The following is a 243,245-nucleotide window of genomic DNA, read 5'->3' as shown; positions in this document are numbered from 1 at the left end:
TCGCATTGGCCCCCAGCCAGTACAGTGGCACGACACTGCTGGGGCTGATGGGAATTGTAGTCCAAAGACTGCTGGCGGCTGCCAAGCTGGAGAAGGATGCTTATACAGTTCATTCCGTCTGCACTTGCTTCTCTTCCACTGACTCCGTTTTTAAGGGGGAGGGTGAATGATATCCTGGTAGCAACAGATGCAAAATACACCCAAGGATGGAAGACTAAAGAAACCCCAACTAAAAAATCATGGCAAGAAAAATAGATGGACTATGCAGAACTGGCAAAACTGACATACAAGCTACAGGACAAGGATAACTGTGACTTTAAAGATGAATGGGAACCCTTTACAAAATATCTGAAGACGCAACAAAGTGAACTGGACTCCCTGGCAGGTTTTGAATAAACATTCACAAACTTTTTATTGATAATAATCAGCTAAATGGTTTGAGGATCTATACAACTTTGTAACATGCAGAAAACAGCAGTCTCAGAGAAACCAAAGACTGGACCTGAGGGAAGTCGGGGGGTGGGGGCGGGTGGGTTCTGTGGGGGGAGGGGAAAGGAGGAAAAATGGGGGGGGGAATAAAGATGATATGTTTCTGGATAATATGTTTTGTTTCAATTTTGAATAAAAAAGTTATTAAAAAACCAAAAAAACCAAAACAAAATACACCCAGCCAATAGCTGCAGGGTCAGAAGTGGCAAGCTGGGCATCATGGGGTGCTTTAAGTCCCCTGTATATGCCATGAGGGGCAACAGGTGCCAGTGATAACTGCAAGGTGCATGCACCACCCATTCAGAGAGTTGACTAGGAGAGAATGGGGAAAGGGGTCATAAGAAGAGCCCTGACATTGGCCCATCTAGTCCAGGATCCTGTTCTCACAGGGGCCAACCAGATACCCCAATAGGGGATAATATATCTTGGGAATTTATGATAAAGAATTTGGAACTAATGGACATCGCACAATCATTTATAAAAGGAATAAAAGTGATATGTTCTGATCAAAAAGCAAAATTGATAGTAAATAACATAATGACAGAAAATATTGAAATTATGAAAGGTACAAGACAAGGGTATCCATTATCACCAGTACTATTCATATCGGTACTGGAAATCTTATTATGGACAATAAGGAGTAATTAAAAAATAAAAGGAATTTCAATTGATCGGAAGGAACATAAAGCCTTTGCGGATGACTTGGTATTAACAATAGAAGAACCACTAACCAGTGCCAAGGAAGTACTAGAAGAGATTGAACAATTCAGACATGTAGCAGGTTTTAAATTGAACAAAATGAAAACTAAAATGAGAGTTTGAAATATGAAACAAGACTTGGTGGATATGTTGTAGCAACAGAATGGTATAGAAGTGGTAAAAAAAAAATATATTTAGGAATATGGTTAACGTCAAAGAATACAGATCTTTTTCAGAATAATTTTACTCCAGTGTGGAACAGAATTAAAAGAGAACTGGAAGTATGGGGAAGGATGAAATTATCATTTTGGGGAAGGACTGCTGTTGTTAAAATGAATGTGCTACCAAAGATGTTATTTTTATTTCAATCAATTCCAATAATCAAGGGGGCAGCAATTTTTAAAGAATGGCAGAAGATAGTTTCAAGATATATCTGGCAGGGGAAGAAACCAAGAATTCAATATAAGTTGTTAACAGATGTTAAAGAAAGAGGGGGCATCGCCCTGCCAGACTTGAAATTGTACTATGAAGCGTCTTGCCTCTGTTGGTTAAAGGAATGGATGTTGTTAGAAAATACAGATTTATTGGATTTGGAGGGTTATGATAATAGATTTGGTTGGCACGCATATTTATGGTATAACAAGACAAAAGTTCATAAAGGATTTGGTAACCATATATTCCGAAGATCTCTATTTGAAATATGGGATAGGTATAAAGACCTATTAGAACGTAAAACACCGCAGTGTGCGTCTCCATTAGAAGCAACCCTTTTCCCTGACTGGATTACCGCGCCCAGTGGGGTCACCACCCAGCGGTCGTAAAAGACAATTGAACTTTGGAACATGGAATATATGGACTTTGTCAGATAACACAGATAACGAGCATCCTGAACGCAGAACTGCCATCATTGCAAGAGAGCTGCGACGTTTTAATATCGATATTGCAGTGCTTCAAGAGACTCGAAGAGCAGGCAAGGGACAACTGAAGGAAGAAAAAGGAGGCTACACATTCTTCTGGAAAGGTCTATCTGAACAAGAACGTTGAATACATGGGGTAGGCTTCGCTATCAAAAACGATCTTGTGAAGCTCCTGTCAGAAGTCCCTACCTGCATTAATGAGTGGCTCTCAACCCTTTGAATAAAACTCACCAAGAACCAACAGGCTACTATTATGCACCAACACTGGATGCCGATGAAGACATTAAAGAAAATTATTACTCTCAGCTGGATACTGTCCTATCAGAGACGCCTAAGGAAGATAAAATTATCCTCCCTCACAGAGTCACCATTCCAAGCAACAGTTAACGAACTACACTTCCCATAATTCTTTGAGGGAAAGAACATGCTTTGGATGTGCTTTCAAGGTCTAGGGCAACATTCCCCCAAACGTTCCTCCTCCCCCATGGATCATTTGAGGGTCTTGGCAGACCACTCAATGTGTTTTTTTCCTTCTGCCTGTTGCTATAGTTAAAATGCACTGTGATAGATTTATGATTTTTAATTGTATTTTTACAGACATACTGCAGAACACCTGAATGAGGTTCACGGACCACAGTTTGGGAACCCTAGTATAGTGTGTGCACAGACTGGCTCGCCTCAGACCCAGGCATACCCAGGCCATTGGGGAAGAGTGGAATAGGATGAGTGGCTTACTGGGAACAGATTCCGGGAAAATAGTTTGCAGTTTGCAGATAATTGTAGTGACTATTACTAATTAACACGGGGCACACACTGGACTATCAGCCCCATTTGAATGAATGGGAGATTCATATGTTTTATCTGTGTGTGTGTGTGTGTATTTGGGGTGGTTGTTTTTTAGTTGTGTCAGATACTGTATGTAATGATCTCCTGGGATGGTTAACGATTCTGTTCAGGCAGCTTCCCACCTTGACCAACAGTTGGTAATGATTGTAGGAACCAAAATATTCCAGGAATTGGGTGCATCCGGAAGTGCCAGCAGTTGGGTGTTTTAAGCACCTGCTTGTTGGCGCCAGACTTTTCTGATGCTCAGGAGGACTCTGACCCATTCAGCAGCAGACTGTGTCATTTTTAACAGATGGGCATTAAAATATGTAATGTATTTTCTATTGTCTGATTTTCACTGGTAATCTTTTTTTAAAAAATTGATTTTAACATATAAATTATAAAATGTACCACAAAACTTATCACTTATACAATCTTTTTAGACTTCCATCAGCACCTTTGATGATCCACTGTTTTATGCATTTCTTAACTTTGTATTGCCTTTACATCTCTTAACAAATCTTCCTCCCGCTTGTCCATTTTTACAATACTTCCAATAATACTCCTCACAAAACTTCTTGCAAACCTACAAACGTCGTCTGATCTTCACAAATACTTTTCAAGTAGTCCGTAAATTTAGTCTTCCGTGAATTTCTGGTCCCGCTGGTTTCGAATCCTTCCTGTTAGTTTATCTAATTCTGCATAGTCCATTAACTTCATTCTCCATTCTTCAGTCGTCAGTAATTCTTCTTGCTTCCGTTTTTGGGCCGGTAATATTCTTGCTGCTGTTATTGCATATAAAAAGAACTTACATTCCTTTCTATTTATATCACTCCCCACAATGCCGTTCACTGGTAATCTTTTATGTTACTTGTAAGACACTTAGAGCGCTTCCCTCAAACAAATGGTTAAGCAGTACAGTGGAACCTTGGTTCCCAAACGGCTTAGTTGTCAAACAAATCAGCTTCTGAATGCTGCAAACCCGGGAGTAAGTGTTTTTGGAAGCCGAATGTCTGACGCAGCTTCCGCAGCTTCCGATTGAGTGCAGGAAGCTCCAGCAGCCAATTGGAAACTGCACCTTGGTTTTCAAATGGTTTTGGGAGTCGAACAGATTCCTGGAATGGGTTAAGTTTGAGAACCAAGGTACTGTTAGAATTCCTGCTCCATGATTGCAGTCATAGGATTGTTGTCTTTCACATGACGGTATATGTTTTGACTCCACAGAGTGGGAAGTGACAGAAACAGGATGTTTGTGTTACTGTGTTCCGTGAAGTGGGACTATTGTCCTTTGTTCGTTCTCTTTGCTGTCTGATGCTAGAGAGAGAGGGAGCCATGTTGCAGTGCTCCATGTGTGTTTATATGTAAATAAAGTAGATTAGCCAAAATGCTGAGTTGCTGAGGTCTGTTACGCAAACTCTGAGGATCCCTAAGTGTGCCGATGCCTGTTGGCATCGGTCGCTGTGATGTTCGGGCTGAAGAAAGCTTTTGAAGCTCCCGAACGATCGACCAGGAGGGAGAGAACAGGCCAGTCGGGCATGTGTCTCTACCAGGGTCCTACTCGAGTGTAGGCTGAACTCCTGACAGGTACCACTGTATATAAATTGTCTAAATAAATCAACGAATGAATCACAGAATTGCAGAACAGGAAGGGACCTAAAGAGCCATCAAGTCTAACCCCCTTCAATGCAGGAATCGCAGCTAAGGTCAGAGCAGAGGAGGTCAGAGTAACTACATAAAGTAACTACATAAAGCCCCATGGATGGGGCCTGTTGAAATTTCCATAGTGCGATTTGCCCTGGCGAATGTGCCACTCTCCTACATCAGTCAAAGAAGTGCAAGCCTCCCTTTGGAGCTGCAAGGGCACTTTTTTCCCATAGCAGACAATTTTCTGAAGAACAGGCTCTTTCTTCACACTGCTTAATCCCCAAGTTAAACCTGGCTGGGTGTTTCTGCGGCAGCTGTGAACCCATTTGCTGAGGTTTTCCTCATACTTCACATCCATGACGGAGAGTCGGGAAGTGGCTTGTTGCTAAGGAACTAGTCTTCCAACAGAGGAAGAGAGTAAACTTACTGGTTTGGTATTTAGTTATCACAGAATTGTCTGCAACCACCTCTCAAGAGAAATTCCCAGGGCAGTTTACCTTACATGGAAATGGGAGGGGGAAAAACCTCTATACCCCAACATTGAAATACAGGTAAAATACTCCTGACCATCTGAAGAGGGCCACCCATATAAAACAATGGATCTAAGTCCAGGATCTAAAATATTAGCTGTACGGTGGTACCTCAGGTTACATACGCTTCAGGTTACATACGCTTGAGGTTACAGACTCCGCTAACCCAGAAATAGTACCTCAGGTTAAGAACTTTGCTTCAGGTTGAGAACAGAAATCATGCTCCGGCGGCGTGGCAGCAGCAGGAGGCCCCATTAGCTAAAGTGGTGCTTCAGGTTAAGAACGAACCTCCGGAACAACTTAAGTACTTAACCCGAGGTATCACTGTACCAGAGAGTATTATTAAGAACACAGGAAGAGTCTTTTGGAGCAGGCCAGTGGACCACCTAGTCCAGCATCCTGTTCTCGAGTTAGCCAAACAGATGCCTCAAGCAGGCAGGATTCAAGCACAAGTCCATTCTCCCCTCCTGTGGCTCCCAGAAACTGGAATTCAGAAGCACTTCCTGCCTCTGACAGTGGAGGTGAAGCATGCCCATCATGGCTAGTAGCCATCGATAGCCCTCTCCTCCTCCATGAATTTGTCCAACCCCTTTTTAAAGCCATCCAAGTTGGTGGCCATCACTGCGTCCTGTGGGAGTGAGTTCCACAGGTTAACTAAGCCCTGCATGAAAATCATTCTTTTATTTGGTTTTATCATGTTGTGTGCTGCTCTGGGAAGTTTTCCTCGCAGAGCAGAATAGAAATAATAATAATAATAATAATAATAATAAGAAGAAGAAGAAGAAGCTTTTTGAACTGGAGAGATGGAAGATTGAGCTGAAGATCTCAGGAGACGAACAAAGCTCTTCCTTGGCAATAGTGAGACTGCATTAACTGACAGACTGATCGGTCTGGGAGGACAGAATGAGCTGGCTTGCTTTAATCTGTTATTATTATTTTGCTGTTTTCGGTTTCTTCGTCACGGGCTAGCAAGGTGTGCGTGTGTGAGAGAGAGTTGGCCTTGATGGATATATGAGTAAGCAAATTAAGGACAAGTGAACCAGGGACTCTGCATACCTGAAGGGGGTGGGGTCAAATGCAAAAGGTTACACCAGTATAAATAATAATAGCAGCCATGCTAGAAGGTCGTGCAACTGGAATCTAATTACAATGTGCAAACTTTATCAGGTCCAAAGGACTAGTGAGTGTATATGGCATGGGATTTACAAGACAGTTTCTGGCTGGATCGCACCTAAACTATTCTAGACTTTAAATTTATTTCAGGGGAGTGAGAATAATGCAAAAGTGCAGCAAAACCTTATAGCCGTCCACCACACCAAGGCATTGTTCAGAAGTGCCCAAACAATGGGGTGAAGAGTGAGTCCGTTGACCAACTGCTGTGAAACGTTTCCTTCCAAGCAAATTAACAGTTCTTGACTTGGTTCCCAAATCAGCACTGTTTTTTTTCTGCATTTCCTCCCGAATTTCTAACAAGTGACTGCATACGGAATACTGTGTGCAGTTGTGGTCGCCTCCCCTCAAAAAGGAGATTGTAGAGTTGGAAAGGGATGCGGGTGGCGCTGTGGGTTAAACCACAGAGCCTAGGACTTGCCGATCAGAAGGTCGGCGGTTCGAATCCCCGCGACGGGGTGAGCTCCCGTTGCTCAGTCCCTGCTCCTGCCAACCTAGCAGTTCGGAAGCACGTCAAAGTGCAAGTAGATAAATAGGTACCACTCCAGCGGGAAGGTAAACGGCGTTTCCATGTGCTGCTTTGGTTCTCCAGAAGCGGCTTAGTCATGCTGGCCACATGACCCGGAAGTTGTCTGCGGACAAACGCTGGCTCCCTCGGCCTATAGAGCGAGATGAGTGTGCAACCCCAGAGTCGGTCACGACTGGACCTAATGGTCAGGGGTCCCTTTACCTTTACCTTTTAGAGTTGGAAAAAGTTCAGAAAAGGGCAACCAAAATGATCAAAGGGATATAGAGACTTGCTTATGAGGAAGAGTCGCAGCGTTTGGGACTTTTTAGTTTAGAGAAAGAGGGGGTAAGAAGCGACAGAGTAAGAGATTGCACAATTCTGCATGGCATGGAGAAAACTGATAAGAGAAAAGTTTTTTGCCCTCCTAACTCTAAAACTTGTGAACATCCAAGGAAGCTGAATGTTGGAAGCAAATAAAAGAAGGTACTTCTTCACAAAGCACATAGATAAACTATGAAGCTTGCGTCCACAGGAGGCTGTGATGGCCATCAGCTTAAATGGACAAAGGACAACTGTGACTTCAAAGAAGAATGGGAACTTTTTACGAATTATTTAAAAAGACAACAAAACGAATTGGACTCTTTGGCAGGTTTTGAATAAACATACACAAATTTATTGATTGATAACATGGTAGACAGATAATAATAATAATAATAATAATAATAATAATAATAATAATAATTTTATTTATATCCCGCCCTCCCCAGCCGAAGCCGGGCTCAGAGCGGCTAACAACAGTAAAAGTAATACAGCATTGTATAAATACAGCATTGTATAAATAAGGATTTATACAATTTTATAAAATGCAGAGAATAATATGTGTTGAGAAATCAGAGAGAGGAGCTGAGGGAAGTCTTGTGGGGTAGGGTTTGATGGGGAGGTGGGAAAAAAGGGAAATAATGAATATGATATGTTTTGATATTTTGTTATGTTGAAATTGTTGATAAAAACCTTTAATAATAAAGAAAAGAGGATTGGACAAATTCATGGAGGGAAGGGCTATCGATGGCTACCAGCCACCATGGCTATGTTCCTTCTCCACAGTTAGAGACACCAATCCTCCTGAATACCAATTGCTGGAAGCCACAGGAGGGGAGAGTTGCTCTTGTGCTTGAATCCTGCCCGTGGGCTTCCCACTGGGACATCTGGGTGGCCACTGTGAGAGTAGCAGGCTGGACTAGAAGGGTAACTGGCCTGATCCAGCAGGCTCTTCTTATGTTCTTATGAGACAGAACACTGGCCCATCTACCCTGTTATTGATGACAGTGATGCGTGGCAGCTCTCCAGCACACATGACTCTGTCCACTCTGCCCCTCATCAACTTCTTCCGCCTGAGGCAACTTCTTCCCTTTGCCTCATAGCAGGGCCGGCACCTGTCCAGGCCTTTAACCACTGCAGCTGGTCAAGATCTGTTGCTGCATCCCTCACAGCTCTTAAAGGCACAGGAGCCCTGCCGGAAATGGAGGAGGGGAGAGTTATGAATCGCAGCAGACTCCGTCCCTGCTCCCTTTAAGAGTTTTTGTCCTTTTGTTTGACTCTGCCCAAGAAAAACCGCACCAGAAGACCTGTAACTACAGAGCCCTGCAACAGCTTGGCTTATTAATCCACATCAGAGCTGCAATCATCCAGGGACCAATTGACACTTATCTCTCGGTCGTTTCCGAACGGTGAGTTGGATTACTGCCTAATGATATTATACTTTCACCCACAGGGCTTTCTGTTTCCCGATTAGCGGGGCTGCTTTAATTGCTCACGCCACGTCTTGTGATTGCTGCTGTATAAGAAGGTCACGTGCACCGACCTCTTTCTAGGGAACGGCTCAACTCCAGGCCACAGAGGACGTTCTGCGGCTCAGCACCTCCAGCACGTGGCCAGCAAAGCGTCAGGAACATGCCCAGAGAGGAATCTGAACACAGGGCAGTGAGGGGTGCCCATTTTCATAGAATCAAGAAATTGTAGAGCTGGAAGGGTTATTTGGGGCTATTTGAGGGCTATTTGCCAACCCCTGGAATACGTGCCTTTCAACTAAATCATCCATGATAGATGCAACTGCTGCTTAAAAAGAGGAAGAACATTCCACAGCCTCCCAAGGGAGTTTGGAATCTGTTGCATTTATTTACAACTTTTCTCCAATGAGGTCAAAGTGGCTCTTCCCACTCCACATTTAATCTCCACAACAGCCTTGTGAGGTAGGCTGGGAGGCAGTGACTGGCCCTCAAGGTCACCCAGTGAGCTTCATGGCTGAGTGAGGATTCAAGCCTTGGTCTCCGAGGCCCTAGTCCAGTACTCTAAGCATTACACTAATGTCTTTTGGGGGGTTTCGTTTTAATGTATCCCTGTGAGTTGTATCTACAGTGGTACCTCGGGTTAAGTGCTTACCGCATTTTTCGTTCTATAAGACGCACCAGACCATAAGACGCACCTAGTTTTTGGAGGAGGAAAACAAGGAAAAAAATATTCTGAATCCCAGAAGCCAGAACAGCAAGAGGGATCGCTGCGCAGCGAAAGCAGTGATCCCTCTTGCTGTTCTGGCTTCTGGGATAGCTGCACAGCCTGCATTCGCTCCATAAGACGCACACACATTTCCCCTTACTTTTTAGGAGGGAAAAAGTGAGTCTTATAGAGCAAAAAATACGGAAATTCGTTCCGGAGGGCTGTACTTAACCTGAAGCTGTTCTTAACCTGAAGCACCACTTTAGCTAATGGGGCATCCTGCTGCTGCTGCGCCACCGGAGCACGATTTCTGTTCTCATCCTGAAGCAAAGTTCTTAACCTGGCATTTCTGGGTTAACGGAGTCTGTAACCTGAAGCGTATGTAACTTGAAGTGTATGTAACCCGAGGTACCACTGTATTTGGTTGTGAGTTGCTTTGAGTTGCCATTGGAAAGAAAAAGTGACCAATAAATTTAATAAATGACAGCAACACTGACTCTCCCAATGTAAGACCTACATTAAGGTGGCTTGGTTGAAGGGTGCCAACTGACTTCAAAAAGACAGCCTTTCCTGCTCTTGTGCTTCTAAGCCAATCTACACCTTTCCAGGTACATTATGGGGGCACTCATAAAGTTCCTAACATCACCCACACTGTGCTCCTGTGCATTTGAGGGGGAAACATGCTAGTGTTGGACCACCTCTTCCAGCCTGACAGCAGCCTTTTTCCCCAGCAAAATAGAGAGCCAGGGCAACAGTGGGGTGAGGTTCCCTTATCCAACCTTGCATTCCCAGGTGCTTTTAGACTACAACTCCAAGCCAGGTCACTCAGTGGTCAGGGGTGATGGGAGCTGGCAATTCAGCAACATCCGGGGATCCTCTGTTGAAGGACTCTGTAGCCTAGAGTTAAGCTGGGCAGTGTTCTTGGGCTCCATGATCACTGCAGATGGTGACAGCAGCCATGAAATTAAAAGACGCCTGCTTCTTGGGAGAAAAGCAATGACAAACCTAGACAGAATCTTAAAAAGCAGAAACATCACCTTGCCAACAAAGGTCCGTATAGTTAAAGCTATGGTTTTCCCAGTAGTGATGTGTGGAAGTGAGAGCTGGACCATAAAGAAGGCTGATCACAGAAGAATTGATGCTTTTGAATTATGGTGCTGGAGGAGACTCTTGAGAGTCCCATGGACTGCAAGAACATCAAACCTCTCCATTCTTAAGGAAATCAGCCCGGAGTGCTCACTGGAAGGACAGATCCTGAAGCTGAGACTCCAATACTTTGGCCACCTCATGAGAAGAGAAGACTCCCTGGAAAAGACCCTGATGTTGGGAAAGATGGAGGGCACAAGGAGAAGGGGACAACAGAGGACAAGATGGTTGGACAGTGTTCTCGAAGCTACCAGCATGAGTTTGACCAAACTGCGGGAGGCAGTGGAAGACAGGAGTGCCTGGCGTGCTCTGGTCCAGGGGGTCACGAAGAGTCAGACACGACTAAACGACTGAACAGCAACAACATTTCGGGAGAAAGTAAGCTTCAGATATTGTGGCTGCTCTGGAAATGCATGAGTAAAAAGGGAGCCATGACCCTCTGATTAAAGGAGTTGCCCGTTGCGGAAGGACTTCGCCAAGGCTGGTGAACCACAAAACCTTTCAAGAATTTAGGCGAGGTCACCAACATGAAATCGCTTTTGCAAACCTAGGGATTATAATAACAAAAGACCTGGGTATTAAACTAGGCAGTGCATTTATTCACGGTGTGGACAGACTTGTTCCCAGCGCCTCTTACGAAAGAGGAAGCACCTCCTGGGAAAGAGAGTCAGCTTCTTCAAAGCAGCAGCGTCTGAAATGCAACCGTCTGCCAAGGGAGCTTCAAGGGTTTGCAGGAGGCAGTGATTTGCATATTAAGCTGCTTTCTGCTGAGTCAGACCACAGGCTCATCTAGATTGTATTGTACACAATAACTGGCAGCAGCTCTCCAGGGTTCCAAGTAGTGCTCGGACGGCCATTTCAGGCCCATTTTGAATGACTGATAAGAGATTGCAGGGAAAGTATTTTAATTTACTACGTTTGCATCCCTTGTCTGTGCTCCGGGAAGCTCAAAACAGCATACCGTATTTTTCGGTCTGTAAGATGCACCAGACCACAAGATGCACCTAATTTTTGGAGGAGGGAAACAAGAAAAAATAATATTCTGAATCTCAGAAGCCAGAACAGCAAGAGGGATCGCTGCGCAGAGAAAGCAACAATCCCTCTTGCTGTTCTGGCTTCTGGGATAGCTGTGCAGCCTGCATTCGCTCCATAAGACACACACACATTTCCCCTTACTTTGTAGGATGGAAAAAGTGAATCTTATAGAGCAAAAAATACGGTATATGGCTGCCCTCCCCTTCGTTTTACCCCCACAACAACCCTATGAGGCAGCTTAGACAACCACAATGAAAGCACAGCATGAAGAGGAGAGCCTGCGTGTTGCCTTGTGGGTGCCATAAAAGGATGTTGCTGTTTGATAGAACCTGAGGCTCCTTCGTCGATTTACTCTCCGCCACGCGTTTCTCTCCACCTGGAGAAATTAGATGTTTACATGCCTGGATGATAGTTCCTGCTCCTGAAGCCTAATGGCTCATGCGATACCTTGGCAACCCATTCATCGCTTCACTTTATAAGTTCTTATTGCATGGTGCCAGAGCAATGCGGAGCTCAGGGCTCCAGGTGGTGAGCTTCCTGGTCCAGCAATCATCTTTAGTCATCCTCCCTCAGGGCCAGAAAAGCCTTACCAAAAGTTGTTGGTTTTTTTGCTGCTGGAGCAGCGCACAGCAGAACTTGGATGGATTCTGCTGAAGCGGAAGGGTTGCAAATAGTTTCTCAAGGACACTCGTTTGCACAAGGCTACATACTTTTGTAAACAAAATCTGCCCTTCTTCCTTTATGGGGTATCCAAGAGCCCATATGGAGTCCTTACGTGTGTTCCCTATTGGTAGGAGAAAATAACAGAGGCCGACCAGAGAGTACTGAGAAGCAAAGCATCTAGTAAGCCTGATCTTTATTGACCTATTGCAACAGGTGCTCCCCTCACACGCAGGAAAGGAGGAGGACCTAAAACAATGGTGTGCCTGCCCTTATATTGACATTTTAAATTCCCTGCCCTGGAGCTCAAGATCACCCCTCCATACATCATACATACATCACAGCAGGGGTGTAAACCAAGACCACCCTCCACAAACATCATACCTACATCACAGAAAAGGCGGTCTACAACAGAAATTTGAGTGCTGTTGTTTTTCCTGTCTGGCAGGTTTTCTGATAATGCTTTATCTGATTGCCTCTCCTGGTAGTCTGCCCATTGCTCTGAAATGGTGATCACCCACTTCCTGAGACAATGGGAAAGTTCCCCCCACCCACTCCCTCCTTGCAGAGAAAACATTTGGTCAGTTTGGGAGTCAAAATGGTTTCAGGAAGGTCTTCCTGTGCTGCTCCAGACATTGGTACATTTATGAACATTTATTTTATTTATATATATATATATATATATATATATATATATATATATATATATATATATACCTTAAAATTCTTATAAGAGTACACACGTAAGAACACAAGGAGAGCCTGCTGGATCAGGCCAATGGCCCTCCAGTCCAGCATCCTGTTCTCACAGTGGCCAACTGGATGCCTGTGGGAAACTCACAAGCAGGACCCAAGCACAAGAGCATTTCCCCTTTCCCGTGGTTTCAAGCAACTGGGATTCAGAAGCATTGCTGGCAGAGCATAGCCATCATGGCTCATAGCCATTGACAGCCCTCATCTCCATGAATTTGCCCTATCCTCCAGGTCTTTGGCTTCTGGGATGCTTGGTTCATTCTCTGGGGACTGCAGGGCCTGGTTCCAGCTCGGGGCTAGGCATGACGCCGCTGCTACATGAGCTGCCCCAAACCTGGGGCAATTCCAGACAATGAAAGGCAACCCTGAAACAGCCCACTGGTACAGACCACAAGTGGTTCCATAGAAATAAATACGGATTGGGGTTGGAATGGAATCTGAGGACCAGTCTTCCACCAGCTCATGTCCTCCAAATGTTTTGGATTAAGAATCACATAATCCCTGACCACCAAACTTGCTAGCTGTATTTGATGGGAGCTATAGCCCAAAACAGGGACGCGGGTGGCGCTGTGGGTTAAACCACAGAGCCTAGGACTTGCCAATCAGAAAGTCGTGGTTTGAATCCCCGCAACGGGGTGAGCTCCCGTTGCTCAGTCCCTGCTCCTGCCCACCTAGCAGTTCGAAAGCACATCAAAGTACAAGTAGATAAATAGGTTCCGCTCCGGCGGGAAGGTAAACGGCGTTTCTGTGCGCTGCTCTGGTTTGCCAGAAGCGGCTTAGTCATGCTGGCCACATGACCCAGAAGCTGTACGCCGGCTCCCTCGGCCAGTAAAGCGAGATGAGCACCGCAACCCCAGAGTCGGTCACAACTGGACCTAATGGTCAGGGGTCCCTTTACCTTTACCTTTAATCCCTGACCACCAAACATCTGGTGGTCAGATGTTATAGCCCAAACATCTGGAGGGCACCAGGTTGGTGAAGCCTGGTGTAGATAATGGTGAGCTAAATGGACCAAGAGCCCAACTCGGTGTAACGAAGATTCCCGTGTTTCCAGCTGCAGTTTGGCAACAGCGTGCCTGCTTTGCATGCAGAAGGCCCCAGGTTTGATCCCTGACTGCATCTCCAGTAAGAGCTGGAAATTTCCCCTGCCTGAAACCCTGGAGAGCTGCTGTCGGTCCGTGTGGACAGTACTGAGCTAGATAGAGCAGTCATAGAAATCACAGAATTGTGGAGTTGGAAGGGACCATGAGAATCATCTAGTGCAATGGAGGAATACGCACCTGCCCCATACGGGGCTCAAACCTGCAACCTTTGCATTATCAGCACCATCCTTGAACACCTGAGCTACCCAGGCAGTCATCTGACTTAGCGTAAATACAGCTTCCTATGTTCCTTCCTAACACGTAATTTTAAGTGACCGGCACAAAGTGTGTGTGTGTGCATGGCCCTGACCCTGGACCAGCTGAACACTGTCTCCCACCTAGGGTATATACCCCTACAAAATATCCAAAGTGCAATGAGAACTAGGGTCCTCCCCAGACCCCTCACAGAGATGGGGAAAGGCAGCACCAAGTCTGGAGAGGAAACATCCCTGCATGGGACCGGGAAGGTGAAGGAGCATCCCTGATGTTCACGCAGGCCAGGCATGTGCCTGGAACCGCTCTGTGGTGCAATTGCTCAGATAAACGTTTGGTGAGATAGCTCTCTCCCGAGTGGACTCTAACCTGGTTGGCGAATGAGGAGAGGGAGGAGGCACCTGTGGAGTGTGGAACCCAAAGGAAAAAGCCCATCTGAGATTAATTAGTAGCTCAAGCGACCCTGACTTGACACCAGAAGCACCTGCTGCAGGTAGCAGCTCCTTGCAACGAGGGCCAAGTCAGGACATTTTTTTCATACCTGAGTTAGGAAATCCAAATGGGCTGGTAATCCATACTGAACAACACTTGAGTCTTGGAGGAGAAGGCTTTCAATGGCATCATGCATCTGGATGCCAGTTACACTTACACACACACACACACACACACACACAAACACTACAGGGAACATAGGAAGCTGCCTTATATTTGCACCACTGAATCCATCCAACTCAATATTGTCTGCACTGACTGGCAGTGCCTTTCCATTGGCCCAGCTAGCTGTTTGTTTATTCATTTATTTATTTATATTTTATTGAGATTATTATACAGTAGTGAGTTAAAGTAAATAAGGGGGGAAAAGAATAGAAACGAAAAAAGGAAAAAAGATACATTAATTTTTAAAAAGCAGAGGAAAACACCAATAAAATAACAATAAAATATAATTAAGGTTACAAAATTATATTGTATATATGCAGATGGATAAACTTGTTGTTTCCCTCAAGTATATGTTGATTCATGTGTCCCTATCAATATGTTTCAAATATCGTTAAATTTGTCCATGTATAATCTTCGTCTGAAAGCAATCCGTTCATAGGTTGCAAGAGTTGTCATGTCATCTATCCATTGATCGAAAAGGGGGACATATTTTTGTTCTTCCAATGTATCAATATCACTCTTTTTGCAGATGCGAAGGCACAGAGAATCCATCTACGCTGGCCAATTGTCAAGCCCCATATATTATGTAAAAAATATTGTTGGCACTGCCTGGCAGCATCCCTCCAGGATTTTAGACAAGGTTACTTCCCAACCAACTCCTGCCAACCTAGCAGTTTGAAAGCACGTCAAAGTGCAAGTAGATACATAGGTACTGCTCCAGCGGGAAGATAAACAGTGTTTCCGTGTGCTGCTCTGGTTCGCCAGAAGCGGCTTAGTCATGCCAGCCACATGACCCAGAAGCTGTATGCCAGCTCCCTCGGCCAGTAAAGCGAGATGAGCGCCGCAACCCCAGAGTCGTCCGCGACTGGACCTAATGGTCAGGGGTCCCTTTACCTTTATTTCCCAGCACTATAGGGAAATGTCAATGAAGATTGAACCTGAGACCTTTTAAGGGCCAAGCAGCTGCTCTGCACCACAGAGCCTTGGCCCTTCTTGTAGAAGGAGACACGGCTCAGCAGTGCCAAACAGTTTTATTGATTGCCCCTTGTCCAATTTTCTTTGCATTCTAGTCCAGATATTATTATTACTGTTGTTGTTGTTGTTTTGCATTCTAGTGTTGATTTTAGTTTTTACTTTCCAAACCACTCAGTGATTTTTTTTTAAAATTAAGTGGTTTATAAATCAGTTGATTAAATAAACAAAATCTCAATTTTCAGCCCAGGTGAAGAGAAAAGGAAAGTAGGGCCCAGTCCCTGCCAAGTGGGGGTGCCAGCTTGAATAAAATATGGGGGGGGGGACAGGTAAGCCCTGCCCCACATAACTGATCACAAGACATGGCCCACGCTGGGGCAGGATGGAGGCTGGGCAGCCTTGGTGTCAAGTGTTACCAACCTTTCCATCACACTGGCCCCGTAAAGTTGTCTGTGTTTTTAAATCCTCTCTCGGATCCCAGGACAGCCACAAGTTGGATGTTGCTAATCAGTATCGGAGAGACGTGCCAAAGAGGTCTTGCCAGGTAAATATTCAAACTAATCTTGGTTTAGAGCTAAGCCCAGGAGCCAAAGAATTTTATTTGCACAAGAGCCCTGCCAGGGAAAAGTCATCAGTCTTGGTGCCCTCTTGAGACTGGGCTCAATAAGTAACTGGGAAGTGAGGGAGGGGGCTTGTTGTGCTGCTTCCGACTCAGGGATCCTTATCACTGCAGAAAGACAGCCTGTCTTTCCCACATCCAATCCTCTCTGCACTTGGCAGTCTAGGAAGGATCACTTGGTGCTTTGATCCGCAGTTCTCTTTGTGGCTTAGGAAAGTTTTGTCTCCTCTGTTGTTGGCTTTGCCTTACTTATCTAAGAGGAGGACAGGAGGGCAACAGTGGGGCAGGAGGCCACAGAAAGAGGATTTAGTGCTGCATTAGGTCTGAAAGAATGAAAGATATGAAGAACATGAGAGTCTGGCTGCTGAATCAAGCCCAAATGGCCCATCTAGTCTAGCATCCTCTTTGGCCAGCCAGATGCCTGTGGGAAACCAGAGAGCAGGAATTCAAATGCAAGAGCCTTCTCCCCTCCAGCAACTGTGTGCAGTGGTACCTCAGGTTACATACGCTTCAGATTACAGACTCTGCTAACCCAGAAATAATACCTCGGGTTAAGAACTTTGCTTCAGGATGAGAACAGAAATCGTGCTCTGGCGGCGTGGCAGCAGCAGGAGGCCCCATTAGCTAAAGTGGTGTTTCAGGTTAAGAACGGACCTCCGGAACGAATTAAGTACTTAACCTGAGGTACCACTGTATTCAGAAGCATGTTGCCTCCAACTGCAGAGGCAGAGCCTAGCCATCATGACTAGTAGCCTTCAATAGCCCTCTCCTCCAAAAATCCAATCTGTGATTGTAGAAAATGCCCTGCTGCATTAGGGCAATGGCTCATCTGGTCCAGCGTCCCCTTCTCACAGTAGCCAATAAGATGCCCCCCAAAGATGCCTGCAAACAGGACCTGAGCTAAACAGCAGTGCTCTGTGGGTTCCAACAACTGGTTCAGGTGCATGCTGCTTCTGACAGTGGAGAGAGTAGCTCATTCTTGGATTCTCAAGGGCAGAATCCTCTTGAGTGTTTTCAAAAGAAAACTACGGTTGCATTGGTAAAGGGACCCCTGACCATTAGGTCCAGTCGTGGCCAACTCTGGGGTTGCGGTGATCATCTCACATTATTGGCCGAGGAGCCGGCGTACAGCTTCCGGGTCATGTGGCCAGAATAACTAAGCCGCTTCTGGCGAACCAGAGCAGTGCACGGAAATGCCGTTTACCTTGCCGCTGGGAGTGGTACATATTTATCTACTTGCACTTTGACGTGCTTTCGAACTGCTAGGTTGGCAGGAGCAGGGACTGAGCAACGGGAGCTCACCCCGTCGTGGGGATTCAAACCACCGACCTTCTGATCGGTAAGCCCTAGGCTCTGTGGTTTAACCCACAGCTCCACCTGCATCCCTCTACGGTTGCATACACAACATATGTTTAAAGCACACAGTTTCCCACCCAAGAATTCTGGGAACTGCAGTTTCCCCATCACAGAGCTACACTTCCCAGTCCATTTAACAAACTACAATTCCCAGGATTCTTGGTGGGGGGAGCCATGTGCTTTAAATGTGTGGTGTACACACAGTCAATGCCACTGGCGAAGCACCAAGAGGTGTGTTGAGTTTCTTCAGTCTGTAGCTTTTGTCATGTGTCTCCTTTCACCCGCCTGGCCTTGGACAGTTAAAACCAGCCTCCTCTGCTTTGGTTGATCTGCCGCTGCTTGGAATTGTTTTCATACTTGTACAGAAACTGCTTTGTTTCTGTTTTACTTGTTTTCCACTACGATGATTCTACGGCTATCACTCGCCCCGAGACCTTTCAGCAAAGGGCGGGTAAGAAAGCTCACAAATGGATAAATAAAGCAGAGCAAAACAAACAGGAGGGTTGTGCCAGTAATAGCAAATAAGCGAAAGTCCTCGTACGTGGCAGTAAATGTTGTCATAGTACTTGGAAATTGCTAGAGTAATTAACCACAATACCTCCAGGGGTTGTGCCCATTGCCAAGGCTGATCTAAGGAGGCCATTTTCCTGGGCCAGTCTGGGAACCTCACAGGAGAAACCCAGCCATTAGCAAGGCCTTGCAGAGAGGACATAATTACATCCAAAGGCAAGGAACGCCTGTCTCTAGGCTGAAGTCCGTATAGTTAAAGCTATGGTTTTGCCAGTAGTGATGTATGGAAGTGAGAGCTGGACCATAAAGAAGGCTGATCGCCGAAGAATTGATGCTTTTGAATTCTGGTGCTGGAGGGAGACTCTTGAGAGTCCCATGGACTGCAAGAAGATCAAACCTCTCCATTCTTAAGGAAATCAGCCCGGAGTGCTCACTGGAAGGACAGATCCTGAAGCTGAGGCTCCAATACTTTGGCCACCTCATGAGAAGAGAAGACTCCCTGGAAAAGACCCTGATGATGGGAAAGATGGAGGACACAAGGAGAAGAGGACGACAGAGGACGAGATGGTTGGACAGTGTTTGCGAAGCTACCAGCATGAGTTTGACCAAACTGCAGGAGGCAGTGGAAGACAGGAGTGCCTGGTGTGCTCTGGTCCAGGGGGTCACGAAGAGTCGGACACAACTAAACGACTAAACAACAGGCTGAAGTGCAGGCCAAGCACCACAATTCCCAGAAGTCTGTTCCAGTGCCTTTCATTAAGGAACTACCTTTGGATGTCAGTTTCCCTGATTTCAGCACAGATGCAGGCAGACAAAACAGGGCTCCCATCTCCTGCATGAGACGAGTCATCCTCTTCAGCCTTCAAATGCATCTTCATCAAATATGAATGCCTAGGATGCTTTCTGTCTGCTTTTCAACGTTTGGACACTCAGTGTGCCGGATCCTGCACACTTGAGCAGAAACAAGGCTGCTCCGCATCCACATGCAGGAATCTGGACAGCCAGCCTTTAGTGTTAGTGAGGTGGCTCCAATAGCCAATGACACTTTCCTCATCATTGCAGAATTGCCATTCCCAGGGGGGAAATGTCACGTGCAGATTTACTTTTTTAAAAAGTAGCGAATTTAACAAAAGAATTAAAAAGATAAAGGGAAAAAATGAAGGGGTGGGGGAAAACCCCAGCAACCCCCCCTCCATCAGCTCACATTAATGACACAAGAACCATCAATGCACCCATCTTAAATTAAACATTTAAGGGAAGATAAGCCATTTAGATGTTCAAATTGGTATCCACATGAGACTGACATGTTTTGGGGAATATCTTCCAATGCAGCCAGGGCAGGGAGGCCCTCAAACTGTTAGGCAATAGACAGTGGGTGTTTATCCTTCCAGCCTTAAAGTCTGTATCTCTTAGCACAACCATAAGGGTTCACAAAATCCACTTTTCTTGTCAACTGCTGGTTTATGCATCCATATTGGGAGGTTTTTAATGTTTGGGGTTTTACAGTGGTATGTTGGGTCAATAACTTAATTCGTTCTGGAGGTCCGTTCTTAACCTGAAACTGTTCTTAACCTGAGGTACCACTTTAGCTAATGGGGCCTCCCGCTGCTACCGCGCCGCTGGAGCACAATTTCTGTTCTCATCCTGAAGCAAAGTTCTTAACCCGAGGTACTATTTCTGGGTTAGCGTAGTCCGTAACCTGAAGCTTCTGTAACCCAAGGTACCATTGTACTATGTTTTTATATGTATTGTAAGCTGCCCAGAGTGGCTGAGGAAACCCGGGCAGATGGGCAGGGTATGTATGTATGTATGTATGTATGTATGTATGTATGTATGTATAAATAAATAAAGTGCCCTACTTTACAGAGGATAGTCCTCTCTTCTTCTGGAAGGGCCCTCAAGTCCAAATTAGGTTGAACAATATGAAAACCCTAAGAAGGGAGAGCAGGAGGAGAAGGAAAGGCCTTGAATTGACCCCTGGGCTGAACAGACAGCTCACCTGGTCACACTCTTTTCCACCAGAGTGTTGGGTTTTTTTAATGATGGTAATTATGTCCCAATTTGCATCCGTGCGTAGAAATAAGCATCTTCAATTTTATGTGAATCTGTTTCCTCTTGTTGTTGTTTTTTGGGGGGTGAAGTGTAAAACTTGTACAACACCCAAAAATAGGAAGGGAAGGGATATTCATCACCTTCCCCAATAAGAGATGGGCACAGGTTTGCATATCATTTGCATATGCTGATGTATGCCCACCCTATCACCCTGGGGCCTTGCCAGGAAAGCAAGCAAGCAACAAGGCTGTCACCCTGGTTGACCTGGTAAGAGCATGTCAAGAACCTCTCATGTGCATAACTGCACTATGGGATAAGACTGTTTTAAAAATCCATGATGCCTACTCACTTTCTCCCACTTTCTGTTACCATAGAGCCAGGGGGGCTAAGCTCTGGCTCTTTAGATGCTGTTAGTCTGCAATTCCCATCCTCATCCCTGGACATTAGCCATACTGGCTGCTGGTGCCTGGAGTCCAATAACATCTGGAGACTGGCCCCAGATGTTCCCCACCACTGCAAGGGAGCACCCTGTCCCGGACTCTCCAGGCTTTTGCCAGAAGGATGCTGTGGCCGGCACCATTTCCCAGCTTCTGTGTTGCTCCCAAAGGGGAAATTTGGTAGCCGCCTTAAGTCGGAGGCTTCCCATATAAACTTGCCCTTCCTGTTCAGCAATGGCCACAATCTGGAAAGAGATCATGAGGTTGACTTGAAAGGAGGGGAATGCCAGGACATTCTGTGCTACTCTGAGAGTACTTTGATCAGTTTAATGGTATGAGTTCCAAGTCCACAGATATGAAGCCACCCACAACATTATTGCTGTTTGTAAAAATTAAAAAAATAATAATACCGTAACCAAAGTAACTGGGAGATTTATTTAAATAAATATGCACACACTTGTTTGCATCCAAGCATTCCCCCGGGTGCATCTCAGGCCTCCCTTGTGGCCCTGCTGGACCTCTTATGCCCCCCATCCTAGCTTATACAGCAATCAGTAGACCGGAGCCCTCCGAGAGTGTTGGATCGCTCTTTTTTAATTGACCAGGCTACAGCCTAGAGCAAAACACCTTCCTTGCTTTTATTTATAGTTTTATTGCTCTTATCTCTTTCAAAGTTATTTCCTTTGGTCATATCTGTTTGAATTTACAATTCTGGGTTGTCACAAGATAGCCAATTATTAGTAATAACTATTGATTTTCTTATAAATTAGTTGATGCACATTTGTGGTAGGTGAAGGTTTGTGCATGTTTCGTAAATAGTGATAGAGATAAGTTCTTCACTCTTACGTTCTCATTAATAAGAATGTGTAAAAATAATTTTCATGCAATACTCTTTACTGAATTTTATTGTGTTATCTTTCTTAGCAGGTTGCGCAAACAACTATTCTGAATAATGATTTTTTACGGTAGGGGGCACTGGAGATGAGTTTATGGAACCAAATGTGGAGAGGTGTCTACCACAGCAGTAGACTCTCCACCTATAGCTATTTCCACCTTTGTCCTAGTAATGAGCTGAAGCTGTGTACACAATATACCTTTCTTCTTCTTTGGCGATCACTCGTAGACGAGTAAGATTGTCTTCCATAAACACGGTTTTAACAATGAGTCCGTAAGTGACTGTGGAGGCCAGTTCTGGATCCACAGATCCTTCCACAGTGGAGACATTGGTTTCTGGGTGGGAGTTGACCATGGTGTAGATTTGCCAAGCGTGCCTTCCTCTTAGCACGTTTCTCCCTTGTGTCCTGAGTTTGAGTGTCTTCAAAGCCCATGACACCTTTGGTAAAGGCTGTTCTCCAATTGGAGCGCTTGCAGGCAAGTGTTTCCCAGTTGTTGGTGTTTATACAAGTGGGAGAGGGCTTGTTTGTGTGGGCTTGGCAAAAGTGGCATCTGGGCCACAGCAAGAACACTGTTCAGGACAGAATGGCCGCACTATTCAGCTTCACGTATCTCCAGGCTCGTTGGGAGTTCTTAAGACATGGTGAATGATGACATGTTACCTGGCATGGTTTAGAAGTGTTTAAAGCAAGAAAAAAGAAGATTTAAACAGAGAGGTTGCATTAAACTGGCCGGCAGCTCACCCTCTCCCCAACAAAGACAAGGCAGTGATATGCTTTCACAAGGAAATGGAAAGATCTTAAGATTGCAAACCGCTTCTTTTGCAAGATTGCTGCTTCTTTTAGAAACTCCACAGGCAAGAGCATCCTCCATCTGCAAGGGTTTACTGCCTCCAGCAGAGTCACTGGGGAATTGCAAGATGTAAATGTTTTGGGTTCAGGAGGACGCCAAGCTGCTTAAATAAAAATAATTTCGTACCACCATATCCTATAATATCAGGGCAGTGTACCATGTTAAAACATAAAGCACCACTTTTATAAAACAATTAAATACAGTTAATCATTAAAGTGATTGGCTAATCAAAAGTAAAAATTAAACTGCTGCAAAGGCCTGTTGGCTTTTAAAATAGCCTTTGAGGCACCTGAAAGTTAAAAATGAGGATGTCTGCTACATCTCTGCTGGAAGAGTGTTCCATAGCATGGGACCAGCGACACTCAATGCCCAGCTTCCAGCTAAGACCAGCCAGGCCTCTGTAACATGGAGCAGAGTGTACAATGTTCCATGTAGAATGTCCAGCTGGCATCTAATTTATCACCAATAGAGATGTACACAATCCAGTTTGAGATTCATCCTTGACGGAAAAAACTAGGCAAAGGTGGTTTGAAAGCCACCACCATAAGGAACCATCTCATCTCAAACAGAATCTGCTATCTAACACTGCGGATGGCTGCTGCTTTAGAACAGCCAGTCTTTTTCTACACATAGCGTGAGCAGTCTAAAGGAGACAGAATAGGCAATTAAATTTTTTTGACAGGTCCCTCCCACATCAAATGATTTATTTCTGTTGTGTGCATCTCTCCCCCCCCCCCCCCCCGTGGAACAGGAACATCTCCGGACACGGGTTGGATATCATTACTTCCTCAGCAAGCTGGCTCCGTAACCCTAGCAACACTCCTCAGTGCAACCACGTCATGCTGTCTCCAAGGCAACAGTTGCTAGTGCAATGACATCATGGTGTTGCCATGGAGATGCTCCATGAAAGTCAAGGGGAAAATATACTCTAAAGTAAATAGGGACTGGTGTGGAGGGGGGGGAGAGATGGAAACAGGGAAAGGGAGGATGAAGAAGAGCTAACAAACAAGGTTTGTAAGGCATCAAGAGGGAAGAATCGTCATGCATCTTTGCCAGGAGAAATTAACATATCCCTTGGCCCGGCTGAAGAATTAATCATTGTTCGGCCCTGTTTGGTTTTGAAACAAATGTCCTCTTCCTGCCCTCTGTAATTTCCATAATTGTTGTTGTTGTTCTCTAAGCAATTGTGTTTGGGAATACTTGCTCACTTGCAGCACACCCTGAAGGCTGGTTTTCTCTACAGCTGGTTCAGTAACATCCAGAAGAATATATTACATGCTTCACATACCAAACAAGTTTAATACATAAATTAATGGGCAAAACTTAAGGGATGAATTTTGATTAGCACTGGGAGGCAACTGGAAGCCTGTGGGAACCTGCTGAGCACATAAGCAAGAGCACTGTTAGAATTAGGTGTTTAGCTGCAGAGTCGAGAGGTTCTTTCTACTCCTCGCCCACCAGAACCTCCATAGTCCAGCAGGGTAGTTACTCGCCTGGTAGTATTTTTCGGTCACACCAACAAAACCACAATCTATGTCAGATGCTCATGACTGGGGTCTATGAAAACTCTAGAATCTGTTGGTCTCTCCATACCTAGCCATCATGGTCTCCCCTGGCTCAACCCCAACCCTCTCAATTCCACTTTGCCTCTACTTCTAGGGGCCAGGAAGGATCTTCAGGACCAGTTGCTGAGATGTGCTTGTGCTTCTCCTGCAGACATTGACCAGAACTCAAAAGACTGTGTATTAATGCCCAGAGGAATGGTGCAAACATAACCCCACCCATTCTGGGAGGGATTTTTAACTGCCTGCCTAGGGTGCTCATCAAACTTAATGAAAAACGTTATGGGCATTCATTCATCCTTACATACCAGCAACATGACTCTATGAACAGCTTCTTCGCCACTGAGTGGAATTCAGAAGCATTAAAATCAAGAACATGATTTGGCTCCATGTGCAATGAACTCTGGCCAAAAGCTGGGTATGTCCCATGACTATCCATAGTACCGTAAGTCCCAGACATACCTGTCTTTCTGTCTTTAGACAACAATGAAAAACTTTCTGGTTGGGGCAAAGGGATCCCCCCCACCCCACCCCAAATTATGTTACTACTTGAGATTTTTTTTAATAACCTCAAAATAGGGTGAGATAGCATTGATTTATTTTAGCTAACAAGCAGTTGTAAAAGATTTAACACCAATCAATAACCTCTGCTGAAGGTTTTGCTTTTCCTTCATTAAAGACGAGTGTTTTTCTCCTAGGAAATTAACATTCCACTCCTGACTCCTGCTCTGCTCAGGCCAAAGAGATGGAAAATGAAAAGCAGGTTTCCTATTTATTGAGCAACAGCATAGTCTTAGGAACACAGGAAGCTGCTTTATATTTGGTCCATTTACATTGGTATTGTCTACACTGAGTGGCAGCAGATCACCCAAGTTTCAGGTGGGTTTTCTCCCAGCCCTGTCTGCAGATTGGATGTGGGACCATGACAAACCTAGTTACAGATAGGTAGCCGTGTTGGTCTGCCATAGTCAAAACCAAAAAAATTTTTTCCTGCCAGTAGCACCTTAAAGACCAACTAAGTTAGTTCTTGGTATGAGCTTTCGTGTGCATGCATGTATCTGAAGAAGTGTGCATGCACACGAAAGCTCATACCAAGAACTAACTTAGTTGGTCTTTAAGGTGCTACTGGCAGGAAAAAAAAAAATTTGTTTTGACCATGACAAACCTAGACAGCATCTTAAAAAGCAGATATCACCTTGCCAACAAAGGTCCGTATAGTTAAAGCTATGGTTTTCCCAGTAGTGATGTATGGAAGTGAGAGCTGGACCATAAAGAAGGCTGATGGCCGAAGAATTGATTGAATTATGGTGCTGGAGGAGACTCTTGAGAGTCCCATGGACTGCAGGATGATCAAACCTATCCATTCTTAAGGAAATCAGCCCTGAGTGCTCACTGGAAGGACAGATCCTGAAGCTGAGGCTCCAATACTTTGGCCGCCTCATGAGAAGGGAAGACTCCCTGGAAAAGACCCTGATGTTGGGAAAGATGGAGGGCACAAAGAGAAGGGGACAACAGAGGACAAGATGGTTGGATAGTGTTCTCGAAGCTACTAGCATGAGTTTGACCAAACTGCGGGAGGCAGTGGAAGACAGGAGTGCCTGGCGTGCTCTGGTTCATGGGGTCACGAAGAGTCGGACATGACTAAATGACTAAACAACAACAAACGTGCAGAGCAGGTGCTCCATGACAGAGTTACAGCCCTTTTCCCAAGTCAGCCCGAATGCAGTTCCCAGAGCTTCAGACTCAGACTTTTTATGGTAACTCAACATTTTAAACCAATAAAGCTTTGCTTCCAAAACTTTGGGAAGCCTTCCTCAACTGGGTCCCCTCAATATGTTGTGGACTACAACTCCTGTCACAGCCAGGCTGCATTGGGCCCTTTTTAAGCATGCAGTGGAATTGTTGCAACTCTAAACATATGGCCCCAAACCCCTTCATATCCACTTGTCAGAAATTAAGGACTGGGCTTCTGTATCCCATGCCCTTTTAAAATGTGTCGGGGGGATTGGCTTGTTGTTTTTACTTTTATTATGTTTTATTATTTTGTGGTTTTATATTCTGATTTTATTCTGTGAACCGCCCTGAGGCCTGCAGGTATAGGGTGGTATATAAATTCAATAAATAATATTAACAATTATTATGGCAGAATGGTTGTGTCTCATGTCTTAAAACACTTGAGCAGCATTCTAAAAAAAACAACTACCCCCAGTTCAAATCAAGAGTCCCCACCACCACCAATAGGACCTGATTTGGCAATGGTAGGGGTGGACTAAATTCGGGAAAGACCTCATGTGAAGGGCACTAGGAATATCCCAGGCTAGGAGGAGGAATTTATGTCTGCTCAGTCTTCAGGCAGCCTCATTGGGCAGATTCTCATTTCTTGTTGCTATGCTAGCCTCCTCATGATACTCCAATTGTGTCAGGCCAGATCTCTCTGCAGCCTGGGAGAGCCCCACCTCTGAAGTGCACATGTGTGACATGTGTGATAAGGAACTGGCTTTTATATTATTGTCTCTTGTTCCCAACAAAGGAATGTTCCAGGAATCTGCCCTTAACTTCCAGACTGTGATACTCCAGTAGGTAACTAGGTCAAAAAGAAGGGTGGGATCTTATGCAATTGGTCATACTTTAAAGTGAAGCTGTGTAAGGTTGGCATACCAGCAGAGTTCTATGGCACCCATGGGACAGAAGAAAACCTCATGCCTCATCCACAAGCAGTAAAATCAGTCAGGCATTCATTGCAACTGGGGCAAAATATTCACTCTGCATTTCCCTGTTACTGGAACCCAGCTAATCAGTGAGAAGGGGCTTGCAGGTTTAACGACCTTATTTAATTCCTATATTTACACACCTTGGGAGTATTATTTTGTAAATATTTGAGAATTAAAGGCTTGTAAATTTATTTGCTCCATCTTGTATCTGCCAGCAGAAGCTGTGAGAAATCACTAAGAAGCCCATTCTTTGAGAGGCTAACATCCTTTTTGAGGTGATGGCGATTTCCTCTGAGACATGCTGTGGCCCAGAGATTCAGCAGCAGCAAAAGGAACATCTGAGGAATGCAGGTAAATCTGAATATACCTTTGCCCCTCTCTAGAAATTCCTATTTCATTGTACTTCGTAAGTCACCTTGAGAACTTTGGTTAGTGGGTGGGTTTAAATACTCTCAAACAAGCACACAACTTCTTACAACTTATCTCCCCCAAGCAGCAGTTTATTTTCTTTAATTCCAAAACACTTAATTTAGAAGTCTGGCATCTCATCATCCATCTTAACATGGGCTAACATTGACACTGCGCTGTCAGAATACACAGGCAACTGAACAGCCAAAGAATTTACAAAAAATAAATCATGATTCTTCAAAACGGCAAAAAAAGCTTACAAGTATCAAAATCAAAACCTCAAGATGCATTGCCTGAAACCAAGTCTGTGCACATAAAGAGTGAAACACAGATTGTTATAGAACCTCACATTTTAAAATTGATGAACAGGACAAAATCAGTTCACATCTGCTTAGAGCCACTTCCATGTTTTGCATGTATAAGATGTACTGCTGAACTGACATAATCCACTCCAAGCAGAAAATTTAAAGATTCAATTTTTGATCAATTCTCCTAAATCATTTCCACTCTTTTATTAACCCATATAATATGAATCAAATGAAACTAAAATGCCTCATTTTAAGTTTCTTCCTGCACAATATGCCACTATGATAAACAGGGCTGATACACCATTTAGTCCAGCAATGCCCATGAAGCCCCATCTGAAGCAGCATCTGGCAGACCTCACAGCTGTGCCAACAATACATTTATGCTTAGCACTAAATACATAGTGTGATCGTGGCAAAGAAGTATTGGTGATGGTGATGAGGTGGTGGTTGATGGGAAGCCGTGATCTGGGGAGCTCTTCAATTGTTGCCTTCCCCTGCCTCCTCATCCTGCTGGTCACTTGTCCAGAGAGTGAGGTTGTCTCGAAGGAGCTGCATGATAAGCGTGGAGTCCTTGTAGGAATCCTCGTTGAGTGTGTCCAGCTCCGCAATGGCATCATCAAAGGCTTGTTTGGCTAGAAGGCAGGCCTGCTCAGGGGCATTCTGGATTTCATAGTAGAAGACGGAGAAGTTGAGTGCCAACCCCAGCCTGATTGGGTGCGTGGGCTGCATGTGCTCTTTGCTGATTTCAAAGGCTTCTTTGTAGGCAGCCTCTGATGCTTCCACAACGCTGTTCTTCTTCTCACCTGCAGCGACTTCTGCCAAATAGCGGTAGTAATCACCTTTCATTTTCAGGTAGAAGACCTTGCTCTCATATTGAATGTCACTGCAGTTCTTGATCAAGAACTTGTCTAGCAGGGCCAAAACATCATTGCACACTGTCTCCAACTCCTTTTCAATCTTCTCCCTGTATGCTTTAACCTTTTCCAGCTTCTTCTCATTCCCATCAGCCATGGTTTTCTGCTCTATGCTGCTGATGACTCGCCAGGAAGATCGCCTGGCACCAACTACATTCTTGTATGCTACAGACAGCAGGTTCCTGTCTTCATTTGAGAGGGGCTCATTCAGCTCGGTCACCTGCAAATGCACATAGAGATATTAAGACAAGTTTTGGGGGCCAAATATACCATCCTCCAAACCATACCACATGTACAAGTTTCACCCATATCTATTACAAAAGCCAAAAGACTCTCTGGGCCCTTATGGTTGCAGAGAAACTAGTCTTTCAACATTGGAACTTCCATTCCATTAATCAATAGAAGGACAAAAGACCTCTCTATGCTCTCTGAACATGGAACACATGAACAACAGTTTTTCACCTCATCAGCCATTTGGAGGTTTAAAGTAACTCTGCCTTGCATTGATGAACATAGTAAGGACACCGTAGGAAGCAGACAATGATTCAAGTGCATCTCCACCCTCAGGCAGAAGCGGAATGATTTTACATTATGTATTGAGAGGACAACATTCATATCGTAAGCGCAAAGCAACATCAATAAGAATGACAGATTACAGGGCTGGAAAATTCTCTTGCACTTAAAATTAAGGTGTGGGTGACTAAGAATTTATAATGTTTATTCCTACACAGATCTGGCACCTTCAAAAGAGGCTAGAATAGCAGCTGTGTTAGTTTGCTACGAAATAAATAAATAAATGCCGTTAAAGAACAGGACCTAAGGCCCATCAAATTTACTGAGACAGAGGATTTGTGGACTTAAAAGTCCATGAGCCCCTTTTCAGTGATTGCTCATAAAAACATAATCCTAGCACCTTGGAACACATATTCAGCCCCAGTTGATGCATCTTTCACAGGCTGAGAAAAAGGATCCCTGCACTGCATAGAGTCACATCAGCTGAGAATCAGAAATGCAGCTATAACTTCCCTGAGTCTGTGACTGCTTAGGGAAGGAATGATCTGGCTGCTAAGACAATGGAAACTGCCCTGCTGAAAACTGGAGGCAGCATGCAGTAGGAAGCAGGAGTAGAGCAAAGAGAAATATCTTCTAGCTCCCCAGCATCCACTGTGGAAGTGTGGAAGGCAAATTAGCCCAAAGCCATCCTGTTGTGGGAAGAAGATATTGCAACTTCCATAAAGAAAAAAATTAGAAGAGTTGAGTGCTATAAGTGACCAACTAAGGGAGGTGCAAACCTTACTCAGTGTGAGACATAATTAATGCAACAATCAACCAGCTATAAATGTGCAAACCAAGAAGTAACATCACAGTTTTTCTACAACATTTAACTCAATTTGAGGAAGAAATATAAATGAGGAAAATTTGTATACAAAAATGCATGTGATTTTCCTAAAGCTTTCATAAGAAGAATTAAAAACATCTGTATTATTAAAATTGATTTTCTTTCATTTCCGTCTCCTAAATTACAGCTAATGAAATTCCCTATATAAGGAATCTGGAAATGAACAGAGTCCTCATCTTGGAAATGTAGATATGAACTCATTGTCTACGTCACAAGTTACGTGGCATGTGGCAGTCCTGTCCACTAACAAATAATTCTACTTATGTCTCTAGTATAAATAGCTAGCCATATGTGTGTACGGGACCAATGGAACACCCTGTACTAAAATCTGGCTCAGGCAAAAAAAAAAGCAAAAAAAAAAAAAAAGCAAAGCACTGCTCCTTTCAGAGCACTGCAAAAGGCTCAGTGACAAGCAAATGGTAACCCCACTGGAGGAATAATGCACTTTTTACCAAATAAAATTCCTTTACACCTATTCACATTTATAACTTATTCCACCTTTCATTCTAACAGAATACTGCTCCACAGCTCCTTTACCACAGGGGTAAGGGTGAGGAACTAGTTAGACAGGAGTGTGTCTTGATTAAGGGAATCCTGCCCCTACCTTTTACTGTCCATTTGTCTTCTGAAAGGATAGATACAGCTCCACTTTCACAGTATGGCTCACTTCTTGCCTACTAAATGTAGGCGATATGGGTCACATTCAAGTAAATTGGGCAGCTCTCCACACAATGCTATGCATGCTTTCTTGAGACAAAAATCCTCACCATAAAGCAAAGATGTATTAAGCTGAAAACCTTTGACTGAAGTTTGTACATGAGAACCAAGCCTCTGCAAACCTGCTTACCATGGCAAGTGTGGTGGTGTTCTCCGATAAGCATGACACACAGCCAGCAATGCAAGCTAAAGAGGTAAACCTCTGCCGCTTGCTGTACTTTCTTGTCCTGGAGCAGGAAAGAAGGGTGCAGAAGACTGGACACAGCAGCCTGAAGCTATGCCAAACCATTCCCCTGATGGGCAACATTGCTTGGAGGTGCCACTACCTCTGACTAGTGTTGCCCAACCACCTATTCTCGTGCAGGTGCCCATTGGGCAACACTGCACAAAAGCACTGAGAAATCCTCCAAACACCTTCACTCTGACCTAGCATGCTACACCCCTCGCTACTCAGAGGTAGGGCAGGGGCTTGCATACAAGATGGGGCTGGCTTTTACTCAACACTGATAAGAATGTGCAAGTTCTCTATATTTCTCTTTGGAGTGGCAGCATGTTCTAATTTCACTGTTTATTAGGATCAGCATCTTAATTTCTCGTGAAATAGGGAAGAATATGTCGCAGACAGCAATATAAGAGGCAATATAAATTCCCTTGTGAAACATCAACCAATAGAATTTCAAATGGGGAAAATGTTCAAACCCCACCCCACCACCAGCAAGATGATCCTGCTTAGACATGCAGAAAGCATTAAGGTTACTAGCATGGTTAAATATGGCTGCACCTGAACTAGTAGCACTGATTTCAGCAAGACACAGTTCTAAATGGATGTCCTTACCCTAGAGTATCAAACTATGTTATACAATGTTGAATCTGTTCTAAAACCAATAATTAGTATGCAGAATTGTGGTAAAGACTCCCATCACTTCTAGTCTCCAAAAAGATGAGGCCAGAGTAAGGCAGAATCAAATGAGCAGTTGAAAGGAATGATGTTATAACCATTTCACAGTCCTACAATAATAGTTTGAGCCCATCACATAAATGGAAAATTATGCCAACAACAAAGATGACATTGCCAGGTACTGTATTTTGTAGAGACAAGCCATCCCTTCTATTAACAAACATGCAAGCCCTGTCCCCATTTTATATACTTCTCTAATCATCTTGGCTCCAAAATCTAAATTTTGCCTGAAAATGTATTCCTCAGCAGAGGCTTAGACACCCAGGGCAAGAAAGGAGCAAGCATGTGCTGGCTGTCACCATTAACACAAACCACAGGGTATTGACACCCTCTATGCAGCAGGCCAGAGACCTCTGGAGTATGTGCACACCCTGCTTCCTTGCAGTGCACCTAGTGATTCGCACTGCAGGGCCCTGGAGAGGGAAAGCAGGAAGCACTGGAGAATGATAGTGCAAATAACTAAGCCACACATTAAGATTAGGGACTTCCTCCCAAACCATGTATGCAAGGGACCCCTCTTGCACTCCCCAGACCTTTACATTCATCACCCCATGACAGGAGCACTATCAATACTCTTTTCCTCCCTCGCATAACAGAGCCTATAAGAGAAATCCCTAGCGGAGGTTCTTTCTTTTACAGATAGCCCTAACTCCCCCTCCCCCAATCCTTCTCTTTCCTCCTTCTCCATTTATTTTATTTTTGCACTTGGTTTTAAAAGGATCCCAAAGGAACCTACAGCTTGCCAACATTTGTGTTCTTCCTTCACAGCCTTCACCTAGGAATGTTCTGTATGGTGCCCCTTGTTATCAAGAGTCAGGGTGTCTAGTCATTTTAGTATATGTAAAGAATAACTCATGCAAATCTAGTGCAATTGACAACCTCCAGATTTAAGACAGACACCCTTGAAAGAGTCCTTTCCTATATCTTTTGTCTTGGGACAGGTATCCACACTCTTTTCCCTCCCTGTTTCCTTTCTTGGCTCTCTAACTCTTAAGTAAGTTACCCCACACTGCTTCAAGTGACATGGATGTTTTTTACTCCCCTTTTCGTAGTAAACTGCATATTCAATTACTATAAACACTGCACTGTTGTCTTGAAACTAATTCCCCCTCAGAAAACATGTTTGCTGTGATGCACTGCAACCCTTGGGTAAAGATCCTAACACATGTCATCCAGGTATGCATGTGCACTACTATACATGTGTAGTCATTCTGGAATCATGAAATTGCTCTTTTTATGGTGGGAATTTCAAAAGTAGGTCAAAAGCAGACAGGAATAAACAGCAATCCAATCCCACAAGATGCCCCAGAGCTGCACCATTTACATGTCAGACTATTGCTCAGACTGACAAATGGATCTTGAAGCAAAAGTATCCAAGAGTAGCTGTTTTAAAGACTGAATCCCCACTGCTACTGAAGCCTGCCTCAGAGCAGTAGGGTGTGCTTGTGCTACAGTAGCTCAGGCTCAGAGTCAGCATGCGGCAAGACAGATGGGCAGAAACATAATCATCCAGCACTGCGACTATCTCCAAGGTTGTGCAGAGGAAAGAATTTGAGGTAGAATCAAGAGTGTTAACAGACAGGAAGCAGGGAGGAGGGGGTGAGTGTGCAAAATCCCCCTGCAAGCAAAAATGGGGAAACTGGGTAGTCATAAATACTATTCAGTCAGCATACTTTCATGGAAAACTCGTAATGCCAACGTATGAGGGGAAACCCTCCAAAGAACTCTGTCAGTTGATTTTGGTCCCTTGGATTTGATACTCACTAGAGCAAGATAGCAGAGCGAGGATGAATGCTGACCACCTAGATCACACAGAAGAAAACTGACATGCCCTGCATTTACATGCAATCTGGTATTTTTTTTGGTGGGCCAAATAAAAAGAAGCCTGTCCAGTGGCAATAAGAAAAACAGACTTGTATTAGAATCATGTTATGTTATAGAATACTATCGAAACTTAATTAGATTTTAATCCTTTTTATGCTGCTGAATATTGAAATGACAGCAACAAAAGGCAAAAATAAAATTCTGAACCAGTTATTTGGAAGCTTATTGAGGCAAGTACTATATAAATGCAAAAGGGGGCTGCTGGAAATAAGGGAGATGGATAGCAGTATGGCCAAAAGGCCCTTTTTCAAAGTGGTTCAAGATGTTTTAGAAGCAGAGCCTCATTAGCATGAGGGACAAACTGTTAGGAAGCTCTCCAACAAAAGCCACATGAAATAGAACCCTTTGACAAACCTTGCAGAGAAGAGCTTCCCAGCCAGATCTGCCCCATGGCTCAAATCAGTCTCCATCCCACTCAAACAGTGCCCACATCCCCATTGCTCCACCTTGCCGCATGGCTCAGGGCTTGTCCTCAGCTTCTGGCACACACAGACACGCCAAGCTGTTAAAGGGCACTCCCTTAGAGCACTACATACACCCACTCCATCGTTGACAATGCCCATGTCAGCTGATAAGCAGACAGGGAGGGAAATGATAAAATAATCTGACTAACCCCACCTCAAGAGAGCCACACACACTCCTGTCCTGCCTAGTCACAACATATGTGTGTGGTGTGGTGAGAAGACTAAAAGGGGCTAAAAGACCCTTCCCCTTTCCCAGCTCGTTCCCAGAGGATGGAGACTAACAGGCAGCATGCCTTAGAAGGGAGGCTGAGAGGAGAGATCTGTTCACTGGCTAGAACCAGTTCATTCTTTTACAGGGGATCCCCACCCACACCCCAACTTCTACTTTCAGGGGGAGGGCTGAGAGAGGGGGGGCCACATAGACCAGGCCTGAGAGAAAGGGGCCACAGCAGCTGATTCAATGGATAGCACCCACCCCCTCTGAACTCCCCCCTCCCAGCCTCTTCCCAGCTCCAACTACAGAAAAGAAGAAGAAACCCCCCTCCCCCAGAAAGGTTTCCACAATATGCTATTAAGATCACTTAACAGAAATAAAAGGGGGAGCCAGCCTCAGAATAACAAGAACATAAAAGAAACAGGTATTGCAAGGCATCCGCCTTAAGGGTTAGGGGGACTGAGGAGAAGGGAGGTGAGAAAGAGGGGGGGCACATTTGGAGCGAGAAGTCTTGGTCACCATCGCCGACCCCCTTTCCTCCTCCAGGGGGGCGGCCGCCATCCTCATCCTCCCCGTGGGTGGGTCTGGCGGTGGGTCAGCAGCAGCAGCCCCTTCTTCTTCTTCTTGGCTCCCCTCGCTCGGTCCACTCACCGCTTTCATGGCCGAAGCCATGTCGTCGTATCGCTCCGCCTGCTCGGCCAGGCGGGCTCGCTGCAGCAGCTGCTCGCGGTCGCTCATCGTCGTCGTTGTCCGGGGGCTGAGGCGGAGGCTTGAGGTGGCGGTGGGGTCTCTGGGCTGGGGCTGTGCGCGCCCTTCCGAGGCGAAGCTCCTTTCAGGGCCGGCCAAAGACAGAGCGAGGCTGAGGCGGCGGCGGCGGCGTCGCCTCAGAAGAAGCAGCAGCAGCAGTAGCAGCAACGGCTCTCCCTCCTTCGCCTCTTTTTTACCTCAGGCGAGAGAGCGCGCGCACTCTGTGACTGACTGGACCGACTGGCTGCTTCGCGCACGCGCAGCTTCAAACGTCTACTCCCTCGCTCTCGCGCGTGCGCGCTCCACTCATCGGCCAGCGCCCGGCAGAGACTCACCCACCTACATACATACACACGCTCACTGCATGACACTGTGCGCATGCGTCAGAGAGTAAAGCGCCGCCGCTCAAGAGAAAGGAGGGCAAGTTGGATTCCTTGCTGCGATATTATATATTAAAAAAAGAAGAAGCTGCGCATGCGCACGCTTGACGAGGCATTCCCCTTATAGTAAAAAAGTGGGCGGAGCCAAGAAGACCGCAAGGGAAGGGAGGGGTTGCGGAGGGCGCGTGCCCGTGCGTCAGCCCATCAGTCACGCGCGTGAGCCGCGGCTGGCCCCGGCGTTCTATTTCTAGCTGACGTCATCGGCTATAAATAGCTCCGCGGCGCTGGACGCGGGAGTGCGCGGGGAGGGGAGAGGGAGGCCGGAGCATGCGCAGTAGCGGTGCTGCATTGCAAAAGGGGTGGGCGGGCATTGCGGAGGGAGGCAGGGCGGAGGAGGAGGGAGGCGTCCCACGAGGAGGGTTGGTAGATCTAGAGACTGACCTCCCTAACACCTACCCCCAAAAAATCTCTCCCTCGGTCGTGATGCTCAGTGGTCTCAGCCTGACCTACCTCGCAGGGCTGTTGTTGCGAGTGTGAAATTGGGGCGGGAAGAGCTCGCTGAAAGAAGCGTAGGACTTGAAATGTTCTCTTCTAAGTTTGCTGGGAGGTGGGCTTTTTCGGGCGTGCCTTTCACAGGACTCATTGTCTGTTCTCTTCTGCAGAGAGAAGCCCTTCCTTGCAAAGGTGGCAAGAGGCTTTCAGAGGGTAAACAAGCTTTGCCTTCCAGCTACAGTGGTACCTCGGGTTACATAGGCTTCAGGTTACAGACTCCGCTAACCCAGAAATAGTACCTCGGGTTAAGAACATTGCTTCAGGATGAGAACAGAAATCGCGCGGCAGCAGGAGGCCCCATTAGCTAAAGTGGTGCTTCAGGTTAAGATCACTTTCAGGTTAAGAACGGACTTCCGGAATGAATTAAGTTAACCCAAGGTACTACTGTATTTTGAACTAGGAAGAAGAGGAGGAGGAGTTTGGATTTGATATCCTGCTTTATCACTACCCAAAGGAGTCTCAAAGCGGCTAACATTCTCCTTTCCCTTCCTCCCCCACAACAAACACTCTGTGAGGTGAATGGGGCTGAGAGACTTCAAAGAAGTGTGACTAGCCCAAGGTCACCCAGCAGCTGCATGTGGAGGAGCGGGGAAGCAAACCCGGTTCACCAGATTACGAGTCTACCGCTCTTAACCACTACACCACACTGCCCCAGCCTGATGGGGCCTAGAGTCCAACATCTTGAGGACATGAGGAAAAGTGAAGGGGTGTTTGTGACATTAAGGGCAGCAGGTTGGGAGGCAGATATTGGCCCTGGGCTCAATGTTCCCCCACGAGCCTGAGTGACTTCCGAGCCTCCAACTCGCCTCCGCCTGGCTTGCACACTTGAATTTTTTTCTCCTTTCATTTGCCGGGAAAGCATGACTTATTAATGCACAGCTTGTCTCTAAGTGCCCATTCCTCCTTCTCCCTGGCACTCAGACGTCGGGGCTGCAGCCTGAGCCAGGAGAAGAGTCACACCCCATCTGTTGCCATGGTTCAGGAGGAAGGGAGAAAAGGTGGATATATTTGTCTCCGGTTGCTAAAGGCAAAGGAGGCAGACCAGCCTATCCGCAGAGCAGGAGCAGGACTATGTGTGCAAGATCAGCTCTCTGCTGGGACTAAGTCTGCACGTTCTTATATATCGTCATTGTAGGGGTTGTCTCTGGGAAGGGCTGTCCTCCGCCCCCAGTTCTTTTTTTGCTAGAAGATGATGGGTTAAGGAGGAAGGAGAGGAATCAGCCCCTTTTGGGGTTTTTTCCCTGTGTTTCCCATTTTCCCAACCCTCTACATCGTTTACAATTTTTGTTCAAATCCTCAAATTCACAATTTCCACTAAAACAATTCATATACAGTGGTACCTCGGGTTAAGTACTTAATTCGTTCTGGAGGTCCGTTCTTAACCTGAAACTGTTCTTAACCTGAAGCACCACTTTAGCTAATGGGGCCTCCTGCTGCCGCTGCACCGCCGGAGCACGATTTCTGTTCTTATCCTGAAGCAAAGTTCTTAACCTGAAGCACTATTTTCTGGGTTAGCGAAGTCTGTAACTTGAAGCTTCTGTAACCTGAAGCATCTGTAACCCAAGGTACCACTGTATTAGGGGAATCACATACAGGCATGCATTGTTGCCTGTATGCATACAGTGTACACATTGCAGTGTATTTTGGATAAATACACTGCAAAATAGTTTGCAATTACCATTTTCAAGTCATCACAAAAATTTGTCAGCATTTCAGGGGGCATGTTGCCTAATACTGTATACTTTTTTGTTCTTGCAAATAATCTGCTGTAATAAAGTGCATTTTTTGTATGTCATTTCCTCTAACATATAACTTTTATACACACTGTTGTTGGAGACCTAAATCCAGAGTACAAATTTCAAAGGACCTCTGTTTTGGGGAAATGAGAATTAGGTTTCCATTAAAATGGCACCCCTAAAAAAAATTTTAAGCAGGTTGAATACTGTTCCATTCATGTTTTCCCTGCTACATATGTCCTTAAGACAATTTGCATGAAGTCTCTCTGTGTCTCCAATTATAGGTTTGAAAGGAGGGCAATTTTAAAAAATCACCTTCACATTAAAATTTGCATTGACTAATTTCTATGTGTAGGCATCTCTGGGCAAATTAAGGTGTGTGTGTCTCATCAGCAATATATTTTACAAGGCATCCAAGCCTAGTCCTAGCAAAGTTTTAAAAAATTAAGGGAAGGGAAAGGGCAAAAAAACCCAGTGCTTGGTGCAAAAGACACCCAGGCTCAGATCCCAACCAACAGCAGCAACCACGATACCACCCATGCGAAGAGAGGCAGCCATTTTCAAATAAATTTTATTCGTAATTATTCCTTTATAACAGAAGGTCCACGCAGGAGGCAAATATCACATTGAGAAACATTTAAGATGGTGAAAATTACCGGAGGGACCACAGAAAGACAAGGAAGGAAGTCGAGTCTTGAAACATTTAAATTACTAAAACTATTGAAATGTATATAACTGAAAATTACAAAAAAAAAAATTAAAAGAGAAACAGTTAAGTTGAAACTGCTGGCCCTCCAGATGTTGGTGTCCCACCAGCCCAAAGCAGCAAGGCCAGCGATCCAGGATGATCGGAGATGTAGCCCAGAACATCTGGAGGGCCTCACATTTGAGTTAAGCAAATAAAACCCTCAATGGACTCATGATCTGGAATCCTGCTTAAAAAGTAAACAGTTTGATAAAATGACTGCAAAGGCCATATAACAATCTTACATTTCTATGGTCTCTGGCATGTGGCAAATGCCCCTCCCTTTCTCTTGCCTCCAAAGAGACACCATTTCCATTATTTCAGCTCACAGCAGAAGTTTCACAACAGGAAAGAGAGCAGAGTGGCTTGGGGCATGCTAACTGCTGGGCACACCATACACTGAAATCACATTATTTCCCCCAGGGAATCCTGGGAACTGTAGTTTACCCACACAGCTACAATAGGGAACCTACAGTTCCCAAGGTTCTTTAAGGAAAGCAATGTAAGTTGGTCTTGTTCTCCTCCTGTGAGGCTTGGAATACACCTCTGTCCAGGTGGAACCTCTGAAGGCAGCTGAGCAGATGCCCATCAATGAGCGCTGAAACTTGACAGCTTATCAAACGGCCGAAGCCTACCTCTGCAAACAAGCTTTGCAAAATAGTTACAAGAAATCTTGGAGTCCTTAGCAGACCCCAATGTCGAAAGTGGTTCTGTTTAGACTATGAACCACCTGAAAAGAGTTCCCTGGCACTGTTTTCCACAGATGCAACGGATGGCGAATGTGGGTCTTCGCAACTGCAGGACGTAGCACGTTTTGGATCCAGCACAAGGGGAGGCAGGAAGGGATCAGTGGAAAGCTTATTAAAAAGCAAGAGCTGCCCTTTTCTTTTCACTTCCTAGAAAAAATGGATGAGAAAATGGGGAAGGTAAGTATGCAAGCATGTTCAAAGGACATCAGAAGAGCCCTGCTGCTGGATCCAGCCTGACACCACAGCAGAACTCTCCCTGCTTCCAGTGGGCTTTCTCCTCCATTAATTTCTCCAGCCCTCTTCTAAAGCCATCCAAGTTGATGGCCATCACCACTTCTTCGGGGACCAAATTCCAGAGTTTAAACGACACCCTGCGTGATGAAATCTGCTCCCCCTTTTCTCATTTCCTATGCTATCTTACGGGCACCCCTTCCACAGATAACTCGTCCCCACGATTGTACAGCAGGCCTGTAGCTTAGCACTCACAACAGCCTTAAGCTTGTTCTTTTAAAACTCGAGAAATGCCGCCCCTCGTTGCTTGACTTATGGGCCACTTTGCAAGATGGCAACCGCCTTGTGGAGTTGGTGGGCTCTGAACCCCTGGAGGGGCTGGATCTGTGTGATCCACCAGATTCACCTGGGCTGCGGGCCATGTGGGTGCTGCTGTTACCCCAAGGAAACGTGGCACTGACGGCGGGCTCCCTTGCCACCTACCTACCTCCCTGTTCTTCGTGATCCAGACATAGGGTTGCCCTTCCTGCGAGCCCCCAGCGTGGGAGGCAACTGCCCTAAGCTACCCAGCGCAGCCAACTTTCCTCGTTTTCCACCAGCCAACGTGGCAAAAAGATGCCAGAGCCACACTAAAGCAGCAGCAGCAGCAGCCCAGAGTGCACAGATGTAGCACATTCATTATTGATGTCCTTAAAAGCATTCCTGCTCTGCTAATGGCCGCTGAGAGGGCCATATTCCAAGACGAAGAAGAAGAGTGCCGTCAGGTAGAACATGGACAGAGAGCCCTTTCGAGAAGGAGCAGCACCCCCACCACCCGGCTGAGTGGCGCAAGCCTCCTTCCTCCCACCCAACACACTGCAGAAGATGAGTTGCGCCAGTCCAGCAGGGCGGGGCAGGCTTCAGGCTTGTTGGATCAACTTTGGGGTGGTTGATTTTTTTTTGCTAGGACCCCACAAACTGCCAACCAGACCCAGGTGCAAGATCCCAAGTCCAATCCCAGCCTTGCTTCACCCCCTTGAGTGCTTTTGCCTGGCTGGGAGGTGACCGTGGACTCTCGTGTGCCTGGATTTTATTTTTATTTTTTATTACATTTGCACAGCGCCCTTCATCTTCAGATCTCGGGATCCAAAGCTGGAGAAAGGTGTGCCTGTGTCTAAACTAGTAGAAAAGTAACGTTTGCATTCTTTCCTCCCCCTACATTTGGCCCCCGGAAAGTTACCCTAAGAGGAATGTGGCCCTTGGGCTGAAAGCCTCCCCTCCACCCCCGGCCACAGTCATTCTATAAGCTAGAACACCTACCATATCATGGGGCCAGTCACTGCCTCTCTTAGCCTAGCCTACCTCACAGGGTTGTTGTGGGGATAAAATGGTAGAACTATGTGCATCACCTTGTGCTCTTTGGCAAAAAAAGGGGGGACGTCAATGCAAATAATAGTAAGAAGAAACTAGTCCTTACCTGCTGTTGTGCCAAGGCAGGGCTATTCTCTGAGCAGGACAGGGGCAGCATCAAGGTTGGCCAAGCACAGGGATAGAAGAGCTGAGGAGGAGAAGGAGAAATATTAGCTGTGGTTCATTGTAAGGGGTTGGACTAGAGGATCTTTGGGAGTCCCTTCCAACTCTATAATTCTATGATTGGGTGACTAGTCAACAGGCTTTTTTAACTGTTTGGATTTTCCCTGGAAAGGGTAGATCTGGATTATTATTTTGGGGGGGAGGGTGTAATACGAGTTGGCTTTTTTGTTGCTTACGTCATGTGAAAAATGTGCGTGTGAGAGGAACACCCACCCATAATAAGCATCTGTTTGGAAGCACCCTCAGTTTCCTGGTGCTCAAGTCCAATCAGCATGGCTTCAGGTGGTGGCACTGCCTCAATGGTGCAGGGCGGGAACCTGACGCAGTTGCTCCTCTGAGGCTACAGGTTCATGGATCTGCAGCTGCTCCATGAGGAATCCCACATTCTTCCACCAGACTCCTTTCTCCTTACCTGCTGCAGGGCAGGCGAGTTGACCAGGGCCACCATCACTCCTTGTATCTAAGCACCAGGCCATCTTTCTCCAAGTCCTGCTCACTGACTGTCTCTGACCTGATGCACCTGGAGGCATCCTGGCACAACCTGCATTGAAGAAATCCACACACACACACACACACACGGTTATCTGGTTGTCTGAATACTTATAAACCACACTTCCATATAAAATATCTGTAAGGTGGTATATGAACCAAAAAAACACAGTACTGTATATAAAGACACCTCAACAGCACATCTTTTGAATGTTGCTTTTAAAGAGTTGCTTTTGCTGATAATTTTAGTGTCTTATTCTCTTTGTAAACCATGTTTTTTTAATCATTAAGTGGTACATAAATCTTACAAAGTAAAAAAATAAAACAAAACATTATCAGAAGCTTAGGCGTGCACCCTCTCTTTGGCCTAGGCTAGGCAATTTCCAGTTCCCCAGCTGTATTCTCTGCAAAAAAAAAAAATGAGTCTTATTCCTGCTTCCAGAAGTTGGCATAATAATAATAATAATAATAATAATAATAATAATAATAATAATTTATTATTTATACCCCACCCATCTGGCTGGGTTTCCCCAGCCACTCTGGGCGGCTTCCAACAGAACACTAAAATACAATAACCTATTAAACATTAAAAGCTGATTCTCGCAAGGATGTAGATGCTGTGAGGAGGCCCCCCCCAAGTACCTGCCAATCTTGCCAGGCCCCAAGGGGATTGCTGGAGATCTTGAAAAGCTTTCCTGCTTCATGGCTCTGGGTTCCTCTTCAGCAGGGCTGTGAACCACTTCACCTTTTTGGTCCACGCATGGCTTCTTCTGTGGGGAACAAGGAACCATTAATCTCTGCAACAACCCTGTGAGGTAGGTACGTCAGGGCTGAGAATGACTGCCCCAAGGTTAACCAGTGAGTTTCATGGCAGAGTGGGGATTTGAACCCATGTCTCCCAGGTCCTAGTGCCATAACTGGTTCTCATACACTCTCTCTGTGTGTATGTGTGCAAAGAGAGAAAGATAAGAGATGATTCTAAGTTCTTGCACTGGGAGAAAAGCTTATTTCTATTTGCTTTCTTCACACCATGCTTGAACTCCTAGGTTTTTTTTTAACCATTTTAACTAAAACGGACTATCTAGTAAATTAGACTGTGGTTCTGAAGATGGAAATTGCCAACATAATTATCTGAACAAAGCGCGGCCCTTGAAACTTTTTAAAATGTGGTTTGTTTGGGTCCCTTTTTATTTTATATCAATACTGGGAAGGACAGACAGGAACAAAAGCACAGGCACCAGCGAGTAATAGAATTCTGGCCTTGGGTTCAAATCTCAGCTTCTGACAAATTATTTGGTAGGAAGGAACAGCACCAAGGTGGTTTGTTTTATACTAGCACAATCAGGAAATTAGGGAGCGGAGAGACAAAACTTTCTCAGGTGTGAGAAATTAGACAACTCCCTGGAGGAAAAGTTACTATTACCATGGCTAAAAGGATTTTCTAGACTAGAGTCTGGGGTCTCTAGCCAGCTCCCACCTGCAAATTGCAGGCTCCCAACTAGGGGAAAATTAGGTTTTCATTTAAAATCACACCTCAATCATGACCTCTTAGACAGTTTACTCTTGTGGTGATGATGAACCGAGGACTGAGAGAATCAGGCTTGCCACTGCGGACCCCTTGGAGGGAAAAGTTGGGGTATAAATTCAGTAAACACAAATGACCCGTTCCTGGGCAACTCAGCAGCGGCACCCGTTTCTCTTATTGGTAGCACACCACCCCCCCCCCCGGCAACAGGAAGGCGCCCTGGGGCGCGCCGGCCTCACTCCCCCCCCCCCACACGCCGAGAAAGATGCAGGATCAGCCCCGCCCCAAGGCAGCACCCAAGCACGTGGGTGGGGTCGCTCAGCCTGTTTGCAATTGCAAAGGTGGGGGGGGGGGGGGTCGGAGCGCACGTGGCAAGGTCGGGGGGGGGCAGGCGACGGCTTTGAGGTGGGGGTTCTCCTAGAGGTACAGCTTAGGGGGCAATAGAAGGTCCTAAATGTGCTGACTTGTTCCCAGTTCTTTACAGTGGTACCTCAGGTTACATACGCTTCAGCTTACAGACTCAGCTAACCCAGAAATAGTACCTCGGGTTAAGAACTTTGCTGCAGGATGAGAACAGAAATTGTGCTCCGGCGGTGCAGCGGCAGCAGGAGGCCCCATTAGCTAAAGTGGAACGAATTAAGTACTTAACCCGAGGTACCACTGTATTTGCTACAAAGGTCTCAGCTCCAAAAATCTATGCCGATTGATTTTTTCGTTTCTGTAATATCTTTAAAAAATATCTCTAAGCGGTGTACAAAAAATGATGAAGCGACAACAGACGGCTTAAACAAAAACATTGCAAAAATACAGTTACACGCAGTACAAATTCAGGTAGGTAGCCCTGTTGGTCTGACGCAGTCGGAATAAATAAATTAGAAAATTATCCAGTAGCACCTTAGAGACCAACTAAGTTTGCTCTGGGTACAGGCTTTCGTGTGCATGCACACGGCTTCAGATGCGGTACAAAGTTACTAATGCATAGGAGGCAATATCCATTTTCCTTCAGATACACCCACCCGCTCAGCCTCTGGGATCTTACACAGGGTCCAGAAAACACTCAACTCACCTACAGAAGCTCCACAAGAGTTGCTGTGCCTGGAAAAAGTCAACCTCTAGCAACTCTCATGCAAGACTCGCCATTTTATAGGTAGCCGCCGCCCCCCACCCCAGGTGGATGGTATTTTCTCAGGTGGCTCACAGCTGTGTCCCATTCAGCTGCACCCAGTTCTAGCTGTGTTTGTGGAGTTTCCGGGTGTTTCAAAGGGTTGGGAAAAAGGCCTTCTCCACTCACAGCTGTTATCCATACTCTTTCCTCTCCTCCTACTGCAGCTGCTTATATACCACCTGAGCAGCAAAATAAATGGGGATTCCCTGTATTGTGTGGACTGCCCCACTTAAACCACAACAATGAAGTTATTTATCTGACTCCCCCCACCCCGTAAAATGCTCATAAACGCATGAGAGCAATATATATATATTATATATATATATATATATATATATATATATATATATAATGAGTGGGGGGGCATTGCCAACACATCCCATGTAGCCCAGTGTTTCCTGTGTGTGCATGGTACCACTTTGTGGTTTTCTGCAGTCAAACGGTATATAAAGCAGATGTCAACAGACAGAGCTAGTTGGTGACCTGTGAACTGGGAGACAAGGGTTCGAATCCCCACTCAGCCATGTAGCTCAGTGTTTGATCTTGGGCCAGACACTCACTCTTAGTCTAGCTTACCTCCCAGGGTTGTTGTGTGAGGATAAAATGGGAAGTTGGAGAACCATGTCTACCACCCTGAGCTACCTGGAGGAAAAGGTGAGCTATAAATGTAATCTTCATCTCTCTGAGTAGCCCGGTTGTACAGTGGTACCTCGGGTTACATACGCTTCAAGTTACATATGCTTCAGGTTACACACTCTGCTAACCCAGAAATAGTGCTTCAGGTTAAGAACTTTGCTTCAGGGTAAGAACAGAAATAGGGCTCCGGCAGCGCGGCAGCAGCAGGAGGCCCCATTAGCTAAAGTGGTGCTTCAGGTTAAGAACAGTTTCAGGTTAAGAACGGACCTCCGGAACGAATTAAGTACTTAACCCGAGGTACCACTGTATTTTGAAAGCTACATGGGGGCTGGAGCCCTTTTTGTGGTTTTGAAAAGACTTTGTCTGTGGAAAGGGAGCCTGCAGAAAGGCTCTCCCCTCCAAACCTTCAACCTCATTAGAAAGTGAACCGACTCCCCACCCTGCAAAAGGGATTTATTAAAAGCAATAAATAAGAGAGAGAAATTCAGTCTCTCTGCACACACCTTTCCGAGCAGAAGCTTCTTGGAAACCAGCCACAGCCCAGCATGGCAACCACCCACTTTGAGGGAAAGCGCTGAGTAACACAAGTCAGGCAAGGATTGAGCTCGGTGATGTGAGAATGCAGCTCCATCATCACTCATGCATAATTGCTGACAGTCCCAGGTAGTTTTGGGAATGTGAGGAAATGGATCTACTCAATTTTTGGACATGCACTGATGCAGAAAGATGAAATGCACTCTCTCCTCCAGTTTTGCTTATCTAGCTTCATGGAATCATCTTGGAAAGGTCCCCAATCCAATTTTTTGCTCAGCGCAGGGTCTTATAATACAGGATCCAGCCACAGCAACAATGACAAATGGCCAACTAGCCTCTACTTAAATGCCTCCACCAGCTAAGGAATAACCCATCCATCACCTTCTGAGACAGGCTTCTCCATTGTCAAATAGCTCTTATCCTTAGATATTTTCTATTACAGTGGTACCTCGGGTTACATACACTTCAGGTTACATATGCTTCAGGTTACAGACTCTGCTAACCCAGAAATAGTGCTTCAGGTTAAGAACTTTGCTTCAAGATGAGAACAGAAATTGTGCTCCGGCGGCGCGGCGGCAGCAGGAGGCCCCATTAGCTAAAGTGGTGCTTCAGGTTAAGAACAGTTTCATGCTAAGAACAGACCTCCGGAACGAATTAAGTACTTAACCCGAGGTACCACTGTATTGTAAGGGACGCGGGTGGCGCTGTGGGTTAAACCACAGGACTTGCCGATCAGAAGGCCAGCGGTTCGAATCCCCGTGACGGGGTGAGCTCCCGTTGCTCAGTCCCAGCTCCTGCCAACCTAGCAGTTCGAAAGCACGTCCAAGTGCAAGTAGATAAATAGGTACCGCTCCGGCAGGAAGGTAAACGGCGTTTCCGTGCACTGCTCTGGTTCGCCAGAAGCGGCTTAGTCATGCTGGCCACATGACCCGGAAGCTGTACGGCGGCTCCCTTGGCCAATAAAACGAGATGAGCGCCACAACCCCAGAGTCGGTCACGACTGGACCTAATGGTCAGAGGTCCCTTTACCTTTGCCACTGTATTATTTTTAGCCCAGGTCCAATGCTTTGATTTCTCTCCACTGGTCCTCGCCTCCCCTCTGGAATGGGGGTGGCCAGCCCTCATTTTTAAAAAAGAAGAGAGTCTTTAGCTCTGCTAAACAGTTATGAAGCAAAAAGTGTAGGTAATCATCTAAGCAATTTCTGTGAAATGAACAAACCTGGCTGCTCCTGAGTCATTTTTAGCCAATGAATGACATCAGATAGATAAGTGAGGAGTTTGCATGCCAGGCAACAGTAAAACCCAGCTTCCTAAAGAGGTGCTATTTCCACTCCCCTTTAATGTGCTTTTCCTGCTTCTACTGTATCATCTAGTCGCTGGATCCAACCATTTGCAGCTCTGTTTTGCTGCCTTGCCAGCAGCCACATGCAAGCTGTGAGAGCCAATGACTACACCAACCCAACGATGGGAGGAGAACAGTGTGTTTTTATTCCATAAATATTGTACAACATTTTACATATGCACAAAAAACTCACAACGAGCATTTTCAGAAGATGAAAAAGTTTTTGCTCGTTTTCCTGAAAAAGCTTCTGCTCTTCTTCCACTGCTGTCTGATGTCCACCAGGCTGTCCTCCATTCGGGCGGGAAGTCGCCTTCCCATAGTAAGACTTATCCATTTGCACCTGTGAAAAGCGCCCATTTGTGGCATCCTGAGACCTTGCTCCCAGGAGCCTGCCCAGGATTTCTCAAGATGCTCCTTGCACCCACCCTTCCAGGACAGCTAACTGCAGCTACATTTGACTTCTGTGGCTGGTGGGGATTCTTCAAGGGGCGCTGGCGTGCATCTTCTCCAGACAGCCTGTCCAGAAGGAAACCAGCCGGTTGTCCTTGTTCCAGCAGAAGTCAGTGAAGTCCTTCAGCAGCCGGTCAGCAAACTTCTCGTCCCCTGTGGCGCTGGACCGCCATGTTTTGGTCAGCATGGTGTTGTAGGCCCAGTTATAGCCGATGCGCTCCTCGCAGAAGACATTCTGGTTGGTGGAGCTGGTGGAGTTACGCCGCCGTCGCTGCTGCCCAGAAAACTTCCGCTTGGAGTATGGCAGCTGAAGGAACACTGTCCCTGAATCGAGAGGAGCACGTTTTTTTTAAAAAAGCAGCAACAATCTCATATTGCAGTTAGGTTAGTGATGGATACATGTCAGTGTGTGATGCATACTGGGACCCTGGTCAACTTACAGCAGAGTTAGCAAGCCTACTAGTTCTGTTCTTAAAATGAGAGCTTGCCTCCTTTGTAAAACCTGCTTTGCTGAGGTTTTTGCAACCAGCTCCAGCATAAGCTAGCAGTACAGCTCTTGCAAAACATCTCTTCTCAATCAACCTTATTGCCACAAGCTTGCTCAAAGAGGGAGGGTTGGTGATCACATTTTTAAATTTTTTTTATTACTTAAGCCAGAAAGGCTAGTCAAAAACTTTAGGCCTCACTATCAGGCACTCTGAACTCCCCCCGAGCCACACCCCTCACAGGGCTACCCTTGAACTCTAATAATGTTTCTTGCTGTTGTTGTTGTTGTTGTTGTTGTTGTTGTTGTTGTTGTTGTTGTTGTTGTTGTTGTTGTTATTTGTACCCCACCCATCTGAGTGGGTGGCCCCAGCCACTCTGAGTGGCTTCCAAGACATATAAAAACATAATAAAACATTAAAGATTAAACAACTTCCCTATACTGGGCTGCCTACCCTATATAGGGCTGTCTTCTAAAGGTTACATAGTTACTTATTTCCTTGACATCTGATGGGAGGGTGGGCGCCACCACTAATAAGGCCCTCTGCCTGGTTCCCTGTAACTTCACTTCTTGCAGTGAGGGAACTGCAAGAAGGCACACAGTGCTGGAATTCTGTCTGGATTGAATGACAGTGGTAGAGGGTATACAGGGCCGAGGCTGCTTTTCCCTTCCCCACTGCTATAGGCCCTTCCAGCTGAGGAGCAAATCAGATGCAACGACACAAGCCTGTCGCCAGAACTTTGAGAAAGACCTTGCGCCATTGAATGAAGGAAAGCCGGTGGGTGGGGCCCCCAGCGCAAGGCAAACTTCGCCCTAAGCTCACTCCCCTTTGGAGAAGGACAGAGCCCCCGCCAGCTGCCTTCCAGGGTCCCCTCTAGCAACTTACTCGTTTTCTCTCTTTGGTGACTGGTTGGTGGGCGGGCTGTAGGGGACTCAATTGGCCGAGGCATTTGGGTGTTATGGGATTCCTCTACAGCCCACTTACCAACCAGTCCCTGACCAATTGGAGCCAAGAGCAAAAGACACAGTTAGAATGGAAGAAAAGGGTACCTCTGAGCACATTCTGAGCCTTGGAACTGGTTTTCGGAACCAGGATTGAATTGATGCCAGAAGTCCAATCCTGGCTACTTTGAAGCATTCTTTATTTCAGAAGCCTAGTCTTGGTATGAGAAACTGTTTTGTTGTTGCAGCAGCCTTGGGAGACTGCACCCCTTGCTAGTCTCTTGCAAATCAGATTGGCACCCCCTCCCCTTGACCAATCTCCTTTCTGTCCACCCAGTGCTTTTTTTCTGGAAAAACAGGTGCTGGCACTCATCATGAAGTTGTCACTGTAAGTGTCACACTTTTTAACAAAAAGAGAGGTGTGCTGGTACTGCATACCCTTGATTACATCCTTTTAAAAAAAGCACTGTGCCCACCCCTGACCTAGCCCACTAAAGGTAAAGGGTAAAGGTACCCCTGCCCGTACAGGCCAGTCTTGACAGACTCTAGGGTTGTGCGCTCATCTCACTCTAGAGGCCGGGAGCCAGTGTTGTCCGCAGACACTTCCGGGTCACGTGGCCAGCGTGACAAGCTGCATCTGGCGAGCCAGCGCAGCACACGGAACGCTGTTTACCTTCCCGCTGGTAAGCGGTCCCTATTTATCTACTTGCACCCGGGGGTGCTTTCGAACTTCTAGGTTGGCAGGCGCTGGGACCGAACGACGGGAGCGCACCCCGCCGCGGGGATTCGAACCGCCGACCATGCGATCGGCAAGTCCTAGGCGCTGAGGTTTTACCCACAGTGCCACCCGCGTCCCTTGACCTAGCCCACTACTCTGCTGCAAAGCTTTGCCTTCAATGATAAAGCAGTTATTGTTTGCTAGGGGCCTTTTGCTGACTCATCTCCTCATTCAGCGTATTTCTCTGCTGGATGTTCTGGTGGTTTTATACAAGGCCAGCTGCTCACAGGACGCTTTGTGTCTTGAGGGTCACAATCCCAGAAGGAGGGGGGAAAAAGAGTATTCACCTGTGACATGAATGTACTGGGGTTTGTTCTCTGAAGGGAAGTTGAATGCAGAGGCAGAATATTTATCTTGCACAAACCCAAACCTAGAGAGAAGAAAACGTTGCAGAAGGAAATTAGCAAGGAATCGCAGAAGGGCTGTACCTTTTCCTGCAGAAGGGTCCCAAACTCAGGCCCCAGCAGCATCTTCAGGTAGGGCTGGGGAATGACTCCTTTCCTAAAACCCTGGAGAGCCAGTCTTGCCACTCAGTGGGAGCAGTGCTTAGCTAGATGGGCCAATGGAGGACAAGGCAGCCTCCTAGGATAGGGCAAGGGCAGTAGGTCAGGGGTAGAGATAATCTGCTTTGTCTGCAGAAGGTCCTGAGTTTTTCCCTTGGCATCTCCAGGTGAGACCCCCTCGCCTGAAACCCTACAGCAGCCTTTCTCAACCTGTGGGTCCCCAGATGTTGTTGAACTACAACTCCCATCACCCCTAGCTAGCAAGGCCAGAGCTCAGGGATGATGGCAGTTGTAGTCCAACAACATCTGGGGACCCACAGGTTGAGAACCGCTGCCCTAGAGAATTCCTGACAGTCGGTATACTGAATTAGGTAGACACAGTGCTCTGACAAAGAGTAAGGCAGCTTCTTCCTATGCTCCTAAGTGACAAGAGGAATGACTGCATTCTGCACATGAGCAGGAACCAGACTGCCTGTTTGCAGAAGGTTGTATAAAAGTGAAGACTCCTGCAGAAAACCTTATTGATCTCATTTCCCCATCACTGATCACTCTCCCCCACCCCCCAACAAATGATTGTCCTTGTGGCTCAAGGGTTAAACAGACACTCCTCAGCCTGCCCTCTTCTAGGCTTACCTGTGTGCGATCACCTCCTGAAGGAGATGCATGCGGTCCCAGTAGGTCTCTGGCTCAAAGCCTGGAAGAGAACAATTGGGTGACTTTCCAACTCTGCTAGCAGGATAGGATCAGATTGCACCTAAAGACGTCTGGATGTGTAGGGAGGAGGGTCAGGTTGTTGCACCAGCCCTCTTTCCTTAAAACACATGCATGTGGGAGAGCCATAGCTTAGTGCTGGAACTCATGTCAGAAAGCAGCAGGGGCGGGTAGGAAAGACCCCTCTCCTTCTCTGCCAGAGATGCTGCTGGTCTCAGGGAAGACAGTATTAATCCTGGGTGGAGGGAGGAAAAGGATGGAATCTCCAATGGTCCACTATGCCATATTTAGAGGTTCTAGTTCCAAGTGCTGGCAAGACTCAGGTTGGAGACAGACAAATGAAGCAGATTAGCTTTTGTAACTGGGCACTCCCCTTTTTGGGGATCTTTGCCACTTGTTTGCGACGAGGAAGCCCCTCCTGCCTTTTGGCTCATCACCGGACAGGGAAAAGCCACTGGCTGTTCCCTTCCTTTCATGTTCCCAGAAAGCACCTTAAGTCTGAAATATTTTGGGGTGGGAGGGAGGTAACTATGGTAACAGTGGAAGCAATTGCACAGCAGAAGTCTGGATCATATTGGGTGTGAGGAGGGGGAGGCAGGCGGGGGTGGTGGTGGTGGAATGAGGGAAATGACCACCTGGCAGGACATTCATCATGAAGTCTCAGATGGCGAGGTGGACACTGCTTTAACACAGTCATTGCTAGAACAAGAAATTATGGTTCTTGGGAGACTACAGCGTCCCACTCCCCTTAAGAGTGTTGAAAGCTGCCAAATTCCAGTCTTCACCAACCTCGTGTTCTCTAGAAGTTTTGGACTACTGCCATCACCCCCAGCCAGCATTAAGATGCTGGGGTTTGATGGGAGGTGTAGTCCAAAAGGAGATTCTGTCTCTACTGAAATGGCATCAGTCACACCAGATGCAGTAGAATGATCCGCCCTCAGAGGAGTGCACCTGCTGCACCTCTGTATGAGTTGCTGCCCTAGGCTTCCTTTCTAGTCAGGTGAGCAAGAGGCCGATCTGGAGGCAGATCATCCTCTCAGATCCTACATGCCAGAGAGCTGTGTCCTGGGTGCAAGAGGACAGGGGCTCAGATTTTTAAACCAGGAAACCAGGAGGGAAAAATACAGCACCTCCAAAAAACCCCGCAGAGTATACACCAGATGACGAGGCGGAGGAGGAAACCCATCAGCTTTTGGTAAAGGCAGGAACTAAAACTGGAGGAGGATTCAGAAGGAGGAGAAGCCTAAACAAATCTATGGGTAACTTATCAGGGAAATTTTGGGGAAATTAGGACGCACACACACAATAATTTAAGTGAGTGTCTCCCATGCCAATCTGAGGCAGGGAAGGAAGGAGGGAGAGACTGGAAATGAGGAATGCATGAGCACTGACTACCTCCTTGTCCAAATCCAAGTGTCACAGTGAGCAGAGTTTTGAAACTGAGCAAAGGGAATCTTCTCCTATCACCAGCAGGTGCAAACAACACCTTTCCAAATTTAATTATTATGATTTATTTGGGGGGGGAAAATGTATACTGCTGGGTCAAAAAAATAAATCAAAGCAGTTTACAGCAATAAAGGCATAAAACCAGACATGAAGAAGTTAAAACAGACATCAATTAACCATCGCAGAAGTGTACACTCTTAATTGTCAGCATTGGCCTGGCAGAATAGAAGAGTTTTCAGCAGGCATTTCAAAGCTGGAACAGAAGGCACCCGCTGAATCTCTATCGGTAGAGTGCTCCACAAGACTGAAATATCCCATGCACCCAACTTCAGATTCCACAGGACCCAAGCAGAGCCAAGAGCGCACTGCTGGGCTTTATGCCCGGGGGGACAGGGCAGACCCTCCACTCTCACCTGAGTCACCAAGGTGCCACTGCCTCCCTCTCTTCCTTACCATCAAAGAGGTGCTCGGTGCCCTCCTTCACCAGGCAGCTAATGTTGAGAGGGATAAAGAGCTGGGCTCGAAGGGGGTCTCCGTACAAGTAACTGGGCAGCGCAAACGGGCCTTCAAGGACAGGGACCAGCAGAAACCCGCAGGAAGTGGCTTTGCGATGCCAACCTTGGACCTGGAAGGAGAAGGAGCAGAGCCACACTGAGGAAAAGAGAGAGGGAGAGGTAGAAAGGCCTAGAGGAGCCACTGGCCAGGGCCCATATGAGGGCACAGCAACACCACAAACTTGTGGTTTACGACCAAATTCTTCAGCAGGACAACGGAAACCTAGATAACTCCACAATTCTAGGTGTAACTACAGAAGTGCTGTTATTTCCTCGCACCAAAGAAACAGGCCCACCCTTCGACTCTCTATTGCCAGTTCTCAGCAAGGAACATTCCTGCCCAACCCCTCTCACCATCTCAAAGAGAACGGCCGCCGTCACAGCCATCCAGTGCAGCTTGATCTCGAAGGCGGCGTTGAGGGAGAAATTGCCGTGGTAGTAGCAGCTGCACCACTCCAGGCGGTCTGTGCGGTTGTTGATGTCCACGTCCAGCGTCACCGTCCGCTGTTCGGGCACTGTGGCAGCTGCCGTGGGTCAGGGAACCAGAACAGCAGGAAGCCATTAAGAGAAGGGGGAAGCTTCTAATGAAAGGCGCAAGGGACCTTTGCTGAACAGGACTTATCTCTGAGTAAACAATACATAAGGGTCTCCGCAATGGGCCTGATTCTGTACATAAGGCAGCTTCCTATGTATGCTCAGTGGGAGTTGCTGGTTTTAGGGGCAGCTGTTTTAACCAGCCTTTGCCAACAGTGGACTGGACCCCTCAGAACAAGATAGGCTCTCCTTCGCTGGGGGTTTTCAGATGAAGGTTGGATGGCCATCTGCCAGCGATTTTTTAGCTGCAATTTCTGCATTGCAGCCAATTGGACTAGAGGACCCTTGCAAGTACCCTTCCAACCATACATTTCTACCCCCTCCTTTTAATGCAATTTTTATTGGGGGGGGGGGAATCAGAACATTGGAGATGGACTACACCCAATATTATATGGCGGCAAGATGAACAGTTCGGTTAAGTCACATTTCACGTTCTGCCTGAATCGGAGCTTAATTCTTATCTCTATTTGCTGGTGGTCTTGAAAAGTGAGGCCACAGGATAGATTTGACCATCTAAAATGCCAGCTTCTCAGCCCCACTCTGAAAGCTTGTTAAAGTAGTATATTGCAATTAGGTTTAGATTACCCAGCCCTACAATGTTCCTGCTGCCCTTGAGATATTCTGGGCTACTGCCCCCAACCAGGATCTGGAAGGTGCTTGCTTGACAGTGACTGGTTTAAACCCTCTCTTCCTCTTATGCACACATCATGAACTCTGTGGCGTTTCTGACAGCCGCAAGGGCTCAACTCTCCCCTGGCCACCTGCAGCCACCATCTCACCTAACAGCGCAGCTGCCTGGCTCCGTCCTCCAAAGCTGCGGCTGAAGGAGCTGTGCCTGCTGGCGTAGGAGGCCGGGCGGCTGGGTAGCCAAGGCAGAAGGAAAGCTGGGATCTCAGAGTGGAGGAGCTCCTCGGCCACGAAGGCCACCTCAAACCACTTCCGCTGGAAGGCAGAAAAGTCGTCCTTGGCGGCCGTGTGCCACATGGCTGGCTGCTGGATTCCCACTGCAGGAAGAGAAGAGAAGGAGGCAAGATCCCTGTGAAATGGCGTGTTGCGTCAGCTTTGCAGGATGCCCAGAGCTACCATTCAAGACCAGCATCCCTGAGGAAGCCCACCCCCAACACCCACCCAAGCCTCCGCAAGGGGTGCATGTTGCCTTTCACCACACATAGCCTGACCTCGCTCCTGCTCCTTGTCTTCCATGATCTTGTAGAAGTAAAACCCATAGATGAAGGTGCGAAGGGCCTCTCCTGAGGCATGGGTGATGAGCTGCTCATCCAGCATTTTCTGCAGACAGAATCAGGGTTAGGGTCTCCAGGGCTGGCAGGAGGGCGCGTCGTCTCCAGGGCCTGGGGGGGGGGCAGGCTCACCCACCATCCTAGTAGGGGTCCTCTCAACTGCACCTTGTATTCCACCCCCCTATGACTTGAGTGGGTGTTTATGCATGCATTCAGCACTATGGGGTGAAGTGAAGAGCTGAAAATATGGCAGGGGTGGGGGCCTCCGTCTTCCTCTCTTGAACACTGCCTGGGACCCCTCTGCCCATCGCTGAAGTTTTTTGCCTTTCCTATTGCCCAAGGGAGGTACTTTTCATGCCCATTAGCACCCCGGTAAAGCAAAGGTCTCAACTGCAGTTGGTTCGGGGTAGCAAGCCACACAGGCATGTCTGCATGTGCGCGTGCTCTTCTCACCTGCATGATGTCAATGGCCATGGCCTGGGTCTGCACCCCTTCCACCATGTTCACTAGCCAGTGGACCACCTCCGCGCTGATGAAGCAGGTTGGGGAGAGTCCCTTCTGTTCTGACAGCAGCTGGATCCCTGTGCTGAAGCCCAGCGGGAGAAGGGACATAATGTTAACACAGGCAGGGATAAAATTGTTCCCCTCTCTAGTCCTTGACTGGATGGGGCATGCAGGTGTATCCACACCAGGTTTCCTGCAACCCTCCTTGTGAGGGAGACAGCTAGAAGACAGGGGGGGACGGACACAAATTTGCCACTTGTGGTCTGCTCTTCTGGATACTAAGACTATCTGGGCTGGGGAAGGCTACAGCTCAGTGGCAGACCATCTGCTTTGCATGCACAAGTTCAATCCCTAATGGCTTTGCTAGGTAGGGCTGGGAGAAAGACTCCTGTCCAGAGAGCCAAGGCCTGTCCATGTAGATGAATGCTGAGCAAGCTGAACCAATGGTCTAGCTTGGTGTCATGAACCAGATGGCTGCAGAGGACTGGTGGGAGGCACCAGGTGGGGAGCCACCGAGGGAAGAACGCTCAGAGCTCGGGGAGTGGTCCAAGGGAGCAGACTGGAAAAAGGTGTCAGAGCTTAGTGAGCTGGAGGAGTCTGTGACAGAGAGCAGTCCAGAATCAGAGGCAGAAGAGGAGGCTGGGGAGGGGGGGGAGAGCAAGAGGCAAAGATGAGTCAGGCTGGCGAAGAGTCACAAGTGTCTCCCCCTCCTGCTGCAACAAACTCTCTTCCCGCCTTGTCTCCCAGAACCAGGAGAGACAGTAAAAGGGCAGAGGGGAGGTTGGTTGGTTGGATGCATGCAGGCACAGTCTCCAATTGCTTGGAAAAAGCCCTGGAGAGGAAGGGACTTAGATGGGCTGTGAGGAAGCAGGGACTTTCAGTCTTGGCAACTGATTTTCATGGAGTAAGACCAGCAGGAATGAGCTGCTCTGTTCACTAGGCCTGACACTCAACCAAGTCTGTGGAATTCGTGCTTTTGGAAATAACGAGTTAACTCCAACTCTTTATTACTGACTGGCACGCTCCTGCGACAATCTGTACGAGGCTGCTTCCCAATTACATCGGCCCTTTATTCAGAAGCATGAGGACTAGAAACCTTATTTTTAGGGGCAGGGCCATAGCATCTGCTTTGCAAGCAGAAGGTCCCCAGGTTAAAGTTCTGACAGCATCTAGGTAGAACTGGGAGAGACAACACCCCCCCAACTGAAACCCTGGAGTCTCTGCCAGCCAGTGTGGACAATACTGAGCTAGATGGACCCATGACCTGACTCTGCACGGGGTAGCTTCATGTTGACTGCCTAAGAGGCGAAAGAGAGAGAAGTTGCCCTTACGTGGGGTGCTTCATGGCTTCAAGGATCTCTATCAAAGTAGAGGATGAGGTCAGGGAGCTTGCTGAGTATGGCTGAGAGCTGCAAAATTAAAAAAAACCACACTATATCAATATATTTAGCTGCCAGCTCAATTTGGCTCATTTCAGGCAGCCTTCCCTAACTACTTAAGGCCCTCCAGCTGCTTCGAACATAAGAGAAACCTGCTGGATCAGGCCAAGCGGGGGTGGGGCGGGGAGTCTGTCCTCCCCTCCTCACACTGGCCAACAAGATGCCCCAATGGGAAGCCTACAAGCAGGACCTGAACACAAGAGCCGTCTCCCCTCCTGTGGTTTCCAGGAACTGGTATTCAGAAGCATTGCTGCCCTCCAAACATGGAGGCACAGCACAGCCGTCATAGCTAGTAGTCATCAGTAAGCTTCTCCTCCACGAATTTGTGCAATCTGCTTTAATACCCAGTCTAGGTTTGTGGACTTCACTGCCTCCCATCCCATAGTTTTAACTAGCTATGCGCTGCATGCAGCAGGACTTTCTTATCTCTACCTTTGTCTCTCTCCTTCAGTCTCTCTTCATTATCAAAAGTCTTTTCTCCTTTCAAGGCCGTGCCAGGGCTTTCGGAAAGCAGGAGCCTAAACATCTACCAGCTTCTGTAGTTCAGGTACAGTCGCTCTGCTGCCCGTACAGATCTTACAAAAAGTTAACTCTAGACAATATAGCTGTGTCATCTCAAGTCTGGGATAGCCCAGGAGATTTATTTTATTACATTTATTTCATAAAATTTATACATCGCTTGATTTGTTTGTTTTTAAACCTCTCAAAGCGGTTTACAAAAAAGACGATCAAATTATCAACGAGAAAAACAACCACTTTCAAAAAGTTAAAATAACAATAAGCTAAAAGCAGATTAAAACTAGCACCGACTCTCTAAACATCTGGATAGGCTTGCCTAAACAAAACATGTATTTAAGAGGTGCCGAAAAGAATATAGCGAAGGTTTCTGCCTGATCTCAAGTGGCAGGGAGTTCCGAAGTCTAGGTGCTGCCACACTAAAAAAATAAAATCTATTTCTTACAAATGAGGAACAGTTGTTATGTGGAACAGTTCCGCTGATCAGAGTGGCCGAGTGGGAATGTATGGGGAAAGGCAATTTCGTAGGTATACAGACCAGACAGGCCAACAACGAGCCTTTTTACCTGTGGCAACCGACTCACCTGTTCTCGATGGAACCAGATGTGGCAGATCCCTGGTCTCCTACGTTCTGCGAGCTGGCAAAGGCTTGGCTGATGCTCCTGTCTGTGGACTGGCTTGCGTTGCTCAGCGCAATGCCCTCGAGAGTAGCAGGGGCTGTCTGATCAATTGAGACCTGGGGAGGGAAAGAAAGGCAACTCCTCTGTGGGCACAATTCATTTATTTAATTTAGCACCATTAATATAAACCGATTGATATTGAAAAGCCATATATGAATACGACATAAAAACCCAATTATTATTTTTTAAAAAAAACAACCTCAAGAGATACAAAACATGAAAACAGTATTATAGAAACAGACATTCAGTAATTTCAGGTTCCAGTCTTCTGGATCAGGGAAAACCTGGGCAAGAAGATTAGACTTTAGAAGACACCTGGAGCAACCAATACATGATGCTTTGCCTATGGTAGAAGGAAGGCATTTCAGAGTGCTGGGAAATGCCCATTTTGGAGTCACCACCCTGTGGTATTTTGTAGAGCGCAGCACCACAAACGCAATTGCCCAGTTGATCATCGAAAGCACATGGCTGCCCCCAAAGAATTCTGGGAACTGTGGTTTGCTAAGGGTGCTGGGAATGGCCACTCTGTGGCCCCTTCCTCATTCCCTGGAGAGGAATCCTGTCGCGAGGTGATGAGAGGCAAACCTATCTGGCAGCGGCGTTCAGGGTCCACAGAAGAACATTAAGAAGAGCCCGGCTGAATGAAGCCAACAGATCATCTAGTCTAGCACCCTGTTCTCACAGGGGCCAACCACATGCCTGTGGGGTTGGAAACCTGGAAGCAGGACTCAAGCACCAGAGCCCTCTCCCCTCCTGAGGTTTCCAGCAACTGGTCTCCAGAAAGCACTGCTGCCTCCAGTTTTGCTCCTTTCTTGGGACACTTACTGCTTCCTCTCAGCTCATGGGAAGTGTTTTGCATTTCACAACTTTACTGAAAATACCAGAACCCTGGATTATGAAATTGTGCGAGTTGCCTCTTCTGTTTCAGATAAGCCCTCAAGGGAGCCAGTGCAGTGTAGTGGTTAGTATGTTGGAGCTAGGATGTGGGAGACCAGGGTTCGAATCCCCACTTAACTATGAAGCTCACTAGGCGTGTGACCTTGGATGGGCCAATCACTGCCTCGTAGCCCAAGCTACCGTATTTTTCGCTGCACAAGACGCACCCGACCATAAGACGCACCTAGTTTTTAGAGGAGGAAAACAAGAAAAAAGAAAGCAACGCAAAGCCTCTTGAGCGAAGAGGGAGGAGCGCTCCAGCGGCTTTGCGTGGCTATCCCTGAAGCTAGAAGAGCAAGAGGGATCGCTGCGCACCAATCCCTCTTGCTCTTCTGGCTTCTGGGATAGCTGCGCAGCCTGCATTCGCTCCATAAGACACACACACATTTCCCCTTATGTTTCAGGAGGGGGAAAGTGCGTCTTATACAGCTCCTTAAGAGGAAAAAAAGGTGGTTTGAAATGTAGTAACATAAAATTTGAGTTTTCAGGGAAGGGGAGAGGAGCTGAGACATTCTCCTCCTCCTCCCCTCCGACCAGTCGGGCTTGCAGCTTGTGTGATGACACAGAACGTTTCCCCCCCCCCGCCCAAGGACTGGAAAGTGGGACAATCCAAGGGAAGGCTTGGGAGTTGCGGTGGAATGAACAACAAAGAACCTTCTGGAAGGAATGCGAGCCTCAAAAGCCTCCGCGTCAAAACGAGGCCAGCTGCCCCCAAAACGGATCCCATCTGCTGCTAACAACACAGTATGTCAAAGCTTTGGTAGATGAGGCACTGGGGTGCATGCGCACAAATGAAGCACTGAAGGCCTCGCCCGGCAGCGGGGCTAAGGGAAGAGAGGGAGCCATCACAGTCCAAATTAAGGTCTTAAAATTAATGATTGTCTTGAGCACCTATGAATCTGTTCCGACGCTGAGCAAAACTTCCATCTAATTTCATAAGCAATCGTTAACGGATACCATCCTCCTAATTCCTTTGAAGGGGTGGTTCAGTGGTAGAGCATCCGACTTGGACCTGGGAGACTAGGGCTCAATTTCCCACTCAACGACAAAGCTCACTGGGCCTGGCCTCAGGTCTGTCCCTACCTGTCCTACCTCACAGAGGTGTTGTGGGGATTCAATTAGGAAAGGGGGAACCATGTATGTCACCTTGAGCTCCTTGAAGAAAAAGGTGGGAGATGAAGGCGACAAATAAAAAAAATCTCAGCCGCTTTCAAAACCCTCCACCACCATCTCTAAATCAGGGTTCCGAGTTGAGAGACAATCTGTTTTTTGTTTTCCCAGAGGCGTTTCAATTCACACCACAGTCGAGTGATTTGCAACCTTCATTATCTTTCTGAACACAAGAAACCCTCTTCAGGTTATTTAAGCAGTTATTTAAGTTCTATTGACTCTTATTTCACTTTGCAAGAAGGCAACAAAAAACGATTAAAAAGGGAGGGTGGGGGAAAGAGGAACGAATAGCGTCATTGCAGCCCCCACCTGGGGACGGATGGTTTCCTGCAGGCCCAGCTTATGTGACACCTCCCCGCTGCCCGCACTTCACACCCTCACACCCTCCCCCCTCACCACCTACATGACACTGTCTCAGCAGCCAGGAGGAACAGATGCTCTGCTTGGAATTGCAGAGCCAGCCTCGCCCTGGATCCCCTCCAGCCTTCTCTGAAGAGGAACGAACAGCTCTCATTATATATTAACCGGTACTGCATGTTCCCAATGGCACTTTCGTCCTCCCTCCCTCCACCTCCTGCAATTCCAGCATCCTCTGCCTCTCAAAAACGTTAGAAGCAGGTCACGCACCGAAGAAAAGGTCTTGCCTGGCCGCAGAAGACGGTGTGAGCCTCCTGGGATGCAGAACCCTCAGGGCCCAATAGGAGAGAGGACATCAGGCCAGTGGCCCATCTAGTCCAGCCTCCAGTTCCTCAAGAAGGCCAACCAGATGCCCCTTCTGGGAGACCTGCAAGCCGGGGATAAGTGCAAGACGAGTCTCCCTTCCTGTGGTTTGTAGAAACTAGCATTCAGAAGCATCGCTGCCTCCGATCATGGAGGCAGAGCATAGCCGTCATGGCCAATGGCCATTGATATCCTTATCATCCTCTGTTGTTGTGCCTGATCCTTTTTTAAAGCAATCCCAGCATCACTGCCTCCAGTGGGAGGGAGTTCCATAAGAACCCAGGAAGAGCAGAACAGAAGTGGTAGCAGAGGGAGAGATAATAGGGCTCCGCTAAAAAGACCAGCTGCGCCAAGGGACAGCCTGTCAGGAAACTGACCTGCGTGTGGAAGGTGGACGCTGTGCGTGGGCTCCGGACATACTCCACAAAGAAGGTCCCATCCTGAAGGCATCAGAGCAAAAAGCCGTGGGTGGCAGCAGCAGGAACAAGATGGAGGAGGAAGACACACATTTGTGCAGAACTGTCACCATCAGGAAGAGGAGGAAGGGCAAAGGAGGCGGCAAGGAAGGGGGAGGAAACACCTCCAGCACCCAGAGAGGGGCCTCCCCCAGGGTGAAAAGAGCAAGCACTTTGAAGCACCCCATGCCAGGCCAGGAGGGCTTCACCACCCTGAAAACAAAGTCATTAGGGATCCATGCACCCTGGGAACCAAAATTCTGCACTGAAGAAAGCAGGCGTCTGCAGCATGCATGACCTCTGCATCTTGAATCTGATTTGCTTGCCACGGGAAGAGTGAAATGACACAGACGCTTCTTGCAGGCATTAAACATCTAATTCCACCACCCCTCTGGTGTCTGGGATTTCACCAGGCATCTCCCGCATGCTTTCTTCTCAGGCATGAGGGCTAGAAACTTGCCCTTCAAACAAACGGACAAGCAAGCAAGCAAGCCGAGATTCCAAGCAAACCAAATTTTGTGCTCAATATCTGTCCACATTCTGGACTTTTCCACTCCTCCTGCAGAGCTGCAGCAAAAGGCACAAGGTCCTAGCATAACAGCATGAGGGCTCCTAATTTCAAGAAGCAATGAAGGTTGCATAGCAATGGGAAGGCATGCAAAACACGCCCGCTTTCCTGCAAGCACATCATCCATTCAAAGTATGGGAAAGGGGTGCAAAGGGGTGTCTTTCCTGGAGCGGGGAGGTCTACTGTATGTTGCCAAGGGAAACCCACAAGCAGGACATGAGTACAACAACAGCGCTCTCCCCTTCTGTGGTTTCTAGCAACTGGTATCCAGAGGCATTTACTGTCTCCACCAGTGGAGTGAGAACATAGCCTTATCCCCCTCCATCGATTTGTTGAATCCACTTTCAAAGACTCTCATAAGCTGTTGGCCATCATTGCCTCTGGCAATGTGTGAAAAAGGACTTTCTTTCACCCATCCTGAATTCTCCAACATTCAGTTTCACTGTATGTCCGTGAGTTGCAGCATCTCTCCTTGCCATGAATAACTTTATTTCTCAGTTTCACTGGGAGGGTGGAGATTCTCCAGGTTTTTTTACATGTGATCAGGAGAGGCCTTTGCTCCATGACGGCCCATCTAATGCCTTTCTTGGTGCAGCAGTTTCCTAGATACACAACCTGGGTCTTAAGAGCCAAGGTGACTCCTAGCATGGTGTGACTAAGCAGGGGAACTGCATTAACTCCATCTTAAACCTTGCCTGAGGCTGTTTTGCCAGTTGACAGCAGAAGCAAGGCACTGGGTTTCAGCTTCAGCCCATTCTCTGCAATACTGGGATAATAATGCGATGCACTTTTAAAACTCCCAAGAGCTCCAATCCTCTGCCCTTCATAGAATCACAGATTTGTAAAAATGGAAGGGACCCTGAGGATCATCTAGTCCAATGCCCTGTATTGCAGGACTATGCAGCTGTACCCATATGGCAGTGGTGGCCAAACTTGGCCCTACAGCTGTTTTTGGACTACAACTCCCATCATCCCTAGCTAACAGGACCAGTGGCCAGGGATGATGGGAACTGTAGTTCCAAAACAGATGGAGGGCCAAGTTTGGCCACCACTGCCATATGGGGATCAAACCTGCAACCCTGGCACCACCACGCTCTAACCAACTGAGCTATCCAGGCTGACGATGTGATCAGAAAAGGTATAGAACACCAGCGCATTCAGCTTATTTTAATTTCAACCTGGTTAACTGCTCCGCACAGCCGATAGATCACAATGAAACACCAACACAAAGGCCCTTCAGCATGGCAAACATTTACAAAGGCTTGGGAGGACGGCCGTCCGACGTCTTTTCCATACCGGCTCCCTGTTTCACACCTTCACCCTCTCTCCTTTAAAGGATGCACAAATCCAGGTAGCCTGGCTGACCCAGAGAAACTCCCCGTCCACCCGTGTTTTTGTTAAGTTTTGAAGAAGCCAGTGTAAAACCAAAACAAAAACACAGCAGCTGGACCAAGCCAACTGGACTGGATGGATTCTGCTGAAGCAGAAGGGCTGCAAATAGTTTCTCACGGACACTCGTTTGCACAAGGCTACGTACACATGTAAGAGCACAAGAAGAGCCTGCTGGATCAGACCAATGGCCCATCTAGTCCAAAGGGAAGACAACCACAAGCAGGACCTGAACGTAGCAGTGCTCTCCCCACTTGTGGATCCCCAGTGTACTGCTTCTGACAGAGGAGGGAGAGCACAGCTATCACTGGCTTGCAGCCGCAGATGGTATTATTCTCAGTGAACGGGATGAACCCCACTTTTAAAGTCATCCAAACTGGAAGCTGATACACACACCACTTAAGATTCCTCATTACAGTGATACCTCTGGTTACGTACTTAATTCGTTCCAGAGGTCCATTCTTAACCTGAAGCACCACTTTAGCTAATGGGGCCTCCCGCTGCTGCACCGCTGCGCGATTTCTGTTCTCATCCTGAAGCAAAGTTCTTAACCCGAGGTACTATTTCTGGGTTAGCGGAGTCGGTAACCTGAAGTGTATGTAACCTGAAGCATATTTAACCCGAGGTACCACTGTATGTCTCTTTATGCTTTCCCGGACAGTGTGGTCAAACCCTCTGGAATTCCCTCACACAGACAACAGAGTCGTGACCCCGCATGGAGCGAGTGAGGCTACAGCTCGGCTGGAATAGTTAGCAGATGGGTCCATGCCAGCAACATGCACGGGGCAAACGTGGCCTCTTTGAAACCAAGCCCCAGAGGCCGTGTCCTTACCTTGCGTGGACTGTCCACATATGTCGGTGTCATGGCCATGCTGATGCTGTTCTCGGCTGGCTGGCTGGAGCTCTTCCCAGCAAGTGCTGCTGCTGCTGCAGCAGCCTGCTGCTCTCCCAGGGTCCTGGAGAAGAAAGTGGAGGCAGAATAGAGGGATGAACTCACACTTCTTATTTGCGGGAAGTAACCACAAGAACAGTTTGCCTGCCCACTCGACCCTTTCAACGTGCATGTGTGCTTCTGTGCAGAATGTGGCCTGTTGCACAAAGTCACGTCTTGTTGCTCTGGTTCAGAAATTATTGATCTGATGTGGAGAGATCTTTCCTATTCTAATTAATTCAAGAGGGTTCTGGAAGCTTCTCTGCATGATACAAACAGGTGCAAGCTGGAAGTTTCTAGCTGACACGTAAGTTCCTATTCTGCCTGAAACAAGCAGAAGGTTCATGATGTTTGGGTTATTCCTTCAGAGAAGCTGAGCACAGCTGGTTTAAACTGGTTCTGTTATCTCTTTCTGTCAAGGTCATGCTGACTATAATAATAAGGCCAGAAGGAGCCTGGGACTCACTCTTTTCTATCTCTTTTTCCTTCTGCTGTGGTGTTCTGCACATAGTACGCTTAGTGTTAAGGTTTTAGTCTTATTATAAGTTATTGTTAAGTTTAAGTTAAGTCTGCTGCAACTGGATTTCTTAAGGACAATCCTGAATGTATTGGATTTGTGACTGTTATGCTTATTTGCCTTCCAGTAGCAGTAAAGGTCTGCTGGATGGAATATTAATTGCCTCTAGTTATGCCTTTGGAAATCCAGGAACGTGTTTTAGATTTTACTCTGCTAATTATACGCTGGAATTTGCTCTGGATCAATATGAGTAGAATTCATGACACTCTTTGAATAAACATACATAAATTTATTATTGTTAACATAATAGAGAGATAATTTAAGGATCTTTACAATTTTATAATATGCAGAGAATAATATGTGTTGAAAAACCGGAGAGAGGAGCTGAGGGAAGTCTGGGGGTGGGTGGGAGGGAGGGTTTTTCTTGGGGAGGGGGGAAATGAAGATTATATGTTTTTGATAATTTGTTATGTTGAAATTCTTAATAAAAACTATTTTTTAAAAAAAGAATTCACGACACTCAACACATTGCTTAGTGTCCCAACTCACTTTTGGCTGGCTTCCATCTCCAGCAGAGCTGAAAGCGCAGAGGTTCCCTTCTTACCCAGAGGGGGAGGCCCGGACGGTTCCAAAGAATGGGCGGAAAGCGGACCCGCCATCTGCAAGCCTTTCATAGTGGTCCCTTTCTAAATGGAAAGGGATCATTAGGGGGCAATGGAAAGGAAAGAGGGGGAAACATAAAGAGAAAACAAAAAGGTCATAAGAACACCGCAATCTGACTTATACTACCGTATTTTTCGCCCTATAGGATGCACTTTTCCCCCTCCAAAAATGAAGGGGAAATCTGTGTGCGTCCTATGGGGCGAATACAGGCTTTCGCTGAAGCTTGGAGAGCGAGAGGGGTCGGTGCGCACCGACCCCTCTCGTTCTCCAGGCTTCAGGAAGCTATCAGCAAGCCTGGGGAGCCCGCGGGAGTTGCTGCAGGGCTCCCTAGGCTGCAGATAGCAGCCTGCTGCCCAGAGCGCGGGGTGCGCTGAAGCCGCGGCTGGGGGGGGGGGGAATAAATTTTTTTTCTTTATTCCCGCCCCCCCCCCAAAAAACTAGGTGCGTCCTATGGGCCGGTGCGTCCTCTAGGGCGAAAAATACGGTACATCAAGAGTATTGGTCTGGCTAGCTCAATACTCCCTACACTGGCTGGCAGTGGTTCCTTAGCTTTTAAGGCAGGGAGTCTGGATATGCCAATAGAGACTGAACCTGGGACTTTCTGAATGCAGAGCTGGTACAGGAGTCTCCCCAGTTACGTGTGTTTGACTCGCATGCGGCCATGCATACATGCAGCACTGGGAAATCATTAATCGGTTTGAACTGCGAAATGGTGCAAAAAGAGCGGGGAAATGGGTAGCCTTGGCAACTTCAATCCCATAAGCCTTTGCACTGACCTTTGAGGCCTGTGGAGAGTTGGGAGTTTGAGAATGGTTTGTAGGGAGTGATTTGTGCCAGTCCGGTAAGTGCTGCTGGTTTTTAAAAGGTTTTTTTTCCAAGGGTTTCTAGAGGTTTAGAGCATGTTTAGAGGCTGTCCCCACTATACAAAATTTCATGCACATGTGTGTTACCTGGGAATGTAACTCCCATGTTGTGGGGAGAGGCCTGTATTCTACCATGGAGCCACAGGTATTAAGTCACATGATGTTTCAGTAGCTCTTCAACTGTAGGACCGTGTTTAGAAAAATCCCTCCTCAGCTCAAGTCTCCACCAGGAACTTGTTACATCAGTTTTATACCTGTTTGACTCCCATGAGAATTAAAATCTGGCAAAGGTGTGGAGAAAAAGCGTGAGTGGTACAAAGACTGACGAGCCTCACGAGCAGGTAGGCTCGCAAGGGAGCCAGGGCTGGCAGCAGCTCCCTGACAAACGTCAGCACGCTGGCCACAAGGTCTAGATACACCTTGCAGAATGTGTGAACGGGCCCACAAAAAATTCACAGAGTGCTGGCTCAGGTCACCGGCTCACCCGGATCATCCGGTCCGACCGGTGGCGCCTGCGGATGCGGTTCAGCCCCTCCACAAAGCGGATGAAGCCATCCAGGAGCTGCCACTCCTCCTCGTCCGAGCGAGCCTTGCCCCCGTAGACGTCGCAGTGCGCCTCACCCTCCATGATGCGCTTGGTGGCACTGATGCAGGCCGGCAGCAGCAGGAAGCGAGTCCGCCAGAATTTCAGCGACTCAATGAGACTGGGGGGAAGCCAAGGGGGGTGGGGTGGAGAAACACATGGAAATCATAATGTGCGTATGTCTTTGGACAGTGGTACCTCGGGTTAAGAACTTAATTCATTCTGGAGGTCCGTTCTTAACCTGAAACTGTTCTTAACCTGAGGTATCACTTTAGCTATTGGGGCCTCCCGCTGCCACCGCGCCACTGAAGCACAATTTCTGTTCTCATGCTGAAGCAAAGTTCTTAACCCGAGGTACCATTTCTGGGTTAGCAGAGTCTGTAACCTGAAGTAGAGAAGAGTTTGGATTTGATATCCCGCTTTATCACTACCCGAAGGAGTCTCAAAGCGGCTAACATTCTCCTTTCCCTTCTTCCCTTACAACAAACACTCTGTGAGGTGAGTGGGGCTGAGAGACTTCAGAGAAGTGTGACTAGCCCAAGGTCACCCAGCAGCTGCATGTGGAGGAGTGGGGAAGCGAACCCGGTTCACCAGATTACGAGTCCACCGCTCTTAACCACTACACCACACTGGCGTCTGTAACCCGAGGTACCACTATAAAGAAGTTTCCAACTAAAGATTAGGAAGAACTTCCAGATGGTGAGAAACATTCGATACTGGAACAGGCTCCCTTGGAAGGTGGTGGACTCTCCTTCACTGGAGGTTTTTAAACAAGAAATTGGATGGCCATCTGTCAGGGATTCTTTGGCCATGATTGCTGCCTTGCAGGATGACCCTTCCCAATTCTAAAATTTTCTGATTCTGTGTCATGTACGGCAAACATCTGCCAAGCTGCTCAAATTGAGTTAAGTATCAGTCAACCAACCTTGCAAACATATTTTACAGATTTCTACAGCTCTTCCTGCCCATCTGTGCTCACCCCTTGCAGCCTGGCAGAAAAGGAGGAGCCAAACTCTCATACTACTTCAGAGTTTGGGTGCCAGGAGGGGATGCTTCCTGGCCACATGGGGCAACCAGGCAAGGGGCTGTTGGCCAGCCTACAGCCCAGAGGTCAACATGGCTCCCTCTGGCTGCACACAAGAAGATCGCCATCGAAGCATCTCCTTCTCAAGCTTGATGCAGGAGCTGCAGCGGCTGTTTTGGGTTGCTGCCACACTCCAGAGACCAGAGTTGTGGGCTTCTTTTTTTAAAAAAACCAAACAAAGCAAAATAAATCTGTTACATTAAAAAAAGATGCAGAGCAGTCACAACCAGAACACACACAAATCCAACACAAGTAAGTTTTCCATGCAATATAGGGAGCAGCCAGCCAGACAAAGACAAATTGCCCAAATAACTAGGAGAAAACAAGCCTAAAAGTATCAAAAGAAACACTTTTATGCTGCTTTAGGAGTTCACCCTATTCTTCTGAGGAACTGATATCGAACACAGCTGGAGATCAGTGTTAAAAACTCAAGATATATAAGCTAGGTACCAAATGTCTCCTTAAACCAGGGTTACAGTTGCCAAAACAGAAGTTCTTGTTGCCATTTTGTGGCCGGACGGCTCGAAAGTCCTATTTTTCAATGCAACTTTTTGGTTCCTGAAATTTGTTCCAATCATGCAGATAAAATATCACAGGTAGAATTCTATAGGATGTGTTGTTACGTGTGTGAAAACAGGGAAAATCCAAGGATCCCCAGGCATGCACCTCCAGATGGTGGAGACGTCAGGCACCATCTTGGCACTCAGGTATCTTCACTTGGTCGCAAGTGGCCGATAGCCAGGTGCAAAATGCGCCTGGTGAATTTCAAACGTGCCTGGAGAGCACCAGGTCATTGAAGGCTGCTCAGCACTTACCTGAAATCCTCTGAACCTGCGGAGCAGATGTACTGGTCCAGGTAATTCCATTTGTATTCCTCTAACCTCTCATGGGAAAACTCAACCCAGCAAGAGACAAACTCAGAGTCAGAGTGGGAAGGGCACAGGCTGTAGGTGTAGTTTATCTGGGCTGATTCATACGGATACCTAAAGAGAACAGAGAAAACAAAGGCAACTCAAACCCACAAGCTTTTTTATTTTCATATTTTTTAAAGCCAAGCAGCTAGTCCACATTGGCCCTGGAGTTCCATCTGAAGATCAATACCCAGAAGATCACCTCACCCCCTATATATAACAAACCAAACACTGTGCCTTGTAGGAGAGGGACTTGTTCCATCATCCAAGGTGGAAAGGAGAAGCGTGCGAGGCTTGCAAAGTGTATGGCTGGCAACGCCCCTTGCGCTATGGCTCCCAAACCTGGAAACCTCATGCAAGGGATTCTGACGGGTGGGTGGTAAAACCCACCTCTCAAACAGATTTGACAGAAGGAAGGAAAGAAGGATGGATGGATGGATTTTAGCCCACAGAGCCAAAAAGGGTCCCTCACTCCTGATCTAAGGCTGCCAAAGTTACTCACTTTGGCAAATACCGAGTGACGGTAATGATTTTGTCCTTCAATATCACTTTGTGGAAGGTGCGGCCCATGCTCAGCCAGTACTGGTCCTCCTCTTCAGCCCGGATTCGTGACACGAGGCCTGGTGTGTAGGAAGGGTATCGTAAATATATATATCTCTCAAAGTGGTTTGCAGCAATAAAAACATAAAAGCATTTTAACTTCGTACAGTAGGCTGCTTTCTACACATGAATGCACCGCCACCAACTCTCCCCTCCATCCGGCAAGCCAGAGACACAATTGGGAGTTCAATGACCCATCCCAGCCAGGCAAAAACACTCCGGGAGGGTGCAAAGCAAGGCTGGTGAGGGGTGTTGCACAGGCACAGCCTGGGAAGAGGGCTGGTCTCCCACCATTGCTCAACTGCATTTCCAAGTCAGCAAAGGGCTAATCTGAACTCATTAATCTCCCTCCTTAAAATGGAGGAGGAGGAGGAGGAGGAGGAGGAGGAGGAGGAAGAGAGAGTCTTGGGCAGGCCCTCACCTCTGCTGTACAAGGGGCTGCTGCTGAGAGGCGGCTGGACGGCTGCAGGCGGCTTCTGAGGCTTGCTTTGCACGATGAGCTGGTAGCCCTGCATGAGCCTCTGGCATATGAACTCCTCAAACACTTGCTGGGCCGTCATCTGCACACCTTCCTCGTCCCTCCTGAGAAGGCAAAAGGCAGGCAGTGAGTTGTCCCCACCTCAGGCAGCCAATCAGGCACCACCCTCTTCCCACAGCAGCCAACCAGACGGCTTTCTCCATGAAGGGGGAGGCTGGAAGATTCAGGAAGTCTTCCTTTACGCAGCACATAGCTGGACTGCGGAACATGCCGCCACAGGAGGCAGTGATGGCCGCCAGTTTGGATGGCTTTAACAGAGGATTGAGCATACAAACAATACAAACAAATTCTTGTCTTATCCTTATTTTTTCTAAACATTGTTAGGTGAGCTTCCCCAAGTTCCCCGTCTGATTTTCATTTTACCTCATCTTTAGCAGTTTCATATATCATAATTTTTAACCGTTTTTTAATCACACTTAAAGGGTAAAGGGACCCCTGACCATTAGGTCCAGTTCTGACCGACTCTGGGGTTGCGGTGCTCATCTCGCTTTACTGGCCGAGGGAGCCGGCGTACAGCTTCCGGGTCATGTGGCCAGCATGACTAAGCCGCTTCTGGTGAACCAGTGCAGCGCAGCACACGGAAACGCCATTTACCTTCCCGCCACAGCGATACCTATTTATCTACTTGCACTTTGACGTGCTTTCGAACTGCTAGGTTGGCAGGAGCAGGGACCGAGCAACGGGAGCTCACCCCGTTGTGGGGATTCGAACCGCCAACCTTCTGATCGGCAAGTCCTAGGCTCTGTGGTTTAACCCACAGCACCACCCGCATCCCTTTATCACACTTACTTTTACCACAAAAATCTTCACATTTGTATTGTTTATTTGTGTTAGAAAATGAATAAAAAAATTTGAAGGAAAAAAAGAAGATTGGGCAAATTTGTTGGGGAGAGGACTACTGGCAGTTCCTAGTCATGACAGCTATGCTCTGCCTCATACCAGGAGGGGAGAGGGCTCTTGTTGTTCAAGTCCTGCTTGTGGGGTTTCCCAGAAGAAGACATCTGGTTGGCCACTGTGAGGGCAGGAGGCTGGACTAGATGGGCCATGGGCCTGATTCAGCAGGGCTCTTCTCATGTTCCCCACCAGGGGCACTACCTGGAAGAAGCTGGCCTGGCTGTGACCCCCCCCCTGCCCTCCCAATTGCTTGCCAGTTCTCCAGCCACTGGTGACTTGGCTCAGCCTAGCCCAGCCAGTTCAGCATCCCAAAGCACCCAATGGGACAAGGACAGCTCTCAGATTTCAGCCGCAGGGTAAGTGTACCTGTCCAGATCTGCTTCGGGCAGCAGGTCATAGCACCCTTCGGTGTAGTCGTTCTGAAGGCTCTGGCGGTCCGGGAAATAATCCGTGGTGAGGGGGAGGCAGGCGGGCGTGGTAAGAGACTTCCAGTCCACCCCGACTGTACAACAGAAGCCTGGCACTACGGGGGGAGCAGACAGCGTCAGAACTGCCTCGTTTCGTCACCGGGCGGAAGGCAATGGGGGTGGGTTGGGCATCAGTGCGAGGGAGGAAGGAGAGAGAGAGAGAAAAAGAGAGAGGAGGAGGAGAATAAAGTGCCACAGAAGCAAAAAAATGGGGAAAAGGAAGGAAGGAAGGAAGGAAGGAAGGAAGGAAGGAAGGAAGGAAGGAAGGAAGAAAGAAAGAAAGAAAGAAAGAAAGAAAGAAAGAAAGAAAGAAAGAAAGAAAGAAAGATTTGCATGGGGCAGGAGAATGAAAATTGTTCAGGATGGGAAAAAGAGGTAGGAGGAGGGTTCGAGGAAGAGGGGAGGAAGGTAGGGAAAGAAAGACAGAGTTTGTTAAACAACACAGTGGCCATGCCGATTCACTCCCATCATGCAACTGGGAATAAAAATAAAGTTAATTAACAGTTCAATTCGCCTTTCGATTTGTAAACTCGAACCAGTACAGCAGCTGCAGGAATTAAAAAAACAACAACAGCTATTAAAAGCATCTCGAGGCAAAGGAATGAAGAAGTGCAGGACAACACCCGTATTCCAAGCCCAGAACAGGAGTGGGTGAAGACCCTTCCCCTCCTGTGTCAAAGTGCCAGAGAAAGAGAGAAGGGCTAAGAGAGGGCAGCAGAGCAGCCTGCACCCAGCAGAAGTTGCACACTCATTAGAGCAGCAGCAGCAGCAGCAGGAGGAGGAAAAGGAAGCATGGGGGGGAAATTAAAAGGAAAGAATGAGCAGCACAGGGAGGTAAGAAGGGATCTGGGGGAATAGTGAAAAGGGGGATCTTGCTGGGGTGACCCTTGCCAGTGGGTGGAACTGGCAGGGAGGCCAGTGGTAGGAGGCACCCAGGCCAAAGGCAGGCAGAGCCACCCAGTAAGAAGGAAGGCAGACATGGGAGGATATGGCTGGTGGCGCAGTGCCCCCCATTTGCCCTAAAAGGGGAGCAGCTTCCCAGGAAGCAGAGCTCTCAGGATCAAAGCAGCCATTTGCTCCAGACTCTGGGCACGGGCTGCATCGAAGACTCCTCTTGGCCAAAAGCCCCTCTGCATCCCCAGCCTAGTGGCCAGGGCAGGACATTCTTTGCACCTTCTGAGCCAGCTGTCAGGTGCAGAAGGAGGAGATGAAGATGGGGGACTCATTTTCCCATAGTGCTCTCTCCCACAGTCCAGATGCGTAAGTCTGGCTCAACAGCATGAAAGACAGAAGCCAATCTAAGAGGAGAGCGGCATCTGCACCCAGGAGAGGGTTCCTGGGTTCGTGGGGCTCATCTCCTGCCATCCAAGTTTGTCAGAGCAGCTACTTGGGCTGGTTCCCACATCCATGAGGGAAAAGCACTCTACACATGCTTAGAGAAACACTTCCCTCAAGTCCTACCTATGTCCCAAGGCTAAGCCATCAAGGGCAAATTCATGCATTGGAGTGAGCCTCGCAAGACACCCTGGGCTTGGCAGATATTACTGATCACAGAAGATGGGCACAATAAATCCAAACAGAAGGTAAATTTACACGGAGACCAAGTTTTAAATGGCAGGCAGATCAAGCCCTAGGACCAAAGATTTTTGTTGTGGTGTGGGAATTGTACTCAGGTTCCAAAGCATGAGGAATCTAGCTTCCATCCCAGGGCACAGACTGTGCTCAGGTCTCCACCCAGAACGGCTGCAATTCGCAAGAGCCTCACAGCTCTCTGAGGGGGAAACGCAAAAAAACAATCATAGGCCGCCTAAGCAAAATCCTTCCATTTAAGAATTTTGCAATTGACTCTGTGATTGAAGAATTGCAGCCCTCCGATAAAACAGTCTCTGAACGGGCAACCTGGCAAAGTCTGTGCAAGGGGGTACAGCAGTTTTTTCCATCCACTTCCAAGCCTCCTCAATAAAAAGTGCATTTGAAAAGGAGATGTAAAACTGCCTCTTCATTATTACAAGGGCTGTCCAGCAACTTTATTACGTCTGCCTTCTAAAAGATTCAATATCAAGGCACTCAATTGTGTCAAGGAGAAAGCTTTCCTGTATGCGGGAACAGAAAACCCAGTTAAGTATGTCACCCTGTTCTTAGAATTAAGACATGGTGAACCCAGCAACCCAGACGGGGTGCCGGGGGGGGGGGGAAGATAAGGTCCCAGGAGGGGGATGCTGCCTCCCCCAACTTCTCACAGGTCAACATTCACTAGTCTAACAATACATTTGCCCTGCTCGTGGTTCACAGATAGTAAATGAGGAGACAGTCAAACAAACCTTTGCACCAGTTCCCTTAAAGTAAAGGTAAAGGGACGCCTGACCATTAGGTCCAGTCGTGACCGACTCGGGGGTTGCGGTGCTCATCTCACTTTATTGACTGAGGGAGCCGGCATACAGCTTCCGGGTCATGTGGCCAGCATGACTAAGCCGCTTCTGGCGAACCAGAGCAGCGCACAGAAACGCCGTTTACCTTCCCACCGAAGCGGTACCTATTTATCTACTTGCACTTTGACATGCTTTCGAACTGCTAGGTGGGCAGGAGCAGGGACCGAGCAGCGGGAGCTCACCCCGTCGCGAGGATTCGAACTGCCAACTTCTGATCAGCAAGCCCTAGGCTCTGTGGTTTAACCCACAGTGCCACCCGCGTCCCCCAGTTCCCTTACCCAGGCAGATTTATTTTAACGCTGTGGTTAGTATTGCTCGCTCTCAGACAAATATTCTGGGATGTTCCAGACAGCTGAAGATCCGGTCACTGAGCAACCAGAAGCCTTCCTCTGTGGGACTGTGTCCCCACAGCTTCCGTATGGGAAAATCTCAGACGGAAGGAAAGCCCTATCCCAAAACTTACCACTTTGGAGAGAGGGAGCAAAAGGAACTGGAGGCGATCGGGAGCCCTTGGGACTCTGGAAGTGCTTCTCTCGCTTTTGCCCTCATCTACACAGACCAACCTCCTCCTCCCCAACCCTGTCATCACTGCTCTTACTCGGATCTGGAGAGTTAGAGACGGCGCTCTCCAGGGAGTCCTTGTTCTGGCTTCGGGCATTCATTCCTGAAAGAAGGGGAAAGATGTCAGCTTGCATTTCTTAGTACAGAGAGTATTGATCTTATGTGTAGAGATCTTTCCTATTCTAATAAACTCAAGAGGGTTCTGGAAGCTTCAGGAAGTGTCTCTGTGTGAAAGAAACAAGCAGAAGGTTCATGATGTTTGGGTTATCCCTTCAGAGAGGCTGAGCACAGCTGGTTTAAACTGGTTCTGTTATCTCTTTCTGTCAAGGTCATGCTGACTATAATAATAAGGCCAGAAGGAGCCTGGGTTTCACTCTTTTCTATCTCTCTTCCCTTCTGGTGTGGTTCTATATATAGTATGCTTAGTGTTAAGGTTTTAGTCATCATAAGTTATTGTTAAGTTTAAGTCTGCTGCAACTGGATTTCTTATGGACAGTGCCAGTCCTGAATGTATTGGATTTGTGACTGTTATGCTCATTTGCCTTCAGTAGCAGTAAAGCTCTGCTGGATGAAATATTAATTGCCTCTAGTCTATTTTCTTGGGAATCCTGCAACGTGTTTAAGTTTTCACTCTGCTAACTATACATTGGAATCTACTCTGGATCAATATTGAGTAGAAATTCACTGACAAAAGAGACCTCCGCCATGACAGGAGGTGCAGAGAGGGCTTTCGTGAGCCACAGAACATTTCTAATCCTGCCTCGTGTTCTCTCAGTGGCCAAACAGATCCTTCAACGGGAAGAAGCCAGCAAGCAGGATTCAAGCACAAGAACCCTCTCCCCTCCTGAGGCTTCCAGCAACTGGGATTCAGAAGCATTGCTGCCTTTGGCCGTGGAGGCAGAGCAGAGCTATCATGGCTAGTAGCCATTGATAGCCCTCTCCTCCATGGATTTGTCTAATGCTCTTTTAAAGCAATTTAAGTTGGTGGCCATCACTGCGTCTTGTGGGAGTGAGTTCCACAGTTTAACCACGTGGGCACTAACTGCAGGGACATAATGCTCACAGTCCCTGCAATTTGCTCTTCCACGACGAACGCCCAGACAGGTGTATGTTATGGGTCAGTTTTGGAACAGGCCAGCATCATCACCGAAGCCCGCCCGCCACCCGCCTCGTGCCAACCATTATCACCTGTGGCATGGCTGCCCCTGAGCTGGTTAGAGTAATCTTCCATGCCACTGAAGCTCATGAAGGAAGTGCCATCATCTGGATGGTGAGCAACTCCATGCCTGGAGAGAAGGAAAGTAAAGCATTTAAAGATAATTAACAGTAAAAGAAAAAAAGAAGATCAAAACATGTCAACATCTATGTGTCTAGAGAGGCTTTTAAGGTTTTTTTTAAAAAAGTTTTAAGCAGGTGTTTGAAAAAGGTACAGTGAAGGCTCCTCCCACCTGATATCAATAGGCAGGGAGTTCCAAAGTGTATGTGCTGCCATGCTGAAAGATTGAGTTCTTACAAATGCACAATGAGCTGCAGCCCAAACATTTGTAGGCAAAGGCCAAGAGAAGAGTAATTTGAGGTAGCGACCAGAGAAGAATGGCAAACCAGGTTGATGGACTATGCCGAAATGGCAAAATTAACTGGGAAGCTCAGAAATCAAGAAGACCAGAACTTTAACAAGGAATGGGAAAAGTTTATAATTTATTTACGAGACTTTTGTAAACAGGTTAAAACATTAGCAGGATTTTAACCACACTTGTAAAGTAATGGAAAGTATGGAAAATTTAGAAGGATTAAAAATTTGGATAAGTATTGATATGCAGTTGTAAAAAAATATCGTTAGGACCCATGGAAGGGATGGGGGGGGGGTGGAGTCAGGAGATTCAGAGCAATCTCGATATTTGGATTCGGAACTGTTTTTTGTTGTATATTTATACTTTTTTAAATCAAATTAGAAAACTATAGCCCCCCCCCAAAGAGTAATTTGAGGTGGAATCAGACTTGCTATGGACCTAATGCCTGAAAGTTCCATCAACGAGATCCACTTTTGGTTGTAAGTTTATTGGAAAGCACCGCTATGCGTTCCCTTTGGGCGGCCTCACCTCCCGGCTGCCTCGTGATAGGCCAGCTCCAGCAGTTCTGCAGAGGAGTGGGTCCAGTCCCTCTGCCCACTGCCCTGCATCTCGGCCATGTTCTGACGCGTCTGGTGGTGGATCTGGATGGCTTCTCCAGAAGGACCTGCCCAAGCACATGATTCAGTTATCACTTGATTTGCCAACCAGCTCTTCCCACACTCCACACCGACTCTCCACGCCACAAGATTGCATCTGAAGCAGCGATTTCCCACCAAATCGAACACAGAGGTGGCCGAGTTTGCATTGCGTCCCCTGAGCTGTTCCTGCCACAGTCTAAAAATGTGCAGTTCGCCAAAGGGGTGCAATCTTTCACATGAATAGCCTGAACCAAACATGAGAAGCACCTTGCTGGACCGGGCCAAGAGTTCATCTAACCCAGGGTTTCCCAAACTTCAGCCTCCAGCTGTTTTGGGACTACAGTGGTACCTCGGGTTAAGAACTTAATTTGTTCTGGAGGTCCGTTCTTAACCTGTAACTGTTCTTAACCTGAGGTACCACTTTAGCTAATGGGGCCTCCTGCTGCCGCCACACGATTTCTGTTCTCATCCTGAAGCAGAGTTATTAACCCGAGGTACTATTTCTGGGTTAGCGGAGTCTGCAACCTGAAGCATCTGTAACCCGAGGTACCGCTGTACAATTCCCATCATTCCTGACCACTAGCTAAGGATGATGGGAGTTGTAGTTCAAAAACAGCTGGAGACCCAAGTTTGGGAAACCCTGATCCAGCCCAGCATCCCCCAGCCTAGTAACTTCTAGATGTTCTGAGCTGAAATGTCCATCAGCCTCAGCTAACAGGGCTATGCTGGCTGGAGTCGGTGGAAGCTGCAGTCCCATCAATCTGCCACAATAAGTGGCTAGTAGCTACAGGCAGCCTCGCCTTCCGTCTCCTTACCCACGGGGAAGGTGTGCATCCAGCGCCTCCGGTTCGATGTGAGTTTCATGGGCATCCTGGAGGGTGCAAAGGGGTTGATGAGGGCCCTCTGCGGCGCATAGCCCCCCGCAGAACGGATGTGCAGCATGGATTCGGCACTCCCAACGTGAAATCTCCCTGGGGCACTGGAGTCTCGCTGCTGGGACTCCATCATGTTCTCAAGGGCATCTGAAATGACGACAACAAAAACTTCACATCAATAGGGAGAATCCGACAGGCACAAAAGGAGCCTACCAAGCAGCCAGTTAAGACACATGCCCCACACAGATTTTTTTTGGTGGGTGGGTCTGTAATGGGAAACGGACAGACTGAATCCACTAGGCACAAACAGGGTGCTTTTGCACAGCGCCCACTCACCCCAACAAGGCTTAACCTGAACAGCTTCAGAGGAGATTGTGCCCCATTGAGGGGCAGGAATGGTGGGTGGCGTTTCTGACTCAGGCATGTAAACATCTTTGCTCTGTCAGTCCAGGCAAAAGTGGGGGGAGAGGAGGACCCATCTTGGAGGCAACATACCCAAATCTATGTTTTAGTATGGCGGCACCTGCACTTTGGAACTCCCTGCCTATTGAGCCTATCCAGACGTCTAGAATGGCTGATGTGCTTTCAGTTTATTGCTGGTTTTAACTTTCTGAACGTTTAAATTGTTTTTAACTAATGATCTTAAACTGCTTTGGGGTTTGTTTGTTTTTAACAAACCAAGTTTTTTTTAAAAAAAGCAATTTTATGAAATAAGAAAAATCATTAAGTCCAGAGGGTGCTGTTTAATTACTTAGTGCTCTTTAGCGTCTTTTTTTCTATTATTATTAAACATGGATGATTGTTGTATTTATTTTTCCTTGTAACCTTTAAGTTTACACAGCAGCATAACTCTTCAAACAGGTAAAAATGGTAAATGCAATGGCTATAAAACTAAACTGAATTTAAAATCACAGAAAGGTCCACTGCAAAGGGAACTTAATTCATGTTCACTTTACCCGGAAAACAGAGGAACTACTCGCAGGGGCAATTCGGATACTTTTGAACCAATTCAGTGAATTAACTTAATTGGAATTATTTTAGTGAAAGCACCAGTCTTAACGCAGGCAGTTCTTTGGCTGTCCACAGATGACTTTTTCAATCAAAGATCTCTGATTTCAGGCCAGTTATTAGACGACGATGTGTATGCATGCATAAATGTGCACCCTATTTACTTCCTCCGAAAGGGAGCCACCCAAATCAGCTTGCAAAAGATTAAAATAAATGCACAATTACAATAACCAACAATTAAACTAAAAGCAGCGGCAGAAGCAAGATCTTTAGCTTCTTCTCGCTATATTTTTTTGCCTTCAAAATGCCACAGTGAGGCTTTAGGTACTTGAAGCTGAGAAACAACCACCTGCTCAAGGTCCCGTGAATCCTAGAGTCCCTCCAGACAAGTCCAGCTCCCTACCTAACCCCTGAGAATGCTGGACCTCACAGGGATGTTTTAAAAGGGAGGTCCTAAAAAAGAAGAAGCTATGATAAGACAATAAATCCACTTGGGAAAACAGCTGCTAATTTTTCCACAGTTTGAGGCTGGAAGCGGGGGGTGTCCCAAGGGGCTCCCTAACTAAGCTGACCTTCTTAAATGATTTGATAAGTGGTTCAGAGAAGTAGGCCACCCACTCCACGTGCTGTTATTTGGAGAAGGAGGACAAGGGCACTTAAGACAGAGCAGATGAGATAGGAGGGGTGCCCTGAGCCAAGGGGATGAAGGCTGGCTCAGGAAGTGAGGAGGTCTCTCTGGGGACAGTTCAGAACAATCTACAAACAGGTTTCGGGGGCGGGGGGGGGGTGAGAGAAATGAAAGGAAAAGTAAGGGTTTTTTTATATAAAAAAGGATAAGTTGTCATAATTGCCAATAAATAATAATATAATAATAATTTATTATTTATACCCCGCCCATCTGGCTGAGTTTCCCCAGCCACTCTGAGCAGCTCCCAATCAAGTGTTAAAAACAGTACAGCATTAAATATTAAAAACCTCCCTAAACAGGGCTGCCTTCAGATGTCTGATAGCTGCTTATTTCCTTCACATCTGAAGGGAGGGCGTTCCACAGGGCGGGGGCCACTACCGAGAAGACCCTCTGTCTGGTTCCCTGTAACCTCACTTCTCGCAATGAGGGAACCACCAGAAGGCCCTCAGTGCTGGATCTCAGTGAAATACAGGATGCAACTATGAATAAAGAAATAGAGGATGCAACTATGAAATTTACTGATTTGATAATAAAGCATTCTAAGAGGGAAAGGATGTGTTGTCTATCATTGTAAAGGGTTCCATGGTCTGAACCAAAACAATTACAGGCAACGACCGGTTTAGGCATGTCTGAATGATGCACAATTGTGCACATGTGCACAGCGCCAAACCCAGAATTAGCAGGAAAACCTCATAAGGACATGAAAAGGGAGTGGGCTTACGCTTGCTCTGCTGACACGCACGGGGTCCAGAACGTAACCCCCGTGCAAAATGAGGATTGCCTGTATAATTTTTTATTTCAAATGCTGCCTTCCCCCTTAAAAAATATGTTCTTTTTTCTGAAACCTGTATGTTTTGAGGTGACACACGCAGGCAACGTCTAATGAAATAATCCACAGTATGAAATGAAACGACGATATGTTCAAAAGGAATGAATTGCTCCCGCTTCACATCGGGCCTCATCCTGACCTCGGGTGCTGGTGTAGCCCAGGGAGCTGCTGACTTCGTACTGGAGGTGGAGGTGCTGGCGGGGGATCATCAGGATGTTGGAGATCTTGCCCAGGGAGCTGTCGTCCGAGGCCTGGCTCCTCACCTCTTCCGGGGGCAAAGGCCGGCTCTGCAGGGAAGGGCTGCAGGAGACGTCGTAGGAGCTGGAGCTCTTCCGGGGGCGGCTCTCTCGTTCCCGGACGGACCTGCTGGCAAAAAGCACCAGGTGGAAGGGAGGGCAGAGGCCCAGCTCCAGTCATGTCACAAAGACCTTTTGTCACTTAACTTGGGTGGGGAACCTCAGGCCTGGGGCCCAAATGCGGCCCTCACAGGATCTCTACCTGGCCCTTGGAATGCTCCCCAGGCCACGCGGGCCCTGCTTTGCAGCCTAAGCATTTTTGCCTGGCTGAGATGTGCTCCCGAAAACTCTGATGGTGTTAAGTGTTCAGAAATAAGCCTACATTGACAAATGTAGCATTTGCTTCTCTGCACATGGCCCTCAGCAAGCTGCCCGGAAGGGAATGTGGCCCTCAGAGTAAAAAAAGGTTCCCCACCCCTGAATTAACCAATCACAGTAAGCTGATTATGAAGGTTTTTTTTAAAAAAAGGAAGAAGAAATGGGGGGGAATTCCATGGGAAAATACAGCGGGAAACCATTTTCTAGGTGTGCTTTGATGGAGCTCATGGTTAAAACAGCAGGTGCAGGCTGGAGGTCCAGCAGAAGTGTGAAGCTGATGGAGAAGGGTGTGTGTGTGTGTTGATCTACGCTCCCTCCTTTGCAAAGGCTGCTCCAGATTCTTAATATTGTGGTAATGGCTCACTAGCACACCATCCAATTTGGCTCGTTGCCTCACAAGCTTCTTTACCTGAAGATGGGACAACGCTGAGCTCTGGAAGGCCCCGGCAGACGGAAAACCTGGGCGTCGTAACCATCGTAATCCACTTGGATGGGGAGAGCGTTCTCTGTCTCTTTCGGGGCTCCCAAAGCTGGAAGGCAGTAACAGCACGTTATTGACTGGGGCGGCTTTTAAGAACCTGGTCTCCGTTCTTGGGCAAAACGGCATAATATCAGCGTGAGAATTTCCCCTGCTGACAAATAGAAGAAGACGCCTTCACCCCGGTACGGCTCCCCTTTATCACATACACAGCCCAACAAGACAATGACAAAAATCCACCAACAGTATACAAATCAATATGGCTAACCTGATCCAAAACACCCACCCCACTCACACATGAAAACAAAGACCACCACAAATGAACAACCACACCCTAGTCCAACCCCAACCTCTCTCACCACCAAAGGAACACAAGTGAACAGCAAAGAACCTGCACAAGCAACGCTGACACCAAACCCTACATATAGTAGGTAAAATAGAAACATCACCACCCAAACCCACCCCCACCCATCTTCCACCCCCCTTTTCCCCTTTTCTTCCTAATGTCTCAACAAATGAAACTGATTTGTAAAATTCTGTTGCAGCATTCTGTTGCAGCATTCAAGGAACTTCAGTAATAGTTGCAAGGTAGATATAGGAAATTAGATATATTAAGAATAAGTTTAATTATGATAAAAGTGTGTATTGGCAATAAGTAATATGATATTGAAATATGGAATAGACGGGAGGTTGGGTCTTTAGTGTTAAGACCAATATATGTTTTATTGTTTGCTAGGGAAATTATGTGTCTATGGTTATTCTTGTGTGTAATTCGGTATTTGTGTGTGTGTTTTTCTTGTTGTATCAATAAAAATCTTTTTTTTTAAAAAAGAAACTGATTTGTAATAATGTTACATGGGGAAAAAATATGAGAGACATTGCACACACTTTTGTAAATCAAGAAAATCTTTAATTAAAAAAAAAAAATCCCCTGCTGGTAGAGACGAAAGGTGACCTATGTGGTCCAATTTCCTGTTCTCCTAGAGGCCAACCAGATGCCTCTTGGGAAGCAGGACTTGAAAGCAACAGCAGCTATCTCCCCACCTGGGATTCCCAGCAATGGGTGCTCAGAGGCATTGACTGCCTCTAACAGCCAGCGTGGAGTAGTGGTTAGGGTGTTAGACTGGGACCTGGGAGATCAGGGTTCAAATCCCCACTCAGCCACAAAGCTCACTGGGTGACTTTGGGCCGGTTCACTGCCTCTCAGCTGAACTTGTCTTGCAGGGTTATTAATATAATATATTAATATCAAGATAAATTTACAGGACAAAAATTTGAAAAGAGGGAAAGGATTTGCTGAAATGGATAACTGACTGAGAATACAAAAAAGGGAGGTGTGAGGAGGTCAGGGAAATAAGCTAATGAAAGAAAACAAATGGGAAGAGTTGCTGTATTTTTTCCTTGATTTTTCTTTTTGTTTAATGGATTTTAATTCTTTGTTTTTTCTTTTTGATCTTTCTTTTTTCTTTTTTGTATTTCATCTTTTTTTGTTTGTTTAAAAGGATGTTGTTCTTGATGTTTCTTTTTGTACTTTTAAAAACTTTAATAAGTATCTTATAAAAAAATGAACTTGTCTTGCAGGCTTGTTGTGAGGATAAAATGGGAAGGAGGAGAAACGCGTCTGCCACCTTGGAGGATATAATAAATCCAACCCGTCAACGATCAATGGAGGTAGGACCCTTTCACAATAACAACCTGGGATGACTACTCACAGGCATCCCTGCTGCTTTTCAGTTTTTCACTCTGCGGCTGGAATCCAAGCGGCCCGAAAAATGGCAAAGGAAAGAAAGCATTGGAAACTTAAGTTAGTTTTGGCCATGGAACGGTCACTGCATTACAAGCGTTAAGATTCAGACCAGGAATATTCTGACAATTCATGCAGTCACCCAATGCACCCCCCCCAATATCTCACATTGAAGTGCTTGGTGAACTCTTACTGTTTTAAAAGCCTACAGTACAAATGCATCGGGGGGGGGGGGGGATGTTCCATATGAACCACCCCCATGTGACTATCCTTACATTTCAAGCAAGGTCGAGAAAAAGACTCCTAGAGCCCAGTAAGCTCGGTGCAGAGCTTAAAAGTAATTTCCGTGCTGGGAAAACCTGGTGCAAATGGAGCTTTTAAGGTCTCCACCTTGAACGCAATTATTTCACGCAACATCAACCAGCCAGCTTTCAATCGTGCAAGGTTGAAATTGCCTGTGGCGACTGCATTTTCACAGAGAAGCATCTGCTACATTTCATGCATCAGCCAAAGTAAATGAATAAAGATCACCCCTGAAGGCTGAGGGACCCCCCCCATACCAATGCAGAACTTGTAAAGCTGCTCACTATGACAACATGACTTGGCTAAAGGGTGTGGGGAGAGGAAGTGAGTCAAGGAAAATGCTCTTCTATCAGGAACTGCCAAAGTAGGACCCACAGGTGTCAGTGAGGCCACCAGTACTTCCTATGGCGCCGGCAAAAGTTCTCAGTAAATAGCCCCTCAAAAACCAACAAGGCATGAGAGATGGTTTGCTCTTCCTGCTTGTCCTAGCTCATCCTTTTTTTACACAGCTGTTTAGTGACTGGTGCAACTTCCTAATGTGCTCACTGCCCCCTCCCCCAAAAAAAGGTTGGCAGCCCCGTCTTAACAGAGCCCACTTACTTTCCTGGCAGCCAGTTTGATCCGTGGAGTGAAGCTGTTACACTGGAGCTGGCTTTTGGAGGTGTAGAAACTGGAAAAGGGAAGTAGAAAGACAATGGCTGTGTTTGCATGTAACACTAAACCATGGTTTGGCGACTACACACACAAACTGGATCAAGCCCAAGGGAGACTCAGGTTTGCACATTCACTCCATCTCCTGTCTGACTCGGTGGTAGCATTTCATCTCCAACCTGATATTAATAAACCAAAGGCTGCAGGTTACAACAAACTGACCACTTTCAAAACAAGCCAACTTCAGACCATGGTTTCTGGGTCTGGCTTGTTAAACTAGCCACAGTTTGTTGTAACCCACAATCTTGGATTCACATGCAACGACAAGCTGAGATTAGGGGGAAACAAAACTACCCCCCTTCCATGTTTTAAGGAGAAAAGCAATGCAGGAATACAGGGATTCAAAGCAACACCAGAGCAGACTCAGTGGAGGCTGAGGACAGGACTGCCCAGGGCTGAGGTCTGAGAGGGGAGGGAGAGCAGAGAGAATTCCCAAGTATCAAAAGCAGAGAGGGAAGACCCATGTGAGCATTGTCCAAGGTGGAGCCTTGGCTGCAACAGTTCCAACTTCAAACACGCACCTGTGGTTTATCCAGTGTGGTATATTGTAGTCATCTCCCAAGCGAGAGTCCCCAGGACTGCAGCGATTGTGCAGCTAAGAGAAGAAGAGTTTGGAAAAGGCACCATGTTAACCGGATGCTTTTTGCAGCTAATTTGTACTGCATTCTGGGAATCCACAGTAATGGACGGTTGCAAGAAAGGAATCTGGCACCGGATACAGAGGGTTGCAGCCAAAGAAGCCATGAATCCAGCAGAACTGTCTCTCCCTCTCCTCCCCACAGCACCCCCCTTGCACCCCCCATATATGCCCTGAGGGTTCCCTTACCCCCATGGAGCAGATCTGGGACAGTACAGGAGGGAGGAGAAGTTACGTTATGGGAGCAGAAATCATTCTGCTTATGCAGTGATGTCGTTGGATTCAACCCAGAAGCCAGTGGCCCAGAGATTTCTAGCCTTCATTTAAAACAGCCTTCCCCAACCTGGTGCCCCCCCAGATGCTTTGCACTACCACCAGTCCTGGGAATCATACAGCCAAGCTAGCTGGGGCAGATGAGAATTATAGCCCCAAACATCTGAACAGCGCCACGTTGAGGGAGTCTGATTTAGGAGTGAGAAGTTCTAATCCTCAATAGTTTGGAGAAAGATAGAGGCTAACAGGCATCCTGGAAACAAGCCTGGTTTTTGGTAATTAGGCAGGTGCAGGTGTTCAGCACTTTGTTCCTTTCCCATACCTTTTCCTTCCTGTCGCCCCCACCTCCAATCTCTTTTATTTCCCTATGTACCCTTACTAGAGGATGTGCTTTAATTGAAGAGCCGGTAGTGTGGAAACAGAATTATGGCTTTCTATTTAATTGGTTGGATTTTTTTTCTGGCACAAGAATCAGCTGGAGGAGGGAAACAGCTAGCAGGCAGGTGCGGCAGAGGTGGAGGAGGAAGAAAGAAAACAGGCATACGACCCCACGGGCCTTACCTTGAAGAGGGGCACAGCGTGGAGGGGCTGCTCTCCCATGCACACCAAGTCCACCCCAATCCCTACAGAAGCAAGCAAAGCAGGGTGAGGAAGATGAGTTTCTTAATAGCCACGTGCTGTCCTGGTGCTGGACAAGGAAGGTCCACAGCAGAGAGGGGAGGGCTTGGATTTGGCCCCTCCCCTTGCCACTCAGACCAGCAATGAAAAGCTTTCCCGCTTGGTCACCCATCACTTAAGATGCTTCTTAAACAAAAGGATTTCGCCACCTGGTTTTCCAAAGGGCCCAACTCTCAATGCTACGCCTAAAAAAAGGAGGTCATCTCTACATTTTGGAGATGCTCTAAAGTGAGAAAGAACACAGATATGAAGCTGCCTTATGCAGCAGAGTCAGGCTGCTTGCCCACCCAGCTCAACGTCCCCAGGAATGGCGAACCAGATGTTGCTGCACTGCGGCTCTCATCACCATTCCTTATCACTGGCCATGCTGGCTGCAGGGCCTGATGGGAACTGGAGACCAACAACATCTGGAGAAGGGTCCCCACATCTGGTGGACATCAGCAGGGAGCCACTCTCCAGGGTTACAGGCAAGGAGTCTTTCTTCTTCCCAGGTCCTCCCTGGAAAATGCCACCAGGGAGGTTTTGCTTGCAAAGAGGCTACTCTCCCCACTGAACTACACAGCCCTTTCCCACCGCCTGCCGCTAAGACCATTTTACCATTATCTATCATGCGCTGCTTGGTCAAGATCATGAGGAGCCGGTCCACTTCGAAGACTCCCACGCCAGGCGTGATGACTACGGACATCTGCCCTGTCCGGTCAAAGTTTCGATTGATGTAATGCTTGTCGAACACTAAAAGCAGGAAAAGTCAGAAGCAAAAGGACATTCAATCTTTTACACATAATATGCTTATCAAGGGACAATTTGCTCTCATCAATAACAGCTTCTTAAAAGTTCAGATGTGAACTTTGTAAGGTGTTATAAACTGGTTCTTTTTTTAATACGGAGTTTTAATTGAGGACCTGGGACCTTAGGGTGAAGGCAGGTCAACAACAACAATGTGCAGTTCACCAGCTTACAGAAACTTGTTTGAGACAGTTAAAAAGTCCTGAACTGGATATTCAATCCGTTGGAGTCAAGAATCTGCTGGTTTCACTAATGAAGACCCTCAACAGTTATACTAGAGGTGGGTCAAAAAATCCCCTCCTGCATTTCCAAGGTCATTCACCACCAACCCAAAAAAGTGTGTGTGTGTGTGTGTGTTTATGTACAGAAGGATTGGGGGCTGTTTGTGAGACACAGGCAAAGTTGCAACGCTAGCTGGGGCTGATGAAAGCTGTAGCCCAGAGGGCACAAGATTGGGGAAGGCTGGTATAGATTCAGGTAAGTCCTGGGTGCCTCCTATTGGTCACTCTCAGTTCACAACCCACCAGGCTAGGCTAGCGTCCCACAGTCACAGAGCATGTGCACTAGAAATAAAACAAGAGTCCTCAGTAGCATGAAAGGAATTCCATTCCAAATGCTCAGGGGTTCCTTGGCAGATAAATCAACAAGGTAGAAATCCCCCTGAAGACAGAAACTTTGAATGCCACTGAATTAACCCCTAAGTCAGAACTGAGCTAGTTACTGGCCTTTCCAATCCAATCTATCCTGTAAGAACAGATGACATTTGTGTGAGGAGGAGCCCAGTCACTGCCTGTGCACAGATGCCTCCTTAGTGCTAGAGTGGTACAAGAAGTTTTTCCCTCTACTCACCATTGAAGGAGAGGTTTATGGCTTCCAAATAATTTCCTTGAGCAGAGGTAGAATTGCACCCCGGAGGAAAGCCCTCTAGAGGGTTAATGATGAAGGAGAAAGGAGAAAGAGATAGTCAGCTATAATATTTGAAGCCCATTTTTATTATTTATTTGCCTGATGAATGAGGAGCGTAAGGAGAGCTGGAACAGGCCAAAGGGGGCCCATATAGTCTAGCATCCTGTTCTCACTGCAGAAGACCAGGTGCCTCTTCTGGGAAGCCCATAAGCACAGCAGCAGCGCTCTTCCCAGCAGTAATTCTCAGCAGCTGATATTCAGACAGCCATGCTGCTTTCAGCACCGGAAGGGATTTGTCTAATCCCAGCTTTTGCTGGAGTGTTTTGATATTTTATAACTGCTTTCACCAGGGTTTTTTAGGTCGCACGCCACCTTGTGATATTTTACACCCAAGTGCAATTTATAAATATTTAAATAAATAAATAAAAAATACTGTATATGAAAATCAAAGCCGTCCAAGTTGGAGGGGGGCATCACTGCAGCTTTCCAGCTCTCCCTTTCCACCCCACCCTTCAGCATTCCTTTTCCTAGAGCTCCTAGTCAAGTACAGACACAGTTTAAAAACCACAAAATTGAATGACCATGTCAATACACAGTAGAAGAATAAAAAAACCACAACTCTGGTGCATGCTGCAGACCTATCTGGCCCCTTCAAGGCCTATTGCGACGTTTGGACTACAACTCCCATCAACCCAAGACGGCATGGCCGTATTTTGCTAGGGCTGATAAAAGAATTTCTATGGTGGGTGGGGCTGATGGAATTTGCAGTTCACAATATCTGGAGAGCCCAGAGTTTGGGGAAGGCTGCCTTGTGACAAGTTCCAAGAGTATTTTCATTGCTCTGACTAATGCCGGATCTAGAATACTACCTTTTTTGAAATTCTAATAATAACCATCAGGAATAATATAGTAAAAATAGTAAGAATGCCCCACCTGCCTGCTCCAAACGCACCAGGATAGGGTACTGGATGAAGAGTTTCTTAATGGTCACAAGCAACGATGTCCACTCCTCTCGTCTTTCGTTCTGAACCACCACCCTGTAAGGAAGCACTGGGACTGAGTAGGAGAGAAATCCTTACAGATAATGTAAGGACTTAAGGATGGAAAGGGAAGGACTTAAGGATGGAAAGGGAAGGGAGCAAGGAGAGCCTGCTGGATCAGGCCAAAGGCCCACCTAATCCAGCCCTCTCCCTGCCTGTGGATTCCAGTGACTGGTACTCAGAAGCACAGCCATCATGGCAAATAACCATCGATAGCCCTCTCTTCCCTGTGGGAGCTTAGAGTTAGGGAAATGGACTTTCTGGAGGGGACTTATCCAAATGTTGCTTCTCAAGGTACTAACATGTAACCCAAACGTTAAAGACATCTGCAAACATGAATTCAGCATCTTGCAATACAGGGAAATTCCCCAGGATAGCGGCAAGTTACTAGTCCTCAAGGTTATGAGGCAAAAAAACCCAAGCACCTGCAGTTTCTACTAAAATTTAAGAAACATTTCAGCAAAAACTTTCAGTCATGGAGCTTTTGCTGTCCCTCAAGGACCCCAATCTATATCCTCCTCGCCCTCCAAAATACTGCAAAAGTTGTCTATTTTGTAGCCAACAGTCAGTTTCCAAATTAAACATTTCAGTTGCAAAATACAGATTTCTTAGGACACTTACAAAATTTATGGGATACTGTAGAGTAAGACATAACAGTTACTCCCTGCATAAACGTAAGCACATCAGGTTTTAGCTTAGAAAAAACAATTGTTGAAAAGGAATAGAATTCTTCCAGTTCTTTAGCAACTGCCATGTTTTCCCCATATAGGTTACTAGATCAATTATGAGGGGTGATATGTATGTGTTTGTGCATCTCTCTCTCTCTCTCTCTCTCTCTCTCTCACTGTCTCTCACACACACACTTGGAAATGGACCACAGATACTCAATGGAAGGACCAAATGGGAAACCTACTTGTAAAAATCTTCATAGAATCTTCCTTCATGATCTTGCTGAATTGAGGCACGCTGTGTCTCTGGAAATTCATCTACAAGAGACAGCAGCAAGATGTAAAGACCATCCCCGAAGCACCCCAAAGGCATCTGTCCCAAGCCCCCTTCTCTGCCGTACTTTTCCATGTATAAGACTAGGTTTTTTTTATTTTAAAATTATGCTAAAAAGTGGGGGACGTCTTATACATGGATAGTGCATAGGGTGGACTTCTGATTGGTTGCTGTCAGTGGCTATTGCGTGTGTTATTGGTTGCTGTGTCAAGGGCTGGCGTCGATTGGCTGACGCTGTGGCAATTGGGCAGACGATTGGCAGCTTCTGCCAGCAAGGGGACAGACAAGAGGCGGATTTTGCGGCAACCCCCCCCCCCAAAAAAAGCTCAACAAACCTGAGCCATCTCCCCACATTTTCTTAAATTTGAGTCCCTCAAAATAGGGGGCATCTTATATATGGGGGCGTCTTATAGACGGAAAAGTACGGTAATACAACTCCTTACAAAAGCACTTGCCCAAGACACCCAAGGGCAACCATTCCTTTCCGCTACGCAGAGCAGTGATTGAAGCAACAGCTCAAAGCTTGGAGGGCGTGGGAGACACAGAAGGAAGTCCCAGAGAGGAACAGAGGCAGGAAGATGTCAGTACCCTTACAAGCAAGGAGGAAGAGAAACATTTATCTTGTAGCTACTCACTCAAGGATTTGGCATCATAGAACGTTCTAGAAAACAGGACCACAGTCACTTCATGGCTGCAGTTCTTCTCCTGACCAAGAGGAAAGGGAGGAGGTGAATGTTCTGCACAAAGCCTCAGTCACAGCCCTCATGGGACCCCCTTGCATGCGCATGCACATACACATACACACAAACAGCTGCTTCAATCAATGGTGATGCTGCTTCGGTCTTGGTCTCAATGAAGAATGACCTAACCATGAGGACACCATGTCGAACACCTCCTGACATAACCTAAGGCTTTATGAATAACTTTTTGAGGAGAATGTTACCAGGGGAAGGGCATTTCCAAGCACACAGAGGACAACTCTCGCCCCCAAACAACAATTACAGCTTCTTCTCTAGAAAGCTGAATGGAAGGCAACCCTGATCTCATGCCTGAAAAATGTAAAAGCATTACAGCCACTAAATGAGGCTCTTTAATATTTGATTTACAGTGGAAATCCAGCAATGAACATGCAATAAAAACTCAGTCTATTCAGTATCTATTCAGAAACCTGACAAATGTCAAGACAGGACTGGACTTCTCTTTACCTTCTAATGTTATGGCTCTTTGTTTACTTGAAAGTCACTTATCCAAAGTCTCTTTGGAAGAACTGCTACAATTCTCCGTAAAAAAAAAATTAAGCAAGTGACAAACATCTTTTGCTATGCTACGTACCTCCAAGGTCCTGCAAGCTGAGGCTGCTAACCTGGAGCCACCCAGATGATGGGGAACTACATCTCCCATCATCCTTAGTCATTGGCTGCAGCTGACGGGACCTGGGAGTACACCATGTCTAGGTAAGCTTCACATAGAATCATAGAGTTGGAAGAGACCCCAAGGGCCATCGAGTCCAACCCCCTGCCAAGCAGGAGTTCACACTGGAGTTCCCTGCATTACAGCATCCTGTGGACTCCCCAGGTTCCTTTTCCCTCCCTCCTTTGGATCCAGTTGTCCCATAACCAGGCAGAAACTTCCACCAAGGAACCTCCTATCTGGGTTATGTTTTATTTACATTTGGGGAAGCTAAAATATCTATTGAGGGTAAGGAAGTGTAGGAACACCTCCTTATCCCAGTTGCAAGCGGGCCTGAATATGAGCCAAGGTCACAAAGTAAAAAGCACACTCTTATTCCATTGCTACAGCCGAAGACACAGAAAGTTACCTTCCACTTGGTGAAGAGATCAGCGAGGAAACCATTCACAGCTTTCTCAAAGTAAAGGTCCCCTGCAAAGGGAAGAATAACAAAACAGGGGGCCGGGGACTAAGAGTGATTTCTGTTCAAAGGAGCACTGATACTGCAACCTACGATCCTCCCACCAGGTGTTTGCTCAACGGGGGAGGGGCCGTATTTGCAGTGGAAGCCAGTTCATCAGAGCAAATGGAGCTCAGCCTCACCAACCACAAGAGTTGTTTGGACACACCCACCCAAGATGCTTGTCAAGCTACAGAGTCACAAGGCAACTGGAAAACAAACCAAGGTTTGCAGTAACAAACCATGGTTGACCGGTCACAAGAGATGACTCATTGCTTGTCGACCCAATCAAGGTTAGAACAAGGCGGGATTAGCTCTCATGGAGGCACAGTGCTAACAGCAGGTGTGGGACAGGCAGATCTCCAGGAAGGCTCCTATTTCTCCATACCGTAGATGTCAAAATCCCACATTTCACAGCTCATCTGGATGAAGATATATACCATGGCGGAGGTTGAGCGGAAGACAACCTGCAAGAGAAACACACGAACAGTAAAAACTACTGCTCTAGCTGCTGCTTGATAGCGTAGAACAAACACTTGAAAAGAGGAGAGAGAAAACTCTGGGGTGGGGAATAAAGAGGCCTACCCGGGTGTCTTCACTGATGTAGCCACATGTGACCTTCTCACTTTTGACCCAAAGTTCGCCTGCTTGAGCCCTGGAAGAAAGCCAAAGAAAATCCGTTAACACATTCCGAAACAGTGGACATGAAAACTGGGGTTGCTACTGGCTGGGCTGTATTGGCAGGAGGTGAAAGCACCAGGACTGATCCCTGTCCCTGGGCTTTGGGTTAACAAAAAGGAAATGCCTTTTTAGGTGCATCATCATCATAAGTTATTATTTTTATGCTACCCATCTGACGGGGTTGCCCCAGCCACTCTAGGCAGCTCCCAACAAAAAATAGTAAAAACACAATAGAACATCAGACACTAAAAACTTCCTGGAACATGCATGAGTCTCAAGAGCTCCTCAGGGGCATGTTTGCATTGATTTCCAAAATAGTGTTACTAGAGCTGCAACTTAATGTTTAACTTGATGGTATCATCAGCCTGATTAAAGCAGGAGACATAGAAGGATGATTAGTCACACCAACAGGGTAAAGAACAGCTTCTATCTGCGGGCTGTTAGGCTGCTGAATGAAAGGATAACAACAGGGCAGCTGACTTTCAGGTTTGGTGGGTGTGCATCAGTAAACAAGGGGAATTAAGACTAAGAGAGCTAAGTGGGGGGTGCTCGTGTAATCTCACTGTATACAAGTTGTACAAGTCACAATAAAGTATTTCAATTATTTCAGTTTCAATTAATCAATTTATCTGGTGCATACAAACGGCTCTGCTTATTATTAAAACCTCAAAACTGGAACCACAAAATTCTAGAGCTGGAAGAGATGTTGGAGGTCCTCTGTCATCACTTGCTGGGGCTGATGGGAATTGTAGTTCAGCAACATCTGGAGGACCAAAAGTTCCCCACACATGCTGCATTTGCAAGGCTCCTGCACCGAGCAGGGAGTTGGGACAGAGGACCTCCAGAAGTCCCTTTGAACTCTGGAATTCTACGGTTCTGTGTTATTACTTTGGGGGCAACATAACCATTGCCTACACGGTCAGATTTCTAAAGAAAGCACTTCCAAGAGAGCGAGAGAGAGATGTGGAGAGGGAGCAAAGGGTATGTGTGGGGTGTGGCTGGATACTCACCGAATACCTGCAAATTCCACCTTCTGAGTGACATAGGCACACGTGCCAACCTAGCAGGCATTTGGTTTAAAAGAGAAAAAGAGGGGGAATGAGAACTCAAGGCAGTTTGAATTTGCAGGAGACAACTGCTCTTCATACCTCTTACCCCTGAGCACATTGGGGGGGGGGGACTGGTTTCTAGCACTCACAGCTGCATTTGTAAACATGCTTATGAAAGGCCCAGAAGCTCTCATCTGCTATCGCCTCATCTGCTTGCCCTCTATTCATACCACATCTTATTTCAGCCCAGCACCCACCTCTCTTTGCCATCCTCTCAGACCCTGACCAAAAAAAATCCCATGTTCTACACTAGTGGTGAGAACCTTTTACTGCCTGAGGGGTACCATGCCAGTGGTTGGGAGTAGAGTGGGGCCAAATACAAAAGTAGGCAGAGCAGTAGTTGCGATTCTCTCGTTCGTACAGCAGGCCACATTTCTGCCATGCCAAATCCAGAGGCTTCTACAGCCACATCCCTCTCCATCTAGGCAAGGAAGGTACATTATAACAGTTCAATAACACATTCAAGCCAGGCAGGGCTGGTGAAGTGTGCAGCATGGGAAAGAGGCGTGGCTAGGGTAGGGTTCTGTGGGCCAGACAGAGAACTCAGGGGGCCGTATTCAGCCTGATGTTCCCCACCCCGTTTGACCCTCACAGTTGTCTCCCATTGCCTCAGTCCCATAACCAATTCGAATGTCAGTATTTGTCCAGTTGATGCACAGAGCAGCAGCCTCAGATTCCCAAGTCGAGTCCGTCGCTATCTGAGAATGAACAAAGAGCACTTTCCCCTCCCAGATTAGATGCAGGACCCTCACCAAGCTCTTCTTCAGACGCCACATGTCCCCACGCCCGATGTACTGATCCTTGAACGTCAGCTCCACCAGATCAAGGGTCACTTCCTAAAGAGGAGGGGAGCAGAGAAGCTTGATGGCTTAGGTGTTTGAGAGCCCCATTCTGCTCCTGTGGAGGCCTGGCGCTGAAATCTGTAGGCTCCTGATTACAAGCACAAGCTCCCCTGATCTCCCCACTTAGCTGAAGAGAACTTTTCATTTCTTGACAAAAAAATTATTTATTATTATTTATTTCAGAAAATTTATTATACAGCGCTTGATTAAAAAACTCCAACAACCTCAAAGCAGTTTACAAAAAAAAAATGAAAGAAAATAAGCTTTATGACAGATAAACACCTGCACATATGATCCCCATTGCAGAACTGCTAAGCTTAGGTATACTAGTTTTTAAAACAGTTAGTTTTGACTGTATTTTGATGACTTTATTATGCCTGCTATTTGTATAGTCTGTTTATATTTTGGATCATATTTTATGTAAACCACCTGTAATTGAGCAGGCAGCTTGTTAAAGTACTCAGAGCATGTAAAGGCATCCATCTAAGGCAGGCTGCCCTACAGCAAGGAGTATACAGCCATAGTCCGAGATCTGCTACTCTCCTGCTAGAATTGCTGAACACCAGCAGAATGCAACTTTGCAAAAGTGTTTCAATGCCTCCACTTCTATGATTCTATGACAGAGCAGATTAACCTGCTTTTGCAACTTGGGCTGGGAGACAATCTCCACATGCTTGGAACCAGACCAGGTGGAAATGCCTCAGGGCAAAGGCTGCAGTGCCACAAATACCTTTGGGTCAACAACGTTCACATGGACATCCTGGTAGGGTCTCAGTCGGAACACCTGTGCCACAGTCTGATCTACACTTATGGTTTCTGCGAAAAGAAGGAAATCCTAGGTGATTGAGAGAAGGTGGCTTCCAACTGAGTTACCTCAGCAAAGACTTCATGTTGGATCTCACAGAGACCTTGTCACTCCCTAGATGGAGAGCTGTTTGACAACAGACAACACTATTGGCTGATTATACTGCACTCATTAAGGTGCACCCAAATAAAGATCAGAAAATCCCTACCTTTCTGTAAATCCTCCTTAAGTGACTTCACTTGCAGGAGCAAAGGGCTGGAACACAAGACAGATAAACAGCTGCATGAATTGGGGCTCTACAACATACTGTAAGAAGCTGAGATGTTCTAATGTATCCCCTAAACCCTACCACACTGACATCCAAGAAAGGCATCATAGCTGCTTCAAGAGATCAGCATCTCCCTTACACTTTTAATTCAAGATTCACATTGTGCAACCAGAAGCTAAATTGATTTGGGAAGGAGGAGGCTAGGAAGTAGTAAGAATGCCAAAACCACAAGAGGTGGTTGGCTTGAACACTCTTGTATCTCCATAGGCCTGGTGACCTCCTGGATTAGAACTGGGACATTCTTCTATTGCATAGGGTTAGGGCAGCAGTCAAAGGCCTGTCCCTCCCAGGGAAAACAACAACCAACCACATGAATCTCCACCCAATCAAAACCATGCTTTCAACGCTCTGTCCTTTGTGGTTTAGGAGATGTGGACAAGGTTCTTTATAAAGCCAGAAGCTCTAGTAGTCAGGAGTTTAGAGGAACTGCTGCATGATGTCTTCTGTGCACTTACAAAGCACACCATAACTTTTAAAAATATAGAATAACTTTATGCATTACCTTCTACACAAAGGCATCAAGGCAACTTACATAGTAAACAAATATTAAAAATATACAACAATAGCAGCTAAAGGTGGTCACACAAAACAACCCTCCTCCAAGTACACGTTTCCTATTGAGCCAGCAAGAGACATAGATCAACATTCAAATACTTCACTGTATAGTGAAAGAAATGACCAAGAGGTGGAAAGGCGTTAAGACTAATTCTAACATGTATTGTCCACCCGAATGTGTCCTAGTAGTCTTGGAGTAATAGCTAACATACCATCCTGCCCAATGGAGTTGGAGCTTCTTACCTCAATGCCAAACACAGCAGGGTAACAGCCAGCATTTGTAACCAACTAAATACAGTAGCACCTAGGGTTACGTAATCCTCTGGTTACGTAAACTTCACATTACGAAAGCGGCAAACCCGGAAGTATCAGACCAGGTTTCACCACATGCATGCACAGAACAGTGACCCTCGGGTTGTGAAAACCTCGGGATCCGGCCAGACCTCTGAAACAGATCCCGTTCACAACCGGAGGTACCACTGTACATGCGGTACACATGCGGTACTCCTTCACAAATGTCAACTTTAGTTTTGTCAAGCTAGAGGCCTTCATCAAACCTACCTCAAAGCTGCCAACCATTTGGCGGAGTCTGCAAAGATGGCCCCTTTTCCTGCATCATGCCCCCAAATTGCTGCATGCAAAAGCCCAAATACAAAAGGATTCACCTGTATTCATCATTAGGGTGTGCAATTTCCACAATGTCTCCCAGCTTGATCTGAAGAAATACTTTGGGGTTCACCACAAGCTCATCATCTGAAAGGGGGAAGAAATTAGGGAGGTGGGGTTATAAATCTGTAAGGCTGTTTTACTATTTAGAAGTACCTGCAGCATTTCCAGATAGCAAAGAATTTATTTCAATAGAGATTATTATATTGCACTTTTTACACAAAGAGCCCTGAGGGCATTTCCACCACCTCCATGGCTACTGACCGCTGCTTCCAAAGCCTTTCTTGTGAATGACGAGCTTGTAGACCTTGCTGGTCTTCATCCTGAATTCTTGTTCTTCTCAGTTATTAGACACCAGGCATTTTTACAAGGTCTTGCATTTCTGCAAAATAAGCGAGCAAAGCATTGTAAACCACTTGCCTTCCATTCTACATTTCAAGGAAAACACCACCACAGCCCAGCTTCAAAATAAGGCCATCGTCACATTTTGTACCAGCAAATTCCGCAAAGTAAGTTATGCACTGTGGCAACGCAGGAACTGTACTCTGCACCAACTCAGGGGCACTTTCACCTCTACCCCAGAGCAAGAAATGGGGTGTGTTGTGCAAATTACTGGAGTGGCAGTTTCATCTATACCCCCTTCAGATTTCATGTGGTGGTGGGTGTTTTTGTTGTTTTGGGGTGGGAATCCCTTTTGTGAAGGCTACCCTACATTAAAAAAAAACTCTAACAGAAATTCAGCATATGAGATAATATTTTCTGGCGTACTAGTTTGTTATTTGCAGGGAATCTGCCATTTATCATCTATTTATTGTTGCATTTATATCCCACCCTTTGCTCCAAGGAGCTCGTGGCTCTCCCCATCCTCACTTCATCTCCACAACAACCATGCGAGACCCATTAACACTACATTTCTGGCCGTCCCCCGTGGTCCGGAATAGTACAGTCCACTCAGCCTCCGACCCAATGGCGAAAGAAGGAGGGCGAGCGCACTCAACCCCCCCAAAAAAGGGGGGGAGGCAGATTATCTCATGCCTACCCGCGACCGACCGTGCTCTTGGGCTGAGGGGAACCGACGGCTCTCGTGCTACACTTACCCACAGCACCGCAGAGGGGGGCGTGGCGCACCCGCTCCCCGCACGAAGCGCACGCGCCTGGGCTCGCCTTTTGATTTCCTCATCCGGGAGCCTCGCGCGCGCTTTTCCGCCCGACTCCCTCTCTATGGTGGCGCAGGTTGGTTTCCCGGATGAGGAAGCGGCGCGGCCCATAGAGACGCAGGGGAGAGAGCGGCGCGATGACGGAGGGAGAGGAGACGGCTGCGGCCTGCGGAGCAGCGCTCAGGTGAAGAAGGGGGGAAAAAAGACGCCGGGGCGGAGCCCCCCCCCACCTGAGGGGGCGAGGGCGAGTGGAGGCCCCGGAAGAGTAATACGGAGGGGGGAGTTAGGAGGCGCCCCCAATACCCCGCCTTCGCTCCAGCATGGCATAAACAGCTCGAGGCGGGGGGGGGCTTAATTAGTTAATTAGCTAATAAGACTTTTGGGGTCATCCCCCCACTCAGGCTCCTCCTGTGGAGAATGTTTTGTTTCTTTTTATGATGTAATTTATTTATATATATGTTTTTAAATGTATGGAAGGTGGCTAGGAAACCCTTGGGTAATAAATGACTGAATATTGTGATGACGATGAGGATCCTCTGAGGGTCCCATCCTGAACTCGCCCACCGAAAGTGCTTTGGCGAGCCTCCCAGGGGAAAGGGAGCTTTTTCAGGGCAGCTTTCTAGGCCTTGGCGTGGGCCCCCAGGCGGAGGAGGGCTTAGTCAGCTAAGGGCAACCAGGTAGAAAATCCGACAAGGCTCGCAAGTGTTGCGGAGAAGAGATTTCAGCAGGATTATACCAAGCTGCTTTCTGCAGAGGCAGAGCATTGGTCCGTTTACCTCGTTATTGTTGGCACGGACTGGCAGCAGTGGCTCTCCGGGGTTTCTTCATAGCTGTCAACTTTTCCCTTTTCTTGGGAGGAATCCTATTCGGAATAAGGGAATTTCCCTTTAAAAAAGGGAAACGTTGACAGCTATGGGGTTTCTTGGGATGGGTAGGAGGTCTCTTGAAACCCAGACCGGAGGTGCTGTTGGGGATTAAAGCTGAGAACTTTCGTTTGCCGGGTAGATGCTCTGCCACGGAACTTATGGGTGCGTATACAAAAATATATTCTTGTCCTCATAGTTCTGAATGAAGGGCTGAATTTAAAAAGGAACGTAGGAAGCTGAGTTATACAAAGTCAGAGCCTTGGTCTGTCTAGCTTAGTATTGTTGACACTGGCTGGTGGCTGTGCAAGGTTTCAGGTGGGGGCGTTTTGCCCCTGCCAGGGATAAGGACATAAGAAGATGGTGATGGATCGGGACAAAGGATTGGTCCCTCCTCCTGTTTTTACAGTTAACAACTAGATGCCCCAAAGGAAATCCAGTAAGCAGGACCCAAACACAAGAGCCCTCCCATCCTATGGTTTCCAGTAACTAGCATTCAGAAGCATTTTGGCCTCTTACCATGGAGATGAAGCATATTCACTGTGGCCTTTATGGCTCTACTATTGTGCTATGGTGCCTCCATGAAGGTGGTTCAGGTCCATCACCTCTTGAGCCTTCCCCAATCTTGAAGTGAGTAGGGAATCCTGAGTGCCTTAGAACTCCAGAGACGTTTGGATGAGAACCCTAATATTTTCACCGCAAATCCTTCTCTTTTTCTCTCCCCACCGCTCCTCCTCCTCTAGTAGTTAAAATTCCCCAAGCTGGGTGAAGTGAGGTGGGAATTTCAGGATGGAATGTGAGGAAGGAGCTATTTCTAGAGGAGGGGATCAGCAATTGGAGCACAGAAGACAAGGTGGAGGCAGGGGTGAGAACTTTGTGCCCTAATGAAGGCCTTGATCATTAGCAGCCTGGAAAAACAGACATTGGAAGAAGGCATGGTAGGGTGGTGGTGGTGGTTCACCTTGCCTTGCATGAAAGAAAGAGGATAGAGAAAAGTTTTTCTTCCTTTCTCATAACACTAGAACTTGTGGACATGAAGCTGAATGTAGGATGATTCAGGACAGGTAAAAGAAAGTACCGTATTTTTCGCTCTATAAGACGCACCAGACCACAAAACGCACCTGGTTTTTGGAGGAGGAAAACAAGAAAAAAATATTCTGAATCTCAGAAGCCAGAACAGCAAGAGGGATCGCTGCGCAGTGAAAGCAGCAATCCCTCTTGCTGTTCTGGCTTCTGGGATAGCTGCGCAGCCTGCATTCGCTCCATAAGACGCACATACATTTCCCCTTACTTTTTAGGAGGGAAAAAGTGAGTCTTATAGAGCAAAAAATACAGTACTTCTTCATGAAGCACATATTTGAACTATAAAACTTGTTCCCAAAGGAGGCAGTGATGGATACCACCAACCTAGATGGCTTTAAAAGAGGGTTAGAGAAATGGCTACTAGCTGTGATGGCTATGCTCTTCCTCCATAGTCAGAGGCAGCAATTCTTCTGAATACCAGTTGCTGGCAGCCACAAGATGGGAGAGTGCTCTTGTGCTTGGGTCTTGCTTGTGGGTTTCCCATAGGTATCTGGTTAGCCACTGTGAGAACAGGGTGCTCGACTAGATTGGTGGTTGGCCTGATCCAGGGGGCTCTTCTAATATTATTTCTGCTCACTTGTCTTTTTCCGTTGTGAAAGGTGGCTGGTCCAACTGTCCTGATGCTCACTGCCGGTGTGGAGTCCCTGGAAAAAAGCCATTTTGACCTTCTCAGCTCCTCCATGTCTGCTGTGGTGCAAGAACTCTACACGAGTCTGCCAGTCACCCTCTCTACTGACCTTGCAGCTCTGTCGGATCCCACCATTGTACTTGATGCTAAAACTGAAGCATCAACCTTTGTGCTGTCATGTAGCAGTTTGCCATCCAAGCCCCACCGGACTCATGGGTTGAAAACCTGTTCTCAGGACTCTGCTGAAAGGCTGGATTGCACAGGCAAAGCCTCTTGCCCTGGGCTGATGGATCTGCTTCCTCAAGAGCCTGCAGAAGCCAGAGATCTGGCTGAGGATGATGATACCCCCAAAAAGGATGTGTTGGAGTTGGACCCTTGTCACCAACATTCAAGAGAAGACACGGGAGGGACAAAGGAATTGGGGAGTGTTGCTGACGAGGAAGGCCTTGCACAGTCTTATCTAGCCTCAAAGGAAATATGTTGCTTAAGAGAGGTAAGAATCAGGGCCATTTGGTGTTGGTTTGAAGGCCGTAAGAAATTTGTTAGCCTCTATTTCACCTCTATTTCACAAGAGATTAACATGACACTTCTCTGGAAAAGAGATGTGTGGGGAAATATGTTTAAGTTAAGATGAGGAAAGATTTTGGGATCTGCCTGTTGTGTCAGTGTTAGAAGAAAACTGTTACATAGCAATTGCGTTAGATCAACAAGAAGATACAGAGGATTTAGAAATGGAACGGTTCCAAATACTGGAGATGTTGTACAGGCTGATATCAGATTAAGAACTGCTGCATGTATTTAATCAAATTTTGACTATGCAATCCTATACCTGTCAGAATAACCCACCTCTGCCCACTTGAGTTCAATGGGAATAACTCCTAGGTCAGTGGGTGTAGTTAGTGAGGATTGCAGCCTGTGTGAATTACTGGGTGTCCTCTTCAATTAAATCATGAAGTTATATTGCTTGCCACGATTAATGGAATGTCTTGAAATATAAAATCTACAGCTAGTGGAGAACTGTGTTTTATTATGATTCATTGTTGTATAAAACAGCACATTCTCTTTCCCATTTTCCTTTCAGAATTCTTGTTTCTTTGTACTAGCCTTGTGAACTAGCCTTGCTCATATGTCTGTTTAAAATTCATAACAAGTTACTTTTTTAAATACTGTAAGGTATGAAGCTAGTGTTATACTTCATCTGAGGACCACTCTGCATGTTAAATGGGAACTGGCTTCTTAAAAACAAATTAAATTAGCTCAAATGCAGTAGACCTGTCAAGGAAACAACAGCTTAGAGAACAGAAGGGTTTAGATGAGGGAATTGTTGTATCTTGTCCCCGTGCAAACATACTGCTCTGAAGGAAATGGCACCTCCTTCTTGGAATCTGTTTCGTGGTGGTGTGGTGTTAAAATTTCCCATTGTGATGGATATTTTAATTCTATGTTTTATGAACATAGGAACCTGCCTTATAGCAAATGCATCTGGTTCAGTATTGTCTACACCAGGCATGTCCAAAGTCCGTTTCGGGGGCCCAATGTGGCCTGCCCATCGGTTTAATCCGGCCCCTGTGGCAGTTTATTTCCAAGGGTAAAATCCTAAAAAAAGCTCAAGAACTGCAATCCAATAAAAAGCTCAACAACTTCAATCCTAAAAAAAGGTCAACAATCAAAACTGGCCCTCTTTGGGAAAAGTTTGGACACCCCTGGTCTACACTGACTGGCAGCAGCTCTCCAGTGTTTCAGGCAGGGAATGCTTTTAGCCCTACCTGGAGGTGCTGAAGGCTGAACCAGGGACCTTCTGCATGCAAAGCAATTGCTCTACCACTCAGTCACAGCCCTTTCTTCAAAAGAGCAGGCCGTTGTTTGGGTCTGTATGCACACTGGGAGGAAATAATTCATTTAGTTCTTTGTTATTGTCAAAATATCCAAGTGGTGAGCGTAAACATAGGTGCAAATTTTTTGTAAAAATCAGAAACTATAAATCCGTAATACGATTATTAGTAGAATAAAGCAGGGCTATCCATGGCAGGTTGGTTTTGACACCTTGCTCCTGTGTGAGGTGCCAGCGGATTGGTAGCACAAAATAAGTGTGGCGAAAGAGTATCTTTTTAGAAACAAATCTAGCACATTTAATGAAGAATATCCAGAGACAGATTTTCTCCACAGACTTAACACCTGCACTGCTTGGGGAAGGTTTGGGGAAGTAATAATTAATCCCTTCTGTCTCTGCTGCTGCTACTGCTTTCATGGCTGGCATTGTGTGTGTTTTTGTTTCAGAAGGAACCTTGGCTAACCCACATGGGAAAAGGATTTCTTCCAACCCCTTCCAATGTTGAAGCAGCAGGCTTGCAGAAGAACCCAGGTAATTTGTTTGGCCAAGCTGCTTCTCCCTGCCTGGATAGTCCATTTGGGATTGAATCAGTCTGAATATCAGTAACTAATAAAACGAAACAGTGTGAGCCCAGGAATGTCTGCTTTAAAAGATGGGTTTTTAGGAAGTGTTTACAGCTTGCCATGGTTTTTGCCTTGCGAACAGAGCATGAGAGGGTGTTTGACCATTGGCCACATTGACCGGGGCAGAGAGTGCTTCTTTATGGTCACCTACGGCATACCTGAGGGACGCGGGTGGCACTGTGGGTAAAAGCCTCAGTGCCTAGGACTTGCCGATCGAAAGGTCGGCGGTACGAATCCCCACGGCGGGGTGCGCTCCCGTTGCTTGGTCCCAGCGCCTGCCAACCTAGCAGTTCGAAAGCACCCCCGAGTGCAAGTAGATAAATAGGGACCGCTTACTGGCGGGAAGGTAAATGGCGTTTCCATGTGCTGCGCTGGCTCGCCAGATGCAGCTTTGTCACGCTGGCCACGTGACCCGTAAGTGTCTCTGGACAGCGCTGGCCCCCGGCCTCTTAAGTGAGATGGGCGCACAACCCTAGAGTCGGACACGGCTGGCCCGCACGGGCAGGGGTACCTTTACCTTTACGGCATACCTGGGTATGGTTTTCCATCTCCCTGACAAGGAAAGCAGTGTATTCCAATGCTTTCCAGAAATACCATTCACCATCAGGTCACTGTCTTAATCATCATTTTGTTTTACATGATAAAGTAGAGTAACTTGGCTTCTTTTTCCCTCCTGAGGGAAAGCTTCAATTTACCCATTGCTCTGGCTAAATGGAGAACTTCTGTGTTCAGAGCCAGTATATCTTTATTAATACCTGTTGAGGCCAAACAATGGAGGAGGGGCTCATAAATGTACCCACTAGAGATTTAAGCTCCGTAACCCTTTTGTGGGGTCCCGCTTTGTTTAATCTGCAAAAGGCAGGATCTCTTCTATGATGTTAACACCAGGTGAGAGAGATTGGAGATGGTTTCACCCGTAGCCTCGTCACAAACAAAGTGGTGCCTTCAGAATTCTAGAACCTCCTCAGAGTTCTAGCCCTAACAGAGAGCCCGTGGGCCAGCCCCAGCTGAGATCGCATTTATTTCTACAAGGCCTGAGTAGTTGTGCTGTCAGGCTTTTGACTTTCGTTGTCAGAATTAACATGTGGGTACCTTGGAGTAAATTGGAGTGAATACTGTTGCGCAGTGAAAGGACTGAGCAGAAGAAAGGACCCTGCAGTCCTTTCTGTGTGAACCAGTTAGGCTGGGGTTAAGAAGTCAAGAAAATGGGTTGATCTGGTCTGGCTATTAGTTACTTGCGAACTAGTTATTTGCTTCCTCTGCTATCTTGCTCTTGTTGTCTCTCAGGTCACCCGTTGAGTATTATTTACTTATTAATTACTTATTGCATTTACATCCCCCTTGATTTAAATCATTTTTTTACAGAAAGACTCATTCTTGCTGGAAATCATCTTAATATTTACAACCTGAGGAAGGTTTCATTTTTGGAATAATAAATTTTCAGAGTAGTTTTTACAGTTGTATTAAAAATTATTGATTTGGTAATACTATTGGAAATATATAGGCAGATAATTCTGAAATTATTGTGTGGTTTAATAAGTTAACTGTTTATATTTGGACAACTTTTCTGCTGTACTTTATTGGAAAGAGAAAAATAATCATTTCCTTAATAACAATTTAAACAATTTATTTAACTAAACAATAACATTATAGCATATGTGTGATGGGATGTTGAGCTGCTTGTGCGTAAAGTTCCTAATCCCTCAGTGTTTGGCTAAGTCCACAAACCACTGTCTGTAACGGAGCCCCATAAACATGGCTCCGTCAGTCGCTGGCAGAATCCGACAGTGGGCGTTTACGGAATTTCTTCCAGCATAAAAGCTCCTTAACGGAAACACGTCTTCTGGACTCTCTACGTGACAATTTCCGGCGAGGAGTGGGTGTCCCTATAGGAGGTCCTGAAACCTCCTTGCTGTTCTCGCTGGAATTGTCTCTGAGTCCTCCTTCCGACTCACTATCCCTTGGAACTGCCTCTCTCCCCCTGCTGGTTCCCTCATCAGCTGACAAGTCTCTGCCAGCCTCTGTGAGCCTCTTCCTCTCCAGTTCTCCCGATGGCAGTTCCCTGACAATATGTATCCATGTTTGGTAACTGATGTGATTAAACAATTTATTTTTTAAAAAACCTTAGACTGAGTTTTAGCACACATGAAAAACTTAAAACAAATCCTTATTTCCTGATGAATAGCCTTTGGACTATAATTTAACTTAAATAGAAAACTATCTTTAAACAGATCAAATTTAAATCAAAAAAGCCGATTTAAATATAAAAAGCCGTTTAAAAAAAATAAAAATCATTGATTTTTATCCACCCTGCTTACAACTAAGTTTGCTTATAACCTTATTCTTCCAGTACTAAAGAAATGGATGAATAAGGCATGTAGCACATTAACTCCTCCCCTCCCCGTTTCTCTTTTGTGCAGAAGAAAGCCAAGCAAATGTGCAGGTGACCCTTGAAAATCTGTCAAACCTCCTGCAAGAAGCACAAGGTATGAAGGCGAAGGGGACTGATGGGCTGTTTAGTCATGCAGGCGAGCGCAGTGCCAGAGAGGTTGCAGGTGTCCCACCTGAGAGCAGTGAGTCCTCAGAGGTAGACACAGTCATGGCCAAAGTTGAGGTTTCAGGAAGCAACACTTTAGTCTCTCTAGAACCTGTGAGCGCCAAGAATGATGCTTCAGCAAGAAAGCTGCTGCAGGAAGACGAAGAAGTGGAGGAAAATTGTCAAGCTCTGATCTCCCATGTTGCTTTGTCAGCAACGAAGTGTATCCTTCTTAGCTCAGGAGCTGCGGGAGAAAAGTCCCTCAATCGAGATGTGGAAGCGAACCCAATCCTTGACAGTGATCCAGCTTCCATGCAAGATAAGACAAACGTGCCTAATGACAGTAGCTCTTCTCCAGTTTTGCAAAGTGGGACTACCACTGCTGCTCAGCTGTCAAACTCAGCCCCTGAAGCTTCAGGACATCACTTGGAAGGCAATTTGGAGCTTGGAAACGTACTCTGGGAAGAGAACATGGATGCTTTTGAAATTGTCTGTGAAATGCAGGAGGAAGACTTGAGGAGCTGTGAAAAAATTGAGCTGCTGGAAGAATGGGCCTCTGAGCCGGATATGGATGAAACTTTGTCCCCAGCGTGCAGCAGTGAAGAGATGTCCAGCGAAAGCAACCAAGAACAGGAGGTGGATGCTCAAAATACGGACCACGCTTACAGTTTGACCTGTGAGGGAGCTATTGAAATCCAGAAAAGGGGTGCTATTCAATGTTACTGGAAAGACATTCAAGAAAATTCTCGGCCACAGGAAAACAGCTTTGCAGAATCATCTTCAGTGGCCAAAAACACGTTTCCCTCTTCACCTGCACATCCAGAAGATGGATTAAGACTGGCCTCTATAGAGGTTGACAGCATCCAAAAGGATAAGCGTCATCAATGTGCTTCTAGTGGCATAAGCATGGCTGTTGGGGGAGAAGAAAACAGGTCTCTCATGGCGGAAGTGGGAAACATTGGGTGCATTCAGAACAGCTGCAGCGCAAGCAATGATTCAAATCCCACATGTTGTGACTCTTCAGATTGTGGCTCCAGATTAGGTGAACATGTACCACAGATGGGATCCCACAGTGGTCCAAAGACAGAAATCCGAAAGAGTCCTTCAGCTACACACCTGTGTGCTACCACCATAGCAGATGTTGACTCAGAAGAAAAACCCTCAACAGCTCAACTCTGTGACAATTACTCCTCTGCCCAGCAAACCGAGAGGAATTTAAATTGCAGCGGGTTACTAGACAGCTTGCCCAGAGAAGAATTCCCTGCAGAGCTGAAGCTGCAGAGCACCAGCTTCGTACTTCACACCAAGAAAGAGTCACCTTCGCCAAGTCAGAATGCTGGGAGTTGTATTACAACAAGGGAAGCATCCGTGAAAAGCACAGGCCTTATGCTGAAGGATACAGAGCAGAAGCCAGCTGATCAGGAAATGGCGCAAATCGAAGCATATAGTCCTGGGAACCCATGCATGAATGACCTGTCTTCTGCCATTGAGACTTGCTGCACCACATTGGGAGGTATCTGCTTAGCTGCTAATGATGTTGTTGACGGCAACAGTGTTCTCAAAAGCAAAAGTGAAGAATCTGATGCACTGAAAGCAAGTCACTCTTCTGCATCTGCCAGGGAAGGTGTCCCTCCCGAGGAGCCTGGCAGTGTTGTTAAGGCAGGGGACCATCATCCCTGTGATGACTCAGATGATGCTGGAAGAATCTGGGATGCAGCTTCTCCTGAAGCTTCAGAGGTGTCAGATGTGGCAGCTGGAAATCAGAGGTCTGACGGCAACGATACTTCTGTGAAATCACACATTGCGTTGGAAGTTGACGCCAGTGTTTTCCCTGCAGATTCAAACCCAGAATTAGGTCAAGCTTCACTGGTGGCTGAATCTGATGGAATGGGAGCAGCTGAAAGTGTAAAAACATGTGGTGAGAGTTGGAGAAATGAGAAACTGGCAGATTACAGAGATTTTGGCAAAACAAACTGCCTTGAACTCGGCAAATTTGTAAAAGACAAAGGTGAGGAAAAACAAAGGCAGCATCAAGACCACCACTCCTCTTCCTCCTTTGCACCTGAACCCTCCAGTATGAAGACTGCCATGCACTCCAGCTTCCCAGGTCACACAGAGCAGCAACCTGATTTTTTGCCCTTGGAGGATTTATGTACTGACAATCCAGGTCAGCCAGGGAAAATAATCTGTCAGACAAAAGTCCAGCCCTTTCCGCATCAGAATCCTCATTTTAATAGACTGGTTTTGTTGAATCAGAAAAATGAATCCCCAGAAAAAGATGATTCAGAATGCCAGCAGCCTCCCTTGATGTCCTCAGAGAAGCAAAAGGTGGATCACTCTCTGCAGGCTGTGACCTCAAGTGAAGACACTGAAAAATCTGTTGATTGTAATTGGAACAACTCTCTGTGCTCGGAGAGGGGCCACGGCAAAGCTCCAGTTCCGTTGCTTTTAATAGAAGAAAAGAGTGTTCAAGAAACATTTCAGCAAACTACGTTAGGCAGTTGCTCATCTGTTAAAATGGTGTCAGAATCTCTTGGCAATCCATTGAAAGAAGAGTCCATAGAACTGAAAAGTGTCGACTCACATTCAGAATGTTCTGAACTTCTGAGGTCAATAGGGTTTGTTAATGATCAGGCTTCTCAAGCAACAACTGATGAATCTGCCTCTGGGGCAGTCAGCAGGAGTCCTTCCGAGGTACTAGATGAAAAAGCATTCTTACAGGGTAGCAGTGGGCCTGCCTCATCTCCTAGTCAAATGTTTTTCCAGCGAAACTCTGTAAACTGTCAGAAAAGTATGGAGGGAGTGTGTTCAAAGCCACTGGAGAACAAAGAAGTGCCTACTTTGGCAAGTATATGTTTCGGAGTGCAGCTTGCTCAGAATCCAGCCATCTGCTTGTCTCAGAAAGATGATCCATGGACATCTCCGTCTTTTCCTCCATGTAGTCGCTGTTGTCCTTTCCCCAAAGAACACCCTGGAACAATCAGCTTCTCTCTCAGTAGACTCTGTTATCAACATGTTAACCTGTTAAATTCAGAGAATGAAGAGGCAAGCTGTTCTGTTAAAGAAAATACACCCAGAGATTCTCCTCTAGATAGCAAGGAAACATCCGTATGTGCAGTAGGTATGAAGCGAAGAGCGGAAGTAGTAAAAGACATCATATCAATTATTTCTGACAGTCCTAACCCCTCAAAAAAGATGAAACAGTCTTTGGAAGGTAACCAGAGAGCACTCAATCTGCCCACTGAGAAAACGGAGGTAACAGTTTACCCTCTAGGCATTAAAGAGTCTTCTGGAGCTCTCTTGCAAGGCTTGAGGTTTTCTGCAGGGCGAGAAGAAATTGTGTTCCCATTCAAGATTGAAATACACACACAGCCTTCTTTTGTCCCCCTACCAGAGCACAGTTTGCAACTTAGCAGATTGCTGCACAACCCCAAGTTTCACAGAATCAGAGATCCTTCAAAGCCAACTGTTGTTGCTCGACGGCGTTTAAAGAACGTGCACTATGCTTTGCAAACTAAATGCTTACTTTCCACAAGACTGTCTCCGGAAATCTTTTGCAGCAGCATCCTGCCTTGTCCTTCTTCAGGTGGTCATAGGTTAGAAGCTTCCCCCAAATGCCTCAGCAGTCAAGGAAGAAGCTGGCAGGCTGCAGAGGTCACCCAGGAGCCAGCAGGAGACGGAAAGAAGCCATTGGAAGATCGCTTGGTCATTGAAATACCTGTTGAGAAGGCGAGAGATTCAGAATCAGGTGTTTGTCTGATGCTTACCCAGAAACCCTTGCAAGAGGAGGCTGAGGAAGTTCCAGCTCTGCCTGTTGCCTCCTGTGGTGCAGTTGTTCAAGACAGAAGAGCTAAAGTGAAGGTGAAATCCAGAAACCTCTTGAAACGGAGACTCTTCTGCCTTGCACCACCTTTAAGCAGTTCTTACCATGAGATGGTGGTGAAGCCACATGCTTTTGCTTCGGGGAGCGGAGTTGAGGTCAGTGAGAATGGAAGTCCTGGCAGCACTTTCAGGGGGTGGAAAAGGCCAAAGAGAGCCAAGGACTTTGATGGGTTGGACTACCTAGAGGCCAAAAGCCAAAGCCTATGGAGTTTCAGGAGCCAAAGCCGGCCATCAGCCACCAATGACAGTCCTGTCCTTGTAGTCTTTTGCATGTTGCCACAAGCCTTTCACTTTAGTTACGATGGAAGCAGGAATTCCCTCAGATGCACTCGCAGAATAAGATCACCTCTTCCATTCAGGAGGCAGCTGGGAAAAGCCTGGGTCAGGACTTCTAGGCCGGACCAGCTCCGAACAGCAAGAAAAAGTCACCTAATGGCAAGTTCTGTATCCTTCAGGAATCCCTCTGCGATTGTTCTAAAGCCTGAGTGCCAGCTCACAGATTCTGTCTGTTTTGCCCCAAAACTCACTGTTACAGGAAACAAAGGAGAAGGCACAGTCAGGGACCAAATGCCAAAGCAACAAGGCAGCCAAAGCAGCTTGCTGGACAGCCCCAGGCTTAGCAAACTTACCAAAGACCCGGCGCTCTTGAGGAAGCTGTCAGCGTTGGCTAACAAATTGCTGGCACTGCCGGGAAAGCCTCAAAACCGCAACCAGCTCTTGGGCTCTACAGAGCTTCTCTCTGTCCCTGAAAAGTACAGCCACTTCAGACATAAGAAGCTCTTGGAAGTTTTCTCCTGCGTGGACTTGAAGCTCAACTCTCCATGGTTTAATGGCAGCAGCTGCAGCTTCAAGATGTTCACCTCTCAATCTTTGGCACTTTATCCCCTGGAGTTGACCAACCTGTTCTTTTTGGAACTGGGCAATAATAACTCCCCCCTGGCCTTCAGTGCCCCTATTTTCCCTGTGACTTTCCATATAAAATTGGACTCTAGCCCAGCGAGGAAGCTCCCGGGGCTGACAGCACAGCACAGCGACCCTAGCAACAGCCACCGGTTGGCTCTGGGGGAGGCCCACAGCTTCCAGCCTTCCAAGTGGACCTTTTCTCTCCTCCTGCCTCAAAGCTGCCTCGGCGTCGCACCAGTCCAGAGAGATGCCTGGGTCCCTGCTGAATCGCACACCACCACACCGCTGGCCACTCTCGGCGTGGCAAAGAGCTGGCAAAGCGAGGCCATCACGACTCAGCGGAGGAGGGCAGGCTGCTCCCCACTTGGCCTCCACACCGTCTTGGCCCTCTATTCCCCCGGCTGCTATCGGATCTGGACCAGAAGAAGGAGCCTCACCAGCCACCTCCCAGCGGTCCAGAATCTGGCTGCACTTCAGCTCGCCCAGGGCTTGAAGGGGTTAAGACATTCCGCTTCTGCGTCAGCCGACCTCTTCTCTTCTTTGCCCTATTCGCTGGGTCGAGTTCTGTCCATATGGAGCCAGCACGGTCCTCCCCCCAGCCGTCCCTCCGAATTCACTCCTCTCCATTCCAAGCGCTGCAAGTGGCAGCCAGCCACTTCTGCGACCACCAGGCTGGGCTTCGGGAACAGGTAAAGCACCCTCCCCCTTATTTCCGAGACTCCCATCTTGTGCGGCTGTGTGTGTGTATTCCTGCATTGCAGGGGGTTGCACTAGAAGGCCCGTTGGGTCACTGTCAACTCTTAGGATTCGATGTACTTTTCTGTCTCTTGCAGAGGGAGGGGAGCGCAGCGTTAGGAACTGCAGGAGGTTGAGAGGGGGGCTCACGTTCCACCTTGCATGTGTGTGTGCCTGCCGTTGGCGAGACCTGCTCACTCAAGATGCCTCCCCTGCAGAGCGCCATCTTGTCAGCTGGAGCGGAGCCAGGCTTGGTTGGTTTATTTGCTCCACTAACTCTCATTTTTCTCCCCTCCCGGCCACACACCCCACACCACGTGCCAGAATATATATGTCGGAAAGGTGAGAATCTGGTGGCAGAGCTCCCGGAGGTGTGAGGTAGGAGAGGTTTCAGAGTCCGGAACTACGGAGCACAGACTTTGGACTTCCATAATGGGTCCTGCAGGCCAGACTTTCCCAGCCTTCCAGCTGCCCCAGACTACAACTCCCGTCTCACCTGGGCTGGCTGAGGCTGATGAGATTTGTAGTCTGAAGCAACTAGAGAGCACCAGGTAGGGAAAGAGGCTGGCCTAGGTTCTGCTTCTGAACGAGAAAAGGAGAGTGTTTGCCCTCACTGAAAACAACCCACATGCGCCTCAGAGATAGAGCTTTGAGCAGGATAGCATGGGGGATTTGTAAGTAAATGTTGCTCCATGGGCATCACCAAAAGTCAGCAGGAAATGTTGACTACCTGAATTAAAAACAGAATCAAACAAAGGAAGTTGAAGTAGTATTCTCTCTTCAATTTGTGGCTTTTGTAATTCTAAGGCAGTGGGGTGTGATCTAAAATTATTAAGTTGAAAAAAAAAAATTCACTTCACCACCTCGCCCTTTAGGGGCTTACTTGCTGCATCGGTCTGTCAAGCAAAGGAAATATCTTGTAGGTTTGCTTAACAGAATGCCGATTCTGTGCTTTCAGTGGCCAGAAATAAAAATGGATAAAGCAGTTGATTGCTATGCCTACTGGGAGGAAATAAACCTTTTGCATATGGCTCAGCTGTGAGACAATTTCAGTTACCTGTCGGTTTGCAAAAGAGGAACTTTACGAACTAACCAAGCTCTAAAAATAGGTATTTTCGCCTTCCTTGTCCTGTTTTTAAAACGGGTTTAGCAGAACATGTGAAGAAGCTGTTTAATACCGAGTGGAACTCTCAAGCACAGCATTTTCTGATGCGATCTGCTGTGATTCTAAGGTAGCAGCCTCTGCCTTCTGGGTACCCTCCAACTCCCAGCACTCCTGTGCTGGCTGGGGCAGATGGGAGCTGCGGTCCAAGCATCTAGAAGGCATCAGGCTGCTGTAAGGTTTGGGAGATTATTAAAGCATATTTTTAAGTAGTCCTACATAAGAGCCAGGTTTCTGGGATGATATCCCGGTGTTTCTACATACAAAACAAGAGCTTTTGCCACCAAACTGTGTCCTTCCACATATATTTAATCTCGTGTACTTGTCAAGATTTTGACAATGTTCAGCATATAGAAAGGAAGTTGGGAGGATCAACATAAAAAGTGAGTTTTATCTGTAACTCTCTTACTATCAAATGAAGGTGCTTGTGTCATGTTCTGAAGGAATGCTGCCTGAGCTGATAAAATACAATTCTAACAAAGTACAGAATCATTGTGAGGCCATCTTGAGAAATGTACCGCTTTGGAGGGACAGAGAGTGCTGGATTTAACTGTATTGTCACTCCTCTGACTTCCCCACCTCCCAAATTCTTGACCTTATGGTGGAGATTGTGGAGCAGTTTCCTGCACATCCTTTTGCTAAAAGCAGGGTACTGTGGATTGCTCCCCCCACCCCTTTTCGGGGTCTTGGAAAGAGGCAGCCCCTTTTAAGACCGAGATCTGCTCTACTGCTTTATCTTACCCTCTGTGTACGAAGCAGGTTGGCAGAGGGAATCACCCCACCCTGGCAGAAACCCGCAGTGGTCAAGCCAAAGCTTAGAAGGAACACCCAAGCATTGAAGGCATTTGATCGCCTCCTGTGCTTCTCATGGCTATATCCAAGGGCAAGTCGCACCAGAACCATTCATTTAAAAAACAACACTTCACCATGCAGTGAGGGTCTGTTTGGGGCAGGGTCAGAGCGCAAAAGAGCCTCTGTTAGTGAGGCTTCCCACCCCTTTCCCCTAGCTCTGCAGTAATTAGTTCGGCTTTAAGGTTTATTAAATCCATATATTGCTTTCGAGGGACGCGGGTGGCGCCATGGGTTAAACCACAGAGCCTAGGACTTGCTGATCAGAAGGTTGGCGGTTCGAATCCCCGCGACGGGGTGAGCTCCCGTTGCTCGGTCCCTGCTCCTGCCAACCTAGAAGTTCGAAAGCACGTCAAAGTGCAAGTAGATAAATAGGTACTGCTCCAGCAGGAAGGTAAACAGCGTTTCTGTGCGCTGCTCTGGTTCGCCAGAAGTGGCTTAGTCCTGCTGGCCACATGACCCGGAAGCTGTACGCCGGCTCCCTCGGCCAATAAAGCGAGATGAGCGTTGCAACCCCAGAGTCGGCCACGACTGGACCTAATGGTCAAGGGTCGCTTTACCTTACCTTTATATTGCTTCCCACTAAAATGTCCTGAAGCGGTTGGCATGCAAGTAATAAAATGGCACAACCATGTGGGTTTTTTTGTTGTTGTTTTTTAAAAGCCACCCCATTTTTAACAATGTAATATCACTGGATATGTCCAAATGCCAAGGAAAACGGAAACCTCTGTGCCTGGACAAGGTTGGTGCTTGGAGGGCCTCTTTGTGGGGAGTATTCCATAGAAGCTGTGAGGGAATTTCTCTTAACGCATTGGGGCCTCCCTGACCTTATTTCCAGGCTTGGAAAAGATGCTGGTGTGAGGCTCTGGTCTTTAATTTGTATGCTGCCTTCCTACGTTACTGAACTGAGGGCAGTTCCACAACCTGTAGAAAAGACGCAATGTACAACTATTGTCACTGTGCCACGGTTTAAAATAATAACTTAAGGACAAGTGGCAAAAATTGGGAATCCATTTCACATGCGGTTTTGTGAGATAGTGTTATCCACAGCTGTGGCTCAGCTGAGGTTTCCAGCTTCGGACACCTCATCAATCCTCATCCAGTTCTACTGGCACATTTTGGCAGAGGCCAGTCTCAGCCTCTCTGGCCATCCTGCACACCAAGCATGGGCTGCCTTGCAGGTGGGCTCCGAGTCCTGAATGGTGAAGCTCTGCTCCTGTCTTCCATTCTCCTGCACCCCAAACCTCCTCTGGATCCCCAGTGTACCCACAAAGGGCAATCCGAATGGATGCAGTATTTCAAAACTGCAAAAGTCCTCCTGCAGTTTCAAACCCTGTCCAGCTCTCCAGTATCTCTTTAGATGGCTTCTTAAGTCCATGTACGGTGACTGCTCCATTCAAAGGCTTTCAGGACTGCTGCCCCTGGTTTTTCTCACTTTCTCCTGCTGTGGCTGTTCCAATTAAGTGCTCTGGTAAGATGAGGTGAGGGAATGAAAGGTCGCAGCCTTGATTGGAAGCATTAGATGCCCCTAGTGCTCAGCTTCCTTTGCAACTTCCTTCAGCCTTCCACAACCGGCTGCCTTCCAAGTATTTTGGACTACAACCCCCCAGCCTCTGCCAGCAACAGCTCTGCCTACTGGGGCCAGTGGAAGTTGTAGGCTGGAGGGCACGAGGTTGAGGAAGGCTGATGTTCTGAACTTGCTCTTTTTTAAAAAAAGAAGTAACTTTGAAACCATCAGGAGCTTCTTTAAATGATTTCCAGCCTCTCAGGCTAAACCTAGCACCCTCCTGTTTCATATTTTCTTGGCTTCTGCCTCTCAGGCCGAAACCCTTCCTCCTAGTCAAGGGGTCTCCGAAACACGTGGCCCCAGGAAGCGCAGAGAGAGAGACCAATGTTTTCTCCCCTCTTGCCTGGAATGTAACTTGTGCTGATTCAGCTCTAACTTTTGCTTTTCTGTGGCTTTCTCTCCTATCTGAACCAGCTCTGCCATGTTGCCTCAGGTGCCTGACCAGTGTGTGGATGACCCCAGCACTGTCGCTGATGCTGTGAGGTAAGTGGGGGCATGCCCACCCCTCACCCCCCATCACACAAAGGGGCCTTTGACTTGAGGATCTCCCCTTTCGAGGTCAATTTTACACCTTGCCTGAAACTGTGTCTGTCTCTGACTAGGAGTCATTGCAGAAAATGCGTCTGGATTCTTCCCTAGGAGTGTTGAGTGCTGGCGTGATGCAGGAGGACTCTTCCTGTGTCCTTATGCCTGCCCAGCATTACTTTTTGCTACCCTGGCACCCTTGAGCTTGTTTTGAACTGCAGCTCCCAGCTCTGCAGGCAGGGCTGATGGGAGTTGTAGGCTAAAACACCCTGGAGGAGGGCGCTCAGTGCATATATCACTGTTGCCTCTTCAATCCTTAGCCTCTGCTCTTCCAGTTGGCCCTCTTTTTCAAATTTATTTATTGCTGGTATTTATGTACCACCCAACTCTTTCGTTGCATATTTTAATCATGGATGTTTTATATTTTGATGTTTCATTGGGATTGTTTTATTGTGGTGGGTGTTCATGTTATAATGTTGTGCAATTGAGTTTCTATTTCCGAAGCTGTTGAGAAGCCTGTTTTAGTATTAAGCATTATATAAATTAAGAATACACACACACACACACACACACACACACCTTCTGATTGCAGAGCAGATGATCTACCGTTAAGCTACAGCCAAGACCATGATCCCCAGCTCCCCACTGGCTTTGGCCCTCTGACTTGTCCCACCAGAACCAATCTTGATGCTGTCTTCATCATCAATCCCTGGCCTTAATCAGCATGCTTGTTCTTCTCCCACACACTCACTGCCTCTTTTGTCCTCCTCCTAGGCTGGAACCTTCATTTTCTGCGTCATTACGTGCATCTTGCTCACTTCTGGAGCCAGCACATCCTCCTCTCGGAATTCCAGTGCCTGCATTTCCGGTCATTCCCTTGGACGAACTGGACGTTCCTGTCCCTGTGTTGCCCAAGACTGGTAGCCGGCTTGAAAAGGTGAGTGATGCCCTGAGGAAAGGCAGGTACACAAGTTGGTAGGAGGGTGAATGGTGCTTCCCATTGCTTGACGGGTATATATCTTGGTTTTAGATGTGAAAGCATGTTTAGTGGTGGGGGGAGGGAATGGAACCAAAAAATAATCTTCAATTTACCCTAGTGGGAAAAGAATGGGAGGCTCTAACAGACCACTCTGCCTTTCTTTTTTTTATAATTTATATTTTATTAATTTTCCATACATTCAATCCACATTACAATTTCTATTAAATTTTCCATTTTTGACTTCCTTCGGCTTCTCTGCCAATCATCCAAATTCAAACTTCTTTAATTACACATTTCCAAATTTTACTATTGCCTTTATACCTACCCCCCACTTCTATTTTGCCTTTTTACAATATTTCTTATTCTGTTACAGAGCTTCTCTGAATGCCACTAGCGTTATTGCATTATCACTTATACATTCCCAGTATTCAACTAATTTTCCCCAGTCCTCGATGAACTTTTGATCTCGTAGATATCTGATCTTCCCAGTCAGTTTATCAAGTTCTGCATAGTCCATCAACTTCATTCTCCACTCCTCCAACGTTGGTATTTGTTCTTGTTTCCATTTCTGGGCCAGTAATATTCTTGCCGCTGTTACTGCATATTGGAAAAGTTTGTGGTCCTTTCTATTTATTTCACTGCCAACAATTCCTAAAAGAAAAGCCTCTGGTTTCTTGACAAATGTATATTTCAACATTTTTTTCAACTCATTATATATCAACTCCCAGAAGCTTTTCACTTTCTTACATTCCCACCACATATGATAAAATGTACCATCTTTTTCTTTACATTTCCAACACTTCTTACAAGTTTTGTACATTTTTGCAAGTTTTACTGGTGTGATATACCATCTGTATATCATTTTCATAACATTTTCCTTTAGTGCAGTACATACAGTAACCCACTCTGCCTTTCAGCTCTGTTATCTCCTCACACCTGTCATAATACGGAGGTAGTGCTGATCTACTTTGTAGGGTTGTTTGTAAGAATTAATACAGTGGTACCTCTGGATACGAACCGCTCTGGATACGAATGCTTTGGGCTACGAACACGGCAAACCTGGAAGTAAAGGAAAGGTTTCCGCCTGCGCAGAAGCGGGCTACCGCCACCTGCACCTGCACAGAACAGCGCGCCTCTGGATGCAAATGTTTTGGGGTAAGAATGGACCCCCCAGAATGAATTAAAATCATATCCAGAGGTACCACTGTATGCCAGTTTTCAATGTGTGCAACAGCTTTCCCCAACCTGGTGCCCTCCAGATGTTTTGGGCTCCAGCTCCCATCAGCCCTGACCACCACACATCAGCCCCAGCATCATACGGTTGTGCTGTCTGGGGCTGATGGAAATTGTGGTCTGAAATATCTGAAGGGCACCAGGTTGGGAGAAGGCTGGTCTATAGTCTTGTAAAGAGGGACTGTCAGCAGAGCAGTAGCTGCCACAGGGAGCCAGGTTTGGCAGTGAGTCAGATCACCCTCGGGCTGTGCATCTCAGAGGATATCTCTGGGCAAATTATGTGTGCGTCTCCTTTCTCTCCCCCTGCCCCAACCTGTCCCGTAATTTCTGTGAGGATAAAATGGGATAATCACCCCTGAGCCAGAGGCCAGCTTGGTGGAATGCCTCCCTTTGGAGCTTGTAGCATCTGAAGCCATGTTGTAATTGCATAACCCTCTTCTTTTCACCAGGCTGAACTGGAGAAGAGGCCAAAGAAAGTATCTCAGATCCGGATTCGAAAGACTATCCCTAAACCAGATCCCAACCTCACCCCCATGGGACTTCCACGACCGAAAAGGTAGGAATGTATGTTCTTGTGCTCAGCATGTCAGACTAGATGAGCCACTTGGCCTGAACCCAGCAGGGCTCTTCTTGTGTGCTTAACCTGTATCCCAAATCTCTTAACGTTTTGGTGTGCCTCTTAAACTCCTTTTTTCTTCTTCTGACCAAACGCAGCAGTAACTAGATCTGATGGATTACAGCTGTTTCTGATGTATCTCGATTATCATTCTTCCAGATTGAAGAAGACAGAATTCAGTTTGGAAGAAATATACACCAACAAGAACTACAAATCTCCCCCTACAACCAGGTTGGTTTACATATATTGGTGGAAGGGCTCACTCTCTGGACCCATCCTGGGACAGAATAGCAAGCCTCCATAGCTGAGTTCCAGGATGTTAATCTGCTGTACAAAGAGAATTCACAGAAAACTGAATAGCTCTCATTTGTTCATGAGCTGTGTTGTTGGGGGTAGTCATAAAGTAGTGAGCTAATGAGAACCAGTTACATTGCCTTTTTTGTGATGTGCAGAAGTGTATTCATACCCACTTTCACGCTGAAAAATATGTCTAAATATACACTGATATGAGGAAATATACTAGATTTAGCTTCTGTTCAGCCCCTTCCCAACCCCTCCTCCCTGCTGTAACTTTGATCTTTGGCTGCACTTTTAGAGCAAAGGGAGAGGCTTGGAAGATATTCTGCCTGGATATCTAGATGCCAGCAGGAAACCATCTGGGAAGTGTCCTAGCAACGGGTTGATGGCGATTGGACTTCTAAAAAAGGGTTGGTTTGTGGTTAGAAACTCTTAAGGTACAGCTTAGCTCTGTGTGGCAGATATATGAGGTTTTTAGAATCGCAGATATCACAGGAGGTCACTGTTTAGTCATTCTAGTTGCCTTCTCTCTCAGAGCAGGGCTGTTCCTGACACTCCTGTGGTCCGTGAGATGTCATGCAGTTAGTGACATTCTAAGCTTACTTCTTTTGGCCTTCCCAGGTGTCTGGAGACCATCTTTGAGGAGCCAAAGGAGAAGAACGGGTCCTTGATCTCCGTCAGCCAGCAAAAGAGGAAGCGGATTTTGGAGTTCCAAGATTTCACCATTCCCCGGAAGAGGAGAGCACGCAGCCGAGTCAAAATGATGGGCGGTTCCACCCGGGCTCAGAAGGCCGCCTTGGGTGGAAGAGAACTAGACGTTCTCTTGATCCAGAAACTGACAGACCTGGAAAGCTTCTTTGCCAAGGAGGAAGAGCAGGAGCAAGCATCAGGCAGTTGAGGGTGGGCTGGCGGCTGGGAACGGCCCATGTCCTTTAGCGCTTCAGTGTGCCTGGAAAGGCACGTAATCAGTTTCCCCATATGAAACCACTCTGCTCCGATCCCCGGACGATCAGCTCTTGTTTACGGGCCTGTCTGGCATGGCCGTAGAGATAGTTCATTAAGCACTGGGGAGGAGAGCTTCTAATTTCCTTTTAACACAGCCAGGTGGCTCTGTCATCCTCCTTGCAGCCTCACTGAAAATCATTGTTTTAACATCCTCTGGGGGAAATGGGTGGGGCAGATTAAAGGCTAATGCACCTTTCAAAGGCAACAGGATTTAAAGAACTTCCAAATATATGTGTGCGTTGGGTTTTCGGCCACTCTGCTCTTTTGTGTCCCCCACCCCTAGATGTCGTAGGGGGCTAGGAGGACCGAAGCTTGAGTAAAATGGGCAGCAGGGGGAAGAGCTTATTCACAAGCAGCACTTGTGAAGCAAGATTTCAACATTTTTTCCATCCTCCGTAACCAGTCAAGGATCCTCTGCCGCTCTCTTGATTGAAATTGTCTCAAGTCAGCCAGAGTCTCTCCTGGGAGATCCCACGACAACTAACAACTTGCACTTTTGTACTTTCTTTGCTGCATGTGGACCCGTTTTAAAGATGCGTGGTACGGACACTGTGGGTTGAGGTTCCCCTGGGAAATGGCTGTAATTGTTCAAACCCCCCCCCCCCAGACGAGGGATAGCAGGTAGCATGAGCTCAGCCCCGCCCTTTCCCTCCTCACTATGTTCCTTTTGCTGACTTGAACCTTTCGGTATTTGACACACGAGTGGATTTCAGCTGCAAAGTGCGCCACATTTTGTTGCGTTACCTCCCCATCCTGGCATCGTCTCTTCTCCCCGCCTGCAAATGCTGTGACTCTTAGATTCCTCCTCTTTTTAACTTGAAAAATTATAGGTTTGGGGCCAAGCATTGCCTAGCTCATCTAGTTGAACAATTTATTAATAACCAACTGGTCTGTATAGCCTGGTGAGTAATACAGTACTGGGTCCTGACAGGTGGAAGCTGGTGAGCGGCCAGTGACAATTGGTAGCCACACTCAGGAAAGCTCAGCCTCCCTCTGCCCAGTTGGGAAATTTCTGTGCTCTGGGATACTCTTCCCCTCCCCATTTTTATTTGAGCATTTACCGTAGGGAACAGCAGCTGCTGTGTGTCTGCAGTGCCTATAATTTGGGCCAGATTTAATGGCTGAAATCCTCATAGCTCGCCTCCCTCTCATTTAAAATTTGCACTTTCTGTACCTCAAATGCCCCTTTGGGATACCTTCTTGTTACTTCCAGAATGAACATTGCTCTGGCATCCAATCAATATAGCAGATGATGGTAACTCGGGCAAGCCCAGGGGTGAAATCTGTGCTGCCCTTGCTTCTCTGCCATCCCCACATCGGAGGAAGCAAGAAGCAGAAGGTGTCAGCCCAGTTGCCTGCGATAAAACCCTGGGCCTGTAAACTGGAGAAGTGGAGGGTGGGGGGCTGCCGAACATGTGCCTGAAGCAACCGTTGGATTCCTGCTGCATACTCATCTGTATGGGCAAGTGAAATAGTTTCCCCAATGTGATAAAGGTGAGAAAACTGGGAATCGTTTTTGTATGGTGCAACCTACCCCGAAGTGGCACCCTCTCCAGATGGTTTGGACTACAACTCCCAACAGCCCCAGTATCGTATGGCCATGCTGGCTGGGGTTGGTGGGAGTTGTAGTTCTGCCACTGTGGGGAAGGTTGGACTAGATATCGTAGCCAGTTCCATATGTGACTGACGTTATGTTTGCTACTGCATGCAAATCTGTGGACGCTCCTGGCTAGCAAATAATACTTTTATCATGGTAGGCGATCCCTGAACATCTCTAGTCTCTATATTGTGGATGTGTTGAATAGAATCATCGTTAGAAGTACATTTTAAAATACACTTTTTTGTCCCATAGTGGGATTCTATGACACAGCACACCAGGACAGATTGTGATGTGGGGATTTCCAATTCCGTTGTTGAGCTGATGTTCCATGAGTGCCAGGCAGGGTCAGTGCTCTGAACAGGAGTATGTCCTCCACTGTGAATTTTGAATTGTCTGTTGTTGGTGTCTTTTGTGTGGGTGTGGTTTTCTTTCCCGTTTTGTTCGCTTCCTCTTGAGAATGCATTTCTGTAAAGCTGCAACATGGGAACGCAAGGACTGTTCTTGCTTTTGTTTTGTTGCAGCTGACCAGAAAATGAGGCCGAATTTTCCCTGTAACGTGGTGGGATCTGTGGCAATCCCAACAATGGCTGGCATTGAAAGAGGCTTTCTTCCCTACCTGGGATTCTTTCTAAAGGCGTTGTTTTGTGTGGATGCAAGTTCCTCTAACCCCTGTTCTTATAGGACCCGTAGACGGGTTGTGGCAGTAGTGTGGCTGGTGAAAAGTGTCCTCTGGAGCTGCCCCTACCGCATGAGAGAGGTTTGGAGGATAGGTTCCTGAGGAGGAACCTGCCTTCAGGCAAGGCCCTTTCCAAGGTGGGGACTGAAATTCTTTTCCTTTCCTAGTTTTCAGTACAATCATTGAAGAAATTCTACCCAGAGCACTTGAACGAAAATTCCCTGTCAGGAAAGAGCCAAGGCAGCCTCTGGTGTAAGCTCTTTGGGACCGGAACATCGTTTTGTAATAAAATAATGTGGCTTGTTAGGACTGTGTCTGCTTGAATGAAATCAGGAGTACATAAAAATGTAATCCCTCTGCAGCTGCCAGGAGTAAATAGGGCTTGCAAGGTAACATCGCCAGGGACAGAGCATGGGTCATCTCTGCCAGAGGTTAGATTTGACTGTCTCCTTGTCAGGCTTGTCTGGCTGACGTTGTCCCCAGAGCTCTTTGATGAGGCTCCAACTGCTTTGTGGTTAGTGTTCAGAAATGGCTTCTTTAAGCCTTTTGCATTAATAAAAACTGAATGGAAACTTGCACATTTTTGTACCTGCCATGCCATTATTATGTGGTGTTTTTGTTTTTAATTCCAGTAGTCTGAGTTTGAAATTTTGCTTTCTTCGTATGTTAAATTATGGAAATAAAAAAATTAACATTTCATGCGTGTGTTAAAGGGATTTCTTTGTTTTATAGCAATGCCTTTATTTAAATTTTCAGTGATATACAAGACCTGGAAAGTATCAGATTGGGAAACGCATGGCTAGTTGTTAAAATATCAGTAGATCTGCAAGTAAATCTTATGCAAGCCATTCCAGGGTAAGCTGCTGTGAAATGTTTCTAGGCAAGTGTATGTTTTGGAATAACTGAAGATACAGCCTGAGGAAAACTTAAGCAGCAGGGAAATCAAGAGCTCTTCCAGCATGGTGGTACTGGAGGCTGGCTACCAACGCGGGTGACATTCTAGTATTAGCTGGTGTACTAAGCCCACCTTGCATATGTTTCCTATGGAAAACAGCCAGCCACTGATGAAACCCACAGAGCCTCCTGGCAATCTTCTGCCTTCCTGGCGAATGCATCAAATCTTCCACTGCAGTCTCACTTCTGTTTTGGGAGTTTCCCTAGAAACAACATCAGTGTTGCTCTGAATAGATGCAAGTGTCTTGTTTGCAGAAGTCCAGGATGCCTGAAAACGAAAATGGGATATATCTAAGTTATGCCACTAGGCAGGTCTGTGTGTCTGTGTGTGTGTGTGCGTGCGCGCACCCGCTGTGATTTTCTGAGAGTCAAACAAGCTCAGAATGTAGCTTCCTCAGAATCTCAAATTTGCTTTCTGTAAACATGTTTTCAGCCCTTAACAGCTGCAAGAATGTGTTTGGACAGCTGCTGAAATCTTTTTAGCAAAGCCAGAAAATGGTCTGAAATCTATATATCTTTGGGTTGAAGCAAGGGGCTCTGTGCCCTTTATGGTTCCTACCCTAACCCATTACAATAACCAAGCAAAATACAATTTGCAGGGGTGTTATGTGGGGTTGTTGTGTTTTAATTGCATTATGTTTTTATATACTGTAATTCCCCCCCAAAAAAAAACCTCATGAAGGGTGGATAAGGAATTCAATTAATGATGATGATAATAACTATCATTTATCAGAAATTGCCTAGCATCAACTGATTTGAGCATAATTTGCACTATCTTGCTGACACTTAACCTGTGCATAGCACATCCAGACTACTCAAATAACTTTGCAGGCATGGATTCTATTATGTTTCATTGGTCTTACACAGTTCAACTTAATGTCTGTCAGACATTCAATAACCTGAGAGTTCTCCAACAATTTTGCATATCATGCATTCTATTACTAGATCCTGTAGAAGCTCTCCAGCAAGGGGATCAGTATTCTTGCCCTCATAAGCATGTCAAGTACAATGCAATAGAGGGCAAGTGGGGTGCACAACTTAGACCCTGCCATATGTCTCCTTCCAGGTAAGCCCACCTTACCTGCAGGTGTGCAGTTGAAAACAGACTCTGCAAGCTGGAAGAAGGGCTCCCCAAGGATTGTCTCATAGTCCAGGTGGCTTGTAGGAATGAACTGCCGAGTGGCATCTTTAAAGAGCAGGTCACTTTCACCGTACGCCTTTGATTGAAAGAGCTGAAAGGTCAAGCCTACGCTTTGTTCCTAAAAAAGAGAAAGGTGAAGCTGTGGAAACGTGAGTACAAGCAAAGCCAATATAGAGCGCTTCAATATCTTTTCTGTCTGGTTATGGACTGCACAGATTGCTTCACCCATTTCCCTCTCTGTAGTCTGCTAGGAATCATCTCTATCATTTTGACTCATTGTTTTCCAAAAGCATGGCCTTTCTTTTCCTCAAGGGGCAGCAATTGTAATTGGATGTCCAGCAGTGGCGGGTGGGCATGCAATTCCCCCCCCATCCCCCAGATCATGTTCCCAATTAAAATCACACCACCAAAGGAGGCCACAGAATATTCTTTGGATGCAGAGTTGCTTTTCCACTTGCAGCTTAAAGCCAAACAGCAATAACTGGGTGTTACCGTATTTTTCCCTCTATAACACGCAGATTTTTTCTCCTAAAAAGGACGGGGAAATGTCTGTGCGTGTTATTGAGCGAATGTGTGGTCCCTGGAGCCAAATGGCAAAAAAAATCAGGCAAAAATCAAATCGCGCGTCTCGGAGAAGGGAAACCTGAAAAGAGGAAGTGGCTGCTTTCCTGCATTCTGCCTCAGGGTCTTACTGCCCACCCTCCTCTGTTTCCTTGCTGTGTTTGCTCAAACGGAACAAAGAGCAGGGAAAGCCCCTCCCCTCCAGGCAAGCAGAGTGTCGTCTCTGTGCTCCGGTGCTGCTGAAAACATGCAGGAGGGAGGGAGGGAGGGAGGGAGGGAGGGAGAGAGAGAGAGAGAGAGAGAGAGAGAGAGAGAGCGCGAGCGCTGGCTGGCTTGGGTGGGTAGGTGAGGGAAAACTTTTGCCTTCCTTTCCTCCCTCCCGTTATACCCCTCTCCTGCATTCTTAGCCAGCTGCTTCTCTGCACACCCCTCTCGTGCTCCTTGTCCATTCTGTATTTTTCCTTCCTTCCCCACTTAAAATGTGGTTAAAAAGCATGGATCCACATGGATCCTCAGGATCTTTGCATTGGGTCACCCCAAATTCACCATCAGATCACATAGTATGTCCATGGCTACAGCCTGCCCCCCAAAAATCACACACGCACTGTTGCCTGGGGCTGCAATGGTGCAAAAATGTGGTTAAAAAGCATGGATCCACATGGATCCTCAGGATCTTTGCATTGGGTCACCCCAAATTCACCATCAGATCACATAGCATGTCCATGGCTACAGCCTGCCCCCCCCCAAATCACGCACCCACTGTTGCCTGGGGCTGCAATGGTGCAAAAACGTGGTTACAAAACATGGATCCTCAGGATCTTTGCATTGGGTCACCCCAAATTCACCATCAGAGCACATAGCATGTCCATGGCTACAGCCTGCCCCCCCCCAAAATCACACACCCACTGTTGCCTGGGGCTGCAATGGTGCAAAAACGTGGTTACAAAGCATGGATCCACAGGGATTCTCAGGATTTTTGCATTGGGTCACCCCAAATTCACCATCAGATCACATGTCTGTGGCCACAGCATGAAGCACAAAAATGATACATCCACTGTTTCATTCAGAATGTTTTTTCCCTTGTTTTCCTCCTCTAAAAACGATGTGCGTGTTATGGTCAGGTGCGTGTTATCGAGCGAAAAATACGGTACTTAAACCATCCACGGCTGGAAGCTCTCACAAATAATGTTTAAGCTCTTATCGTTCAGTCCGACACGTTAAAACTGACCTGTGACTTCACCAGGAAGTCATAGACCTTTGCTACAGTTACAGGGCGTGTCACAACTATATTGGGAGGGACAAGGCCCAGGTTGCAGACTTTCCATTCTGTCACATTTGCGCGGCTGCCGTCGAGGCACAGGAGTTCAAGGTCACTTGGAGAACATCCTTTTGCCCAGCCTGAGCTATCCAGGTCTGCGAAGGAGCAAAAACAAAGCAGTTCTTCATGAGATCCATTTGCTTTGTAAATAAGATCCAGATATCTGTCATTGAACTATTGATCATTTTAAAGATCTCTTATGATATCTTAAGAATTAATAGAACAAAAGAATACAGTACAATTGTTTTTTTATGCAGGTGTTAAGTTCCAAGAGTTCCGATATTCTCAGAAACAAAAGTACAGTAGTACTAGTTCATTCTTACGACGTTAGATTAGATAGGCTATTTAACTGGTGATAACATCTGGAGGGAAGTTAAGTTGAAAATTCCCTTTGACACCTTACTGGAATCTTAAAAGATTGAAAGAATCATCTTACACTGAATATTCTGGAGCAGGTTATGGTGTTCTAAAAAAGCCACATCACCAAAACTTCTTCCACTGGGATCACCAAAGAGGCATCTGGAAGAAGAGTGGTCCAAATCCAGCAAAAGTTAGTCACGTGAATGGCTTAAAACACAGTCAGATCATTCCCCCCCCCCATTGAGTTGCAAGCTGCATTTACAGTGTTTTTTACATGGGTGTGCCCCTTATGAGTGAGGGGTGGTGGAGAAATTTGGCTCAATTTCCATTTTGATACTAATCTGCCTGATTCTCACTTCCAAAGATGATACATGAACCAAAATGTAGCTATTCTTAGAAATTTGCACTTCTCTAAATATAAAGTGTGTCCATAAGTGTATATATTAATGAAAATAACCTATACAAATGCATTACATTATGTAATACTGCTTGCAAAATGTATGTATTAGGCAAACCTGCAACATACAAATATGTGTCTGTTAGGAGAAAATAGCACTAAAATGCTGATTATTTTTCATGAGGACTTAAAAAAAAATACATCGCAGACTGGTGGGGAAAGTGACAAACTGAATTTAAGATTGAGGAAAAATGAGAAACGGAGAGAAGCCAAAATTTACAGATTTCTCCATTCCTCCTCCGAGCGTCACTTAGTAGTCTGATAAAACCCACTATTTAACTTAGTGTGTAATGACTGCCACCAAGGAATTTAGAGTTTGGCAGCAGTCAGTCATTGGTTTTTTTAAATATAATTTTAATTAAATGTTTCCTTCAGTTACAAAATCCTTTGTCTCTTTTTTCAGGCAGCAGTCTTTTCTACAAATCAGTTACATTAACCTTATAATGTATACAGCGGTCATTTTTAAGCAATATCCTTCGACTCACCTGAGGGCACCCAGGTTTCCATAGTAGAGTTCGTTGTGATTGGCTGCGCACCTGGATGACCCCCTTCCTCCCTCCGCCTCCTTTTGCCCAATGCAGACTTTGCAAAGGTTCCCACCACCTCCTGGCATGCACCCCTTCCAGAAGTAATCCTCGTAAGCTTTCAGTGGGGAGAGAAGGGCCAGTAGTTAAACTCGCAGTGGAACAGTGGTTAAAAGCAGGGGAGGAAATTACCGTATTTTTCTCTCTATAAGACGCACTTTTTCCCTGCTAAAAAGTAAGGGGAAATGTGTGTGCGTCTTACGGAGCGAATGCAGGCTGTGCAGCTATCCCAGAAGCCAGAACAGCAAGAGGGATTGCTGCTTTCGCTGTGCAGCGATCCCTCTTGCTGTTCTGACTTCGCTGGAGAGGCGCTGCGCAGAGAGGGAGAGAATATTTTTTTCTTGTTCTCCTCTAAAACTGGGTGCGTCTTATGGTTGGGTGCGTCTTATAGAGCGAAAAATACGGTATTCCCTGATGACCGAAGAAAACTAAGGAACAGGATAGCTAATTTTACTCAGCTTGCTGTTGCTTGTGCATAAAACTTTTAAAAGCAAAACTAAACAGTTGGTTGTTTATATTTATTTCTCTTTCAGCAGCCAGGTATCATTTGCTTTTCTAAACGCTTGTGTGATGCTTCCCCTGCTCTTTCGGTGCATGTGAGTTTTGCTAACTTGAACATTTTGGCTGAACTGATTGTCTAAATCAGAACTTCCAAACCAAGGTATTGTTCTGCAAATCAGCCTTAAAAAAAAGTTTGTGTCTGTTGCAGCAGTGAAAAGCAGCCAATGAGAGAGTCTTCTTTGTATACCTTGTCTGTGCAATGCAGTTTGTACACATGCATAACTTGCCGCACACGTCACCTTGATTTAATTTACACATTAAAATCCTTTTTTTTTTCTGGGGACAGTAAGCTTCTCTCAAAATACATTTGTGCATCGCAAGCTGGATAAATTTGTACCACAAGCCCAGTATTTTCATACTTCAGCAGTATCAATTCCCACCAGCATTCAGGCCCCAGATAGAGAGAGGCATTAATGTGCAGCTTATTTTAATTTCTGTGGCCACAGCAGCACAGGGATGGGGAACCTATGGACTTTCAGATGCTGCTGGATCACATCTCCCATCCTCTCTGATGGTTGGCCATGTGGCTGATGGAAATCTAACATAATCCTCAGGACCACGTTTTTTCCCAGCCCACACTGTACCGGGTCATGAACTCGTTTGAAATATTCAGTAAAGTAGGCCCCATTTCCTGCTGCACATGTTTAAACCAGACGTAGCTAATGTGTTGCCTTCCAGATGATGCTGGACTACAGTTCCCATCATCATTGACCATGCTGCCTGCTGGGACTGATGGGAGTTGTAATCCAACAGCATCTGGAAGGGACTGTGTTGGCTAGAACAAGTAGGAGGCTTAAATGGAACATAGAAAGGGAAGTGGCCTAGGCTTTTATCCTGATTCAATAAAGATCTAGGACAGGCTTCCTCAACCTTGGCCCTCCAGATGTTTTTGGCCTACAACTCCCATGATCCCTAGCTAGCAGGACCAGCAGTCAGGGATGATGGGAATTGTAGTCTCAAAACATCTGGAGGGCCAAGGTTGAAGGAAGCCTGAACTAGCAACACCACTCCCTGACACATCCACTCCCACCTTTCCTCTTGAATCAAGTTGTCCCCATTTGTTTTGTAGATTCTGCTGTAATTCTCACCAGAGCTGAGGTTGCAGTTGGCAGTGCCATTCTCCTGAGCCCCCACCGTGTACTGGGCAAGGAGGAGCCACCCTCCTGGGCTGTACACATGGCTGTGGCAGGAGCGCCTCCTCCCCAGATTGTAGATGTTCACATGCTTGGCATTCTTCTTGACAAGGGCCACTGCATAAATTGGAGGAAGAGCTGTGTGGCAACGAGGAGGCATTAGAACATGGCAGCAGGAGCGGATCGACTATGAAATAAAGGAAGCTTAAGCTTCGGGGCCCCTAAGCCTAGAGGGGCCCCAGAACCAACTTTAAAAAGGGAGGGGTCTAGTAGATGCAATTTGCGTTGCACGAAAGCTGGTGGATTCTCCTTCCTTGGAGGTTTTTAAACAGAGTTTAGATGGCCATCTGTCATGTAAGATCTAGTCTAGATTCCTGAATTGCAGAGGGTTGGATTAGATGACCCTCAGGATCCCATCCACAATTCTATGATTACAGGCACTTCCCTTTACCTGTAAGGTGGGCTGGCTTCTCAGTTTCCTCTTCTCCCTGAGCTGAAGTACATTCTTCTCCTGTACACAAAAAGGCGTAAGGAAGTGACGTCTGAACAGAAGACTCATGCCTTACACTACTTGGCAGGTGCTCAATACTAAACACAGATTGATCTGATTCAATCTTCTCCAACCTGACCTTCCCCCCATATTTTGGATTACAGCTCACATCAGCCCCAGCCAGCAGTGTCAATGGCCGGGGATGATGGGAGTTGTAGTCCAAAACATCTGAAGGTTGTCAGTTTGGAAATTACATCAATTCATGTCTCCTTTAGGAAAGTGCCTTTATATCAGACACAGGAGCTATCAGTTTCTTTCTCTAAGGGAGAATTCCTCTGGAAACCAGAATCCCTAGCTGAGATACCCATGTTGGGAATGCCATGTGAACACTGGCCCCAGAGCTGAACCTTCAGGCCACATCGCAATATCCATTTGCTCCATTACAAATTCACTGTGGCACTGAGGAACTTGCACCAAGAAGACAGGGGCACAGAAAAAGACCACAGGCACATTCTTCGTACATGCCTGTTCATTACTTGATGATTGCAGCATCAGCTATTGCCTTGTAAATGATCAGTCACACAGTGAACACCACTGTGAGCACTGCAATATCACCTGTCAGTGTCAGAAAACAGCAGCACAATTCTGACTGTACTATTCAACTACCAGTCATCAAGTGCCAAGTCACAGAGTGATGCACTTCAGTGCACGAGTCAGCAAAGTGCTCTTTTAATTCTTCTGGGTTGCAAGCTTTGCTGAACTGAAAACGAAAGCCATTGGAGTGAGAACTCTGAATTGGATGGCAGTAAAGGCTATAAAGGCGATTCATTCATTTGAGTGGTTTAAAGTTAAGCGTCATTCCAGGATGTTTTAAGGATTTATTTTAACTTTCATTTTATCTTAATACTAAGTACATCTGCTTGTGTTTGTGGCAACAAGACATTTTATGTTTATTGTTTGCAATGACTCTATGGCTATGAGCAAAAAATATTTATCATACCATAACAGATGCGCACACACACATCACATCACCTCACCTCTGCCATGCACCAGATTAGGCATTTTACACACCACTGACATTTACGGTTATCTGCAGCAGCTTGCAGACTATTCCCCCTGCATGCTTAGAGGTATTTTTTATGTTTTACTTTTATTGCCACTCTAGTGAAAAACCAATTAAAATGTGTTAGTTTGGTGTGTTTTTTTTAAAAAAGAGGCAGCTCACCATAACATTCTGCAGCCACAGGAACAAGCGCGCATCTCCCTGCAAAGTAGGCATGTGTGGCGTCCAGTGTAACGGCGTCTGCCTCATTGTTCTGCCCCGTGAAAAAGTGCACAGTTGACAGTCTGACACTGGCATGTTAAAGAAAGCCACCCCCTTCCCTGCAAGCCATGGAGTTCTTGCCAGAATCGAGGCCTTTTCCCAGCCATCGTCTGTCTGGGCTGGGAAACACGTGGAACCGGAGAAAATATTAGTTTTATTAATTATACCCCGCCCATCTGGCTGTGTTGTTCCAGTCAATCTGGGCCTTATTGAGATGGGCTTTTTATTTGTATCTTTTGCTTATGTAAAAAGAAAACGCTGCCGGTTTTGCTTCCCAGACTGTGTGCAACTCACCTTGATCAGCTCAATGCAGTTGACCATAGAGTTTGCTTGGACACAGACCAGCGGGTGTGACCTGACATTCAGAGCCCACTCCTCACATTTGTGGAGTTCAGCGTTGCTGATACAACACCAGCGGACCAGGCTGTTGGCCAGGGAGCTCCCTGAGGCAGCAGGAGAAGGTATTGTCATAGGAAGGAGAACAAATTGCATCACCTAGTAACCGAGCTGCTAGTACTTCAGAGATCTGAGGCATAGGCTCACAGAAAGATGTTTGCGTAAAATCTGCAGATGCTAATTTATATTATAGAAGCAACTTTAGATGGTGAGCCAGGAGGTTTCCCATCTAGATCACCCCAGATATATACTTTAGTTGATTTGCACCCCAAATCAGTTCAGTTTCCCTTCCATTACAAAAATTCGTAGGCAGTGTGCCCCTGAATAACGCCCAGTGGTTGGGAACTGCAAGTGGAGGAGCACTGCTGTTGCACTCAGGTTTGGCTTTTGGGTGGCCTTTGTGGCAGCTGATTGGCCACTGCAAGGACAGGATGCTGGGCTATCTGTGCCTCAACTGGCCTGATCCAGCAGGGCTGTCCTTATGTTCTTATTCATTGCCCTCCAAAGCATCTCTAGATGAGATCACATTGAATTAATTTATACTCCTAATTCAGCATCCAGCCCAGTTCTGCCTCTCAATTCAATTAAGCATCCAGAAACACCTGGGACTCCTAGAAAATGATCTGGGGCCCATACCGCAAGGGCTGACCTCCAGCTACGCTCCTAGTGCTATATAGGATCTTCGGGGCTCTTTTGATCGTATATAGGATCTTTCGGGACTCCCCATGACTTCATGAGGGAGGGAGGCACTCTCTCACCTTCATGGCCCAAGCCCTGCAGCAGAGCAACATAATCCAGGCCAAGAACGTGGGTGATTTCAGCCTCCTCATCAACAAGCTGGAAGTGGTGCGTCGCATCGTGGAAGAGCAGGTTCTTCCCTCTGAATGGCGCAGAGGCAAAAAGCTCGAATCTGGCCTTCTCTCTTCCCTTCTTTCCAAAGAGGTGCTAAGGACAAGAGCAAGTTTCAGCTAGCCTTGGGCTACCCAGCAGAGGTGGCTATACGATGAAATAAGCCACTGGGACAGCCAACATGGCAACTTCCAGGTATGGTTGGACTGCAATGCCCATCATTCCGGATGACTGGCTATGCTGGCTGCAGCGGATGAGAGGTGGATCGCAACAACATCTGGAGGCAGTATTGGCACATATGATGGGGCAAAGCTATCTTCCCAACACCAGCATCACCGCCGCCTCTCTGGATGGGATGGGATTCCGGCAAGGCCACAGCAAGGTCAGGGCCATGCAGCTGCACCAGTGGGACTGCTGCTGCTAAACCAGTGCTGCTCCTGGTGCACCCATATAGAGACCCACACCCTCCTTATCATGTCAGTGCCATCCTGGTAAGTAGCAGTGACACCAGTATTGGGTTTTTAAAAAAATTATCTGCCATGACTCACCCAGTGAGTCTTTGCTATTTTCTTCCAAATGCTGATATAACTTCAGCATCTCTTTTCTAGTTATTATTTAGCTGATAATATAGTGAGCCAGCAGCAGAATAATTGCACCCAAAAAAAAAAAAAAAAGAGGCCACATATCCCCAAGGGAAAGAGAGAGTGTGGACATGATTGCAACACCCTACGAAACTGGCTTGGCACCTCCCACAAGCCATTCAATTGGTGAGAGCTTTCACCAGCCTGGCCCCCCCAGATGTTTTGTACCACAACTCCCATCAGCCCCAGCCAGCATGGCACATTGTTTTTAGGAGCACAAAAACTAGAGCACTCAGTTTCAACACTCAAAACAGCCAGATTTTGTTGTCTGCCAAACACTTTTTAATTTTTTTTTAATGGAATTGTCCTTTTGGCTCTCTCAGTAGCTCTTTGTGTCAACTAGGCCTCGGACATGAGCCCTACTGTACCCCTCCTTGTGTTGGCTAAGAAATACCTGAATGACAGTCAGAAACTTCTTGGCGATCTTCTTGAAGTTGTGGCGCGTGACAATGGCCCGTCCTGGACCTCGGCCCAGATTGCAGGCAGCGTAAGCAGTCATAGGAGCTGTTGACCCATCAGGACACAACAACTCATATTCTTCTTGTTCTGGCTCTGAACAAAGGGAGGGGGAAAGAACAACTGGCATCGAGAGAAGCTGGAGTGAGAGAATTTAACATCGGGCTGCTGTACGTCTCCAGGGCAGATGTTAAGATGAGAGTCCCCGAGCAAGAAGTTTACCTGTGGCGTTCATGATGGCCAGGTGATCCAGGAAAGCAACATCTGCCACCCCATTCTTCAAGCACCTGCACACAGATTGAAGTGGCGTTAGCACAGGAGGCCACCCAGCACCTGCTCCAGCCCCACCTGCCTGCACTTCAAGCACAAGCGCAAGGCCACCTGAAGGCCCCATCTGAACCAGAGAAGGGTTCGCCACCGCTGGTCTCACAGAAGTGGTTCTTGTCCTGGATGTAGGATTTCTGTCCTTGGCAAAGGGAGCAGAGCTGCGGAGAGGCGACTCCGATGCCGGGGATGCAGCTGGCATTGAAATAACCACCGACGACTGGAGAAATGAGAAGGGGAGACATTCTCATGGAAACGCACTGCTAAAATAACACAGATTCTGGACTCAACCTCTGCATGATCAGAATGTAAGAAGAGCCCATCTCGGTCAGACCCAAGAAGTCCCATCTACTCCAACATTCTGTTCTCAAATAGCCAGCCAGGTGCCTCTGGCTCACAAGCAGAACCTGGGTGCAACAGCAGCGCTCTCTCCCCACTTGTGATTCCCAGCAAATTCAAAGGCATACTGCCTCCAGCAACAGAGGCAGAATGTAGCCCTATCCTCAGATAAGCACACACAGAAATGTACCCACTATGTTGTATTCCTAAGTATGGCTACTTAGAAGTAGACCCCTTTGAGTTCATTGGGACTTGATTCTAGGTACAGGACTGCAGCCTGAGGTTGCAAATCTATAACCATATCTATATCCATATAAAACAAATCTATAACCTTTGAAGACATTCCATTGAACTCAATGGGGCAAACTTTTGAGCAGACATAATACTGTATGTTAATGCTGTAACCAAACATTTTCAAGAGTCAGACCCCACTCTTAATCTATTTTTTAAATTAGAATTAGGAGTTTAGTGTCTCATTGGCAAGGTGATAGTTCATCACCTGGGCTGCAAGTTAAGAATGTAGGTGCTTGTTTCACTTAGGCTACTTTGGGGTCTGGTCTCTTTCTGCAGCGGTGAATGAAAAAGAAATTAAATAATAATATGTTTGCAGCTAACAATGAATGGTTAAGGTAAAGGTAAAGGGACCCCTGACCATTAGGTCCAGTCGTGGCCGACTGTGGGGTTGTGGCGCTCATCTCGCTTTATTGGCCGAGGGAGCTGGCGTACAGCTTCCAGGTCATGTGGCCAACATGACTAAGCCACCTCTGGTGAACCAGAGCAGCGCACGGAAACGCCGTTTACCTTCCCGCCGGAGCGGTACCTATTTATCTACATGCACTTTGACGTGCTTCCGAACTGCTAGGTTGGCAGGAAACAATGAATGGTAGCTTCTGTTTAATCATTAATTTTTAATTAATTGTAAATTATATTGCACTTTCTTTTCCTATATTGAAGTTTTGGTAAAATGTGGGTTTATTGAAACTTAACTGGTAAAAGACAAGATAATTAGCCAACTAAATTTCTTGAATTGGTTGACAGACTTAATCCTTTTGAAATTAAAGATGCCTCATAATGATCTGGATCAAAAAACAAAAACAGGAAGGGAGCACTTTACCAGGCAAGGCAATGGCAACAGGTGCTTCCTTTGGGTGTTGTCAAATTGGTTTGCAGCTCTCCCTGAAAAAAAGCTCTGGCCAAACAGGATCTGAGAACCTGTCTCAGGATCTCATCACGTGTTTATGTTTTGTGGGCACAGACGGATATGAGAATACATTGTGAGGACACTTTGTGCATGTCATGATAAATTCTCAGGTGCCGTTTGCTTTTCTTTGACAAGTAACATCCTGGGTATCGTCCAGCCTTAAAACAGTTAAGCAGTTTGGTGCTCTTTTGGTTTCAGTAACATGCTCTGGCATTTCTCCTGCTCAAACCAGGGGGACTAAAGAGGACGTCATGTGGCAGAAGTGGTCCCAATACAAGAAGGACTTGGGATCTATGGTAGGTGATTTGCACATTGTCCTTCCCCTCAAATTCCAATCGGTTGCAGACCTTTGATACAAGGCTAAGCATCTGATCTTTCACTATGCACTCACTGTGGCTGAGGGGCTGGTCTTCATCCCATACGAGGTCATTCCTAACCAGAAGGAAGCCCAAAGGGATGTTCCAACCAGAGGTCCACCTGGCTCCATTGTGGCAACTGCGGCTCCCTTTTAGCCTTTGGATATCCAGCGTTCCTCGTCTGGCCACAGCTACAGCAAACACACAGTTACCTAGTGATAAAAAAAGTACAGAAGATACAGGAACCATGTTAATGAACACTGAGAGATCTCTGTGTGAACAGAACAGCCTTCCTCAACTGCATGCCCTCCAGTTGTTTTGGATCACAACTTTCATCATAGAGACATGCTGACTGGAGCTGATGGGAGTTGTAGTCCACAACATCAGAAGGGCACCAGGTTGGAAACGGCTATACTACACTAAGCCTTCCTTCATGTTCTCAGGATTTCCTAGGGAGAAGGAATGATGGTTGAGCCCATAGGAGCCAACTCCTAGGAGCCGACGGGGCTTTGCCCCACCAATAAAGTATCTGAGGGGGTTGTCCACCCAAAAGTTGATGGGCATTGCCATTCAAATGATTGTGTTCACCACATCATGTGATTGAATACGCAGGGTGGGGCTTGCCTTACCTCCCTCCCCATATTTTATTCAAGTTGGCACCCTGGTTGAGCCAGTTAAGTCTGTGTTATGTTGATATGCTCTCAGTTTATCACAGATCAAAGCAATGTCTGTGTGGAAAAAGCAGGGCCAGTTCTGTCAAAGAAATGTTTACGGTACTTCCAGATGGCAGTTTAATTTACAGTTGGGCTACTGGCACCAGTTTTGTTTTGTAAATTATTGATTTTCTGCTGGAAAGATTAGATCCCAGATTAAGTTGGGGGGCAGGGTATGGACAGACATTTTGATGCCAATGATGTCATGTGGACCCTGAGGAGCATCTATCCCATAGTAAAACCCCAGAGCCAAGGGAACGGGCCTCCCTCCATAGCACACTGCTTGGAACACTTCCATGACCCTTGACCTCCATTGCCAACCTAGGTACACCAGGGATTGTGCTGGACTCAAGGCTTGGCTGGGCAGGCTCTTTACATTTCTGTAGGCTCTGGTCAATTTGCTGGGTGCTGACACCAGCCCTGGGGTATGGTCACTGACTGACCTTCCATATAGATCTCCTTTGCCACCACAGTCAAGCCATAAAGCTTCACAGCCGAATACACATCTCCAGCATCCAAGGAGACAGCATCAGCTTTGTTCACCTAATTAAGAATGAAAATAGTATTTAAAACAAGCTTCTGAATATCTTCGGTACAAGTTATTCTAGTCAGGCAGACTTTTCCCAACACTTCCTGGGATTATTGGCTAACATCCTGCCTCTAGTCATGGCAGAATTTTCTCTGGTTAGGATTTAATAAGTACGTATGTAGCAATAAATGGGCTGTAATCTCTGACATATTAAGCATGAAAACCTGCCACAATAATTGCAGTAATTTGCCTGGGGCAACAGCGCTTCCACCCTGAACAGATGCTGTGCTCAGCTAGCCCCACAATTAATGTGCAACTCTTCATTCTCACCAGCGGTGGAGCGTGATTGTATGGTGCCCCGTGCATGCGCAGCGAACGGAGCCCGCTGTGCACCAGCTCAGCCCTCGCCACTGAAATTGCCAGAGTAATACCATCCCTGAGCCACTTTGTGAGGCACAGGGCCCTGCAGCACTTTGCAAGGCTCAGGGAAGGTGGCATTAGAAGGACGCCATGTGCCCTTCATCATCATCATCATCATCATCATAATTTATTATTTATACCCCACCCATCTGGCTGGGTTTCCCCAGCCACTCTGGGCGGCTTCCAACAAAACACTAAAATACAATAACCTATTAAACATTAAAAGCTTCCCTAAACAGGGCTGCCTTTAGATGTCTTCAATCGCAGCCTCACCCTTGAGGGTCTGGAATCAAAAGGGCACATGCCTGTTGCACCCTCCTGGAGCAGGGCTGGCTCGGGGGGGTGGAGCGGGAGCAGCACACTGTGCCTGTCAGAAAAATGCACCCGGGGCAATCACCCCAGCAGTCCGCCCCCCACATACCCTTGATTCCCATCATCAACGACCTGGTGCCCTCAGGATGCTTTGGAATGCAACTCCAATAAGCCTCAGGAGTATACAGCCGTGATGGCTGGGCCTCATGGGATTTGTAGTCCAAAATGCCCAAAAGACACCAGAACCATCAAGCCCACCATTCTGTTCTCTCAGTGGCTGATCAGATGTCCTAAAGGGAAGCTGACAATAAGGGCGTGAGCGAAACAGCACTCTCCCCTCCTGTGGTTTCCAGGTATTCAGAAGCATTGATGCCTGCTCCGACTGTGGAGGTAGAAGAAATGAATGAGATCCGTTATTTGGATAATCTCTGGAATTTCTTGGTACTCACTCTGATCTTGTCAATGCAGTCGTAAGTGCTGTGAGCTCTGATGCAGGAAACCCTGGCAAAGGCGTTGACCGTGGCAGGAGGCAACACTGCCAGAAGCACTTTAGAGAGCTCTGAGCACTTCCTCTGCTCCAGGTCAGAAAGGGTGCACCATCGGAACTTCTTCCCTTCAAGAACAGAAAGAGCAGGCAATGTTATGAATAGGGTAGAAACTGAGAAGCTTGAAGGTAAGCAGTGAAGAATGTTGAGGAGCAGACACGGCTGGTCCCTATTTGAAAAACAAAACAACAACATGCTATGCAGTCTGCACATCACTGATGAATGGCAGAGCCACCAGGACAGGATTTGGGGGAAGAAGTCAAGGCCCCACTCGGCAGAATGAGCAGGAGTCCCCACCTCAAAGCAAGAGTACCACATTTTGAAACAAGTCAGGTGATACGCATTGCCTGTAAGGGAGAGGGACGCTGCAAAATAAGGATGGGGAACCCGTCTCCCTCCAGATGTTGTTGGACTCCAACCCCCATCTCTTTCTAGCTTTGTTCCCAACAACACGGCTTCCCCAACCCAATGCTACCAAACGAATAATAAATAACGAGAGGAGCACCGGTGCTGGTGGTTGGCACAGCATTCCAATAACAAGAAGACATAACATTTTAAAAATTAAATTACAAATAAAGCAGAAGACTAGTGTAATAGTGGAGGAGCTTGCTGGCGTTTGCCTCTTAAAAGCAAATTAGCATTGTTCAGGGTGGAGGCTGCTTTTCATCTCCCTCAGTGCCGCCACTCTTACCTGTAGACCTGAGAGCAAGAGCGGTCAGGAGGATGAACACAGTGGCTGCCGCAGCCTTCATGGCCAAAGATGCAAAGCATAAATCCAGTTTGCCTCCATACACTGAAGCCTCTGCCTTGCCTCATACCAGGGATTCCAGAGCTATGACTGAAACAAACAAGGGGTCTTGGCACTGCCTTAAATATTTATTTTCGGGTTTGGGGGAGGATTAACAAAAGCGAGAGAGCAGCAACAGCATCCACTGGATGTAAGGTTGATGGGCGGGGAAAGGGGCCCCATTCTTAGGCACAGATGGGAAGTGTTAGCAGGGCTTTGTCAAGAGTTGGCCTGGCGAGTCTGCAAGATATAGAGAATGGATGAGTTATAACATTTTTCAGTCTTCTCACACTGGCAATCTGTCATAGACAGCACTGTGTTGGGCTTTAAAAACCGCATTTCACACTCAACAGAAGCAATTGAATCTTAAATCTCCTTTTGAACTAGCATTCTGAGGATTTTCAAGCGGCAGGAATGGATTTTGAAAAGAGAGAGAGAGAGAGAATGTGATCTACCCACCTGCACACCCTCAGTCACTCAGTTTTTTTATAAAGGTTCAGAGTCCTTCACCTGCATTCTCCAGATACATACATACATACATAACTTTATCTGTATGCCACATTTCCACAGTTCAAGACACTTACAATATGAAAAAACACATAGCTACAACATAATAAAAGTAGATATAAACAATAAAACATTTAAAAATATACCACAAAATTGAACAATTTCCACATAAATCATGAGATCTTAAATAAAAATACAATAAACCAACAGCAGCAACCCCCTCTCAACTAAAAACCGAAACCACATCCCAGCCCAAGAGTCTGTTCAACAACCTCAGCTTTTGTAGCTGGAGTCAGCCAGGGCCCTGCCTGCCTAAGCCAGTTGGAAAAAAGCCTGCACTCAGGGATCCTCACAATACACCCCCCCTCCTGGATTGCAGGTGGCTCACCTGAGTTCATAGCAGAGATTAGATCTGAACTAAGTAATTAATAAATCTAAATCAAGGCAATACTTTTATTATTGTTAATATTGTGATGTTTTTACTGTTCGCTTCCCTGAGAGTGTGTGACAGAAAGAGTGCTGGTGTGGTGTAGTATAGTGGTTAGAACTTTTGCCAACCTAGTGCTTTGTAGATGTTTTAGAATACAACTCTCATCAGCCCCAGGGACATCACTGGGCAGCTATGTTGACTGGGGCTGATGATGTTCAAAACATCTGGAGGGTACCAGATTGGGAAAGGTGATTTACAATGCAATCCTATATACATGTACACACACAAGTCCTGCTATCCAAACACTCATTATACAAAAATTCACTGATCCAAACATAAGGAATTTGTACCCAAACAAAAATATACACCACAGATTCAGATATCCAAACAGCCAGGCCTGCATGCATTACTGTAAACAAATAAGCAGCCTTACTTTTTTGTGTTTTGCTGTTCCACTGCAACAGATTCACATGGTGGGAGGGAGGGATGGATGGGGAGAGATCGGACAAATAAGAGAGCATTTGTTTGCCTTTTGCAAAGTTTCAGAGGGTTTTCCTGGTTTTGCCCATCATTTTGGAATCAATGGAAAGTGTTGACTCGTTATGCAAACGCTTGCCTGACTTCCCGAGAATGCGTGTTTGTATAGCGAGACCTGTCTATATTCAGAAGTGAGCCCCATTGAATTTATTGTGACTTACTCCCAGGTAACTGTGTACATACCACTCAACTGATCCCTGGATGTCCCATTTTTGAGTGCAGCCCCCCAAAAACACATTTTGGAGGGCTGTGCTCCCGTGCGAGTCACCTGACTTGTGTCAAAGCGAGGCCCCGAAAGACGCGTGCCCCCTTTTCCCCTCTGTGGCATGTTGGAGGGTATGCAGTGTGTAGACACCTGCACCACGAAGAGGGTTGTACTATGACCAGGGTAGCCCAGGTTGAAGCCATGCTTGGCCAGAAGCTGACTGTGCCTCTGAGCTATTCATTGCCTCTCACCATTTCTAGGGAGGGTGGAGATGAACCACTTATGCTGACCTGAGCTCCTTGGAAGTAAAGCTTTGTTTAATAAAGTTTAATAAATGTAAATAAGGCAAGATGTATAAACTCAACGGAATAATCTCCCCAGTGAGGCCTGCCTGCTGCTGGCATTAACACCTGCCACATCCACACATGGCTTCCCCCAAAGAATCCTGGGAAATTGAATTTACCCCTCACAGAACTACAATTACCAGCACCCTGAACAAACAAGAGCTCCCAGGATTACTTGGGGGGAAGCCATGTACTTTAAATGTATGGTGTGGATCAGTACAGTAGTGAACCCTTTATGTGCTCTGTCATTATGCATCTCACCTCCTAGCCACTTAAGGGAATATGGATTATCATTGCTGTTCTCTGCATGTGCGTGGTGGTAGTGGCTTTTTTTTTTAACCTGATGGTTACTTTTATTTTTATTTATTACGAATTATTGTTCCACACAGTAGCTCCCCATAACTTATGCAGAACGAAGACGAATAAACCGAAATATAACTTTCCAACAATGCAAACGCATCATTGTTAACAGCTGCGTGGCTGCCCTGATGCTAGTCGTTCCACAACTGGATAAACTATCTGGCATTGATTTATTGATGGCTGTTTGCAAATGTGTGCGTGAGTCGCCTTGGAGACGTTTTGCGGCATTATTATTATTATTATTATTATTATTATTATTATGCTTTTTCCTGCGTGAGAGAAGAAACCCAAGAAGCTCCCGGGCTTCCCTCAAGCCCCGCTGAGGCGAGGCGGCTGAGGCGCTGCGACCTAACCCAGCGCCTCAGAGAACCGGCGGCTCCTCCTCCTCCTCCGGCCCGAGGCCCGCCTCGCTGGCTCGTGCTCTCCGGCTGCGCCCGCCCAGTTGCTCCCTCCCTCCCTCTTTCCCTCAGCCCCGGCGGCGCGGCAAACGAGCAGAGAGCAGCCGCGCGGCGGGGCGACTTCTCCCTCCACCGAACGAGAGAGCAGCAGCAGGGCCAAGATGGCGGCGGCGGCGGCAGGGGCTCTGAGGGTGGCGTGCGCCAGGGCGAGCGGCAGGTACCGCGCGGGCAGTCCTAGCGGCGGCGGCGGCGAGGCGTGAGGGAGGGAGGCGGGATGGTTTCGGAGGAAGGGGCTGGCCCTCGAGGGTGAGGGAGGTGGGGGGAGACAGGCAGACATGGCGGGGCGTGAGGCGCAGGGGGCGCAGCGCGTGCTCCGTGCCTCGCCGTGCAGGTGTCGGGTGGCCCTCGGCCAGGCGGCGGATTCCCGTCTCAGAGGACCCCTGAGCGGGGTGGTCTCCCCAACCCCTCACCTCAGTCCTACTCAGAGGAGACGTACTGGATTTAATGGGGGCATCCTATTTCAGCGGGGTCTTCTCCGAGGGGAACTTGCAGTCGCCTTTTCATGTCTCCTTTCAGGGGAATTTGTGTGCACAAGGATTGCCAAAGCGGTGTGCAGGTTCTTGTCGCCGTCAAATTTATGACCCAGCGGATCTCGACGAGAAATGAAACAGTTTAAAATTTAGAACAAGTCTAAACGTGAAACAAACCAATGTGTCATTAACGATATTCAGGGTTGCGCCCTACTCGTAGTAGAGCCGCTGAAATTCATAGGCATGGACTGAGTATGATTAAAGGCTGGATAATACTCCTCAGGCCCGGTACACACCACTTGCTTATTTTTATTAGTTGATTAATTTATATACGGCTGGCTGGTAAAAAAACAAACCACCCCCCAGTACATGTATATATTCCCCAAATCCTGGGAACTGTAGTTTGATAAGGGTGCTGGGAATTGGAGTTCTGTGAGGGGTAAACGACAGGGTCCCAGGTTTCTTGTGTGGTGCGAGGGCCTGGGATGAGCTTAAAAGGTGCTTTTAAATATAGTGTGTACACAGCCTCACTATAAAGTTTTAATTCTAAATTGATCTGTGGTACTCTACAGTGTTAAGGTGGGAGATCACACTTCGGGACAAGGATTGTGAAGAGCAACAGCAAAGTGTTAGGAAACTGCCTGAAGTTTAAAGTTTGGCATTTGCTTTCTTGTGTGGTGAGGGAAATGTACTCTGCCTGTGCTCAGGGGCACTTAAGCCTGCTCTTAACTGCCTGTATTGCTGCTGGAGTCCTTGTCTTCTCTTATTTCTCTCTAGTGCCATCCATGGTGCTTTCCCAAAAGGTGGGAGAAAGGGGGGAGGGTCTCTGCCCTGAGGTGCTTACAATGTGGTAGAAAATAAGAGGGATGTGGGAAGCGGGGAATGGAGGAAAATGGAGGCAAGGGAGGGCTGCTCTACTTACATATATTCAAGGCTTTATTACAGGGACCTTGCATTCCACTTCTGGTGCAAAGGAAGCCCTAGCCAAGTGGTCAGTTCACTGCCCCCCTTGCAGTGTGTGCCTGCTGGGCCCTAGCTCAACTTGGAGGATTTGGGGGAAATGGCCTATCCACATTATTATCATTATTGACTTTATTACGCCACCCATCCACATGGTCTCTCTGGGTGGCTCAGAGAAGCGAAAGATAAAATAGTATTAAAAACAAAATGTGGGAATTAAAAAACAATGACAGATATGATAAAATAATGCAACACAAAACTTTCCTTCTAGCATTAAATAAAACTAGAACTCAGTAACTCTCTGTGTCAAAATCACCTGGCACTGAATTTGCATTGGGAAAACATTACAAAGTGTTGCATCAGGAGAAATAGATGCTCTTGAGGGGCCTTTGTAAGCATATTAGACTTGTTTTGTATTCCTAACTAACTGTACCTTTTTTACTGGCATCAAGAATTGTTACCCATCCTGTTTTAGCTCTGGGCTTTGCATGTTATGCCAGTGCAAACTGATTTTTAAAAGCCCTTAAAGTCTGTAAGTTACCACTTCAATCCTTTTTTTTAATATATAATTTTTTTTTATTCAAAGTTATAACAAAACGTATTTTCCAAAAACATATCCTTATTCCCTCCCCATTTTTCCTCCCCCCCCTCCCCCCACAAAACCCATCCCCCCACCCCACCCCCCGACTTCCCTCAGTTCCAGTCTTTGGTTTCTCCAATAATGCTATTTTCTGCATATTGCAGAGTTGTATAGATCCTCCAACTGTTTAGCTAATTATTATCAGTAAAAAATAATAATTGTGGATGTTTATTCAAAACCTGCCAAGGAGTCCAGTTCGCTTTGTTGCGTCTTCAAATACTTTGTGAAAGGTTCCCATTCATCCTTAAAGTCACAGTTATCCTTGTCCCGTAGCTTATGAGTCAATTTTGCCAGTTCTGCATAATCCATCAATTTTTCTTGCCATAATTCTTTAGTTGGGATTTCTTCAGTCTTCCATCCTTGTGCTATCAGAACTCTCGCGGCCGTTGTCGCATACATGAAGATGTTTTTCAACTTTTTTGGCAGGTCTTTCCCTACAATCCCCAACAAAAATGCCTCGCGTTTTTTAACAAATGTTAGATGGGACATTTTCTTCAGTTCATTGTATATCATTTCCCAAAATTTTTTGATTACCTTACAATCCCACCACATATGATAAAATGTTCCCTCCTTTTCCTTACACTTCCAACATATGTTTGAACTAGTTTTGTACATTTTCCCTAACTGCACTGGTGTTGTGTACCATCTGTACATCATCTTCATGTAATTCTCCTTCAATAGGGAACAATCTGTAAATTTTAAGTCAGTTTTCCATAATTTAACCCAATCCTCCATCATGATGTTATGACCAACATCTTGTGCCCATTTAATCATAACTGATTTTACCTCTTCATCTTTCGTCTCCCATTCTAATAGTATGCTATATGCGGCCTTCACCGCTTCAATCCTTAACATGCTGATCCCATCTCTATGTATATTTCACTTTGAGGGCAGCTCCACTGAGTTGAATGGGGCTTATTCTCAAGTACCGTAAGTGGGTGTAGGACTTCAGCCTCCAGGTGTGTTCATAAGAGTGTTAACTCAGCAGAAAGTCCCACTAAATTAAATGGGGATATTGGAATTAACATGGTTAGAATTGCACTGTAATAAGAATGAAATTTTGGTGGCAATCCTAGGCACCTATTCTTGAGAGTAAGCCATGTTCAACTCAGTGGGCTTTATTTTTTTGGCAAACACACATATAATTTCACAGTGTATTTGTGATGGCAAATAGTTAATATATGCAAAGGAAATTACTTTTGGAATTGAATTGTGTGCGCGTTTTTTAAGTTAAGTCTTAAAATTTTTTACTCTGTGCATATATGATTATCTCTCAGAAGTAGTTTCTTTCATGGGTAGTTTAATTTCACAGGAGATGAGTCTGTCAACAGTTGCTAGCCATAATGCCTGTGTTCAGCGACAGTATGTTGTAAAATATGAACAAAAAGGGAAAGGAGGGCCTTTCTAGTGTTGTTCACAAACTCCTTTAAGCTGGCGAACAGAGTTGTGGTTCTCAGTGCCTTGCATGTGCTTTCCCACTTGAGTCACAGAGGACAGAAGAGAACTCTGTGGAACTCTGATCTGAATTACTCTCTTTCGCATCATTTCCATTTATAGTGTGGAGATTGGACTCTAAATAACCTCACCATTGCTACCATATATACACACAAGTCCCAGGGAATATATAAGTTTGGGCTCTTGAATGTTTCCCTGCCACCCTAGCTATAGGTCGTTGGGAACACACAGGGGCTAGACATTCTTTTCTCATCTTTCCATCTCCATAAAATCTCAGGAGACTGGGAGCAGAGGTGACTGGGTTCTCTGTCCCCCTCATCAACCTCCATGAACTTCCTCAGGATACTGAATTAGTTACTCCCTCTTCGTTTCAACCTTCAGGTAGAACATACAAGGAGGAGGCTCTTGAGCAACATATGCACATGAGAGAAAGCCAACTGTGCCATGCTTGCACCTAAAGCAGGATTAACACAATGCTAAACTATGGTTTAGCCCTGCATTGATGAGCCTGCTCCTCTCTTTCTGCACAGCTGGAAGGAGGAGTTTGGAAGCTTTTGCTTTTAGTTCACCACAGTTTGTAATTTTGTCAGAACAGGCAAACTGTGATTAACATAAGCTATGGTTAGTTTAAAACAAGCCATGTTCAAACCATGGTTTCAGAAGGTGTGGGGGGAGGAGCATTAGTGCATTAATACTTCCAGCAATAAAATCTGTTTCAATCTAAATCAAATGACTGTCCTATTTGCATATCAACTTAATTCAACTTGCATAGAAAAGTTAAGAATGACCAATTTGCTCTATTATAAAAACTAAATAAACGATATTAAATATTAAAATAATATCAATGATGATATATCATCATCATCTTTATTACATTTTTCAGAATAATAATAATAACTTTATTATTTATACCCCACCCATCTGGCTGGGTTTCCCCAGCCACTCTGGGCAGCTTCCAGCAAAATATTAAAAATACAATAAAGCTCATATGACAAAAAATTCAATGCACATTACTTATTCCACTACCTTTTAGGACAAAGAAAAACAAAAAGGAAAAGGGGGGAAATACACTGAAAACCTTCAAAGAGCTTAAAAGATAGAATATGTTAAAGGGTCTGGTAGAACAAGGCAGTCTTTGCCTGGTGCCAAAAAACTAATGTGGCTCACCAGGCAAGCCTCTCTAGGCAGAGCACCACAGGTGCAGGCGAGGGTGAGGGTGAGGAGGAAGGTGTTAGCTGCCGAAGGGGCCCTGGCCCTTGTCACCAGTTTATTCTTTAAAATGTGGGCTGTCTTGAGTACAGCGTCAGTAGAAAGGTGAGATATAAATTATAACTAAATGCACAGTTCTGTCATCGCACTTTATTTGGCCCTAAGGACTGTAATATGAACTGGCTCCCTGGCAGGTGAAGGCGGCCAACTCCAGTAAGTCTGGAACATTCTGATCTTCCCCTGTGGAGGCTTTATCTGCAGGCCCAACTAGCTATTGGGAAGAGGAAGAGCTCCTATTCAAAGCTTTTCAGTAGTGCCTCAGAGACACCTCTTATTAACAGCTGAAATATATGCAGCTGTTGAAATCCATTGAACTCAAGATGGAAGCTTTTGCCTTGTATATGTTGACTTCCAGCAGTTTGACTTCACCCCCAAAGGTACACTCCTCCATTGTCTCCTGAGACAGATGGGTGTCAGCAACAACAAAATGAGAAACAGTTTTAAACAGTCAGTGTAGAGTGCTGTGCTTGGTGCTAAGAGATCTGGACTCATATCATGGTTCAGCTTTGGACTTTACTGAGTGGTCTTGGGCAAGTGACTCTGCCTAATTCCATTCACAATTTGTAATTGTATTAGTGGCATAGTTTTCAGTGCAGGTGAACAAATGTCAGGATTCTGAAATGTCACCATAAAATAGAACCAATGACTTTGTACCCAGTGACCCCCATTAAATTTTGTGAGCCAAAGTAAGCAATCTGGGATATGCCTCAAACTCTGGCAGGGTGTGTGTGTGTCACAAATAGCAAGGGTTTGGTTTAGCCCTATCTTAATGGGTCCCCAAGGGCATCTTCCCCACCCTAATCACACATATAGTGAATAGTAAATCACTGCACACATTTGTGTACATTTGCAGATTGCCACATGTCTCTGCAGAGATCCATTTCTTCACACAGTGTATAATTAACTGGAATTTGCTGCCACAAGATGGCCACCACATTGGTTGGCTTTCAGTGGAAGTTAGCCTTATTTTTCACACATTTGTCTATCGATGGTTATATACTATACCCAGTGTCAGAAGCAGTACGTCTCTGTATGCCAGTTGCTGGGAATTCCAAGTGGGAAGAGTGGTTTAGCCCTTGAAGTTCTGCTTGTGGGGTTTTTATGGGTGCATCTGGTTGATCATTGTGAAAACAGGATGCTGGACTACTAGATGGGCTTTTCGTCTGATCCAGCAGTGCTCATCCAGTGTTCCTTCTCATCCATACCAATGTGGTAGTGGAGCATTTCGATAGGGTACCTATTCTCCTCTCCCCCACCTCTCCCTCACCTGGTATGATGAGAAGCATTTTGCTATTCATCATAAAAAAAAAACAGTTCCTGAGTTTCACCTACCTGTCATAACCAAGGAACTGTACCTGAAGCAAGTCTGTAATGACAAGGCTTGATTCTCAGCGACTCCCATACAGTGTTGTGCAACATAGAAAACTTGAAAATAAATTCCATAGGGAGCAAATCTTAATTCAAATACTTTAATTAGGAGTAGGCTTAGGCCATTGGCTTGAATTTGCTTTAGTGTGATAGTTTCCAGCTTGTAAGGTCTCATGTTCTCTGATGTGATTACACTGCAGAACCTCTCAGGGTTAACAAGAGGGTGTTCACTTGGTCACAGTAATGTACTTTCCTCCTCATGGCTCTAGATTTTCCATACACATCAAGGTCGATGGGTTTAAAATGCCCATGAACTCTGCTGCCGGCCTCAAGATAGAAGAGGTTGCAAAGGTCAGGGCTTCAGGTGCGGCTTCCTGTATTTCTTTACTGCTAAATTTGTCCTCAGTAAAAGCAGATTTTGGAAAGCCTGCAGAAACAGGAAAAAGTGGGCTAAAAATAATGAAGTGCAGCCCTGAACCTGCCAGTCAAGAAAGATGAAATGAGCTCTCTAAAATACACATTGTGTGATCTATTTATTTTAGTTCTAAAAAGATTTATAACTTGCCCATCATCTGGAGTAGGTAAGGTAAAGCAGGAGTAGGTAAATATTATACAGTAATCCAGAGGAAGATAATGATTTGTAGCTCGGTTTATGAATATGTGTAGTTAATGTAGATTTTTTTATATAGATATACGTCCATAATTATTTGTATTTTCCTGTTTTTATACCCATCACCACCAGTACCCTTTTCCACAGCAGCATTGTAAGACATGATAATCAGTCTATGAAGAAGATGTTGGTACTTTGGAAGCAACCACTTTCCCCATTCCTCCTTACTGGTAAGAATCCTCATATTTTTTCATCTTATTGTTTCTCTTACCACTTCAAACTATGATTACAAATTATGGTTTGGAAGCACAGTATTAAAGGTAGTTGGTTTGTTCAGGAAGTGGAAGAGAGAAGTTTTTTGCAAGAGAGGGTTAGGGAGGGTTTGGAAGGCTGGTTTCAATACACGGAACAGGACATGATCCTGTTTTGTGATATTTGATACTTATGCAATTTTGCTTTGTTTGAGTCTGTGACACAACATAATAAAGAATCTGTAATCTGTATGTGATGATGATTGTGACATGTCATGTATAGCAACGGCTCTTTGATGTTAAATTTCTGATACCCATCCTTGGGAAATTTTAGGTCTCTGACTATTAGATGAAAATTAAACCTGTTGGTCTTGTAGTTCCTGCTGAATCAATCATGTGAAGGTATTCATCATGTATATGCAGCATGAGTATTCTGGTGGTGATGTAGGCCAGAACTGTTAATTATGTTTTAATCTTTGAAATTAATTTTGTTTGGTTGTGGCCTGTTGGTGCCTTATGTGCAAGCACAATGACTTTTAATCTAGTGAAAGTGTCTGCTAACGGAGGAGGTGAGGCAACTTTTTACTTTCTCCCCCTGCCCCTGGCCTGCAGACTCCAGTGACCCCTGAAAATCTGCTCTATAGAGTTGGGAGACCATCCAGAATAGGGTGGTTTTGTTCTGCCTTGAGCACAGAGGTGTCCTGTCCCAAGCAAGATGGGCAGATTTGCCAGTTTTAATCAAATGGATTTGAGAAGGGAGTTGCACAGACCATGAACCACCACAGAGAAGGCCCCGTTTCTTAGTGGGGACACCCAGAGCCAGGCCACTAAAGAAGATCTGAATAATGTCCATACAGATTTATATAGGAGGTGTGTAAACAAAGTAATATAGCTGGAAGAAGTGCAAAAGCCTTGGCTTCCTGAACACTTGAAACGATTTCCAGAAATTTAATTAACTACTGTAATTAATTAACTAATTAATTTTATATGCGGCTCTTCATCCAAAGATCACAGGCTGGTTTACAGCATTAAAATACAAAATGAAAACACAAAGTACATAACTTAATTACAATAGCAAAAACCAATAATCCCCCACCCACAAACAAATATAAAAGTTTTGACCCCAAGGCCTTTAATTAATACATTCTAATCCAGAAAAAACCCCGATGCAGCTAATGTGGCATATTCTCTCTAATTGTGTCAGTCTCTGGGGTCCCAAAAGAAGGAAGAAAGCTCAGAATAACATAGTCATGGTTATCTTGTTCTCAGTGGCAAGGAAGGAAGGTTGGTGGCTTGCTGATTTACATAAGGGCTAGCCAATCAGTTTTGTGCAAATGCAATTGTTACTGCAAGTTGGAAAAACATGTTTCCTTTCCACTGAATCTGGTCCATGTGTCTAAAATGCAGTGAGAGTGCTTTCATGGCAGGTTCACTGCTGAAACTATATTTACATTGTTTTAACCAGCCGTAGGACCTTATGGTGAAGAAACCTCATCAGTAAAAAGCATCTGCCTGTATGCAAATGTATGCCAGTTTGCATCTTAGCTGAGGTTCTTTTGCTCCCACAAATGATTCCCAGAAGACTTCATTCTAGTACATGCTCCTGTCCAGCAGGTGGCAGTAGGGAAGTGCAAGATGCTTCTTGTGCTATGATAAGAAACACAGATTAATAAGATCCATGTTCGCATAGAGATGGAAAAGGATTAGAATGATATGAGGTTTCTTCCCCCACTCCCACTTCCTTGTTTTCTTTTATCTTTTGGCTTTCCAATTTGCACTGTTAACTGAGTGGAAGCACCATGTGTCTCTATGCAGGACCATAGAGTGCAAGAAGTGCCTGTTGTGTGCAGCAGAGCCCTGGCTTTATATGTATTCTGCCTTTCACAGCTCTCTGGTGATTTGGGTTGTTGTTAGCCCATGGCTTCTTTATGTTTGTAGCTGTTTGCTGTCTCTTTGATTATGCAGCTTCCAGACTGCTGGAATGTTGGAAAACAGCCATTTCCCACTGTGCCAAATACCAAAGAAACACAATGTTGTACTTTAATAACATTTCAGAAATGGTAACAAAGGAAAAAAACATTTGAAATATTTTGATGCCAGAATGTAAGAGGTACAAAGGTCAGAAGCACATTTGGTAGTCATCTCCCCATCATATTTTGCCAGCTGTTATTAAGCAAAAATATGAATGTGGCAGTAGCCCTCCATTGAAAATCTCCAGCTTCCAAGGTGGTTTTCACAGGCAATGCAACATCCCCAGAAGGGATGAATGAATGCCCATTTTGGTTTCTGTCAGTTTCTCATTTTATCATTCTTAAGTTAACAGCTCAGATCCAAGATGCCCCAGGGATCACTTGGTCCCTTATATCTCTGCCCAATCACTGAGTTCTTTGGAGGAGTTTCAGTGCCTTCAATATTGTGGGCCCGATTTTATGAAACTACCTTCCAGTTGAGGTCAGACATATCCCCTCCCTGTTGAACTTCCAGTACCTACTGATTTTTATTTTTTTTATTTCAGTAGGCTTTTTAACTGAATTCTGATTTTATAATTTTAACTGATTTTTCTTTTCATTGTATTGAATTTTATGTACACTGCTTAGAGTTGATGTAGTGAATGAGTATATAAATTGTCAAAGCAAAATAATTGTTTTATTTGAATGTGGACTCTGTTCCATAGTGCTCTATGTTTGAGAACTGAAGCTGTGAGTTGGGAATTGATTTGTCTAGGAAGTGACCATTGATGGTTTGAAAGAACCCCCAGCCAGTCTTTGTAACAATGGTGACGTTTCTCTCTGGGCTGGCTTGGAGATGCCAGGTTCCCTGTACAACCTCTTCCTCTGTTACACTGCAGTGTCTGCCTGCCTGGTTTCCTAAAGTACTATCTCCTTTTGTTACAGGTCAGCGGAAACTCTACACTGCACCGGTGAGGAGTGTACTGCGGTTACGCCCACTGCACCTTTTGGTGGCTACAGGCGGAGGTTATGCTGGGTACAAGCAATATGAGAATTATAAGGAGAATCAGCTCAGAAAGTCAGGTTTAGAGCCACCCCCCAAAATCGCAAGTGATTGGGAGGTAAGTTGTGGAAGTTTTTATGCCATGTTCTTAAATGTCTCACCATCCCTTGCTAAAAACAACATGAACTTGCCAAATGTAAAATGAAATGAATGGTGTGGTGCAGTGGCTCTAAAGTTTTGTGTCTTGGGTGTGAGAAACCCAAGTTGAATTCCCTGCTCAGCTCTGCAGCTTGCTGAGTGGCTTTGAGCAAGTCACGGAGTGCCAGTCCAGGGCTGCTATGATGTGTAACCATCATTCTGAGTTTCTTTGAGGAAGGGCAGAACACCAGTATGCATTCATAAGTATTCCGCCTTTCCCCCCCTTCTTTTTCTTTTTGGACCCACCTATCACCTTTTATCTTGCTCCCTGGGGGTGTCATGACTAGTGGCATTTTGGTTTAGTTGCCTGTTGTAATAGTGGTGATAACAATGATTTTTTTCTAGAAAAAGAGGTGCTGGAACTCACCATGAACACCTCCCTTGTTCTCTTAAAATGGCAATGGTGCCCAGTTGAGAGGTGCTGGAAATGAGTTCTGGGGAGTTCTGGCTTTAAAAAAATGCCCTGTGTGATAGTAATAAAGAGGGAGGGCCATATTGCTCCATGGTAGAGCACCAGCTCTGAATGCAGAAGGTCCTAGGTTCAGTTCCCTGCTTCTCTAAGTAGGGCTGAGAAAGACAGCAGTCCAAAACCCTGGAGAGCCACTTATAGTCAGGGCCTTTTCTGGACTGCAAAAGGAGAGGGGTCTTTAAAGCGTTTGGGTGATGAGTGCAAAGGGGGTTCTATGCGTGCGTCTCTTATCTGGATGAGTGGTAATGCAGTCACCAGTGGTTGTAGTACCTGCAACATGGAGCTTTCCTTCACCAGGGCTCTAGGGTGGCCAGTTAAATGAGTGAACTTTGGATGGCTTGATTCCATTAGGAACTAGATATGAAGGAGTGCAACTGCATAGTCTGTAGTTCTAATGCTCCTGTGTGTCTGTGTGTATTCTGCCAGTGACTCTGCAGTTGTTGAATACAAGGTCTGAGCTGTGCCAACCCTCTTGTTCCTGCTGGTGTGACTTCTGTGTCGTGTAGTTGACTCCTTGAGCAGAACAGCTTGTTCTGTTGGTGCTGAGGAATGTTTCTGGGACCGTTTTCTATTTCTCTCTGTGTTTCTGCAAGTGGTCTCCACGGTGTGTAAATGTAGTATGCCCCTTTTGCTTTAAAAACTGCTGGCACCCAACCTTTACACTTTTGCATCTGCCCATTATCTCGCTCTTGTGGGGTGGGGGGTGGGATGAACACAGGTCATAGTTAATGCTCCTTTTTTTGATGTTAACATTTCTGTATAGCTTCCTCCTGCCCTGTAAATCAAGTGTCCCACCTCAGAGCCTCAAATCAAGTGCTAAGACATTGGAATGCAGTGTTTACTGACAAGTCTGCGGCTTGGCTGGCCCCTAATTGCACCCCTGAATTGAATGGCTTGCCAAATTAATAGTAGAGGGGGCTGTCTTGCTTCTTGCTGCAAACGGTTTGTTACAACAATGGGAGGCTCAAAAAATATAAAAGCTTGATTGTTCAAAGTGGAGTCTATTTTTGCTGACCCCCCCCCCCATTGCAGGTTTTTTTGTATCCTTGGTCACAAATGACTGAGCTTTTCCCACTTCTGTATGGGTAATGAGTTGTGTAGCTGCCCATCACCAGGACAGGAATGGATTGCTGGGAGAGAGAGAGAGAGGGGCTCGCCCCTTGATTCAGTCTCCAGTACACAGGGCTAGCACAGGGCTAGCCTATTTGTGTTGGTAGGAAGGTGTTACATTTTAAATTGCACTTGAGCTTGCTGCAAAGTGGCAAGGGTGCACAGAGTGAGAGTGTATAAAAGAGGCAAATTTCACAGAGAAGCAGTATCGGTCCTAGCAGGAAGAAATCAAGGACTGCCATGGCACTAATTTCATCAAAAATTTCATCAAATAAAAATTAGTTGTGTTCTGTCAGCTCATCCAGTTGTTGAAGCCTCCATTGCTGGTCTGGATCAAAACTGCTTTGTGAGATCAACATAAATTTATGGAAAGTATGTCATAGAATCATAGAATTTGTGGAATTGGAAGGGATTCCAAGGGTCATCGAGTCCAAACCTCTGCAATGCAGAAAACACAATTAAGATTCCCTGACAGATGGCCATTTGATTCCCAGCAGGTGTCAGCATTAAGTTGTTAAGCACCAATCTTGCTTTAAAGCAGGCTTCCTCAAACTCAGCCCTCCAGATGTTTTTGGCCTACAACTCCCATGATCCCTAGCTAGCAGGACCAGTGGTCAGGGATGATGGGAATTGTGGTCTCAAAACATCGGGAGGGCCGAGTTTGAGGAAGCCTGCTTTAAAGGCAGGGAGGGAGTACAGCCTATGCCCTTCCAAATGTTGCTGCTGGGGCTACTGGGAGTTGCAGAGTCCAGCAACGCCTGGAGAAGGGCCACTAGTTCCCCGTTTTTGCTTTGACATAGAGCTCTGCTTCCAGCTTTTCCAAAGTTGGATCGCACAGTGAATATGAGAGGGGGATTTACTTCCATTTAATTAGATGAATGAAGATGGCTCGGGTTGCATTGGGTAGACATGTTATGTAGCCAGGAGGCCGAGAATCCAAAAAGCATTTCCTGAATGTGTTCACAGGCTGTGTCCAAAGGGGTTAGAGGTCTTTAGGGAGAAGAAGCCTTTCCTCCAAAGAGCTCGGCATTCTTGCCACATCGATTTACACAAGGAAGCCTTGACCAAAGAATGTGCTTGTGTACACTTGGCCGGATGAGAGCAGCTTTTCGCCTTGAGCTGCAGCTTGTTCATTTTATATTTTCCTTTGGTGTGTGAAAAAGCTCCCTGCTTTTTTGTTAATGAAGAGACTCTTAGCCATTCTAGTGGGCTGCTTTGTGTCTTTGCATTTCAGAATGGCTGTTTCTGTATGGTGCAGACCTGGGGATTCTGCATAAAAGATTTTTCTGCCCCTTCCAGTTGTTTGTTAGCTGCCTTGAGTACCATTTGTTGGAAAGGTAGAATGCAAATTGAGCAACAACAGCAAAAGTAACTTCTTTTACTATTCAGTTAATGAAGAGAATTTACAGTGGTACCTTGGTTTAAGAACAGGTTAGTTTATGAACAACTTGGATTAAGAACGCTGCAAATCCGAAAGTAGGTGTTTTAGTTTGTTAACTTTGCCTTGGAAGCAGAACATGTTCCGCTTCCTGTTGAGAGTGTTCCATTTGTAAATTAAGTCCCCCGCTGCTGTGGGAAAGCACGCCTTGGTTTAAGAGCGCTTTGGTTTAAGAACGGACTTCCGGAACGGATTAAGTTAGTAAACCAAGGTACCATTGTATACCTCACTGATTTAGAGCCTAACAATAAAAAACACTAGAAATGTTACCAACAAATTCATATAAAAGCAGCACAAAACAGCAGTGGGATAACCTTAGCAGCCAGGCATAATGATGGGTAAAATCAAAAGATCTACAACACTTGGGCAAATGAAAAGACATTTCAGTTTGCCTCAGACCAAGTTCCTTGTATAAGTGAACCCCTGTAACTTTTGCTCTCCTGTGTGCATACAGTGAAATTCTCTGCATACACTGGTCATCATAGGCTCAGATACAGCTACTGAGAGAGGGTTAATTTGCTGAGCTTTTTGTTGTTTCCCCTGCTCCCCACTATTTTATTTTCATTTAAATGTAAACACCAAATACTATTGCACAATTGGGCTCAGAATAGATAGTGGGAATGCTGCCTACAAGCCAGGTAGAAAAGGTGCTGCCAGGATCCAAGAGAACTCTGTGAACTTTGGAGGAGCCCCAGTTCACAGTGACATCTGACACTGAGGACGCGGTGTGTAACCTGGCCTGTTCATGCAGCTTAGCCGTTCCTAGCTCTGAAGAGGGAACCTTAGTGTGATGGGCCATACTTTGGCACCTGACCAGCCCTAAAAAACACGAAGCCCCAGTGGCGCTTCACTGACGTAGCCTTTCCTGGCGGAGGGGAGTGGCATGCATTGATGAGTGATCCACTCTGATGACATGGCACACTCTGCTGAAAGGGTACAAATTGCATCTGTGGGCTCTGTTGCAATATGATATCTCCTGCTGCTGGAGATCCTGACTCAGAAAATAATCAATGGAAAACCCCAAGCGGGGACTCCTTTCCTGAGCCTAAGTTTGCTGCCGGTACAGAATGAAGTGTAATGTGGGTCAGTCTGGCTGCATTGCCAGTACGTATAGTTAAAATGAGTGAAAAGTGGCCTCAGCAAGCAGCCTTCTCCATCTGTAGTGTGAACTTAATGGACGGGGTTGTTGTAAGTGTATTTTGAACACTTGGAAATGTAATAACAAATGTTATTAGTTTTGCTGCCTCATAGCCCAAAATTTCCAGATGGTGTACATAAAAATAATTAAAACAGAAGATAAAAGAATAAAAAGTACAGTAAAACAATAGTATTGGTAGATCGCTAGATGCAGTGATGTGATACAGAAAATGTTCTGAAACAATTTCCCCCCAATGCTTCATTTTTCTGTGGAAAAATAACAGCTATCTGATGTTAGCAACTTTGAGTGCGAGAAAAGCCAGAGATAAATGTATAAATAAGGAAATGGTTGTTCAGGAAACCACATAGTGTTAAATGGGAAAAAAATGACTTCTTTAAAATTCTGCCTGTAGTTATTCCACAGAAGCCACGTGTCTTTGACTCTGTACCTTCTGAGTCATTTTTGAGCAAATAAGTATTTAGCCAGTTGAGAGAGAAGAAGAACCCCAAACGTTTAAAACCTAGAGTCATCTCCTCAGAGATACAGAAGTTAAGCTGTGCTAAAATTATTGTGAAGAATTGTTGTGGTTTTTATTCTTTTATTTTATTTTCATTTATGAATCACTTATCATGAGGCATCTCAAAGCGATTTAGTATATAATATAAACATATATAAAACAGTTACACATGTGCAACAGTTTGAAACAATTGCATATATAAAAACAAATTACACACGCATAAACATGTTTGCAACAACAACACATACACCAAATCAGTTCAGATCCCATACAGGTACCAGTCCTTTGCTGTATGCATGATGGTATCTGTGATTTTCAGAACTTTGCAATACTGAGGACTTAGAAACACTCATTGCTTTTATAATCCACTTTGGAATGAACAAAACTTGTCCATCAGTATTTAGAATGCATGCTGCTTTTCCAATGCAGCTCACCTAAAGAAAAAATAGTATAAAATCACAAGCTCAAATAAAACACAAAGTAGTTAACCAGCACTAGTTAATATCCCTCTGGATAAATAAGCTTTATATTCTTTTGAGAAAGTTGTGAGGGAAGAGGAACCTAGAACCCTCAGAAAAGCTCGTACACTAAAGACACTGCTCTGTATAGCTGATGGCATCACTTGGCATAGCAAAGGGTTTTGGAGCAAGGCCTGGGCAATTGTATGGGGTGGTAGTGGTTTGTTTAGGATGGAACCACTTGGTGCCTTATTGGCAAACATATAATATTCCCAACCCTGTGGCACGTGGCTTCTGTGGAATAACTACAGGCAGAATTCACAACCCACAGTCCTCCAGGGGGTGGAGGACCTACAAGGTAGAATTGGTGGTTGTGGGAGGAGTGCCCTCAAGGTAACTTCTTGACTCAAAGCCTGGCTGGGGAAGACATTATATCATCTCTCACCATCTGATTCTCCCTGCAAATCATGAAGACAGTACTGACCTAGATCAGGGGTCGGCAACCTAAGGCCCATGGGCCACAAGCGGCCCACGGGGGTCGTTTAACCGGCCCCGAACCGAGCCGCCTGCTTGGCAAGTCCCCGCGCGCTGCGCTAAACCAGCGCAGTGCGGGGACTCACTTCCACAGTGCTGAAATCGCGTCTGCGCAGATGCAGGAAATTGTGGGTGGGTGCGCTCATGTGCGCGTGCAGTCCGGCCCATGGAGGGATCTCCACTGGAGTGAACCGGCCCAGGCGAGGTAAACCTTGCCGACCCCTGACCTAGAAGGACCAACTGGTCCGACTCAGTAAAAGTTAGCTTTCTTTGAAGGCTGTAGCTCAGTGGCAGAGCCTTGGCTTTGCATGCAGACGTTATCGGGCACAATCCATGGCAACATTTCCAGGTAGGGCTGGGAATAGCCCGTCTGAAACCCTGGAGAGCTACTAAGGTAGAGGGACCCAATGATATGTCTCTGTGTAAATAGAGCTTCCTGTGATCCTTACAAAGAGCACATAAGCAAAACAGAGACATTTCTACAAAGAAAATCTATTTGGGAATGCTACAAAACATTTAGTTATGCCAACATTTTTTAGCCAGAATTTTGCCAGTTTTTATTTATGTATTTTCATTTATTTAACAAGATTGGTATTCCTCCTTAATCAAACAAATCACTAAGTGCTTTATTTGTTTGCAGTAAAATTTCTACCATGCATTTATTTGCAAAGCAGAAGGCACAAGGCAGCTTATAATAAACCAAAATGAAGCACTATAGCAATAATATAGATTAAATAATATATTAATATAGATTAAAAAAGCAGATTGCTAATACAATACAAAGCAGGCAGAACAATACAAAGTTGCTAAACAAATGCAGCGGAAACCCCCTTCTGGAAAAGGTGCAGCCGCTGCTATGCTACCATCTGGCTTCTTCTGGTTCCTGGGCAGAGGCTTGCACAATCTGCCCACCCCTGAAGGACTGTGTGTGCTTGTCGGGAGAGGAAGAGTATATTTGGTGCCTGGCATCAGCAAGTGCTTATGGCTGTGGCTGGCCGATAATTTTGACTGCAAACTTGTGAGTTGCTGGTTTGGTTTAAATATGTTTCCTGGAAGTGCGTAGGGATAAGTGGAGGAGGAATGTGAGTTAAGATCTGGGAAGTGTGGTTATTGTTCCTTTTGTCTGGAAGCTGGAGAAGTGCCCCAGTCAGCTAAGCTTGGAAACAGTGAGAAAGGGGACTTAGTGGACAGAAGGAGGGGCTTGCCCTCCCTCTCCCTTCCCACAGTAGTTTATAAAAGGAGCTGCAGTAACAACAGTCTGCAGTTGGAACCGGTGACAGAACAGCGGAGCCAGGATTTGAGGAAGGCAGTCACCATCACAGCCTACAGCGCCCAACCTTTTGCCCTTGCAAAGGTGCTTGAGAGCCCCTGAAGATCGGGTAGCTAAATATATTCACATGGTCTATAGACCCTTTTGATTTCTGTTTCTCCTCTGTAGAGAGTCTTTTCGTGTGAATAAAATTTTAATTACAGTCCTGGGATAGAAAGATGAGGTAGTTTTGAGTTTCCCCTCTTTAATGGGGTTTCTTTTATGATGGGGTTGTAGCCTTGAAAAGCATCCAGAATAGTTCAGGATAAATGATTACACTATTCAGAAAGTCCACACAAAAGTGTGATGCTCTTTAATCCACTGTGTGTAGAAAGTACTTTGGACTTCCTATAAACCGGTTTAGTGCTTTCCCCAAAGCCGCTCTTTCAGACCAAGAGGGCTTCCTTTTTCAAACTTCCTTTTTCAAGCCTCAGCCTGAAATATTTTGGGGGTTTGTAAGAGTCCTAATGACTCATCAGCAGCTTCCCAGCCCCCTGCTGGTCTCTGTACAGGCTGGGCAGAGCCTGTGAGCAACTGGTGGGAGTCAGAGTGCCTTGTTATCATCATGAGTTTTATCGCCCCTCCTTCCTCACTCTTAGGCTTTCTGCCTTGCCGCCTCCTCTTAAAGAAGCACGAGGCATATTCTTGCATTTGGGGGATATCTGTGTTTTATGACAGAGATGGAACAACCTTAAGAGTTCTAATCCCAAGTCCGAGTAGCTGAAACTTCAGCTGAAAGAGGCAGTTTCCACTTTCTGTTGATCTCTTAATGAAAGTACCAGACTGAGCCGGTGTTCTGAGCCTGCACTCCATGAGAGGATGCGTAAAGGGTATTTTGTTATTGCAAAATTTCAGATTCCATGTTGAGATGTATATAATTTATCTCTTACTTGTTACAAGTTTCCTCACTGTCTAAATATGAGATGGTGGTGGTCGTGATGATGATGATGATGATTAATTGAATTTATATACCACCCTATACCCAGAAGTCTCGGGGCATTTTTTGCCCTTTTGTGTGTTTTTTAGAAAGAAGTGGGGGTTGTTATTCAGATTATTCTTTTTTGGTCTGTGTTAAGTCTACAGCAGTGATCCTTTACATCTAGCCTGGAAGAGTTTCTACCAAAAACAGCTATTTGGGCAAGGTTGCTTTAGTTCTGAACCAGGGCTTCAGCTTCCTGGCAGTCTTGCATGCAAAGATGTGAGTTGCAGAAAGCTTTTTCTTCCTGGGAATATGCTTGAGAATTTAATTGCTTGTTAAATATTTAGTTGACATAATGTAAACTGCTTTCTACAATGCACGTGCACATTCTCCTGCTGTTGCAATAATAATATTAATAGATAGTGCCCCTGTTTATTATAATTGCATCTGCTTGATGTGATTTTAATAAATGAGGTGAGGACTTTGTGAAGGGGGTGCTGATGATGTCAGTGAAAGTTATTTCCTAATGTTATTTCTATGGTTTTCACATGGAAATAACTACCATATTTTTCCGTCTATAAGACACACCCATGTATAAGATGCCTCGCATTTTGGGGGACTCTGATTTAAGAAAATGGGGGGAGATCTATCCGTGTATAAGACACCCTCAAATTTTGGACATTATTTTTTAGGAAAAAAACCTAGTCTTATACAGAGAAAAATGCAGTACTTCCCATGATTTGAGAAATAAAAACATCATCAGAATAATTGGAGAACTTTAAGTAGCATTTCATTTGCCCTGGCTGTGGCATTCCTCTTAAGTAGCCTTTGCCACCCTGGTGCCCTTCAGATGTTGTTGGACTGCAGCCCCAGCAGCAGACAGATAATTCTTTCCCACAACCTGACCCTTCTATTGCTGGAGAGATTGAACCTTGGACTTCCTGTGTGCAAAGCACCTGTTCTGCCACTGACCTATAGTAGTGGTAGAGTACAGAGCCCTTTCAGCACTTGTATACTGTCAAATTTTTACAAAGAGTTAATAAAAACAAGAAGTTTGCCTTCAATTGAATGTATACATAATTTCATTGCCATTCTCTGCTACGTGGTGAAGGCTGTCTGGAAAATCATGTGACTTCTTTCAATTTGTGTCAGACGCATGATTTATGTTTCCGTTGTTAGGTCAGATTTAGCATGTGCTGTCTCGATAACTGAATGCTCCTTTATTTGCAGGAGTTCCCTGCACACAGCAAAGTAACATTTCAATTCTTCCTGACATGTAAGCTTTCTATGTGCAAGGATATTGTTGCTATTATTATTGTTCTTAACAGAGAATTCTGCCATGTGAGTCTCCATCTGTAGCCTGAAGTGTTACATCCAAGAAACACATTTATTAATCTACTGTTTATAAATAGGTGAAGATTGCCAGATCTGCTTGTTTGAGCAGTCAGAATCTAAGTTGGTTATAATTCAGCATATCGCCCTGTAAATATACATAATTTTTAATCACCAAAGTATTAATCAAAAGTGAGGAAAAAATAAGGCTGTCTAGCCAGGAGCTTTTACCACAGTTTTGTTTGTATGTAGACTAAAAGATGGTCATTCTCTTGGGTTTACAGAGGTGTGGTGAGTGTCATGGAACTGGAATATTTGAGAGAATTTAAAGCCAGGGGTGAGGGAGAAATTCACTTCAGTTTACTTTTAAAGGCAAATTTACCAGATTCACACTTTCTGAAAAGATATGCAAACAAACACAAGGCCTTCCTTTTAAAAATTGCACCACACTGAATGAATTACAGTGCAGTTCCCCAGCCAAGCAATAAGTTGTGTTTCTTTTAAGCATACAGTTGTACCTTGGTTCTCAAACGCCTTGCGACTCAAACGTTTTGGCTCTGGAACGCCACAAACACAGAAGTGAGTGTTCCAGTTTGTGAATGTTCTTTGGAACGTCCTACGTGGCTTCCACAGCTTCCAGTTGAGTGCAGGAAGCTCCTGCAGCCAATTGGAAGCCGTGCCTTGGTTGTCGAACGTTTTCGGAAGTCGAATGGGCTTCCAGAACAGATTCTGTTCGACAACCAAGGTGCAACTGTATATTTGGGTAAAGTATGCATGAAAATGCATATACAGTATTTGTGAAAACAGCATACAAAAATACATTATATTAGGGGAAATTGCTTTGCAAAAACATGTATATTAGTCAAAATTGCATTAAAAGGGTGCTTACTAGGATAAATTTGCCCTAAAATGCTGATTAATTTTCATGAGGATTTTTTCCCCCTTAAATTCACAAATTTCCACAGAAACTGAATTTAAGACTGGAAAAACATGACACTGAGACCCAATACTGACAAATCTATTCTCCATTTAAAACAGTCAGTTCCAAGAAAGTGCTCTGATGAGATGGAATGTTGGGGTGTTTCTCTCTGTTGCCCTCTTAGACTGCAATCTTGGGGGTCAGGTGGATAAGAGTACAGTCGTATCTTGGATCCCAAAGGCCCTGGAACTCGGATGTTTTAGCTCCCAAATGCCGCAAACCCAGAAGTGATTGTTCTGGTTTGCAAATGTTCTTTTGGAACCTGAATGTCTGACGGGGCTTCCGTGGCTTCCGATTGGCTGCAGGAGTTTCCTGCAGCCAATCAGAAGCTGCGATTTGGTTTTCAAACGTTTTGGAAGTCGAACGGACTTCTAGAATGGATTCTGGTCGACTTCCAAGGTACGACTGTACTTGGCAAACTGTATCCCTTTTCCCAGGTGGCAGCAAAGTTCACGAAGTACAACCTGATGTTGCAAGCGAGATGCTTAAAATCTGGCTGCAGGACTTTTGTGCTTTTTTTGGCTCCTGAAGTACTTGAGACCAGAGCTCCTTTTAGAGCCACTTGGTATTAGTGCAAGGCCAGGAGGTGCATCAAGGTGAAGCTGGAACTTCCAGTTGAAAAAGTCAGAAGAATTTTCAGGGTTAATAAGAAAACAGAAATACAGACTCTACATTTAATTCTTTAAAAAAGCAGTGAAATAAATGTGGCCAGGCAAAGCTAAACTTTGCCTTAAGAGCATAATGATGGTTTTTCTTCAGGGACTTGCAAGCTGGTGCTCTCGCCTTGAGAGGGGAGAGTTTATCTTTTTGAGCATAGCTTTAAGGGGTGAACTGAGCACTTCCGTCACGCTTGGCCACTTCCTCTGGGGAACTTTCTACTCTGTGAAGCCTGCATGTCTCTTCCTTTCTCTTGTTAATCAGGTAGCCATCTTTTTGCCTTTCTGTTTTTCTTTACTGAAGAAATGGACCCTGCAGCTGCAGGGGTTATGAACAGATAGCACTTGCTTGACCAGGGGTGGGGGGCAGGTGAGGGCTTTGAATGGGTGGCCAGCTCTGCTTAGATGATATTCTTCACTTGAATTCTGAAGCCTTGGCTGTCTCTTCTCTTCAAGCAGCATTTGGCAGTGATTTCAGCATTTCACCTCCAAATCAAGGATGCCCAGTATTTGCTTACCCATGGATGAAATGTTTTTTCAAGGGCCTTAGAAATACACTGGCGGAGGGTATTGTTTTTGTTTGTTACAATATCTATCTATCTATCTATCTATCTATCTATCTAATCACCCTGTGATCACCAGATGAAGGATGATATAGGTAGGAAATAATAAACTAAAAATAATGGCCCCTGGGAATGGCAGGTAGTCTACTTGGGAGCTCACTCTTGGCTCCTACTCAGCTGATGCCATGACCTTCGACCTTTGTTTACTTGTGATTTGCATCTACCATTTTTCATAAACAGGTCCATTGGGATGCATCCAGTCCAAGTTAGGCCCCATTCAAACCAGTGGATAAAGGTGCTTGATGACTTGATGGTTCCCAGGACTTTAGAAAGTTTTTTCCTACAGAGTTGCTCATATTTTAGTTGGGTGGCTAGGACTTGGCCTTACTGATGTGGTGTTGGGAAAGCATTTTATGTATTTTGTGGTGTTTTTACATTTATTTGTTTTAAATAGCTTTTATGTATTGTATTATATACTGTTAATCTGCTTTGAGACCTTCTCTTTTGTATAAAGTGACTGATGAATGTAATTGTTATGAATAATAATAATCCCTAGTCTCGTTGATTTCAATGGTAACAAAGTTCAGCTAACTTTCTCTGGATCCAGGCCATTGAACTGCATTATTTTCTTCTCATCCAAAGAATGAGATGTTTTCCTCGGCTGTATATAAGCCTGTTTCTACATCCATACTCGAGTGAAGTTAAAAATGCAGTGGAAGTAGTGAGTGGCTAGAAAACGCAGGGATACCATAATCATGAAAAAGAGTATTTGATTTAAGACACTGCCCTAGATTGACAGATCATTTCTGCAGAGCAACTTGGAGCTCAGAAGAGAAACCCAGCAGTAAATGCCTGTTTCAGTAAGACCTTTCAGGAAGCGAGGCAGTTGAGTGTCATCCCCAGTTCTGCTTTGCTTCAAAACAGAGGCAGGCCTTCCTAGAGATAGTTGCCTTAAGTGGTAGGTTTTGGGTGTTGCTAAGGGTAGCAGCAGATTGGAAGACAGGTAGGTCTGATCCCTAGAGTGCAACAGCAGGAACTGCCCCTGTGCAAGCCCAATGGAAATGAGCAGGATCTCTGCATTTTAAGGCCAAAGTGAAGGAACCTCCTGCTGGATGTTTGGCTGCAATGCTTTCCAGGAGCCTGGGGCCCTCTAGATGTTTGGGGCTAAAACTTCCATATGTCCTAGCCAACAAAGCCATATTTCCTACTCCAGCACAACCTTGCTGGCTGGGGCTGCTGGAAGTTGTAGTTTAAAACATCTGGAAGGCATTGAGTTGGGGAAGGCTGTGGTTTCCAGTGTGGCAGAAGAGATGGGGGTTATGGAACAGTCCATAGACTCCTCCACTGATGAGGGGAAAACACTTGGAAATGACTTCTTAATAGCACAAAGTGGACAATGCTGCTTGTAATGATTGCAATCTGCCCTGGCCTTTTCTGCATGGAAGGCTAATACGGAGGTGTGATCTCCGAAGGCAGCATGAAAAAAGGTTGCTGAACAAATTCCCGGTGTGGGAGACTCAGGAGAGCAGACTCAGCCCGTCTGGAATGCGAGGGGGAGGGGAGAAAGTCATCCTGCCACCATTATTCAAGCCACTCTTTTGTCCAGTTGCCCCCCCCCCCAGCACTTTAAGGATTGGCTGTGTTTCTTGGAAGCTTGGTGAAAGAAGTATTGCTTGGCTTAACAGAGAGCCATGGCAACCTGAGCAGGCAGATGACAGAAATTCCCAGAGTATTGGCAAGGAACATTCTTCTGCACCGCCGTAGGCATTGAGCCTGAGCAGACATGGCTGGCTCCCGGAGCCTGCAACCCAGCAGCCTCAAAAGCTACCCCCAGGTCAGCTACAGTGGCTGCTGGCTAAGGAAGCCTATCACTCCTTGCCAGGCCTGTTGCTACATCTGTTGCCCCAGACACAGCAGTGCCAGCAGTTGGGTGGCACACGGCGCTGTGGTCGTTGTGTCCTAGGAGTGCCTGGGGCATTTGCTAGGTGAGAGGAGGCTGGAGAGCTGAGCTGGAGATGGAGCCCTTAAAAGTGCACTCCACCCTGTTTTTTATTTGCAAATATAACGGGGGGAAAGAAGAGGTTAATTGATAGACAGAGATATATTAAACAAACCATTGCCAATTGACCCAGGAAAGCCCTGCTGTATTGGGCAGTTTTGCTGATTTTGAAATGCTGCCTTTGGGTTCCAACTTTGTAGTTGTGCTGCTGAGTCCTTTGCCTGCTTGGATCCCTTCCTTTCTTTGGGCCTTGGCAGGCAGAAGGAGATCATGTTCTAGAGCAGCCTGGTGCCCTTCAAATGTTTTGAACAGCAACTCCCATCAGCCCCACCCAGCACAGCCATTCAAGGATGCTGGGGCTGATGGAACTTGTTTCTAAAACATCTGGAGGGACCAAATCAGCAAAGGCTGCTCTGGAAACTGGCGGGGTGCAAGGAGGGGGTGGGATACATGTGCATAGAAAGATAATAGTAATCTAATTTAGAATGTAGTCACCACAAATTCTGTAAATTTGAAGCAATGGTAAAGGCTGAGAATTAATGGGAAACCAGAAGAAACCAGTAAGAAATGAATGCTCTTATGTAACTCATATTCACAACAGTGAGGCTTGTGCAGGAGGAACTGGTGCCATTAGTTTTGTCCAGCAACGATGGCCTTCAAATGTGGTGCTAACTGGTATTGATGTGGAAATAAGCTTCCTTGAAATCATGGGCAGCGTTCAAGTGTACATGTTGGATGAATTTAAGAAATAGGGAATATCTGTGTGGCCGTTAGTTAAATAAGAAGGACTTACTTCTCTAGACCAACTTCATGTCCAAAATAAGCAAATATTTCTGCATTTTGGTTGTGCTGGGGGATCAGTAACGAAGTTAATGGTTTTCTTACTAAACATTGTTTCTTGACTAAACAACTCTACATTGCTTGGCTGTTACTTTGAGAGTGAAGTCCAATATAAGCAGGTTTATTCTGGTCTGTGCCTCTGGCCCTCTCAACTTCCATGGTTGGTCAGTCCTCCTCTTACCGCCCAGGTTTAGTCTATAATATGACCTGAGTAGTCACAGAGTAGCTTTGAGGTGCAGCCTTTGGGAAATGAGAGAAAGAGCAATATGCACTTGTGAATATTCATAAATATGTGCCTCCTGAGTTTTTTGTTTTTGTTTTTTAAGAATCTGCTTAAGAGTTTGCCTCTGCCTATTTCTCCGGGAAGAGATGGCTGATTCCTGTGGCCTCCATCTGTTCCTAGCTGTGCAGCATGCGATAGAGGGCCTCCTGCAGGCTCAGTGGGGGGCATTCCTCTTGTCTGTGATGGGAGGCTCCCTCCCTGCTTGGAGTGGTGTGTGCTTTGGCTGGGCAATGTGGGCAGGAGATGTTTCTCTGGCAACATGAGTGCTGCATGCAGACCTGACTGAACAGCAGCCCACAACTAAGGGAGATAGAGTTGCTGCACTGCAGAGTCATAGCTGGGATTGCCTCCCCCTTCCCTTCCCTTCCCCTCCCCTCCCCTTCCCTTCCCTTCCCCTCCCCCCTATCCGCCTGCTCGCTTGCATTCAGCCTGGCTATAGGGAGAGATGTGCAGGGCTGGCGGGCTGCACTTCTGACAATAGTGCATCAGTCCTCGCAGGCAGCTCCAGATTCGTTGGCGCCGGAGCCCGGCTCCAATGGCAGCCCCTGGCTGAAGCAGAGCCTCATAGCGCAGGACTGGCATGTGGGAAGGGCTTGCTTTTGTCTCTGCAGGAGGATGTCGGACTGTGACACAATGCTTGTTTGTTTGCAATAGCTGAGACCGTCCTAAGAGGGCAAGAGGCAGGGGCAGATCGGAGGAGGGAAGACCGGCAGCCAGCAGCGGCGGCAGGGGAAATTGAGAGCCGTGACATCGCACCTTTCCCTCTTGTGCCCAGAAGTGAGTGAGGGAAAGAGAGGCAGAAGAGAGGAGGAAGGAAGAGAAAGATTGAGAGAGAGAGAAAGAGGACGATGTGTCAGTCAAGCGCCCTGCAGGGACCAGAGCTGCACTCAGGGAAATGGTGAGATGCTGCAAAGCTTTATCTAACCCTCCTCGTTCTTGCTGCAACCTCCACAAAGTTAGAATTCATGTCCGGAGGCTGAGCTCAGGGAATGGTGGCAGCAGCGGCAGCTGTGCTGGGGAGCAGCACCCGCAGCTGGAAAATCCGGGCCCAGGTGGGGGCACCCCAAATAGGAGAGCCCGTTTCAGGTACTGTCTAGCATATGTTTTGCTTTGTCAGAAGGTGCTGGAAGGAAGGGGGAGGGGGGAAGGAAGGGGAGGGAGGGAGGGAGGAAGAGTGGCAGCTGCCTGCAAAGCCTTTGTTTGGCCCAATTTACTCCCAAGCTCTTTATGTGCTTGATTGACAGTCAGAGTGGGTGTTGCACTGGAGTTGGGCATCCTTTCCCCCTTCCAAGCCTTTCTGAGGAGTGGGGCAAGAGTGAAATAGAGCAACTGGGTGTGTGTGTGGAAAAGAAGGGCCATGTGGGGGCAAGCAAGGATGCTTTACAGCTAGCTGCAGCTCTGCGGGGATTGGCCCATGATTGTCTGCAGTGAAAGGGGGGAGATGGAGGAAGAAGAAGGAGGCAAGAGAGAGGCATCTTTTTCTTTGAGCTCCCCTCTGTGGGTCCAGCCAGTGAGAGGAGGCTGAGCAGCATCCATGAGGCCCCATTACAGCCTCCCCCCTCCAGGCCGAGCTTCCCTTTGAAGATTAGTAAACTTTACTCTCCTTTGGCCCTAAGGAAACCTGGCTGCCCCTTATTTGTGGGGAATTGCTTGAGCCTTCATTGACCTCGTCAGGACCCCAAAGCACTCCTATTCCCCAATTTTCACTCTGGGTCCAGATCCTGACCAGAATGTGTGCTTGGAAGCGTCCCATAGGCTCTCTTGCCGCTTCCTCCTTAGAAGGAAGTAAAGGGATGGGTTCTTCTTCTCTCCCTGATATGGGTGGACTGTGTGTGGGCAATGAACAGGCCTACTAAGCAAGTGATCACTTTTAGGCTCAAAGGAGATTGAAGTGCCAGTGGCTGCAGCCAAGTGGAGTTTTTTTCAGTTGTTCCAAAAATGCAGGTAATTTAAAACAGAAAAGCAGAGAATTACCTGTCCAGAAAGAATAATCAAAACAGAACTCCCAGTCCTATCTTTTTTTTGCTTTTGTCCAGTGAGAGGTTCCTCTGGCCTCAGTCCCATGGCAAGAGATGTAGAACCCCTTGACTTTATGAAGGCCCAGGGAAATGTTATAGAAAAAAAATAAGGGGATTGGCTTTTGCTGCCAAACTCCCCAAGGGACCGAGTCCCCTAAGTCCATGATCAGTCAGAGATCAATTGATGGGGGCAAGATTCATAGAAAGCAAGGCAGATCTTTATTTTTCTGTTGTAACAGAGTTCCCTCCCCTCCTTGCAAGGAGGTAGGAGAGACCTAGAACAATGGTGTGCAAGCCCCTATAAAGACTTTTGAAATTGCCTACCCTGTAACCCAAGACCACCCCCCAAAACATCATACATACATCACAGAAGGAGGCGGTCTCCAGCAGAAATTTGAGAGTGTTGCTTCTCTCCCGTCTGCCAGGATACCTGATATTTTCTCGGTAGCCTGGCCATTCCTTTGAGATGATAAACACTTTAGTTCCTGAATCTCTCATACGTATTGATAGTTTAACAGATACTTGCCAGACTGTATTTGCAGGGAGGTGTAAGCCCCTACAGTCCAAAGACAATTGGAAAGCTTTTCCCATTTCCTTCCTCCTTGCAGAGAAATATTTGAGGTCAATTTGGGAGAGTCAAAATGGCTTCAGGATTACTCTCCTGTACTATTTCCGATACGTAGTTTATATCCTTATGTATGTGTTTGCCTTGTACATTTATGAACATTTATTCTATATTTGAGACCTTAGAATTCTTATAACCACCCTGGAAGTGGAGTGAACCTTTGGTGCTTAGTAGCAGGTGTGTTCTGCTTTAGGCGAGACCTTTTGGTCTCCCTGGATGGCTCAGGATGTAACATTTTCCTGGTTTCATGCAGCCCTGCTGCTGTAGGATCCTATCCCTGGCTCTGTGCAGGACCTGCTACTGGCTGGTAACTTTTAGCCTTAGCAGCTCCTGCTGTAGCCCTTCACTAGGATTTGTCTGACAAAGTTTCCTTGGGACCCCAAAAGAAAGGCAGGAAACCCCTTCTGTGCTCTTTTGTACACAGTAGTAATTTGGGTACGATTACTGCAAGCCCCACAGAAATACGGGTTCTCAAATAGCAGGGAACAAGGCTGGGGCCATGTTGGATTCATCCTACAGCGTCAGTGGGAAGATAGACCTTCCATTACTTGGTAATAATGCCTCTCTGCCATCCTCTATTACAGCTCTTTTGCTGCAGACAATTCCATGTCCACACTGAATTATATTTTAGAGAGTATTCTGTCTTTTCCAAATGTGTCCTTGCTTTCTTTCTAGTGGATTATGGGCGAAGCCTTTTATTGAGTGGTTCTAAAAAGTACAGTGTGGCTTAGGCAGGTCAGCCTAAAGACAGCCTTGCTTCCCTTCTGAAACAACTGCTGAGTAGCAAGTACACTCTCACACTCGTTCCTGGCCTTTTATTTTTGGGAAAGAGCAAGAGCGGGTGGATGGGCAGGTGGTAGGTAGAGATGTTCCCGTGTCCACAGAGAGGTGCTTCTGATTGACCAGGTGCTTGACTTTTGAGAGTCATCAGTGCCTGAGCTCAAGTTGGCTGACCGTTTTGTGTGTGTGTGTGTGTGATCCTACAGGTTGCAATTTCCCCAGCTGGCCCTGAGGCGGAGGTTGGGCCAGCTGAGCTGTATGTCTAGGCCCGCCCTGAAACTCCGTTCTTGGCCTCTGACTATTCTCTATTACCTTCTGCCTTTTGGTGCTCTTAAACCCTTGACCAGAGTGAGATGGAGGCCTATGAGCAGGGTAAGTGCTTGCAGGTTTGTACTGCGCTTTCTGACGCTTTATTTGGAGGAGGAGGGTGGCTGTTAGCAGGGAGAAAAGGCTGAAGTAGAGCTGGCATATGGAGCCCTTCCCCTGCCACCCCTTTCTCAATCACATCACTAGTGGAGCTTCTGTGCTTGGAGAGCATTTCCTTCTAGTGGGTAATTTCACCTGCTAGCGTCATGTGTGGAAGTTATGTGTGGAATCAGCTCCTAGAGAGAAAATGAGAGGAAAATTCTGGATAAGCCAAGGTGCGTTTATTATGATGTGAAGATGGATGTTTGCTTACGCCATCCATGGCTGCTGAGAGGGCAGGGACCCTCACTGGGCACTGTGATATTTTGGGAGATTGATGCTGCACATGTTGCAGGAATGCTTTGTTGCATCCCTTCATGCAAACATGTCTGTGCCAGACCTCTGTGGGTGTGCAATACATGAAAGGACACAGTCAACTTGTATAGTATAGGAGTTTTTAAAACAAGCCATTTGTGCCTTAGTCATGCTGGTATTACAAGCATATTGTGCCATTATTTTGAATATAATTGTGTCGTGCCAGGAAACTGCTGGGCAGGAGTCTACCTTCACAGCCATTTCATTCACCGCCCCCCTTTTTTTTAAAATGGGAATAGTGTTGCTGAGAAGAATAATTAGCTGAAAAATCATTAGCGTGATCTTCAGAGTGGCTATTGCTCACTTGCTTTTCGGTCCAACTACTTTTATTTTAAAGCTGACTTTCCTCCTTCATCTTAAGTCCATTTCAGGCAGCCACAAGAGAATCTTATGAGCCGGCAGTCATGGCTATAAACCTCACATCCCTTTTTCTTCAGGGAGCTCAGGATGGTGTGTATGGCGGTTCTGATTTTATCGTCACAACCAGTGCTTTTTTTTTTCTTTAAAAATGTTTAGGGGTACTCTCATTTTGACTCAAGAAAATCACCATTTTATAGCTGGGAAAATTGGGAAAAATAAATGCAGTAAATGGACAAAAGTACGAAGATTCACAAAATGTTTAGGGGTATGCATACCCCTGCGTCCCCCCAGAAAAAAAGAACTGGTCACAACTAGCAGGCTAGGCAGGCAAAGGGATTATTTTCTCTCCTCTGCTGCACAATATTGAATTCTATTAAAGTGATTTTGGCCACTCAACAGTTGCCTCCAACAGCCTTCCCTTCAGAGTGTCTGTTTTTCCTCTGTGCAGGCAGCACTCTACATTTGAGCACCCACCTTCCAAACTGAAGTGGGCCTGTTGCATGCTTCTGAAACAGAACTGTGAATAAAAAGGGGGATGACGGGGGGGTGCCTAAAAGAACAGAATCTACTGACAAGGAGCTGCTGACTAATGCATAGCCCACCAGCAGTTTTTAATGGCATGCCGTGTGTTGCTGTCTGTGGTTTTCCCAAATGTGTAGCTTTTCATTGTTTCCAAATGGTAGAGCAGAAGCTCACCTGAAAAGAAGAACAGGGTGTATGTGTGTAGCAAGCTAGTGGCCCTGAGTTAGTCTGGGGCCTTCTAGGCCTGAGGAACTTACCTGGCAAATATCAGAGAACACACGATGAACCAAAATGGATGCCAATAATAGAAAAAGTTCAACTGAAATGTTTGGTGAATCACAGTGGCAATTAATGTGAGATCTTGGGAGATGATATGGACCTGATGTAAGGTTAAAGAAAGCTTCATTTCTAATAAGACAGTAAAAGGAGCAGTAGCACAAGTGAGTTGTTTTCAAGAATATGTTGGAATGTGTCAAAGTGACCCCAGTAAAGGCTTGCCAAAAAAATAAAGGGAACATAAGAACGTAGCAAACAGCCTATGTTGTGTCTTCACTGTTTGGCAGTTGCTCTCCTGGGTTCCAAGCCGAGGACATTCCTAGCCCTACCTGGAGAAGCTGCCATTGAGGCTTGAACCTGAGGGCTTTGTTATGCAATGCAAGTGCTCTACTACTGAGCTACAGGTCCCAGTTACACTTTCCAATTCTCAGATTATGGGCACCCATAATCTATTACTTAGGTAGGGTCACCAACCTAAGTGATAAAAGCTGGTACAGTTGCCAATCAGTAACATAGGAAGATTCTCCCTCCTGCACTTGCTCAGACCACAAGACTCGTTGGCCCCTGACTTTATTCCAAAATACTGTAGGGAACTTGGAAATCATTTTAAAGAATAGTTGCACTGGAGAAAGTAAGGATAAGAAATAGTAAGTCTTGGATTCATATTCAAATTATTCTGATTGCTTAGGCAATTATAATGCTCTTCTTAATCCATATTATTTTCTAACTGCTATATTGCTATACTAGATTTCTAGTCTTTATTTGAAGGTCATAATATTATCTTCTGTATGAAGGATAATATTATTTTCTGAATGAAGGATTGTGGATCAGCAAACCAGTTCGTTTTTATCAGTTGCCATCTTGAGTATGTGGTCTTTATCACCGGCTATACTTTGCCCCCTGGCTAACCCACCGGGTTGCTGAAGTGCACATTTGAAACCCAGATGACACCAGCACATTAACGCCAAGTGCTTCAGATGGGTTGCACACCCTTTTGATCATAAGGGAGCTTGAAAAATTCAGGAGATATAAAAAGTAGCTTTCTTTCTGCTTCCTGGCTCAATTTTCAGAGTGTTCTGATGAGTGAAATAAAGTGGCGTTTCTTTTAAGGAGAAAGATAAATATTTTCCTATTTTTATGAGGAGCCTCATAATTAGGAATGTTGAAAATCGCTAAAATCATTCCGTCCCCAGTGAAAGGACATGAGTTGTCCTGCATTATCTCGAGTGTACAAGCTTCAGTGGCAACCGGCTGGTGTGTCTGCGTGCCATGATCACAGCGCAGTTCCAAGCATTTTCCCTCTGAACTCAGCTGAGCAAATACAACCCTAGACACTTCCCCCACCCCTCCTCGAGGCATTGTTCCTCGCCTGACATGGCTGTGCCAATAGCCAGCCATGTAGGAAACTGCAGATGCAGGAGAATAGGTCCATGGAAGTGGCTGCTGGGGCACCCTGCTCTTCCTTCCTAAGCCAGAAAGCCCTTGAACAGCTTTGCCCAGTGTTGATGGCAGCCGGGCTGCACCTGTGCACCAGCCAGACCTTTTCATCGTACCAGCAGTCTCTTTACTTAACCTAAAGGAATGACCCCCGACCTGACATACTGGTGCCTAGTTATAGACTGTCCTTATATCAACAGGAACTCATACTAGAAGGGCTGGAGGGGCACAACCAATGCATTACCTTCTGGGGTTTTTTACTACAGCTCCCATCATCCCTGAACAGTGGCCATGCTGACTGGGGCAGATGGGAGTTGTAGTTCAAAGTATCAGAAGAGCAGTCAGACCATTGGTCTATCTAGCTCAGTATTGTCTACGCTGACTGACAGCAGCAGTTCTCCAGGGTTTAAGATGGGACAGTCCCAGCTCTACCTGCTGGGGACTGAGCCTGGGATCTTCTGCATGTAAAGCAGATGGTCTATCATTGTGCTGCGTCTCTCATCCTGCCGCTCTGTCCTTCTCAAGGACACCCTTCCACATCTTGAGGTGTACTGTTTTTGGACATTCCCATTCCAGATAGCTTCCTCCTTTCAAGTGTTGGTTGGGACTGATGGGACTGATGTTGTCCAAAACATCTGGAGGGTACCAAGCTGATCTAATGAAAGCATGATCTTTATCAAGGGGGATAAAGTTAGCTTGGCAAGATTTGCTATTGGAAGATCCATTCTGGCTAGTTTTGTGATGCTCTGCTTTTTTCCTTTTCTTTTCGGTAAGCAATTTACAGACAGTGGCATGGCTTTTCTAAAGTCTCTGCTGTGTTGAGAGATTTTCTTTTCCCTGCTCTGCGTCCCTCAAGAGGAATGCCAGGGGTTTCAGGATTAACCAAGGGGGGATTTGAAGGAATTAGCTACAGCAATTTCCTCAGGCCTTGCTGCCTACAGATAATCCCGCAGTATTTTAACCTGTTCCCACCCTGTTCTGACCTAGATCTTATCCCTGCTTTACAGTTAGCACACCCCTCCCACAGAATACAAAGCAACCTCCTCCTCCTTGCCAGTCACAGCAATTAATCAAGAATATATCTGTGTTCCAGTTGCACAGAAGCAGCAGAATGCAGGATTCTTGCATCAAGGTCTGGGTGCTGGTACAAATGGAACCATGGCCTCCTTGTTCTAGGGGCAACTCCCACTCCCTGCATCATATCCAGGGTAGCTGCTTGTGCTGCCACAAAGTCCTTACTAGCCCAAAGAGTTATTCAGGGGTAGAAGGGGTACTGGGCCACCACTAGCCCCTTCTACCCTTCCTTGAGAATGTGCATGATCTCCATGGGTTTGTTTTTCCAGTACAGCAGTCAGGGAACTGTTTACTTTGGGGAAGGGCCGCAGTTCAGTGGCAGAGCATTTGCCTTGCATGGAGAAGCTCCCAGGTTCAGTCTAGAGCAGCATCTCCAGGTTGGACTGGGAGAGACGCCTGAGACTGAATCCCTGGAGAGCTGTTGCTGCTGGTCAGTGTGGACAGTACTGAGCTAGATGGACTAAGGGCCCAACTCTGTTAGGCAGCTACTGCTGTTCCTATATACTTTTGCCAAGACGCAACATCCTCAGAGATGTGAAATTGCTCATGGTGGCCCCCAGCGAATAGGCATCCTGAAGCCACAGGAGGCCCTTTCAAAAGTTGTTAGCACCCTCTCCTCCCAACCTCACTGCCTAATCCAGGGGAGAGAACCAGTCATCTATCTGAGGTGCATATGCTATGAGGATATGCTCAACATAGCTCAGTTGGTAGGACATGAGATTCTTAATCTCGGGATCGTGGGTTCAAGCTCCACACTGGGTGAAATATTGCAGGGAGTTGGGACTATCAGGGTTTCCCAAATTTGGGTCTCCAGCAGTTTTTGGACTACACCTCCCATCATCCCATGCTAGCTGGACCAGTGGTCAGGGATGATGGGAAATGTAGTCCAAAAGCTGCTGGAGCCCCAAGTTTGGGAAACCCTGGACTAGATGATCCTTGTAGCTCCTTCCAATTCTATGATTCTATGAATGGAGCTTTCATGGTTAGACCAAAATGTGGAAGCTGCCATGATCATTATTTGGGTGTTTTGTGTGTGTGTGTGTGTGTGTGTGTGTGTGTGTGTAAGAACCCCATGTTAATTAGTCTTTAATTGCCAGCTTTTTTACGTCCAGCCTTTCCACCTCTGTAGATCAGTAGAGGGTACATGGGAAATTACATTCTCCTCCCAACATACTCCCCCACCAGCAGCCTCTGATCTCTTGCATTAAAATTAGCCAAGGGCAGGTTTTCAGTTGTTTTCAGGTGAGTGGGTGTCGTGAAGTAGCTCCCATCTTCCTCCGTTTTTAGGTTTCCCTGTACAAATCTGTGCCAACGCGACTCCTTTCCCGAGCCTGGGGGCGCCTGAACAGCGTTGAGCTGCCCACCTGGCTCCGGAAGCCGGTCCTCAGCCTATACATCTGGACGTTTGGTGTCAACATGAAGGAGGCTGCTGTGGAAGACCTTCACCACTACAGAAACCTTAGTGAGTTCTTCAGGCGGAAGCTAAAGCCCCAAGCCCGACCCGTCTGCGGCATCCACAGTATGGTAAGTGGCAGAGATGTGAGGGGCAGTGGTGTTGAGTTTATGGAGAAGCAGTAGCCTCACTGCTGATGAACACCATCAAGGCCCTATCCCATCCACCTTTAGATGAGTTTCTTTGCCAAGTTAACTGCATCAGACCTGATTCACTGGAGCTGATGAATATGGGCTGTTTAAAAAGGCCTCTTTCTGGTGTTTTGATGCTTAATTCTGATGGCTGCTTTGTGGTTTTTATGCCAATCTTTTGATTTATGCTTTAGTTGCATTGCGGATTGTTCTAGAACTGTTGGGTTTTTTTAAATCATTGATCATCTTCTGAATAGAATAGTGGGATAGAATTGTTTTAAAAAATAATAGTGTTTAGAGAAGTGGCAGATGCTAACACGAGAATTTTTGGTGCTGTTTGCTCCCTGTAGATCAGTCCATCCGATGGCAAGATTCTCAGCTTTGGACAAGTGAAGAACTGTGAAGTGGAGCAAGTAAAAGGCATCACTTACTCACTGGAGTCCTTCCTGGGTCCACGTGCTGATAAAGAGAACTGTAAAAGCAAGCCAGGTAAGTGCACACAGGCACACTTTGGGGCTCAGTATCATTCCACTGGACTTGGCATCTGCAGAGGACCAACCACTGGATGTCATGTAATAGCTGCATTGGGCCCTGACTGGGCACAGGCATTGAGCCACCCCTTCCTCCTTGCAGCTGCTTCTGTCTCACCTACAGCTGCCTATGTTCCTGTTTTGTACATTGTGTTGAAGCCTCAAAAGCCATTTTACTTCTTATTCTTCCAGCCTCCTCATTCCAAAAGCAGCTGGTAACAAAGGACTGCAATGAGCTCTATCACTGTGTGATTTACCTGGCGCCTGGAGACTACCACTGCTTCCACTCACCGACCGACTGGAAAGTGTCTCACCGGCGTCACTTCCCAGGTAGGCCAGGTTTCCAGAGATACACATGCGGTGGAAGGTTGCTGCTAAACACTGCATTTTAATAAATATTTGTCGGTGAAGTCATGTCCCTTCCAACTCTGCGATTCTGTGTAAAATCCAATAGTTCCTGAACCAAGAGTCATTTGATGCTGGACATCATCCTTCCTTTGAGAAGAAGCATGATTTACCAGGAAGTGTTCAGAATGTAAAAGGCATTGAATGAATTTGCCCTTTAAAAATAGCAAGTGATCCCATCTCTAAGTGCTTCTCAAATTATTATTTCTGCAGGATTTTAAGTGGGAAAATGGTTGTGATCACGCTTATACTATGAGTGATTGGATTCCCTCCCTTCCTTATTGCCTTTATAAAAGTACACCAGTGTTTGTAACTTAATTTTAAAACTGCCAGGTAATAAATGATGTCATACCTTACAATCTGGGGCTTCTCCAGCTTGCCCCTTTCCACTCTCCAGCCCAAAGCCTCACCTGTGTCTTAATGCAGGAGGGGACTGTCTTACAGAGCTGAAAGCTTCTTCATTCAAGCTGTTTCTGAGAATTTGCATTCATCCTCCCAACAGTGGCTGTGGAAATAAAAGGGTGGTTCTGCCCATTTCTCTCCTTGCTCCCCATAGGCTCCCTGATGTCTGTGAATCCAGGGGTTGCTCGCTGGATCAAAGAACTCTTCTGCCATAATGAACGCGTTGTACTCAGTGGCTACTGGAAGCATGGTTTCTTCTCTCTGACTGCAGTAGGAGCCCAAAACGTGGGATCAATCCGCATCTATTTTGATCAGGTGAGTTGAGCCTTTCACACACTTGAGAAGGAGGAGTCATTGTCCCATGTGCCCCACCATTTAGAGTGCAAGTGGAATGGTGATGCTTGAACTGTGTTGAGTTGCCTGTTGCTGCCCCACCTTCGCAGTTTCCAAAGTAACTCAGGACCCCAGACCTTTACTGGATAAGGGCCTGCTCTAGACATTATGCAGGAGGGGCCAGAGCTCAATGGTAGGAATGAAAAGGTTCCTAGGTTCAATCATTGGAAGCATCTCTGGCCAAAAAAAAGGACCAGGTGGCAGCAGGTGATGGGAAAGGGCAACCCAATTCCCTGTTGGAGGGAGCTCCCCCTCTCCCAGGAAGTGGACAAATAGCCTGAACCTGGTAAAAGGTTGCTTAATATTTTCAGGGGGGCATGTTGATGGTGGGATCACTTGCCCAGCCTGTGAGCAATCACTTGGGACATATTAAATGACTGTAATAATCCCAGCTCCTGAGGAACCTTAGAACTGTAAAACCATTTCTTGTTGTTAATTCCCTAGTGAGTGAGTGCCCTTACCTCCTTTTGCATAGCTGAATTGATTTTCTTTGTTCTGCTCCCAAGGTTCCAACTTGGTTATGGAACTGAGTGCAACTTCAGTCCTGCAAGGCAGCAGGTGGGAGTGGGTGTTCCTGAGCATCCTGTGAACAATTCATAGGTTCCGCGAAAGAGGGTGGTGTGGTTTTGGCGGCAACTGTGTCACTGTGCATACATGCAAATTGGGCCTTGAGCGACGTTACAGGCTTCTTTACAAGCCACTTACCTGCTTCCCTCTTGGAGTCCTTATGTAACACCTCTTTTCTTTTCTCCATGTGCAGGATCTGCGTACCAATAGCCCCAGCTACAGCAAAGGCTCATACAATGACTTCAGCTTCGTAAACAACAACAATCATGAGGGCATCCCCATGAGGAAGGGAGAACATTTAGGAGAGTTTAATCTAGGCTCAACCATCGTCCTGATTTTTGAGGCACCGAAGGACTTTAATTTTTATCTGAAGCCTGGCCAGAAAATCCGCTTTGGAGAGGCCTTAGGATCTCTCTAGAGACTCCACTGCCAGGGGGGCTTTTTATATGCAACAGGGACTCAATTCGTAAAAGGATAAGTTTCTCTAAGGTGGGAGTATTGCTCAGCAGGACCTGAGTGAGGAAACTAAAGCCCCCTTGTTCTTAGAACGGGGGGTGCCGGCAGTGCATTCCCACCATGAGAGCTGCAGACATATCAGGGATTGTGGCCTTTAAGAATGTTGACCAGGGTGGCTTTTCTGCTTCTTCCCTGTGCCTGTAGAAATAGGCATTTCTCCCCAAGATGCCATTTTCAGCCTGCTTTGGCACCAAACGATGAAGTCTTGGTTGAAATGCTGCAGTCAGAGGGAGGAAGGAGAGCAGAGATTCCTGCTTTCAAGGGATACTGTCAGATTGACCCATGCTCCATATTTTCTAATTATGTCTCTCACCCAGCCGTATTCTCAATTTATGTTTCACACCAGACTGAACAGTCCAATGCCAAAACCAGGAGACTCAGCAGAGTGGAATATAGAAACATTAAAGAGTTCATCTGGGTGTGCCATTGTTTTAGAAACCTCTCTTATAAATCTGGTACTATCCCTTTAAAACGGAAGTCTGCACTGTATTTTTAAACCTCAAACACTGTGTCCACATTCCACATTTGACTTGATCTTGTTTTTGTTTTTAGGAAGCCTATTTTATTTGTAGCTCGAGCTCACTCTAACCCGGCCATTCTGTATTGCTATTCTGGCCTTAATCCCCCCCCTTTTTTTTGTATGGGAAATATCTAGTCTCTTGTTAAGCTGGGGACGTGAAAAAAACCCAGATTTATTTTTTTTCTCTGCAAAGGCAGTGGGAAGTCTCTTGCTGTGGACAGCAGTGAAAGCCTCTTTCCTCTCCCTACGCAGCTACTGCCAACTTGTCAGAACCCGAGGACTGGGGGAGAAGATCTTGTCAGCCCAGGTCTTCCTAAAAAGCAAAAGGAGTAGTCCTCCTTTTCTCTTGCGTGTTAACCATTTCCCCCACTCTTTGCTGGACTTGCAAAATACTTAAAAGCCAAATTTGCCAAAGCCAGCTTGAGAGTTCTATTCTGAACCTTCATCCCACACACATCTAAGTGGGGTTCAGTGGCAAAATATTAAGCACTGCTGCGTAGACCAATAATAAGGGGAATCTTAAAACTTACTATGCCTTTTTTTCCTGGGAGGGGATTCATAGAAATTGGTGCCAAAAGGGGGGAGGGCAGTTGAAAAGGGATTGGTTTATTTATGATGTCTGTGTTTTGTTCTTGACCTCAAGAAACCAAGTTGTGAACATGGCTGAGGCTCAGGAGTGTTGAGCTCATTTTGGCTTTAAAACTGCATCCCTCCCCTTAAAAGTCTCCTCCTTATGCTTTCCTTGCTTTAGTCTTACCTTGTACACACACACACACACGAGAGAAGCTGCCCCTTTTAATGAGCACAGCCATAAGAAAAGAAGCCAAGGCACGTTTGAAGACGGTGACTGCTAGAAGAAGGAGCAAGTCTTCATCTGAGGCGTGTGCCATTTGAGGCATGGATGTTTCCAATGATAGTGGCTCCCGTCTCTGATGCTGATGCAGGGCAGAGAAGTGGCCTTGGTGATGATGGCTGGTCATCCATCCTTCCTATCTTTGCACAGTGTGAAGGTGGGTTTTCTAACCAGCTAACTGGCCTGTTTAACCATAGGATAGAATGATGGGTCACAGCTCCTCTATTAGTGCATTATCAAAAAAGGCAAAACTACCCAAAGGGGGTAAACTTTGCTCCATCCGTTGCTCCTTCGATTGCTTCCACTTGGCTGCTTTGCCAGTTCCTCTTTGAGCTTTAATTTCTTGTTACTCTGCTTGCAGAGCGGCACTGAAGGTTCTGCTGCTTACTGAGGACACGGGAATTCTGCTGGATGAACTTCCCGGTCTAGGGGAGGAGATTGTGGTGGGGGCCTGAGGCTGCTGAGAGCCAGAGGAGGTCACATTGATCCTAAGCAAAACGGGAGTGGGTTTCTTAGTGACGCTGTGAATTTCTCCTGCACGGAGAATCCATTTAATTTTTCAACTGTATCAGTAGCACAGTATTTTTGTATGTCAAAATGTACAACTTAAGGACATTAACTCATTAATTGCAAAGGTTTTAAAATAAAAACGAATGACTTACCGTGGCTGACTTTTTAAAAGAAAGCATTTGACTGCTGTAAAGAGGCATGCTAACTACCTGCAGTGCAATCCTGTGCATGTCAGTGTGATTTACTCCCAGGTAAATGTGTTATATTGGATTGCAGCCTCCATCAGTGTTCGTACAGCTAACGGGGTGGAGGCTCCTCTGCCACCCCCCCCCTGCATAGCAAAGGGACAACATCCAGCCATCCCACTGCATATCATGCAAACAAGTGAGTCCAAGATGCTTAAGTGCCAAGAGCCGCTCGAATATCCTGGACACGTGTGATGTAGGACGCCATTAGCTGTCGCTCTTCTCCCAGTATGTGCTTGAGGGAACTGATCTTCACTTTCAGCTGCAAAGAAACAGAAGCACAAAGAGGGGTAGTTTGGAGGGGCAGCCCCAGCTAGCATGAGAGGCAGCCATCTGTGCCCCCAAGAAACTATTCCTAGCCTCCCTCATCCAAAAATCTTGCTTTGAGCTACAACACACAAAACATGCACAAACTGCTAGGGTAGCACTAGCTCCCAGACCAATCCCAAATGGAGTAGGTCTTTGCAGTTCTTCTCAAAAGTGGTTTGGGTGGTGGAAACTTCCAACTAACAAAAACTTGATTTACTCACAAGCGGATATGCCAGTTTGCCATTTCTAAGCGCTAAGCTGATGCATCTTGATTTATAAGTAAATTTATATTTCCCCTTTTTGTCTGCCACATGCAACCACGTACCACAAGTGACAGGTGAGTAAGAAACACAATGTCACTGGGGAGCTTTGCTACAGAAGGGATGCCAACTTGAATAAAATATGGGGGGGGGCATGTGAGCCCCACCCCCTTAATCGATCACAAGATGTGGTGCGCACACACCATTTGAATGGCAATGGCCATCAACTTTGGGAGGCCCAGCCCCCTCAGATATTTTATGGAGGGTACCAAAGGGACCTCAGCTCGTGGGAGTTTGCTCCAATACTACAGGCCCACCTCTTCCAGAGTCTCCAGAACATACTGAGCTACCAAGTAGTTTATTTAATCAATATCCTCTAGTTACGAACCAGCATAGTAATACCTGTTGCCAAAAACAAGAAACTTGCATGAGATACTTGGGATACATTCTTTTAAAAGTGCAACCACCAAAACTTTATAAGAAGCAAATCCTGAAATGGGAAAACCTGGATATTTTGTGGCAATGGGGTGGGCCCCAGAGCAATACAGAACAGAGAAGTCATGCAGGCCCTGAGGATCGTGGGACATGGAGGCTCCCTCCAGTCTCACTATAAACATTTTCTTGCTCCAGATTTTCACACCATCTCAGCCCTAGAGCTGAGAGAATAATGGCAGAAGTGGTGACGGCAGCAGGGGAATAAAGGTTTTACTCTTCTTTGCAGTGCCCTTTGGGAATGTGTGGGCTTCTCCGCAGCCATTTAATTTTGCTTCAGTGGCCGCAGGGAGCACTTCCTGTTTGTACCTGATCCAACTCTTCTTGTACTTGTCGCACAGCCACCTGCTCTTCATCCCCTGGTCTCATCTCCAGCCACTTAAGCAGAAGGCGCTGCTGCCGCTGGCAGGACCTGGAATAAAAAACCAGAATGTCACCCTGTTCTGGCCAAATGAAAGCAAGGCCGGGGGTCCAATCCCAACCACTTTCCTCTATTAGGCCCAATGCAACCATTTGCACTTACAGGATTTACAATGGTTTAAGTGAGCCCTGTGCAAATGTTTCCTCCTCTATAAACCTGTCAGGTAGGTTAACCCAGCCCATCCACTCCAGTTGCTTTGCCTTCACAGTAATGCCCTCTGTCGTTATCTGCAGTAGGACTGCCTTGAACAAATCCTGCCTGATCCCAGTATCTGTCTAAATAACTACTTAATTACAGAGCACTATTGATGTTTCCTTACTGTGGTTTACTGGGGAAATTGGCCCATAAGAACTATTACACTGATGGCGGAGAATCTTTTTCTGTCCTTGTGGCCAACCTTCCAGACTTTGCATGCCAGCAATAGGTGGGGACAAAAGGAGTGGGCTGAGCCAACGTGTACAGGGCCAGGGCTGGTTCACATAAATCTCCCACCCACACATACACACTTGCTCCCCTCCCCTGCAGTTAGGTTTGTGGGGAAAAGCATTTCAGGAGCAACAGGAATGTTTAAGCACTATGATACCACTTTGAACAGTGATGACTTCCCCCAAATAATTCTGGAAGCTGAGGTGCCGAGATTGTAGGAGCCCCTCTTCCTCTCCCAGGGTTCCCAGAGTTCAGTGGGAAGAGGGACGGATTGTTAGATGACTTTGGGAAGCTTAGCTGTGGGAGAGGAATAAGGTCTCCTAGAAACTCTTACCAAATCACAGCTCCCAGAATTACTTGGGGGAAGCCAGCATCATAACGCTTTAAATGTACGGGGTAATTGCGGCCTTGGTTAGGGCATTTTTCACCTTCCCTTTCCTGAATTTGTTAGTGTGGGAAGGGAGCCAGCCCTTGGATATGCCTACAGCTTGCTCCGAAGTCGTCAAAAGAAAGATTTACTGGGCGGTGCTACAAGAGGGCAACAGTTAAGGGAGGCATGGAAGAGTGTGCTGGAGGGGAACTGTGTCCCTGCACCCACCAGCACAGCAGACTACAGCAGTGGCCCCTTCCAACTAGGATTTCCTGAACCGATCTCTCCTTCCCAGAGGAAACACAAGCCCAAACACGCATTGCAAAGTAGGAGAAGAAGTAGTGTTTGGCTACGTACTTCAGCTCCTGCTGGTTGTGGTGGTAGAGTTGCATTTTCTTCCCAATAACCTGGAGCTCAGCTCCCAGCTGTTTGTGAACTGCCAGCGCCTCCTGAGTAAAACCTTCTGTTGCCTTTTCTGGTTCTTTGGTTCCTAAAATGAAAAGGAAGGCAGTGTGGGTTTTGGAATCCCTCCAAGCAGCTTCTGCTCCCTTCTCTGTAGCTGCCATATTAACTGTGGGTCATCTGGGAAGGATCACATCTCAGAGACATGCCCCCTTACTCTTGTTGCAGAAGCAGCAGAAACGGGAGGGCACACACTTACACCCAGGTAGGAGGACAAACCTCCTGGAAAGCCACTGCACCCCTGGCCTCAAAACAAGCAGCTCACTTCCTTTAGGAAACAAAATGTCTCCCTGCAGGCAAAAAAAAAGCCTTTTGCTATTTGGGAGTGAGAAAAGTGGGTCACTCATAGGACCATCATCGTTACCTGCCCTTCCGCAAGTGGGATGGGGAGGAGGGCTCTCTCTCATTGAAAAATCTTCAGGCAGGAGGAAATCTGCCCTTGAGTCTGCCAGCACTTTTTTCTTCCCAGTGGTTGGTCGTGGAGGGCTTGTGGAATAGAGGCCAGGCTGCAGGCCCAAAGGCTCGACCTGAAAGGCAGGAAAACAAGAATGTTATTTAACCCTGTCCAGACACCACTCAGAGCTGTGCTTATGGAATTGGTGTTAAACAAACTGCAAGGTACCCTAAGCCCTTTGTATGGAATGCTCTTATGATAAGAGGATCCCCACCTTAGAAACTGATAGAGGGATAAGCTCTGTGCTACAGAACTGGACTAACAGAGAGGCAAATACTTCTGAATCTGGGAACCTTCCAGAGTAATCAAAATCAGCAATCTGCCATGCTAGAGGGGGTTTGGATGAAGCAGAAGTGGTGTCCCTCTGTCCAGCCCTGCTGGCAAGTAATGCTGCAATATGGTCAACCCAAAACAGGCCCTCTTGAGGGTGAAGAGGGTGTCAGGCCAGGATCCACTGAGCAAGCCCTGCTGCTGCATTTTTTCCCTTCCACCCTGGTTGGTGCAATTAGCTAGACTGCGGATGTGGCTGATTGAACCATTCCATCAAGCCTGCCACTGCCAGCTAAGGGTTAGGATTGCAGCCTTAACTGGGAATTTGACTCAGGCAGATCAAGTGAGTGTAAGGCCAGGGCAATACCACTGCATGAAGCAGCAAACAAGGTGTGAGAACTCACCGTTCCTGGCCTCTCCCTTCTCCGTGTCATGAAGGAGGAAGGTGGCAACAGCTCCGGGTTTGGCTTTGGGAGGGCTGTGCTATCTGGCCAAGGGGGTGTGCACAGCACTGGAGCAGCCTGAGGAAGTGGGGGTGCTGAGAAGGGGCAGCTGCTGAACTGGGGTGGAGAAGGGACACTGCTTTGGGCAGATGACAAAAGGGCTGTAGACAGAGCAGGTGGGTGGCTTGGAGTCGTTTTCTGCAAAGCCCCAGGAAGGCTTTCTAGTCTAGAAGAGGAAGACAAAGATCAGATTTGTTAGATGTATAAGAATCTGTAGCACACCAAGGAAGAATCTGGAAAAATCCCTCTTCCTGTTACCTTCCAAGCTGTCAGCATCCACTTTTCTAGCTCAGGCACATTTTAAGCTTTGCTCTACAAAGTAAAGTGGACTAAGTCCACCCACCCATCTATCCCACCCCCAGCCCTTTCCTTTTTTGTACCAAGCAGAAGTTTTCCAAGAATATGGAGGCATCCACAAGATTCCCTGAAGAATTGTGGCCGTGTAGCTTTATGACTTGCATCAGAGCTTCTTGTTGCAGAAGTCTTGTTTTGAGAGTTTGATATTCTGCTACACTCCGAATTCTCCATGCAATCAAATAAGAAGCCTTGCTTCTTATTTCATCAACAGGATGGTGGATGGGCACACAAGTTTATTCTAGTTTGAACATGCATTAAGTACCAAGATGGGGTGAGAATGTCATCCTGGATCTTCCCTTTCATTAGAGGTCTTGGGTAAAAGTGACCCTGAACTTGGCTGGTGGGAGTAGCCCCTATATGGTGCCAGTGTGGTGTTCGATTCCCTGGGTTCGATTCCCTGCTCCTCCACATGCAGCTGCTGGGTGACCTTGGGTTAGTCACATTTCTTTGAAGTCTTGCATCCCCACTCACCTCACAGAGTGTTTGTTGTGGGGGAGGAAGGGAAAGGAGAATGTTAGCCGCTTTGAGACTCTTTCGGGTAGTGATAAAGCGGGATATCAAATCCAAACTCTTCTTCTCCTATGTAGTCTTTGTTCTATTTATTAATTTGTCATGTCTGAAAGTTGAACATTCTTCCCTACCCATTCAAGTCAGGACCAGGCAGCTCTGTTCTCTCCAGAGATTGCAGCAGAAAGTCAGGTCTACGGGGCTGTAACCTGCCTTGGCGGGCCGCCTGCCTGTGGGGAAGATAGGAGGGAGGGTTAGAGGCCTTTTTAGAATTAGGGAACACTGAGGTACATACATAACTTTTACACACTGATAATTATGCACAGGAGTGCCTACAAGCATGTTCTCAGCACTACTACTTCTTTAAGAAAAGCAGGTTGACAGGTGGATTTACACAAGCAACTGTACCTATCACTTACAGCCTTACAAGTTTAAACAAAACCAAAGAGCCAGCGCAGTTACTCCGAGGCTTGCTATTGAGAACTGAATAATGATTCCAGTACTTCATGCCACTCAATAATCCTAAGGGGCACAAGCCTTCTTTGCCTGCCCTTTGGCTAGTAATAAAGATTGGTTAGACTAGTCAATTTCAAGAGGATTTTTAATATTATTACAACAGCAAGTGACTGCCAGGGAGATGGGCAAATAAAGCCTTAGGGATAGGAGAAGGCCCAGGAGAATCCCCAAATTTTCATTAAAAGTTTCCTGTGCATGACACCTTCCCTGCATGGAACAGAGAGAGAGAATGAGATCTGGAGAAGAGAGTCTAACCATCTGCTGCTGAGTCCTTTTGCTAACTGCAACTCATTCTTTCCCCACTCTTTAAAATTAAAAGAAGTCTTCCTCTGTGCATATGCAGTGGCTTTCAAAATGAGGGAGGCCACTGTGCAATTAAATTCACAGTTTGGTGGCTCAAGGGGAAGCGAGCGTAAGGAGATTGCAGCTTTGCCTCTTACTCACAGATCAGTCAGGATGGAATCTCCAGAAGCCTGGAAAATGTGGGCCTGGTGGTCGCTCTGTGCAGGCCTTGCCGTGGAACGAAGGCTCTTTCTCCTTCCAAGATCTCCATCGGCTCTTGGGATTGCAGCAGGCACCGGCACTTGGAATGTCACTCGCTTCTTGAGAGGGGCCCCTGGAATGGACAGGCTGGGTTTCTGGCAGAGGGCCTTTAGTTTCCAGAGCATGGCGCACCGGTAGACAGCCTGGTGACGGTGGCAGGCGATCTGTGAGCGCAAGGAAGAAGCACATGGCAGGTTGGTGGGAAGGTGGTGCTGCAAAAGCGAGGGCTGCGTGTGCCCTTCAGTCTGCTGCAAGGAGGGGCTGGACAGGGAAAACGGAGAGAAGATTTCTGTACTTCCTGGGGAGTCTTCACCAATCTGGTGTCCTTCCAGTTGTTTTGCACTACAAATCTCATCAGTCCCGGCTCACAGAGCCATATGATGCCGGGGCTGATGGAAGTTATAGTCCAGAATAACTGGAGGGCACCAGGCTGAGGAAGTCTGGTCTTGAGGGGAGGAGGATAGTTGTATAAGGAGCTCCTCCGTAGTCAGGAGGAAAGTCTCCAGTTTTGAATCTGGAGGAGCAGCAGTCTCTCCCAAATGCTTCAATCCAACATGGCATGTCAAAAGAGGTTAAGAACAGAGCCAAAGGAAGAGTGGGGCCAGGCACACCTGTGATGATGTCGCTCTCTGGCTCTGTAGTGCCCCCTAGAGGGAGAAGCTGGGCAGTGGACCTGACAGGACGTACTGTGCCTGTACTTGTCCCAGGAGTACCTGTGAGAGGGTGGCGTGTGCTTCTATCTGTTGCTGTGGGGTGGAACCCATAAGGGATCTGTGCTTCCTGCTTATGTACAGAGAGGAGAAGCCAGCACAGGCAACAACCAAATATTTTCAGAACACCCTCTATTCTGGCAATTAAAATTTGTTTAAAACTGTTTTTAACTTTGTATTTTAAATTATTGTGACATGTCCTGAGACCCTGGGGCGAACAGCAGGTAATAGAGCAAATAATTGTTAGTCATCATTGTGGATCTGATCCATCTAACATGCAAAAAAGAAATCACTGTGTATGAAGCAGATATCAACCTGTTGCGAAATAAAATGGGTAATGATGATAAAGTTGTACAGATGTGAAATGAGAGGGAGCCACAAGAGGGGTCCCGTTCTTTTACCTTCACCTGATGCTGGGCCTGCAAGTGCCCTCGGAATTCCTTCATGCCAGCCGTGTACCTCAGGATGCGGGTCACACCCTCCCGCAGCAAATCAGCCCGGTAAATCTCCACAGCCCTTTCGATCCGACCTTTCTTGCGCTGCTGCTCCAGGACAAATGCCAGCCAAGCATCAAATACCTGCAGGCAAGACACATAGGTGGCAGTGGCCGCACAGCCTCTCGTATTCATCAGCGACAAAGGAACCAGCAAAAATTCCCTCTGGAGAAAGCAAACAGGTTCAAGGAACTCAAATACACATGCCAGTGCTTTTCTTTTTTAAGCTTTCAGAATTTCAAGTATAGATCCAAAACTGTCAGCAGTGTGGGAGGTGGTGCAAAAACATCCACAAGTGAGAGATTGATCGTCCCTATATTCTTGAAAACATTTTTATGTCTGACATATGTAGTGGAAATACATATATTAGCTGCAACTGCTGTGCTCCCTCTCAAGATATGATGCCCTAGGCTGAAGCAGCTCCCCAGCCCTGCCCAGAGGTGGAAGGCCCTTCGATGCAGTGCTGCTAGTAACAGAGATGGCACTGCCCTCCACGGCTGCTGGGAGATGCACAGCTGCAGCTGGAAACAGAGCATCCTGTGTCTCTACCCTCCTCCTCCTCTTTCCTTGGTAATATGCACTTAACCAAACTGCAGAAAGCTCCCTCCCACTCCCACTCATGGAACAAGCTGTGTGGTTCTTTACATCCTGGCTTTGCAATCCAGCAAAGGGAGAAAGAGAAGGCAGTCTGCTTGCAAGCAGAGCTGCTTCCTCCAAACAGGACCACGTGAATGCACCTCCTCTCTTGCCTGCCAAGACTGACCTTGCCCTGCAGGGACATGGACCAATGCCAAAGCGCCCGCATGGTTTCCTGCCGCTCCCTCTGCCTGTACGCCAACTGTTGGTGCAGAAAGAAAGAAAGAAAGAAAGAAAGAAAGAAAGAAAGAAAGAAAGAAAGAAAGACCATGTGGGCCAGGTTAAGGAGGGAGGGGGAAATCCCAACCCCAGCATAGATACAAGCTATGAAGTTCTTTTGCGTTTTCAGCATTAACTGAAAAATTATTCTCCTTTGTCCCCTTTCATCTCCTCTGCACCTAGGGTTAGGGGAGATGCTTTAGTTGAACTCCTTTTTTCCTCCTTCCCACAATATTGTTTCCCATAATGCCACATGACGGACACTAGTCAGCAGCCTCACTCTTCCATCCCAGCCTTCAGATGGACTCACTGCAGTCAGAGGCTGGAAGGGGAAAGGGATGTGTCTGACCTCACCTGTGTCTTCCAGTTTGAGAAGCAGGTAGAGGAAAGCCTCCGGGCCATCAGCTGATCTCCTTGTCTCTGCAGGAGCTGCAGGGGGAAAGAGGCACAAGGGTTGCCACTCTGAGGCACAGAGCCCGGCCCTTTCCTATGAAAATGATCAGGCTGTCCTAGAAAGCATTCCACACATCTGGTTTACTGCTTCCTACCCTCTGGAGATGGAAATCTGCAAATTTCCTCACCATCTTCCTTATGCACTGGAGGTGATACTGCTTCCACCTGGCCATGCACTTGCTAAGCAGCTGTCTCCCATGGTGCTGAGCTGCCAAGACAAACTGCCCTCTCTGCTTAGAGGACTGAACGTAGGACTCCTTCCAGCGAAGAAACATTGCCTGCAGCCTCACTGTCCAAACAGGAAGATAAAAAATAATGAGCAAGAAGAAGCCCAGCCCTCCTCCCATCCTATTTCTCAGAGCAGCCTTCCCTAACCTGGTGCTCTCCAAGATATTTTGCCCCACAACTCCCATCTACTCCAGCCAGCACTCGGCATATGGTGCTGGGAGTGATGGAAGTTCCAGCACTAAAATATCCAGAAGGTACCAGGTTGGAGGAAGGCAGCTCACTAATAAACAACACAGCACTGCAACAAGTAACACTGAGGTTGGAAACCTGGAGAACAGCGCAACTCTGTATTGGAACCCATGTACATAAAAGCTTTGTGGACTTAAATTTTACATAGATGGTTTTTAGATTAACCTTCAATTAATTTTTTGGGGTGATTTACAACCATCATATATATCTGTATCTCCAACAATCCAGAGCCACACACAAACACACACTGTCCTTCCCTGGTGGATGGCTTTGAAGCTGCTATGCATCCTGCATCCACTGATGCATGGGAAGAATCACTTATCACAGATCTTCCTCCTCCTCCACTACACAAGGGAGGGGGTATATGGCTGCCATGCAAAGAGGCCCAATCCAGTGACCCAATGCAGGAGGAGGCAGAAGGCTAGTATTGGGATCATGTGCCACATTTAAGCAAATAGCCACACTCACCTGCATGCAAATGCTTCCTGGCCTCCATCACAGCTGCTGCCTCCTGCTGACGATGGTATGCACACAAGGAGGCTGCATCCCTCCATCTGAGCACAACCTAGGCAGAGAAAACACGGGCGGCAGCATTAAGGACTCCTAATACTGTGTCGTCTTTTACTTCCTCTACTGGAGGCTCAAGGGCATCATGTCAGGCCTGAGTCACCCCAACCAGCCCAAGGGCAAGGGACCTTTACTGGAAGTTTAGTTTCCTTCCTGATGGGAGTTACCTTTGAGAGAAACGCTCTTCGGTGATGCTCTTCTGCCAGAGCAGCCTTCTCAGCTTCTTGCTTGGAATCTGCAGCATTTTCCTTCCAGGTGCACAGTGCTTGCCTGAGGGCCGACAGACATGGATGGAAGCTCTAACCAAGAGCAAATCCTTGCCCTCTGTGAAGCCCAGGATGGGAAAAAGGCAGAGGGCTGAGAGACAGGGTTCCTTCAGGACTGTCAGACCAGGTTGAGCATCGCCACAGATGTAAGAAGGCTTACCGTAGCAGCCGCTGATTATGCTCCTCCTCCTTTTTGGCTACTTGGGACAGAATGTGCTGGATGTGACTCTGGTAAGCCTGCAAGAGAAAAATGTGAAATATTGTTCCTAATTTTCAGATTTTACCAAAGCAGAAGTTAGAGCTGTGTAGCCCACAGGTGCCCTAATCAGAGGTATTTACTGTCAGTCCAGGTTCCCCTTTAAGGAAATGCTAAGGCGTGTTTGCTTGGAAGAAACAGGACATTTCTGCTTCTCTTGGCTCCCCCCCCCCCCCAGAGGCAGAGAGCTAAGGTGCCACATTGTATCTTTGCTGAGGATTCTGGCTGATGTGGACCACAAGGCAGCTTCACTGGCAAGCTGCTCCTCTTCACAGCTCAGTCTCAGTCTCTCTCTCTCTCTCTCTAAGGAAGGAAAGCATTCCTGATGTAAAGGGCTAACACATTTTCTGAGCACTCCCATAACTTGTCCTTGCAGTGCAGAGCCCCTACCTCATGACAAGCATTGCAAAGCCCTCTACACATGCCACCAATATGACACAAAAAGGAAAGGTATCCCACATCAATAGGCAAAGGCAACAGTGGATTCCATCCCAGCTCAGCCAAACTTGGTGGTTCTTTGGGGCTGCTGTCCTTGGGCCCAGCCAAGCCACCTGGGGCGTCACAAGTAAGAGCTCAGCCATACCTTCCAGGCTGACAAGGCCCTGCGCAGCACAGCCTGCTGGTGGTGCACATCGGCTCTCACCAGCTTTGTCCACTTCTCAGAGCGGTGCCTCAAGTACTGCAAGGGAAAAGGGGAGCGGAACGTCACTGTGTGGGAAAAAGTGAAGAAAGGAAAGTGCAGCTTCCTCGGCAGGGTGGGATAGCAACCAAGCAGAGTGTTAGAGCTGTTCAGATGAGTTAAATCAGCCTTCTCCAAACTGCTACCCTCCAGATGAGCCTCCCATGAGCCTCTCATGGCACTTGGAAGCGTGTTCCTTTCAGAAAAAAAGAATCAGCTAAAGGTTGGACTAAGAGACACCTCCTACTTCCTTGTGAGAATTATCTTTTTCCTGCCTACTTCAGTGAATGGCTGCAACAACAGTCAAACCATTTTATTTAAATCAACAGCAACAATTTACATTCTGCCTTCAGTTGCTGTAATTCTCTCATGGTCTCAAGTTCTTCACATTTGGAATCTAACAGCGGTCACAGGATTTGGTACCCCAGGAATCTTGGATTTCACAATGTTGTTGTTTTAAAGACAACCCTTCTAGCGCTTGTAGAGAAAAGCCTGAAACTGTGGGCAATGACTACTGGCATCTTCAAAACCAAAGTGTCGGCAAGGTAGAGTTTGTCAGCATTTGGAAGAGAGGCTGACAATTGTCTGCTCCACCTTCCCCATTAGCTATTCCACAGTCTCCCTGTCTCTCCCTCATCTCTGTGCTCTTCCCTCCTTTCGTTCCTTTTATTCTTACCAACATTTTCAAACTTCTTTGAGAACGTGTGGCAGAATTATGCCACACCAGCGGACAGATGAAGATCTACCCAATTTATGTTACTTCATTTCGCAACAAAATGTTGGCTTATTGGGGGCAGAATTTCAAGGTACGCAGAACACATCACACACACACACACACTCCTGCCTAGAAGGCTAGGAATGTGAGCCACAACAGGTAGAGGACCAATGTGAAATCCATCAGGTATATCTCTCACCTGTCGCCACTTGCTCCAAGACCATCGAAGGAGCTTGACAGAGTGGAACCTTGAAGCTCTGGCCTCCTTCGTCCTCCTAAAGGGAAGCACAGCAGACCCTCTCTCAAGCTTCAGGATAGACATGGGCCTTCTGTGCTACTGTCTTAGGTGGTGAGCCTCAAAGCACAGCCTGCCATTTTATCTCATGTAAAGTACTTACTTTCCCAAAGTGGTGTTATAAATGGTAATGCTGTTTCAGTGGTACCTCGGTTCTCGAACGTAATCCATTCTGGAAGACTGTTCGACTTCCAAAATGTTAACAAACCGAGGTGCAAAGGGCTGGATGCAAGTTCAACTGGAAAAATGGGAAAACACACAGCAGAAGCCGTTCAACTTCTGAGGCATGTTCGAAAACGGAAGCAATTACTTCTGGGTTTTTGGTGTTCAAAAACGAAAACATTCGGCTTCCAAGACGCTCGAAAACTGAGGTACCAGTATAGCACTATTCCTGAACTATTAGGCCTGAAGGATATCTGCTTGGGAATTTCCTGTGTGCCTTGTCCAAGACAGGGCCAAAGGAGGGAGCCGCAGAGGAACCAGCAAGTAATCCTCTGGAACAACAAGAGTTTCAAGCAGGTCATATGGGGATTGAGCCCTACCAGTAGATCTGGATCAGGTTTGCTTTCCAGTCTGCTGCTTCCCTTCATGTCCATAAAGGCAACAGCAAGGTAAGGGGAAGCAGCAGGAATTCAGGTTGCAAAGGCTTGGTGGGCTTGATGCAGACTGCAGGCTGAAGGGACAAAGGTGTGGGCCTTTTTTGCAAGAACATGGCCACTGCCAGTCAGGTAAAGTCAGCCTAAAGCAGTTATAGCTGCAGGACCTGCGATATCAGTGGCAACTAACCCTGATGGCTGTGCTTTTACCTCTACTGTTGGAGGCAGGATGCTTCTGAATACCAGGTGCTGGGGATGACAGATGGGGAAAGTTTCTGTTGCACTTGGGCCCTGCTTGTGGGCTTCCCACTAGGACACATTTCTGGCCATTGAAAGAACAGGATGCTGGACAAGATGAGCTACTGATCCAGCAGCCAGGCTTATCTTATGCTATGATTGATTATTCTCTGTTATCTTACCCTTCCTTTATTTCCTGAACGTTCTCCTTCCAAAGACAGAAAGCCGTCTGCAGGATTTGGTGGCTGTGGTGCTCTTTGGCCAAGGACAGTCCCTCACGCTCTTCCAGCTGAACCACAGTCCTCCTGCGCCAGAAGCACCAGGACTGGGACAGCAGCCGTCGCTCAGAGTGCAGAACAGCCTACACAGGGAGAGGAGGGATTTTGAAGCCAGCTCATGCTGTGCCAGGCTTCCTGCAAAGGTAGGATAATTCTTTTGCCAGCAACCTGCCCCCAATAACCCAAACAGTCTTTTAAAAAGAAGACGGCCATCCAGTTGAGCTCAGGAACCCAAATAAATCTCATACATCAACATCATCACTCAAATATGAGAGGGGGAGCCAGGAAGGAGAGCTGGAATGAATCGCAGCACAAGCACCACCAGAGGCAGCTGTGGGTGCCAAAAATACCCTGCTTCCTTCTATTCCTCTTTCCAAGTGGTCTAATTATCACTTTGAGACCCAGAACGTGTTTGGAATTATAGGATTCCTCTCTGGTGCACAAGGAGTAAGAAGAGAGCAATGTGTCTGAAGGCCAGGGGAAGTGCCTCCAAGTAAGCAAAAGTGCCTTGAAGGTGAGGCACTGGGAGACATGTGTGTTTCAAGATTTACAACTTGGCACAGGCATCTCAGGTACATTAAGGAGGTACAGCCAGCAAGGACATTTCAGAATGTAACACGGTAAGCATCCACCAACACTGCCTCCTGTCTGAAACCCCCTGATATTGTATATTCAAGAACAGCAGTGTAGAAATTGTCTACTATCCTGAAACAAAAAAAATCTAGATTTACCATTTCCTCTGCCATGTGGTTCTCTTGGTGCTCATGTTTTCTCAGCCGCCACCTTTCAAACCATCGCCTTGTGCAAGTTTCTCTGGAAAGCAGGGAGAAGAGCACTAGATTTTCACCAGGCACTCAATGCCTGCCAAGAGCTGTTCCCCAAAATTCTCTTTTTATTGACCCTCCATCCTACCTGTGGAAACACACGGCCATCCCCTTCATCTTTCTCCACCAGCACTGATGATCCCTGAATCGCTTCCAGGCCTCAAAAGTGGCAGGCAAGATCACATCCTCGTAGTGCTTATTGGCTCTGGCATATTGCAGCTGAAGACATATGGCAAAAGCAAAAGCGGCAAAAGCCTCACTCTGAGAAACCAGGAAGGCTTAAGCTATCTCAAAGACACATGTACACACATGCGATACAAAGCGACTAGAGTGGCAAGCAGCTACCCATAGAGCAGCCTTCACTTACTTGGCTCTGCTCCATTTAAAGTAAGGAACAACTCTCTACCTTTATAGAGCAGTGTTCTTCAACCTTGGCTTCCCAGAAGCAGTTGGACTACAACTCCCATCATCCCCAGCCAGCTTAGCCAATGGCTACAGGTGATGGGAGTTGTAGTCCAGAATCATCTGGGAGCCTAAGGTTGAAAAATGCTGGCTTGGAGGGCCTACTAGTAAGCAGAGAGAGTTTAGCAGGGTGTTGAAGAAAGAGCCCACACCACAATGGAACTGCATGAAGCAGAACTTAAATTTACCCTAGCGACCTTTCTGTTGCTAGGTTGCAGTTCCCATCACCTCTGTCCAATGTTCATGGTGGCTGGGGTTGATGTGAGTTGGGAGTCTGGCTGGGGAAGGCGGCCCTATAAGACATCAGTCTTTGACTGGTGATACACAACCATGTAGGCCAGCATCACGTACCATGTGTTCTTTTAAAAGAAAGAAAGAAAGAAAGAAAGAAAGAAAGAAAGAAAGAAAGAAAGAAAGGAAGGAAGGAAAATGAGAAGGATGGAGAGAGACAATTAAAGAGTGGGATTAATACACAATGAGAAAAGGATAAATATGGAGAAGGGAAAGGGTATCACTTAAAAGTAGATCCCACTTGGAAAATTCAGAGCCTGAATAGTCTGAAGATGACCATGCCCCCTTACCTTCCTGTGCCTTTCCCAGTTGGCATGGCATGACCAGGTCCTGAGACACCTGTGCAGCAGCACAGTCCTGAAATGTAAAGTATGCAGTTCTGTCAACAGTTGCCTCTAACGTAGTGGACAGTTCCCTTCAGCTCAGGACCAAGGACAGCTCCCTACAGACACAGAATGAGTGCTAACAGAAAAAGCACAGGGTTAACCTGCCACTCATGCTACCCAGTAGAGGTCCCCATGGTTTGGGGGCAATGAGGATGCAACAGTCAGGATTCATTTGTGCTGCTTCATGTGGACTTCAGCCAGCAAAAGCACAAAAGAAAGCAGATGGAGTAAGGTCATCAGTGACTTGCTCTTTGGATCATTACAAGCAGTTCTGCCACTGTCATCTGCACCTCTTGTCACCATCAACAAGTGACAAAGCCACCTATGCCAACACGAGCAATTATGAAGTAGTAAAATTCTGCCAAAGGGAACCAACATTGGGTACCCCTTCCCTGCCCTGTTCCCATGACCCAGAGAGTAAGACTTGATCTGCTGCTTGGAAACTGATTAAGTGGTATATGAATATCAGTAGTAACAATAATAATTATTATTGTAACTATCCTGTTTCAAAAGCTAGGCAAGGCTATGTCCGGCTAGTGATTAAACAAGGGGATTCCCAGGAGCTCAGTCAACACCACTGAGCTTTGAGATGGAAAGATGTACCGTATTTTTTGCTCTATAAGACTCACTTTTTCCCTCCTAAAAAGTAAGGGGAAATGTGTGTGCGTCTTATGGAGTGAATGCAGGCTGCACAACTATCCCAGAAGCCAGAACAGCAAGTGGGATTGCTGCTTTCACTGCGCAGCGATCCCTCTTGCTGTTCTGGCTTCTGAGATTCAGAATATTTTTTTTTCTTGTTTTCCTCCTCCAAAAACTAGGTGCGTCTTGTGGTCTGGTGCGTCTTATAGAGCAAAAAATACGGTAATAGTAATAGGTGTAAGATTAAAAGGAAACAAAGAAAGAATGGGCAGAATGAGCTCATTCGTAATAACATGGGCCTGGGGCCTGCCAGCTGTTTTGGACAACAATTCCCATCAGCCCTGGCCAGCATGGCTGCAGGATGCTGGGGTTGATGTGTGTTGTTGTTCAAAACCTCTGGAGGAAACCAACTTGGGGCCTAGAAGGTTTAAGATATGGGAGCATTCCAGACTTCAAAAAGAATTGAGCTACCAGGTTTTAGCTCTGTTGCTGCCTCAATATAGTTGGTTCCTCACCTGTAGTGAGAATGAGCTGACAGTGTCAGGGAGCGGTATCGCTCTTCCTCCTTCTGTTCCAAACGAGACTTCCATCCATTCCAGAACCTGAGCAAGAGCTAAAAGAAAATCGGAAGAGACAGAGTGTGAAGCACCCTAAAGCCTTGTTCCCTTAAACACAGATAGGCCAACCAAGAGGGTCTTTTTGAAATAAAAACATCAACAGAGCAGCAAAGGGATGTTTGCTTTCAATGGCAAATGATAAAAGCGACAGACAATCCTTTTTCTTCCTCTTTATTATTATTGTAAGTAAGTGTCATAACACGTGATCATATAAGTTCAAAAAAAATAAGATACAACTATTATATAAAAACCAATAAAAACCAATAAATTGGATTTAAATATACTTCTGAATGCTGTATATAAACAGACAGGCCACAATTTATTTGGACAACAGCACACATGTAGGTCAACCTATTTATGGTCAACACACGATACCTAACTTTTTGCTACCTGGAAGATTGGATGCTCTGACACATCATGGTAACTTCCATATCCCTAACTTTTATTTCCCTATCCCTAACATCACCATAATTTCTGAGTCCAGCCCAGTCAGAGTCAGGGTACTCCTGTTGGCCTGCACAGGTACACAAAGAAGATCCTTTCATGATGTTGTCACACAGTGGTCCATATGTAAGTCCATATGTTCCTAACTTTACACACAAACACACACAGAGTTTTCTATAGCTTGCTGCACTGCTTCTACCACAGGAACAACTCAGGAACACAAGGTGGTAGTTTTCTTGCCAGTGTGACCCAGAAGGCACATTAAAGGTTCTGGTTTAATGTAAATGAAGCAGGGAACATGGTCAAACTCACCATGACTTGGTGCTGCTGATGAGCCAAGTTTATCCTCATTTGCTTGACAGAAGCTTCTGTAACATTCTTCCGCAAGGCACTCAGCCCACAGTGCTGTGAAAAGCAAAAGAGCAGGAAGCACGTTGGAGAAGCCACTTCTACTACAAAGGCAAAGGTGTGTCTTCAACAGCCCATCTTATTTACAATTTATAAAGATCGGCTTCATACAGAAGAGATATGAGGAACTGGCAGCCTCTGACAAGATTTTGGTATAAAGTGGGATACCGTCTAAGCATAAACTACCAGGATATTGGCGCAAGCTACATAGAGAGGAACAGTACAAGAGCATTGGCCATGGAGCTGTAGTGCAGGGGTGGGAAACCTTGGCCCTCCAGACATTGCTGAACTTCAACTCTCATCAGCCCCAGCAATCATGGCCAATGACCACGGATGATTGGAGTTGTAGTTCAGCAACAAATGGAGGGCCAAACCTGCTGTAGTGTGTTCATCTCCAGCCCCATCCTTCCTAAAATTATGCTGCAGGGAGCTGAGATTGGCTGTGGCCTCCAGCTGCTTGAATACACACAGTGCTTGCTTGCCACTGTGGAAAGTGGCCCCATGGGAGAATAATCATGGAGGAACCAACTTTTCCTGGTCAGAGGTCATTCCAGAGAGGCCACCAGAGATATGGCAAACCTCTTACCAGCAGGTGACATCTGTAGTGGCACTCAGCACGTTCATAGCGCTTAGCTTTTTGGGCACACAACGTCACATCTGTTATTCAGGTTAAGAAAAAAAGTTTGCTTAACAGCTAAAATAGATCAACCTTTCAGTAGTTTATTAGTGACCTGGATAAAAGTTATGGGGAAGAATCTACATCCTGCATCTGTGAATTCCACCAAGTTAATCTGCGTTATCCTAACATTCTTCCCTTTGCTTTAAATATATTTTCCAAATGTGTGCCCACTCCTTCCTTTGATTGTTAGGCAAAAGAGAAAATAAGCACCCAGTGATCAACTTCTCTGAATATTTTCATGGCTTTAAATGCATGTCTTTAAGGATTGTGACATAGTGGTCCAACTCTGAGTCATGAGGGCTCACAGAATCAAACAGCAGGGCCTTCCCCAGTCTTTGCTCCAGTGCTGCAGACCTGGAACAAACCTATTGGAATATAGAGTCATTCCTCATGTTCAAAGGAGTCATTAAAAAAAACAAACAACGGAAGTATCATTTTACACATGCACCTCAACTCTTACTACCTATGCCCCCCCTAACCACTGGAAAGGACCACGAGGAGAATATGGATACACTGCTTCCATCGTGTGAAAACTCTTCGCAAGGCGACCCTTGCAGCCAGCTGAACAAGGTGCTCCTGGTGGGCATGCAGTTGCTGTCTGTGTTCCCAAGTCAGACGCCACATTGAGAAGCTCTGAAAGAGGACCCGGGTGCGGTTGTGCTGCAAGGCCAGCTCTGGAACAAAAGAGGTAGAAAATGTCCTATCTGTGCTAGGGTCAGGGTCAGGGGGTGGTGCATAAGCACTGGGTATTCAAGCGACAGATGTTTTGGTATGAAATAGGAGCTGGAAACTAAATTAGTTTATGGTGCCTGCTTGCAGGCTTCCCACTGGGGCATCTGGCTGGATACTATAAGGATGCTGGACTAGATGGGCATTTGGCCTGATTCAGCTTCAGGGCTTTTATGGTATTTAAATGCGGGATCATGGTATTCTGCATGAAAATCAAATTAGCATTTGCACAGGAGCAACTGTTCAAGCTTGTAAAGAAAGGTGGAGTGAGGATAAGTTCTGCCCCCGCCCCCACTGTGGGTGCTGAAGGGGCTGAGCTAGGGGGGCAATGTAACAGGCTGTTCTAGAGCTCTTGTCCCAGGGTGGCAGCTGGAAGACCAGGACTGCAATTCCTGCAAAGCAGGGGGCTAGACTAGATGACCCTTGGATACTTTCCAACTCTATAATTCCGTGTTTCTGTGATTCTTTAGGAGTACACACACAAAATGTGCTGAATCACTAATGCAAAAAGCAAAATGAAAACAGGACTTTTATATTGTTTACTCTACAATTCAGTGTTCTGCGACAGGAGTAAGAAAGTGGAATTCTGCTTCTAAGATTATTTTAGAATTGAATTAGGCGCAAGAATACAAGGGCAGAGGGACTGAGCTCCACCTGTAGTACCTCTAATTTCACAGCCTTTCCAGAAATCTAGAGATTCATGCTGAATTCTACTAAAGTCACCTTCCAGCAATTAAGGAAATGGGATCTCCCCTACAACCCACCTCTCAATGGAGCTGCTTCCACTGAATAACAACTTTTCTTGAAATCTCCAACTAAAGAGGGGTTTTTTTGGCACACATATGTATTTAGCTCTCAAAGGCATCCATACATGGTTTTCTACTACGCTCCACCCTTATCAAACAAAGCAATAAAGTCATCACATTTGAAATATTATGCTACATCCTTCTGTACAGGCTTTTAGTGGTCTACTGGATTTCTTGGCAGTGGAGATTTTCTGCAGTTCTGGACCAGACCATCTTATACTGGCAGGGCAATCACTGAGATTCCTGTCTTTGAGCAACAGAAGATGCCTAAACCCACCTGGAGACAACCAACACCCCAAGGGAAAAACAAAAACTTCTCTCTTAGAAGAAATGCATCATTCTGTGATGCTGGAAGAGAAATCAACTCTATTTTGTCCCAAAGCAACTCACTGTCCTGATGCTCCTTCTCTCTTCGGAGTTGCACATAGACATGCCAGGATTTCATGGCCCTCCACATCTCCCTGTGCTGCTCATGCATCACTGCCCTGGCCTCCTCCTTTCTCTCATCTTGGATGCACATATAGCAGTCCTTCCATTTGAGCCAGGCCTGACAACAAGGAGGAACAGGAAGAATAAGGGTCCGAAAACAAGGCAGTGAAAGAAGAGGCAAGGCAGATCTTATCTGCAAACGATTCACAGAAATTGCACCCATCATTACAAACAGCAGCAATTAAATAATAATTTTGTTAGCTAACAGGCGAAATTCAGCTGTGTGCTAGTTACACTTGCACTAGCAATAATGGCTTGTGCAAGAGAAGGTGAAAAGAGCCAGCATGGTTCACACGGATAGTTGTGCCACAGTTTGCACTAGCTCCTATACTTCTTGTTGCACAACCAGTTCCACAACAAAACCTCTGCTAGCGCAACTCTTGAACTGGATTTCATATTGTGCTTTATTATGCTACTACAACAGCCCTTGCACTGGTTGTCAGAGAACACTGAATCTGGGCCTTTGGCCAGTGTTAGTGTGTGCACACAACACAAAGGCACACAGGGTTTAAAGGGTTGGTATTTCCAGCACTCACACGAAACTGTAAGCCTTGGGCCCAATGCTGTAGAGCCTGACCATCCATTTCACAAGCAACTTGATTCTGTGACCATCTCTTTCTCCACAACCTCCATGCAAGTCTGTTGAAAATAAAAAGGTCAGGACACACTTTAGACTTTAACTCTGATGAAAACAAAGAGTTTTATGAATGTATGTGCTGGAGAACTATAGAGCCCCATCTGCTTCTTAGAGCAGCTTTCATAAACATGGTGCTCTCCCAACATCTTTGACTAAAACTCCCATCAGCCCCAGCCACCACAGTCATGTAATGCTAGGTCTGATGGGAGTTGTAATCCAAAACATTTGAAGGGCACCAGGTTGGTAAGGCTGCCATAGAGATACCCAATGTTTCTGGTCCCTTTTTGATCCTTTACATGACATAAACAACTTACCATGCCAACCAACTAACTGAATAGCATTCTTTACGTATTACAGTAGTTTTCAAAAGCTGTCTTCTTGGAGGTGGGTGAGTTATTGTTTCCTTGGAAATCTATTTATTTATCATTAACATGTATCATCAGCTCTTGTGGCACTAAGTGCTGGTGGCAACATAGAACAACATGAAAAACATTCCTTTTTTATTTAAAAAAACCCAGCAATTAAAAACAGGAGAACAAACCAGTGTGGTATGGTGGTTTGAGCATTATACTAGGACCTGGAAGACCAAGGTTCAAATTCCCACCCAGGCATGAAGCTCATGGGCGGTGGGTGACCTTGTGCTAGTCACTGCCTCTCAACTTAACCTACCTCACAAGGTTGTTGTGGGGATTAAATAAGAGAAAACGGTGTATGCCACCTTGAGTGCCTTCGAGAAAAAATGTGGGATGTAAATGCAGTAAATAAATAATACGTCTCCACCAGCCGTCAAATATTGAGGGATCAAATCATGAGGGGTGCAGAAATCTCTTGTGTCCATGTGGAGTAGCCCAGACTAACAACCAGGTTGAGCGAGTCTGCACTTAAGTGTGGAATTGAAAGCCAACGTGGTATAGTGTTTAGAGTGTCAGACTAAGACTGCCATGAGCTCCATGGAGAAAAAGGTGAGATATTAATTGAGATATTAATTAATTGTTTCAGGGTTGGAATATGTAGAAAGATGGAAGAGGAGCGCCATGTGCCCCATTAACCCTTGTTTGAACCTGAACCAGTTCTCACCGCAAGGCGCTCTTTTCCTTGAACTTGAAGGCCTCCAAGTGCATTCGGCGCTTCATCCGGCGCAATTCCACATAGCTCAGCCAGCGCTGCCACGTCCAAAGGGTTTTCATTTTTGCCGCTGTGAAAAATGTGAAGCCATGGTTTTAATGGCAGGCATGAGTATTTTAAAGATTCCATATTTTTGTCCAATACACATAACTTCCCAATCCTTTTTTGGCCCATATGGAAAAAGCCTGGCACCAGGAGAGAGGTGGGGCTGGTCAAAAGACTGACGGCAGACTGTTTTCAGACGCAAAAGAAACTTCGTATCTCATCAGGAGGACTGCAAGGGCACCTTGCAACAAGCAGCTGCAAATAGGGCTACACTGGGGAAAGAGGGAGGAATGGCACCTTAAATGCTTCATAGTTCTGGAACTCACATGACTAGGACTCTGAAGGCCAAATGGAATGTAGTAAGTCCATGATGGGATCTCCAGATTGATTATTTTACTTATTATTTTACCAGTCAATACTTAAGTATCTCTTAGCAGTATACAAACATAGCATAAAACTATAAAAAGCAGCATATAAGAAAACAGTAGAACAATCCTTGCTCAACTTCAGGTGCTTGAAAAAGACATTTCTATTTCAGCAGGCATTTTGGAAAAGTTTTTTGTTTTTATACTTAAATTTCATTTATCTTATCTGTCATATGCTTTTAATTTCTATGTACCCAGCTTAGAAACTTTGAGAATTAAAAGGTCTAGAAATAGCACAAACAAACAAGAAATAATATGGTTCCATCAGGGCAAAAAGATGTCTTCACAAGACATCTGGACCAACTAATACATGATGATGCCTCACATATAGTATTTAAGCTTGAAAACAGCTGCTGGAAGTGTTGCTCCACTTTTGATCAGAGCAGCAACACTGGGGGTAGGGAGAGTAACGCTTTGTCCTACCCCCCACTTTCCTTATCTGAAAACCAGAAGGGTATTTTTTTCTCCAGTGGAAAATATATATATATAGGTGCTTGCCTCTCTACACTAGGAGAAACAGCAAAGCATGGGGAGGGTGGGAAAGGAAATTTAAAAGAGGGAGCAATGAGTAAAGATAAGCCAATGCAGTTGCACAATCTTTGGTTCAACTGGGGATACAGAGCACGGGGCTAAAGCTTCTTGAAAAAGACAATTGTAAGGAAAAGGTGAGTGGCGCCACTTAGGTGTCATTAAATTAGCAATGCAACTTGCTAGCTAAGCAAAATGTCTGCTAAATTACTGATGCTAATGTAATGTTTATTTAGTAGATATATCAACATAGTTTGCACTGTTGTGCTGTAAGATTCGAGATCCTAGTAGAAATTCATGGATTTCACAGCAAGCAAGGTTTTCAGAGAACTATCCAATAATGTGTTGGCTGCAACAAAACTCTAAATGCAAAATACATGTTGCTGTTCAGAAATACTGCAGAGCAGATGGAGAACCCCTTGAGCTTTTCCAGAGGCTTCCTTCGATAGCTGGGATTAATTTAACACACAGCAAAATATGCAGAGAAAAGGCTCAATGCTGGGTTCTAGCAGGCTGCCATCTGCACTGGAAGAGCATGGACACAGCAACCTAGGCTCTTCTACTGCAGGGCGGAGGAAACTGTGGTCCTCCAGATGTTGCTTGACTCCATCTCCCAAACAGCCTCAGCCAACCTGGACAAAATTCAAGGGTGGTGAGAGTTGTAGCCTGACAACAACTGGAGGGCTACAAGTTCCCTACTCCATTCTATATGCTTCCACAACAGATTCTATTCTCTCACCGTGTGAATCTGCAACACAATAAGTCACCTTCTTCTCTCGCTGCAGGAGTATGTAGGACTTCCAGGCCCGAAAGATCAGGTTGTACAGGAAATACCTGGCCAACAAAAGCAAATAACACTTTGCAAGGGTCAGAACCCAGCCTACCCATTTGCTATACAGATGATTCATTCCAAACTACTACTGAGGAATGCTTTTGCATTGTAATTTTTTGCAACACAGAAAGTATTCATTTATTTACACAGGTGGCAAAACAGGCTGGGAAACAACCACTTGCTTGCTTGCCTAAGGCAAGTAAGAATCCCCTCCAGACAGAGAAGTTTGTTCCTTTTTTGTTTAAAAATGACTATGTACGGATTATGTGTAGGCAGGCGGCCTAGTAAAAACTTTTGTGGGCTAGTAATTATTACTGTTGTGCTTGTTATTTATTTCATTTATGAACTGCTTCCCACAAGCCGCCCCAAAGCAATTTGCAATATAGTAACAAATATAAAACAGTTACATATATATAAAAAGTTTAAAACTCAATTATAAAAGCAACAGGAGCACATACACACAATGTTCAAACGCAGGACAGATACCAGTTGGGATAAAGACACTTTGTTGAAAGAGAAGCGTATTTCGTAGGTACCAAAAAGACAATAGAGAGGGTTTCTGTTTGATAGTAGCTTTTGTGAATTTATTTGCTAAGTAATTATTCATCAAAATATGTTTATGAGTTCATGCTGTATTTGGATGGGTACCCAAAGCCTAGGAACTGGTAAAGCTACATATAGAGCTGTTCCAGAGAGGAATTTTGGTGGCCGAGTGACTGGCCATGAAACACCGGAATGGAAAGAAACAGCAGGGAATTGCCAGTGCAGGCAGCTTATGAGAAAGCGGTTTGGAAGATCATGGAAAATATAAATGTACAGAACTGCAGGACAATTACCTTCAGCTGTACATATCAAGGAAGAAGAAAAGCAGCGATGCAATGCATCCCTGACCCCCTTTTTTGTCCTGTTTGTAATGATCAAACTGAGGATGATTTGGGCTCTAAACTATGGTTAGCGTGAGCCATGGTTTGGACCAATGTGTCTTCCTAGTAAGAGCACAGGAAGAAATGCATGCACTTAGGAAAACTGAACTGAACTGTAGAAACACCAACACGTCTGGCTGCTTGCTGACGAGGATAGCACAGCTTGCTTTTTGACGCATTACAACAAACAGGGGATTTCTTCTCTCTGTAGTATTAGAAAGTACATTTAACAAACCTGTAATGGCAGTCAGCCCGGATGGTGAGCTTCCATTCTTTCCAAATAACCCACCATTCTTCCTTCCACCCTCCAAAGGTTTTCCGCAGTATCTTCTGATCATAATAGCGCCTAGAAATGGAAAGAATACAAAACGTATAAGGCAATAGAAACATACACACAATATTAAATCAATTATTGTAAACTTCTGCCCTTTATCTGTTCAGTCATCATTTTTTCCACTTCCAGTTCACAGATTGGACTGCTCTAGTCCTGCTGAAATCAACAACATTTAAGCATCTGAGCTGTGAGCTAAAAATGTCCCCTCATTTGTGAACAAGTGTTCCTAGAGACAATTACAGTTTCAATAATTCTTATGAGTGGTTTTCTTCATTTTGTACCAGCAATAAAAGCCCAGAGAAATAAGTCTCTCCCAAAATATCACAGCACAGGTGACACTGCTAACAATGAAAGGCTGTGGATTTAAACATCCTGGTGCTCCAGTACGTTGTGATGGTTCAGACTCAACAAAAAAGCATGGTTTGCAAGTTGCCCCCAAATCAGGATCTGAAACTGCAGGCTGAAGCAGATTTGGCCAAAGTGTAGTTTCATCTTCTATGTAAAATAACACTCTGTAATCACTTTTTACACATGCACAAGCCATAAGTCCACTTGTGTAGACCAGTTTCACAGAGAAATACGGTACTTATCATTTTTAAGCAAAGAACTTGCTTTGCTTACCTGGCACTAGAAGGGAGGACCCTTCCAAATGCCTTCTTCATCCACAAGTAAAGGAATTTCCTAGCCAGGTGTCTGAAAAACATTATCTCTCAGTGCTTTTTAGCATATATTTATTATCTATAAAATTTCAGCCAAAGATGAACAAACAGAAACTTCACACATAAATGCTAATTCCTCCATTTAAGTCCACCACTAAAAAACATCTTTTACATGACATTTTTACCTCACCCTTCCTCAAAAATGAGGTTAAAAACTTTCCTTGTTAACAAACTTGTGAATCTGCTGCTGCTTTATGTATCAATTAGGAGTACAGATATTTGTTTTTGCTGCTGTTCAGAGTTTGGTAAATCTGTGTTTTAATTATCTGATTACTGTTGCTTTTTTACGTTTGCTTTTTACATTTAACCTGCTTTGAGCAGCTCCTTTGTGGAAGGGGAAAGTGGAGGTGGGGGAATCTTTTAAATGAAAATCACTTCCCCTGCTTGATTCAACTGATTAAGCCAGATCAACGTTTTAAAATGAATACAATAAAAATATACCTACTGGACACGGCTACTTTTCATATTAGGTTAATAAGCCCTACAAATAAGATATAAAACATAAACATGTCTATTACCTGATACGGAGTTCTTTTAATCTCCCACCTCGGTTCCAAGTGTATGTCACACGGTACGAGATCCTGCGATTCCCAGTCAGATGTGGAGAAGCGAACTGGCCACCTGAACCTCCTTTGTGACTAGGCTGTTTCTGTGTTTTTATAAACTTTGAACTTAAAATAAATAAAATAAAGAAGATAAGCAGTTTTTGCCACTAAGCTTGCAAGTCCCTAGGTAACTTAAGACTTTCACAAAGCACAGAAGCAGGATCGAGTGAGCACTCTTCCCCCGGGCCCCAGTTCATTCAGAATGATGCTGCTTTTGCAATCGGAGAGTGCTGCTCCATTTGCACTCATGTCCTGCTTGCTTATGGGCTTCTCATAAAGGCCCATTTCCTACACTGCACATATTAGACCTCTTGATGTGACAGTATCTGTAGAAGGCCCTTTCCTACAGAATGTAGTGACTAATAAAGAACATAAGTAGAGTCCTGAAGCTGGATCAGCCAAAGGTCCATTTAATCTAGCATCCTTTTCTCACAGCGGCCAACCAGATGCCCATTATGGGAAATCCACTAGCAGGACCTCAGAGCAACAGCACCAGATATATAATGGATAAGGTATCGTGGTCACCAGCTGTATGAGGCTTTGTATACCAATACCTATACTTTGAACTTAGCCCAGTTTCTAACTGGCAGCCAGTTCAAGCCTTTCAGGAATGGTGTAACTTGATGACAACAGGCAATTCCGTGAGCAACCACATTCTTGAACAAGTCTGTCTGAATTTCTGGTTCTAGGGAACATCACGGGCTTTGGTACAAGAAAGAACATGCTAAGACAAGGGAAATTATAAAAGTAATTGTCTGCAGCCTCCATTTGCCTTAGTATGAAAGAGCATATGTAACCTAATACATATAGAAAATACTGTTGCTGTTTCTAAAGCTAGAGAGACTAGGAGATAGGCCAGGGCTGCACATTTGACTGGCCAAAAAATAAAATAAAAATGAACAATTGGATGGTCAAACATTGTCAAATAATAGCCAAATATTTTTAAAATAACAGCGTTATTAGAACAACAAAACCACACCGTACTGTATTTATCAATATGACTGAGACATATCCTAAAATTGTTACAAATAACTGTGATTGTATATTGATCAACTGATATATATGATAGGTCAATTCCTGCGTGCCAGTCCCAAGAAAGCAATGATGTAGGTTTTCCAGAATTTTTTCCCATAAAATTTCTTTTTTTAAAAGAAATCCAATGCATATTACACCATCTGGAAAAATTTCTGATGCCTAGAAAGTGTTCTGATTTAGAATGCTTCTTGTACTGTACTTGTATTTAGTAAACAAAGCTAAGTGTTGGAACTACTCAGCTTCCCTAATATTATATTTGCAACTGGCATCCATTCATGGTTACTAATGAATTTATAAAACAGAACATTTTTCATGGAGAAAGAAAGCACTGGGAAAATGTCCATGGAGAATTTTCTACCCTACTTCACGTCAAGATTATAGGGTTTCCCCCCTAGAGTAAAAAGTGATGTGGAAGAAGGATGTCTGATTGTGGCCTGCAGACTCACCCTCCTCAATGCAGGTTTTGCAGCATTCTGTACTGTTTCAAAACCCACAAAACCTGTTAGTCCAGAAGTGACAGTGGGACACAGTGAGTGCATGCAACCTGTGGGAGGTGATGTCTCTTTCAACTCCAGCTTCTATACAACCTAGGTTTATCAAACAACTCTTTTATCAACCACTTAAGACAAGCTCAGACTTGATTACTCTTCCAGAACTAAAAATAAACCTACAAAATCAATCTGCATAGAAATTATTGAAGAATTAATGGTCAAGAAAAGAGAAGCCAAGCCTCACAGCATTCCGTGGAAAGGAAAAACTGTGGTGTTGTTAAACAATATATTCTAGACCATCTGGCAAACAAAATACTTTGGTGGTTGAATGAGCACTCTCCTCCAGCAAAGGGAGGTCTGAGAATGCACCACATTTCTCTGTAAATTTACCAGAGATAATGTACTGGGCAGGAAGAAGGCTCCTTCTTGTTGAAGTTCAGCCATGATGTTCAGGGGCCAACTTCAGGACAGTCACTGTCTCTCAGCCTAACTGACCTCACAGGGTTGCTGTGAGGATAAAAGGGGAAGGGGGAGAACTGTATACACCACTTTGAGTTCCTTAGAGGAAAGGTAATAAATGAATAAATAAAGTGAGGGGAAAGTCTGACATCCAGGAATCTGTAGCACAGACAAAAATAATTTGATCATGCTACTGTGTGCTTCTTGTGTAATATTACAGCTTCTAGTTCCACTGCGGTGGTAGCAATCCTTGTTCACAAACTGTTGCCCCCCCCCCCGAACTATTTAAGCACTAGCAACAACACAGCTGAGTTTTAAGTACAGGCTCTTCTGTTTAAGTGTTTCTTACCTGAATTTAGCCTTCTTTTCCATCACGTTAACAGCCTTGTGTCCTCTACTGTCCAGCCCAGACCACTGTTTTCTGGTAAGAAAAATCCTTTGTCAAAACATAAGGATTATTTTCTTAAAAATCAGTAAGCATACATGGAAAGTGGCCCTGTACAGAGTCAGACCATTGGTCCATCTAGCTCAATATTGCCTACAGTGACTGGCAGCAGCTCTCCCAGGTTTCAGTCAGGGGACATTCTCAATTCTACCTGGAGAAACTAGCATCCAGAGACACAGTACCTCTGACACTGAAGGTAGTACATAAAAAGAGCCTAGCTGCTGAATCAGGCCAAAGGCCCATCTAGTCCAGCATCCTACGAGATGCCCCAATAGCAAAGCCACAAATAGAATATGAGCACAACAACACTCTTCCCACTTGTGATTCTCAGCAGCTGATATTCAGAGGTATGCCACCTTCAACACTGAAAGCAGGGGCATAGGCATCATGGCTAATTGCCATCAATAGCCTTATCTATGAATTTGTCCAACCCTCTTTTAAAGCCATCCAAGTTGGTGGTCATCACTGCCTCCTGAGGGAGGGAGTTCCATTGTTTAACTATGTGATGCATGAAGAAGGTCTTTCTTTTCTATGTCCCGAATTTTCCAGAATTCAGTTTCATTGGATCTGAGTTCTAGTGCCGTAAGAGAGGGAGAAAAACTTTCTATCTCGCTTCTCTATCCCATGCATACTTTTATACACTTCTATCATGTTGCCTTGTACTCAGCTTTTATCTAAACTAAAAAATTTCCAAATCCTGCAACCATTCCTCATAGGAGAGTCGCTCCATCCTCTTGGAACATTTTCTGTACCTTTTCCAACTCTATTCTTCTTGAGGTGAAGTGACCCCAAGTGTGGTAGCATCATAGACTTGCATAAGGGTCTTTAGATGCTGGAAACTTCATTTTCTTCTCCTTTCCAAATCTCTCCAGCCCAAGGGCCTGAACCCCTCAATTGTAGTCCTGGGCTGCTCAGAAGATGACCCCCCCCTATCTCTCCCTCACTGAGATAGTCCAAAGGAAAGCAGAGGATAATCCCTTGTGAGGGGATCCATTGGATAGTAGGATACCTGGTCGGGGTAGCCTGATCTAGGGTTTCACCTTTGCCACAGCCTACGGCCTCAGAAGCTAACTTTCGGTTTGCAGAGATGTTTTCATTCTCTTGTCTACAAAAACCGAGTGTTAAAAAAGAGAATTCCTCAGTCTACTATCTGAAAAGGGCAGAGTCTCTTTCTCCCCTTTCCTCCTCCTGCTACACGTGTAGCAGGCATCTCCACGACACTTCTCGCTATGCCCGTGTCGGGCAGTCACTGGGAGGGAAGCATCACCGAGAGAAGGGGCTCCCGCCTCTCCTCAGGAAAAAGCGCGGGAAGGAGGCCCGCGGCCGCCTCCTCAGCTAACGTCTTTCCCCAAGGCGGCGGCGGCCGAAGCCTTCCGCCTTGGCTGGGGCACGGCACACGCCCAGTGGTCGCCATGGTGGGTCGGAGGCAGGACAGCTGCCTAGTTACACTTGGGAGGGGTCCTCTGACTTGGAATAACAGGCATCCGGGGGGGGCGAGGAAGACGGGAACGCGAGGGAGCCTGGAGCCGCACTCAGTAGCTCTTCATAGACCCTCAAAACCAACCTACCATCCACACACGCGGAGCAAGTTGACGGGTACCCGAGGCGGGGGTTCTCCAATCATTGCGAGACTTCAACTCCCAGCATCCCTTTCCATTGGCACTGCCCGCTGAGGATGATGGGAGTTGAAGTCCCTCTGCATCTGGCTAGCACCTGGTGAGCTTTCCCTGCCTTTTTGTCCTCCACGGCGCGTATGGAATGAAAAGTGGAGGGGGCGGGGGGGTGCACAGCCACCCAGCAATTCGTAAACCACGTTTTTCTTTGAGGAGCAGACCCAGCTGCTTTCAACGGGGCGCGCGCAGTTTAACAGACCCGACTCCCAAGTAATCCTGTTCGGTATTATCGACTTAGAGTAAGCTCCATTGGACGCACTAGGGCTTCTTACTTCTGAGTAAGCGTACATAGGATTGCATTGTCCTCTGGTTCCACAGGATAATTAATGTGGGCTGGCATTCTCATTTCTCCCACAAATATGCAGGAGAGGGGGGACTCCGGTGATTTATCGCTCATCTTATAATGAGGAACAAACCTTGCAGCCCTAAACACATTCCTTCCCCAAAAATGTGAATTGCACGGAAAGGTACTTTCAAAGCGGAGTATCTTAAGTTTCATGAACAAGAGCCATCTTTATTGCAATTGCGCTTACATAAATATACAGGGGGGGGGGGTTGGTACTGTTAAAAGTGGGGCGAAAAAAGGCCTGTCATATGTCAACATGGTGGTTCTATGGACGTTTACTCAATAGTAAGTCTCATTGTGTCCAATGGCAGAAGGGTTTAGCACCCAGTAAATGTGTTTAGGATTGCAGCCCAAATGATGCAAGAAACAATTAATTGCTCCTTAACACACTTTAAGCACAGCCAGAGCGGTTAAAAGGCGAGTGTGTCATTCTTATAGATGAAATAGAAGTTTTTATCTGCGTTTCTGAAGCCATAACTAATCCGCATTAACTGATCTTCGTTTGTGTCATTACAAAACGCGTTAAAAATTAACGAGAATAAACTGATCGTGCTGCAGTACAATTCAGGATCTCATGACCTGTCTTGTGACATACATCGGGGCTAAATGATTTAATTGAAGCTAATCCATTGCTTTGGATAGCTAAGTAATCCCACCACCACCACCACCACACACAAGGCATCTCATAGTTTACAGTGCAATCCTAACCATGCCTACTCAGGAGTAAATCCCACCAAATTAAATGGGGCTTACCAGGTAAATGGGGTTAGGCTTTGCAGCTTAAAGAGGTACGCGGCCGGGAACCATCGCAGTCCTCTCCACCGCTCTGCGCGTCTGAGACTGCAATCCTATTGCACACAATTACTTGGAAGCGAGTCCCTTTTTACTTTCAGCGGGGCTTAGCTTCTGAAAAAGCACGGACAAGACCACCCTGCAACGCTGCACAGGCTCAATCTCTTGGGCTGCAACCCTATGCGCACTAACCGGGGAGTAAAGCCCTACCAAAGCAGTGCAGAGAGCAACCCAACCATGAACAGGTGTAACTCAGCGACTCCTGAGCGGGGACTCCCCGCTGCAGGCAACGATCGATAAGAAAACGAGGCTGTCCTGCCGAAACGCCTGAAGGACCCTTCCGTGCCTCTTAACACACTACTTTATCGCCACCTGCCTATTGTGTGCGGGTTTATTTATACAACTATAAATCTCGCCAGAGCTGAGAAATGGGAATTCGAATTTGGAAGTAGTCTGTGAAGTTCCTATACTTTGTTTTGTATGTGTGTGTCCCCGCCCCCCCCCACTCACCCGTTTTGGGCAGGCAATCGCCAACGGCACGCTCTCTGCGGGCCTGCCCGCCGGCTTACACTGCGCGTGCGCGAGCCGGAGGAAAGGTGGAAGCGAGAGCTCGGCGAGGAGCGAGTGTGGCGCATGCGCCGTGGCTATTAAAGGGGGAGGGGTGGGCAACGAAGGCCCCGGTTACGGCGGCTGAGGAGAGGAGGGAGAGGCGGGGTTGAGCTTGAGGAGCGGACGGGCCGTGTGCACAGAGAGGAGGAGGAGGAAGGACGGGAGAAGCGGCGGCGGCGGGGCCTGAGGGAGCGGCGGCGGCGGCCGCCCCCGTCGTCGTCGTCCTTTTCCCTGGCCGGACTGAGAGGGGGCGGGAAGGCCAGACACCCAGCGAGGGAGCGCCAGCGAGGGAGGTGAGAAGCCGCCCGCGGCCTGGGCCCCCGGTGGGGGTTCCGCTGAGTCACCTGCCGGGTGTGGGGCAGGGGGCGCCTCTCCTCGGGGCGGCGGGGGCCGAGGAGCCACATTCTCCCTTCCCGCTTCCGCCGGCGCTGTGTGCGGCCTCCCCGGAAAACCGTCCCCCCTTTGCCTGGGCGGGGCGTCTCCGTACTACTACTGCGCCTGCGACGCGTGCAGGCCGGCCTCAACAACAGCCCTGCCAGGTAGGCCGCCGCTGCTACTACCCGCCTGCCCCCTTGTCTTGGGCAGTCAGCGAGGGAGACTGTGGTTGAGAGCAGAGGAGAAGTGGAGGGCGTCCCTCTTCTGCTCCACCACCCCACTTCCACGGCTTGCAGCTTCTTGTCTCGGCCAGCCATGGGTTATCCAAGGGACGAAAGTGGGGGGCGGCGGCGGGGAGGAGCGGTGTCGGAGATGATACTGCCCCCAAGGAAGGGATGGAAGGAAGGAAGGGGTCGCCGCGTGAGGAGAGGCGCCTCCCGCCTAGGATTGTGGCTTCCCACGTTCTGAGTTAGGATTGGAGGCGGGTTAAGTGTACGTGTGTGTGCGCGCCCGCGTTTAATAGGAATAATGTTTGGCAGGAGTTGACGAATATGGCTACCTGTTGAGCACCTTGGCAACCTCCATTGCAGTTTGGTCGGAATGGCTTGTGTCGCTCCTTGTACTGCCTCTTCCAACCAGCTTGTTGGACCACAACTCCTGGCATCCCTGGCCATTGGCCCCGCTGGCTTGGGGGTTGATGAGAGTTTGAGTCCAACAGTATCGAGGGAAGTGGAGGAGGACTTTTCTTCCATGCAGGTTCAGTCCTCCCAGTAGGAAGGCCTTAGGGTGGAGGGTAATTGATTGGTTGGTTGATTGATTGATTGATTGGGCTGGAATGCCCCTTACCTGTAATCTAGAGAGCCATTGTTACTAGTCACTGTAGATAATATTGAACTATTGAACTAGTGGTCTGACTTGGTATAAGGCAGCTTCCTATTTAAGACATTCCTTTATTCAGAACTTTGAGGACTAGAATCTTCATGTTCAGGGGAAAGGCCATGGCTTAGATGCAGAAGTTCCCAGGTTTAAGGCTTGACAGCATCCTGTTTAGCACCTGGAGGCCACCATGCTGGGGAAGGCATTACTAGTCAATAGTAAAACTCTCCAAGGTCTCAGGCTGCAGGAGGGTTCATTACCTGCTATGCCTGTTGTCCTTTTTTTCTTCTTGAACTGGAGATGCTGAGCATTGAACCTGGGACCTTCTGCATGCAGAACACGGGAGCTGCGGCCCCTCCCACAAGAGCTTGTTGTGCCCCCTTTGAAGGACTTGTTGCTGAATATGGTGTGTCTCCACCCCCAGCTATCTGGAAGTACTGATGTGGCATTCTCCATGTGCTTCTGACCTGTGATAAGGATGCCTGTCTCCTTGAACATAGGGTCTCTCTTATAAACATAGCTATGATTAACTGCAGCGGTCTTGATAGGGAAACTTTCTCAGGGAGGCATCATGGTATCCTGGAATGTCAATACTCTGGTCCTTGACTCTCCTAAAGCAGAAAAGTGAGTCAGCCAATGTTGCTTTATCTCCTTCATACTCATAGGTTGTTGAAAGAAGCACTATTATTATAAGTTGTTGGCCAACAATATATATGTAAAAAGACTATTTAAAGGAGTAACTCTTGACCTGGAGACTTTTGCTTTGAAGGAGTAAAGCCAGCAAACAGTTTTGAAAAATCATACTACAGGCTACCATCAAATGTCCAGGTGCTTGTAATGTGCTCAGAATGGCAAAAGTTGTCATAAGTGCATATGGAATGCTTGAAGTGAAACTACGTTGCATGGTTTTGTACATTCCATTTTGTGTGTGTGTGTGTTTAACAGGCGCATGTTCAAGGCCTCCAAGCAACTATGGATAAAAGGGAGGGAATGACAGAAGTTGTGAACGGCGATACATTGATTGGTGCAATGAAATTCCCTCATCGCTACACAAAAGTAAGCTTTTATGCTTCTAGTATAAGTATCAAATTGCTTCTGAAGTGATAGTAGAATCAAGCTGTTAATAGTTGCCATCAGTCTGCAGCAACTTGTAATTTTCCTGTAAATGAGCATACAAATATAGAACTGTCAGTGAGATTTTTCTTCGTTGGATTTAATTTCTAAACCTTGTTTTTGTAGTAAAGCTAACAGGAACTCATTTAAGGGATAGGTGTAATTAACAGCCTTCTAGAGAGCTCCAACTTGTCACCACACTAAACAAGCTGGTGTATGATACAAGAATTTTATATTAAACTAGTTTACCTAAACATAAAGATTTGCAACACCACCCTTCTAATTTTTGCCACTGAAGTGACTGATAGCAAATTTATTTTACCAAATGAACGATATTAATCTGAAATTCTATTTTGTTTCAGAACATAGGTTGTAGATGTAATCAGGGTTTAAGATCTAATTTAATTTCAAGTCACCTGGTCAAAATGCTTATTGCTGGAGGCCTTTGACCCCTGAGTAGTTCTCAGATGTTTTAGTCTCTTTTGAGATTCTTGAGGTTTTAAACGTTGGAGGTTTAGTTTTAAAATTCATATATACGGGATTCACCACTTATGTGAGGGTTCCAGTCCGGTCCGCTGCGTTCATCACCGGGACACATGCAAATGGGGAATTCCTTATTCTGCCCCACCTCCTTTTGGTATGCATGTCAGTGGAGAGATGCCTGCATTCATCTACATGGTAAAAAGGAAAAGCAGGCTATATATATATATATAATTCTATTTAGCTTTGCACTTTTGCTATGCCAAGTATTCCAGGAGAAGGCCTGTGCTTCTAGGCAGGACCACATTATAAAAACGAACAGTATAAAATAACATTGAAAGCCTTCAGTAGAAATGTACTTCAAAGATGTATAGCTGCTCCATATAGTAAATGGACCATTGTGTGATTTCCTGAAAGTAATCTCAGCAGGACAGTTGTCAGTCTGCAGTAACTGCCACCGGACAGCACATTACTGATGTCTCTTCCATGGAACAATCTCCCATGTACAAGGACTTCTTTCAGAAAGCTTTTGAGATTCTTATTTATGGGGAATCTTACATTCTTTCAGCTTCTAAATCCTTTAAACTCCAGCAGAAGGTATAATCCTCCCAAACCATGGGTAGGCAAACTAAGGCCCAGGAGCCAGATGCGGCCCAATTGCCTTCACATTCCGGCCTGCGGGCGGTCCAGGAATCAGTGTGTTTTTACATGAGTAGAATGTGTGCTTTTATTTAAGATGCATCTCTGGGTTATTTGTAGGGCATAGGAATTTCAAATTATAGTCCAGCCCCTCACAAGGTCTGAGGGACAGTGGACCAGCCCCCTGCTGAAAAAGTTTGCTGACCCCTGTCCCAAACAGACACTCCTTCAGCTGTTTTCTAAATACTCCTTTTGAGTCAAAACAGATACCAGACAAGCCTTCTTGCTGTGTTGCATGAAATATGGTGTACAATAAATTGTCATGGTGGAAAATTGAGAATACCATCATTTTTCCCTTCCCCTTTCTCCAGGAAGAGCTCTTGGACATTAAAGAGCGTCCCCATTCTAAACGGAGGCCATCATGTCTTTCAGAAAAATATGACAGGTATTTCTATTAATCATTAGTCAACTTATGACTTTCATTGGTTGCAGAAATGTTAAATATATAGGGGGTCAAACATGAGTGATGTGCATCTTTTACAACGTTGCAGTGATGGAGTTTGGGATCCTGAAAAATGGCATGCGTCACTATATCCAAATTCTGGAAGGACTTCACCAGTGGAAGGACTTAAGAAGGACTCGGATTCAGATCGGAGTTCGCTCATGAGAAGGATAGTGGGTGAGCACTTCACAAAAGCACATAAATCACAAAACTGAAATATAGAGATTCCTGTGTGGCTCTGACTATTTCATGGAGCTCAGTATGTGCTTCAGAAAGCAAGATAAAACAAGGAGCGTGCAATAGAGTTACTTAAAATTGTAGTGAGGACTGTTTTAGGACAGATTTGAGTAATGAATTAAACTACATATAACATAGAATTGTAGGGTTGGGTCCTCTAGTTCAACTCCTTGTAATCACAGCAAATATGTAAAATGATTTTGCCATGCTTGTGAATATAGCTTGTAGCACCTACTTTCTTTAACACATAAACACATTCCTGACACGTAACTAAAATCTCTTCAACCTGTAGATCCCAGAGAACGGGTAAAAGAAGATGACTTGGATGTGGTGCTGAGTCCACAGCGGCGAAGCTTTGGAGGGGGCTGTCACGTGACTGCAGCTGTAGGCTCACGAAGAGCAGGAAGTCCACTGGAGAAAGAAAATGACTGTGTCCGTGTCATTGGCGGTCGTAGGATTGGCAGTGGGAGAATAATCTCTGCCCGAAACTTTGATAAAGACCACCGAGGTGGTGAGAAGGACTCGCGGGACTCAAGAGACCCAAGGGACAGAGACCGCGACAGGGAGTACAAAGACAAGCGTTTCAGGGTTAGTCCTTAAAACCACACAGGAAGGTGTACCTGTGCCAGCTTCATGTATTTGATAGACTTTCTTGACCACTTGTATAAGCTGCACCAGGGCATCCCAGAGCAAGTTCAGAAAACAACACAGCACTTTCCTGTTATAAAGTATAAATGCCTTTGCTGTAGGTCTGATAATGGCAGAAACACCTGTAACCTGTGGATTGTGTTGAATTGGAAGGCTATTTGGCAGCAAAGAGGGATGGTGAGGAATGTTGCTTTAGAAGCAGAGGGCTGTATCCGGTATTGGTCATTCTTGGGCCCATTGGGTGGCAAACTTTGAAATTAACAGACATGGCAAAGTTAGGCCCATTAATTTCAGTAGGTCGGTAGGACTTGGTTGAATTCAACACAAAAAAATTAAAAGCTGGATCCCACTAAAGGGATGATTATTATGATTGGCTAGAGACCACATGTTGAATGTTTTCCACGTCTCTCCCCGTAAACTTTAGAGAGAATATGGGGACAGCAAGCGTGTATTTGGAGAACGCCGAAGGAATGACTCCTATACGGAGGAGGAGCCGGAATGGTTCTCTGCTGGCCCCACAAGTCAGTCGGAAACCATCGAACTTACTGGCTTTGATGATAAAATATTAGAAGAAGAACATAAAGGGCGGAAGCGAACAAGACGGCGTCCAACTTCTCTGAAGGAAGGTATTAACACAGAAACTTTATGTGTTGGATAACTGGAGAAAAAAACTATGGTCCAGAAAGGGGGGGGCATTTTGTGCATTGAAGTGTCTGCTTCTATCCATTTCCTGAACTTTCTCTGCTTCATGATCAGTCTTCTGGCTTGTAGATGCAGGTATGAGATGCATCTTTACTTGAGTTCTTTAGAGTGGGGTTATAGGGCCTAGGTGTTTGTGACTTGGTATAGAGGGCATTTCTGTGTCTGCTATGCTGTAAAGCTACCCATAAGAGGTTTTCATTTTAGAATATTATTTGCTTAAATGAGTGATAGTGGGTGATAGTGAGCAAGGTAACTAGTGTGATGCTAGCAGGTGATGCATGTGGTACGTAGCTGTCATACTGGGGATTGAAGGCCTTAATCTGAGGTCCTTTTGCAGCCTTCCTGAAGGACAGTATCTCATGCACTCTTTAATTTTGAATCAGGATAAGATGTTGGAATGTAATCCCAACTACCTTATTTTTCACTCTATAAGATGCACCAGACCATAAGACGCACCTAGTTTTTGGAGGAGGAAAACAAGAAAAGAAATATTCTGAATCCCAGAAGCCAGAACAGCAAGAGGGATCTCTGCGCAGCGATCCCTCTTGCTGTTATGGCTTCACCGATAGCTGCGCAGCCTGCATTCGCTCCATAAGATGCACACACTTTTCCCCCTTACTTTTTAGGAGGGGAAAAGTGAGTCTTATAGAGCGAAAAATACTGTGCTTTGCTGGGAGTGAGCTCCATTGAATTCAGTGGGACATACTTGGCATAGTTATGATTGCAGCTGTAGTGTTAACGCATTCTAGGTAAATAGCAAAATTTTGCTTGGGAGATTTTGGGAACAGATAGCTAAATTGGCCCCATCTGCCCCTTGTCTGGCTGCATTCTAATGGAACTGGGTGTTGGTAGGCCTTAAGGCTTCATGCATTTTTGTAGATAATATAAATGTCATTTTAGCAGCACTGAAATACAGTTCTTTAGCCACCTGAAAACTTAACAGTCCATACAATTGGCACCTTTCTAGTATCTGTTTTGAACGTTCTCTGGAGCAACTGTGATGAAACTTGAGAGTAATGCATATTTAAATGTAACTTAGGGAAGCATTCTGTGAACTTGTAGACCTGTATAACAATTGAAACAGGCAGCTGTGTCCCTGGGTGTCAAAGAGTGGCTCCTGTTGCCTCTCGAAATTATTTTGTGTGCGCTGATTTTGGCTTTATCCCTCCCAAGGAATAGAATGCAATGGCGGGTTAGCAGAAGAGGTAGAAGTGCAGTCTGTTCTTGGCCAGGAGACAGTAGCTGATCAAGAAGTCCCAAGGGAAATAGTCCTGCCGGAACCAGCTCCAGGAGAGTTCGATTTCAATGAGTTCTTCAACCTAGATAAGAGTGTTCCTGGCTTGGCTTCGGTAAGTATTTTTTTAAAAAAACACCCAACTCTGCCATGATGGGTTGCCATCTTGAACTAATGCACCCTGTTTCTGGTGGTGGCTTTCCCCATGTCTTGTTGCTCTGTAGAAGGCTTTGAAAAGCTTTGTCAAGTGAAGTGGAAATACTTGAATATTTCAAGGCAGCCCTCTGCCATGGGTGGGTTTACTTGCATGTTTAGAAGTAGTGATGATATGGCTTCATTTCTTGCACTTCACCCTTCTGTGAAAATTTCCAGACAGTGAGCTATGCTGAGTTAGATCATCTGGAATACAGTGGTACCTTGGTTTACGAACTTAATCCGTTCCAGAAGTCCGTTCTTAAACCAAGGCGTGCTTTCCCATAGCGGCGGGTGACTCAATTTACAAATGGAACACACTCAACAGGAAGTGAAACATGTTCTGCTTCCACGGCAAAGTTCACAAACCAAAACACCTGCTTTCGGGTTTGCAGCGTTCTTAATCCAACTAAGCTGTTCTTAAACCAAGGTGCCACTGTATAGGCTTTTTATGGAAAGGTGGGGTATAAAATATTTTAAATACTGCTCCTTGTGATAGGAACTGAGAAAAAGATAAAGAAACAAGTCAAATAAATGAGGTCAATGACCTTCCGAACTTAGTTATGTCTTCTAAAATTCCTCTGGCTACTGTAAGCAACAGTGTTTGAATATGTTTAGTAGTGGTATGGGTTATGAGCTGCATTATGGAAAACTCCGGTTTAATTTTAGATGGGGAACTTGGGTGGTGGGAGCCATGAGGCTTCTAGTTTTAACAGGAAGTACTGGGGACAACTTTGAGGTAGCACAACTACAAGGACTTCTGACTTGATTAATATATTTAGTTTTAAAAACAGGAAGCTTTATTTAAATTGTCTTATTCCAAGGTAGGTATGTTGGGGTTGAAATCTGCTGGATGTGTCCATACAGAGCTATACACAGTTGCCTCAGGAGAGAACTATCCAAGGAAAGATTTTGAGGCTACACACATTTTATTTTTTTTGTGTAGGTATGATGCTCGAACTTTCTTGAATTCACTTTTAATCAAAATATTGAGGGCCCTTCCCAAAAACAAGACCTAAAATTTTATGTATTTGGATACTCCAGATCAGGCATAGGCAAACGCCGGCCCTCCAGATAATTTGAGACTACAATTTCAGTCATCCCTGACTACTGGTCCTGTTAGCTAGGGATGATGGGAATTGTAGTTCCAAAACATCTGGAGGGCTGGAGTTTGCCTATGCCTGCACCAGATTATTAGTTTGAATCCGTGACTCCTTATCCCCCCAAATGGGTTAGGTATATCTGGACTACTCAAAGCTGAATAGTTTCATATACATACAGTCCTTAAGATAAACTAATAAGACTAGTTAACCTTCAATATTGAATACCTGACACCCAAATGCAATCTCTCAGGCTTTGACTTGCCTCACAACAAAGGCGTTATTTTGCAAGAGGAACTCGGGCTTCATAGGAAACATTGGGTGGATGAAGGAATTGATTGCCTTGGATTTAAGGGTGGGAGCAACAGCAGCCAGGATCATGCCTAGGCTTGCAGAACGCAGGCTTCACTTCTATGCATGTAGGTTCTCTCTCTCAAGCATGGCCTGCAAAAAAATTAAATAGGCTAGTGACTTCCCCCCGCCCCTCATAAAGAGGAAACACCTTCAAAAGTAGCTTATCAAAGCTCAACCTTGGATGTGTTTGCCAATCAGAAGCAGTGGTGCTGGTTGATAGTGGTACTGTGCGGTGAAGAGCAGAAGGACCCTTGAGTTGCCATGTCTGAAGTTGGGTGACGGTGTTAACTTGACATAGCATAAAAAATGATTTAGTTAATACTTAACTGTGGGTACCTAGCAAGCTTCCAAGTTCCACAGGGCAGGCGGGAGGAATTCATCCTGAACTCTGTGCTACTCCTGTTCCACTCTTCCTTTAGTAAAGCCAATAAGAGGTCATCATAGAGGGTCCCATTTTGTCCACAGTCAAAATAGCATTTGATACTCTAGTAAAATATAGGATAGCATATTGATTTGTTCTAAATTTGATATACTGCTGTTCAGACCCATATGGGAGCCCTCAAGCAGGCTCCCTACATACATTATGATATGCAAAGAGGTCCCCTCAGCTGCTTCAATCTGCAAAACTGGCACTTCTTCAGGTGCCACATAATACCTGGTCCACATTTGTAAGAACTCATTTTTGGTGTGTGGCAGCATATACACTTTGGAACGCCTTGCCTATTGAAATCAGGCATGTGCCTTCACTTGGTTTTCAGCACCTGCTGAAAACATTTTTGTTTAGAAAAGCCTATGCAGATATATAAAATGCTGATGTGTTTTTAGTTTGTTGCTGGTTTTAATTTATTGAATGTTTTAATCAATAATGTTGGGTTTTTGTAAACAAGTAGCGTATAAGTTTTATCAAATAAATAAAAGTACAAATACAGTGGTACCTCGGAAGTTGAACGGAATCCGTTCCGAAATTCCATTTGACTTCCAAAACGTTTGGAAACTAAGGTGCGGCTTCCGATTGGCTGCAGGAAGCTCCTGCAGCCAATCGGAAGGTGCGTCGGACGTTTAGGTTCCAAAGAATGTTTGCAAACTGGAATACTCACTTCCAGGTTTGCGGTGTTCAGAAGCCAAAACGTTCCACTCACAAGGCGTTTGGGATCCAAGGTACGACTGTATAGTAACGGAGCCCTTTTGTATGTAATGTTTTCATATACAAGAATGACATGGTACATTTGCAACAAAGTCTTGGTCTTTGGAGGCAAGTGCCTCTTTTTGGAAGCTGCCTTTTAGAAAACAAGTAGCACCTCCTGGGTTGGAATCCTAAGTCCCCTTGGACACAATAGGATCTTGCTTCTGAGAAAACAAATAAGATTGCCCCTGGTGGAGGCTGAACAGCATGAAGTATTGTTGACTATCCTAAGGTTCTAGAACCTTTGGCCCTCCAAATGTTGTTGAACTACAACTTCCATCATCATCCCTGACTATTGGCTATTGCTGGGGCTGATGGGAATTGTAGTTCAGCAACATCTGGAGGGCTAAAGGGCCCTCACCATTGATCTAAACCTTTAGGATTAGTAAATTGAGGCCCCTTAATGGACTCCAGGTCATGACACACTTCTGCCATCAGGGCAAAGTGCCAACTGCCAACAGAAGTGGTTTGGGGACTAACCTTCAGGGAACAGGCTTTGTGTGGTTGCTTCTGGAAGAATTTTGGAAACAGCAGGCCTGCTACAGTCAAAGGGATTATGCAGGGACCAGACACCTGTTCTTGGTTATGATTGCCTGCAATACTACCCCTTTTTTTTATTATATAGATGATAGAAGATGTGCTGGCGGAAGGTGCTGTGTCGGCCAGCAGGTTCAGCCGCTGGTTTTCCAATCCCAGCCGTTCCGGAAGCCGTTCGAGCAGCCTTCGATCTACACCCCATGAAGAGTTGGAGAGACTGGCAGGTAATACTGTCTTGTCCTTTCTATGGCCATTTGTATTTCTTCTAGAAAGTTGCAGGACCATGTTGCAGGACCCCTTGCCCGTGGCATTTCCTTCATTCTGATTCTTCAGCTTCTGGAGCAGAACCCTAAACTCCTTGGGTAGGAGTGTGTCTGTTTGTGGAATGCTGTCTCCTCTCAAGAGTATAAACCTCTTTGCTCTGTTCTCCTGAGAGCCGTATAGCGGAAAAGACTTACAAGGCAGTCGTCCTGGTTTTTACTGTTTCAGGTCTAGAGCAAGGCATTCTGTCCCCTGGTCAGAACTCTGGAAACTACTTTGCTCCCATTCCTTTGGAAGACCATTCTGAAAACAAAGTGGACATCTTAGAGATGCTGCAGAAAGCCAAAGTGGACTTAAAACCCCTCCTCTCAAGTCTCTCAGCCAACAAGGAGAAGCTTAGAGAGAGCAGTAAGTCTTCCCCCTTCTGCTGTTGTGATGGCTCTGGGTGCCTCCGGCAAAAACATGTTCAAGTGCCAAGCTTTGGTTCTCGGCCAGGAAGTGCTAAGATGGACTTCAGGGATCCCTATGGATATCTGCATTGCCTTGCTATTGCCTGATCCTTATCCATAGGCTATAACAGCAGGATTAACTCCTGGTGTAAACGAAGCTCCTGGTATCAACCCTCCCTGGCATCTGAATCAATTTCCAAATTGAAAGCTGGTGGCGAAAGCCTCGAGCACTGCAAAGCTTGCCACTTGAGCCGCTCTTGCTCTTCACCCAAGCTTGCACCACAGCGTCTCTTGCCTCAATAACGTAAGCAAAGTTTTCTGCAACTAATCTCTCAGCTAGGGAGTCTGCGGCTTCTCTGGATGTCGTATAAACCTGGATATATTAAAGAGAAATATATTTGGCCAGTACCCGAGATGGCAGCTTTGCAGTGGATGTTGGGGTGAGGGCTGAAGGTGGGAAAGGAATTCTTGAACCATAAATTCTCCTGCCGAAATCTTGGCATGTCATACGTCTTGGTTACTGAGGCCCACCTTTTTAAATTGCATGTACCGCAGAAGGCTTGCATGGCTGATCTGCATGTTGCTTGTGCATGTTCAGAAGCTCCCCTGCATGTGCTGCATATGCTGCATAATAATCGGGTTTCAGTTCAGAATCTCAGCTGGCAGGTCTGAGCAGTGGATACTGGCATGCAAACATGCTGAGGATAAAAACGTGTCTTCGATTTGGTGCATCCTAATGACAGTCAGGCAAGGGACGCGGGTGGCGCTGTGGGTAAAACCTCAGTGTCTAGGACTTGCTGATCGCATGGTCGGCGGTTCGAATCCCCGCGGTGGGGTGAGCTCCTGTCTTTCGGTCCCAGCTCCTGCCCACCTAGCAGTTCGAAAGCACCCCTAAGTGCAAGTAGATAAATAGGTACCGCTTTATAGCGGGAAGGTAAACGGCGTTTCCGTGTGCTGCGCTGGTGCTGGTTCGCCAGAGCAGCTTCGTCATGCTGGCCACATGACCCAGAAGTGTCTCCGGACAGCGCTGGCCCCCGGCCTCTTAAGTGAGATGGGCGCGCAACCCTAGAGTCGGACACGACTGGCCCGTACGGGCAGGGGTACCTTTACCTTTTTACCTTTAATGACAGTCAGGGGCGGGAGCTGGAATTTTCACGCAGTGAATATGCACAGTGGGAAACTGGGAAATCCCTGCTGTGAGAGTTTCCACCCAAACTAATGCCGAGCCTTGTGCTCAGATGTCAGTCTCTATCTTCCTGCTACAGTTTGCTGAATGTGCTTGAACGTTAAGTGATTTGGGTCCTTTCCTGCATCTGCACGACTGTCAGGGCATCTCAATTGCAGTATTGGGTGCCAATTTTGTTCTGTAATAAATAAAAAGGCAATTTCTGCTATGGAAATACATTCATTTACATTTCTTTGGCCATTAACTCTTAAACGAGACCTAAGACTGCCTATTACATCATGGTGCCTCTGTGTTCCAATATCTGTTCCCTAACTGGAAGCATCTTGCTTAAATGGCTAGCTGTTGCTTTAGAGCACTGTTTTATTTGTGATGCATATTTTGTGGCTTTGCATGATGTGTAACTAGAGACTGGACAAGCCATTCTAGTGCTACAAACAATGCACTTGGTGTCTCTATTGACTACTCTTCAGTCTCTATAGTAGATGTAGGCAACTTCTGCTCCATGGAGCTCCTGGAAAACACAAGACTGGAGTGTCACAATTTTATACAGCAGCCTTGAACTTGCTTGGGTTAATTGCTTTTGTGAAATGGCAAGTACCGGTAGCTTCTGCTCAGATGGGTCTAAATTGACCATGTTGTGGTTTCTTATCTTGCTGAGGTGCAGTAATGGAAGACATACTGTATTTTTCGCCCTATAGGACGCACTGGCCCATAGGATGCACCTAGTTTTTTGGGGGGGAAATAAAGGGGGGGAATTATTCCCCCCCCCCGCCGCGGCTTCAGTGCGCCCCGGGCAGCAGGCTGCTATCCGCAGCCTAGGGAGCCTTGCGGGAACTCCCGCGGGCTCCCCAGGCTTGCTGATAGCTTCCTGAAGCCTGGAGAGCAAGAGGGGTCGGTGCGCACTGACCCCTCTCGCTCTCCAAGCTTCAGTGAAAGCCTGCATTTGCCCCATAGGACGCACACAGATTTCCCCTTCATTTTTGGAGGGGAAAAAGCGCCCTATAGGGAGAAAAATACGGTACGTATGATCTTGTGAATAGAAAATCCGCCTCTATTATAGTCTGACTTCAAACACCAGTGGTTCAGCATTGACTGACATGACATGATTCTATGATTCTATGACATAAGGATCAAATAATTACATGACAGTGAAGCTTCCTGTAAGCAGAATATATGCTTTCAGATGTCAGCTTCTGCATAGAAGTGAAGGCATGCATTCCAAGAGCGCCCTGGTATTGCAAGTAAAAACTTAGAACCATGAGAGAGACCCATAGTTAAGAAGCCCAAGAGATCTTTTATTCTGTTTTAGGCAAACCACTATTTGAAAAATAGTTTTTTTCATTAAAAAATTCTTGGAAGAAATTGTCCGTATCCTTAGTGGCTCAAAGAAAGCTTGCTCAGGTTGCAGATCATTTGTGCATGTGCCTTGGGGTGTCGTCCACTGGAAAGTGCTATTGTCCCCACCCTCTTGCTTTATAGGGCTACTTTGTGCTGGAGTGTACCCATTGTCCTAATAGCTCTTGTACTGTACAAATATGCGTGGCTGTTTATACGCTTCAACCCTTGTATGTAATCTAAATTCTGCTAAGCTGTTGGGCTGGCTTCTAAGTTACTCAGAGGGCTCAGAGTTATCTCTGATTCATACATTATTGAGAGTCTCATGTCTGTGTCACCTCTTCGTTTGATTCTTATTTGCTGTTTGGAAGATCTGGAATCTTAATTTTTGATTTAGCTACAGCTTCGGTGTTGGATGTGCATAAGTCCTTGCATGGCCTTGGAATGACTGACGCTTTAAAGCAGTGACCTGGAACAAAAATGGAGCTAGTGCTGTATCCTTGTGGTCTTCCTTTCTGGCAATCTCTGTCATCCCTAAATCTGCCCCATCAATGGAACATCTAGTTCTTGATTATGTCTCTCTTCCCCCTCACCCCACCCCTTTCAGCACATTCAGGAGTTGTCCTTTCAGTGGAAGAAGTAGAAGCTGGGCTGAAAACCTTGAAAGTGGACCAGGAGAGGAAACCTGCTGCCCCCTTAACGGCCGAGCAGATGGAAGAGTCACTAAACACGAGAGATTCCCGGCACCTTAAGGATGGCGATATGTCCGCCTTCAACAAACTAGTCAGTACTATGAAGGCAAGTGGGACTCTGCCTTCCCAACCAAAAGTCAATGTAAGTAGAGAAGGAGTGCGTAAATGATAGAAATTCAACCACACCTGGTCTTGGGGCACAAACTGAAACCACTTCCATATACAAACACGTACTACTTGTATGACTGTACAGTGGTACCTCGGGTTATATACGCTTCAGGTTACATACACTTCAGGTTACAGACTCTGCTAACCCAGAAATAGTGCTTCAGGTTAAGAACTTTGCTTCAGGATAAGTACAGAAATCGGGCTCCGGCGGTGCAGCGGCAGCAGGAGGCCCCATTAGCTAAAGTGGTGCTTCAGGTTAAGAACAGTTTCAGGATAAGAACGGACCTCCGGAACGAATTAAGTACTTAACTTGAGGTACCACTATATAGCAGACATACTTCGGATCAATAGTTTAAAACTATATGAGAGGGCGTCTTACTGGATGCATCCCATGACATGGAGAAATGATTTCTTGTAAGGGTTCTTAATGCACAAAGATTGGAAATCTAAATTTTAGAAATTGTATGAACTTTCATTACTTTTTATTAGATGTCATTTGTTTCCTAATGAACAGGAAAGCATGGGCAAAAACCCAGCCATCCAAAACTTAAATATCAATATATAAGGGGAGGGGGCATTCTGTAAATGGGGAACTACTCCTGAGCAGCCCACCTTTGGTTCAGCCAGTGCCAGTTTGCTGGTGACAGTAGTAAGGATTCATGTGTGGAAGACCAGCTCCTCCACCTCTGTCTTTAAAGTGGGTGAGCTGACGTTGGCATCCTTATAGCCTGCTTATCAAACTGCTTATAAAATTGACGCCTCGTTACACTGGTATATTTGTCTTGATTCTTGCATGTGCTGGTGGGCTGCAGTGGGAGGATGGGGCAGGCAATGAATGCTTACCAAGTGATACAAAAACTGCATGTCACCTTATTTTCAGCAAACCCTTGAAAGCCACTTGATAACGCCTCCTGAGATGCAAGGCCAATCGGCCACAAAGAATATCTTGCAGGTAGAGTAAACCTAATAATAATAATAATAATAATAATAATAATAATAATAGGGATAAGGTGGTTCTTAATGTAACCTGGACCCAAGTTACTAAGGGCCTTGTAAGATAATACACAAACCTTGAACCTGGCTCAATAATGTATGAGCCTCCAGTGCAAACCTTTTGAGCACTGGAATTAAATGCTGGCTGTAGCCTGTCCCCGTTTTGCGCTAGCTGAAGCTTCCAACTGTCATACTCCATGCATGCAAATGGATGTTTGCAGCACTCAGTGGCAGTGAGCTCACCACAAGAAGCTGCATGCAGCTGCTGCAATGACTTAAAGAATATTTGTATAAATAAATAAAAAAAGCAGGAGTGTTGCTCTTGTTGACTGGCTCAGCTAGTATGGCTGCAGAAGTTTTGTAATCCAGCCCTGCAGATTTACAGAAAGTTGCAGCCTGCCTGCCTGCCTGCCCTTCCATGTCTGTTTTAATGAGAATCTGTGCTCCATTTGACAACCGCCTAAAAGAAAACAAGTAGATGAAGTTCCCATTCTGCTTGCCTGGAGGCAATTCTTTCTGCCGCAGGCAGTTTGGAATGTCTTGACAGACTTGTTTTCATGGAGCATCTCTTTCTGTTATGTGCTGCTGGGAAGTGACTTTAAGTAGTCGTCATAGTTGGAGGATCTGAAATTCCTGTGTTATTCCCAAAGGAGATCCTTGGGCCATCCAGTGGCAGACCTGCTTCATCTAATGTCCTCAACAACTTGATGAGTGGCTTGGAACCTGTCTCATCTCTGCTTGGCCAAAGAGCCCCCTCTCCACCGCAGCCTCCGATTTCTCAGATGTTTCCAACTCGAGCTGCTTCTGCCGACTATCTGAGGCATCAGATCTCCTCACCAATTGGTAAGAGCTGGAATGTCTAGAAATACACCCCATCAGCTTCCTTTGTATACACCCAGTGCCTGCCTACTGGTACTCCTGGGAAGTTCATTGTTTCACTCCTACCAAACAATCAACTCAAAGTTTCTAACCAAAACAAGTTGGACTCAGGCTCTGAATAATAACCTTGGATCAGAAGTAATTTGAATTGCAAACTAACAAGAGAGAGATGACTTCTCTACAGTCAGTATCTCTTTTTTTATGTGTTCAAAAGAGCTTGCAGCTTTCCTAGAACAAAATGTCTAAGAGAAAACCATCTCTCTCTATAGGATTTTTAGGACCACTAGGCCACTGGTTCACTTAATGTTGAAGCTGCTCACTTATCTCATTGCAGGCTTTGGATCAGGTTCTCAACAGCTGCTTGGTGACCCATTTCAGGGGATCCGGAAGTCGATGAGCCCAGCTGCTGCACAGGTGAGGGGGGAGGAATGCTTTTCCTACCCTTTGGTGTTTAAGTTAGAATCATGATGGGTGTGGAATGTAGCCTAGCCTAGCCGGCTCACTGCTAGAAACGACAACGATTCTATCTAGCTGAATGAAGGAATTGTGTTTTATTCAGTCACACTTATGTTAGGCTCCTTGCAGAATTGCATGCCGTGTTGAAAAGTTGGGACTTCTACGGTGAGAGTGGCCTATTATAAGGCAAACATCTTGGTCAGTGATGGGGGGGTGTACAGGGAATGTAGGAGAGGTATCTCCTACAACATGCCAGAAGCTCAAAAGGATTTGGGAGATGTGTGGTTAGGTCTAAGAAACTGGAGGGTGGGGTAATAACCTGTTTTCCAGTTAACATTCCTTCTCTCTGCCCAGCATGCAAGGGCACTCCAGTGAGAAAATCTAAAATACCTGTGACCTCTACTGACCTAGTGAGAGCCTTGTTACTGTCCTGTTCAGACAGTTTTGAGAAATGACTTCTCGCTTAGATCATAGGTACATTTGGATTCTACCTTTACAATAGGCAAATGTCTTTGGAGATATACTTTAAAATGAGGGTTACCAGATAAGCTATCTCGGAATAGAGTTGGAGGATAATCTGAAGCAGAAGTGTTGAAGTGCTTTCCTTGCAACTGTGCTGTAATTCAGCATCATACTCCTAACATCTGGGTTAAATAGTGCAAGCATGAGGTGGTGACCCTCCTATTTAAGAGGGGAATGTTGCCTTTTGGTACAGACTTGTTAACACTAAAGAAACCTTTTAGTGTTGGCATCTGCAGCTAATTTGTAATAATAATCTAACAGTTTAAAAGTCTTGGCTTTAGACTTACGACTCTGCTGAAATCTTTATTTCAGATGAGCCCACTTGAGCTGCAGCAAGCAGCATTAGAAGGCCTCTCGCTTCCACATGACTTAACCATGCAGGTGTCGAACTTCTACCAGCCGGGTTTTGGCAAACTGCAAATGGACAAAAACCGAGATGGCTTCAGGAACAGGTGAGCATAAACAGCAGTTTGGTAGCTGGGGGAGCAATTTCAATGCTCCCTTCCTATGTCTATTTGTCCTACCTTATTTTTCAAAGGAGGCTCATCCCAGAGCTCTGGCGAAGATAGTTTGAAATGTGGGTCTCAAGTTGCTAGGAATAGTTTTGCTGACGTAGGGCTTGGACTGTAACTTCATGAAACCCAAGCAGTGCCTGTAAAAATTAAGTATTTGTAATAGCATATATTGCATATATTTTGCACAATGATTGTTGGATATTGATGCATGAAAAGCTGTGGGGACCACTGAATCTGAACTGCAGGGATTGGTCTGTAGTATTTAGGGTGAAATTGCATTCGCCTAGAAAACACTTGGCACAAGGCAAGTGACCTGCTTTCCCCTCCACGTTGCTCTGCCTGGCCATCCCCAGGTCTGGCTGGAACTCTCCCAGCCTGCTTTCCTGCAGAGAAAGGACTGTGGCTTCTTTACCAGAGTTCTGACCTAGTGATGAAAGGTAGTCTGTCCTGCTCTCTTCCAAATACACAAGGAACCAGATTCAAAGGCCAAGCTTAGTGTTGTGCTACGCAGTATCTTCCATTTCCTCTCTTAAAAACTAGCCCATTTTTCTCCTGCCTTCAAACTGATTTGTATCAGCAGAGCAGAGCAGGCCAGACTCCCAGGACAGTTTAGCCAAGGAGCTTTCTTGTTCCCCAGCCAGGCAGAAAGAGGATGGGGCAACAGTTAATGTGTGTTTTCTCTTTCTTAGGCAGCAGCAGCAGCGTCTGTCGAAATCTCCTGCTCCCATGGGCCACAGAGGGAATGCCTCTTCTCCTCCAGCCCCTGCTGCTTCCATTACTAGCATGGTTAGTGCTATTGAAAGACCCGATTTTGTACAAAAAACAAAGAACAAATGGATCAGATCTAGTGTAGTAGAAGCCCTCTTTCAATTTCCAGCTAATGGAAGTGTTGTAATACCAGATGAACTTGACTTTATTATTGTTGTGGTGGCACTTCTCCTTCAAACTCTTCTTTAGTTGTACCTTTCTATAGCATCTCCTTGGGGTCCCAGGCATTGCCTGGTGTATCTAGGGCTCTGGAACTTGTCTAGCTAGATGAGCTGCCCGATGCACAAAAACTATCCCACACAATGGGTTACTAATTTCTGGTGATCTTTTTGTTTTCTTTCTAGCTGTCTCCTTCCTTTACTCCTACCTCAGTGATACGCAAGATGTATGAAAGCAAAGACAAAAGTAAAGATGAACCAAATCCTGCAAAGCTGAAATGCAGTGAGAGAGATGAAGGTCTGAGGAACAGTGAAGGTACGGGATGGTGTGGCGGCCATCTGTGTTGTGAAAGGCGAAACGGAGGTCTAAATAAGTCCATGCCACCATGTGCCATAAATTCTGTCCAGAAAATCCCTGTAAAGCCAGAAGGGAGGGGTCTTTCCTGAAGAGGCTGGCAAATAGGCAGGAGAGTGTTCTGTGGTTCATGGGTTGCGCAGAGACAAGACAGGCAAGCTACTTGGTATTCTCTGCCAAAATTCATTAAATCTTCTCATCTGAATGTGATTGACAAATCAAAATTAGGCAGGCCTGCCTGGCAAATGTACATGGTATAGTTTCCTCTGCATCCATAGAGTAGAAAATGAAGCACAGGGAGGCAGTAATGGTGAGTAGAGAAGAAACAAACCTTTGGAAGCTAGCACTGGGAAGGAGCAGGGCATGGAACATCTCCTGTGAGGGTTAAGTGGCTCATACCAGCTCTGCTGTGCCTGGGCCACAGCTATGCAGTGTGGTGGTAGTTGAGGGGTTCCAGTTTGGACCAGAGAGGCCTGGCCACAAATCCTTGCTTCAGACATGAAGTTTCATGTGATCATGGGCTATACCAGGCATCCCCAAACTCGGCCCTCCAGGTGTTTTGGGACTACAATTCCCATCATCCCCGACCACTGGTCCTGTTAGCTAGGGGTGATGGGAGTTGTAGTCCCCAAAACATCTGGAGGGCCGAGTTTGGGGGTGCCTGGGCTATAAAATCTTCTGTAGCCTGGTCTTTCGGAAAACAATTTTGTGGAAAAGCAGCGTATAGTTAAACTATGGAACTCACTTCCACTGGAGGCGGTGATAGTCACCAACCTAAATAGCTTTAAGGGAGAATTAGACAAATTAATGGAGGAGAGGGCTATTTATTGCTACCAGCCATGAGGCCTACGCTCTGTCTCCATGGTCAGAGGCAGCAATGCTTCTAAACACCTGTTGCCGGAAGCCACAGGAGAAGAGAGTGCTTTTGTCCTCTGGTCCTGCTTGCGGGTTTTCCATTGGCACCTGGGTGACAACTGTGAGAACAGGATGCTAGAGTACCTGAGGCACTGGCCTGATCCAGCAGGCGGTTCTTAATTTAAATTTGCGGGGGGGGGGGTAAAGGCTAAGCCTAGCCAACCCCAACCACAGGGTTGTTATGGGAATGTGGGATAAGCCGCTCGATTGAACAGGCAATTTGGCTGCGGTGGCGTCTTGTCAGCATGGGCAGTGAGTGTGCACTCTTTCCAAACCCCACCCCAAATTATAGTACACTTAAGTGATTTGCTCTTGTCTCTCCACAGAGGGCTTGCTGCCATCTAGGTCCATAGAACACATAGATCAAGAGAATTCACCTTCCATAGGTACCAAGCTAGCATCGCTACAGCGCTCTGCCTGTTCAACGCCACTTTCTCAGACCAATCGTTGCACCAAAGAACAAGACTACAGGCCGAAGTCCACTGGGAGAAAGACCCCTACCATGGCTTCCCCTGTCCCGGGGTCTACTTTCCTCCGTCCTGTCCACCAGGTCCCCCTGGTTCCTCATGTACCAATGGTACGGCCTACTCATCAACTGCCCCCGGGATTAGTCCAGAGGATGCTGCAGCAAGGGATTCATCCTCAGCATCTTCCACCTCTGCTGCAAGCAGGTAATCTTTCTCGCCCCCCCCCCCAAACATAGGAACAAACTATCAGGCCATCTTGTTAACTGCAACGTTAGAAAGAATACTTAAGCACAGCAACCTTTATGGATTCCGTTACCTTGTAGGTGGAACTTAAATGAGTGATCGGACTGCTAGGATAGCTCGGTAGAGCATGAGACCCTTAATCTTGCGGTCGGGTTCGAGCCCCACCTTGGGTAAAAAGATTCCTGTATTGCAGAGAGTTGGACTAAAAGATCCTCTTGTTTCCATTCTAACTTTTCAATTCTATGATTTGGGCATGATTTCTTTGGGATCTCCCTAAGAACCTGAAACAGGCAGTGTGTGATGGTAAGCCTCCTGATGGGGGTGGTAAGGTAACAGTGTAACAATCTGCAGGGTCTGCACTGGCTTTCAGCAATCTTTAATTTAGGTATAGTTGAAGGTAGTGGTTTTGCCTTGAAGCCATCAGAAATCCTAGACATGGTGATTGCACCACAGTTATACTGCAACTTCTCCTGGTGGCTTTAAACTATAATCTCTTTTGGAAAAGTTTTAAGATGACCAGGGCCAAGCAAATAATCAAATCCATTTAAACAGTGGTTTGTGGTTTTGAGTCAAAACGGCTGTTAACTTGCCTTGAATTCTTGGGAATGGTTGGGCTAGAAATGCAGATAGGTGTCCAAAACTGAGGAGAGATCAGTTGCTTATCGGGGATTTTTTTCTTCCTACCAGGTATGATTCCCCCTGGGGTAGACCTGACTCACTTCCAGGGAGTGTCTGCTCCCATCCTTGGTCAGCCTTGTTACCCGCTTCCAACAGCTGGCCATCCTCTCTTGAATCCTCGCTCTGGGACACCTCTGCAACTGGCAATGATGCAGCAGCAGCTACAGAGATCAGGTAAGGTTTCCCCTCCCCAGGTAGTCAGGGACTGCCAGTGTTCTAAATGGTTCCTTTCTAGCATGAATAGCAAAACTCTCACTTAGAAACAAGCAGCTTACAGTACTTCTCCTTGCTGCTAGAGCAGAGTTAAGCAGATGGTGGGCTGCCATCCTTCAGTGGACCACCTTGGCCGGCTGATAAGATTTTGCAAAGAATGCTAAGCTAAGTAGGCCCAGCAAGGCACTGCTTGTCTTAAGTAGACTTTCACATTCTGGATCTTTTAACAGCTATGCTGCAGCTAGTCTGTGTTAATAAATCCTTTATGTTCTTGCCTTGTTTTGTAAAATTTCAAAATACTTTGGTAGTCCACAGGAAGACTAATGTAGGCCTATTTCTGCACTAGAAGATACCAGATGGTGGCCCAGGGCTGTCTTAAGTATATCCAGCACCGTGGTGCAAAGATGCCTCCGCTCCGGTGCCCCCCCCCCTTCCCAGAGTTGTCAACCTTTTTTAAGGGGAGCAACCCCAAAGTTGTTGACCTTTTTTAGGAAAGATTCCCCAGAGTTGTTGACCTTTTTTTTTTTTTTAGGGAGCTGACACCGGGGGGGGGGGGACAACTCCATAGAACATAAAAGCAGAAGGGGGAGGCAATCACGAAGTTCATTTCTGCAAACTGAGGTTTGAACAGGACATTTAAAGCAGAAGAACACTCTTTTGCAGAGTTGAATTTGACAATGCGTTGGGTGAAAAGGACCTGGAGGAGGGAGGCAAAGTGTGCCTCCCAACACAGATCCGCTTGTGATTTTGTTTGGCGGCTGAAGCTTCTTCCTCTTCTTTTAGCCGAGCTTGGTGAGGGGCTGGGAGGCAGAAGCACTCAAGTTTGCTGCCTCTTGGTGGCTTACTGCAGCTGGCAGAGGAAAGGGAAACAGAGACACACACACAACACCAAAGAAAGAGAAAGACAAGAGGGGAAACCAACTGATGGGTTATTTTCACTTTTGAAAAGCAAAACAAGGAAGTGCCTGCCCCAGTGGTGGGAGAAGGGGGAGCCGCTTGACAGTGAGCTGGGGACGGAGGGAGAGGAGCAGCTTTGCTGGTGCTGCTGCTGGGTGGGGAGGGGAGCCACTTTGCTGGGAGGGAGGAAGACGGAGGAGCCACTTTACAGCAAGCTCGGGAGGGAGGGAGAAGAGCAGTTTTGCCAGTGCTGTTGCTCATGAGCCGCTGGCTTGCCAGAGGGTCAGCCGGGGAGGGAGGGGGACAGGGGAGCCACTTTACTGGGAGGGAAGGAGCCCTGCCGGGGCTGCCAATTGGCGCAGCTGCGCCATCCTTCGATCTGTCGGGGGTGCTGATTGGTGCGGCCGTGCGATCCGCCCACCCGCGGGGGGTGCCGACGCTTTCAGATGCTTTGCCGCTCCCCCCTTCCTCCGCCACCAGCCATATAGTTGGTGGGACACAACTGGTGGGACTCGCTGGGGCGCCCCTGAGAGGCCTGCACCCTGGCGCAACGCGCCAGTAAGCCCAGTGGAAAAGACGGCTCTGATGGTGGCTCATGTCACAAGTGGTATTTTGGAGGAGAGCTCAAGTTCTTCTCTCCACCTTGGAGAGCGGAAGCCACCTAGTCTTGTGAAGAGGCCAGGCCTTCTTGATGCTTGAGTTCAGGAGGTTGGGGAGCAGAGCTTTTGGAAATGCTGCTAGCCCCTGAATACTGCTGCACCAAACCAAACTAGCAACTGAACTGCTTGCACCTACTCTGTAGCATGGTCAAGCTGTACTCTGAATGGTTATAGAGTTCAGGGATGAAGAAAGCTTTTATTTTGCCACTCACTTCAGGACTTCTATCTGTTCTCTCAGAAAAGCTGAAGAAGAGCTTCTGACTCAGAGCCAAACATACAGTCCATTCACCAGGACTGAAGCTTCCCATCACACTTTCAAAGCAGCCTCGTGTTTGCTCAAGGCATGTATTTCATTTTTTCTTTTTTTCTCTCTCTCTCTCTCCTTCTCCCCCTGCTCCCCCTTCCCCAGGCTCAAGTGCACAAGGATCTGCTGTTGGTGTACAAACTCCCCCTCTGAATGTGCCATCTCGGACTGGACTGCCTCATGTGCACTCACAGCTTGACCACCGTGCGAACCAGCGAAGTAGCTCCCCTGTTGGTCTTGCAAAATGGTTTGGTTCGGACGTCTTACAGCAACCTCTTCCTTCCATGCCATCCAAAGTAATCAGTGTAGACGAACTGGAGTACCGACAGTAAGCAGCTGTGTTGAAGAGCAGGTACTTAGCGTTCCTGCTGCTGCTGCCTCCTTAGACACGGAACTCTGTGCTTCACTGGCATTTCCTTTTGGGCGCTTTGGTTTTAGCACTTTGTGCAAGGTTTTCTTTTCTTTTCCCCCCCTTCTTTTTCTTGTTTTCTTCATTCTTCTTCTTTTTTTGAGTGACTGAAAGCACATGGCACCTGTCCGAGCTCCCATGTCTACATTGAGATTAAAAGAATCTCCTGGACTGAACAGTGAACCCTGAAGGAACTTTGATGCAAGACAGGACCAGTTCCAATTCTGAAAGCATCTTCCCTTTTTTGCGTTTGGCTTTCTTTGTAAGATATGTGAATGAAGTGCTGGGAATCCTCTTGAGGATAGAGGTAGCAGCTTAAGGGGTTCCTCACAGGAAATTAAATGTATAGACCCTTGTGTACAGACCAATGTATAAACATCTTTTTGTATATATATATATCTCCACCAGATAGCTTTTTTTGAAACCTTATACAGCTGTACATAAGAGTAGCTAGTAAAAAGTTACGCTTTAGTTTGTGTGCCTATGATTTGGGATCTTTTCACTGTACATGTGGGACTTGTTTAAGATTAAAGGTGCTGCATCTGTCAAGTGTGAGTGAACAGGGTGAAGTCGCTTTGCCTGTTGCAGTCTCAAGTCTTTCTCCACGGTATCCTTTTTGTCATCCGTAATGTGGCGGTAGCTAAAGTGGGGGAAGAGCAGCCACTGTGCATCCTGAACTACTCCTGTCCAAGAAAAACTTCCAACGGGCAACCACTTCATTGGAAGTGTCAGCCTTCTTCAGCGCACTGAAGACACGGCAAGTGGGCTGCTGTATATGGACCTTCATAACTGACCTTAGATAATTATCAGTACAACAGTAGTTCCACCCGATTGTTGTCCTTGCTGCTGTGTGGTGTGTCTTTTAAAATTGCCTTCCACGAGCTAAGGTCAAAAGCAGCTTCTCTCAGTGGCCCACCATCACCAGCGACTCTTCCATCACAAGTGTAGCTGTAGTTGCCTGTTCTTTCCTCCCCACTCTTGAAAGTGAAATGACAACCTGATACAGTCCAAAACAAAGCCAGCTCTTGCACTCTGGAAGCAATGCTGTGGCTAGTATTGATGGCCCAGAATAGGCTTCAGAAATGACCTGTCACGTGCTCCAGGCATCTGGAATCCATATGGGCCATCAATAACTGAACACTTGAATATTTCTGTAAAAAGTGAACTAGTTTAAGTATACTTTGTGGTCATAGACTCTTCCCTGTAAGATTGTTTCATAACTTTTTTTTTTTTTAAGTGACAATTTCCCCCAAACGGTCTGTAAATAAAGTCAATTCTATGAGCTGTTTGTCTCGCTGTGTAAAAGGATGTTGGAAGTGCGTGGGCTTGGCTTCTTTGTATCAGTTGCCTGTTATGCTACTGTTTCCATCTTTAATTTGGCTTTTAACATGTAGTCTAAGTCAGATTCGAGGGCTGAACTTCAGGTTCTGTCTGAATGTAGCAGCTTTGCTCATACTTCCTCAACAATGGATGAGTGAGCTTGTCCTAGCTTTACTGCACAGCTTGCTTATTTTCAGCTGTCAACTGCTTAAACATACCAATTTCAGCAGCTTAATTGGGAATTTTGAAAGAAACTAGAAAATGAGAAACCTGCAGCTTGGTAAACAGTAAAGGTTTGTAAGATTTCCCACCCTGTTTAGTATTTCATTTGGGGCCAACTTTCAGTTTTTGAAGAGTCTCACAAGCTGCTGCATTGTAAGGAAAACTTTCTTAAATGAAAATGAATCTAGTTGCAAGGTTTGCCCTTTTGGCTCTCTCTCAACTTGCACAGTATTGGAAACTTGGCATATGAGTACAGTGGTACCTCAGGTTAAGAACTTAATTCATTCTTAACCTGAAACTGTTCTTAACCTGAGGTACCACTTCAGCTAATGGGGCCTCCTGCTGCCGTCGCACGATTTCTGTTCTCACCCTGAAGCAAAGTTCTTAACCCGAGGTACTATTTCTGGGTTAGCGGAGTCTGTAACCTGAAGCGTCTGTAACCCGAGGTACCACTGTAATGTATTGGGAGTTGAGTGACTTAGATGTGTCACAGAAATTCCTGTCATGTAAAGTGGCGCTGTGGATTAAACCAGAGACGGTAGGGCTTGCTGATCAGAAGGTTGGCAGTTCAAATCCGCGTGACGGGGTGAGCTCCTGTTGTTCGGTCCCTCCTCCTGCCAACCTAGCAGTTTGAAAGCACACAGTGCAAGTTGATAAATAGGTACCGCTACGGCGGGAAGGTAAACAGCATTTCCGTGCGCTGCTCTGGTTCGCCAGAAGCGGCTTAGTCATGCTGGCCACATGACCCGGAAGCTGTACGCTAGCTCCCTCGGCCAGTAAAGCGAGATGAGCGCCGCAACCCCCGAGTCGTCTGCGACTGGACCTAATGGTCAGGGGTCCCTTTAACTTTACCTTTAAGGTGGCAAAATGTGTGGATTGCAAGATGCTTGTGAATGGGCTGAGCAGCAGTTCTAGAAGTTTCTAATGGAGCTTGGGCTTGGACTACCTAATGGGGTGTTAACGCACCTGGTGTTAGCTTAATCTTGGCAGACACCTCAAAACTAATACTCTATAATTAATCCTGTTGTGTGCTACAGGCATTGACCCCTTAAACTACATGGAAGCAGCTAGGAACAAGGATGCTGCTCCTAACCATACATGTTAAGACTGTCTCGTATTTCACTTATTATTCAAACACTATTCCACCTGGTGGCAGCAAGGGAATAGAAACAATTTTTTTATTAAAAGGCGCAGCTGAGTTTTTTGGGCACTAAAGAAAGATACTACTGTATAAACATAGAGGAAGTAGGGGTCATCCAGTGAGAAAGGAAGAACTTCACATAATGCACAGATAAATTATGCCATTCGCATCTAGCAGCTGGCGTGAGAATAAGGTTATTCCTGGCTGTCTAATCTTGATAGTTAAAATTCTACCTCCACCACCATCAGGGCAACTCTTGTATCTAAATGCCACATTCAGTGGGGAGCAGGAATGGGCTCCTGCACACACGTGATGTGTGGGTTTTCCTATAGGCAGCTGTTTATCATCACTGGTATACCAGAGACGCCTTTTGTACAAAGCTGTGTCAATTTTGGAAAAGCTTGAAGAAAACATTTCTAGGTATTTCAAACGGCAATGAGAGGTGCCAGTCTTAAAATCCCCAGGGGAAGAGTGAGGTGGAAAAAAGCAAATCTCTTAACCCATACTCGCAAAAGCTTGTTATACACATTCACTGTGTTTAAGTTCCAGGCATGAGCACCATTCCGGAATTAATATTCGAGTTTTTATCTGCATGCTTTATTTACACAAGCATATAATGATAAGAATGCTAGTTTTGTATGCCTCTCATGCACAAAGCAAAGCAGAAGGCTTGCACATTTTCTTACATGTTTTATCTACACTACGGCAAGGATGGGGAAGCTGTGAACCTCCAGCTGCTGGGCTGTGCCTCCCCCTTGCCAGGCTGGCTGCTTGGAGCCACAGTCTAGCTGTGGGTGGGGAGGAGCCACAGGTTAGCTTCCCCCCTGCCCTAGTGTGAGGCTGTGTAGTCAGTCAAAACAGCAATAGAGACCAAGGCCTCACACAGTAAACAGATTTTCATTGGCTAATACACCTGACTTTCCTAGAAGGATTAAGATAGGAATGAGCACACACACATTCAACCATCCGGCAAATAGAACAAGCTTCTGAACAGTCACTGAGGAGAAGGAGTCATGACTCATTGCCCAGTAGAGCTTTTTATTTCTTCACTATCTGAATGACATCTTCATCCTCCAAGGTATGATCCTTCCCAACTTTCTGTGGGTTGTGCTTGACCGACGAGCCCCACACAAGTGCACTGAAAAAGAAAAGCGTTTAGTTGAGATACTACACTTCCACAGTTTATATAGATCAGCAGCAGTGAGGCTTCCCCAGAAATTCAGATACTCTCTACAGGTCAGAGAATCTCACTAATCTCTCTTGGCCACTATTCTTTAATTCTCTTGAGTGCCTCACAAATAAAATATAAAACAAGCAGCAAACAAAACACTTATAAAATAATTTTGGCTATTAAAAAACCACTACAAAGCAACAGTAAGATAATACATCCAAACAGACATGATCAGCCTACCTTCAGGAAATGACAGAACAATTGATAATGACACCTGACACATCTTTACTAACAGGAAATTTCATAAATTCAAGGACGCCCTGCACAGGCTTCCTTCACCCAAAATGACAGACGCCTACTCCAAAGATCTCAACTGGTGGCCTGGGAGATACCAACAGATGTGCCCCATCAAGCATCTGGGGGACCTAGCCATTTTTGGAACCCTGTAAGTCGATATCAAAACCTTGCTCAGAATAGGCAGCCAGAGCAGTTCACAGAGAATAATATGATTTGTATTTTGCATGCCACTCCAGAGCCCAGCAGCAGCTAGAGCAGGGGTCAGCAAACATTTTCAGCAGGGGGCCCGTCCACTGTCCCTCAGAACTTGTGGGGGGCCGAACTATATTTTTTTGGGGGGGGGAGTGAACGAATTCCTATGCCCCACAAATAACCCAGAGATGCATTTTAAATAAATGCACACATTCTACTCATGTAAAAACACTGATTCCCCGACTGTCCGTGGGCTGGATTTAGAAGGCGATTGGGCCGGATCCAGCCCCCGAGCCTTAATTTGCCTACCCGTGAACTAGAACTTCCAAACAGTATTTGAGGTAGCGCCATGTAGCATGTCATTGTAACAATCTATTTTCTGGTTCAGTAGGGCAACTTATCTTCCACTACCAAGAACTGTTTCTTCCCTTCTGCTGCAATGGCTTCCCTGCCCTTTGATGCACTTTTCAATTATAAAGTACAAGTTGTTCCATCACAATGATAGTACTATGAGAAATATCCTTCAAAGGCTTGGTTTTTTTGCAAAACTGAATGAAAAGCCATGTACTTGTGACCCAGTGCTTTCGAGGCTGTCTAAGACTACAAGGAGAATAGAAAAAGGACCAGACAAAAGACTACAGTTAATTTCCCACAGAAATGCTGAACTTCCCAATGCCTAGTCATTTTCTATTTGAAAGGAAGCTTGAGTCGATGTTTTTGTCGCCTGGTGCTGTGACATTACAAGGACTGCGGGAGAAAATTGACTGCTTTGTAGGCCGTACTTACTATTTAAACTCTTTAATCAGGTTTTTGTGGATCTTCATGCAGAAATCCTCCACTGTGGTCCGAGAGTAAGGCAAGACTACGGGAGAGCTGTAATCTGGTAGCTGCCCTTTGGGCTTTGTGTAACTGCAATTTAAATTTAGAGTCATCAAAAGGAGATGCTACAGCATGTTAAAACACGGATACATTTCAAACAAGGTTTCCCTTCTACCCGGGACAAAGATTCATCATCTAAGGCCTCCGTTGCCTTGAATACTAGGAAGGGGCCATCTCCATTGTCTTTTTGGCACCTCTCAAAGACCTTCCTTTTCCAACAAGCCTTTTAAAAAGAGATCTCTCCCAGTTTGCAGCTGTATTAAAATTGTTTTCAGATGTTTTTAATTGCCTTTCTTATTTGTGTGCTTGCCACATTGGGCTCCTTTGGCAGGAAGGAGGGGTGTGTAATAGTTTGCAGAATTATAGAGCTGGAACTGACTACAGAGGTCATCTCGCCCAACACTCTTCTAATGCAGGACACGCACTACTGCAGCATTCCTGATAGGAAGCCAGCCAGCCTGCCTCTGCTTAAAAGCTCCAGGGCAGGGGAGTCCCCCATCACCATTAACGCAAGCTGTTCCAAATAACTTGTACAGACATAAAGTTCTTCCTACTGTTTTATCGAAATTCTTTCTTGTACTTTGAACCCACTGGTTCAGGTCATACCCTCTAGAATACTTTTCTCCAACCTGGTGCCATCCAGATGTTTTCAGATTTCCAACTCCCATAATCCCTAGCCGCTGGCTAGGGCTGCTGCCCTAAACAGCTGGAGAGCACAAGAGTTTGGATTTGATATCCTGCTTTATCACTACCTGAAGGAGTCTCAAAGCGGCTAACATTCTCCTTTCCCTTCCTCCCCCACAACAAACACTCTGTGAGGTGAGTGGGGCTGAGAGACTTCAAAGAAGTGTGACTAGCCCAAGGTCACCCAGCAGCTGCATGTGAAGGAGCGGGGAATCAAACCCGGTTCACCAGATTACGAGTCTACCGCTCTTAACCACTACACCACACTGGCTCTCTAGGTTCTCCAACAAGGATGGAGAAGGCTGCTTTGCAGCAACAGAAAACAGATGAGATAAATCCTTGTGTCTGAACTGTAGTGCTTCAGAATTCAAGTGGTGGGATAGCACAAAGAAACGCTCACCTGTACCCCCCCCCCAAAAAAAAATTTAAAAAAAATTACAGCACACAAGAGAACAGAGAAAGATCCTAGCCTACTCTTCTCAATGTCAGGCCAATTTTCAATGTGCATAAAATTATCATTTTTTTGCACTGAAACATGCCCTTAAAGTCCAGAGTGGCTCATCTGTTGTCCTCCACAATTTCCTCCATTCCCGATGAATGGCCATTCTGTTTACTGAAGGCATCACTCTACCACATTTATCCTGTCATAGAAAACTGCAACGATGCCGAATTGTACAAAGGTTTTGTTGACAACTGTCCAAAGCTATTTTAGGGCTTACATGTGGCACCATGGGACAGAACATGATTACAGCAAGAAAGCAGGAAGAGAAGCCAACTTCAAAGACCAGCCTGCAAGTTAAGCAGCTCAAACCAGGACAGTGGGGAAGGAAATGCAGCTGCAGATTTCCAAGTGAATGGGAACCAGAGATGCTTTCAGCCTGCACAATGAAAAAACCCTTGACTCACATTCGCACAAGTTTTAGGTAGTCCCAGATCTTCTCCAAGAGGTCATCAAAGTTCCACCGGTGGTGAGCAGAGATTGGAACACAGTGAGGCACTTTGTAAATTATGTCTAGTTCCTCAAGGGAGATCTGGTCAATTTTGTTCAGCACGTAAATGCATGGGATGTAAACTCTGTAAGAGCGAATAAATTATCACTGACAACACACATTTCTTTTTAAAAAAACCAGTGATTACTCTCTACTGTCCCTCCTGAATGATCATGGTTACAAGACAAGTGTATTTTGGAATAAGCCCTTAAGATTTATGTACATCCAAACTACTATGCCCACATGTCCACAAAGATTTGGCACTTGTTCCAGTGTCCCAAAACAAAGAAGACCATCCTACACTCTTGGTCTTCCATTGAGAAAACTATTCCACACCTTTCAGCAGTTACAAGAGCAATTACACAGCTCCCTGCTACTGGAATCAAGTGGGAAGGCAGACGGCCTCCTCACAAATCAGACCCTCTTCAAGAGTGGATTTCCAGAAGTACAAAACCCACAACACAACCCCCCAGCACACCCCAAACAGCCTGCATTCATAATGATAAAAGTGCTTGCTTTGCATAATATATAACGCACACTGGATTTTGATTCCCTGAAGAATTTGAAAGGCATCTGCGACACAGTATAAACAACTCCAACAGCCTAGTAAACCTCATCAACCAGTCTGATTCACAAGCCCCACCACACTACCTGTTTCCTTCAACCACATCGATGAGGTCGTCTGCAGTAACATCGCTACGCAGTGTAACATCAGCATTGTGAATTTTATACTCCGCCAAGATGCTCTTCACAGTTTCAGTATCCAGCTCACTCTGTGGGCACTAATAGAAGAACAAAAGAATCATTCAGATATTCAGGAGGTGAGTAACTGTGGAGAACCCAGCAGATCTGGGTTTGCTATTATTCCACTAGAGCTATTTGAAGAAGCTTCCGTTCTTTTATTGTGGTAACCAAATTAGTGAGCAAGTCCCAGCTCTACAGATCTGAAGATCCTACCAGACAGCAACCTTTCAGACCATCAGACAGGAACCTTTCGCAGCCAGAGGGCTTCATGTCAGTGATGGGCAGAGCCAGAGGCAAAAATGGGTGGAGCAACAGATGAGACACTCATCTCTGTACAACTAGCCATATTCCAACAGCTAATGGCACAGCATACTTCCCTTTCCATTGCAACAAGGAAAAGTCTCTTACTGTTCTCACAAATAAATCTATGTCAAAGTGAGGCCCCATTCAAAGCCGTGGGATCCTTGTCCAGATCAGCAAGGATTGTCCCCAGATAAATGTAATTAAATAAATAGCTCTCTTCCAAAACTACCCAGGCACAGCCAGAAGAGCATTCAGATTATCCAAAGAGCTCTCTCCTTGTCACAGTGACAAGGCAGGAGACACACACACTTTCTGCCCAGGCCTGCTTACGGTGGCTGTGAGATTGATGCCTCCTTTGTCCTTCTTCTTAAAGCCAATGTTGGGAGGTTTGCTGTTCAGTCGGATGCCAAAGCCCTCAAGCTCATTCTCAATTATCTTTTTATGTCCCAGGGGCTTCAGGACATCCAGGACTATCAGAATAAGGTTGCAGGTTCGAGCAACTGAGAAGAAAGAAAAGAAAGAAGAGGATTGAAAAAGACGCTTGCTCTGCCTCTTCAAAGAGGTTGGAAAGAAAGTTGTATCCTGTGCCAAGCACTTCTCAGTCCTGTTTTGCATTCTGCTTCTCCAAGCCAGAATGCCTTATAAATTCTGCTCTTTAAATCAGGTGGAAGCAAAGGAAGCTGGAAAAAGTCAAACCTCTGCTTCCTATGGAGACGAAAAATTCACAAAATACGACACAGTGGAATACAACACAGTGGACAAAACATCAAATGACAACAAAGATATCTGTAAAGATTCCTCCCTCCCTAAAGCACAAAAAGACGGATAGGGCAGAGAAGGATTTCTGATACTGGAGCAGCAACCTCACCTGCAATGACCTGGCGACCACGACCTTTCCCGTCTTTTGCACCCTCAATAATTCCTGGAAGATCCAGAAGCTGTAGCGTTTAAGGAAGAGGAAAGAAACCCATTATATAGAAATCAGTAAGCCAGAATCAACCAGCGGTGGAGAAAGCTGCAAGGACATTTTAACAATATTGATCAGCTTCATTCATCTGAGTCTGAATAGAGGCAATGGTTTCCTGTTCCATGACAGGAAATAACACAATAATCTTAGCTTTGCTGAGGAAATCTGTCACCAATTACTACTGCTCTGTTTTGCCTACATTTAAGCTCTAATCAAAGTGTCAGAGACTGTACTTTTGCATTCTGTTGCCATTTAACTCTAACTTATATATTTGTCACCCTTTGTGCCTGTACATCTAATGACAAACGTGAT

General features: G+C 46.0%; 8 protein-coding genes and 1 long non-coding RNA gene across 46 annotated transcripts in view; 3 read left to right on the top strand and 6 right to left on the bottom strand.

Moving 5' to 3' along the window:
- Positions 1-27,315: 27,315 nt before the first annotated feature.
- YWHAH (tyrosine 3-monooxygenase/tryptophan 5-monooxygenase activation protein eta) lies at positions 27,316-35,276 on the bottom strand. Its single transcript, XM_083590622.1, has 2 exons — positions 34,764-35,276; positions 27,316-28,696 (listed from the first exon to the last, which is right to left on the bottom strand). Exons 1-2 carry the CDS (start codon positions 34,848-34,850, stop codon positions 28,040-28,042), a joined length of 744 nt encoding a protein of 247 aa, XP_083446748.1. The 5' UTR covers positions 34,851-35,276; the 3' UTR covers positions 27,316-28,039.
- Positions 35,277-38,080: 2,804 nt separating this feature from the next.
- On the bottom strand, positions 38,081-43,960 carry LOC310751456. The gene is made up of 4 exons (XR_014542518.1): positions 43,905-43,960; positions 41,956-42,083; positions 40,709-40,789; positions 38,081-39,168 (listed from the first exon to the last, which is right to left on the bottom strand). It is a non-coding gene; the product is annotated as an uncharacterized lncRNA (long non-coding RNA).
- Positions 43,961-46,638: 2,678 nt separating this feature from the next.
- Positions 46,639-99,056, bottom strand: DEPDC5 (DEP domain containing 5, GATOR1 subcomplex subunit). 12 transcript variants are annotated; one of them, XM_083589698.1, is made up of 43 exons: positions 96,407-96,531; positions 95,574-95,691; positions 95,309-95,396; positions 93,969-94,015; positions 93,686-93,771; positions 92,866-92,949; positions 92,015-92,064; positions 90,909-90,978; positions 90,712-90,790; positions 90,234-90,295; positions 89,050-89,119; positions 88,326-88,398; positions 87,306-87,409; positions 86,316-86,390; positions 85,278-85,412; positions 84,564-84,625; positions 83,614-83,687; positions 82,982-83,051; positions 82,047-82,083; positions 80,266-80,386; positions 79,382-79,605; positions 76,658-76,864; positions 75,733-75,868; positions 74,822-74,919; positions 73,671-73,736; positions 70,543-70,726; positions 69,166-69,326; positions 68,647-68,764; positions 68,049-68,216; positions 66,051-66,270; positions 64,590-64,726; positions 63,425-63,548; positions 60,558-60,620; positions 57,259-57,410; positions 56,051-56,128; positions 54,669-54,801; positions 54,156-54,264; positions 53,757-53,981; positions 52,738-52,907; positions 52,283-52,454; positions 50,306-50,366; positions 49,457-49,539; positions 46,639-47,289 (listed from the first exon to the last, which is right to left on the bottom strand). In XM_083589698.1, the coding sequence occupies exons 2-43, from the start codon at positions 95,629-95,631 to the stop codon at positions 46,997-46,999; spliced, it is 4,827 nt and encodes a 1,608-aa protein (XP_083445824.1). In that variant the 5' UTR covers positions 95,632-95,691; positions 96,407-96,531; the 3' UTR covers positions 46,639-46,996. The 12 variants fall into 12 exon arrangements, with proteins under 12 accessions (XP_083445824.1, XP_083445832.1, XP_083445828.1 ...); XM_083589706.1 differs by having other exon boundaries at positions 70,543-70,699; XM_083589702.1 differs by having other exon boundaries at positions 96,349-96,433.
- Positions 96,516-120,756, top strand: PRR14L (proline rich 14 like). Of its 3 annotated transcripts, none has more exons than XM_083589607.1 (9): positions 96,516-96,650; positions 99,012-99,533; positions 101,321-101,402; positions 103,915-109,504; positions 113,543-113,611; positions 114,428-114,590; positions 116,315-116,421; positions 116,641-116,712; positions 117,400-120,756. In XM_083589607.1, exons 1-9 carry the CDS (start codon positions 96,531-96,533, stop codon positions 117,674-117,676), a joined length of 7,002 nt encoding a protein of 2,333 aa, XP_083445733.1. In that variant the 5' UTR covers positions 96,516-96,530; the 3' UTR covers positions 117,677-120,756. The 3 variants fall into 3 exon arrangements, with proteins under 3 accessions (XP_083445733.1, XP_083445732.1, XP_083445734.1); XM_083589606.1 differs by having other exon boundaries at positions 101,318-101,402; XM_083589608.1 differs by lacking the exons at positions 96,516-96,650; positions 99,012-99,533; positions 101,321-101,402 and adding an exon at positions 102,473-102,578.
- A 10-nt stretch (positions 120,757-120,766) lies between these two features.
- LOC310751079 (ovotransferrin-like) lies at positions 120,767-140,354 on the bottom strand. 7 transcript variants are annotated; one of them, XM_083590018.1, is made up of 17 exons: positions 140,062-140,354; positions 135,928-136,091; positions 134,661-134,760; positions 133,540-133,716; positions 131,666-131,828; positions 131,507-131,571; positions 131,223-131,380; positions 130,097-130,283; positions 129,237-129,385; positions 128,844-128,934; positions 127,580-127,639; positions 127,084-127,266; positions 125,336-125,492; positions 124,470-124,552; positions 123,944-124,128; positions 122,095-122,272; positions 120,767-121,281 (listed from the first exon to the last, which is right to left on the bottom strand). In XM_083590018.1, the coding sequence occupies exons 3-17, from the start codon at positions 134,665-134,667 to the stop codon at positions 121,229-121,231; spliced, it is 1,896 nt and encodes a 631-aa protein (XP_083446144.1). In that variant the 5' UTR covers positions 134,668-134,760; positions 135,928-136,091; positions 140,062-140,354; the 3' UTR covers positions 120,767-121,228. The 7 variants fall into 7 exon arrangements, with proteins under 7 accessions (XP_083446144.1, XP_083446141.1, XP_083446142.1 ...); XM_083590015.1 differs by lacking the exon at positions 140,062-140,354 and adding an exon at positions 136,715-138,742; XM_083590016.1 differs by lacking the exon at positions 140,062-140,354 and adding an exon at positions 136,715-138,742 and having other exon boundaries at positions 127,084-127,245.
- On the top strand, positions 138,759-178,672 carry PISD (phosphatidylserine decarboxylase). 7 transcript variants are annotated; one of them, XM_083590378.1, is made up of 8 exons: positions 138,759-139,808; positions 146,556-146,653; positions 149,569-149,744; positions 173,528-173,764; positions 174,175-174,313; positions 174,547-174,684; positions 175,316-175,476; positions 176,315-178,672. In XM_083590378.1, the coding sequence occupies exons 1-8, from the start codon at positions 139,753-139,755 to the stop codon at positions 176,537-176,539; spliced, it is 1,230 nt and encodes a 409-aa protein (XP_083446504.1). In that variant the 5' UTR covers positions 138,759-139,752; the 3' UTR covers positions 176,540-178,672. The 7 variants fall into 7 exon arrangements, with proteins under 7 accessions (XP_083446504.1, XP_083446506.1, XP_083446502.1 ...); XM_083590376.1 differs by lacking the exons at positions 138,759-139,808; positions 146,556-146,653; positions 149,569-149,744 and adding exons at positions 156,748-156,842; positions 165,023-165,454; positions 167,998-168,163; XM_083590377.1 differs by lacking the exons at positions 138,759-139,808; positions 146,556-146,653; positions 149,569-149,744 and adding exons at positions 157,610-157,627; positions 165,023-165,454; positions 167,998-168,163.
- Positions 178,519-210,759, bottom strand: SFI1 (SFI1 centrin binding protein). 10 transcript variants are annotated; one of them, XM_083589735.1, is made up of 34 exons: positions 210,232-210,402; positions 207,920-208,015; positions 206,815-206,886; positions 204,394-204,546; positions 203,778-203,849; positions 203,058-203,168; positions 201,807-201,901; positions 200,022-200,139; positions 198,844-198,946; positions 198,209-198,365; positions 196,796-196,957; positions 196,191-196,261; positions 195,509-195,601; positions 194,651-194,748; positions 193,401-193,467; positions 192,446-192,576; positions 192,265-192,346; positions 191,438-191,616; positions 190,327-190,402; positions 189,317-189,412; positions 188,638-188,714; positions 188,379-188,481; positions 188,113-188,209; positions 187,296-187,456; positions 187,069-187,143; positions 186,623-186,697; positions 185,767-185,943; positions 184,557-184,819; positions 183,731-183,826; positions 182,634-182,898; positions 181,870-182,032; positions 181,401-181,533; positions 180,136-180,238; positions 178,519-179,027 (listed from the first exon to the last, which is right to left on the bottom strand). In XM_083589735.1, the coding sequence occupies exons 1-34, from the start codon at positions 210,354-210,356 to the stop codon at positions 178,920-178,922; spliced, it is 4,053 nt and encodes a 1,350-aa protein (XP_083445861.1). In that variant the 5' UTR covers positions 210,357-210,402; the 3' UTR covers positions 178,519-178,919. The 10 variants fall into 10 exon arrangements, with proteins under 10 accessions (XP_083445861.1, XP_083445863.1, XP_083445867.1 ...); XM_083589737.1 differs by having other exon boundaries at positions 185,773-185,943; XM_083589741.1 differs by lacking the exon at positions 210,232-210,402 and adding an exon at positions 209,683-210,020.
- EIF4ENIF1 (eukaryotic translation initiation factor 4E nuclear import factor 1) lies at positions 210,478-235,306 on the top strand. Of its 4 annotated transcripts, none has more exons than XM_083589923.1 (19): positions 210,478-210,623; positions 212,527-212,637; positions 214,185-214,258; positions 214,365-214,492; positions 214,845-215,140; positions 215,625-215,826; positions 217,076-217,251; positions 220,591-220,726; positions 220,992-221,171; positions 224,341-224,567; positions 225,474-225,545; positions 226,237-226,429; positions 226,800-226,879; positions 227,756-227,895; positions 228,648-228,744; positions 229,071-229,200; positions 230,481-230,825; positions 231,552-231,716; positions 233,721-235,306. In XM_083589923.1, exons 2-19 carry the CDS (start codon positions 212,554-212,556, stop codon positions 233,945-233,947), a joined length of 2,952 nt encoding a protein of 983 aa, XP_083446049.1. In that variant the 5' UTR covers positions 210,478-210,623; positions 212,527-212,553; the 3' UTR covers positions 233,948-235,306. The 4 variants fall into 4 exon arrangements, with proteins under 4 accessions (XP_083446049.1, XP_083446052.1, XP_083446050.1 ...); XM_083589924.1 differs by having other exon boundaries at positions 210,574-210,869; XM_083589925.1 differs by lacking the exon at positions 210,478-210,623 and adding an exon at positions 210,923-210,927.
- Positions 235,307-237,727: 2,421 nt separating this feature from the next.
- DRG1 (developmentally regulated GTP binding protein 1) overlaps positions 237,728-243,245 on the bottom strand; it is a 9,268-nt gene continuing 3,750 nt past the window's right edge. Inside the window, exons 4-9 of the mRNA XM_083590464.1 lie at positions 242,835-242,904; positions 242,297-242,466; positions 241,571-241,701; positions 240,837-241,004; positions 239,154-239,276; positions 237,728-237,845 (exon numbers count right to left, since the gene is read on the bottom strand). Coding sequence (XP_083446590.1) covers positions 237,746-237,845; positions 239,154-239,276; positions 240,837-241,004; positions 241,571-241,701; positions 242,297-242,466; positions 242,835-242,904 — 762 coding nt within the window. The 3' untranslated portion in view covers positions 237,728-237,745. The remainder of the gene's footprint in view (positions 237,846-239,153; positions 239,277-240,836; positions 241,005-241,570; positions 241,702-242,296; positions 242,467-242,834; positions 242,905-243,245) is intronic.

This window comes from Podarcis filfolensis (assembly GCF_964270895.1).
Source record: "Podarcis filfolensis genome assembly, chromosome: 16".
Lineage (NCBI taxonomy): Eukaryota > Metazoa > Chordata > Lepidosauria > Squamata > Lacertidae > Podarcis > Podarcis filfolensis.
This window is presented reverse-complemented; position numbering and strand designations above follow the sequence as displayed.

Bases quoted from the DNA above. Each gene is read 5' to 3' on its own strand.
- PISD (XM_083590376.1), top strand. From the start codon at position 165,264: ATGGTGAGATGCTGCAAAGCTTTATCTAACCCTCCTCGTTCTTGCTGC. The intron at 165,455-167,997 runs GTACTGTCTAGC...GTGATCCTACAG, and splicing joins AATAGGAGAGCCCGTTTCAG to GTTGCAATTTCCCCAGCTGG. The intron at 174,685-175,315 runs GTAGGCCAGGTT...TGCTCCCCATAG, and splicing joins TCACCGGCGTCACTTCCCAG to GCTCCCTGATGTCTGTGAAT.
- SFI1 (XM_083589735.1), bottom strand. From the start codon at position 210,356: ATGCGCCACACTCGCTCCTCGCCGAGCTCTCGCTTCCACCTTTCCTCC. The intron at 201,902-203,057 runs GTTTGTTAAATG...TTTGTTGGCCAG, and splicing joins CGGGCTGACTGCCATTACAG to GTATTTCCTGTACAACCTGA. The intron at 180,239-181,400 runs GTACGTAGCCAA...TTTTTATTCCAG, and splicing joins CACAACCAGCAGGAGCTGAA to GTCCTGCCAGCGGCAGCAGC.
- EIF4ENIF1 (XM_083589923.1), top strand. From the start codon at position 212,554: ATGGATAAAAGGGAGGGAATGACAGAAGTTGTGAACGGCGATACATTG. The intron at 214,259-214,364 runs GTATTTCTATTA...ACAACGTTGCAG, and splicing joins CTTTCAGAAAAATATGACAG to TGATGGAGTTTGGGATCCTG. The intron at 224,568-225,473 runs GTAAGTAGAGAA...CCTTATTTTCAG, and splicing joins CTTCCCAACCAAAAGTCAAT to CAAACCCTTGAAAGCCACTT.
- DEPDC5 (XM_083589698.1), bottom strand. From the start codon at position 95,631: ATGAAGACCAGCAAGGTCTACAAGCTCGTCATTCACAAGAAAGGCTTT. The intron at 86,391-87,305 runs GTGGGGCATTCT...TTAACCCTCTAG, and splicing joins GGTGCGTTTGGAGCAGGCAG to AGGGCTTTCCTCCGGGGTGC. The intron at 56,129-57,258 runs GTGAGTCGGTTG...TTAATTTTGCAG, and splicing joins TCTGGTTCCATCGAGAACAG to CTCTCAGCCATACTCAGCAA.
- LOC310751079 (XM_083590012.1), bottom strand. From the start codon at position 136,341: ATGTGGTACTCTTGCTTTGAGGTGGGGACTCCTGCTCATTCTGCCGAG. The intron at 134,761-135,927 runs GTGAGTACCAAG...ATTCTTAATTAG, and splicing joins ACTGCATTGACAAGATCAGA to GTGAACAAAGCTGATGCTGT. The intron at 124,129-124,469 runs GTAAGATGATTC...GCTCCTTCGCAG, and splicing joins CCTGCTCCAGAATATTCAGT to ACCTGGATAGCTCAGGCTGG.
- PRR14L (XM_083589606.1), top strand. From the start codon at position 96,531: ATGGTGGCGCAGGTTGGTTTCCCGGATGAGGAAGCGGCGCGGCCCATA. The intron at 114,591-116,314 runs GTGAGTGATGCC...TCTTTTCACCAG, and splicing joins CTGGTAGCCGGCTTGAAAAG to GCTGAACTGGAGAAGAGGCC. The intron at 116,422-116,640 runs GTAGGAATGTAT...TCATTCTTCCAG, and splicing joins GGACTTCCACGACCGAAAAG to ATTGAAGAAGACAGAATTCA.
- YWHAH (XM_083590622.1), bottom strand. From the start codon at position 34,850: ATGAGCGACCGCGAGCAGCTGCTGCAGCGAGCCCGCCTGGCCGAGCAG. The intron at 28,697-34,763 runs GTGAGTGGACCG...GTGCATTTGCAG, and splicing joins TGGCTTCGGCCATGAAAGCG to GTGACCGAGCTGAATGAGCC.